Source organism: Malaclemys terrapin, chromosome 5, assembly GCF_027887155.1.
Source record: "Malaclemys terrapin pileata isolate rMalTer1 chromosome 5, rMalTer1.hap1, whole genome shotgun sequence".
NCBI lineage: Eukaryota > Metazoa > Chordata > Testudines > Emydidae > Malaclemys > Malaclemys terrapin.
In genome coordinates this window covers 128703304-128991661 of record NC_071509.1, presented here as the reverse complement: position 1 = coordinate 128991661, position 288358 = coordinate 128703304, and the positions used below count along the sequence as shown (strand labels likewise).

Here is a 288358-nt window from a genome sequence, read left to right as displayed (position 1 = left end):
ACTGGTGCAGCAGGGGTTAATCCTTCTCTCTGGGCTGAGGAGGCCCCGCCCCCTTGGGTCTGCTGGGCATGTTCCAGATGGAGACAGGATATAAAAGGCAGCAGAGCAGCTCAGTCTGGCTGACTGCTGGTGAGGAAGGAGGTGCGCTGCTGATTCCTGGGAGAGGACCACCTGCTCTCCAGGATGTGGACGGATGAAGATGGACACTGACACACAGGCTCAGGATGCTGCAGAGAGGGGAGAGACCTTGGAGATCTGGAGACAGCAAACTGCAGAGAATTGGGTAGGAAGTGACCCAGGGAAACGTTGCAGGGAAGCAGTTGTAGAACCATAGACAGGCTTGGCGTGTTTTGGTAGGAGTCCCGCCGAGCGGGTAGTGGGCCACCCCGCCACCAACAGGGCCCTGGGTTAGGACCTGGTAGAGAGGGTGGGATAGGGGGACCCAAGCCTGGAGTGGTGGCCCAGCTCACAAGTACTACTGACTCTGGCTGCTAGGTCGCACTGCCCTGGTAATAAGGTTACCAGGCATCTGGTTTTTTACTGTGTTTTCCCCAAGGATTTCTCTAACGTATGTTCAAGAAACAACCATAAATGTGATAAATCAAGTCAACTTCGATACAGTGTTAAAGAGTGTGACCTCAAACACATTCTCTTGCTCTTTAAAGTCAGATCACTCTACCAACAGCCATAACCCTAGTGAGTAAATAGCGCCCTTCATCATCCTCTGTGCCATCTGTTACTGTTGGATCCTTGTAATTAAAAGTAGAGCCAATGGTGGATCATTTAAAAAGATTTATTTGTACTATAATTAGTTGTTATAGAACATTTTTTTTTGGTGGGATAGGGGGTCAGTTTAGGCAGAGTTCTGAAAATTTGAACCTGAATGTTTTAAAAGTTACTATTTTGGAGGGAAATGTCTACAAAATTATCCAGCTGCGGTGTTTTAACAGAAGAACAGAGGAGAACATTTGTGAAAGTTCAAACTGCGGGATGGAAACTTCAAAGTATATATAATTTTCTACTAATTTCTAAGCATCATGAAATGAAAAATAGATTCTGGGTGTATCTAAAATGGAAGTTATTAACTGAAGAGCTGGCCTTGCATTTCGATCTAGAAATTCCAAAAACATGCACATTTCACCATGCATTTATAGGGAATGTATTATTGGTCCTGTGAAATACTTTGGAAGATGGGAGAAGTTGGGAAATGCAGATGTGGGGGAAGAAGAAGAAAGTTGGGTGGAAGGCATTATGATACCTACAGTTGCCCCACCACTACTTTTGGACATCAGCCACCATTGTTGCCAGGGAATTTATATTGATATTCAACCTTAATTTTCCCTTTAGCAATTTCTATTACTTCCAGTTATACCTCAGTGTATGACAGTAAATTCCCCTCTGTCCTTTGTGTTTACACCCTTCAACTGTGTCTAGCCTCTTATCATGTTGTCCCCCTTTAGTCATCATGAAACCGAACAATGTATTTAGGTCTTAAGTCAATTCCCCTCCAGCCCTCCAGGTTAATTTCTGAATGCCTATCACTTTAACAGCCTCTTTCTGATAATGGGGTGCCCAGCATTGAGTTCAATATTCCAGGTGTAGTCCCACATTCCTTCCTAGTCCCATGACACGACAACTCTTTGTATGCCGCCCAGAAATGAGTTGGCCTTTTTTGCATCCATACTACTGTGAACAGACACCGAAAATAAATGGGGAGAAAAATGTGTGAAATATTTTGCACCAGCTTCACCCATCCCTAATCATGCACATTTCTTTACAGTTTTTTGAACAGTTTTCAATGGACATGAAAATGAGAGCTGAGGGCAGGACGACAATTCCGTTTCATGGCTACCTGTGAGGTTTCAAAATTTGTCTTCATTCCTCATCAGAAGAAAACCAAAACCTTTGCAACGTTACATGAAAACAGAATTGCACATGTTCTCCACAGCCTGGCAGCTAGGGTTCTGGCATGTGGGTGACCCAGGTTCAAGTGTCTGATCAGAGCAAAGTCTTTCATCCCAGATCACTCTGAATCAGGCAGAGAAGGAACTTGAATCCAGGTGGCCCACATCCCAGGCCAGTGCCCCGGCTTCTCTCTCTCTTTCTGAGACCAGAACAACAACAACAAAAAAACTTTCTGGCAAACTCTGAATCAAAACTGAAATGCCTCCGCAAAACATTTCTGCTTCAATGTGCTTCAATGAAACAGCATGATTTTGACAAAATGTACGGTTCTGACCAGTTTTAGTGAAAACCCTCTTATCTGGCCTTGCCCTCACAAACACTGCAGGACTCTAAATGCACAGTTCATACAATGGGGCTTCTATAGGGTGGGAGGGAAGGGAGGTGATACCACTTTGCTCACTCTTTCCTTTCCTAATATACTTAAGGTGATTTGAAAGGTTCCCATTCATTTAATCCCTTCCAGAGCAAATCTTAGAGGATGTGATTTGTTCTGTTATTATTGTAAACTTAATGACAAAATTATTTTCAACCTTAGATAGCACAGCATAAATTGTTTAATAAATGTGACACACACACAAGTGCTGGTAAGAGACTGATCATTATTGTTTGACCCTTTCATCATATTTGAAACCTCAGTCCTTACACAGGGGGTGGTAAAGGAAACTGCTACAACCAGACAGACAAATAGGCATCCACACAGCTTGCATTTCAGCTTTGTCTCACTTGTTTACCATACTCCTGAGGGCATTCTGCACCAAAAAAATTAAAAATTCTGCACACAGTATTTTAAATTTCTGCAAATTTTATTTGTCAAATTAATGTGATGGTTCCAGCATAGCATTGGGGAGCACAGGCCACTGGCTACACAGAGGTGGGAGATGTCTGTGCAGTTCCCCCCAGGACATGGACTCAGTGGTGAGGCTGCACCCAACCCTGATACAGTGCAATAACCGGGCCTGCCTCAGAAACACCGAGGGTCCTGCCCCTCCATGCCAGGTGCACCAGGGGTAGGCAGGCAGGCTCAGCCAGGCAGGATCCAAGTGTGGAGGGGTTTAGTGTGTGGGGATCCAGATATGGGTTGAGAGGGGTCTGTGTGGAGCAATCTGGGTGCAGGCAGCTCAGTGGGGGGTCTGGGTGTAGGGGGGATCTGGATCCACAGGGGCTTGTTGGGGGGAGGGGATTCTGGGTGCAATGGTCATGGGACTCTGCAGGAGGGTCCAGCTGAAGGTGATTGGGGCTCAGCAGGGGGGTCTATGTATGGGGGGATAGAGTTCAGCAGGGGGGTCTGGGTGGGGGGGTCCAGATGCCCAGGGAGTGGGGCTCCATGGGGTGGGGATCCAGTTGCAGCTGGTTGGGGCTCAGTGGGGTGGGGATCCAGGTGGCTCAGTGGGATAGTTCAGGTACAGGGGAAGTGGGGTTCATTGGGGGGGGTTCTGAGTGCGCGAGGGTCTCGGTATGAGGGGGTCTGGATGCACGGAGGTTGGGTGGATGGTGAAGCAGCTCCCTTTACAGGGATCCCTCCCCCTGAAGCTGAGAAGTGATGAGTGCAGGAAGCAGAGGGTTTGTTTGGAGAGCTTCCTGCAGTTGGGGGAAGAAATCTGGGGATGGGTCTGACCCGGCTCCGGATGCTGTGCAGGGGAAGAGGAAGTCCCATCCTCTCCAGCCAAGCTGGGACTAGCAGCTGAGCCCGTCACAGGGTAGGAGCCACCAGCTGGTTCTTCCCCAGTCCTACCCCCTACCACACAGTGATTTACCTCTCTGCTGGCTGCCCTGGGCACCTGAAACATACTTCTGGGGAGGGTTGCTTGACCGCTTATGTGGTTTCCATTTGCTTCCCTGTCAGAAAGTCATTTTTCTGCAGTGAAGCATAGAAATCTGCGGGGGACATAAATTCTGCGCATGCGCAGTGGCACAGAATTCCTCCAGGAGTATTAGCAGGAACCACAGCCTGCCGGGAACTCCATATAGCACAGAGCCATCTAGTGGCTGAATAGTATACTGCGGACCCTGACCAGAGTTAGCATTACAAAGGTTAGTACCCTGCATCATATGATGTGAGTTAGTATCCATGGACTATTAGGTGATGTTACAAATTCAATTACTATTTATTAGCATCACTCTAATTTTCATTTAAAACAGAAACATTTTTTACCTATTTTTACTCACCTGAGATAGATCATGAAGTCCATACTTACCTTTTATTCATGCAAAATACTACTGACCTCAATGAGTGTCTTCCTTGAGATCAGACTAAATAAAGGAATTCAGGATTTGACCCCTACTGTTGTTTTTAAAACAATTGCTTTTGCAGAGATGTTTCTTCCCAGCCTCCTCTTTGGAAAATAACAAAATATACATGGGACACATTATCTCTGTCTACCAGGAGGCACTGCCTAATTATGATGGGAAATATAACATTATCTTTTAACTTAACATTTATTAAGCTATTTGCTTTAGAAATGGTGGTGGTCTGATGGGTTTTCAGACAGTAAACTGTACTGCCTGAAACTGCATACAATTTAGGAACTGCCAAATCCAATTCTGAAGCTGAGGAGGCGCATTGTGATGTTTTGGCACTGCTTAAATATTCACTCATTTGCCTGCCCCGTCTGTGGGAAATATGCTAATAGCTTATTGCTGTAGCCTTTGAACTTTCAGGGCAGGTGAGGACCAGAACGCCACAGCAGTGATGCCAGTGGTCTTGATTATAGTTGATAGATGCAAATTGTTTCGGCTTCAATATTTTTGTTTGATCTGCAATGTATTACTATTTTTTTTTTGAAGGATACAATAGAATGAACTCCTGCTTCAAAAGCTCATCAAAACGGGAGTAGTGAGGTGGGATAATGTCATCATCAGCACCGCCAGGAGTGAGCGTGGAGTGTAGGCTTTGTATTACAAACATGGAGTCAAATGACAGAGACCATACTTATCAGATTTACAGTCCAACTGCTAGGCCAAAGCTCTTCAGATACACCTTAGATAAACAGGCAAGCCTCGGGATGCTTATCCAGGCCTTCCTAGAGTAGAATGGGAACATGAGTCACCTGAACTACAACTCCTAGGAAATGCTACAGCATTTCCAAGTTGAAATTTTATGGGTTTCAGCCAAAATTTGGTGGGTTTTGGCCATAATTTGTTGATCTGCAAATTTCCCCCGAAAAACTGAAATTTTATGTGGAAAAAACTCTTTTTCAACTAGTTCTGCTAACAAGCGGAGGCTGTTACTGGAATAGGTAAGAAGCAAGTTCCAAAAAAAAAAAAAAGGATCTAGTGGAGAAGATCTGACAACCGCCCTTTCTCTTATACCATGGGGGCTTCAGCTCAGATACCTCTGTTAAATGCAGGTCTGGCAGTATGTCACGGGGACCTAGGTGGTCATTACATAGGTATTGTGATGGGGCAAGGCCAGATGGCTACAGTAAAGTAGTGAGGAACAGGTATGTTAGCCCCAGGCTAAACAAATCCCTGGTACCATGGTAACCAAATGGCAGTTGCTCCAGGTTAATCAAGACACCTGGGGCCAATGAAGATCCTTCTAGAAGGCAGGAGAGACAGCTAGATTAATTGGGACACCTGAAGCCAATTAAGGACTGGCTGGAACTAGTTAAAAGCCTCCCAGCTAGTCAGTGTGGTGTGGGTGTCAGGAGCGAGCTGTGCTGTTGGAGGAATGAAGTAGTATGAATCCATATCAGGTAATTGTGAAGAAGATATTGAGTGGGGGCTGCTGTGGGAAAGTAGCCCAGGGAATTGTATGTGCCCTATTTCCAAAAGTCAGCTTTCATAGCTGGTAAGTTTAGGGTCCCTGGGCTGGAGCCTGGAGTAGAGGGTTGGCCTGGGCTCCCCCCTCCTCTCCCTGATTAATCACTGATACTGGGAGACAACAGAGACTGTGTGAGGGAGGGTTGTTTCTCCTCACCTCCCTTGCTGGCTTATGATGAAAATGGCTCAGTAGACTGTGACCCTGAGAGAGAAGGGCTATGTGGAGGGTCACAGTGAGCCTCTGAGGCTAGCAAAAATCCATCAGGAAACGCAGGACCCATGGAGTCAAGGACAGAACTTTGTTACAGTATGTACTATAGATGTAGATACTTTGGGAGGTGTGGGGGAGAGAGGTAATATTCCTGAGCCATAGAATCCCAGAAAAGTAAATGTTTTTTTCACTAGGGAAGCTAGAGATATGTTGTGCTCAATAGGATGTAATGAAGTTGGAAGCTATTCACTTTCTTCTGCAAAATGTCTTGCCTTTTCATTTTCTTTTATGTCGATAATTCACTGGTCCTCATCCCATAACAGTTCCTAATTAGCTCCTAATTTAAAATTGAAATGAGGCAGGAGAAACCAAGGGAAGCAGATGAATGTCACTCGCCTCTAGCACAATCTAGGGGTTTCTCCACTAAAAAGATAAATAGGGGAGTCTGATCTAGCTCTCATCAAAGTTGGAGTCTTTCCACTGACTTCCAGGGGAGCCGGCTCAGGCCATGAATCTGGATGTAGGACACCCTTCCTCTCTTCGTTCCACTTTGCCTTTGTATTCTCATTTCCTGCCTTCATCAGGTTATTCAGCCCCTCCCTGTCTCTCCTTCTTTCTCAGCTGCTGAGTAGCTTTTCTAGAGGGAGCACTCTCAATGGCAGTAGCAGGAGGTGTTGTCTCTGGTAGGATGGATTTTCTGTCTTTTTTTTTTCCCCCTTGTGTCTCCATCTGTGATACAGGGAAGGGTAAGATGTATTCTGTTCCATTGACCTTTCACATCAGGCGTTCCTTCTGAGTTAGCCTTTGTGCAAAGTGGAAGTTAAGAAATCTCTTTTGTGCTAAATCCAGTGAATACTGTAGCTAGGTAAATTTCTGTATAACAACTTCAATATGCCCTTTCTGGGATCAATGGCGAACGTTGTCCTAGAACCACAGAATGCTGGTACCTTTTAATAAGAGCTGGTGTCCTTATGGTAGGATGGGATGAGGACGCTCTGTCTCCATGTCATCTTATGGAACACACAGTACAGAAGGGAACTACCTTGGAGGGGGAAATGCAGGAGCAGTTTATGCTCTTCTTATTAATTATTTAGCCCTGTTGGTCTGTGCATCCGTTACTGACACTTTGCATTGTCAATACCAGCCTGTAACACCGGGTTGCATATGACAAGGTAATTTTTCTGCAGCTACAAGTCCTGTCAGTGAAAGGATCAAATTCTCCTGAGGAGAAAGGGGTGCACTTTAAACCTGTCAGATGCAATCAAACTAAGCTTGCTTAGATCATACAGATTTTTTCCTTTAAAATAAAGTGTGAAGATGAACTTTTTTGGGGAAAAGAAGAGAAACACTTTCTGCTGAGCTTTTTCCCCTCTCACTCTTTAAAAAGATGGTGAAGGGAAGTGCACAAAAAAAATTGCTTGGTTGAGCTAAAGCTAACTACCAAAAGTTTGTATGTGTGTTAGCAACTGCCTCTGGAATTCTGCACCAAGGAGGAGCGATTCTAGGGCAGATTTTGGTATCATGGCATTGATATCATGTAGCTGCATTAAAATATTTTGTACTCTTTTACTACCACAATATCTAAGTAGGTGCACAATTCTAAAGGTCAACATTTATTATGGTCATCACACCAAGCTCTTATATAACATTCTTCATCAGTAGACATCAAAGAGGGGTACTGTTATCTTCCCTTTTACAGATGGGGAAACTGAGGCACAGAGCAGTGATGTGACTTTCCCAAAGTCCCCCAGCAGGCCAGGGGCAGAGCCAGGACTAGGACCCAGGTTTCCTGAGTCACAATGCAATGCTGTAGGCATTAGGGCACCCATGAAAATGTTCTTTCGTCTTCTGTGTATAATCACAAAGGGCTAGATTGGGGTGACTACCCAACACAACTCTGCATAAGAGGCAGCATGAACACTGCCCCACCCTACTGGGAACTCTGGGCAGCATTGTGACTTTGACGTGTGGGGAGGTGCGACTTTCTTCCACATTCACATCAGGCCAACTTTGTTGCCTGGGGAATAGGAGGTGGAGCCATGACTTAGTTACTCCTCAGTCTCTGTTCGGGAGCATGCTGACCTGGGCAGTCTGAATGCAGCCAGGTAAGGGGTAGTTTTACTCCCCCACACTGTCCTGGGTGGATTGCCTAGAGACAATCTAGCGCTAAAGAGTTTCATTTTGGGGGCGGGGGAGCTGTGCTCCCGTATGTTCCCTATCCGTTTGTGTCCTGCGCCAGAGACTTGAGATTTAAAAGGGACTGGCAGCGTAATGTTATCCAAGAGGTTAAATATGGCATGTCCCACTGAGCGAGTCACAGAATCTGAGCCAGGGGCTGTCCAGGCAGACAAGCTGACACAAGGAGAGGCTCTGTGGTGGAGTCTATCGGAAGTTGGACCAATCAGGGTCCCCAAGTGGAAGATGATTAGATACCTGCTAAGCTAGATGGGCATACAGTCTGTTCATTGTTTTCCGATCTGTTTTCTCTTAAGTGCTTTTGTCCTAAATAAATGATACGTTGCTTTGAGAAGGCTGCCTGGTCACTAGTTACACTGTCATTGTGCCCAGAGGGAACAGAACTGCAGATATTGAATGTAAGTCAGACCTGCTGAACTAATCACAGTTGATACAGAGGGGCTGTAACCCAGGGCCCACTCTAAGAGTGGGAGAATCCCAAAAAAAGGTGATACCATTTGGCCTCAGACCTAGGGGGAGTGCAGTGAAAGAGACCAGGAGGGCTCAAGTTGCAGTGGGGGAGGTTTAAGTTGGATATTAGGAAAAACTTTTTCACTAGGGGGGTGGTGAAGCCTGGCTGGGATGATTTAGTTGGGGATTGGTCCTGCTCTGAGCAAGGCATTGAACTAGATGACCTCCTGAGGTCCCTTCCAACCCTGATATTCTATGATCAGCAGTGCTGTTAGCCCCGTAACTGTGACAGTAGTTACACAGAATACAGTATCTACAAGGCAGAAAATAAGTTTCCATCTCCCTTTTCCCCTCTGCCTAGCTCATCGTCTTCACCAAGACAATATCCCTGCCATTACTATAGAGGAGAATTAATTTTAGAGATGTGTGGCAAGCCAGTTTCCATTGTAAGCAGACTATCTGCAGCTATGATTGAAATACCTTTTTGTGTGTATGTAAATAATTCATCTGCCCCACTTCCAAAATCAGATATTCGCTACTGAGATGTTCGAAGACAAAAGCAGACACAGTGACCTTTGAGACCAAGCATGACTCAGGGTGACGCTGTTTGACACAATGCGCCATAATACAATGCAGATTTGCCCACCACATACAACAAATCAAACTTGGCTTTGCTGTCCCCGGTATTTGCCAACTGACAGATACTTTGATTGTCCTCTCAGTTGCTCGGGTTCATTTGCAGTACTTTGAGATGTGCCAGACTCTGAGCTCTTTTGTGCCACCTTTCCATGCTAGTGTTTGCATAAGGCACAACCACCATCCAAAGGAGTTGGAGACAGAAACAATGGCTGCAACCACTTGAAGGGGAAAGCGTCATGGTGATATCACTCAGCAAGCTGCCTCAGCACTATAGAGTAGTACCACCTGCAGCATCAGCATAACGCTGTGTCACCACCATCCTTAGTGACAAGATGGACTGTCATCAATTAATTTACCTGATGATCCGATCTGCCCACTGTTCAGCTCCTTCCACCTTTCAAGTGTATTCTTAATAGTCAGCTTTCAAGTAGCACATTTTATAAATCAAACTGCCGGCAGCTCCCCTTCACACTGACCAAAATAATGGACCTAACTTGCCTTTTCCTGCATCTGTCATCGGTCTGCCTAGGAAATCAGAAGTTAATAATTTTCTTTGCCTCCCTGACAGAATGAAGAGTAGAATCATCAGCATCTCGTTCCATAAAAGACTCCAAAACTCTGATTGGTGGTGATCCTTGTCTTTTTCCCATTGCATTTTATAAATTAGCATAGAACAGTAAATTGAATTCTCCTTCCTGTCCATGGGTTTTTGGGCTTGGCATTCCTTATACCGTCAAAGCTGATAATTAACAATTTGAGATGGAAAGAAGCTACAAGGCACATCTAGCTCTATCCCCTGTCAGAGAGAAAGATATTTGAAGACTGCATTATGTAGAACAGCTTGGAACTCCTTAACATAATGCACAAAAAAGTTTCTAAGAAATATTGCTAGACCACATTCTAGGGTGTTATTTAGGGCTACAACTCACTGTACAGTAGCATATGTTCATGTATTAAGAGTTGAACTAAAATATTTGGTGTGGGATTTTTCCAGCCCTTAAGTGACTTGGGAGAACTGAAAGTCAACAGGACCTGTACTGCTAATTCACTTAAGGGCTTTAGAAAATCCCACTCCCAGAGCAAAAAATGTCAAACCTGGCTGCCTAAAATTCATATTTAGGCATCTAAACGAGTGGCATGATTTTCAGACACTCTGAGCTACTGTGGCCTACGCTGACTCAAACTGAATTTAGGTGCCTGAGAGGGATCTTAATTGTTTAGGATCCTTTGGATTTCCTGGCAAAACAAGACTTGCACCTTCATTGGAGACAGGCTATCTGGTCCTTAAAGTCAATAAATCCTCCCATTGTCTTTCAAGGGTATGCTGGGATGTTTCTTATCTAGGAGCCATTATCTTCTCCTTGGCACAGCCCCGTTGAATTCAAGCATTATGGGTGTATAATAAACATTTCCTTACCCCAATATAAGTTACATGATCTATCTCACTAACTACGTTACATATCCGTATTCTTAGATTATTACATAGCAGCTCCAAGTCTGTCACAAATACTACATTTAAAAGCAATGTTCTGGAGAGCCACCACCAATGTTGACACAGAGGTCAAATTACATGGAATTAGCTAGCAAATACACAGCATTTCTTATTTTCTTCTTATTACTCCTCATTGAGCATCTCACTGCTATTACGAGGGAGGGAAAGAGAGCATTAGAGCACAGAAAGCATGTAGAATACTAATGCTGAATTCTAGGACAGCACATCTTTTATTATAGTAACTCACAGCCACTCAACTCCCTGGAGTTCTGCTGTCTGCTGTGATACGGGGATGCCTCCGGGGTCTGAGTTCAAGTCCAAAGCCCCCATCCTTCAAAGATGTATGCATGTGCTTAACTTTATGCATTGTGCATAGTCCCATTGACTTCAAGAAATTAATTGGGCAGGAAATGATTTCACATTCAGAACTTTTGAAATGCGTTGCTAATTATAGGCTAAATTTAGCCCTCAGATACCCATTCACTATCTCAGTGACTTCAGTAGGGGGTGAACATAGACTCCCACAGTATATATCTCTTGGCATTTTTGTTTATCATGAGCATGATTCACCCAGGTCCGTTGAAGTCAATGGAAAGACATCCATTGACTACAGTGGGCTTTGGCTTAGTCCCCCAGTGCTTCATGCTCCCCATCATGCTAGCTTTTCCTTTATAAAGGGTCTTTCAGTTGGATTCTTGAATATTTCTACACATGCCACATAAAAGATTTTTAAGTGCAGAAGGCCCAGTGGAGTGCGGGTTGGGTGCGGGATGGACACAGCACTCTGAGAACAGCTTCGTGGATCCTGGTGTATTTTTGCTCATGCCTGCAGTAGTGTTTACTTTACAGCACCGGAGTATTTATTGGTGCCAGCACACTGTTTGCTGCCACAAGTGTGCATATACCAAGGAACCCTGCCCTCTATCAGTTCCCACAGTCTGGGCTTGGAAACGTAATGAGCTCCCAATTTCTTCCCAGCCTCTAGCTGAAACTTGGCTGTTCTGGTGAGGAGCCAGGACACAGCCAGGAGAGAGGAGAATGTGAGCCAGAGAGTGGACGAGCCAGCAGGTGCCAGAGCCAGCGATTAGGAAAGGCAAGCTGGGAATGCTAGCAGCCAGGAGAGCTGGCGATGCCAGGAGACAAAATTACTATTCTTATTATATCCAAAGGATAGTCATTCTTTATTTTGCATCAAAAGCTTCCCTTAAAGTTCTCATTAGTCTTGTTAGTGGCATGTCAGTTTTTCCAGCTTAATCAGTGCTTCCAACTGAAATGAGTGCAAAATTGTGCCTTGCATTTAAAACCAGGGAATGCAATGTCAGGCCAGATTCTCTGGCCCAGACAAATTGTGTTTGCAGCAGGACAGGGGCTCAAGAAGCTAGTTGGTCTTATACAACCTTTGCAAGCCGTAGATCTTGCCCTGGCATACATTTGAGTAGCCTAATAGGCATCCTGCTGCCCTCAGCCCCCAGAGGCCGTCCTGCCAGTCAGACTGATCCCTGACAGCAGTGGTTCCACTGTTATATATTCTTGGGCCAAGGGTTGGGAGGGGAATGGCAAAAGAGCCTCTACAGCAGCCTGAAACCTCTAAGCAATTCCTCGTATGCTAGGTAGACAGATAAGCTGGTATTCTGACTATTTTGTACTGCTGGAATGAACAAAACAGCTCGATGGAAGACCAGAATCTAGCCCACTGTGTCCTGTATCCTTACAGAAGTTGCTGGGGATGCATGATTTGAGATGAGGGATATGGTTTGGTGGGATGAGAAGTACAAGAACAAGGTGAAGAAGGCCAAGTGCAGCTGTTCAGATAGTTCTATGTTGTTGGAGAAAAACAGAGTTCTCACTCTCAGGTTGGGTGCAGCAAGTTCTTTCCCACTCCCCTTCACATCCCCGTCCATTCTTTCTCTACTTCCACAGTGTCCAGGATGTATATATGCCAAGGTGCACGGGGGTTGTGTAAGGACCTAGAACTTCAAACAAAACTTTAACTTTGGAAAATGTTAAAGGTTCAACAATATTTTTGCCTTCAAGATATCAAAGAAATTAAAAGTTAAGGATGCCTCAGGTAGTGATTGAACACAGGGCTGTCTGAAAGTTTGCATAAAATTGAGAACATGGGCAAAATCGGCGTGGATTCTGGATCTACCACTCACTGTGCCAAGCCCAAACCAGGCTTGCAGAATGGTCCCATCACTGACTGCCTTTACTTAACTCCACTCCTGTGTCCCTTGCAAGCAATCCTCATCATCTCTTGCCCCCACCAGTACACGAGCTCCCCCATTTGTAGCTTAGATCTCTAAAGGGAAGGACCCATACCATCTTCCTGGGGACTGGCAGGGCCCTCCCTCGGTTTTCTAGGTGTGCCAACTGGCTGCTTTGCCTTCAGTATGGTCTTTTGGCACCTGGCACAGGCCTGTGTCCATAATCTACACAAGGTCTTTGAGGATGGAGGCTAGAGTACCTTGTCCTCTCACGTCTCCCAGTAGGGCAGCAAGAGCAGAGAAATGCTCTTTTCCCCACTGCCAAGTGCTGGTGCTATTGAGTTGGTGACAGAGATGTCCTATCATCTTCAGGGATTCCCTACCAACCCCCAGGAACTCTCAGCACAGTAGGGAACAGAAACATCATCTGTAGGATCTGATCACATGGAACCCAGGGGCATCTCTGGTGACAATACTAGGAATTATGGGCTTACTGCAGAAGAAGTAACTCCCCTGTCCATTTCTGTATGGCCTTGAACTGTAGGGAGTAGGTGAATCCTGCCGCCTGTCATCCAAAAACCATGATGGCAGTAGTGGCCATCCCATACCCCAGAAGTCCTAGTGGAGTTAGAAGTCCTCTTCGAACAGGGTCCTTGTCAAAGGCCCTCTGTCCCAGAGTGAGTTTCACCCTACACAGTAGTGAAAATACAAACCAGATGTGGTGTTTTAATGCACAGTTCACTCCCATTCTTTTCTTAAATGAAAACCCTATCTGCCTTGCTTGCACGGAACCATTTTCTTTCCAACACTCACTCCATTGGGGAGCCACAGTTCCTGGTTTTGCTTTTTTTCCCCCCCTTTCATTTTGAGAACATTTCTTCTGTCCTACTGTATTATTCTAGTCCTTCCTCTGAGTCTAAAAAGGGCGTTTCCCACATGCCTTCTTTGTTTTGAAGAAAGTCCACTGAGCTCTCGGTATGCAGCCCACTTTCCTTCTGAATCAAGAGACACAGTCTCGGTGTTGGGTTTTAACGTTCAGCTTAATTCATAAGCTATGTCTACACTTAGAGCCGGGGGTGTGATTCCCAGCTTGCGTAGACATGCCCGCACTAACTCTCAGCAGGCTAGCATGCTAAAAATGGTGGCAAGGGCAGCCACTCACAGTGGTATGGGCTAGCTACCCTGGTTATGTACCTAGGGGTCCAGGCAGCTTTGTACTCAGGGCAGCTTGCCTATGCTGCTGCCCTCACTACCATGGCTACACAACTATTTTTAGCATGCTAGCTCAATGAGAGTGCAGTAATGCAAGTATGTTGATGTGAGATGGGAGCAAATGTGGACGCAGCCTATGAATTCAGGTACCAGAATGCATCAACTTACTGATACCTTGATAATTTTTTTTTCTTATTGGTTACTCTTACAGACAAGTACACAGAATATCAGGTTTGGAAAGGACCTCAGGAGGTTATCTAGTCCAACTCCCTGCTCAAAGCAGGACCCATCCCCAGACAGATTTTTGCCCCAGATCCCTAAGTGGCCCCCTCAAAGGATTGAACTCACACCCCTGGGTTTAGCAGGCCAATGCTCAAACCACTGAGCTATCCCTCCCCCATCCTGTATCTTTCCCATCCACACTGTGGGACAAGTTTTGCTCTGATACACCAGCGTAAACCTGTAAAATAACTCCATTTGGCTCAATGAGTTGTTCCAGCTTTAGACGCCGGTCACTGACATCAGAATCTGACCCTGTCTGTCTGCTTACAGCAGTCTGCCTCCACAGGTGACACATGAAGGAACACAAAGATTTAAAAAAAAAGCAAGTATCATGGGGGTGTAAAAATAAATCTGCAGTAAAATTACATTGATCAAATTACTGGAGGTTAAAGAAATGTCGTAGCTGCTGTGAGGTAAGCGCATCGGCGAGCACTTTTCATTAGAATTCTTTGAGCGACATGGTGACATCCTACCAAAGGGATCCTGCCTCTCTGAAATGCCATTGCTTGACCCATCTGCTAAAGAACGGAGGGGAATAAGGGCTGGCCTACCGGCCTCAGAAACGCAGCCCATTAATAGAACATAAGTGCTCCCGCAATGGCACTGGATCTCTGGCAGCTGTTTGTTCAATGTTTCATGCTTTTAGCCACATCTGCTCCAAATGAGTGTTAATATTGCAGTGGCATCCACTAAGGATGGGCTCTGTCAGCTTTGCTGAGCATCAGTTTGACCCCAGTGACAACGAAAGAGCAGTTCGTCCCACAGTACCATCAATTTTTTTATCCTTATCCTCTTAGCCTGCCTCTACTCTGCCATAAAACTCTCCCCGTTTCTCCTCTTCCCACCCCCCGCGCCAAAAAAACCCCCCTAAGACTTTTCTCAAGGAGAAAAATTGCATTTATTTCTAGCACCCTGTCCAGCAATGTCAGATAACAGTTTATTCATCCCTCGGCCCCTGGATGACATTGAAGCATATCAACAGTGACAAAAGTATATTGAATAATTATCTTGAAATTAATACATTATCCCAAACTTAAATAAATGTCATCTGATCAATATATCTTGGAATGGAAAGGGAAGAGAATGTGAAGGGCATCGCTTCATTATTCATTAATTTTAGAGTAATGTAGGCAGATGAAATGGTTATTTCAGAGCACTGCTATTATACTCACTGGCATTTTAAATAACTCCCAAGATTTAACAGTATATATTCCCTTGTCGGAGCAGCTTATAGATGTTAACACTGTGGGTTCCAGATTTCTCTGCTTGACAATGCTAGAAAAGACTAGGAGGATTGCTATTCAGATTGTAGTTGCTGTATTTTTTTTTTTCTTTTTCAGTTTCTTTTCGAGGATAAAGATACAGAGACAGTATTTTCATGGTCGGTACACTCTGTGCTGGTGAGAGTCCAGCTACAGCAGCTGGGCAGAAGCACTGAATTCCTAAGAATGGGAGATGACCCCATTTTATCTGTATGTAGAGATCTGGATAGAAACCAAATCACTGGCTGCAATTCTCTTTGCTTAGAGAAAATGGAAGTTATATTATGCCTCCTAGAATCAGCGGCATTGCCTTGGCTTTTGAGAGCATTGATTCCAGGAACCGGAGCATGGGCAATGTTAAGTTATCATAGTTTGTATCACCTACTACCAAGAACAAATTGATGGTAGGAGTAAATATACCACTGGTGTATAAATACAGTGATGTAAAATGCAGGGATTTCCCCCCCTTTCATTGACCATCTTAAACCACTCAAAAGTGATTACTAGAGGCAGGCAAAAAGTGCACATCTGTAGGATTATGGTTTTAACTGTCCATTACAAAAATCTATGGCCAGATCCTGAGCGGCTGAAAATTAGTATAGCTCCAGGGACTTAACTGATGTACAACAGCTGAAGATCTGCCCAATAAGGCTTACCAAAGATATGTGAGCAAATGTTGAGATTGGATATTCAAGCTATATGTGAGATTTCAGCACTGCATGATGTTTATCAGAGCCCTTGTTTCCTGATTACACAACAAGAAAGGATGTTAGAGAGACAAGGTGGGTGAGCTAATATCTTTTACTGGACCAACTTCTGGCAGTAAAAGATGCACGGTTTCGAGCTATGCAGAGTTCTTCTTCAGGTCATGAAGAAGAGCTCTGCATAGCTCAAAAGCTTGTGTCTTTTACCGACAGAAGTTGGTCCAGTAAAAGATATTATGTCACCCACCTTGTCTCTCTAATATCCTGGGACCAATGTGGCCACAAGAATACTGCAAACAAGAAAAGATGTGGCACTAATCCAGGTGTATACCTTATGAGTTACCTTCAGTACTGCCCAAGTGTTCAAAAGTCATGAGCCAGGCCACTGCAAAAATCATGAGATTGTTTAAATTCATGATTTTAAAGCCAAACAACCAAAAACATTTTTAATTCTTTTTATTTGCCTGCTGGTTCTTGAGCCATTAGGGTTCACCTTTTAAAGCTTTTCTCTGCAACCATAAGGGCTAGAAACTTTTTTTTTAAATGAAAACTGAGATTCTCACCTCGTCACTTGACTTCCAGAGCTGAAAGTTTGAGAAACAACACATCACAAAAATTTGTGATAAAATCCTTAGGCTTGGCAACATGAACCCATGCTGCTGATTGAGAAGAAGATTATAACCTGCCTCTAGAGAGCTGGAAGTAATCTTTATTCCAAATATTAAATGAATGAGTCCTTGTTACTACAAGCATCAGCCACTCAGCAAGCCCAGAAAAAAAAATGCTTTTATAGGAAAGTTTCCTTTACAAATAAATAAAAATATGTTATAAAACTAACCCTAATGAAGAAAGCTATATTCAGCGACCGCTGTCTATTCTAACAGAAGTTATTGATCTATATTCCACACTACACACAAAATATTATGTTGAAAGAACATTAAGGTTGCAAAGTCAAGCACTCAAAAGTTAGGCAATGCCAGAATTAATGCTGCCAACCTTAATTTGGCCCTATTTGCGCATAAGCATTAGAACAGCCATTCATGACATAATCACCTATTATTTTTCCACAGGACCTCCATCTCATTCAGTGCAGAGTTTGGACCTTCTCTAGGGATGAAGCAGGGTTGTGTCGTGAAGCAGGCTGTTGCCTTGTAGGAACCCTGCCTCGTTTCTTGCAGAAATTGGAAGGTGCATCATGAATGAGATGGGACAACAGGGAGAACAAAGATGATCTGTTGATTAAGGCAGTTGAACGTTGCCCCGGAGCACTAGATTCTGTCCCTGCCTCCATCACACAGATCCTGTGTGATGCTAGTGAAAACACTTAAACACTTTTCACAGGTGGCCACTAATTGTGTTTTTCACTTTCTGGGTGCCCAGCTCAAAACCCTGGGGCCGGACTTGCTGACCACTCACAGCTGCAACTGAAGTCAATGACAGCTGTGCTTTGAACCCAGAAAGTGCTACATAGTGCTGTGTCTTCTGAAATAGGCTAATCAAAATTAGTGGACATGTTTACCTTACTCTCTCTGTGCCTCAGTTCCTCTTCTTTTTTTGAAGGATACAAAATAGGGCTAACAGCACCCCTTCACCTTAGGCTAGGTCTACACTACGTGGGGAGAGGGTCGACCTAAGATACGCAACTTCAGCTACGCGAATAGCGTAGTTGAAGTTGCGTATTTTAGGTCGGCTTACCTGGCTGTGAAGATGGCGGCGAGTCAACCGCTGCCGCTCCCCCATCGATTCCGCTTCCGCCACTCGCTGCGGTGGAGTTCCAGAGTCTATGGCAGAGCGATCGGGGATTGATTTTATCGCGTCTACGCTAGACGCGATAAATTGATCCCCGATAGATTGATCGCTACCCGCTGATCCGGCAGGTAGTGAAGACGTGCCCTTAGAGAGCTGTTGTGAAGATAAATGAAAGCACTCAGATACTGTAGTGATAAGCACCATGGAAAAGCCCGTGAAACAGTCTGTCTTCAGAGCAGGGATAGAGCCTGGGGGGGGAGGGGGCGGGTGTCACACATTGACCAGCGAGGAGAAAACAAAATATTAAATAGCTGCTCACAGTGCGCACCATCCTGCCTGTGCATTGAATGAGGCAGGCGTCCTATAGAAAAAATAGTATGTGAGCATGTCATTAAAGACTGTACCTACCATACTGCAGATGCACAAGAGGGCTGAATTAAGGTTGCAGCTTTCATTCTGCCACTGGCTAGCTTCTGAATGTTTGATTGTGCAGCCTTACTGGGCTTTTAACAAAGTTTTTTTGTCGGTAATAAAATACAATTTTTCAATATGGATTTCCAGCAGCAAAGCCGTCAGAGGATGTGTGTATTAATCATAACAGAGGTTTTTAATATTTAGACTATAAATTCGTTGGGGATAGGACTGTGTCTTATTACACGTTTACAGTGCACATTGGGACCTTATTGGGGTCTGTAATAAATCACAATAATCAAACAAGGTGAATACAGCCAAGCAACCATGTAAATAGGAATTAATATTTTCTTATGTAATAGAATGTCTGGTCAACATGGTTGCTCTTCCTATTTTAATACTTCAGTAACTTAGCACCACTTCATTTCACTGGGGAACACTTGTAGCTAGTAATCAAACATCATGGCCCAGGTCATCAAGATAACCAGACTACTGAGTGCTCAGTTTCTGAAGGTACAAGGTGTACAAAAATTCCATGCTTTCCTATCTGACACTTTAGAGCACTGGTTCTCAACCAGAGGTACGTGTACTTCTAGGCATACACAGAGGTCTTCCTGGGGGTATATTAACCCATCCAGATATGTGTCTAGTTTTACAATAGGCTCCATAAAAAGCACTAACAAAGTCAGAACAAACTAAAATTTCATTCAATGACTTGTTTATACTGCTCTATATACTATACACTGAAATGTAAGTACAATATTTATATTCCAATTGATTTATTTTATAATTATATGGTAAAAATGAGAACATAAGCAATTTTTCAATAATACTGACACTTTTGTATTTTTATGTCTGATTTTGTAAGCAAGTAGTTTTTAGGTGAGGTGAAACTTGGGGGTACGCAAGACAAATCAGACTCCTACAAGGGGTACAGTAGTCTGGAAAGGTTGAGAACCACTGCTTTAGATGAAAGAAGGTTTCTTGTTCTACAATCTGAAGTAATACACTAAATGAAGAATGCAAGTCAAAAAATAGGGAAATGAAGAAAGTTAAAAGAGTTTCCCTTTTGCAGTATTCAAATTGGATTCATTTTCCAGTTTTTGCTAAATTTTCCACGATCGTTTTATTGACATTTTTATCAACACTTTTATCAAAACCCTAGTTGAAATAGTCCCTGGACCAAAACACATTCTTAGTAAGACAATGAAGTTTTCAGTAAATGAAAAATATCAATAAGGATTTCAGTGCAAATTCTGGTTAAAAAAATGGTAAAAGACGTTGCTAATGTTGACAATTTTTCACAAAATTCTGTGTTTTAGAAAGGCCATTTGAAAGAGTTTGACCAACTCTAAGTGTAATGTTTTTATAACTTAACCGCTCTATCCTACAAATCTTACTCCCTGACTCCAGGGAGCTATGTTGATTTGCATTAACTAGGATCTGGCTGTAAGGTTTTCAGAGAACATCAACGTTTAACGTACCGCTACCATGCAATCTGGGTTTGATCCTGTGCTCATTAAAGTCAAATGGCAAACCCCCAAGCCATGCATGGCCAGTAATATAATAATAGCTAACACTATTCATCAGTAGATCTCCAAACACTTTCAAAGGAGGTCAGTATCATTACCCGCATTTTACAGAGGGGGAACGCGAGGCCTAGAGTTGTGAAGTCATCTGCCCGGGGTCACCCAGTTAGACTAGTGGCAGAACTGGAAATAGAACCCAGCTCTCCTGAGTCCCAGTCCAGTGCTGCAATCCCTAGGCCAGGGGTGGGTAAACTACGGCCCGGGGGCCGCATCCGGCCCTTCAGGCGTTTTAATCCGTCCCTCGAGTTCCCGCCGGGAAGCGGGTTCAAGGGCTTGCCCTGCTCCGCACATGCCGTGGCTCTGCATATGCCGCTGCTCCCGGAAGCAGCAGCACATCCCCCCTCCGGCTCCTACACATAGGGACAGCCGGGGGCTCCATACGCTGCCCCCACCCCAAGCGCCACCCTCGCAGTTCCCATTGTCCAGGAACCACGGCCAATGGGAGCTGCAGGGGCAGCACCTGCGGACAGGGCAGCATGCAGAGCCTCCTGACCAGAGCCTGCACCTCTGACCCCCTCCCATGCCCCCACCCCCTGACCCAGGCCTGATCCCCCTCCTGCCCTCTGAACCCCTTGGTCCCAACCCAGAGCACCCTCCTGCACCCCCAACCCCTCATCCTCAGCCTCACCCCAGAGCCCGCATCCCCAGCTGGAGCCCTCACCTGTCCCCCTGTACCCCAACCCCCTGCCCCAGCCTGGATCCCCCTCCCGCGCCCTGAACTCCTCATTTCTGGCTCCACCCCAGAGCCCGCACCCCCAGCTGGAGCCCTCGCCCCCTCTCACACCCCAACCCCTGATTTTGTGAGCATTCATGGCCCACCATACAATTTTCATACCCAGATATGGCCCTCGGGCCAAAAAGTTTGCCCACCCCTGCGCTAGGCCCTCTTAATTAGGCCTTAATTGGACAGGCAAAGTCTGGCTGTTGCAAGCTGGGTTTTCCTGTAGTATAGTATGCAAGAATAAGTCCAAGTTTAGAGAATAATTTACTTTGTTAGTTTGACATAGTTTAACTCACAGGGCCCTCACGGAAATGAAGCATCCAATTCCCATGGGATTTCAACAGGATATGGGCAGCGACGTCCCTTAACTCCTTTGAAAATCCCAGCTTCAGTCTCCCCTCCTGCCCCCTCACAGAATGTCGGTGAGCAGATTGTGATTTCCTCACATTTGCTTGCTAGTTAGATTTACTCAACACATTTTGGAAAGTTCTTTTTATTCTCTAGATTGATTGCAAAATTCAAGCTGTATTGCGATTGCTCACCTAAATCCCATGGAATTCTTTCTGATCCTCGAATGAGTGGGCCGAATCCTCAGCTGCGGTACATTAGCACAGCTCCTGAAGATCTGGCCCAATATGTGGCCTTGCCAGAATTTGCTTTTTGTTTATAGATAATTTAGATGGATAATATTGATGTTAATTTTTAAGCATCTTTTTACAAGTTTTACTGAATTAAATTTTCACAGTTGTGGGAAATTATGGAGGGAGGGCAAGTGGGCGTGGGTCAGAATATAATTAGTTATAGTGGACATTTTACAAACTCTAATAAGTTCTCAAGCAGCATTTTTCTTACTTTGCCTCTAATATTTTTCTGTCAGCTCATGGGTGTATGGTGAAATCCACGTTTACCGACATTTACTGACAAATCACTTACAACTAAATGTAGTTACAACTCTTAGATCAAGGAGCAGGGTTTGAACAAGGGACTGGATTTTGTATGCTGTCACGGAGAGGCAGCCGTGTACCAGAGCATTACACTAACTAACCACAGGGATTGCTTTCTGCAAGCAAACTACCAAACATAGTTTATGTTCTGCATTAGCTGGTCACTCTGAAAAATACTCCAGGAAAGTAGATGCAGGCCGAACTGAGACAGCATCAGTTCAGCAGTGGGTAGGGCTGTCTCCCAGAAATGCAAATGTCAGCATCGCAAACCTGTTTCTTAAATAGGTGAATTTCAATGGTAACACAAATGATTTTATTATTTAGCATTTACGCACCCAGATTCCAACCAACTCAAGCCCTATTGTGCTAAATTATGTACAAACACGCAATAAATCTCTGCCCCATGTACCTAATTTCTGAAGTGAAAACTGAATTGTACAATGACTACTGCAAAATTTCTTGTATGTCCACTCTGATGACTCTGGGACATCTTTTCAGGGCATCTTGTGCACACAATGCAGGCTCTACAATGGGAGCATGACTTTGATGTAAAGGAAGATGATGTTTAGTAGATAATTACACTTTACTCCCTTGACCATCATCTTTTCAGCCATTCCTGCGTCAATATGGAGTTTGCACTGTCAATAAACTAACAGCTCTGACATGGTCTATACTCCCCTGTGCGAGTATTGTAACCTTTCCCACAGCAGACTCAGTTTTGCTCACCATATGGCTAGTTAGCTCTGTCTTAGTCAATAAACGTGTACATCTGAGTGACATGGCTGTTTGTTCTAGATGCCGGTCTGCAATCTTCACCCCCTCATAGAGATTCACAACATCAAATTCTAAGAAAAACAGCAACATGCCATTCAATTGATTCACTTACAATTTTTGCATATTGGTGAGAACATGGATTGTCTCTTTGATTTAGGTCACAATATGTTGTTTAAGGCTAAAACTGGAAAAGCATAAGAGTTATCAGGAACAGACATATACAATATATGCTTGCTTTTAATACCTAAACAGCATCTTAGCAAAGTTTATTTCCTTGGCTTCTTGGAACCTATCCCATTAACAACAACATCCTAGATCTAAAACACTGTAATTTTGAATGGTACAAATATTCAAATTTCCCCCCGTTTTGATGCCAAACTGGTCATTTTGCAACAATGACATGAAGAGTAATGTTTCTGAACTGCAAAATGACCCAGCAGAAAATGTATGGATATTTTTTGTATTAAATTGTGCAGCATTTTTTCCTCATTTACTCATGCAATTTTCCAAAATGTGACTATCAAATCTCACACTATTTTTTCTGCACTGTAGCTATGATCCAAGAATTTCAATTTTTAAAAAAAATCAGCTTCCCCAGAAGACCAGCAAATAATAATTACAGTGGTAAGTGAAATTCAAAAAGGATTTGGAGGTTCAGTTCAGATAATTTGTCTGAATCGTATTCAACTTCTTGGCTCTACAAATGGCATGAGAGCAGGCTCTTCTGTGAAATTTTGGTGCTTTTATTCTTCTGGTTGGGTCAGAAATATATCGAGAGCAGCTGTTCTCACAGTATTTTTCTTCTTCCACATCCTGTCCTGACCAGAATCAGGAAGTACAGAGGTGAATTACATGAAACATAATTTACCAACCTCCTCTCCCTCACATTTTCTGAACCTCAAAAAGGGAGATTTATTTCCACTTACATTTTAATCAAAAGTTAACATTATTCAAATGATTTTGGACATCCCAAATAATGACCCATTATTTAGTCGAGCAGTATCAATAATAATAATTGTATGAACTTTCAGTGTTTTGAAGACACTTCTCTTTTAAGGATGAAATGGCATGTGGAATGCTCCATGTCACATTTGCTGCTGGGTCCTCACCTACTCCGCCTCACGTAGTTGCAGGAGTCTCAACTGCATTGATGTTCTGCACAGTTAAAGTAGATATTAAAACCTCCTTCACCTTGCAACTGGATTGCACAACTTAAACAAATTGCTTTTGAATTGTGCAGCAGCAGAATGAGCATCAGTTCATTAAATAATACCTAATTAGGCCTATGGACTCCAAATTACTTATGTTGCCCAGTCCAGGCAGAGATTTGTGGGTAATGAATTATCCATGATCTCAAGCTAACTACTGCTAACTAGAGCTGAGAGAATAATTTTCAGCAAGAAATTTACTCAATAAATTTAGCTTTTCCCTGTTCATAGTACATCTGCAAGCACATTTTCTGTGAATGTATATGTTTTCTGAAATTACCGAACAAACTTTTTGGTGTATGCTTCTCCCCCTCTGTGATTGATAGCAACAGTTTGCCTCAAGTATTCAGGGCTCAATAGTTGAAATTCAAGCTGTGTTGCTTATGCCTGGTCTAACTGGGGGGGGGAGGTGGCGGGGGGAGAATCGATCTAAGTTACGCAACTTCAGGTATGTGAATAGCATAGCTGAAGTTGACGTACTTAGATCTACTTACCGCGGTGTCTTCACTGCCACATACCTTCCTCCTTGAACATCCTATTAACTACGGAGGAGGATGGGGAATGAATCTGATGATCCTTCCTTGAAGAACGCTATCTATACATATCTGGCCTCAATTACTGTAGTATTTCAGGACCTCACAATCTTTAATTTATTTATCCTCACTACACTCCTGAGAGAAATACCATTATTCCCATTTTATGGATGGGGAACTGAGGCAGAGAGAGACTAAGGCCCAGATCCTCAAAAGGTATTTGGGGGCCTAACTCTGATTTTTACACCATGAGAGTAGGCGACTAACTACTGTGGAGGATCTGGGCCCAAGTGACTCAACCAAGGTCACACAGAAAGACTGTGGCAGAGCAGGGAATTGACCCCAAGTCTCCGGCTTGTGCCCTTACCACTGGACCATTCTCTCTCACTTTGGGCTAAAGAAGACTTGAGTCTCATACTGGAAATGTGCGACTTGTATTGGGGCCCACTGAAGCTACAGGAGCATAGGGGACAATCTACTCCAGAAGAGAGGACTCTGGTTTTCCTAGCTGTAATGTAACTGTCTATCTTGAGCAAAATGGAGGTTAGCCCTACCAGGAACTACTAGCTATTCTCTTCCCACGAAAGGGATATCACCATCAGGAAAGCCTGAGGTAAACTGAGAAAGATGCAGTGGCTGGTTCTGAGTGCAGGGGTGTGTGTGTGTGTGTGTGTGTGTGCGTGCACGCCTAGACTATGGGAATGACATGCAGTAGCTAAGGAGATTGAAAGATGTGCATGAATGTCGCACAAGAGAAAAGGATTCATTTCTCAAGAGAATCGAATGAGGAAAGAGAGGAAAACAATTACATTAAAAAAGCAAAGCAAGGCCTGAAGTGCTAATAAAATCTAGCCTTTCTAAAACATGAAGTAGCTTTAGCCAGCAGTGTTGAAGAGAGCTTGTGTGTCACGGCAGCATGCCGAGCACATCAGCACAGGGAGCCATTTGAACGGGTTTCAAGACAGAATATTGAGTATGGGGGGGCGGGGAATACAATAAACAGCAAACAAAATTAAAAACAACAATAGGCTATGTCCTTTAAATGACTCACACAGCCTCAACTGCAGCTGAAGTACAGTATGTGCGAAGGCAGTAGGCTTTCACTGAGCAGCACATTTTCCTAAAGCACTTTCTAGTCCTAGCCAGTTGCCTAAAAGCTACAGTCAGAGCTCAGAACATCTGTGTTTATTTTGCATGACAAACTTGTTCCTCTGCTTGACAAAACGCACGCTGATTTGGGACTTAGAGTTTGTGGCTCTTCTATAGGGCTGGGCTAGAGCTCGGGCGGCTGGCCGTTGTACCGCTATATAATACATATTACATGATTTCATCCATGTTTAATGACAAATGTGCTATATTTTTAATCTTTATAGCTTTAGTGTGTGCAAGTGGCTTTAATAATTGGTGCTGTGATGCTGGTTACTTCCCAGAATTACCCTGCAAAATTGCTGGGTTTTTCAGCCCTCAGTTGTGCAGGTTGTAAATTATAGAAGTTGGTTAGTAATAAGCTTGGCACCTTCTCCGTGCTCTTTGGAGATGCCAACCTGTAGCAATAATAAGAGAGAGATGCTGGCAAAAATTCACACTGACGCTTTCATCAGCTGTCTGCATATCCTCGGTGAGCAAATCAGAGACGAGAAGAGTCCAAGAGATGTCAGTGTAGGTGTAATGGGGCTGTGCGATGTCTTTGAGTCACTCATTACTTTACCTTTGTTGTACAAGGCCCATTGAGCGTTACAAATTCTAACGGTAACGGTTTTTCTAGCGTTGCAATGTGTAGAGTCATCACTGCAGCTCAGTTTTATGTCCTCACAGCACCGCTGTGCTATTTTGGTGTCTTTAATGAGGTTGTATTGAAAAATCACTCCAAGACGAAATGACAGTGGTGGTTTGTTGTGTAGCATATAATACTTAGGGTGTGTCTATCTGTTAGCCTAATCCCTCTGTGATATTCCAATATTGCTCCCTCTGGCTCTTGGACAGGCAGTTCCTTTGGAACGGCCAGAAACTTGGCTGGTCTTATGCAATCTGGTAAATTCCCATGTTCCTCCTTTGAGACTGCATTTCTCCATTTCAGTGTCCAGAAAATGTCTCGTGCAAGGCCATTTGTGTAAAAATGTGTTTTTCTCTTAATTTATGATAAATTACAGCCCGTAAATATAATTGAGTTAAATTATCTATTTTAAGGATGGATTCTTATATCTTTACACTGGTTGAAGGGTACCTTATTCAACTGAAGTCAGTGGGACCATTTGTGAAGTAAGGGCTTCTCAGTGTTGTTAAGGGTATCAGAATTGGCACTGGATTATGAGTTATGTGCTGATTCGCTTTAGATTTACACCTGGTAAATTCAAGCAGAAAAGTCTACGGGAGCCTGAAAATGACTGTTGGTTATTATATTTTAATTATTTTTTTACTTGATTTATTAGAAACAATTGAGCAACTTGCCTTCGGGATAGATGTATTGTTTTATATGAAGAGGACATATGTGCTGTCAAATTCCAGATGTCTCAAGACCAAGTTATGCTCTGCCTAATGGCAGAGTGTGGAGAAAACAGATGAGGTTAAGGTGTTCCAAATTAACAGCAGACATTCAGAAATGGTTGATGAGTCAGACAGTAAAACAAGACCTCCTCATCCTACCTAGAGATGAGGTTATAAAGGCATCTGTAAGGCCATCCAAGCAGTAGAATCCTTAATGTCTGTCACTTCATTAGGGAATCCTCAGAGGCATTCCTTTCAGGACTCTATGTCCTCTCTTAACTGTAAGAGTCACAAAGGACACGTACTGTGTATATTAATCAAGATTTAATTTCACCAGAGGCAGGCAGACAGAGTCTGAAAAGGGGAAGACGCTAGAGAAAGAAGTTGCTGAATTGGGAGTGGGGGTGGTAAATCTATCTTTCAGCTTGTTTTAGGAGAAACAAAACTTATTTCCGTAGCCCTCTTTTATAGAAAGAAAGACCTCATTTGTGAACCATGATGGGATTCAGATTTCCAAGCTCTATTCTGGTGACAAGCTGTATACGGTCGGTGAGATTACTGGGGACATGATATAAGCCACTGCACGGGTGATTGTAGAAACCAATATTTTAAAACGTTAAAATATTAATTTAAACTTCAACACAAATAAAACATTAAGAACTGAAAGTTATTGCGGTTCGATGGCTGTTTGGTTGCCCGCATGTAATAGGCTGGCGTCTTGGCCAAGTTTCTGATAGGCAGGTGCCCAAATGCACTGATTTGTTGGTAGTTTCACTAGAAAAAACCAGAGACTTAATGCATCATCTCCACTTGCAGGGGTGGTCCTTACAGAAGCGAGCCGAGGCATATTTTGAGGGCCGCATGAGGTTGAGGAAGTTTTCACAGCAACCCTCTGTACAAGGCTTATTCTGGCTGATAAACGCAGTATTTTGGTCTCTCAGCCTGTCCATTCAGAATGTTTCATGAGCAATAATTACAGTTTTAAAAATAATTAGCATTAGAGAAAATGCCAGATGAAATAGTGCTTTCTTACAATGTATTTTAACCTTATTCATGCAGTAGCAGTAATCAATGGTATGAGGATTTTAAATACAAAATTCTTATTATGTATAAGCTTGTGCAAAGAGATGCAGAGTGCAGTTCTTCCCAGTACAGCAGAAGAGTTACAGACAACACATTGATTTCTTAGGCTTCAAACAGATCCTATTTTTCACCCTTGGAATTATTGTGTGTAGTTCTGTGCTCCTAATGTAGTCTTTACAATATTTGTAGTATTATTATTTACCAATTATTTTACAGGGTCTCAAATGAGGGTCAAAGCGCCATTGTGCCTGATGTTGTACAAACAGGAGTAAAAAGACAATCCCTGTCCGAGGAAGCTTAACACACTAGTTGTCTTGTACTACTGCTATCATTCTGCCCTGAACTAGGATCGCATCGCAAACCATATGCTAAGCAACGTCAAAGTGTGTTGGTACTTGGAGGAATGACCCAGAGTGCTGAAGGAAGTGATGGTGGTGATTCAGTAGATAGCATTCTGATTTAGTTCTAGCTCAGATAAAATGTTGCTCTACAATCTGAATGGGTATTCTGCTGCTGGAGACAGTCTTTAATGGAAAATCAAGGTTCTGTGCTACTTTTCCCAAAAGAGTAAGTGTATTATTACCCTGGGAAACTAACCATTCCAAACAAGTACGTCATCAATGCACACTATAAGGAACATTTAGTGGTGCATGAAAGAACGTATGCCCCAGCTGGTGCACACTAACGCACCGTGTAGACAAGCCCTAAGCAACTTCAGTTCACCTGGGGCTCAGTGTTTATTTTTGGTCAAACACCTAAAGTTTCATGTTAGGTTTCCCCAAAAGGGAAAGTGAGTGAGAATGTTCATTCCTCTCCCAGTGAGGCTGGCTGGCTGATTCTTTCCTTTATAATTTGGGTCTTGAGATACCATGGAACTTGTAACAAACATATTGGCAAACCTGGACCAAGTGTTGGAGTTTGTAATGGAACTGGAAAGCAGGCAAGTTACAAAAGCTTTGCCCGGGCATTATGAAAGGTTTTCACCATTTTTATATCTGCAGTGTTCTGCTCAAATTCCAATGAGGTAATTACAGTACATTCTGTCTACCTTAAATCCTCCCTACCTTGGATAAGCTAGTCTTTTCCTCTCCCCCAATTATTGTGCTGAACTGTTGTCTGGTACTGCAGAGCACTATCCAGAGATTACCCCCTTCAACCTCTGGAGGTGACTGTATGAACTGATTACTGTGTAAAACTTGTAAAGTGCTTTGGGATCCTTCTGGATGAAATATGCTGTGTGAATAGGTCATTATCATGATTCTTTTGGATTGTTTATAAGCCGTGACACTAATCAATTGTGACCTAAATAAAACCTCATAAAATTTGACTTTTTTCTTACATACCACTTATTAAATCTGCTTACAGCTCACTGACATTGGCCATCAGGCAATCAGTTCAAAATAAATGACAGCTACTCAGTTTAATGAGGGAAAACCTAAAGGTTAACTAAAACACCCTTTCTCTAGCACAACAGAGCAATGACCCCAATGCACTGGTAACAAAGCCAAAGTCGGTTGCCGCTTATTAACAATGTACATACAAGTTTTGTCGTGCAGGCAGCATGTTTTCAAATGCCTTTTGGTTTTTATACAAAGTTAAATTAAGCTCCTTGCTGTAGCTATGTTGATTTAACTATACTACTACGAATCTGTGCCCCCTAGAACTTCATGGCTGTCACTATGCTGCGCATGTTGACCACTTGGTACTTCTCAGACAGGGAGAACAATATAGATCTTCAAGCTCCAAAAGCACACCTCTTCAGCTACAGGAGAATCTGTTAGCCTAGCTGATAGCAATATAGGGCCTATGACACATGGAGTAGTTCAGTTTCTATCCATTAGAAAAACTGGAGAGGGGGGAGAGCAGAGAGCCACAAGCACGTACACCAATTCATGGCATTACATTGATTACCACTTGGATTTTTTATCCAGTGTAATTGGTTAAAACTTAGTCACATGACCAAAAGTAGACCTGTGCTTAAGAAGCCAATCATCATAGTTGACAATTATCAATGACACTGAAACCACAGGCCAATAAACATGAACAGCTTCCATGTTTCTCCCACAAGAGAAACCTACCAACTTCCTCCCTCTGCATCTCCTACTGGGGTAAGGAGACTTATGGAGGCCTGAAACAGCTCCACTCACATGAGGTGTGTGTGTGGGATGGGAAGTGGCTCTAAAGTGAGCTGTTTTTCTGTGCTGAAGTCTCTAGTAACCAGAGGTGGACGGGAACCAAAATAGCAGATCTAAACACGCCAGACCGTGTTGCCATTCAGAGTTTGAACTCGCATGTGCATTCATGGTTAGTCTCCTTGATAGCTTCTAAAGATTTAAAGCCAGACTCCAGATTTGGGCTATGCTCAAACTTCGTGAGGTTCAAATTCAGACTCCAGGGCTGAATGTTGCAGCTCAGGGCCCATCTCTGTTTTACCCATAGAGACCACAGTGTGCAAAAGTTTCTCTGCAGATATGTTTATATGCTGAAAACCTCATGCACAGAAAGTATATAGCAACCAAAGAAACTCTTTAAGGACAATAAACAAATACAGACTCTCCCCAGAGACAGCAGCAGCAAAACTGCCTCGGGTAACAAGGATTCCTTTAATTGTGCATATTTCCTCCAGCTTCCAGCAATCTTTCGTCATCTCAAGAACTCTTGCTACCCGGGGCAATATTTTGTTGCTATAGTTCTCTGAGCCAGTCAATATATGTATAATACTTTGCTCAGAATATTTACAGTAGCATACAGAAATATCTGACTATTTATTAGCCTGCTAGTAAAGTTTTTGTTCATTTGTTTTTCCCTTTTGAAAGGTCTTTACTCTGGTAATTTAGAAGTAGATTGTAGCATTTGTCATCCCCATCAGTAGGGGGTGATAGGGTGCTCAACTGCCAGAAGGATGAGGGAGCTTTGGACGGGATTGTGGCTCAATGAGGCACATTCCATCCCTGACTCCAAGGATGCCAGCACAAGGATGACCACCTGCTGCACCTTCCCTGAGGACTAAATCAATGGGACTACTCACATGTGTAGTGTTTACAGGATTGGGATGTAAATTGTTCTTTTGTCTCATTGCTCGCTGGGATGACTAGAGGAAAAATATGAGAAACGGGGGGGAAACTATTGAGGGTAAAGAACTGAGTTGTCTAGAAGACGCCAATTCTGTTTTGTGACAATTTTCAAGGTTTCGATATTTTTATTCCACATTGGAACATTGCAAATGTTTTTGAAAAATGGGAATTTTATCAAAATGGCTGTTTTCAGAACAAAAAGCTCAGATTTTCAATTTGGGTGAGGTTTCTTTCCTTGGTCAGAAATAACCCGAAAAAACCTTCTTGGTGATAACTCAATTGAAACCGATCTATCTCCACAAAACATTCTGGCTTTCATGAAACCATATTTCATTTTGTCAAATGTTCTGACCAGCTCTAGTGAAGAACAAGAAAACTGTGGATACCACAACTAAAGTTTGTTTGTTTTTAAACTCTTTCTTGTGTATGGTATGAAATATGGTGTCCTCAGCAGTGATTTATCTCTAAATCTTATTTCCAAACAGACTTTAGAGTGGACAATTTTCAGCAAATAATTTATATGACAAATTTAGCTTCTCTTTCAACTCCCAAGTGATCTGCAAACAGGTATGATCTTTACTAAATGATTTGCAATTTGTAATTCAATTAATTTTATGTGAATAATTTTCAACCAACTGATCATGAATGGTATTTTTTTTTCATGATTTGCTGTTCATGTATGATTGACCTAAGTCGCATGTATTATTGCTGTTTCCTGGCTGGATTATCTAAACTCTATAAAACAGGAGGAATTCCTAAAGAAATCATTGGGTGTTCTGGGAGAAGGTGGAAAGCATTCTAAGAAGACAATTGTAGGTTTTTCAAATTTTAGGTTTCAGAATGGTAGACGTGTTAGTCAAATTTTAGGACATTTAAAAAATTAAATCTCATTTGCTCTTTTGTACAAGAATATTTTATCTAAGTGCACCCCAAATTTAATAATACCTGGGTTTCTTCTGAGGGGATAAAAAACAAATAAGTTTTTTGTTGTTAGCAATTTTCTTATGCAACATTGATAAAGTAGCTGTGTTTGCGGTGCAGCACTATTTATAAATGGTGCCTGTCACTTATCTTTGTCTATCTTCTGAGCCCCAATTCAGCAAAGTGCCTACTTAATCATGTGTCTAACTTTAAGCATGTGAGAAATCTCATTCCTATACATCAGTGGTTCCCAAACTTGTTCCGCCGCTTGTGCAGGGAAAGCCCCTGGTGGGCCGGGCCAGTTTGTGTACCTGCCGCGTCCGCAGGTTCAGCCAATCGCGGCTCCCAGTGGCCGCGGTTCGCTGCTCCAGGCCAATTGGAACTGCTGGAAGCGGCGGCCAGTACATCCCTCGGCCTGCGCCACTTCCAGCAGCTCCCATTGGCCTGGAGCAGCGAACCACGGCCACTGAAACAAAACAAGAATACATTGATTCCAAATGGAATATCGAAAAATGTCAGCAAAATTGAAATTTTCCTGGTGAATTTCAATTTTGTGGAAATTGCATTTTCTATCAAAAACCTGTTTTGATGGAGCACTCCCAACCAGCTTGTACAAGCAGACAGAACAGAGTGATGGTTTGCAAACAGTGTGGTAGTGCCTAAGTTTTGGGAGGAGGAGGAGGATTTTAGTGTTGTGGGTGGTTTGTTTTTGTTGTTGTCATTGTCTTGGGGTGGAGTTTTGTTCAGAGAGGATTAGATAACAGAAAGACAAAGGCAGGGAGAGCAAATGTAGAAAGGAGAGCTGCTCTGGATTCCTCATTCCTTATACGATATACTACGTAACATTTTCGTCATATACATGAATTCAAACCGCTTGTCTTCATTTTACCACCTTCCTGTCACCAACGATTCACCAGAGTAATTTACTGAGAGTAATTGCCACAAAATCAATTGTTGGTTATAGATCTACAATTTGTTTTTAAATGGACGTTTCTACAAGCCGAAAAACATCATTCAGATGAATGGTCACAAACAAATAAACAGAGGCATAAACATCGTCAAAACACTATTCTTTGGACTTTGGAAAATGTTCATGCAGTGATCACTGTTATTATTAATTATTATTTATATTGAGGTAGGACCCAGGAGACCCAATCATGGATCAGGATTCCATTGTGCCAGACGTACACACACAAAAAAATATCTGTCCATTTGGTCCCTGTCTCCTCCCACCACACACACACACACACATTATGCTCCCATCCTAACTACAACAAACAAGATTCCTGTAATCTTTACTGGAACCTAAAATCTTCTAATCATATTTGTCTAGAGAGTTATATATTGAAGCACCAACTGATGTTCCAGACAAATAGACACAACATTTTTTTCTAAGTGAACTAACTGTTCTAATGTTCGCTTTACAAACAATCTGTTCCATGTTTGTAAAATAAATTTTACTCCTGATCGAGCCCCACCCTCCAGGGAATTATCTCACTCCTATGAGACGCACTGCATAGTCAGTGCTTGTACAAAGTGTTCCCGAAAGGGAAAATATTTCCTTTTGCATTCTGTTGCTCCTATGCTTTCAACAATGCTGGGTAGGAGAGAGGGAGAGGTAAGTGAGACAGCAAATAAAAGGAAGGACACAGGCCAACAGTTTTTTGGTGGGAAGGGAGACAGAGTTCTGAGATAGATCCTTCTAGCCCCACACTTCCTCCCTGCTGCGCCTCCAGCAGTATTCACTCCCCTAGCATAAGAGGTGCCTGTGAAGGATTTCACAGCAAAAACCATCTGCTGTGCCCTCATCCTACTGCCCTGTTCCAGTTCTTGGAAGTTTTGCCCAGCCTGCTGAGGGAGAAGATTCAGCACTCAGTCAATAAGAATCTTTTTAATTCCTGTGGAGAACTGAAGTGGAATAGCTGCTGTTGCTGAGATGCGCCTGATTCTCAGAGGCCCAACTGAGCTGCATCTGTCTTGGGGCTGCTTTGGGGAATGGCTGAGGGGATCCCCAGAAAGCACTCGCTAGTTAGCTAAGTTCAGAGAATCCTCTAGGGAAGGAAAGCCCGGGCACTGCACTTTGCTTTGTACAGGACACAAATGCCTGAACTTCAGTGTAAGATCTCTGCGCAGGGCTGTGTGTTGATGGGAAAAACAGTGCTGCCAACCCCAACTGCTCAAAAAGCACGTGTCAGCTCCCCTCCCGCCAATCATCAAGCAATTTGGGTTTGTTTTATTGATCCACTGATTTCTGAGCTTCTAGGATTCAGTAAGGTCATATGTTCAAGCTTTCCTTCTCAAGCCCCAGGGCTAAAACTATTTTTTTTTAAACAAAAGCTAAAATTCTCACACCATCACTAGTCTCCAGGAGGTGGGACTTTAAATGAATCCTTAACTATCATGTGACAAAATCAGGAGAGTTCTCAATGGTGGAAGCACTCAGCCAGCTGTACCCTTTTCTCTTAAATTCCTGCAGTTGTTTAGGAAAGTACAGGTCTCAAAACTGCTAGGAAGACATGCATGTTCTATAGGGCTCTTCAATTTCCGTTTTAATTTTTGTAAATTTTTCGCAGGAATTTATCAGTGTTTATTATCGCAACAACATAAACGGGTGAAAATCAGAGCAAAAAACGATGAATCATTTTTCTGGGTAAATATCCGGGTTTATTTTGGTGGGCGGAAAGAAGGGGGGAAAGTATTCAGATTAATGCTTTGAATTCCATTCATTAATGCGGTTTGCTGCAGAACGAAAACAGAACTCAAAACACAATGCCACCTCTGAGTTTAAGAAAAGAATACATCTCTAATCCCCAAATAAAATTTGAATAAACAGTTTACATTTTTGTCTCATTTTAATGTGTCAGCTTGATATGTGTATTTGGTGGTGTCATAACTAAAAAAGGAAGTGTAACAGCTGCCCTGTGTACAGTACTATAAAATCCCTTCTGGCCAGAGACTCCAAAATCCTTTTCCCTGTAAAGGGTTAAGAAGCTCAGGTAACCTGGCTGGCATCTGACCCAAAGGACCAATAAGGGGACAAGATACTTTCAAATCTTGGGGGGGGGAGGCTTTTGTTTGTGCTCTTTGTTTGGGTGTTCGTTCGCTCTTGGGATTGAGAGGGACCAGACATCAGTACAGGTTCTCCCCATCTTTCTAAACAAGTCTCTCATATTTCAAATTTGTAAGTAAATAGCCAGGCAAGGCGTCTTAGTTTTACTTTGTTTTTCTCAACTTGTAAATGTACCTTTTACTAGAATGTTTATCTTTGTTTGCTGTACTTTGAACCTAAGACAAGAGGGGAGTCCTCTGAGCTCTTTAAGTTTGATTAGCCTGTAAAGTTATTTTCCATACTGATTTTACAGAGATGATTTTTACCTTTTTCTTTAATTAAAAGACTTCTTTTTAAGAACCTGATTGATTTTTCCTTGTTTTTAGATCCAAGGGGGTTGGATCTGTATTCACCAGGAGTTGGTGGGAGGAAGGAGGGGGATGGTTAATTTCTCCTTGTTTTAAGATCCAAGGGGGTTGGATCTGTATTCACCAGGAGTTGGTGGAAGAAAGAAGGGGGGATGGTTAATTTCTCCTTGTTTTAAGATCCAAGGGGGTTGGAACTGTATTCACCAGGAGTTGGTGGGAGGAAGGAGGGGAATGGTTAATTTCTCCTTGTTTTAAGATCCAAGGGGTTTGGATCTGTATTCACCAGGGAATTGGTGAAAGGTTTCTCAAGGCTTCCCAGGGAAGGGAATTATCTTGAGATGGTGGCAGCGGACCAGAGCTAAGCTGGTAGTTAAGCTTAGAAGTCTTCATGCAGGCCCCCACATTGTACCCTAAAGTTCAAAGTGGGGATACAGCCTTGACAGGTGGGCATGAGATTCAGCAGTACATTCAGATGCGCATGCTCTTCAGAGCTCGCAAGTATGCCCGTTTGTTTATTGTGTGTATCTTAATCTAGATTAATACATAGCCTGACTTCAACAGGCATCTTTGCATATACACACAGACTAATGTATTTTTGTAATACAGTACATTGCATGAGATGTATGTGTTTTGCTAATGAAACAAGTTATTTTTAAATATATATATCTGAATGATACAAAGGTAGAATGAAATTCAGAAAAAAACTGAATACTTATTTTAAACCTGGGAATTTTTCAGTAAAAATCGGTTTAAACTGAAAACAAACAAAGGGGTTTAATGTTCTAGTAAGACCACTAGTGTGTTATTCTGAGGCAGGGTTGGGCAAACTTTTTGGCCCAAGGGCCACATCTGGGTGGGGAAATTGCATGCAGGGCCACGAATGTAGAGCTGGGGCAGGTGGTTGGGTTGCGGGAGGGAGTGCAGGGTGTGAGAGGGGGTGCAGTGTGTGGGAGGGGGTGCAGTGTGCAGGAAGGGGCTCAGGGCAAGGGGTTGGGGTGCAGGAGGGGGTGCGGAGTGTGGGGGGCTCAGGGCAGGGGGTTGGAGTGCGGGGAATGGCAGGGGGTTGAGGTACAGGAGGGGTGCAGCGGGGGCTCAGGGCAGGGAGTTGGGGTGCGGGGTGCAGGAGGAGTTTGGGGTGCAGGCTCCCTGCCTGCCCTAGCTCTGCGCCACTCCCGGAAGCGGCCGGCACCGCGTCCCTGTGGCCCCTGGGTGTGGGGGGGGCAAAGGGCTCCATGCGCTGCCCTCGCCTGTGGGTACCCCCAAAGCTCCCATTGGCCGTGTACTTAGCCTGTGCTGATTGAGGGCATCAAGAGAGAGGGTGGGGACATGTGTTTTGCTTGATGGTCTGTCTGAGTCACAAGTACTATTTGACCTGCCCCTCTCCACTGTTTAAAGACAGAGCTGATTAGGCTCCATGTTAGTCTCTTGTTTTGTTAAGTGACCACTACAGCTGCAATCACTGATAATCAGGCCTAAGTGTTTAGACCTGCTGTGGGACAGTGTTTCTGTGGAAGAGACGGCCCAGCCTGCACTAGCAGCGAGGTTCCCCCACTGAGAGCTCAGTTGAAATCACTGAGAGCTGGGTGGAACCTCAGGAGACCAACTCGCAGAGGTCACAGTGGCAGATGGCAGCAGAAGGTGATGGTGCAGAGCCATTGGCAACAGAACGATGGAGTGAACGGTGGCACAATGAACAATAGTAGCCAGAGCAAACAGTGAGCAGCTGGAGGAACGAGCAAGGTGCCTTCTTGCCCCCCACCTGGGAGGTGAACTCATGTGAAAGCACCTCTGAACTCTGAGTCTCCACTGACCAAGGACAACACCGGTGAGTGTTAATGCGACTGTTAAGAATGCTGGAGACACAACACAGTTCATGTGAACAAACATGGCTGTGGTATCATACTTTCTATGTAAGCAAGAGATACCACACACTACAAACTGGAGGCCAATGTTAAGTGCATTGTCACTTGTTCATCCTGAAGTTGAACACTGGTTCCGAACAAGACCAGCAAATGCTCACTATCTTTCTGCAAGAAACTCAACTGACTGGCTAGAAGCATGTGGTGCAACAGTGAAAGACTCGACAGTTGAAAAAGTGAAGAACTCTCTCACCACATTCAAAAAATTTGCATACGTGGCTGATGAATGCACCGATGCAAATGGGCAGCAAGTATTAAGTCATTGTGTACATTATCTTGGTGTCAGGGGTAGGCCAGTAGATGCATTTCTAGATGTTCAAGTTATAGAAGACACATCGGCTGCATCTGTGACAACCCACATCTTAGAAGAGTTAAATGCTTGTCAGTTGGACCCCAAACATATGGCTGCTTGTGCATTTGATGGAGCTGCAAATTTCTCTGGAAGACATGGTGGAGTACAAGCTTTGCTCAGAGAAAAGTGTAACCCTAATCTCTCCTATACACACTTCAGAGGCCATCTACTTCAACTAACACTAGTACGAGCTGCAGACTCTTCAAAAGACATTAAAAATCTATAAATTTAATGTCTTCATTATGTTCTTTTTTCAGCAAGAGTCCAAAAAGACTGAATATCTTGGAAAATATAGAAGATAAACTGGGACTGAAGTTCAAATTAGTCCAAGCTGGGAAAACCCTCTGGCTTTCTCATGAGCAATCCTTGGCGGTTGTCTTAAAATTACTCCAGCCATTATTACTGGCTTTGGAAAGTATCTGTCAAGATGGGATGGACCTAAGTAGTGAGGCTGGTGGATTACTTTTGCTACTACGTTCAGAGAATACTATTGCCATTCTCTCTCTTGTAAATCTACCGTTGAAACCACTTGGGTCATTAAACAATGCCATCTAGGCATCTGCTACAACAATAGTAGATCTTTGTCCAGCAATAGAAGCTACATTTGAAGCTACATTTGATAGAAGCTATCCATTGAAAAAGTACTGGACAAAGCAAAGACTTCAGTCCAGAAGTTGACTAATGAAGGCATTTATATTGAATCCTTAAGTGAAAAGGACAAGAAGTGTTTGTTAAGACATCTGAAAAAGTACACGGACTTGATTCTTAAAAATCTACAACAGCGACTTCTAGATTCTACTCAACCTCTACGTCACTTTTACAGATCCCTGTCCTATAAAACACTGACAGTTGCATGGAGAGAGGCACTACCAGCAATGGGGCTGCCATGTGCTCAGGACAGAATAGAGAATTTGAACACAGAGTGGAATATCATACGATGAATGAATGAAGATTTGACTTCAACTTCTATTTTATCGTCACTAGTGGCTCCACCAGATCTTTATGCTATGTTTCCTGGGATGAAAGAAATAGGAATTCATCTCTTGCTACTCCAAGTCACAACAGCTACAGTTGAGCATTATTTTTCATCACTGAATAGAATTTTGTGTTCTGAAAGAAGTCACCTTCTGCTTGATCATGTGAATGAACTAACGAGCATATCAATTGAAGGAATGGAAGTTCCAGACACATGAGAAGCCACCAAAGATGAACGCATTGCATTCAAGAAGTTCATTAACAGAGTTGTGCAAAATTATAACAAGAAACCAAGAAGGATGTAGATGTAGTGCTTCATAGAAGGCTTGAGTAGCCAACTTTAATTTGTGTGATGATTTTAAAACATGAGTTAAATCTAATAAAATGGTCATGAAACATTTTCCAGCTTTTACTATGGTGCCATACAGCCCACCATCACCCTCACAGTCTCACCCCTCATCGGCCCTGACCCCCCCCCTATAAATTCAAACACCCCCCTAATTTTAATTCCTGGGGAAAATACTGGTGAACTGTCCAGGGAAAGGATCAAAACAGGGACAACTACTAGTGCAGAACAGCTACAAAGGCTCAAGCTAAAATAAACGGGGAAGCAGGACAGGGACAGACAGATTGAACAAGAATGCAAGCATCATGGTCCAGTGGAAAGCATCATGGTCCAGTATCTACTGTGGAAAGCAACACAAAAGTTATAAAGAAAGATGCTCAGCCTATGGCGGGGGGTGAAAGTAACTCAGGACACTTACAGGTATGGGGCCGGGGTGGGGCCTCGGGTGGAAGGGGCAGGGCTGGGGGGTCAGCATCCCCCAGCCAGCACTTCCAGGCCACCTGGCCCATGCCACCCGGGGCTCCCGTGTTGATTTATAGGGCCCTGGGCTCCGGATGCTGCTGCTGTGGTAGCGGCAGTGGCGTCTGAAGCCCCGGGCCCTTTTAAATCGCCGGCCCCAGGGCAGCTGCTCCCTTTGTCTCCCCCCCCGCCCCCCGTCAGTGGCTGGGGGTGGGGGGAGCAAAAGGAGCAGGGATGTTAAAGTGCTGTAGGGTCCTTTGCCACGGCAGCGCTTTAATGTGGGCTGGGTACAGGCCGGTGTGGGTTCTTACTGGTATGCTGTACCGGCCCATCCCTAGCCTACGGACAATGGTGCAAGGGGTGTGGGAAAGAGAACCACTTTGTGTCCCAACACTGCAACTACACCAGGAAGGAAAAAACAGCAGTATATGCAGAGATGGAGGATGTAGAGACTTCCACTGAAGAGCAGGATATATGCAGCATGACTTCAGCAGATACAAAGAACCCCAATGTCCCTGCACTGCACAAGAAGGCGGCTGCCAGCCACTCAACTGCCATATTCACAACTATACCATTAAATCAAGGACCAATTCATTGCCAGCTGGATTGCAGAACCATCTGCACTGTAATCTAAGCAACGTTGTTAAGCAGCAATTTTAGACTGAGATAAGCAAAGAGCCGACCGGCTTTTTAAGGTACATTGACAGTGCAGTCACAGATGTGATTTACATCTCTTGTAGATGTACCCATGCTAGTGTACTATGGCTAGCTTGCTCAAAATAGAAGCGAAGACACTAGCTTCAGCATGGGGTGCACATGCCTGATCCCCTCAATTGTCAGAAGAAGAGTCAGAAGAAAATGACTTATACGATTCATACAGAGGACCAGCAAGATGCCACCTAATAGAATGAAGGCAGCAACAGGGTGGAAGTAAATCCCCTGCCAACAGAGATAATGTAAATGAGAAATGGGAGACAGGCCTTTAACTCTACTGGTCTTTGAATTTAACAGGATGCAATGGACTGGGGTTAAAGGCCAAAGCCCTACAAAGGGTTATGTACTGGTAAACTTTAGCCTCAGCAAGTCATCAGATGCTTGAACAAAAGACACAACAACAACAAAAATTGTTCAATGGAAAGATGTAGCAACCTGCATGGAACTAGGAGGAAGGAGCGCAGGTTGCAGGGTAGGAAGAGTTTGGAAGAGGATCCAGGAAGTTAATCTGTGTATACATGGCTAAAATTCTAGCTACTATGACAGCATCTCTGTAAATACACCTCTACCCCGATATAACGCGACCCGATATAACACAGGTTCACATATATCGCAGTAACCCCAGGGCTCCGGCAGCGGGGCTCGGATGGCGCTTTAAAGGGCTCGGAGCTCTGGCCGCTGTAGTCTGTACACAAGCCTGGTCCCTTTAAATCACCATCGGAGCCCTGCCGCTGCTACCCTGAGGCTCCGGCAGCAGGGCTTGGGTGGCGATTTAAAGGGCCCAGGGTTCTGGCCGCTGTGGGGAGCCCGGAGCTCTTTAAACCTTTAAATAACGGGGTTTCACCTATAATGCGGTAGGGATTTTTGGCTCCCGTAGACAGCGTTATATCGGGGTAGAGGTGTGGTTCTCTTAGTAAAGAGACAGTTTAGTTTTACAAGCATGGGGTTCTCTCATGGTATTACCTAGCATGCAATTTGTGAAACACTCTTCATGATGCTTGCTGACTCTTCATACTCTTCAGAAGGTTACAGACCATCATCAGGTACAATTATATGGGCATCTGGGCCCTATGAACAGATGTAAAAATTTTATTAAGATGATATTAAAAAAAAGTGAACAGAGTTTGAGCATAGAAGTTTCTGGTTATCAGGCAATAACGTACAGATTATCAAGGGTGCAAAGTTTGGTTTAAGATCAGGTGGCATAAGGAATACATAATCTGCAATATCTCCGATTGGGGGTAAAAGGTTGATGGGTCAATTGAGGCATTGAGATATGAGGGTAAGAAGTTCATAGAGTGGCTATGTTCGGGTGTGGGGTATAATGAGTGGATATGATGACGAGGATGGATTGACCCTCATCTGGTGAGATTTAATGTTCAGGGAGTTTCTACTACTCTTAACATAACACACAGGTTGCTCAGGAATGGAGCCAGATCAAAAACCAGGAAGATGAGGTCTGTGGTCAAGAAATGTGACTCTTACATAAAATCTCAGAAGTTCACAAAGTTTCCCTTGAAATCATGTATCAGAGGTGTATCCGTGTTAGTCTGTATCCACAAAAACAATGAAGAGTCTGGTGGTACCTTAAAGACTAACAGATTTATTTGGGCATAAGCTTTTGTGGGTAAAAAAAACCCCCACTTTTTTAAGAAGTGGGGGTTTTTACCCACGAAAGCTTATGCCCAAATAAATCTGTTAGTCTTTAAGGTACCACCGGACTCTTCATTGTTTTTCTTGAAATCATATTTCTTCTGAACAAGACTCTAAGCTAGTTACTGTTTAGAGCAGTTTGCATGTACAAAAATTCATTAGACTATGGTGTAGCAGGAATGATGCAACTACATTTTTAACATTATCCTTTTCTTATCACCAAGGGTAACATGGCTTTATCAAGAAATGTAAAGTTGTATTTTTATTGCTATTTTAAAAAATATTCTTACAACATCATACCTATAAAAGGTTCATCACAGACCAAATACCACTCTAACCTTTTAAGCTTCTACAGTAAAAACTGTCTTTTTTATTTATATAAGTTTGGGACAGATACAAATGTAATCATAACCCCCAAGGCAAAATTTTATGGCAGTTTTCAGAACTCCTCACTATAAAAACTCCTCAAACCTACAAACATAAATATTTCCAATAAAATTTGTTTAGATCCTGGCCATAAACCATGAATTTCTTTCCTTTTCCCTTTACCTGGTTTTGGAGTTACAGCTGTCCAATTGTTAGAGGCAAACACTGCAAAGCCAGAAGGGTTCATATCAGCAGAAAAGTTTGTCTTCCTGCAGTCATCAAGACGGTGGAACACATTGGACCAAATCTTGATGGTCTAATTCCCATATTTCCATTGATACCAATGGGAACTCTGTAGGACTCATGCGAGAAGTCAATCAGTTTGGCCCAGTGAGTTGAAGAACATGTATTTTAGGGCAAAACTGTTGCACATTCCACTTAGGCTATATCTAGACTGCACAGTTAACCTGCATGATTGGCACCTGGGTCTGAACACCCAGGTTAGCCTAGCTTAGGTGTGAGCATCCTCGCTGCAAAGCCCTCTCCATGTTACTGTGCCCTCACGATGTCTGCACTTGCCTCTGTGTTTCTGGAGACATATCTAATGATTCTTTGTGCTGAGGAGCTCTAGGATCCCTGTCAATTGCAAGAGAATTTATCTGGCCTTTGTGGCCATATTGTGGGAAGGCATTGGAGGACTAGCAGCACGCAAGTGATTTTGTCTCTGTCCTCATTGCAAAGTTAGCGGGTTTCAGGCAAAGTTAAGGAAGAGCATGGTTGTAACCCACACCCCCAGCTGGGTCAGCTAACCTGGGCTTAAATCACCTCCAAACGCTAGTCAGAGTTTTAATATGTGGATGGTAGGGGGGCTAAGCGTAAAATCTGGGTAGAAGCCTGGATGAACTGTGCCATGTGCACATAACCTAAAGGGGAAACAAACCCCAAACATCAGAAAACCAGGAAATGCACATTTTTCTATATATAATACTAGATACTCTGTATCATTCAACTGTTCTGATTCTCATTTTTGTTTTTCTATTAAAATATCTATAATGTATATAACTTGAAAGACTGACATTTGTTTGGTTTAGATCAAATATAAATGTAAGGATCAGAAATAATTTTTTTAAGCCCACAAAAAATCTGCATTGCATAAAATTCTTAGCTGTTTATTATACATATAACTTTTATATTAGGTTCAAAATTCATTTAGTAGGCCCTGATCCTGAAATAAACAATGCACACAGGCTTAACTTTAAGGGAAGTCAATGGGACTATTCATGTGCTTGAAGTTAAACATATATGTTTTTGCAGGATCAGGGTTTAGTTGATGAGTGGTAAATAATTACTTCTGTATGAGTCCTACCAGCCTAAACTGATTTGCCTGTATCATTCAGTGGTAGTTTGGAGGTTGGATTTAACCTTGAATCCCAGTGGTCTTTGCTAACAGTACCCAGCTATGTGTTTCTGATTGCAATTAGAAGAAAAGTGTACACAGAAAAAAAGTCTGTTTTCAAAACCTAAAGCAGATACATTTTTTAAAAACTAAAAAACAACTCTCTTGTTACATTCTGCCAACTGTTCTTAATAAAATTGAAATTTAAAAACAGAACAGTTTAAATTAAATGTAATACTTATTTTAATATACTGCTGATTAATCCCCCCCCCCCAAAATGCAGAACACAACATTATTTTCCACAGAAGCATATTACCTATGAAATATCAGGTGGGTGGAACAAACTTTAACTGCTTAAGAGCTGGTGTGGTTACCTAGGGGCTTGTGTACAAGAACAGTTGGTTTGCAGCAAGCTGGGGTGTGAAATGGGAGAAGACTTGTAGCTTTAAAATGGGAGGAGATTAAAACGCACTAACAAACGTGTTAGTACGTCTCCGCCAGATCCACATGGACAGTTAATGTGAGATGGGCTAGTGCAGGGTAGAGTCACACCCCAGCTTGCTACAAACTCAATATCCGAAGTATCCCATTTGCATCAGTTAGACTTTTGTAACCACTGGTTCAAATCCCTGCAGTGTGACTGGGAGCTCTGGGTGCTGAGCACCTCTGAAAATTGCTCTGTGCCTTAGATCAGGGGTCGTCAACCTTTTCCCTGTCTGAGCCCCCCCTCCACCCACCCCCGCTATAGAAACTCCATGGTCGAGCTATGCCACAACTGTTTTTCTGCATATAAAAGCCAGGGCCAGCGTTAGGGGGTAGCAAGCAGGACAACTGCCCAGGGCTCCCATGCCACAGGGGGCATCGAGAAGCTAAGTTGCTCAGGCATCGGCTTTAGCCCTGGGTGGTGGGCTTGGGGCCCCAGGCTGGAGTCCTGCACAGCGGGGCTTTGGCTTTTTGCCCTGGGCCCTAGCAAGTCTAACACCAGCCATGTTTGACAGACCCCCTGAAACCTGCTTGCGGCCCCCCAGGGGGCCCCTGGTTGAGAACCACTGCCTTAGATTACCCATTGTAAAATGGATGAGCAAATACTTCCCTCTCTATGCAACAGGGCTAAAAATACCCCATGTGCAGTGCAGCCTTTCTGGCAGGGAAAGGGCTAAGCCCTTTCCCTGCCAGAAAGGCCGCACTGCACATGGGGTATTTTTAGAGGGCTGTTTCTTTTTCCCATTAAGGGCGCTTCATGCTGGTAGGGGCCTTACAGTAATAGAATCAGGCCCGTGGTGTTTCCCTTTTCATCATGTAATCTGAGGGTATGTCTACACTACCCGCTGGATCAGCGGGCAATGATCGATCCAGCAGGGGTCGATTTATCGTGTCTAGACACGATAAATCGACCCCCGAGCGCTCTCCTGTTGACTCCGCCGTGAGAGGCGCAGGCGGAGTTGACGGGGAAGCGGCAGCAGTCGACTCATCATGGTGAAGACACCATGGTAAATCAATCTAAGTACGTTGACTTCAGCTACGTTATTCACGTAACTGAAATTGTGTAACTTAGATCGATCTCCCCCCCGTGTAGACCAGGCCTGAGCTGCACTGGATTTGACTGTAGATGGTGAGCACAGTCTCACAAATAGACAGTTGCTGGATAGGATTATGATATTGATTCACAAGGTATTTTTCTCCTGTTTATCTTAAAATAGATGAATTGCCTCTCTGCTTCCCATTTGAGTCTTATGTAAGCAGTTGGCTCTCAGTGTATTAACTGTTAGCACGTCTTTAATATTTCCCTGTCTTCTGCTCTATTAGAGGGGGGCCACATTCTTAGATTTGTTAACCATTCATAAATTCTGCATGGTGGGTACTGTCTAACAGCCTAACTTCTCCCTTATCACTCGTTACCATTTGTGGGGTTTCTTTGTCTTTTTCACACGCTAGCAAAAACTAGATTTAAGAGAAAAGTTTTGGAATCGTTTATTATTAAAGAGTCCTACACTGGGATTTTCCAAAAAAAAAAAAACCATAAAGGAGATCAGTGCCCAGAGTCCATTGAAACGTGTGTACCAAACTCCCTTAAGCGCCTTTGAAAAACAACTCGGGAAGTCAGCATAGCAAAGACCCGCAAGGACCAAAAGCTCCTCAGTTCTCTCTTCTGGATTTTTAACATAAGACCAGTTTGTAAGGCATACACCAAAAACTGGAGGTCGGAAGCGTAGAGGAAATAGCTTCAGATAGGAGGAGGATCTGCTACAGATCAAAGCAGCAAAGGAAATGGAGCAAACTACCCTCTCGCTTCAAGTCAGGGTTGAGGTAAGCTGGTGGGGGAGTGGAGAGGAGATTCTATTGCCAAGCTTGGTGTTGTACCAATTCAGGGGCACTATGGTCTTCCAATCCAGCACCTACCACAAGCACCTAATTCAGTTCCTGAAGCTAAAGGTGGGGTTTTCAAAAGCACTTAGCACTGGTCTAACTGAAGCCAGTCATTTCTAACAAGCATCTTGATGGGTTTTTTTGGTCACTTCTTTTGGGAAGAGCTTGCTGTTTAAAAAATAAAAACCCACAAAACCACTGCATTATCCTTCTTTACAGCGGTCTCTAAAACCCTCCTACGTCATACAAACCACTTGACAACGGCTAGATGGCTGGTGTGTCTGCTGCTTATTACGCTAATCGAAGTTGTCTCACAGCTACATTGTGCTCGTCTGTTTGTCATGTGCACCTGTTGTCTCACGTCTTATTCTTAGATTGTAATGATGGTATGAACCATCTTTTTGTTATGAGTCTATAGCACCTAGCCCAATGGGGCCCTTGACAGTGGCCCTTAGATACTACCACAATACAAATAACAAACAATAATAAATAAGACTTCTATTGACTTCATAGTTAAAGCAATGCTGGGCACATTTAAAAATCCCATCCAAAATGTCTTTTAAAAATACAACAATAGAAACTGGGTTTTTTTCCCAACAATTTAAATAAAATGTAACCAGGAAAGCAAGGTTACTTTGATTTGTATTAAGAAAGTGAATAATTCAGGGCCTGATCCTCCAACCCTTACCGACTTTCATAGGACTAGTCCTGCCCCCTCAATTTGAGTGAGATAAAAGAGATCTGATCAGGTCTAATGTGAGCCTACAGCTTTAAACTCAAACTGGCCACAGGAGTCACGGTAATATAAAACAGGGTTATCCTGGAGAATTATATACTTGCTTTTCCAGCCCAATGGGACAAGAGCAATTGCAGTTTGTGTTTTTCATTGGAAGACAGGCTGTGGCTCTGGTGGCCACACGCTTAGGGGGAAGTCATCACACAACTGGGAATAAGGCAACCAGCTGCAGCATTCAAAGAGCCCTGCCACTAGAGAGTTCACTGAGCAGCATGGGAGCAGCTCACCTGATATCCCCAGGTCACGGTACGATTTTGTGATCACAGCAGCGGAAATAGCAAAGGACCAGGTGCCATCACAGGGAGGATTGATGATAAAAATTACAAAAAGAAAAAGGTGATCAGCCTTGGATGATTTCAGACTGAAAGCAAGAGAACAGAGCTCCCCAACTGACACAAAACAATGGTGTAAAGAACTGAATCTGAAGGTGGAAAATACATTATTTTATGGAGACTTGTTCTATAGGCCTGGGGCCTGATTCCACAGGGTTTTGTACCTCATGCAGTCCTTTGCACCTGTCCAAAGGGAGTGCCAAGTGGAGGTAAGATGCTGCCCAAGCAGAAGGAGATAGTGGCTGTGAAACTGTGCACTCACTGTGCAAATGATTACACAAGGAGCAAGGCAGTGGGGAATCAGGCGCTTGGTTTCCATAAACCACCTTCCCTTGATTAGAAGACTGACAGTGGCTATGCACAAGACGTCACAGTGGACAACAAAGAGCTCTTCCCTTCCTTTTGCTAGACAACATGGAGGGAATCTAAAGCACAGACACATCCTCAGAGTCCTAAATGGCCTTCAACAGACAGGTCCTAATGAAGCCAAGTTAAAAATCTGTAATAAATTAATGAGACTGTTCGTTTCAGGTGCAATCATCCATATACTCCCTCTTATAGCACCTTCTAATTATTGTTACTAATGATGGAGTTTGGGGGTCACTGCTTCCTGAGTGAAGCAACCCGAAAAACTTCTTTCTGCTTGAAGCAGGCGTTGGGCAGCCTCTGCATCTTACATATTTGGAACAACTCGTATTTAATTTCTGCTTCTTTTTAACAGCTGGGCAAGGACATTGCTTTATTTGGATGCAAAGAGTGTTCTTCACAATTAGGTGTATTTTTGTTCTTTGCCTCTTCCTCTCTTTCCAAAAGGGGCATAGTCCATTAACTTTTTGCTAAAATAGCCGTTTAACTTTGTTTTAAGTCAATGATCATAGTGGCCTCTTCCATTTCTTTATTAATTACTATTAATCACTGATATTATTTACTGATTTTTTGGCCAGATTTTCCAAAAAGAGTTCAGCTCCCATTTAGGCATCTAAATAAGCATCTAGATTTTCAAAATCATGGTGGGTGCTTAGGGGTAAGTGCTACAATGAAAGGTGCCGAGTACTTTTGAAAATCCGACCTAGTTGTGAGTGCTGGGCAGTTGAAACATCTGGCTCTATTTCAGTGTCCTAGGTGTGTTAAAGGGACTCGGTCATCACAAAATCTAGTCAGTTTCACATCAATGTAGGTTGTAAGATGTTTGGGGCAATGACTATCTTTTCATTCTATGCCTGTATGGGGCCAAGCACAGTGAGGTGCTGGTCCATGATGGGGTCTCCTTGAAGCTCCTGGACTTATATTGCTACAAATAATAATTTTCAAAAAAAAAATGTTGAAATAGTTTTGAGGCATGACACTCGCTCCTATCCACTGGACACTTTCTGGTAGTTCTAAATCATGTTTTCCTATTTTTTTAAATGTTCTTCCTCTTCCCTGTTGCTGTGTGATAGACTTAGCCAACCAACGTGGAAAGCGACTCAGCGGCTGTACAAGGGGAAAGAGTGAAACTAACTATACACACAGGGCCAGATTTTCAGATATGTAGGACTCAAAAAAAAATTAATGGAGATATCCTATCTCCTAGAACTGGAAGGGACCTTGAAAGGTCATCAAGTCCAGCCCCCTACCTTCACTAGCAGGACCAAGTACTGATTTTGCCCCAGATCCCTAAGTGGTCCCCTCAAGGATTGAACTCATAACCCTGGGTTTAGCCATCCCTCCCACCCCAATGTGTGATGAAGGAAACAAAAGCCAGTTCCTTCGAGCCGGAGTTGAACCAGCGACCTAAGGATTCCCTGGAGAATTAAGCCTACAGTCCTCCACTCTACCAACTGAGCTATCGAAGGAAGACAGGATAGACAAGATCCAGATAGGCACCTAACCTGCTTAGGTGCTTTTGAAAATCCCAGTAGGTGCCTAATACCTATTGAAATCAATGATGGATTTCCAATTATTGATCTGAATGGGAGTTGGGTGCCTAGAAGCTTTTGAGAATCCCACTAGGCATCTATCTGCATCTTTAGGGACCTAAATAGCTGAAAATCCGGCCCACAGTGATACCACAATGTAAACTAGCTGAAAAATACTACTATGAATAAGAGAGATTTATTCTCTAATTGCTTTCAGTCCAGAGGATACTTGTAACAGTAGTAAGTTAAAAAAAAAAAATCTAGAACCACTGAAGAGATCTCTTTTAACTTCAATGCCTGTTTACACTGTCTGAGGGTCTAGGTCCTGAGACACTGATATGGAGCACATGCATGCTCTGAAGATTTGGATCTGAATTTCATGTAGCAGCTCTCAATGCTCTGCGCCCTCCATGGCCTTTTTTACTGTACCTTGAATAGATTTTTAAGGCCAGAAGGGCCCACTGTGACCATAGTCTGGGCTCCTGTATAACATAGATCACAGAATTTCACCCAGTAATTCCTGCCTATAGTTATTAAGCCCATAATTTCTAGTTCCTTTTGCTTTATTTGTTTGTATTGCAGTAGAGTCCCAAGTAGGGGCCAGGATCCATCGTACTAGGCTGTGTACAAACACAGAACAAAAAGAACAGGAGTACTTGTGGCACCTTAGAGACTAACAGATTTATTAGAGCATAAGCTTTCGTGGACTACAGCCCACTTCTTCGGATGCATATCAACAAAAAGACAGCCCCTGCCCCAAAGAACTTACAGTCTCAATAATCTTTTTATGCACCCTTCCTGAATCTAGCCCACTCTTCCCAACGTCTATATTATCCATCAGCAACAGCACTGCATAAAGGCTAAATCAAGAAAAACAGTACATATTTTGCAGAGTAGTTTGGGGAAACCTGCACTACTATTACTGTAGCTGTTCGTTGATAAATTGAGGCATTTATTCCCTATCATCTTTATCTGTCACCTTCCACCAGCCCTAAACACTTAATTATTTTTTTTAAACTTTGGCACTGTATCAGGTTGGCTCTCAGCTAAATAAAATACTAACGATTTTAGGCAGTGCTGTTTGTCTTTTTCATGGCTCTTGGCAAAACAAAGGTTGATCTTATAGTGCCACTGTTAAGATTTGATAGGGTAATGAAACCACCTGGATTTGTACCAAGCTCAGACTTCTTGATAAGGTAATATGTTTGTTTACAGACCTGCACAATGAAAATCCACCAGTTGCCAGCAAATTTAACACCGTGTTCCCAGGACTCATCGCTAGAAGTTGAATGTGATTGTTATCCTCTGATTTAGGTTCAGCTTCTTCTCACAACAGAGAGCTACTAATTCTAAATCCCAGAAGCTCCTTGGCAGAAACTGGGCTTAATTGTTATGCTCTTCAATCGTAAAAATTAGCATATTTCCAGCAGATTAGCTTTAGGTAACTCCCTTAAACATGAATCCTTACAGGACAGAAAGCAGAAAGAAAGAGACCCTGACACATCATTTTCTATATCTGTATTAAGTGACTGTATTGGTATGAGACCATTCAAGCTCTTGATTGCACTAACTGTCCCCATCTCTGGTTTGCATGGTGCTGTCAAACGCCTATTGTAGTGGCTTGACAGCATCTTCAATATCAGTATTCATGTTACTTTTCACAAGCTTACAAGGAGAGAATACATATGAGCCAAAAAAAAAATCTTACTGCGTTATAGGTGAAACCGCGTTATAGCGAACTTGCTTTGATCCACCGAAGTGCACAGCCCCACCCCCCGGAGCACTGCTTTACCACGTTATATCCAAATTCGTGTTATATCGGGTCACGTTATATCAGGGTAGAGGTGTATAGCATGTAAAAATCATACAAGGTCCTAACTGATTCTCTTCTGGGGGTCTCCCAAGATCACCATTAATGTCCCTCAACTCCCACCATTACCCATTGGCACTGTGTGGGTATTACTTCTAGCCCCCGCCCACGAAAACAACCCCAGCGGTGTTGCTGCTGAATTGGCTATAGGGGTGAGAAAACAACATGAGGGATTCTCCCTGCTGGTTTCCCTGCCCTATGAGAATGAGATCTAAAGTATAATCACACCGATATTGGCCTCACCGTTGTCACCATTGCCGGCTGGATTGTAACTTTATGTACATGGTGTGTAATGGTGATGCAGCAAGAGCAGGTTAGGAACCAGACTGTGACTGAATCACAATCCGGTTCCTGTTTCCCCATTGCTCCAAGGGGTAATTAATCAGCACCCGACCTTTTTTTTTTGGCACAGATGACTTCCCCTCTGGGCCTGCTGGTGAAGCATGGAATTGAGGGACATGGGGCCTTGGCTACACCCACTCACTGCCTGCCCACTTAAGGCTTGATCCCGCGCTCACTGGAGTCAGAGACTAAACTCCCATTGACTTCAGTGATGCAGGATCAAGCTTGTAGGTGGGAGGGAATAGTAGTTGCTTTGCCCCTACCGCAGACACCAGTGAAACCTGTAGATCACAGAGAGAGCGTGGGGTCTCCTTGGGCCCCCTGACTCCCCTGCCTGGGAGAACAACAGGCTCATGACTGAACCCCTTATATGATCCTTGAAGTCTATAGGTAGCCCAAAAATATCCCATCAAGAACTCTCTCTCACCTCCTTCCCCCGTCACTCACAGGTACTCCTTAGCAGATGTGCGCAGAGCTGCTTTCTAGAGTTGTGCAGCCTGTTTTCTTTCTAAACCCTGCTGCTTTCAGATGTTTACATTGTGAATAGACACAAAAGCCATTTGGCAGGAATGAGACCGGGGTGGAAGCCTATCCTGAACTATTTTCTTTCCGCCCATTTGGAGCGTCACTCCCGTTTGGAGTGTCACTCCACCATGAGTCCTTCCGAACTCAGAAATAGAGCATCCGTCCTTACTTCATAAAAGTAACGGAATAAATAAATGATGGGGAGCTGGGAGGCACAAGAAAATAAGAACCCCAAGTTGGCTCTTTAAACTGTGGAAGCAGAGAAAAGAACTGACAGAAGGGAACTGCAATGCATGACGTTTGTTAGCAAGAGTCAGGCTAACTGTAACCCTGATAACGCGAGATTTGTAGAAGCGAGGATTGTGTGAGGCGGGTGAGAAAGAGCTGTGTAAGAAGTTATGATGACCTCAGCATAGATAAAGTGTAGAAGACCTTGGGTAGATAAGGTATAGAAAATAATTGTATGTTGGCAAGAGTCAAAACAACTGAGGAAATGAGATATCAAGATGGCCTATGTATAAACAAAAATGCTGCTGTCTCTCATTATTTTTGTAATGAAAGGTATAAATGCTTGCTGTAATTAGTTACCAGAGAGAGACCTGTTTACCTCTCTCCCTCTGCACATGTGAGAGTTAATAAAGCTCTGACTTGCTGTACCTAAACAAATAGTGAGAACTCTGTTTTTCTCCGACAAAACCTTGGTTTCCAGAGTTTTATTTAGGAACCTAAGTCCCACTCCTGCAACTTCAGATTACTGCATCCACACAGAACCCCAGTGATTTAGAGTCACAGAGGTTACGACCAGAAGGGACCACTGGACCAACTAATCTGAGCCTTCTGTAAATCACAGGCCACCAGCACCACCCAGCACCTGCATGCTACTCCCACAACCGAAATGAGAAACAAAGGATTACAGCCCACGGGGGATTAGACTACTATGTGCCAGAGGCAGAAAACAGGAGGGACTGAGGTGCAGTGCCTGAGGCCCCTGCAATGGCAGGAAATGAGTAAGTGCGATATACCCAGATAATCCTGGCAAGTGACCCACACCCACACGCTGCAGAGAAAGGTGGAAAAAAAACCTCAAGGTCACTGCCAATCTGAGTGTGTGTGGGGGGGAGAATTCCTTCCTGACCCCACCTATGGCAATCAGTTAGACTGAGCATGTGAGCAAGAACCAGCCAGCCAAACACCTGAGAGAGAGAGAATGCTTGGTGCCACTTCAGAGCCTGAGCCCTACCCACCAATGCCCCTCTCCAGTTATGACCATCCCTGATGCTTCAGAGGAAGGAGATTAAAAAATAAAACAAACCAAAAACCTGAACACACTGGGGTGGAAGGGTTTTCCCTTCCTGATCCCTCCATAGAAGCATGAGCTTTTAGGAACATAAGACTTCAGTGTGGCTTGGTCCGGGGGCAGTCTACCACAGTCAAGGAATTGATGGATCAGGCCAATCCATAGTTTATTGATTTTCTTTTCTCTGCTTCTCCTCCACTCCCCTTTATAATTATTTTATTGCAGTAGTGCCTAGCATCCCCCGTCCTGGACCAGGACCCCAGTGTGCTAGGCACTGTACAAACACAGAACAAAGATGGTCCCCTGCTCCTTTCCCCTCCCCTTCAATCAATGTTGATAAATGCAAAGTAATGCACACTGGAAAACATAATCCCACTATACATATAAAGTGATGGGGTCTAAATTAGTTGTTACCACTCAAGAAAGAACTCTTGGAGTCATTGTGGACAGTTCTCTGAAAACATCCGCTCAATGTGCAGCCACAGTCAAAAAAAGCTAACAGAATGCCAGGAATCATTAGGAAAGGGAAGACAGAAAATAGCATATTGCCTCTATATAAATCCATGGTATGCCCACATTTTGAATACTGAGTGAAGATCTGGTCTCCCCATCTCAAAAAAGATATATTGGAATTGGAAAAGGTACAGAAAAGGTCAACTAACATGATTGGGGCACAGAACAGCTTCTGTATGAGGAGAGATTAATAAGACTGGGACTTTTCAGCTTGGAAAAGAGATGACTAAGGGGGGATATGATAGAGGTCTATAAAATCATGACTGGTACGGAGAAAGTAAATAAAGTATTATTTACTCCTTCTCATAACACAAGAACTAGGGGTCACCAAATGAAATTAATAGGAAACAAACAAAAGGAAGTATTTCTTCACACAATGCAGTGTCAACCTGTGGAACTCCTTGCCAGAGGATGTTGTGAAGGTCAAGACTATAACAGGGTTCAAAAAAGAACTAGATAAATTCCTGGAGGATAGGTCCATCAATGGCTATTAGCCAGGATGGGTAGGGATGGTGTTCCTAGCCTCTGTTTGCCAGAAGCTGGGAATGGGCAACAGGGGATGGATCACTTGATGATTATCTGTTCTGTTCATTCCCTCTGAAGCACCTGCCATTGGCTTTTGTCAGAAGACAGGGTACTGGGCTAGATGGACCTTTGGTCTGACCCAGTATGGCCAGGCTTCTTCCTTCCCCTTTCCTGTTTCCTGATACTGTCCCCTCTCCTTTGCTTCGGTGATATTGATATCAATGATATCAATGATACTAACTGTCTGTGGCTTTAAGGCCGGGGTTCTCAATGCTGCCTATGGCATTTGGAATGGGAAGTGAACATCCAGATCCATTAGGCAGCGTTGAAAAATCCCACCCTATAGAATAGAAGTCTTAGAAACACATGCCTGATGATTGGGTGTGGGGGGGGAAGAGAAGGGGTGGAAATACATAAGAAATAATGCATTATTCCTGCACAAACCTGAGTGTACATAGAGTATAGAGAGGGGCAACACAAATGTATGTAAATTCCATGCTACGTGCTGGGACATATGACTGACATGTCAATTAATTTCCCAGCTTATTTTATTTTAAAATAAAATTTGGTTGAATGCTGTCCCGTATGTGGAGTACAAGTTTGTCTTGTGCCTTCTTTCTGGTAGCTTTTTAAAAACACAAATCTTTGCAGAATATATTAGAAAGGAAAAAGCACCTATGTTGTGGAGCTCAGGAAGTAGGATAGCAGCACATTAGGCTTTCTGAAAATAACCTTGAAGTGCCCCCCGACCCATACCCCTTCCATTCTAGATTTGATCAGATTCACACCTGGAAATCAATACTTAGTAGCTGACATGAAAGCATTATCAAAGTGATGTCCCCACTGGTACGGTGTCACATCACCAGTACCAAGCTGCCTGCTTCCACAGAAGCTGCAGGGAGTGAATACTTGAGAGATTTCAGGATGCCTCTCTTCTTTCTTATTAACAACGGGAACCTCTACCTGGAGATTAAAGAACAAAAGGCTCGGAAGACAGTTAATTATAGCTTAAGCTTCATACGCAGAGTTAATGAATTTTAACATGCATCAATTAATAATTAATTGGGTTTTGTGCCTGTGCTGTGAATGGAAGTGTAGGGGAACTAAGGGGGAAAAATGGGTCTGAAGGCTGGCTGCTTTAATTGAAATACTGTAGGATCGTTCTGCAGTGGAGATGGGAACCCCTTGCATTAAAAACGATTTTAAAGATGAAAAGGAAAATAAGAAGGGTTTGTCTCGAGAGAGATGTGATGGCAGGATTTCAACAGCAATAATATCTGCAGATTTCTTTTACACTTTTAAAGTATACAAGTCACAGAGGCCCTGATTCAGCAAGGTAAGTATGTTCTTCACTAACTTTAAGTTGCAAGCAGCTGCATCAAAATCAATGAGACTATTCACATGCTTAAAAATATGGGCACGCTTACATGCATTGCTGATTTGGGGCCTAGACAGTTGCAATGTTAGGAGAGGGCACATTTTTCCAAGCATCCTTTTCTGTAGCCATAATGGGTCGAGCTCTCAAAAAAACTTTTCCTTAATCCCTCTTGCGGGTGATTTCTCTCTAAAAATGTTAGCAGAAGGTGGGGCTGCATGAGCATGCCTGCGTTTTATGGCACAGCTCTTGAGAAGCTTTAAAAGGAAACATGTTTGTTCTTGCTGGGAAACTGATTCAAATTGTAGGTCGAGCAAAGAGTCTTCAGTGCTTTGTGAATGGAGTATGTAAAATGGATTTATGAAAAGACCATAAGATAATCCTCAGTTTTCTACTTGAGTCAAACTAAACGTAGCTTCCTTCCAGAAAAAACAATGATCAGGATACCCTGAGGAAAAGTCATAATGTGGGCAGAGGGAACAGTACAAAACAACTGCAGCCTCATTTGCCACTGGAGGGCCATAGGGGGCCAGTTTGTTGGGTGATGCCAGGTTCCTATAAGCGTACCAGTACTGGACAGGAAGTGGCTAAAAACTGGCTTAGTGGAAGGTACATGGCCCAGGTGCTGGGGATGTGCTGATCCATTGCATCCCCTCCGCAGTCAGCCAGTGGGGCTGTGGTAGAGACCTGGCTGTAAGCTAACGCTCCCCTCCCTCCCCAGCCCCCCCGACACATCTGGCAGAAATCCAGAGGTGGGTAGGGGTGTGTGGATGCAACCCTTGAGCTGCTACAGGTTCAATGTCCTAAGGGGCAGAGGGTTTTAGCAGGTACAAGGCAGTGTTCTAATGAATCTGGCCCAATGGGGGCCATGGCCTGCAGTGTGTTAGAGAATGTGTTAATGCTTCAGCTTCTCATTTAGGGTGTTTGACAAGACACTGCAGATTATAAATAATGGATGAATTCCCAAAGTATGTCTGTATTTCCTGGCTGACGTCCCACATGGGTGAACCGAGTTTTCTCCTTAATTATCCGTAGGAGAACCTTTGAATATTGCTCTTTAAGCATATAATTATCCTTGATCATTTGGGATGTGTATATATCCTTAGTAGTGTATGGACGTGGTCCTAATGTACAATATACTGTATCACAGCTAAGAATAAATATGAAGGACATATAAACAATGTAAAATACGGGGGGAAAGGCTCGGCCGCGCTTCTTCTGGCATGGGTGGAACAGGATCAGTCCCATAATTCGTTACAATGCCAACATCTGGTTCAAAAGTCACTAGGGGTCAGATCTCGCAGCTCTTAGTCCTAATGAAATCACTGAGACTCTTCACATCATACGTTTCTGCGGCATTGGGCCCAGAAAGTGCATTTGTGCTTAGCGTGGTATGTTAGCCAGTAAAACGTACAAATAAGGTCTATAAAGAAGGTTTTCAGTTTTATATGTTTTAGAATATTTGAAAGTAAACGGCATCTGTGAGGTGGGGTTGGGTTTTGCCTCCTTTGAACTCCCAGGGTGCCAAACCTTTCCCTCTGAGTGGCCTATTAGTCCCTGTGGCCTCTTCCCTTACGTTTCTTTGTGGAAAGGGGACAGTCTGGCCCTCTCTATTTTAAATAATCAAATTTCTCCACCAGTGGTGTAAAATAAGCTACTTTTCACTATAGATGCCATTTGCTTTCTAAGCTTGGACAATGAACATAGACCGGCCAATAGTTTTACTTCTTTTTCCAGCCAGTTTCCAGTGAATACCACTTTCCGATTTCTCATCTGGTATTTCATTCTCAGGTCTTTGGGCTGCAAAAGCATTGTACTTTGTTTGAAATAAAAACGGTTTCCAGTGGAGAGGTCTTATTCTTCTATTTAAGATATTTTAATAATCTTCAATTTTTGTAAGGCTTAGCTGGACAAAATGAAATTGAGGCATTTACTCTGATCATGCCCTTTTAAGTTCCAAGTGAAAATACAACTTTTAGTTGTAGTAAGGAATATGTTGAGAATGAGCCTAAGTGAACAGATCAAGAGCTGCTCAAAAATATATATTGTCCAGACAACATTTGGAAGGAAATAAACATGATTCAAATTTTTAGATATACTTGCAGATGTTCTAGTAAGTTAAAACCAAATAAACTGTCGTTCTTTGGGGTCCCCCATTTCCCCCCCTTTTTTTTCTCCTCACTGGAAACAAGAAAAAGAACAAATTTCATTTTCCATTGGAAATGCAGAAAATTTAGACAATGAAAATTTTTGTTTTGGCTGAAAAGCCACTTTTTTAAATTAAAAAAATGTTTTGGAAAAGAAAACCAACCAGCTCTATCAAATGTGTGTCCTAACTCTAGGACAGCAGGTCTAGGACAGATCCTTAAAAGCATTTAGGCACCTAACTTCCATAGAAATCAATTGAAACAATGGGAGTTAGGTGCCCAAATACCTTTTGAGGATCTGCGCCGTAGCGATTTTCTTTCATTCATGCAAGTATCAAAATGCCAGCTACATCACATCAGGCAGCACCCTTCCACCTCACAAGGGAACCGACGGACGTATTCGCAAGTGAGACATTCTCTGCAAATCACTGTGCACGTTTATGATGCTGTGTAAACAATAATGGGTCCAACCACACCACAGAGATCACTCAGACTTTTTGGGGGTTGGGGGAGGCGGGTAATCATCAACCTCTATAGCTCTGTGCCCTCTGCAGGGCTGGACTCTCTTAAACCTTGTTTACCAGCTTGTTCTTTGCTTGAGGCCAACACCAATGCAACTGCACCTATTGCTGATAACAGGTACAGAACGAGCTAGTGTATCTAAGGGTATGTCTACACTATGGGATTATTCCGATTTTACAGAAACTGGTTTTTGGAAACAGATTGTACAAAGTCGAGTGCACGCGGCCACACTAAGCACATTAATTTGGCGGTGTGCATCCATGTACCAAGGCTAGCTTCGATTTCCGGAGCGTTGCACTGTGGGTAGCTATCCCATAGTTCCCGCAGTCTCCCACACCCATTGGAATTCTGGGTTGAGAACACGGTCGCTGGTGGTTCTGGGTACATCCTCCCCCTCGCTCCCCCTCCCTCGGGGAAAGCAACGGCAGACAACCATTGCGCGCCTTTTTTCCTGGGTGAACTGTGCAGATGCCATACCATGGCAAGCATGGAGCCCGCTCAGCTCAAGACAGCAGTCATGAACATTGTAAACACTTTGCGCTTTATCGTGCAGTTTACGCTGAACCAGGACCTGGAAAACCAGGCGAGGAGGCGGCGGCTACGGCAGCGCAGTCACGAGAGCGAGGAGGACATGGACAAAGAATTCTCTCAAACCGCAGGCCCCAGCACTTTGGAGATCATGTTGTTAATGGGGCAGGTTCTAGCCGTGGAACGCCGATTCTGGGCTTGGGAAACAAGCACAGACTGGTGGGACCGCATAGTGTTGCAGGTGTGGGACGATTCCCAGTGGCTGCGAAACTTTTGCATGCGTAAGGGCACTTTCATGGAACTTCGTGACTTGCTTTCCCCTGCCCTGACGCACCGAAATACCAAGATAAGAGCAGCCCTCACAGTTCACAAGCGAGTGGCGATAGCCCTGTGGAAGCTTGCAACGCCAGACAGACAGTCAATCAGGGATCAATTTGCAGTGGGCAAATCTACTGTGGGGGCTGCTGTAATCCAAGTAGCCAAAGCAATCACTACTGTGGGTGCTGCTACCAAAGGAAGTGACTCTGGGAAATGTGCAGGTCATAGTGGATGGCTTTGCTGCAATGGGATTCCCTAACTGTGGTGGGGCGATAGACAGAACCCATATCCCTATCTTGGCACCGGAGCACCAGGGCAGCCACTACATAAACCGCAAGGGGTACTTTTCAGTGGTGCTGCAAGCACTGGTGGAACACAAGTGATGTTTCACCAACATCAACGTGGGCTGACCAGGAAGGGATCGTGACGCTCGGGTCTTCAGGAATACTACTCTGTTTAAACGGCTGTGGCAAGGGATTTACTTCCCAGACCAGAAAATAACTGTTGGGGATGTTGAAATGCCTATAGTTATCCTTGGGGACCTGGCCTACCCCTTAATGCCATGGCTCATGAAGCTATACACGGGCAGCCTGGACAGTAGTCAGGAGCTGTTCAACTACTGGCTGAGCAAGTGCAGAATGGTGGTAGAATGTGCATTTGGACGTTTAAAGGGATGCTGGTGCACATTACTGACTTGCTCAGACCTCAGCCAAACCAAATATTCCCATTGTTATTGCTGCTTACTGTGTGCTCCACAATATCTGGGAGAGTAAGGGGGAGACCTTTATGGTGGGGTGGGAGGCTGAGGCAAATCGCCTGGCCGCTGATTACACACAGTCAGACACCAGGGCGATTAGAAGAGCACACCAGGAAGCGCTGCACATCAGAGAAGCTTTGAAAACCAGTTTCATGACTGGCCAGGCTACAGTGTGAAAGTTTTATTTGTTTCTCCTTGATGAAAACCCGCCCCCTTGATTGACTCATTCCCTGTAAGCAACCCACCCTCCCCCTTTGATCACAGCTTGCTTTCTAAAGAAATAAAGTCACTATCATTTAAAAATAATTTCTTCTTTATTAATTGATTATAAAAAGAGGGAGAGAACTGACAAGGTAGCCCGGGTGGGGTTTGGGAGGAGGATAGGAGGGAAGGAAAAGGCCACTAAAAAAGTTCAAAGTAATGACAGCCTTTTGCTTGGGCTGTCCACTGGGGTGGAGTGGGAGGGTGCACGGAGCCTCCCCCCCACGTTCTTGCATGGAGCCTCCGCCCCTCCCCGCGTTCTTACACATCTGGGTGAGGAGGCTATGGAACATGGTGAGGGGGGAGGGTGGTTATACAGGGACTGTAGCGGCACTCTGTTATCCTGCTGCCGTTCCTGAAGCTCCACCAGACGCCGGAGCATGTCAGTTTGATCACGCAACAGCCCCAGCGTTGCATCCCGCCACCTCTCATCTCGAGCGTCTCTCCTCTCCTCACGTTCGTCCCTCATGGCCTCATGTTCACTGGCAGCTTTCCTGTACTGAGATAGGGTGACCTTCCACTCATTCAGATGAGCTCTTTCACTGGGGGGGAGGGATAGCTCAGTGGTTTGAGCATTGGCCTGCTAAACCCAGGGTTGTGAGTTCAATCCTTGAGGGGGCCACTTGGGGATCTGGGGCAAAATCAGTACTTGGTCCTGCTAGTGAAGGCAGGGGGCTGGACTCGATGACCTTTCAAGGTCCCTTCCAGTTCTAGGAGATGGGATATCTCCATTGTGCTACATTGTGGGTTGCTTCCATGATTTCCAAGAACATTTGGTCTCGCATCCTTTTTTTTCGCTGCCTTATCTGAGATAGCCTTCAGGATGGAGGAGGGAGGCTTGAAAAATTTGCAGCTGCGGGAGGGAGGGAAAAAAGGGAGAGAAGACACATTTTACAGAACAATGGTTATACTCTTTCATGGTGAACAACACTATTCACATTACATAGCACATGTGATTTCAGTACAAGGTCCCATTTTGCATCTTAATATTGAGTGTCTGTGGCTTTGGTGTTAGAGATCACAGACGCAGGTCCGGGCAACAGAATTCAGCTTGCATGCGGCCATGGTAAGCCATTGTCTTTAGGCTTCTGCAGCCTTCATATATCCAGTGCCCTCCTTTCACACATACCAAGCAAAGTCCATTGAGTGCTGCGGTTTTCCTGTTAACGTGCAGCAGCAGAAACCAAACTAATCCCGCCCCCCCACCCCCAATTATCTGGGATGATCACTTTACCCCTCCCCCCACCGTGTGGCTGGTATCAGGGAAGAACCCTGCTAGCCAAATGCGAAAAGTTCAGCGCCAATGCCTCCCGCCCCCGGCTTGGCTAACTGCAGGGAAGGATTTCTTTTCAGCCACAGGCAAACAGTCCAGTAGGAACGGCCATCTCTGTCCCCTTAATTAAATTCCCGTATTTCAACCAGGTTACCATGAACAATATCACTCTCCTGAGGATAACACAGCGAGATAAAGAATGGATGTTGCTTGAATGCCAGCAAATACCGGGACCATACACTGCCAGGCTTTGTCATGCAATGATACCAGATTACTTGTGGTCAAGTGTCCTACCATGGAGGACGGAATAAGACTGCACTGACCAGAAACCTTGTGGCAAGGCTTTTGGAGTACCTCCAGGAGAGCTTCATGGAGATGTCCCTGGAGGATTTCCGCTCCATCCCCAGACATGTTAACAGACTTTTCCAGTAGCTGTACTGGCCACGAATGCATCCCAAGTCCTCAGGGCAAATTAATCATTAAAAAACGCTTGCTTTTAAACCATGTTTTATATTTACAAAGGTACACTCACCAGATGTCCCTTCCATGGCTTTATGGTCTAGGATACTGCCTTGGGAGGGTTGGGAGGGTACTTCAGTCAGGCTGAGAAAAAGATCCTGGCTGTTGGGGAGAACGGAGTGCTGGATGCTCTCCGCAAGCTCGTCCTCATCCTCATCTTCCCTGTCCGCAGAATCCTCAGGCATGGCTGAGATTACCCCCACCTCAGAATCCACGGTCAGGGGTGGGGTAGTGGTGGCGGCCCCCCCTAGAATTGCATGCAGCTCAGCATAGAAGCGGCATGTCTGCGGCCCTGCCCCGCACCTTCCGTTTGCTTCTTTGGTTTTCTGGTAGGCTTGTCTGAGCTCCTTAACCTTCATGCAGCACTGTAGTGGCCTCTCTCCATCATGCCCTCTCCATATCATGCCCTTGGAGATTTTTTTCAAATGTTTTGGCATTTCGTCTTTTGGAACGTAGTTCAGCTAGCATGGAATCCTCTCCCCATATAGCGATCAGATCCAGTACCTCCCATACAGTCCATGCTGGTGCTCTTTTTCGATTTTCAGACTGCATGGTTATGGTTACCTGTGCTGATGAGCTCTGCCTGGTCACCTGTGTTGATCAACTCTTCACGCTGGGCAAACAGGAAATGAAATTCAAAAGTTCGCAGGGCTTTTCCTGTCTACCTGGCCAGTGCATCCGAGTTCAGATTGCTGTCCAGAGCGGTCACAATGGTGCATTGTGGGATAGGTCCCGGAGGCCAATACCGTTGAATTGCGGCCACACTAAACCTAATTCAAAATGGCAATACCAATTTCAACGCTACTCCCCTCGTCAGGGAGGAGTACAGATATCGATATTAAGAGCCCGTTATATTGAAATAAAGGGCTTCCTTGTGTGGACGGATGCAGGGTTAATTCGGTTTAACGCTGCTAAATTCGAGATAAACTCATAGTGTAGACCAAGCCTAAGGATTGAGTAAGGATAGATTGGGCATTTAACAGGCTGGGTAGAGGAGAAAGAGAGAGATGACTGAGGGTGGGGGAAACATGCATCCTCTCACAGTTACACACCACTAAGCCTTGTGAAAACTGACATGTTCGGGGTGAAGTGTGGTGGCTGCTTAGCAGTGCACGGTAACACTCAAAGCAATGTCAGTCAGCCAAAGGAATGCTACTCTACCCAGTAGAAACTGCAAGATGGAATGTAATTTCCTGAGGCTCAATCTTGGAAAACCCCTTATTCAGGCAAGCAAATCTTACTGCCTTAAAGACCTGTGTGCATAAGGGTTACTCACATGAATAAGGGTGTGTGGGATCCATGTTAAAACTCATCCAGGCCATCTGAGCTATTGATTTGTATATTGCATATGAAATATTAAATAAGTAACAATACATATGGAAGGAAAAAAGATACACAGAACATACAGCCTGATGCAAAGCCCACTGCAGTAAATGGAAAGACTCCCACTGACTTCACTGGACTTTGGATCAAGCCCATAGATAAGTTGTTTCAACAGCTTAAGGGGTGAGGAGGGGAAATACAGTTAAAGAGCTTGATCCTGATCCCAGTGAAGTCAACTGAAAAACTGTGATTTACTTCAGTGGAGCAAGATGAAGCCCTAAGAGCATATACTGTCATTATTTTACTTCATTGAGCAAAGAGTTTAACACACACCAGGTATTCAGCTGCCAAACTCTAGGTGTCATAGAATTCAGGTAGGAAGAAATGATGTGTAGAATAATCTTTTTTATACTGTAGATAGATTATACCTGGTAGTGCCATTTATTTAATGAGATATTTTGTGTCTTTTTCCAGGTAAAGAGGATTATTTTGAAGCCCCCAGTTAGAGAATATCCAGCATCTTGCTATGATTAGCGTGTCAGATTCAAGTGGATTTTTTTTTTTTTAAATTACCAGAGGTAAAGATAGCAAAGCTTAAATCTTGCATGTAATAGTTTAAAAGACTGTTTAATCCTGGAGGGAAAATTTAGCGTAACTTTCTGTATCACACAATCATATAGAACAGTAGAATGTATATTCTTTCCAATGGTATGCCTTTAGTCTTCCAGGGAGAAACAAAAATGTATGTGCCATTCTCCCTCTTCTAAAAAATAATTTATCAGCAACTTTAATTGACAGGGTAGCAAAACGCTTACAAACCAATGCATGGTTCATTTTTTATTTTGAATGGCACAAGAAATAACCTCATGACGATAAACATTAACTTTTTAAATACAGCATTGTCATGCACAAATTCCCCAACTACAACAACTATTTACACAGTGCTTCTCATCATGCCCTTCAAAACTGCTGTACAATAAATAATAAAAGATTAAAACCTTAAACCTGGAAAACTTAGAAAAAAATATTAGAAAATTTTATTTCAGATTATAAAAATCCTTGAATGATTTACTTTAAGAGACAACTTCATTGCTTCCATGTGCAAGAACTAATGATCACACAGGGCTTGTGATTGGCGAGAATGCTGCTTGGGAAACATAGTCATAGGTAGGTGATAAAGTAGTTCTTTCTCCATGACTACCTCACTGTCACCAGCATATCTTTTACCATTTGTTACACGAAAATGATAGTCCATGTACATATTTATATCTGGATGGCAATAACATTGGCAGTAACATTCACCGAATGATCCATGTTGTTTTAAAGAGGCCAGCTTCCCCAGACGAGCTGATGCCAAAGACCCTCTTCCTGCTTTTGCTCAAATATAAAATAAAGAGAGTCTAATTTTGGAGCAGCCCCTGTGATACGGATATCCAAAAAGAATTTTTTTCATGTATGCAAGGCTCTAACTAGTAACAGGCTCTCTCTGTCTCCTCTCTGGCATTGTGCCGACGATCCTCTTAATTAGGATATAGGATCTTGAAGAACCTGACGTTCCCCTCTGGAGAGCAATGCATCTTCTCCAGTCTCTTAGAAGAATATTACTGAAAGGTATGAATGGTGTTATCCTCATGTCAAAGGTATCCTTGTGATGGTCACAGGGAAAAGGATGCTGGAGTCACATCCGTTTCAACAAAGAACCAAATCAGTGTTATTTTTGTTTTTTAAAAAGCCCTTTGAAATGAGCCCATTTATTTGTAGCTTATTGTTAAGCAAAGCTGTCAAATCAATTATTAATTTGGGACCTGAAAAACAAAATTAAAAAGTGAAAGATGCTGTATAGTACTTAGAATAAATGCACATGTCCTTGGTGGGGAAAGTAAGCATTAGTTTTAATAAATTACACTTGTAAAATCTCCTCTCATGTTCCTTTTCTCAGACATGCCTTTTCCAGTGCCTTAAGGTATGGGTAATATTGACAGAGTGCCCTAAACAAGACATGTCTCTACCGTTCTGCCCTATCTAGCAATAATACTCCTTCCCTCTTGATTTACACTAGCAAAACATCACCGCACATTTTTTGTTTCCATCACTACAGAGATACACTTTGTCTTGGAGGCTTTGGGGAATTTTCTCTAACTCCCTAATATCTTCCTTGGTCGATATGCCATGGCACACACTTATTGTAGTAGACACTGGTTCTTTTTTTCTTTGCCTAAGATTCAGTATTCTACATATATCTACATTGATTCCTGGCATTTGCCATCTTTTAGCCCAGGTACTTAAATGATCTAAGCCCTTCTGCATCTGACTGCATAGTTCTTCATTATTTACAGTTCTTCTGACTTTATCATCATCTGCAATCCTGGATATCTTGCTTCTTACTCTTTCCTCTAGGTCTCTGTTACATGTAGACAGTTGGGAACCTAGAGAAAAAAATCTGGTTCCTTACTAAATAAGTTCTTCCCAACATGAGAAAATTGTTTAACCGAAATCATTGTACTGCCTTGTGATTTGACTGCCCACTTATTCTGTACCAAATACACTGGAATCCTCTTACAGCAGAGATATTCCCTCCCACCCTTACAGAAGAACTTGACTTTCATTCTACATCATGATAATGCAGGGGGGAAGGTTAGCTGTGGTTTGAGCATTGGCCTGCTAAACCCCGGGTTGGGAGTTCAATCCTTGAGGAGACCACTTAGGGATCTGGGGCAAAAATCTGTCTGGGGATTGGTCCTGCTTTGAGTAGGGGGTTGGACTAGATGACCTCCTGAGGTCCCTTCCAACCCTGAGATTCTATGATAAGTAGGGTTACTCTAAACGAATGTAAGTAGATAGAGCATAGGGGAACTGCATGTGGCATTAGGTCACACACTTCTAGGCCCATCCAGCAGAGCAGGAATTCTGGGATGTACAATGGGAGATGAGAGGGTATAGCACTCCAGTTGTGCCCCAAAGGGTCTGTTCCAATGTAGGCAAATTAGAGAAGCCTTAAGGGTACTTTGCCTTCCCTAAGGTCAGTGGGGAAAGGTGGTGGAAAATGACATTCCCCATCACCAGCTGAGGAATGTCGGAGGCTCTGGTTTATAGGATCTATCCCCACTCTGCCATTGACTCACTGCCTAACCTTAGCAAATCATGCATGTTTCTGTCCCCATCTGTGACAACGGTACTAATGATGCTTTACCCATCTTTGTAAAGTACCTAGGGGGTGTATGGGTGAACAGTACTTCAGAAGCACAAAAGATTCCTTCTTCTTCGTGTTATTGGATAGCCAAGTTTATTATAAGCAAGTCCAGTTATACAGCAACTTCCACTGTTGACCTTCATCTAATGGATCTTCAAATAACAGTATAAGATGCTCACTGCACCTTTCGCACCAACCAAAGCATCTTTCAACCATGCAAATTTTCAACAGGTGAGTAAATCATGACTTCTCCTTTCCAAAACCAAATAACCAAGATACTGAAAGAATTGCAATGTTCGAATTTCTTGGGAGGGGGCGGTTTTTTTTTTTTTAATTTAGAAATCTGAAATGTCATTGAAATTAACAAATGTGGTTAACGCAGAGTATAATCTAAATCGGACACTGCTTCTTCTATTACATGTCCGTGCCTCAACTGCAGACTTCCTTGCTTACACCCCATCAGAAGGAAATGGGCTTGTTGCCCCACCCTTCTCATGGGGCACAAACAAAAGGCAAAATTATAGACCTAGCAAAAGCGTGGAGCACTTCCAGAGACACTGAGGAAAACCTTAGATGCTGGGGAGGAAGGAGGAAGGAAGGGGAAAGTACTGCTCAGGATCCCATCTGCTCACAGTGTTGCAGTTTTATTACAATTTTTGTGATATGCAGCATTTGTCTTAAAGCTCCAGCTCCTGGAATCATGTGATTACACCAGACTCTCCACTTTTGTTTAAAAAAACAACAGCTATTTTCTTGCATTTCTCAGTGCAGAGAAAAGCTTGGAAATATGAGCCATAATGACTCAAAAGCAAGAAGGCAAATCAAGAGCACCACATTTATTTTTCAAAATCTTATGATATTTTTTAAGCCAATCTCATGGGGGTTTTGGGGAGGGTTGGGACCTGACTCATTTTTTAAGGCTTCAGAAAGTCAAAATACCATCTATTGCAGTTGAACTCTCATGGAAAACTGTGCTGTCCTGCAAAACCCGCTGGAACCAGACCCCTGGAAGAAGGTTCACACTGAGAAGACGTAGTCCATACAATATAATGCTCAGAGGCTGAACCATATTTCATGGCAGATTTGGGAGAGGGACTGAAGCTTCATAGAGTGGCCAGCCATGCTGCCTCCCCTGTCCAGTCCCATGAATGGGACCTTCGATGGAATTGGATGGAGCGGAGGTCACTGTTTAAGTTCAAGCCTTCCTTGACTCTGCTCTGGTTGAGCAGGGAAGGAGGCCCCCAGAAGAGGCCATAAGTCTGCGACTGAAGAATAGGAAGTGGAGAAGCACACAGCTGAGTAGTGCAGATGGACGGGGCTGTCAGAAGGTCATGGGGTCTACAAGGGGGATGGAAAAAAGACTATCTAGGTGAGACTGCTGAGCTGGTGGGAGAGGGTCAAAGAACCAGCGAATCCAGATGCTGTTTTGCCTTTCATAAAGCACTTGCAGTTGTGTGCCAGGGAATGCTACAGCAAAGCAAATCCACTTAATTAGCCTTAGTGATAGGTTATTTATTTCACGTTTACCAAATTGCCCTGTATGGGATCATGTGCAGTAGCATTAATGTAATACAATTGTTTTCATCATATTCATCATCATAAACTATTCAGGAACACCCTCCTTGTTAGAGTCAGCAGAGGCTGATTTCTCTGAATTACTTTTACTTATGTTATTGTGTAATGTCATTTATGTGTGTCACGTCTTCCCCATGCAGGCCCAGGTTCACTCATTACACAACCTCCCTTTGACCTCACTTAGGTGTTACGGACTTCAGTGGGAGCTCCTGGTGCTCAACGCCTCTACAGAGTAGGCCACTCCTTTAGCGCCCTAAAGATGGATGTAGGCCTCCAACTTCGGAGAACATCCAAACTGGAGAACTGTGGGCATACTCGGTGAAATTCTGGCTCCCCTGAAGCCAATGGTAAAACTCCCATTGACTTCAATAGAGCCAGGATTTCACCATCAGACACAGACCAAGCATGGGAAATTCTAGCCCAAACTCTCTGGATGCCCCGGTGGTTGAAAGCACTAGTTTCTACTGGCCAAGAATGATTTTTCGCCAGTTGCTGCTTTAATAAATGAGTTCCCTCACTTCAAAGACGCTCCTTCAATTACATAGTTTCTTCATAACATCCCAGCATCCAACAGAGTGTGGATGGTGTGACTGGGAGACTGGTATTATGGGAGTTCTATAGACGGGATTCATTATCTACATATAGACAGCTATACGTAGCTAGTTAATATAAGAAGCATCATCTGTTGTCTTGTTAGACTAAGTAGCTTTGCTCATAAGTCAGTCATTTCAATAAAGTTGCTATCCCCTGCAAAGGGCTTCCTGAGTGTCTCCTAACAACTAGCTACACCATCTGTGACACAGGACAGGGGAGCAAAAATTTAAATCCAACTCAACATGAACATTTTGTGAAATAATGTTGTACTTATTTGTTAGATAGAAGCCATCATGATTTTAAAATCTGTAAGCCACGGTGCAATTCTGTTCTTCACTCCCCCGCCACCCCAGTCCAAAACAATACGGAAAACATTTTGGCACCTACGAGTCCTTCAGCACAGAAGGGGCAGGAGACGCTGTCTGCCAAATACATGGACCTTCAGGAACCGACCGCCAAAACCCACAGATCACTGGTCATGCATGTATTGCAGCTGCCCTCCATGTGCCTCCGGCCAGCCTCAGCTCCCTCAGAACTAGCAGCTTGGCAGGCTCAAGTGTCAGGCTCCCATTCGCTCCCAGGGCTTCCTCTTGCAAGGGAACTAGAAACTGAGGAAGAATAATTAATGCTACAGGTTTGACTTACTTAGCATTCAGGGGTGTTACTATGGCAGCAGACAATGTAAAGTGACTGCGGCCTAGCACTGCCTCAGCATGCTCCCAGAATGCACGTATTTTACAATGGATGTTAGCATGGAGATAGTGAGAGGACTAACACGCCACATACCATAGCTGCCTGTCTCATAGGTGTATACTTCCTTCGCCCTAGTTCTGTGAGGTCAATGCATGTTATTCTGCTCCACACCGTGCAGCTGAAGAGAGGCTCAGTGAAACCCCAGTTCACTGATAATCACACACTCCTGGGTACATGAGGATATTAGTGGTGTCATTTGGCCCAACATGATTCTCTGAGCTCTTTTCAGCCCTCTTGTGACATTGCAGACTCCGTGAATTGTTATAAAAGTAGCACTCTGTGCATTTACAGATAGATCAGTCAGTAGGTCCAGTGCACAGCCAGCCAGACCTCAGCCTTTACAGGGAGGTAGACAGATCAGTATGGAGTAGCTCAAATCTTCTAAACACAAATATTACTCTAGGTTTACCTGTGACCCAATCTTGCATTCTTTATACACCACAAGCCCCCACTTTAGCCCCTGGTTCAGCACAGTTCAGGTGCCTAACTTTCCACTGATGCCAATGGGATTTGTTAGGCACATATTTAAATACCTCACAGAATCAGGGTCTAGCAGTCAGAAAGACTGAACCTGGCAACCTCAGAGACTGCCTCTTTCAGCCTCTTTAAAGAACATAAAAGCCCTCCCATCACTACCACAGGAGCAATCCCCAAGTGCCCAGTAAATTACTGCCGGGGATTGGCTCAGAAATAGGGCAACAGGCCCTTCACCTTGTAATTCTCTGACAGGATCAGTTTGAGCCACAATCTTACCACCTACAGAGTACAATGTAAGATCTTTCATTGCACAAATCTTCTTTCAGTAACAAGGATTGCAAAATAATAGGTAGCGTTGTTGTTGTGAAGGATAATGTCCATCAACCCTAGGTTCTTATGTGGTCCCCATCACCATGGCATCTGACCAGGAGTACCACCTCACTGAACAGAGTAGCACAAACAGTGAAGAGATGGTGGTAATGCACTTTTTGGATGAATTTATGCATGTGGCCCTTAGAGACCACACCCATGAATCCTTTGGAAGTCCCTAGAATACACGGACATACTACATCACTGTTCAATCCCTAGAAAGGGTATACGGTATAGTAAAATAACTCCTTCTCTGTTATGCGTCTTCTTTCCACCCCTTCTGTTGTGTCTTCTACCTTCTTTGTGGCTTTTATACATTTCTGTGTTTTATTTTATAACGTTTTATGTATCATAGTTAGAGTAACAGCAACCTACAGAGTGATTTTATTCTAGTAACTTCAAACCAACAAGAATTTCTCCCCAAACTGTCATGTTGCTAAGGCAAATACTATTCCCCTAGCTAACTTCAGTGGTTTTATCCTCCTGATGTCTCTTGTTTTATACTAAGACTGTAAGGTTTTGGGGGGTGGGGACTGTCTCTGTGTTATGTTTGTACTGCACCTAGCACAATGAGACTGAGGACTCTACGGCCCTACTGCAATCCACATAAGTAATAATTCATCTCTACAAAAACCCAACCTTAGCAAGATTTAAGCAAACCATTTAATAACCATTCTCATTCCCAATTATGAGTTGTGAAGTAAAGTTTATTCTTAGCCCTTTGAAAAGTGGGTCCTGCTCATATTTATTTTGATTTCTTGAACAACTCTGCCCCTTACCATGAAGCACTTCTACAATCCTGACACTTCATTCCGACTGCTAGGTTCAATATTTGCCTGAAATTGCATACGTAGGCGAGGTCCTCCACTTGGAGGCCTGTTTTAAAAAAAAAAAAAAAAAAAGAAAAGCTCAAACCTTCACTGCTCGCCCATTGAGGCGTATCACTTTAAAACCTACATTGACAATTAAACGCTGGCTTTTCCAAATGATCTAATTTTATAGGGAACCTTTGTAAACACCTTTAGAAAGTTATCTGGCAGCCAACTGAGGCCTTTCAAAGGGGGGATCTTTATTTATTTGTTTAGGGGGATCTCTCTCTTACAAGGATGCCTGTTTAGATCTCCACACTCGGCATAGTTCACACATTGCCACAGGCACTGTGGTGCTCTCTCCGTCTCATGGAACCCTTGTGGAGAACGCAGTGTTCAATCCATGGGGGAGGGGAAAGATAGGCCTGATCCAAAGCCCACTGAAGTCAACGTAAAGACTCCCATTGACAGGGTCGGCTCCAGGCACCAGCTGACCAAGCACATGCTTGGGGCCGCTCCTTGTAAGGGGCGGCCAATCTTCAGGTGACGGGGCAGCGCTCATTGTTTTGTTTGTTTGGGCGGGGCAGGGCAGCGCTGGGGGGGGTTGTTTTGGCGGGGCAGGGCGGCGCGGTGCTGGGGGGGGTTGTTACGGTGGAGCAGGGCGGCGCTTGGGGGCGGGAGGAAGGTTGTTTTGGAGGGGCAGGGCGGTGCCCGGGATGGGAGGTTGTTTCGGTGGGGCAGGGCGGCGCAGTGCTGGGAGGGGGGGTTGTTACGGCAGAGCGGTGCTTTTTTTTGGGGGGGGGGGGGCTTGGGGCAGCAAAAATGTTAGAGCCATTGATATCAATGGGCTTTGGAGCAAGCCACAAACCAACAAAACAGAAAGATAGCGGCCACATCCACTCCCATCCCATCTCACGGTCAAGGGTTTTCTTACAGACGCTGCCGAGTTAGAGAGATATTCTGCTGCTAGGGTGACCAGACAGCAAGTGTGAAAAATTGGAACAGAGGGTGAGGGGTAATAGGAGCCTATGTAAGAAAAAGCCCCAAATATCAGGACTGTCCCTATAGAATTGGGACATCTGGTCACCCTAATTGCTGCCCATATTGTAGCATTCTACAGGATGCTGTCCCCCCTCTGCCATGGTGAGTCAGACCAATGGTCGATGTAGCCTAGTATCGGTCTCAAACGGTGCCCATTGCCAGATGCCTCTGACAGTTGGAGGTGTAGGACACCCAGCGAGTAGGGTTGCATCCCTGGCCATCTTGGCTAATAGCTCCCTTCCATTAAATGCTTGTATCCTCATTCACACACATTTGCATAGCATTTTCTAGTTGAACTCCATCTATGGCATAGGATCTCTTTCTAAACTGCAGTTTGCTGTATAATCATTAGTCAAAGTTTTCATCTGTTGTGCAGTGTCTGAGCCAACCTACATCTGTACATGAGTTAAGTTGTGCTCACGGAGTAATCATTGTGTCGTCTCATCACTAGTAGTATAATATCCTTTATAATTCTATTATGAATCACACCATTTACAAGATGGCCATAATTAGTTTTGAGTCGAGGGTAGGCAGGCATGTTATAAATTTCACCAACTATTTCATTTGCTTCTTGCGGAGAGAATCAAAAACATGTTGCTGGAATGCAAGTCTTCTTTGGAGTACAATAATCCTCCAACATTTTATCTCAACATCCATTGTGTGGTGTACTTCCTGGACAATGCAGGGAATGTAGAACACTGCATCTTTTCCAGTACTGCCAACCCAAAGCATTTAAAAAAAAATCAATCCAGCATGCCAAAAATCATGAAATTAACCCCCCCACTCCTCATTTTTAAGCCAAAAAAATTGGGTGGGTTATTTTATTTTATTTTATTTTGCGCTTGTGGTTTTGAGTCTTTAGGGTGCACTTAGATCATGTTTTCATACTTTTCTCTGCAATCATGGGATTTCACTTTTTTAAAAAAGTGAGACTCTCCCATAATCACATGCTTCCAGGAACTGGGGCTTTAAGGAAACCACCACATATCAGGGGACCTGCAATAAAATCATGAGAGTTGACAACACTGTTTCTCCAATTTCTCTGTTTTGTGTTATATATATATATATATATATATATATATATATATATATATACATATACATATACATATACACACACACACACACCTCTACCCCGATACAACACTGTCCTTGGGAGCCAAAAAATCTTACTGCGTTATAGGTGAAACCGCGTCATATTGAACTTGCTTTGATCCGCCAGAGCGCGCAGCCCCGCCCCCCCCAGAGCACTGTTTTACCGCGTTATATCCGAATTCGGGTCACGTTATATGGGGTTAGAGGTGTGTAATATATACATACACACACACACACACACACACACACACATTTTATATAACTGTTGTAGCTAGCATACTCATTCATTCCCTTGTAAAGCTTTAGGGCATAATATTCAGACATGCTTTGCATCCACAGCTTCAGAAGAAGTTAATGGGAGAACTGGGACCAAGCACTTATGCAATAAGGGACTGATTTTTTTTTTTTTTCCCCCAGAACTGGGTGCAATGTTTCCATCCTCTACCAAAAATCAATACAGTAACCAAGTCCCGAGGTTCTTACCAGTCCTGGACATCCGCAGGAACTTTGCCCAAAGAATGCAAGGATCAGACCCTGGCCTGGTCTACACACAAAATTGCACTAGTTTAACTAAAGTTATGTTTCCTGATCTGTTTAGTTAACTAGTGCAAACTCCTGTGTGGACACTCTTTTCAATTCAAAACCTGGCTCATGCTGATTTAGCTTAAATTGATTCCTTTATGATTTAAGGTCGATTGACATAAGCCAGAGTTAGATTAATTTAAGTGTGTCCACACAAGAGATTGCACCAGTTTATCTAAAAATCAATTTTAAAACAGATTTTAGATATAAACCATTGCAACCTTTGTGTGAAGACAAACCCTTACTAAGAGCACAACTAATGGTGAAATTCTGCCTTCAACCATTTCAGGCCCTTTTTCTGTTCTTATTTCTCTAATACAGAGTACAGATTTATCACACGCTCCAAGATAGTGATTGAATGCATCTATGCTTAAAGACCCAATCATGTAAGCAGATATTAAAAATGATATTTTTTTAGAGGAATACAAGCTCTACATCCATTTCTACAGCTATCAGGAAAGCTTTCAAAGCATACAGCAGTTTGTTGGCTTTAAAAAATAAAAAAATCCAAGTTTACTTACATAAAGAAATTGGATAGAGAAAATCTTCATAAAATTGGGAGATAGATTAAAGATTTGCAGGTTACTTACATAGATTCCCCAACTGAAAATATATTGTTAGAAATAGCTAAGGCACAAATCTTGAATACTCCACTCACCAAACAGAGATAGAATGTTATTTTCCATGTGTGTCAACAAGGTGAAGAAGCAGGAAAGCGATTGTCCACCCAGTAAGAAACAAGGATAGAGCGGAATCCCATTACGATAACCTTTTTCATGGTAGATAGAACCTGACACTACAAATAACCCCACTGAAATAAATGAACTACTTGTGCAGTAAGGGTACTACCCAACATGAATACAGATATCACAACCTAGGCCATAATTTACAGTAAAGTATCTTGCTTGCTACTGTAGGATTTGAGCACCTCATTCTGCCAGTTAATGTATTTCTCCTCACAATAGCCCCCAGGGGGTAGGGAATTGTACTGCTACCCCAATTTCACAGATGGGGAACTGAGGCAGAGAGACTTGTCCAAGGTCACATAATAAATCAGAGGCAGAACAGGAAATTGAACTTGGGCCTTTCAAAGCCCAGGCTAGCACCCACTGCATCATCAGTTACTTTCATTACAGAACCTCCACGTATTAGCAAAGACATTTTTAATTATAATTATTTACTGTTTTCAAATAGTATCTAGAGCAGTGGTGGGCAATCTGCGGCCCGTCAGGGTAATCCGCTGGCGGGCCGCGAGACAGTTTGTTTACATTGACCTTCCGCAGGCACAGCCGCCCGCAGCTCCCAGTGGCCATGGTTCGCCATTCCCAGCCAATGGGAGCTGTGGGAAACTGCCTGGGCCATAGGGAAGTGGTGGCTGCTGCTTCCCACAGCTCCCATTGGCCAGGAATGGTGAACCATGGCCACTAGGAGCTGTGGGAAGCCATGCCTGCGGACAGGCAATGTAAACAAAATGTCTCACAGCCTGCCAGCGGATTACCCTGATGGGCCGCAGGTTACCCACCATTGACCTAGAGCCTCCAACCAAGATCAGGGGCTCATTGTGAGAGACGCTATACAACACATAGTGAGAGAGACATCATACGCTCATCTGTGCAAGGACTAATAGATGTAACAAAGGGTGGGAGAAAGGAAAAAATACTATCCCCATTTTACAGATGGGGAACCGAGGCCAGAGAGGGTAAGTGACTTGCCCAAGAACACACAGAAAGTCTGTGGCAGAGTCAATTTGCGGCACATGCATTTAAATGTGGCCTCTTACTTTTGCCTGGATCATTTTTGTTGGGCAGATGCAGCATCATATCCAGCCTGAAGAATGAGCTCAGCTCTCGTCTTTCACTTTTAATTCACTGTCAGTTTTCAAAGGGCAGCTCTCGTTACATAAACATTTGGAAGTCAGAAAGCCTAAAGGTCAGCGTGTAGTCCAGACCAAAGACAACATGCAACCAGCTGCCAAGTCATCCCATGTGCAGATTTCCCCCCATACCAACACATGCCCTGTCCACCCCACTTCTAGAGCAGAGGAGGCCTGGTGGTTCTGTATTTTTATAAGAGTCAGACTGTAGTTTTTGGTTTCATGCATCAAGAAAGCTCCACTGAATATACCCTCCCAAACAGCCATCTGTGCACACGCACACATGGATAAGACACGAGTTAGAACACTCATAAGCTATGCAATTGTGGCAGTCTCTATTACATCAGTCTTTTCCCCATTGTATTTAGTTATTCAGTCATTGTTGGCTGATGCAATTGTTACAGTCATTGTTTCAAATTTTCCATGCTTTGTTTGGCTGGTTTTTGCAGGGGGAGGAGGACAAGTTGGCAGTATAGAAACATCCCCATCCAACAGGCGGTCACGTCTCAGAGGGTCAGAGTTGGAGTTGGAAAGGGAGCAAGAGCATCAGGAAGCAAGTTTCTGCTTTTTAATTTGATATTAACTGCAAAATCCTGCCTTATGCATTTGAGCTTTGCAAAGAGGTTGCGGGGAGGGGAGGAGGGTGCCACCCTCACACTGGGTCATTGAGTCTTTCTGCTAATTCAGGACAGGATGGCTCAGGAGGAAGGGCTGCCAGGACTGAAAAGGAGCAGCGTGTGCTTCTCTCTGAAAAGGACAGGGCAGCTCCTCCTGTGGAAACAGCTCAGCATATCTGCTTGGGGATGAACCAGGGGCTACTTTGTGAGAGAGAGAAAACTTGAGGTGACACCACTAGGAGAAGTTAAGTGACTTTCTGGTTCAGGTCCATTAGGATGTTCACACAGGCTAAGGGGCTAACTACACTCCCAAAAAAGCAGCGGAGAACAAGCCTGAAAACTGTGTCCATGACACCAGGCATTCCTCCACCAGTTCTCAAGAGCATTCGAAGTGTGGTACCGGCCCTGCCACTGCCCAGGCGTGCTAGAGTAGGAGAAGAGGATATCCTGTATTCTCTTCAAGCCATAATGCATCTGCACAATTCAGCACAGGACTTTGCCTTGGATTTCAATGTATAACACACACTATGGGCCAACTTCTTCCACTGCAGTCAATTGACTTACTACGGAGATGAATTCGGTCAAATATAATGAAATGCAAAGCCTGAGAATAAAGCACTGTAATTATGTCTCTTTTTAAAAATGCTGTTTGTTTTCAGGCCAAAGCATCTTTCCAGCACCACTCAGCGTGTATCTCCCAACCCCATTTCTTAGCAATTTGGCAACCACTTTATTATTTGAGAAACAACTTTCATATGGTATTAGTAAGGACTTGTTTTTCACTAAAGCCCTTTGGGAGAAATTCCGCTCTCTCCCATCCACACATGCGTGGTTCGGAAAGTTGCACAAACTGTTTCCTTTGAAGAAGTGAAAGGCCAAACTTGCGAACTGCCAATTGTCTTGCCAACAGCATGCAGTGCCAGATCTGTATCTCTCAAGCCTTTCTGATGGCAGAGCCCAAAAGCAGGTGTTTCTATCCCAACTCTAAAGTTATTCATACGCTGCCAGCTATAAAATGTGGATCTGGAGACAAGCTGCTAAGTGTAAATTACTGTTGACCTTAGCTGGAACAACAGTTGCGTAAACTCAGGGTACAGTACATGAGTAGCTACTAAGGAGCTCTCTGGCTACATGTTTAATTTAATATTAAGATATTTTAATAAAGATCTAAATGCAAAAATCTAGCACTCAGTGAATCCCTGCAGATACAGCAAAGAGTCCAGAAGAGCGAGGATTCAAATCATTGAAGGTCTCACATCTACTTTTTTCCTCTTCAGCAGTAGGTATGTTAGTGATTTTAATATATTCATCATTCGAGTCAAATTTTGAGAACGGGTTATAAATATAGAATCTGATCTTATTCACACAAAGCTGATCTACCATTGGAACTGGGGGCAGAATGTCAAGTTGCCTTGAAGTTGGTGGGAGCTTTGAGGGAGTAGTGACAAGTTAAAAACATTCTCTGTTTCTTAACTACTTCAGAATATCATATGTGGCACTGTCTCTCGCTCTGGGTCTGAAGGTATCCTCAGAGTACCGAACCCTCTGTCTAGCATCCCCTCTGAAAACCAGCAGTCCAACTGCCTAGCCCTGCAACTAGTACTGGCTCTGCCAGACTCCCCAGTAGTTTAACACAGAACTCCTGCCATATGAGTTTGCCTTCAGGGGCACATGATAGCAAAGCCAACAGCCACACAGGTAGGCTTTGCACAAGATCCTAAATCCCATTATTCTTCACTTCCATAGCATGAGAAATACACTAATCCAGAGAGATTAATAAACATATCTGTACTCACTTTCCTGCATCAGTTTCCTCGACACTCTGGAAAGTCATTTAGGATTAGCGCGGCATCCTCTGAGGAGTCCAGGTTTCCCTTTGTGCTGATGGCTTCTCTTCAGAATCATGGACTCTCTGACCATTATGGTCTGAGTCCTTTTATGATCCTGACCCAGCTTCCTCTGCTTCTGGTCTTGTCTCAAACTGGCTGGTGGAGATACCATCTGTTTTATAACCTCTCATCCCCTGGAAGGTGACATCATTCAGCTTACCGGGTGGATCCCCTGCTTAGTTACCAGTCCACCTACATGGGCTGGTAACCAATAATTTATCTGAGAACACTTCCGTTTGAATAGAGGCCCATCAAGCTTTACACAAGATTGTTTATTGTCAGCCCTGTGCCACCATCACTTGGAATTTCAGTCCAACATAGAGATAAAAATGACAGCAGCAAGTCCCACATTCAAAATGGAGTCTGTAGCGTGACACAGATACATACAGAGTTCATAGTCTCATAGACTCATAGACTTTAAGGTCAGAAGGGACCATTATGATCATCTGGTCTGACCCCCTGGTCTCAAACAGAACTAATCAATTGCACATAGATTCACCATGTTCCTGGGAGGGGTCACTAATCCATTCAAGGAAAAAAGCCCAAGAAAAAGAGACTGAAGAAGAGTCTGATCAAAACAAACCACTTCTTGGTTTGCCAGCAGGCAGGGAGGAGTTTGCTAGGACTCCCATTCCATTCCCATCAGGACTCAAATAGTCATCTTGATTTCCTCCTGGATTGAAGGTAGAGAAATTAACAGAGGAAGGGGGGCCCTTTGGCAGGGTGGAATAAGAGTGGGAAAAAACCACAACCAGAGAGGGTTCCCTGCTTGTCACAGTAGCACAAAGAGGCTCCCTTTTCTACAGGCTAGCCAAATAAACATGAAAAAGTCTAGCCCCTCAGCTGTAGTAAAGTCAGATCAGAGCCCTCCTACTCAGCACAATCAGCTTTTCATAACCATATGCTTCTCCCTTCGGTGACAGTCCACCCTCTTTCCAGCTGCCTCATAATAAGACACAGCTGAAAGTCCTTCTGATCAGACCTGGCAGCTAATGCAGCCTTTACAGGGTGGGGAGTTTAACCCTTTCACTATCCAGCAGACAGTATACACACTCCATTAAAATCAGCCTATTAGCCCCATACAATTTTCTTCTCAGTCGGATAAACTATGTGGACGTCAAATTCAGCTTCAGATTTATAATTTCCTTGCATTGCTAAATAACAACATCGATAGTTATTAAGAAGCTACAGTAGCGGTTATGTGCAGTGAAATCACTGCAAAAATCAATGGGCAGCATACGAACATGCAGGGATCAGGTGAATGCTCCTTTTACTCACCATTTTCTTCAGCCATGTGATGTCCCTCTGAAGGGACATAGTCATGTGCTCTACTGTTTGTTGTCTGCTAATGATGAGAATTTTTTTCCACTCCAAACACTTAAGGAGAAATATTTAAGCATGTCTTTGGAGACAGAGCACAGGTTAAACTTAATCTGAAAACAAAACAGAACAGTCTAGTGTTTCCAAGCATTATACCATGGTATCATGCTGTATGCCACCATTTCACACGATGAAAGCAAAAATAGGCACAACTCAGCAAACTGACCCTCAGTCCCTTCCACGTAAGGCTATATATATTTTAGCTCACAGGGATAGCTTTCTAAACGTCAACAGGCACATATACCAAATATGGATGTAAGTAATATTCACTAACTACTGTAGAGTAACTGTAGAGCAGACTTCACCCACTTTTATGCAGGTCCATAGCAGGGGAGAATCAGGTCCCTTGTCTTACATGGAAGCAGAAGCAGTGCCTGATTCTCTTCTCACGCTGGTGTATATCAACAATAACTTCTCCCAGAGGCCAGGCCTACACTAGGATGTTGAACCAGTACTAGCTGAAGTGGCGGGATTGCAGGGGTACAAATGCAGAGGGGCAAATCCTCAGCTGGTGTAAATCAGTGTAGCTCTGTTGACTTCAGTGAAACTAGAGTTATGTAATGTACGCCCGCTAGGGCTCTGGCAGTGCAGTGTGCCCACACTGTCCTTGCCAGGGCTTGTTAAAGGACATTTGCCATTTTGCATGGCTAGAGTGGTGTAGATTCACAGGCCTTCAGGTACTTCTCTAGCAGTTTCTAGTAGAGGCCCAGTTCCATGCAACAGATGTATAATCTCCCTGGTATGTAGAGTACATTTGCATGTATATGTATGGTCTCATTTTCAGCTTATTCCATTGTCTAATCTGAATGGCTCTGTCCTGCATGCAGAGCTATGTGTGCTGTTTCATGAGGACTAGCTCTTCGACACTCTGCTATGTCTTCGTGGTAAGAACCTCCAGAAGCTCCTTTACATCTCTGAGGCACGAATTTAGGGCATGAAGGCCTGGGGTTTATTATGATGAGCCCCACTGCCTTTATGTGAAATCAGGTGAAATGTGGCCATTTCAAGTGCTTTGAGGTTTTCAAGGTTTTTTGGAACCTAACACTGAAAGCAAAACTCAGCAAGGCAGGGCGAATCCCAGGGAACGGAAACCAATGCAAATGTTCCCATGAACCCTTAAGAAGTGAAATTAGAATCATGGAATTATAGAACCATAGGGTTAGATGGGACCGCAAGGGTCATCCAGTCTAACCCCCTGCCAAAATTCAGGATTTGATGTGTCTAAATTGATGAATTTTGCACAGTTCACGTCTGAAGTTGAGTGACAAAAACATTTCGAAAGGGTGAAGGGAACAGAAAATGGATCATTGCTGATTTCCCTCTCTTCTGGGTAGACATCTGGACAATCATTTCTGTTTCGGGCCGAAGTTGCTGATGCCAGTAACATTGCATCTCTTTACATCAGATCTGACGTTGATCCTGAGTCTGTAAAGAAGGCAAAACCAAAAAAGAGGATTGACATGTTTTCCTGGCATCGTTTCAGGGCCTTAGAGAGCCTCCAAAAGGTCACCTACACAGCAAGTAAACACCCGCAGGCTGGCCCAGGCTTGCCACGCTTGAACTGCAGGGCTGTAAAATTGCTGTGTAGACATTCAGACTCGGGCTGGAGCCTGATCTCAGCGACCCTGCAAATGGGGAGTCATACATTCACTATGCAGATTTCCTAAATACTATGGGGGAAAAAAGACACTGCATGTTTTTAAGAAACTAAGACTATAAAAGACATCTGGGTTAAAGGATCATATTACCCACTTCTTAGTGAGATCTTTAATACAGTGGGACCTATCTGTGATATATGCATATAAATATTGCTCTTGTTAAAGGAGGATCCACCTTGCTCTACATTTTTTTGGGTCTATCTGTCCTCCCCTCAGTGAACTCTTCCCCCCCGCCCCACACACACTACTTTACATAACAAAACTGACCACCAGATCCATGAAAGTTTACTCAGAAAAATCTTTGCATTGCTGGACACTAGTACCATCTTCAGGGAAACCTTAAAAATCCTCTTTCTTCCAGCTGCTCCTTTTCCACCTGGCAATGCTCCCGGGATATGATGCAAGTCCTAGGAAATGTGACCTTACTGGCGTTACCAGTGGAAAAGTTGTATTGCAAAAATATCATTGGCAGTGACTGCACAAACCAGACTGATTGTACAGATATAACTGGACTAGAAGTTACAGTCCATAGAAATGAACGTTAACCCAAACACAGACTTTTAATCAGAAAGCAGCAAGAATTCATTTTGTCTTCATTTTGTAAACGCAACACCATTCTGAAGCTAGTGTAGCCTTCTCCTCAAAATGGTATTGCCAGTTAGATTATCAGTGGAAACTACTCCGTCCACAAACAGGCTATAATTACGATCCAGTATTTGCTGTTGTAGAAATCTCAGGGAGGATGGCACTATATTGCTCCCACTGTACACAACTGATGAGCCTGCCATGTGGAACTCTAGCAGTAGTTTTTACCGAGGTTATAAAGCCGGTCAGGATGTATGTGATACACATGGTCCCACTTCCTAACTCTGTGGTGCCCAGCTGTGTTCAGTTTTGTACCTTATTAGCCTCACGGCACACATTAATAATAGGATCCTGAGGTGTTTGTTTCTATCTTGTTGAGTGGGGAATGGACTGGCCTTTTTTCCTTTTCATTGTTCAGAACCAAGTCGATCGTTAAGGCCTTGAAAGCGCCAAATGCAACAGAGCCATGGAGGGTGGAGATCAAGGAGTCATGGCATGGAGGCCTGAGGAGTGTGTCTGTCAGTACATGGCTCCACTGGCCGAACACCCCCACACCAGGGGAGGGGGGCTACCAGAGGACCAGAAGGTAGTACTGAAGCCTCTGCACTGAGGCCCAGATCCTCAGAGGTATTCGGGCACTTAACTCCCATTTGTTAAAGAGCGAGTTCACACTGCACTCACCCCACACCAGCGACTGGGCTCCTGGCCCATGGGGCTAGGCCCGGCTCCTCACTCCAGGCATTGGGACCCAGTATGCAGGATCCTAACGCTACTCAGGTTTGGCTTGGCGGCCCCTCCATGGTGATGTAGGGTCCATCGGGCCGAACCTAAGTGGCACTGCGACCCCATGTGCCATGTCAGAAGGCCACTTGGTTTTCTCAATTCAGGGACCAAGGGCAAATGGTGCGTCCTGACCCCTCCCACATGGCCCTGGTGACAGGAGTACTGACCTTTTGTTATCTTGACTCATGTGACTGGGGCCAGGAAATAAGGAGCAGTCTCTTTTCAGCCCTCCTGTGTTAGACCATTATTATACTCTCCACTCCATTTAGGGTGATGTGCGCCCCCAGGGTGAGCTGAGTGGGTAATTCCCTCTACTGTATTTTTGCCTGGGCCTTGCATGGGACACATAAAGTGGAGAACAGTCTTGCCCGTCATATGCATGTGATCCATATTAACTAACGCCGTAATCGGTCAAATAAAACTCATTCACAAAAATGCTATTTTCCAGGGCCGCCTGGGGGGGGGGGGGGGCAAGTGGGGCAATTTGCCCCGGGCCCCACAGGGGCCCCCACGAGAATATAGTATTCTATAGTATTGCAACTTTTTTTTTATGGAAGGGCCCCCAAAATTGCTTTGCCCCAGGCCCCCTGAATCCTCTGGGTGGCCCTGCTATTTTCCCTTTATACCAAACCCCACTGTTATCTCCATGCAGGAGTTTGGGCTTTTTAAATACTGTAACTTGCTAGATTTTTGTTACCCCCTGGAAAATGAACACACCACAATGTAGTTACAAGTTCCAATAAAAATAAAAGTCTTTGCAGTGATAATGAGATATTCATGCATGGTAGCGTAAGGGTATAAACTAAACTCTTATTGTATGTGTTAGGTGTGGTAAATGAAGTGAAACAGGGCTAAATTCATTACATAACATTTCAGCTGCATCTCACAAACAACAGACCTTAAACATTTTCCATCAGAAAGGCTATTTCCTCATGCTGCCAACAGCAGTTAACCAAGTGCTGAACTTCTGGGTGACAGAGCCAAGTAGCAAACATTTGGTATGTTAAAGTAATAGCATGTAACCTGTTTACTATCAAAGTGAAAGAATGACTGCTGACTGACAACAGACAGTACACTAAACAATAATATTTTACACTTACAGCTTCTAAGCTACTGTGATCTAAAGACCTCAGAGTTTTACAATTCATTAACGAAAGCATCTGTAGCGTAATAAAACTCACAGTAGTAATATCGTACACATTTTATAGATGGGGAAACTGAGGCACTGAGAGATGCTGTGATGTGCCCAGAATCAGAGAGCAGAGCCAGCAACAGAACATGAGTCCTGCTGCCTCTGACTAGCGAGTACTCTGCCAAGGGGAATGTTACACTTTATCACTCCTAATGTGGGGTTAGGCTAAAACTGGAGGTTTTAGAGAGGTTAATGGAGCTGGGGGCCTATTTCCTTTAGGCCCCTCTGAAAATCCCAACCTAAAGAAAATGGAAATAATACAGCAAAATTCCTCAGTCACCTTCCCACTTGGGTACCAATGGGAACACCAGAAAAAAGTCATGGGATTATGTAAATATCAGTTGTTTAGTTCACTGATTTAGGAGGGTGTAGAAACAGAAGGATAGCAGACTTTAGACTAGTTCTCAGGTGTTTGTCTTGAGATATCAAATCCCTATGGCCCCGTGTGGTGCAGGCTTTCAGTGTGGCATTTCATCTGATGTCTTTTAGCTAGGTTTTTAGAACCATCTTTTAGCTAGGTTTTTAGGCAGGCATCATGTTGTGGCTTGCTCTTAGATTTCACTTCCAAGGTCTGTTTTTTACCACCATGGTATCTTACCAGTTGGAGATGGCTGACCAAAGGGCTATATAGCTTGGCATGATTCCATTAGGTGAAGCTGAACATTTTCTGCTGATTGTTAATGCATTCATACATTCAGAGTTAATCATAACATAATAAAAGCTGGTAGCTTTGGTTGTTAATTCTGTATTGTGTCTGCATTCCGTTGTTTATTCTCATTTGTTCTGATAAGGTCCATTGTCTCTAATATTGCTTCGTAAAGGGTAAGAAATAAATCAATGGTATTTAGCTTTTCTAACCATCTGGTCTGGCACACATCCCAAAATTAATTTTTAAAGTTGGGCCTAGTTTGTGTATTTTGCCTTGTAACAGAGAACGTCTCTAGAGAGAGAATGAAAAAAAATACCTACTAATCTCACCCAGGGAATTAATCATTTTATAGATATTGTACTATAAACGCCACAGGTTTTCATTACATACTGCAGGTTCACTAGCTGAACTCAGCAATATCTGGCACATTTTCAAAGGGCTACATGGGAGTTCTTTCCCCTTCTTTTGTTAAATGGGATTTATACATGGAACTCCAGTGCACTGCTTTGAAAATTTCTCCATTAAGTATGTAAACATGTGGGTAATCTGTGTTTCAGACGTAGGGTTCACTTCCTTGAGTAGCGCTCAGTTGCTGTTAATCTTCAACATGTGTATACATTAAATACACTTCTCATCTCAGTGTAAAACCATTCTGCAGAACTGGGCCAATTGTTTTTAAGAGGCGTTATTGTAATAATGAAATTTAATGGACACGGAAGCCAGGGTATTGTACTGATGCAGAAGGGGAATCTATCCATTGCAACCGATACATTTATTTAAATATTTGAGTGTGCTCGTTGCCAGCAGGGCAACATGGCACTGAGACTAATTCCATAGTTTTAATTTTAAAATAGACAATAATGAAACCGTTTAATAAATATCATACACAATATTTGCAGAACGATTATAATAATTGGGAAATGGGTTTCATAAAAGTTGTGAACAATAATCATCAGCCAGTCCAGCCCTGCCTCTGCTGCAAACCCCCATCTCAGATCTGGGCATGAGAAAACAGGGAGTTACAGTAAATCATCTCAGATAAAATGGTCCAAAGGGGAAGGTTTGCATGTTTCTAGGTCAGTCTGGGACACACCAAAAAAAAAAAAATCAAGAGAAAAGTCTGCAAATATAATAAACAAAAATCATTCACATCGACATGGGCTTCCTTTCATACACACTTCTCTACCCGTATCCAGGCAGTTATTGGATATATAGGCCCAATTCCCATTTACGCTAAAGCCCTTCTATACTGTTCGAGCAGTGTAGAGGGATGGGCCTTAAAGTGAGTGTAATTTACATGCTCTTTATTCCCTTCTGCACTCCTAGAGTGGTGCAAAGGTGCCTTAGCATCAATGTGGATTGGGCTCCAAGTGTGCAGTAATTGCTGGCTACAGGTACAGAAATATATGTGATAGGAAGCGCAGGGCCCTATGACTGCGAGTTAGGGCCAATATATCTGACAAGCAGCTGGACCACAAACATATGAGGCCTTGTTGTCTTCTCAATGTGACTCAAGAGTAACTCCACTGAAGTGAAAGGAATTTCACTGGTGTAAGTGAGAGGAGAATCAAGCTAATTGTTTCTTAGCCCTGGTCTACACTGGGGGGAGGGAAACGATCTAAGTTACGCAACTTCAGCTACGTGAATAACATAGCTGAAGTTGATTTACTTAGAGCGACTTACCGTGGTGTCTTCACTGCGGTGAGTCAACTGCTGCCGCTCCCCCATCGACTCCGCCTGCGCCTCTCGCGGTGCTGGAGTACAGGAGTCGACGGGAGAGCGCTCGGGGGGTCGACTTATCGCGTCTAGACTAGATGCGATAAATCGATCCCTGCTGGATTGATTGCTGCCCGCCGATCCGGCGGGTAGTGTAGACATACCCTTCGTTTGTTAGTAGTTCCAATGGCTCCCAATTTTTAATAATGTTTTAGCAGAGGAAGAGTTTGTCACCAGGGAGGAACCCTATTAATTCATAGGCTTCTATTTCTGCTAGTGCTTAATTTGTAATGAAAGAGGTGCTGGGGCTCAAGCAATTAGGTGCCAGAGCTCAAGCAATTTTTTTACATTCATAAGTGATGCAGCAAGCCCAGAGGTGCCGGGGCTATGAACTGCCCAGCCTAGAGGTGCCGGGGATCGGCCCTGGCAAACCCTGGCACAAATCAAGCACTGCTGTTAGATCAATCCTTAGGGCCAATCCATTCCCAGTGGAGAAACTTTACTGCCATCACAGTTTTTCTTAATCTCTACAGAGAGCACATAGGTTCCAGTTTACCTGATGGGTTCAGCTGGAATTGAAGGAAACAAGAGATGGGTCTGTGCCCCAGTTTTTACCTCCAGGAGTGTTTGGATCCAGGGTTCTCATTTGACCAGTTATAAAGAGAGGTGCCATCCCAGAAGCTCAGATTCAGATCTGCTTCTAAATATGAACTCTCTCAAAGTTGAGGGCGGTTTGGATCTGGGGGCTTTGGTTCGAGCCCATCTCTAATGTAGTTACATTTCCTACTGAAATCCACCAATTGAATGAAATTCTGTGGCTCAGAGACACATCTCAACCAACAGGATGATCACAATGAACTAAAAAATGCTGGCCTATTAACATACAAACAATAAGGACCAGATTCTGATACCCTTACTTGCATTGAATAATACCTTATTCCAGGAGTAGTCCCAATGAAATCAATGGATATTACCCAGCATGAACAGTTATAAGAATCTGGCCCTATATTAAGCAAAACAACATGAACAAAAAGAAAAATAGACAAATACTGTTCAGTGTGAGCTATTTTTAATAGTTGTGGGAAGTTTTATCACAAATTAACAGATATCCTAAAATGAAAATGAGGATGCTTAAAGTAGATGCATAACACGTGGTATCTCAGATCTGGAATTCCATTTACTTTCACTGTTGAGGACACATGAGCTGTTCAGATTGCACGTCTTCTCTGCTTTCTAGCCTATGCATGGAAAGATGCTGTAATTCCCAGCTGCCCTCCTGCTGTCTGGGGCCTATCATCATGTTGCATGTCTGGCTTGCTCACATAGGAGACCTGAGCAATGAGCAGCTTCAATTTGTCACTCAGGAGGCAAGTTTAAAATAAATATATGGCCATATGTGAAAGGGCTGTCAGGTAAGAGAACGTAACCTGGTTTTCTGACTTTATTTTGTTGGCGTAAGATAGCACAAATCCAACAGCAGCTTCCTCCTTCTTATTTGTTAGAATTTCTAAAAGTGGTAGTGCTTTATTTAATGACATGGGTCTGTTTCCTCTTTGACGCTATACTGTATGGACACTTTTGCCACGATCCTCAAAGGTATTTAGGTTCATAACATCCATTGAGTTCTATGGAATTTGAATATCTTTGAGGATTTAGGCCTTTCTTTTATTAGATACAGGGCCGGCTCCAGCATTTCTGCCGCCCCAAGCAAAAAAAAAAAAAAGCCGCAATCGCGATCGGCGGCGGCAATTGGAAAAAAAAAAGCTGCGATCGGCGGCGGCAGTTCAGCGGCAGGTCTTTCGCTCCTAGAGGGAGTGAGGGACCTGCCGCCCCCGAATTGCCGCAGGTGCCGCCCCTCTCCCTTGGCCGCCCCAAGCACCTGCTTGTTAAGTTGGTGCCTGGAGCCGGCCCTGATTAGATATAATGGCAGTTATGCACACATATTGTGGGGAAATGCACCCCGTATAGCAAGTTTGATGACAATCAGAGGAAAATAAGTGAAGGAGTCTTTGATGACTAGGTGACATTGTTTTTTTAAATGATATTTAAGATACAGTTATTTGCTGGCAGAGTTGGTCAAAATGTTAATTATTATACATACGATATTGAGTATGAATTTGACCCCCTTTTGATCAGCAAATCATTCATGAACCAATTCCGATTGTCTTTTAATCTGTTAATTATTCCTAAATTTAGGGGGAATCATTTTCATAGTGCAGGTTGTTAGCAAACATACATTTGGATTATTCATTAATCATATCATGTGGCTGGTTTCCTAAGTCACATAGTACAGGGTTTTCTTCCTAAATGCTGACTGAAACATTTCAAATGGAGGAAGAGCACATAGGAAATAGCAAATAGGGAACTTGCAATTCCAATTTGGGGATAAATAAACATTCACACGAAAACGTGGGACACTTTCTGGGTTTTGAAACATTTTCCTGAATACCCTTGGCTGTTTGAATACTCACAGATAACTAACCCAATAGCCCTATGAATCATAGTGATGGGAACACACTACTTTATTTGTGAAAATGCTGTGCATCATTTTTTCACTCTTTGTCCAGCTCTACTCGTTGATCTATTTCTCTACTGTATTGAAAGCACTGAGGAAAATAACCCTGCATTTTAAAATTGTTAAATATTTTGGGCCCAAAACAGCCTGCATTTAGGCAATTAAATGAGTTTTCAGTAGTGTTGAGCATCCACAATTCCAGCTGACCTCCGGGGCAGCAGCCGGTGCTCAATCCCTTTGAAAATAGGTCAGTGGGACTTCAGAATGTGCAAAAGGGCTTTACTGAATTAGGGCCAAATTTAGTAACTTCAGCCTGGACTGAGGCGCCTAATCTCAGGTATCCATTTTTAAAAACATCTTAGCCTTGATGCTTTAAAATAGTTGGTGGAGTTAAAAAGGAGTTTCAGCCTTCAGAAACGTGATAAGACAAAAATATCGAAAAAGAGAGAAAAAGAGAGAAAAGAATTAAAGAAGGGTCACTGCAAGGAATGTAAGCAAATGAGACTTGCATCAAAATAATCAAGTTAACAGTTTGCAATTCTGTACCACCTTCCGCCTGAAGATGTCTTTATAACACGCCTAATAGGCAGGTAAATATTATGATGTTTAGGAAACTGAGACAAAGAATTTAGATTTTTAAATATGACTAATGATTTACAGTGCCTCACTTTTTCGGTGCCCAATTTCGGGCACCTTAAAGGGCCTGAGTTTTAATGAGCGCTCACCCTCTGAAAATCAGATCCCTTTAAAGGATACGTCTACATTCGGGAAAAAAAACGCATGGCCGCAAGTCTCAGAGCATTCCTCAAGTTGGGCATCCAAAAATCGAGGCAAATCACTAGTCTTTTTGAGAGTAATGGGAAGTATTTAATAGTGAGCAAAAGGAGAGGATAAGTAGGGAGCAAACCTTCGCGCTTTGAGTACAAGGTTTGTGCACTCTATCAGCTTCAGCATCCTAAATCTGGTATGAAATATAAGAAATTTCATCTGCTTATGCATGACCTCCTTCTCATCATGTCTTGACTTGGGTGTTGGGTCCCACTGAGTGACACACGCTGTGAAGGGTCAGTCAGAGTGGGAGGAAGTATGAGCTGGGATCAGTGATTGTCTGCGCACATGCACAGCATATGAGAGCCATTCTCAATCACTGCATTTGGGTTTTCTGTTGAATACTGACCTAAATTGAGAGACAGAGAGAGAAGAGAGCAAGCAGCTGCCCCACCACTGTTGCTCTGTTTTCAGGGAGGATCGAGCCTCCATAATCCCCTCGGATTTTATATCTACCAAAACAGCTTGGGCCCATCAGCAAATTGCAGTGGCATATGGTCCAGGTTTATGAGTAATCTGGCACTCGCTTAAGGCATAGAGGGACGTCATCCTTCAGCAAATACAGAAAATATTGTGCTGTTTTTTTTAAGGACTATATTTAATGCAGCTGATAAAAAAGCTGTGAGCAATGTTTACATTTTAAACCAGTCCTATTTAAACTTCAGCTGCTGTTCAAAAGGCTAACAACAAAATGTGAATAAAAAAAGAGTCTCACTATCCTGCATTTGACTTTTTGTTATTTAATACAGTCACAAGATACACTGCAGCACAGATCCTTAGAGCAGGAAAGGGTTACTGTATCACTAATACAATGAGGAAGCCTGTTGCTTCCTCAGCAATGCAATTGGTCCCTGATTCTCAATACCTATCCAAGATAATCCAAGGTTGTCTAATACAGTAATCTGTACACAAGTTTCCAGATCCAGTGACCTAAACTGGCAGCGAATCTGTTATAGTTTCAGCCATTCACTGGGCAAAATTAATGTGTCTGTACATTCCTTATATTATTTTGCATATTTTTTTATCAATATCGCAATAGTTTCTAGATGGCCTACTAGAGAGCAGAACTCCCATTATGCAAAGTACTGTATAAACATATAGTAAAAAACAGTTCTATCCCCGAAGGACTTACAATGTAAACAAACCAGAGATCCAAAGAATGGGAGAAAGGAATGCTCAATGTCAATTGTGATTGAACAGGTCTTTCTAAACACTGAATATATCACTAGCAAATTCTGGCCTGTTTGAGGGCTAGTCCACAGTAGAAAATTAAACTGACCCAGCTATGTCACTCAGGGATGTGAAAAACCCATCCCCCTGAGCGACACAGCTAAGCCCACCTAAATTCCTGAGTAGACAGCACTAGGCAAATGGAAGAATTCTTCTGTTGACCTAGCTACCACCTCTCGGGGAGGTGGATTAACTACAGTAACTACCCCTCCTGTCGCTGTAGTGAGTGACCACGCTGAAGCGCTGCAGTGGCGCAGCTGCTGTGGTGCTTTAAGTGTAGACATAGTCTGAGCCTTTCTGGCTAGCCCCTATTCTTCCTTTTGTTGTAACCTCTTTGCACTGCTTCAGAAGTGTTAAACAGGGACTAGATGACCTCTTCTGAATACCTCTATTAGATCATGGTTCTGTGGCCAGCACACAGCGAGGTAATGCTCTATGCCAGCCCAATTCCTGGCTCCTGACATACTGAGAACATGCTGGAGGAGGGAGGAATTGTGTTGGGAGTGCACTGTGATCTAGTTATTCTAGTCATATGCATCCGAAGAAGTGGGCTGTAGTCCACGAAAGCTTATGCTCTAATAAATTTATTAGTCTCTAAGGTGCCACAAGTACTCCTGTTCTAGTTATTCTGAGCTCACACAACGACCCAAAGAAGGCTGCTATAAATTATGATGAACAGAACCATAATTAAGGAAATACAATGATAGCTAAAAGCCAGATGTGCCCATCTCTTCCTCCCCCAACTTTCTTGAGCAAACTCAGGAGAGGAAGAACAGAGAATCTTGCCCTCTGGCTGGTGAGAGAGACGAACTTTCAAACCACACACAGCCCTTTTTCAGGTTGAACAGTGACCTAAAGCGCTGTGTGGCTTGAAAGCTTGTCTCTCTCACCAACAGAAGGTGGTCCAATAAAGAGATTACCTCACCCAACTTTTCTCTCTAATATCCTGGGACCTATATGGTTACAACTACAGTGCAGATGTTAGAGTAGTTACTTCCCTACTTTTGCTGAGGTACACTGTGAAGGGTCAAAAAACTGTAGGGGGAACAGTTTTACCCCTTAATTGAAAGGGCAGGGTGGAGAAGTCCTTAATTGTCACTAAATTCCAACTATCATCTTTGTTCCCAACTGTTTGTCAATTTGTCAGTCATTTTTAGGTGTTAAAAACAAAGAACAAAGTGTTAAGCAGTCCGACCAAAACTCTCTTCCCTTGTCAACTGTTCAGATTTTACTCTCGTTACTTGTGATGTCATAAGCTTAATTGTTTCTCCAGTTGTCCAGTCTTCCTGGGAAAAAGCAGAGTAGAACAAGGCCTGAATTTCTAAAATAATTTTTTTGGGGAAAACATAAGTATTCAGACCATCTTTATACATCATAAAGAAGCAAAAATAGTCAAATATATTTCCCCCTTTTAAAATCTAGCACATTTAAAGCTTTAAGTACCTGATCCAATGCTCCATGAAGTCAGTGGAAGTCTTTCCACTAACTTGGATGGGTTTTGGATCAGGCCCCAAAAGTGCAACATCATAAAATACCACTACCCTATTAAATTAAAAAATAGGACTTTGGTAATCACCATATGGCCTGTTCAGAGGAAATAATTTGATGGAGTAGAGACTTTCCATTGGCTGGTTTGATTTGGTTACAGATACAGAAACTTTAGCAGCCACTTTCAGAAAAGTCCTTCAGTCCATATGTTTCTGGCTGAAGACAGAACTACCAGAAAAGCTTGGTTTACGGTGACACCTCCCCGCCCTGTAATCTTGTAAAGACAACTACATGTGCTCTAGAAAAGAATACTACAGTAATCATTTCATGTAACAGAAAGGCTCCTTTTAGCAGAATTGTATCACAAGATCAGTGCTTCCCGCTTGAATGGCTAAATGGCCCCAGAGAACCTGGGCCAGTGAAACTGCCGTGGTTCTGTAGCAGAAGAGGCAAGAAGGTCGGGATTTAGGAACCATGCACGGGGTGGTCTGGTGTTCCAGCAGAGATGGGGCCTGAAGGCTCTTGACTATGAAATTTACCGTATTCTGGGAGCTAGTAAAAAGCCCTTTTAGTATTTCCTTTTGTTGTCTCTATATTTTATTGACCTTCCATTTCATCAGCTGTCCCTATAACACAGACTAATTGGTTTTCCCCATGCTGCCCAATATAAAAGATCTTAGTCAAGACCTTTCTAGTGTTTTTCCTTTCCATAAATGTAGTTGCTGCAATCTCTCATTACGTATAACCTTGCCAGATCTCCGGTTGTCTTTAACATTCTTTCCAGTCTCCATTTTATCTGTCTTAATGAGAGCTATCCACCAGCTCATTTGGACACAGCTGAGTCTGGGACTGGATTCCAAAAGACCCTTTCTCAGACTCAGAACTCCTACCAAAGACTGGCTCACCTCAGCTGTCTGATGTAAACTCTGCAATGTCTTCTTTATCTCACGCTTTCCCATTGGTTCCCATTTCCATGCTACCATCCTGCCTTTCTGCTCCCTCACCATACCATTTACCTTTGGCTTATTGATGTACAGCTTACATCTTTTACATCCCCTCTGAATTTGGCCCATACGGTCTACAAAATTGGCTTGGAGATCTCACATAGCCCTCATCTGAACTAGAAGAGGGCATATGGCCTACAGTAGCAAAGTGGCCACTAAGCTACCAGTTTCCTCAGTGGTAAAGACTAGGAAAAAATTGCATAGTACCACGTGGTATCTGGAGGTAAATGTTGACTTTTAAATGGCGGCATTAGGGGCTGTGTCTTTAAGGGAGGCATTTCCCAGACAGAGCATCCAGGCGAGGCACTGTTTTGTTGTAATGCACAGCCAATTGGAACTGGACACAGAATAAAGCAAATCTCCTGCAAGCACCTTAAGCAGTGAGTGATCACTGAACGTTGTTAGAAATTGATGCCAGAATCACTGGGGACGTGCAGAGATATAAAAAGAGACAGAAAGCCAGACACAGAACTCACCATGATTTGACCTGCCACCAGTTCATGAAAATGACACTCTGTCTCTGTGATGGGATGCAATGGTTGCAAACAGCAGTGGTGTCACAAGCGGTTGCTCCACAGTCATATGAGATTGCCATCCAAGACAAACACATACCACAGAGGAATCGGCAACACCATCTCCCACTCCCAGAAGGGCAGGTGTAACATGTTCCTTTAAGGGCCAGAGGCCTTGGGCCAGCCAGCCCAGTTCATTAATCAGATCCAGCTTAGCAGGGGACAGTGTTCTTTATGAAGAGCTGCAAGAAGCAGCAGGAGGAGCGGGGGAAGGCCCCAGGGAGCGCTCCTCTGGCCACTCTCTCGTATACGGGGTAGAGAAGTGGGAGAGAACTGAGCTTGAAGAGAGCCATGGCCTGGCAGAGGGGATATTTCCTGCTCATCTCTGTGAGTACTGGGATGAAAGAAGTACAGGGTCCAAGAAGCAGAGAAAGAATCCGGAGGGACATGAGACTTTCATTAAGCCTGGGGTAGGAGGCTATTGCTTTGTTTGAAGAAAGACTGGAGACTGAAGAAGAGCCAAGAGTGAAAGAAGGTGGTTGAGCCGGAGGTGTTCTGAGTTACAATATGGGGCTTTAGTTTATATCTGTGAGATGTGTAATAATAAAGTACTCCAGGCAGAGGGGTTCTCAGCACAAGAAAATGTTTGAGGAGTGTTTGCAGTGACCCTGAGAAGGGGAGAAACTGAGGCTGGGTGCCTGCATGGCACCTTCCTACCATGAGGGGGACCCCGAGCAGGACCTGACATGGAAAAAAGGGAGATATGGGACAGCAACTCTGCCATTTCTTCAGAGACAGCCTCATACAGTCAACAACCACAGCAGATTGAGACAACAGAGACCCAAGATATGGAATAACCAGAGTTAGTGGACTTGCTGCCTCCTGACAGTGTGGGAGCCCCATTGGTCCAAGTGACAGCACCGGACACCTCAAAGAGGGTTAGCAAGGTTAGTTATTAGCTGGTTATAAGTATTTGTAATTGTGTGTTACATTAATGTTGGGGTCTAAGCGTTTATTGTTACTAAAGTTTGGCTTGGTGTTGAGGATTGCACCATTCAGGGCCGAGCGTCCCAGACAGAGCCCCATCCCTTCAACACCTGCACATGCAGCTTTTGCAGCATACTAGATTTTTTTCTAAACGAACGACACAGAGCCTCAGTGCTATGAGGCGTCTGTTTGCTCAGACCACTTTTGAAATATCTTCGGGACTGAAGAACAGGCTCGGTCTTTGCAACGGCGTAAATTCATTCCTAGTGTCACTCCACTGATGTAAATAAAGCAGAGATGTAGCAGAACCCATAAAGTACAGATCTGACGCCAAACTTCCCCAGAACTCAGAGGTGTTCAGATGCAGGGTTTGGTCTGGGCCCATCTATGTAGTTTGGGCCCAAACTATGTGATGTTATTTTTTTTAACCCCAAAAGGCAGGAAGAGGAGAAAGAACACCCTAGCAATGCTTAGTTCAGGGGAAAACGAATTCCTTCACTCCTTGCCCAAGATGCCTGTTGCCACAAGTTCACCGTCTCTGTCTTGGCTGCAAGGCAGATATGGATGGATGGATGATTTATTTAGAAGAGCTGAAATAGTTCGGCTTGACAGAAGAGGAAGTGACTTGTAACCCAGTAACTTGACATAGGTTGCTTTTGCTTGTTAACAAGCAGCCGATGCTCCTGGTATGAGAGGCATTGTAACAGGTGCAGGCCAAGTAGACACATGGGTAGATTGATAGACTGCCCATCTCACCAGCTGAAAAAGTAAAGGGCTGGGGGATGGGAGGGTAGAATGAACAGGGAATGTTTTGCAAAGAGCTATTTGAGAATGCGTCAGTGATCAAAAAGAAAAATCATCAGCTGTGGACTTGGGGGTGTGAACATTGCCTATCATCGCTCACTTAAAATAACAGTGAGCGTACATACTTGCTGAACTTTTCGGCCCCTTCATTAGCGTTCCAGCAAGCTGCTTTGGAAACTCAAAAGCAAAGGACTGATTGTCTAATAATCTGTTTCACAGCCTAGCACATGCGTAGTGGAGCACCACCTACCCTGCTCCAAGTTCAGGGGAGGAAAGTGGTTTTCAACTGACTCACTAACACATGTACTGGTGAACAAGATCTTGTGTTTCTGTAGGAAATTACGTTATAGTAATTACTTCCCACCAGCTCTTAAAACCCAGACCAAATTGCTCATGTCCCTCATTGTCAGGAAATGAGGTTATAATCTAGTAAACAAAACCCCCACTTTATAAAACAACCCAAGCCATAGGGAGGTTGAAGCAGAGCTAACTTCCCTATTCTATACTAATCTTGCATGGATTTGTTAGTTAATAATAATTAATGGAGATATCCCATCTCCTAGAACTGGAAGGGACCTTGAAAGGTCATTGAGTCTAGCCCCCTGCCTTCACTAGCAGGACCAAGTACTGATTTTGCCCCAGATCCCTAAATGGCCCCCTCAAGGATTGAACTCACAACCCTGGGTTTAGCAGGCCAATGCTCAAACCACTGAGCTATCCCTCCCCCCAACATAAAAGACAGGTTTGGTGATTGTTTGATGCCCCACCGTAGTTCATTGAGCACTAAGCTGAGATCACTAAATTTATTCGATTTAGAATTTCATCCTGGATTTTAACTCTGATATCTGATCATTTATTTTCTCTTAAAGGCTATGTAGACAACTTTCGGAGGAATACCAAACAGAAAGTGCACTAACACCTGCAGGCAGTGATCGATCCAGCGGGGATCGATTTATCGCATCTAGTCTAGATAAATCGATCCCCAAGCACTCTCCCGTTGACTCCCGTACTCCAGCTCGGCAAGAAGTGCAGGCAGAGTCAACGGGGGAGCGTCAGCCATCGCCTTACTGCAGTGAAGACACCACGGTAAGTCGATCTAAGTACGTCGACTTCAGCTATGTTATTCACGTAGCTGAAGTTGCGTAGCTTAGATCGATCCTCCCCCTAGTGACCAGGACTGAGTCTGGAGAGAAGAAAGGGTTGAAGTACAGTTATATTATAGGCAGGGATGTTTTTAATGGGAGTTCATGAGTCAAAATACACCAACAGAAGGAATGCATGGCTTTATAGCCCAGGCCCTTGCATCTTAGGGGCACCACTCCTGGCCACGTCACTGCACAAAGATTTCAGAGTCTCATGCCTCTATGGAGGGCAAAATCTGCTAATGGGAGCACAAGGGGAATGGAGTCTAGGCAGGAGAGATGCCAGGGCGGGGTATTGGGCTCATGATGGGGCCTTTCCCTGCCGTGAGTAGACAAGTCCAGATGCTGAGTGGAGCTGCTTCCTCCATGGTGTCCCTGGCAGGGTCTGTCTTGTTGTGAGTAACCGGGACTGATTTACTAAAGTGCACTCATTTAGTCGGGAGAGTACATCTGCCAGTGATTACAGGTGATGCAGATTGAGTAGACTAATCATTTGTAAAGGAACACAGTTCTTAGTTTGGTGCTGGGTATGGGGGATTTGTGGGAGGAACATGGACTGAAGCAATTTGTTGTTCTGTTGTCTTGTGGGTTTATCACAAGGGTCGGAAAATGTGGTGTTCTTCTTAAAGCTCCAGCTCCTGGAGTCATATGATTATGTGAAAATATGAACCATAAGGACTCTCAGACCAGAAGGCAAATAAATGAACCCCCAAATGTATTCATTTTTTTTTTAAAAATCTCATAATTTTTAAGCCAACCTCACATGTTTGTGCAGTACCCAACAAAATTGGGTTCCATTCCTGACTAGAACCTCTGGCACTTCTGCAATAGAAATGCTTAATAGGAATAAAGGAGCCAGAAATTCAAATCAATAGTACTATGCTGATTTATACCAGCTGAGGATACTGCCCATTATTATTATTGTTAGAGACAGAAAAAAATGGAGGTTCACAAGGGTTGGGCCCAATATAGTCAAGCTAGAAGTAGGCCCAGAAATGGCTTTACTGACAGTGGTTCTGTGCACTACCATCTCCCAGCAACAATTCAGCACCTCTGGATATCAATCCACTTTGAGTTAGGAGCCTAGCTATGAATTTAGTTGCCCAACTTCAAAGTTTGAAAATGTTGGCTAACCAACATATCTAGATAGCAAGTCAGTGGCAAAACTGGGAATACAACAGAGGAGGCTCATCTCCTAGATCCCTGCTCTATCCATTAGGACATACCCTTGAAATGAAAATGGCAATATCTCTGAAACCAGCTACATCTCCAGAACCAGAATTAACGTTTTAAGTGCCCACTGTGTATATAATTGCTAAATAAAAGCCCAATTCATACACCCTTGCTCATGCTGAGTTGTATCTATGCCAGTGAGAGAGGTGGTAACAGAACTTAAGAAGATGCCTGATTGACAGGGTACCTTTAAAGATACCTTTTCCTGACCAGCTCTACAAAAATGTAAACATTTTTCGATAAAATTTTCTAAACACATACAATATTCTTTTTTTCAATTTTTTTTTGTGGAATGTGATTTTTCCCCCCCAAAGAAACACAAAGAAAATGCAGTTTTTTGAAAACTGACAATGGAAAAATGTTCATTTTTTTTTGGAAAAGTTCAACATTTTCCGTTAAAGTTAGTTTTTAAAAACAATTAGGGGGAAGGTTTATCAAAAAAGCAGAAATGACAAAGTGAAAGTTTTCTGCAAAAATTTGTTTAAAAAAAAAAAGCAGCCATTTTTCAGTGGGAAAAGCTTTAATGTGAAAATTTTCAACCAACTGTATATTTTTGTACCATAATTTATAAACTATTCTCTAATTGGTTTAGGATTTTTCACTTTGAATAGGAACTAATGGCCAACTGCATAGCAGTTTGATTGGCTATTAGAAAGTCCATCTGATGTATAATTCAGAATTCTTATAACCTAGCATCTTTGCAAGCGAAGTGTAGCCAGATGCCTGTGTTAGTGCACAGGAAAATTGCTGTGAAGATTTTGAAGACAGTGAGGTATCATTCTAGTTACTGAGAAGTAATAGTGTTATAATCTGCTGTAACCAAGTTTTAAGGTTGCAATGCTAACAATGCATCAGTTATGCATCATTAATCCAATTAATGCTTAGCAAGATTCACAGTTTTTGTACCAAGCAGAAGCTGTAAGTATGATAATATTGCAACATACCAGATAAAATAACTGATATATCAGTTTGGCCCCAAACTGATGCTTCAGAAGAAATCATACCACTTTTCTTCCTCCCCCACGTGGCTAATAGTTCAAACCTCAAAATGGGAGTCAGGAATTCGTTCCCACCCCTGCAATGATCAGCAGCTTCCCTGAAGCGTCAGACCTCACTCACTACCACTCCTTTAACATGTGTAGCTGCAAATATTGTTGTTGCTCAGAAAATTACCCAGCCATAAACGCCAGCTACCGTATTCGACCCTGTGACTTACCGCTGACTCCATACTGTGAAAAGGGATTGAATTTGTTTGCCATGTATCTGCTGTCAGTTGTATCACAGGACCTCTTTTTTGTTCTTATACCACAGTAAAGTGCAAAAAGGGAAGGGCTGAACAACTTGTTTTAACTATTTGCTCCATCATCGTAACTTCCACAATTAAGTCCCATCAAAAAGCTTTTCCCTCCAGGCTAATTTTTGCAGTCTCTCATCATATGAGCCTAAGTGCTGTCAACATGCAGAGTTGGGGGTGGGTGGAGGGGAAATGAGGGCATTCCCCACAAAGAAAGTAGCATTAATATTCTCTCTGTATCAGAGCGATGGTAAGCACCAACATTTTATTTGTTGTGTGTCACACAAATTAGCTGAAGCTCATATTGCTCTAACCAGGCACCCCTCCTACCTTTGACACACCTGGCCGTGCCCCTGGCAGTCCCCTCTTCCAGAGACTACACCCAGAGTGGTGAGGCACAGAATCATCTCCCCCAACGCTATGCCACCTCCAGTGGTGTAGAAGGGTGGCTATCAGGGGAAAGGATCATTCCATTTATATTTTACAGCACATTGGATTAATGCATCCCTGCTGGAATGGTCTACTACAAGGCTTCCAGGCAGAAGGTCCAGAAAGCCCCTGCCCTGAAGATCTTACCATTTAAATAGACAAGAAAGACAAAGCGTTGGAGGTGAAATAGATTAGCTTATTTGCACAAGGTCACACACAAGCTCAGTGGCTGAGCTGAGAAAATAATCCAGGTTTCCTGACCACAGTCAAATGGCTTATACAGTGGACCATAGTGCTTCCAAAAGCTCTACTGGTTTATTCATCTTACAGAATGACACTAAGCATTTTTTCCTCAGAATAGCAGTTTGCTCCATAAAAAGAAGACATGATAGAGCTTCTCTCTGCTCTAAAGCCGTTTTCATTTCAGCCGATCAGCACATTTTCCTAATATCATAGTGATAGGAATTTGGAACCAACCATTCCATGAAATAACACATGCATTAATTTTCTAACATCTGGCCAGCAATCTTTCAGTTTCCACACTTTGAGCCTCTGTGGGTTTACAGTGAGTAGGCTGGGCAGGAGAAGACATGGCCAGGGACAACTTTCTGGCATATTTCCGGAAGAGCGAAGACCGATCCTAAGGCTCACCATTTTTAAGAGTATATTGCAAGATCCATTATTCCGAAAAAGCCCCCCACAATAAAAGAAGACAAGGAATTGTGGCAGCAATAAGGAGGAAACAAAACCAGCAGATCATGCTAAAACAAACTCTGCTAGAGACAAATCTATGAAAGTCCTAATTGTACTTGGCTACCAGATGCTACATTGATTGGTGTCTTCGAAATACACTGGGTTGGTTGGCTGGCAGAAGACAGATTAGATACAGATGGACCCTGAAACTTTATATGCAGCACTAGTTAGTAAATCAAGGATCCTTATATTATAATTGCGCAAAGGATTTCCCATGTTCTCAGTTCTCTGTAGGATTCCTTTCTTTTGAATCCGTGTTCCAACAAGTGCACAGTGTTTACTATTTTTTTGCAATTGGTTTGAGCATTGGCCTGTTAAACCCAGGGTTGTGAGTTCAATCCCTGAGGGGGGCACTCAGGGATCTGGGGCAAAATCAGTACTTGGTCCTGCTAGTGAAGGCAAGGGGCTGGACTCGATGACCTTTCGGGGTCCATAAAGAGCTTTCTGGCCCTTGGATGGAAGATGCCGTACAAGTGCAAACTTTGTGCCCTTTCAGCAATATATTTATAAAGGCCGGAGGGCTTCTCCTGACATGGGAGTCCCTTCCGCCATATTTTGCTTTGCACCCTCATTTCTGCCCCTTTTTTCCCTATAGATTGGAAATTTTTCAATCGTGACTCTCCTGAGTTTACTTTAATTTTTCCCTATTATCAACTTAACAGCTTTCTACAGCGTCTCCAAGCCAGCATAAGAACAAAGTGGGGGGTGGGGGAAGATAACACCCAAAGTCTTGACCAAAGGAAGCAGCACCATGAGTCAAACCACCACCAAAGTGCTGCCAAAGATTTCTAACCTCCAGCTGATGCCAATGCCAGAATGAAAAAGTTGCTACTCAGAAGTTCCTGGTGGTCAGCATAACACAGCTGCCATTGGTCTCTGGAAGAAGGAGCCCTCTTTCAAGCCTACAGCTGCCAGTCTCTCCCTAAGAAGCCAAGCAAAAGAGAGCAACATCCCAACAGCAACACGTGACGTGGGGCTAACTTGAGGTTAACAATCCCTTCCCTTTGGTAGTTTGTTGGCAAAAATTCTGATAAACTATTACCTCCGAAGGCTCCATTGACATTAGCACTTTCCCTGAACTACAGAAACAACGAGTAAGATGCCAAAACTCTTAGTTACCACAGGAAAAGTATGTTTTTTTTCCCCATTCGCTGCCTCCAAAACCTGTTGAAACCTTTGCTTGCACTTTAAAACCTAGAAGAAAATTGGTGTGTTCAGTCTTGTTCTGATGTGCTAAGAGTTGCATGCCCAATTATCCATTGTTTAAAGAGAGAAAAGATTCCATTGGATGGAACAGATAATGTGGATTGTGATCGGCCCTCCTCACCTAATAATCAGACTGAGACCAGGAAATGAAGGAAGAGAAATCTCTAGTGGGACTGTTTTTAATACCTGCGACCCCAGTTTCTAACTGGAGACCATGGAAGACTGCCATTAATGCCAGTGGATGTTCTCCTTATGAATTTAACAGTTTAGATTTAACCCTGGGAACGTCATGTTCTCAGAAGAAAATGGCCACGCCTCTCTCCTGAAGTAATGATGTTAACTCTTGGATAGCCTTCCATCAGTATCAAGTCATCCAGTCCTCACTTAACATTGGCACAGCCAATGTCAAACCCTTAGCTTGTAAGAAGATCCAAGAAAATGCATGTGATGGCAGGACATGTAAGTTGGGATCTGCAAACACATGCAGTGTTGCCCTAACTCAGTTCCCACTGAAATCAAGGGTGAAAATTGGAGCTCAGCCAATGCTGAGCATTTGTGAAAATCTCATCCATAAACGTTAAGTTGCAGATCCTGGCCCTCTACACCCCGGGTATTCCCTTTCCTTCCTACCCTAAGAGCAGCAAGGCAGGATCTCTATTTAGCCCACGGGAACGCACGAGGAAGGTGGACAAGTTATCATGACTGGCCATGTGCTATGGTCTGCCAGCTTTGGGGCATTTCCAACTTCCACACACGTTGCAGTCAGCAGCATGCAAATACTGCTCCATTTTAGAACAGTAGCAAAGTGCAACCCACGGCTGGACCCCCAGATCTGCCGTGTGGAACTCTGCACCAGCTAGCAGGATTCCTCAACAGAAGATGCACTGGGTATCATCCTGGGTCCACTGGCTGTGCTGGCCAGGGCAAGATATGACCCCTACGTTAATAGATATCGGAGTTCCGCTGTCACTGGACACACTGCACAACTGAGAAATCCAAAGGGGTTAACCTATTTTCAAGTTGGCCTATTCTCTGTAATAGAGTACTTTGGAATTGGTCCAGCCAGCAGACACCTGGGTGTGATTCCAGTATTTCGCACCCCTAGAGAACCTGAGCCTTGATGAGCTTTATAGGCTAACAGAAATCTTGGAAGAGAAAGGAGGCTTTCTGTGGAAAATGGGTTTTCAGGGCCAGCTGAAGGACATGATGTTCAAGATCATTGCTTTAAAATAATTTCAGCTGCAGTTAATGTTGAGCAAAGAAGAAAAGAAAACCCCAGACAGTTAAAGGATAATTAATTCTGCGTTTGGACTGCAATTTGAAAGGACTATATTGTGAAGTGACCCTTTACCAACTTATCTGAACAACTGGATCTTCACGTAAAACACTTCTTCAGATAGAATCCTGGTGTTGTTCTACTTTTATACCATATGTTCGTTCTCATCAAGCGCTGTGAACTGACCTTGAAGCCACACATACCCTAGGAAGGAAGCCTGTCACGGTAAAATACTTTCAGGTATCACTAGAGCCTTCACAGTGGGCTAAAGGGAACTTTTTGGTGACCTGAATTAAAGAAGTAGGGCTCAGTTCTCCATTGTGTCTGAGCCCTGCTCTCCTGAAACCCAGGAGAAGGGAGTGGCAGCAGGGAGCCAGTTGTCTTTCTCCGGTCCTGTGCTGCCTGGCTCTGATATAAATTACAGCAGCTGAACATCTGTTCTGGCTTATCCCAATAAAGGACCTTACACCAATAGATGACAAACTCTGCCTCTCTGCCACACCCCCAGCATCTCCCATCTCACCTCCAATTCAACTAGCATTAATTTCTACAGACGCTTGGAGACATATGTGATAGGTAGAGGTTACAGTGACTGGAAACTGTATTTAATACAGTGTTTATTACGGCATAATTTTACTAGAGTATTCTTTAAAAAAAATTATTTCTGGCCAACTTAAGCTTGTGCAGCTCACACAGAATCAAAATAAAAAGCAGGCCAAAGCTGCAATGAGATGTACATTTTGGACATCATATTAGTACAATAACACATTTCACACTGTTGTTTCATAATTTGCCTAATCAAATAAAATCAGCATTACATTAGAAGAGCCCAACCTCCCCATTCTAACAGGGTAGCACTGAGCCCAGCAGTTTGCTAGTTCAACTTGTTTTCCTGGCACACTTATGTTGGCTAAAGCACATCATTTAACTAGCATCTTACAGTGCTGTCAATAGATCCTATATCTAGGGCTTTGACAGTACCTGTGCAGCTGTCCAAAACATCAAATAATGGGGAAGAATGTGGAAAATGTGAATAGGATTGCTGAACGAGGGAAACCATTACAGAATGCTGCATATTAACACAATAAAATAAGTAAGGCATCAATGTGTGTTCATGGCATATGCTTGTTTTTTACCTCATAGATTGAAATCTTGTGAAATGGAAGCTACCCTTTAAAAAGTCTTTTGTTATAAAATTGCAATCAAAATAGCCCCAAATGTCCCCCTTTACTATATATGAAGCCTAAGAACAGAAACAGACTACATCTTACTGCCCTGTTAGCCTGTCACTGGAAAATATGTTGCTTAGTTTGTATTATCTCAAATAAATTACATGCCACTGACTTAATCATGAACAAATCTTTCATCGCAAGGCTCAGTTTTCCAAGTAAAATAAAGAAATAGATGACAGCATATTTCAAGTATGCCCATCTCTCTGCCAGTGCCTTGAAAAAATATACAAAGCATGACCTTATCTATAACTGTTTCTTCCTTCCAGACTTTTATTTGGAGGGTCAGATTTTAAGACTTTATAGAAGTTGTTGGAATTTGTATTTACAGTAAATATTCATTATGATTTCCACAACTCCTAGTTTCTTCTCTTGTGAAGGGAAACTAATTTTTCACATGTAGGTATGTGAAATTCAGTGTATTTCCTTGGTTATCTCCTCTAAATAAGGAAGGGCAGAGGAAGTATATTGACACAAAAAATAGCAAGTATAATCCCACACATAAATAATCTGTGTAGAGCCAGTTCTGAAAGCAGCCATACTTGTTACTGGAACCTCACCCTAGGAGAGACTATCTTGCTGAATACCATATATAGTGTTTGAGCAACATGATTATCTTACACAGTCCTAAGTGGTCTGCAAAAGAGGAAACATTCAATCTGTGTGTATCTGATATCTGCACTCAAGAGTCTGATCCAGATTCTGGTACAAAAAAGGAGCAAGTTTGTATGGAAGCCAACAGCTCCATGCTATTGGAAATACCACTTCTGGAGCAACACAAAAAGTTGCTTCTACACAAGCGCTTGGAGAGTAGAATTTAAAACACAAAACAAAGAAAAGTTCCTTCTGTTTCTAGTTTTACTCTAATTTCTTTTTAGCATTTTGGGAACAAATTTTAATGCTGGTGAGACTAACAGCAACAGCTGTTCAAAAACCCATCAAATTACAGAAAAATTACAAAAAAGGTAACTTTTTCCATGAACAGTTGCTGTAGAGCTAGATGAAAAAAATTGAGTTTCAGTTTTTTTCAAGGAATAAGGGACAAATTTCTCACAAATATTTTCATGAAAAATGTGTCCCTTTTTTCCAACCAGCAATGAGTAGTGCGGGTAGATACTTTGCTATGTGAGTTTCCCCTGTCTAATCTTTCTCTCTTTTCATAAGGTCATCCATCACTGTAGTATCTGAGATCCAGATTCTCCCAGTGCACCTTGGTTGTGACCTGTACCATCAGTCTCCAGAGCAGGAACTGCCAATGGTGAAACATTGTGTAGTTGTTCTGTTATGTGAACTAGAAGGAGATCTTTGTGTCTAATTCTGGCACAAATACTCATATTGAGTAATACCATCCCAAGCTGACTTCTATGTAAATACTTGTGGATTAAGGAACAATTTAGCAGACATGGACTTTTTATGAGCTTAGAGTGGAATCAACTGGTCATGGTTTTTGACTGCCATATTTTCTTTGACCAGAACACAGAACAATGGTACAAATGATCAATTTTCTTGAAACAAACATCAGATGCCTGATACTCTATAAAGTAGGCTCCGATCCTGGAAACACTCATGTGCTTAACTTTATGCAGATGTAAATTATGAGTAATTCCACTGAAGCCAGTCTAGTTACAGCCATATAAAACTATAAGTGAGACTAGAATGAGTCCCCAGGATTCCATTTATGAAAAAGTTTCTGTGGAAAACGGTGCAGAACATACAAGTGAAAAAGCAAGTCAGAATTAAATAACATCAATACGTTGAAAACATGTAGAATGTAGATCAACTGTTTGCTTTTGCCCAGGCTTTGGAGCCATCCATGTTACATGGTAAGAATTATTACAAATTTCCTGCCAAAAAATAAATTGCAGAATATACTGGGCCTCTTGTATTCAAAGCCTCCCATTATATTTAAATAATTATTACAGCAGGAAATTGACAAGTGCATCACAGGACCCACTAGTACCATTAAACAGATGGCACCTACTCAAGACCCAAAAATATATAACAATTTTAATTGAGCCAACACAAAACAGATTTGTGAAATAAAATAGTCCATGCCAGGTCTAATAAGGCTCTTACTAGAAATTATGACAATGTCATTCTACAACAGCATGAGAGATATTTAGAAGACATTCATTAGCAAATATAACATTTACTTCTCTACTTGTTTAGCGTAATTTCTTTACATTCTTGATACATACGTTTCTACCTGATTTAATTTTTCTCTGGTTGATATCATTATTCTCGCTTTGTTTTGACATTTGATGTCATTTTGATCATAGCATTTTCAAATTCAGCTCTTTGATTCTCTTTGCTGAAGTCAATAGCAAAAATTCCCATTTACTTTAAAGGGAGCAGAATGGGACCCACCAGTTGGGCCAAAGCATATGAGTGGGTTTCATAGAAATTCATTTCACTATTTGCTCCTGTTCAAATAGCACAGGGCAGGGTTAAGATGTATGGCATAAGAGGAACATACATTCTGCTGCTGCAAATCCCCAACAAGTAGAGATATTTAGGGTGGGAATTTCAAAAGTGCTGAGTGTTGGCCAAACTCTGCTCCCGTTGCAGACAAGGCTCTTAGGTCCTGATCTTGTAGTCTTCATCCTGGTGAAATGCCCACTGGTGGTGCCATTGAGATCAATGGGAGCTTTTTTGCAGGCGAAATTTGTATTTGAGTTAGTAAAAAAAATCTTGAGGGATGTTCATAAATAAAATATGGCTCTAATAAAAGGCATATCATACTTTTTGGCCACCACCTGATAAAACATTTTGCTTTTATGTTACATTAGATTCTTTGTTGCAGGGACCTTGGGCTTTTCTTCTCTTAGCGCCAGACCATATATGTATTTGGGGCAGGAAAAATCTATGGGAATGTAGAAATATTTGTATATTTAAAGGCCCTAATCTGGCCTTCGTTATACCAATGTAAATTCAGAATCACTCCCTTTTAGGTAATAGAGTTATTCTGAATTTACACCACAGTAAATCTTGCCCCTTGTCTTTATACATGTCTATAAAGTGACATTGCTAAACTGTCTCTATATTTTTGGCTTTCCATATTGCATGTAATAAATAACTGTAACAAGTGAAAGATGTTCTTTTTATTAGAGATGGGTCCTATCCAAAATTTTAAATCTAAAACCCCTATCAAGTTAGGGATGTTCAAAATCCAGATTTGAATTGTGTGGCTTGAACCATTCTCTACTTTTCATAATTATTACCTCAAGGTCAGATTATATGAGGTTTAAGGGCAAGGGGTTTGACTTTTAAAATCAATAGCAGCCTGCAATGGATTGTATCTTCCCTTTTCAGAGCTTTTCAGATTGAGAACTGATTTACAGCAGAGCCTCGCAAAGTCTAGCTTGGCTAACCTCCAAAACTGATCAGTCTCATCAAAAAACCTGAAGGATTTAATAGCTGGGTGCTTTAGTGTGGTCTTGTATTAGTAAATCTTAATTACTGCTGCAAACTGAGGCCCCAATTCATGAGACAAATTAAGCATGTGCTTAACCCTGTTGAGGACGGCACTCAGGCATATGTTAAGCACAGTTCAGATATTCTTCAGTCCCATTGACTTCAATGGGACTTAAAATATGCTTAAATGCTACCCTGAATAGGGCTGTACTCCTAAACTGAGGGCTGAACTCTAGTACTTCTCATTCTATGAAGTTACCATAAACCAGGGGTTCTCAAACTGGGGGTTGGGACACCTCGGGGGTCATGCAGCTATTACATGGGGTGGGGTCGTGAGCTGTCAGCCTCCACCCCAAACCCAGCTTTGCCTCCAGCATTTATAATGGTGTTAAATATATAAACGAGTGTTTTTAATTTATATGGCGGGGGTGGGGTCGCACTCTGAGGCTTGCTATGTGAAAGGGGTCACCAGTACGAAGTTTGAGAACCACTGCCATAAACAATTTGAAGTGAATTACATGTGCCAAAATAAAAGCTGAAAGTATTTTTGTGTGATGTTTGAATTTTAGATGGTGCTCTGTCCTCTCTTATCTTTTGTTATGTTCAATGGGACTTATAGATGCTCTGTACCTCAGGGCACAATCCAGCTGGGTACTGATGTCCCAGTTCAGCGAAGCACTCAAGCACGTGTTTTAAAGTTGTGTGGAAGTTGCAATGGAAATTGAGAGCATTCGGCACTGCACAAGAGACATTGAGTACCTCTCAAAATCGGGCCCTATATCACTAAATTGTAGTATTTCACAGCATTAGCGCCAGGTTCTACTGCAGTATAAAATTCCAAGAGAAAAATATAAAGCCAGGTGGTGGTTTTTAGCATCAGTGCTTTCCAATGGGCTAGAAAAATAAAACAATTCTGTGGAAGACAAGAGTAGTATTATCATTGTCATTTTAATAATGAGAGACCCTTCAAAGCAATGGTAGAAAACATATTGTGCCTTTCCACCTGTAAAAAATATAATCAGTATTGTCCATTAAGTCTATATTTCTCTGACGTCAAAGCAGCAATGAAGTACAGGCCACAACGGAATGTGCATTTCTCCAGCTGCTGGAAAATTATACTATGGCTGAAATGACTGCAAGCTCTCTTTTAAGAACTGCATTTCCTCTAGAAGCACATGAAGGAGGCAGTAGAGGGCAAAACACAACCTACTTGGTGGCTTTCACTTTTAAAAAAAATATATGAATATGATTTTAATTACAAAGATGTGTTAAAAAGTGAAAACAGCACACAGTACAATTTTGTAGTTCCACTGATTATTAATACAGGTGAGCAATGGTAGTCTATCAAAATTACAGGAAGGATATGTAAACCTGACTCAGAACAGTTGTTCAGGAAGTCTTAATTCTTCCATAATTTCATTTTGAAAAATTATTTCATATTTTGTTTAAAAAAATTGAAGATTGTGCTTAGAATATAACCTCTTTTTTAAACAAATACAACAGCATTAAGTAAACTAATATCATCAAGAAAATATATTATTGTGGTGCTGAATTAAGGATGATTAGAACAAAAGAAATAAGTTACAATTGTTCACAAGAGTATAAAAGATTATCATGGACTTACTATCAGTCAGCCTTGGTTTTCACACAGTATTTGTGACCAAAAATGCACTTGAGTTGTGGCATTTCAAAAAATTCCCTTGCCTTTTACTTCACAAAGATCAGCCTAAACGCTCTCTTTCTTTAAGCCTCATGGATTAATATTTGATAAAAGGCATAGTTCTTGTTAAATAAAAAACGGACTGAAATGGAATGCTTACAAAATTCCGTTTAGTCGTATCTCCAATTATTTCTGGCCAATTACATCCACATATTATCAAAACATTTACAATAAAAGCAAACGTACCATGTTTAGGATGCCTTATTTGTTTAAAATATGTTTCTTTCTATGATATAGATGCCATAATTGTTTATTCTTCTTGGTGATTAAAAAAAAAAGCCCCTACAGGACAGGCTGGTAGCATTTCTACGTGTTCTGTACATTATTCCCTTTAAAAGATATTTCTCTGATGCACCCTTCTTCTTGGTGTCATTCTCATGTGTGATACAGTAATGCTTCCTACCTTTCTCAGGATTTGGAGCATCAGTGAATTTTGATCCTTTTTCAAATTAAACAAACTGACTACAGAGTGCAGTATATGAATCTTCTAAACCTAGTTCTGTTTAAATAGCTTGCACTTTAGATTGTAAAGTAGTTTTCTACAGAGGAATAGGATTTGTGGACATATTAGATTATTATGGAATCCAACATAAAGACACTGACCCCATATTTCCATTTCCCTAACATTTGAATTGTTTCTTGAGCTGTTAGACAATCAGATGTGGTGTATCTGAAACCTATTTTAATTTAACCGGTAGCATCTGTGTAAAAAAACATTTCATTTTATTTCCTGTCCCCTGGAACTGGTCATTCCACTCCATAATTAATTTGCATTGTTATACATCCACAGTATGTTGTAAACACAGTCTTTGTGATGAAAATGGAGCTCATTTACAAAGCTGGTATTGATGCAGAACTAGTAATTAGATTTATAATGAAGCAAAATGGATGTTAAAGGTCTGTGCTGCATGAGGCTATAGGTAAGCGAAGTAACATACAATCTCAATATGAATTATTAATACCCTCTCAAGTATTTTTTAAATTGTAATACAACTGGAAACAGATTTTTAAAACCTATTATTCTTTTGTTTAAAATCTTTGTTTTATACTGATTTTTATGTTTTACAACATATGGTAACTGAGTATTATACAAAAATGCGTAACTACATGTTTTTAGTATACTCTCTGTCCTCCTTCAAGACCAGAATATTGTCCCAAAAGCTGATTACAGTATCCAAACCATAATGTATAATACACAAAAGCCTGGATTCATTTTAGAGCTTGCACTGGAATGGTATTCCTATGGTCTATTTTCCTACATATGTAAGACTATAACCAACTGAGCCCTTTACAACTAGCTGTTTATTTTACATAATATGGAAACTGTAGCACATGTTAATGGATAATAGTGTATTTTCTTCATGGGGAAAATATATTTATTTACACTCCCTCATCTATAATTTGATGAGAACTCTCACAGGAGTGGGTGACCTAAAATAATTTCACATGTAAATGGTTACATCTTCTAATGCCTCTAGATGTGCTGTCATCTATATTTTCCTCTTTCATGCTTTAGAAATATGATATTAAAGTAGTAGTGTGCATCTTCCCACACAACTTTTTTCATTATGTTTTTTTAAAGATCTACTTCTAGCTGTACAGTTCTCCAGACTCCATTTTAATTTGATTATTTTCCCAAAGTACTAGTTCCTCTGTTGTGCAGTCTAAAATAAATATTAAGACTTTGGTAACAGAACATGGTGTATTTCATAAAGTGAAATTTGTATTAAGCCACAAATTGCATTAAATCAATTATTTTAGTTTTATTCAAATTCTTTTGATTGAAGTTAGTGTGTATACATTTGCCTATCATGTCAAGTAAATCTCACTTTGTGTCATTTTACATCAATGGGTTTTAAACTTGTGCTATCAATTTCTTCTCCCAAAATGTATTAATGACAGATATTCCATCTTATAGAATAATGAAGATCTTAAGATTTGCTCTTCAAATGAGTCAAAAGTGTAACATATCATAATATAACAGCATTTAGAAAGGGAAACCAATGCAGATATCTGAAAAAAATTTCTGCTCAGCATCAACTGCTCTATGAAAAATTCAAAATTTCGGTGTTTTTTAAAAATAATCCTGGATAGACAACCATAGAGAACAAGACATTATCATGGAATTTACATTTATATGGATATGTTAGAAAAAATGTTTTATACACAGAAGATATGTTAGACAAGAAATCTTCTTAAATTATTTGTTTTAGTTTGAAATACAGACTATTTCATCCAGAAAAACTGGCTTTTTATGTGCACTGTTGTTGGTAAATAAAGACCATTTTCCATGTACCTCAAAATAGATGTGGGATTTCATTAAAAATGGAAAACAAGGGTTTATTTTAACTTTCTGCCTGATTGGCCCAAGAACTTCTGCCTGTTCTGCCTCAACATTCTAGAGGTGCGTGTGGGACTGCACCTGTGTTTTGGCAAACCTATTGAGTTTGATTATCATCTTGAATTATGGGATAAAAGTGCATCGATTTAACCAATGGCTTGAAATCAAGTGAAGATTTGCTTGTGGTTGGTCTATGTGAAAAACAAATCACTCTTTTGTACATAAACACAGTAAGTCATTACTCCTCCCCTTCAAAAGAAAAAAAAAAAGTCCACCATGACACTGGTATCAGAGCTAGAATTCTGTGAATGCTACAGTCGACAGAAAGCTCTTTTGGCATGTTATTGTTCTATTTATATGACTAATGCTACCTATCATACATATGGGAGCATCTGACAAATTTGAAATAGTTGTGGGATAGACAGTAGCCATTTGAGTTAGCCTGTGACATGCCTTTTTGGGAACACATGTGATGCCACAGGAAGGTGGGTCTATCGTTTTAAGCTGGTAGCTAGGGAGACTTTAGAGCCAGCAAAATAATGCTTTAACTGCAGAGGGAGTAAAAAAAGAAGGGATCACAGAAACTTATCTAAGAATTTTATTTATAATCTTTGTGCACACATGGCTGATGCTGATAATGCTACCAGTGACATAAATAAACTCAAGCAAAAGACGTAAGCAAGTGGATACATGTAAAGGCTTCTTTGGGCAGTGCCGCAAATTTGGACATCAACCAAGAGAATTATTTTGTCCCTTGCGATTTCGATGAAGAGCACAAAGGGGATAATTAGACCAGGACGCTTCGCATCGCTCTTTCCATCTTGCGCACATGCATGCCCACCAAATGTGAAATGTTCGCCTTTTCCCCTCAAATGTGATGGTTGTTGAACTTATTTTTAGTGTCATTTGATAAGCCTCCCTGCTCGCAGAGAGACATCCCACTGACCCAGCCACTGGTCATTGTCTATACCAGTTCACATCAAAGCAGGCGCGCTTTGTCAGGTTTCGACTCGAATATCCATTTTGCATCTGAAGTACAGTATCGAAAGTGACTGGATCATTTGAGCCTTTTTCTTCAGCTGCTGCCTCCTTCCTCCCCCACAGTGTTTCCGCTCACGCTAACATAATTTGGCATTGGCGACGTGACACGACGCTGGTTTTTCTAAAAAATTACAATACATACATTGTCAATGTTTTGTGATGGCCAGCGCTCCTGTAAATTTAATTTGTAAATTGATGAAAGGAGGTCTTTTTCCACTGCTGAATCGTAGCCAATGCACAGAGCCCCCTCGAAAACCGAGTAATGCGCATACAGTAATAGGTCATTCAATGTCAAAAGGCATAAAAAAGATGAGCAAAATCTTCACAGGCTGCTGCTTGCTGTTGCTTTTAATTATATTAATTAAACTTTGAAATTCTCATGCAAAGAGAGTTGCTGGCTTGTGACGCTGAAGAGCCCTTGGAGATTTGGGGGGGGAGGGGGAACCCCCTGAGATACCAGCATTGTGGCCACAAATTTTTTTTAATTTAAAAAAATATATATACATAAGCCTAGAACTGCTAGGCATGTTTATAGATGATGATGTTTTATGCGCTACTGAACTCTGAATGTAGGAAAGGGGAAAAACCACCAGCCTAAGTGTCAAGGTCTTGACGCATCAGTCCCTCAAACTCTGCTCAAGATCTCTGGTTACAGGCTGTCTTCCTGTAGAATAACGCTCTATTAATTTTCTTCCTGTCCTGGGTGCATAATGAAAGAAAGGTGTCTTCAAAAACTAAAGGGCAAAGTCTTGCTGGCTACCAATACCTTGAGGCACCCTGTCTACATTTTGTCATGCGTGTGCACTTTTCAGTGCTAGAATGACAAGATTTCCAGTCAGAAGGTTCCCGTAAGGCACAATGCGATGGGGGACTCAGAAGGATTTTGTGATCTGACATAGCTGTAAGGCACTGAACTTTTGCATTTGCTTAGCCTAGTGGGAATTTTTACCCTCCGCCTCTGGCTAATAGTCCCTATTTAAATAACAAGTGCCATCTTTGCATCTGAGAGACTTTGCATCTCTACTAAAAGCACACTGCGTCCTGAGAATTTGCAGTCCTTTTAAAATCAAAACAAAGCAAAATGATCTTTGGTCGGTTTTTTTTCCTCCGCCCGCACATGCGTACTGGATTTTCTATCAAAGCCTAAGCATGCAGGTCAACGCTTCTCTTTTTGTCACTGTTGCAAATCATGGAGTACGGTTGTAATGTAGTAGAACACAAGAGCTTGGTGCAATAACACTGGCTTGGGGAAGAGTGGAACGGAAAACTCTTCGGAGCTATGAGGCTCAAGCGGATTGAAGAAATTCGGGAACGTGCTCAGTTGTCTTTGGTTGCTTAAAGAATGGCAGCGTGGAAGTTTTTCATCCTTGTATCCTCTTAGCCTCCTTTACTGAGTCTGAACGCGGCTAAAGTTAACACATCGGCCCTGAAGGAAAAAACAAAGAGACAATAATTTTAATTGGTGAGTGAAGTCATAAATACAAAGTAAGGATCCTTGAATACCAGTGCTAACGTGTCACATACGAACAATTACTTAAATGTGTATGCTTTTGGAAATAACATGCATAAACAAATATGTTAAAACTTAAGATGGAAATCATCCAGAGCACGCCATCACATTTGGTGTACAGATTTATTATATACTTTCCTTATTAAGAGCAATGAGAAGATAAGTGCCATGTTTTGGATCCTCCAGAGGTCATTGTTAAGGAAGATTTAACAAGTCTTCAAGTTCTGAATAATTGCTAGACACAAAAACAAACTCAACTTTGTTGTTCTGTTTTAAACACAATAAAATTAGATGATGTTCAAAGTTGGAGATTTTCCCTGTAACCGATAACATATTTCCCATTAAACTTGCTCCAAATAAACATGACTGCCAGTAAAGCATTGATGTTGTGTGGCTGATGCAGGTCCGGTAATTTTATTAAAAATAACCAGAGCCGCACATCTACACACAGGCTTTTGTACCAAACTGAAACTGTTCCCCATACTGTCCGGTTTATCTGGATCTGAGAATATCATACTTAGACACAATGGCCAAAATCATTCTTGGTGTAGCTCTACTGACTTTAGGGGGGGGTTAAATTAGGGATGAATTTGGTCCAAAAGTCATTCATCCTGTTGGGAGGTGAGCACTGAGAAGAGACTAGTTATTTCCACAAGCTTGAAATAGAAAACAATTTTTACGTAAGGCCCTGGCGAGAGAGCGTATTGATGGTCACTCGTCAGCTGTGTTGTACTCTTCCCAGAAGGAGCTCCCTTTAAAGATGTCTCACTTGCAAAGAAGCAACACCTTCCTTTTCCAGGATGGAAAAGTGAAAGTTATACTGAAGCTTAGTTCAGAATTCTGTTATGGACAGTCCTAGTATTCTCCCAAAATGGATACAGTGTCATTAACATCTGCTAGTTAGGGTATGCCCATATTACAGCCTATTTCGGCATAACGTATATGTCATTCAGGGGGGTGAATAAACCACCACCCGAGTGAGGTAAGTTACGCCAATGTAAGCGCTCGTGCGCACAGCGCTATGTCAGCCGTCAACATAGCTTCTGCTGTTCCCGTTGGAATAGAGCGTCTTCACCAGATGTGCTGCAGGGGCGTAGCTGCGATGGTATAGCTGCAGCACTGTATGTGTAGACATAGCCTAAGTCACAGCATTGGTTGAATATTTCATCTCAAGGTCCTCCACTAGTGAAAAGATCTCACCCCCCCCCCCCCCGATACTATTGGGTGCGGCTGTGCAATATAAAATCATGGTCTGGTTCCTCAATCATAGAAGATTAGGGTTGGAAGAGACCTCAAGAGGTCATCTAGTCCAACCCCCTGATAAAAGCAGGACCAACCCCAACTAAATCATCCCAGCCAGGGCTTTGTCAAGCCTGACCTTAAAAACCTCTAAGGAAGGAGATTCCACCACCTCCCTAGGTAACCCATTCCAGTGCTTCGCCACCCTCCTAGTGAAAAAGTTTTTCCTAATATCCAACTTAAACCTCCCCCACTGCAACTTGAGACCATTGCTTCTTGTTCTGTCATCTGCCACCACTGAGAACAGTCTAGATACATCCTCTTTAGAACCTCCTTTCAGATAGTTGAAAGCAGCTATCAAATCCCCCCTCATTCTTCTCTTCTGCAGACTAAATAATCCCAATTCCCTCAGCCTCTCCTCATAAGTCATGTGCTCCAGCCCCCTAATCATTTTTGTTGCCCTAATCAGAAGTCAACGCAGTATGTGGCTTTCCAGCAGGCACCAGTACTTATGTGTTTGCCATAGAGCGTCTCCTTTGCCATAAAGCACCCAGATTGGATACCCATTTTCATTTTAGAGTGCTGAACAAACTCCCCCCCATCTCTCTTACAGATTAACTACAACTTTATTTTTATAATGATCTTGTATAAAAGGATATTTGCACACTCAGAGGGAGATTTTCAAAAGTGTCAAAGTAATTAGGAGCACAAGTTTCACTGAGTTTCATTGACTTGTGCTCCTAAATCCCTTAGGCCTTTCAAAAACTATTTTAGTTAATAGATGCTTTTAAGCTTTTTGGGGGGAGGGGGGGGGGAAGAAATCAGGGACCTTGTCTTCTTAACTGTCTTTATCACTCAGCACATTTTAGAGCTCTCTAAATTCCTACAATGCATCATTTATTATTAGGAATTGTATTTGAATTAATTTAAAACAGACATTTAAAAGTAAATCATAGGTAAAATGAGCTAGTTTTTGAGTAAACAGATATACCAGTGTTTCCCCCCCCCCTTTTTTTTTTAAATGATTTGTTGGCACTATTACGGTTTCATTTTATTTTATTTTTTTTAACAGTATGCACTGGGTCCTCAGGAAAATCAGGCCAAAGCTCCATGTTTAATTCATTTATTTAATAACTTTTTTGATTAAAATACTTCTAACAATAAGGGTACCTGGGTACTACGTACAGTAACTTACCGCTAGTATTATTTGGCACCATTCAAGCAAGCATAAACAGATGTCAGACTTTGAGTGGTATGTGAGGAGGCAGTGTTCTCCAGATCAACTGGAAGAATAAATATACAGTGCAGCATAGACCAAGGGAATCTTTTTTTCATAATGCTTTTCTAATGAGTCTATGTCCTATTTTTCTTGTGATAAATATAACAAAGTGAATGCAAGGTTGGATTAACTGCGGTGTTTCCTTGCTGCTACAATGTTGATTATAAATGCAGAGAAGATGGAGAGAAGATAAAGTGTGCGAGCGTTAAAATATTCCATTGAAGGTAGCAGATAAAAGGCACCAGACATTTTCACATCTTGTGCCACAATTTAAAAAAAATTAAATATAACAAAATGAGTGCTGTAGTAAAAGGGCAAAGCATTTCTTGAGCATAAAGCTCAAAAGCTCTATGCAAATTCCCATAATAAAGCTACCCCTAAAGAAACAATAAAAGCAAGGAAATTCACACCCAAAGCGCAATATGGTATGTGAAAAATAGACACCATAAAACATTAGCAGAAATTAATTCTTAGGCAAGCCCCAGTGTACCTTAGGTGAAGAGAAGCATGTTGGAATTTACCCTTCACCTCAAAATTCTTCCTTTTGATTGTTTTGTGTCACAGCCTTATAGTTCTTTAGATATATTTACTGGTGCATGAATTTATATGAATTTTGGATAAATACTTAGATTATTTTCCCTTCAGCGTGCAGATTTGAATGTAGTCAGGGAGGGACAATTCTTGGTCAGTCTTTAAAATGTGTTTTAGTGCACCAACATTTTACTTAAGGACTAAAATGACTATCAGTAAAATATGCTACTCTAGGTCTTCTTGCACAGAGTCAATGAGACCTTGTGAACACTAAAAAAAAAAAAAAAAACCCTGGCATTCATGAGCTTTAACACTTCTAAATGCAAAATAACTCCTTAGTTCTAGGGACAGACACACTATCTAGCTATATAAGAGACTTCAAAATGCGGACCACGTTCAGCAAATCTGGTAAACTACATCCTCCTGCACCAGCCAAAATCATAGGATACTATGAGGAGTAATTTTGGCAGAGGGCAACTTGTGTTTCCATCTCTGTTCTCACTGGTATCCCAGCAGAAAAGTGGCTGCTGAGACTTCTGATCCCCCACCCCACCCATCCCCAGGTAAGTGGAGTTGTGGCAGCTTTGCAACCTGATCTACTGTTGGCCACCCACTGCCACTTTTTATATCCTTCTAGAGGTGTGCTTGGTTTCTTATTTGATTAAAAAATACTTCAGATTATTATGAAAGCAAAACAGTGTTGAAACAGAGCTAATTTTGTAATTAAAAAAAACCATGGCAATGTCTTAAATTCTTACTGTGGGCTAGACAGCAAGAACAAAATAATAACTGGTGTGATTTGGTCAAATAATTTTATATGGACAAATTTCTTGTAAATAGGTGTTTATAATGGGAACAATGTTCCAACTACAAACACAGCAATTACAACGTTCACTAACGCAGTACAAAGGATACTGCCATAACAATGGCTATGATAAACTTTTTTCTCCTAGAACACTACAAACATTTTATTTTATCATTATAATTAAGGTCACATTACTTTTAATTGGGGTTTATTTTCATGACCTTTTAAGGGAAAACACTGGTTTCATCAAAGCTTTTTTAATTTTACTGAAATTAAGAAAAAAAATTAAACATTTGTTTGGTTTTTAACAACACAATCTATGCAAACTTCTTGCCAACTGCCTTTAAAAAATAGCTAAAATATTGTTTGAAAAGCCCATTGCTAAGATTTATATAAAAAAAATATTACTTTTTAATTTATCTCAGACTTCCAGGATTAGAAACCAGGGAATTTTGGATGCATATGGTTCAACCAGAACATTTCCCCCACAGTTATTTTCAAATATTTTCTAACAAAATCTATCAAAGGAAATAAGATGGGCTTAAGTAACTATTTGTTTACAGTGTCACAGACTTACAGTGAAAGAATGTCTGTAGAGAGAGAAAGTGTCCTAAGAAGACAGAGAGTCACATATTCCCCTCTGTCACATAGTGCAGAAGGAAGCAGTATGTAACAACTAGAATGAGATCAGACTTGAAATCCCTGCGTTGTTTCTGGCCCACAGGAACTTTGCAGACTGCAGGAAAGGACATGGGGACTAGATGCAGGAAAGGGCTTCCAAGCTCTTCTTAAGAGTACTGAGATCCCCCTTAGCTCCTCAGACTCAAGTCTCCACCTTGAAGCATCTTGGAGGCTACGGAGTACTGAATGCAACTCCCTCCAGAGCCAACCAACCCAGCTCCTGAGTTAGCCAAAAGTGCTACCTTTAGAAAGTGCTCAAGTACTCCCCTTCTTATGGGGCTGAGAACTCTGGCCAATATTTTCTCATGAGGGTATTGAAAGTTATGGATTTTAGTGCCTAACTTTTGAAAAGTTTAGTCTCTGCCTACACAGCCAAGCTATCCCTGGAGTTAACGCACGAGCTGATTCTCAGTCTTTATCTATGAACCCACATCTGGTAGTATCTTAGACTATCACTATGCCACCATGCTAGCGGGTGTATTTTATGTATCGTCAGGTACTTGCACCTGGAGTTGTAACTTCCATTATTTATTTGCCTGCATGTTTATTCTTCTTTTCATATCGAAAAAGTGGCGGATGACAGATCTCAAATGCAAAAAAATATATAATAAGCAATCTTTGGAGAACAGTCTGATGCTCACATAAGAGCTGAAATCAGGATGTTGAAAACACAGTGAAAGTGCTAATTACTTTGAAGGTCAGGAATGTTGTACTGCCATTAATGTAACTACAAGTACTCCATGCCAACATTGTACAGAACAAGTTTCATGTTTAGGTAATAGAATGTGACAAGGAGTGCATCTTTATAATGCCCACACACTAAGGGCACATTAAAAGGTACTATATGAAGCCAATGTAAATGGCATGTTGTAATTAAACAGTTTAACATGTAGTGTTATACTGTACATACGTTATAGATTACTGCTATTTGTCGATAAAATAGGAATGCTAGCAAAGCTTTTTCTTGATCTTGTTTGCAAGTTTAATACATTTACATAATTGTTTCCACTGAATGCTGCCTTATATCTAATACAGAGGAGGAGGAGAGAGAAGCAAATTCTTAAAAGTAACTGCAATATGCAGATTATCATGACTTTCCCCGCTATTTAGATATGTTAAAATTGCCACAGAAATGCCCCAAACATCTGTGGAATAGTCTTAGCTTCCAAAGATGTTTAAAAAATTGATACTAATCCTGGGCTGCAATCCTGCAGTTTGCTGCACCCACACAGAGCTCTTCTGACATCAGTGGTGTCCTGTGCACAGTGAATAGCAGGGATTGGGGCTATATTTTATTCCTCTCCTTTACACGTCAGCCCTCCTCATGAGACAGGGAAGATGGACAATGGCATTGTCCCCTGATAAGAAGAATGCAGAACTATCAGTTGAGGGATTAGGCCACCAAGGGTCACCTGATCGGTGTGCCTGCAATCAAGGCCACACCCGAAAGGCTAGTTTTCTGAAAACAATTTTCCCTTCTTTCTTTTTTCCACTTGGCTAGCAAACAACTTCTCCCCCTTTATTCTGCTACCAGGATATCCAGGCCCACAGCTAGCACTTTGTTATGTTAACAGGTACCACAATAATCTTCTATTACTTTTTTCCTATTTAGGCAAGTTGAAATTACTACTTAAATGGCTGAAATGTATTTTTTATTTTTACAGGAAAATATAAGCCATTTTGACTTTATAATTTTAAATCACAAAAGGAAAACATACAAAAAAAGAGGCTCAATCATTTAGATAATTCTTATAGTTGCAAGGGAAGCAAGGAGTTAAAAGGAAATGACCTAAGAGTAAATAGATCACTCATGTAAACACACTCAATTAAAAGCTAGATTTTGAATGCATGTATTACCGTGTGCTTTTTTTAAGGATGATGGAATCCTTCAAACCCATACTCAAGCAAGCACTTTAACTTGCAGGTTTGCAGTACTCAGTGTATAGTTTACAAATCTTGCCCTGCCTTCACCAGCATGGAGATTCCGCTGGGAGTGGGACTAGTTCTGTTCTACTGTACTAGGATTGGTGGGATTTGGGGAGCATGGCAAGGTGCCCGGTTCTGTAGTGGCTTCCTCAGAAGCTGAGCAAGGAGCTTTGGGGTGGATGAAGGGATCTGCCCTATTATTTATTATGGCCTTGTATCCTTCAGTTTTAGTTGTCCTTCACCCTTCTGAGGTTCTAGAGCCAGGCAGACTGTAGTAACTTCCAGGATGTAGTAGCCAGATTTAAAAAGGGGTCTTATTAATGAGTTAGGGTAACCCATCAGCTAGAAAAATGTCATTGCTACCATATGATAGGTACATATATCATGCAATATTTAAACGTTATCAGGTATCCAATCTGAAAAAAAATCATAAAAAAAGAAACATAACTCGAAGAAACACCAAAAATGGCAGAAAGCTTCTAAATACAATTGCTAATGCCACTATGTACTCAGAATAGTATTGTTTTGGGACGTTTGGGAAATATTTAGCCCCAGGTGATATATTTTATGCATTTTCCCATACTTTTTTGCCTTCAGTTAAAGCAAAGTTCTGTAGTAACATGACTGTATGAGTGTGTTTGTACCATGTAACACATCAAAATATTTGCCATTTGTAGAATGGACTGACTTGAGAAATGTTTTTCTGTCTATTTTATATTTTATGAATATTGGCTACTGTTCAATGATCCCTGCACCGGCAACTGATGTTTAATATATTGTACAACCTACGGCACGCCTGCCAAAGGCGGCACGCGAGCTGATTTTCAGTGGCACTCACACTGCCCGGGTCCTGGCCACCGGTCTGGGGGGCTCTGCATTTTAATTTAATTTTAAATGAAGCTTCTTAAACATTTTAAAAACCTTATTTACTTTACATACAACAATAGTTTAGTGATATATTATAGACTTATAGAAAGAGACCTTCTAAAAACATTAAAATGTATTACTGGCACGCGAAACCTTAAATTAGAATGAATAAATGAAGACGCGGCACCCCACTTCTGAAAGATTGCCGACCCCTGGTGTACACCATGATGAAATGTTTTCAGGATACATTCCACTCTCTGGGCCAATACTGGACCTATGTCGTGCATGATGAAATAATTTACTGAAAAGCCCAGTTGATTCAATACAAATTTGACAATGACCACCCTGAGCTGGGAGGCATGCATTGTGTAATGAATTTCATGGATATATAGGCAGCGTGATGCAGGAAAATGGGTTTGAAGACATCCTTGTAGAAGGCAATATCTATGGCATTTCATTCATCAGCCATGCTCTAAAAGGGAAAGCATATAAGCATGGCATTAGAACCCACAAGCTTAGGAATGAGGCAATGACTCGCTTGAAATAGATGGCACTAGGCGATTCCATAAACAATGATGTGCTCCCAAAAGATGAGTAGAGATGCAGCTTGCAGAAAGCTTGAACATACACTGAAGTATTTGAAGATGTGCACACAGAGAAAACAGAGTGGAAGCACAGAATGCTCGGGCAGACTTCATGACAGCACCCAATCACTCCACCAGCCCATGGACACTTGTGTTACCTAAGAAAAGAATTGTTCAGATACATTTCTGTTCTGGGAAAACTACGTAATGGATTTCTTCCACCCAACTACTGATGGATTATGTAGCAGTAAAGAGGGACAATTACAAGTCCATGGAGCTTGAGATATTTTGCAGAGATGATTCCATTTGACTTCCCGTGTGGCCACGTGAATTATGCTAGATGGGGTTGTATAAACATAGCAAAAGCCAGACTTCCAGAGGAGCAGAAGCCAGATATCTATTATGCCCTCATTGATAGGGAGCAGTGTACTGGACTGCCAGACCCTTCCGTGGTGTATGGTCTGACATGACCATCAAGCAGTCTTTCAACAAGGACTGTGGGAAGCACCATCATCTTTGCATAAAAGATAAAGCTCTGACCAAGTATCTGCCTGCACATTTTAAGGCAGCTGTAACAGCTAACAAAACAAATGTGTGGAATGCAGCATTCAGCAACAGATCTCCACAAAGAAGCTACCACAAAGTATATGGCAGCAGATGAAAGTGCTGTCCAAGATATTATAAAAGTTGAGATGTAAAGTATGACGAATCCTTTTAGCATTGAACCTGGAACAAGCTCAGACAACAAACAGTCACTTGTGAACAATGTAATGTCTACTGTGGACCCACCTGAAGCTGCAGGAAGTTTGTGCATTATGAGAGAGAATGGCACACAAGAAGCAAAGCAGTTTGTAAGCAGTAGACTGCAAAGGAGTGAGGTAGACCTCTTTGATCCCCCCAAAAGAACAATCTCAAATCATTTGGAAATCTCAACAGAACAATCAAACAAAAGATGCACACAGCACAAGCAATAACTATTGATCATCACATATTCAGCAGGCAGACAAGTATTGGCTAGTCCAGAGATGCTGATATCCAGGGTTTGATGAAGTATAAACTGGCACCTGTCCCACTTCAGCTTGGATGGATCTCTAAGAAAGACCCAAAAGAGCAACACACTGTCTTGGCTGAAGAAAAATCTGTCAATAGTTGAGCTATCAGCATCTGAGGAGCCAACATTAGCTATTATTGACCTCATGGTGCTTCTGCAGATGGTGTGCACTGATACTGCCAAGTACAAAACTTTTGGGGAGCTGCTTGATCAGCTGCTGAACATTTATCCTTGGACTATCCTGGATTACGCCCACACCTCAAATACTGCATGTGATTCTGGTTGCTCCATATTAGAAAGATACATTAGAAATGGAAAAGATACAGAGAAAGGTAACAAAAATGACTAGGGGTATGGAACAACTTCCATATGAGGAAAGATTAAAAAGACTGGGATTGTTCGGCTCACAAAAGAGATAACTAAGGCGGGGTATGACAGAGGTCTGTAAAATCAAGAATTGTGTGGAAAAAGTGACTCGAGAAGTGTTATGAACCCCATCAGATAACACAAGAACCAGGAGTCACCCAATGAAATGAATAGGCAGCAGGTTTAAAACAAGCTTAAGGAAGTATTTCTTCACACAACACACGATCAACCTGTGGAACTCATTACCAGGGGGCGTCGTGAAGGCCAGAAGTATAACTGGGTTAACATAAAGAATTGGATAAATTCATGGAGGATATGTCCATCAATAGCTATTAGCCAAGGTGGTCATGGATGCAATTCATTCTCTGAGTGTCCCTTAAACCTCTGACTGCCAGAAGCTGGGACGTGAAGACAGGGGATTGATCACTTGAAATTGCCCTATTCTGTTCATTCCCTCTGTAGCATCTGGCACTGGCCACTTTCAGAAGACAGGATACTGGGCTGAATGGACCATTGGTCTGACCCAGCATGGCCATTTTAATGTTCTTAGGACTAAAATGTCAATACACTGCTGTTAATGGTGACAATTATATAATGAAGAATCAATCAAGTATAGTGAGAGGGCCTGCAGAGGGAATGTCCAAATGCAAGAAGTTTGGTGTGCTCCAATGCATGCAACTGTGACAGTGATGACTGTAGCAACAGAGTATTGAACACGTCAGATACAGATTCTGAGGGGGGAGCAGTAGAAATGTTTCAACCATCTGCAAATTACTGTGACTATTTTTGTGACTAATATAGCTCATAAGGGTGCTGCATTAGACATTCAGCAGCTCATATTTATAGGTAGAAGTTACATAAGAGCACATGGTTATACTTATGTCTTTGGCCAACCAGATAGTGCATATATATATATTAGCCCCAGATTTGTAAGCAGTATATATATATATTGCTTACAAATCTTACACACATATATATATATATATATATATATATAAAAACCTGGGGCTAAATATTTCCTAAACTTTCCAGTACAGTACTATTTTGAGTACACAGTTGCATTATGGATTTAGGCTGTTCTCAGTGGTGCCAGATGACAGAACAAGGAGCAATGGTGTCAAGTTGCAGTGTGGGAGGTTTAGGTTAGATATTAGGAAAAACTATTTCACTAGGAGAGTGGTGAAGCACTGGAATGGGTTACCTGGGGAGGTGGTGGAATCTCCTTCCTTAGAGGTTTTTAAGATCAGGTTTGACAAAGCCCTGCCTGGGATGATTTAGTTGGGGATTGGTCCTGCTTTGAGCAGGGGGGTGGACTAGATCTCCTGAGGTCCTTTCCACCCCTGATATTCTATGATTCTAAGATTATCAATTGCATTTAGAAGTTTTCTACCAATTTTGGTCAAAATTAAACTATGTTTCTACGAGTTATGGCCCTTTTTGTGATTTTATGATTTTTTTTTTGGACTGGGTGCCTGACAATGTTTAAACATTACATGATATAGAAAAACTACACCACTTCCAGCATCTCCATCCACTCTAGTGGTGACTACCAGAGATCTGTCTAACATGTGGTAGCAATGAATTTTTTCTAGCTGAGGGGTTGCCCCTCAGTGCCCAAAATGGGCCAGGGCCAGTAGATTAAAGACAAAGTTGTCTTTGGAGGAAGGTTCCTCCCATGTTCTCATGTGCAGATCCCAGCTCTCAGCTAGATATTTAGGTAGGGCACTGGGGATTGGATTGACTATTTGCACAGCACCTTTCATCAGAGGTCACAAAACACCCTATAAATATTAACTATCAAAACAGCCCTGTGCTGCCAATATTAAATATTAATAAATCATAAAAAGAACAATGTCCTATAGATGGGCAAACTGAAGCATACAGAAGGTAAGAATCTGATTTTCAGAGATGCTGAGCACCTGTAACTCCAAATGGAGTCAAATGGGGAGTTGCAGGTGCTCACCAGCTCTGAAATTCAGGTCTTAAATTATTTACCCAATGTCACACAGCGAGTGTGAGCTGGTTCTGTGAAAAGAACCCAGGAGTCTTGGTTGCAGTTCCCAGCTCCTGCTCTAAATCAGCAGACACGCTCCCTCATGTAACAGGGTGGTGATATTTATTAGATAATTAAAATAAGACATCAGAATATTAAATTATTGTTCTGACCAATTTGAACTTTGGTTAAAGTGTATCAAACGTAAGTTATTTTTGGCATCCAGTATTAAAACCTGCTTCCACGATGAACCTAATAACATAGATGAATTATCATCACAGCCATGTTACCACTGCCAGCCCATGTGGTGGCTTAATGTTTCACTCATGTCCCCGTACTCAATTAAACAATCAATACAACCAATTTGAATTCAGATGTATCATGCCTTGTAAATCATTGGGTCATAAACCTTAACAATACCAACATGTAGTCAGTATAAAACTGAACTAAATGAGTGTCTTAGGGCTACAGTAATTAAAAAGTGAGTTATGCAAGCACTCCATGATTTTCCAACAGGAGATGGGGGTCGCTTGGATGCACTGGGTTCGACGGTTTAAAAAAAGAACGAGAACTGTTTTGTGGGTGAATTGTAATTCCTGTAGGAACTGCAGGAACAGAATATGCTGAACATTTAAAAAAAAAAGGGGGGGGGGGAGGAAAGAGAGAGAGATCCAGGAACAGTTTCATGCAGACAGCAGTAAGGTAATGATCATTTTATGTCAATTCGAGATCATTCGCTATATTTGAATATCTTACAATAATGTTTCTTCTTAGCTGACTGGGCAATAAGGGTACATGTCCTTGGCACACATTGCTTTCAAAGGTAATGGACGAACGTGTCAAAGTGCACAATAGGGCATGAGGTACCAATTCAAAAAAGGTAAAAGAATGTCTATTGTTGAAATGGCCATGTTCCTTTTCCTGCGTGACCTACAGAACAGCTGCTACACTGGAACAATGCGATCAGTATACTGGGGAGGAATGCCTTGTGGAGCGCTCTGTTTTAGAAGCCTGGAACTCAACTAATCTGTTGACTCTAACGACAAAGGGATCAAAATCGCTTTTGTGTGTGTGTGTGTGTGTGTGTGTGTGTAGTGGACAAATGTTCTTTGATCTCAAAGACTCATAACAATCATATTTAGCATTTATACAAGACTTCTCAGGCCAAATTCACAGTGGAGGAACATGGTGCAACTCCAGTGCCTTCAGTTGAGTTGTGGCCACATACATCACTGGTGCATTAGGCCCTATCTGCCCAAAATGCTGTACATTAACTAACTTTGATATATATTTGCATTTATGCAAAACATTGAAAAGATGTCTATCCATAAACTCTAGGCACTCTTGATTTATGTACATATGTATCATACTAAACAAACGGGGGCGGGGGGGAGAGAAGGACACTAAGAATTTATTGAAACAGAAAGAAATGTCTAACTTTGAGGCACCTGACAATGTTTTTGATTGATCAAACTGAGACGATGGTATGGTTGACAAAACATCTTGTCTGGATGTCTTTGAGAGAGACACAGGGTCAGTGTCTTTGGGGGACTCTGAAATCCTCAGATTTGGGGAATCTCAATCTCATTCAAGTGACAGCACCTTACCCTCTGGACTTTGGGGGAATCCCTTGATTTATCCAGGCCACAAATAGACCAATGTGGATGTCAGCGCATTACCACCGGAGATGTGAGATTGAGGATTCCTGCTATATCCCCCTCCCTCGTGTGATTTCCTTTCCCTATTTTTTCCTCCCTTTCTTATTCTTATTTGTTAGCTTCTGTCTAATCAATTTCAAGCCTGACCATCTTTGGAAGTGAATGAACTCCATGATTTGAGACCATTGCTATAACCAGCATGACAGCTAAGGCAGAGTACTCACCTCTCCCTTAGAAGGAGGGTTAGTGGGAATGGCTTCAGCATGTCAGCCAGATGTCCTTCCAGATCAGGAAACCAGCAGGGTCCGGAGGTTAAAGCACACCTGACCGTAACTGACCAGGCAGTGCCCTGTATCTTGCCTGCTACACACAAATCAAGCAAGCACCAAGGAGACAGATGTTTCCCCTTTCCTATCTTTTCTCATTTCCCCTTGTGCTTGCCTTTGTCATATTTACAATAAACCTCACAATAAAAACTACTAAGCTTAAATCCAAGAGTAGATGGACTTTTTTTCCCCCTCCAAGAAATGCTTTTAGTACCCGCAAGAGACTTTTTCATTTAACACCTTCCCCTATGAAGGACTTTACTGAATGGAAATGAAAGAAAGGAACAGTATCCTGAAATCAATAATTATTTAACTTGTGAATACCAAATATCTTAAGTTTTCTGTGTTGCTTTTCTTTATTGGGTGTTTCATAAATGTTTTAAAAGGTATCTACAATGTGGTTGCACTAGTAAAAACAAGCAAGAATCTCTTTATACAAAACCCTGCACTCACAGCTGGCTGTTTAATGTTGTTACAAGGGTTCCAATAATATTTTTTAGTCTGTTATCCCTTTATAACACTACCATCCTACAAGCGCAGTTGTGCTGACAGCCCCATACTCCTTTTTAGCACCACAGAAAGTTGAATGCAGCAATTACACTCAACTCTGAATAGGGCTTTAAATCATTCTCTTATATTTACATAGCTGGACTCTCCTGCCTAGTCATATTGTCTTAAGAAATACTCCCTACCCACCATCTCTGAATATTTTTTCTTCTCTATGTTTCGCTTCACTTGCAATATTCTCCAGTAATTCAAAAGGAGGGGTGGGGACGTGGGCATAAATCTGGAGAATCATGGAAAATGGGGATGGAATAGATTGTTATCCATCCCTCTTCCAGTGCTGAACTGTATATTCTCAAGCACTTTGTCACACAACTGAACATTGTCCTTTGTGCATCTGATTTTGCTGCTTTAATGCCTTGAGCTACTATCAGTCAGCCTACGAAAATGTTCCCTGTTCATTACTGAATGGTTCAGCATGCAGTTTATACCTTATGTGAACAATTTCATTCTTCAAGCAGCTTCACTTATTGAATTCTTTGTTACTGTTGTTTTCCACAATAGATTTTGTTGGGGGTTTTTAAAATTATTACTATGCCATACAATATGTCAGCTGTTTTCTATCAGCCTGGCTCACTTAGGTCCTGACCCTCCTCCTGCTGACGTCAATGTCCAAACCCTAACTGATTTCAGTGGGAGCAAGATAGGACCCGTAAACTCCCGAGTCCAAAATCAACCTTCTTGCCTAGTTCAGTGGGAGCTGAGGACGCTGGGCATTTTGTAGGAGGCATTTGGAACCTGGGAGGATCACACCTGGAGTACACTATGCTAGGATCTGTGGAGTAAAGCACAGCTGCTGATACCCATTACCCACGTGAGCTCGCCAAGCCAATTCCTCAAAGACCATCTATCCATGAGAAATGTCAGTAAAAATAAAAGAAAATATTTTGGAATATTACTCTTTTAAATTAGCTTTTTAGATTTGTCTCTTATATAAACCCAATTCTCACAATGTTATTGTAGTTCTTCATCTACTAGCCTCTCTGTTAAGCCTGAGTTTCAAAACCTGAAAAAGCGGTCTGTCTCTGTAGCTCTTCCATAGGTCCCTTGGGATCACTGGTGCAATGCTGATGTTCAGCAGCTGAGAATCTGGATCCCCCAGATTTTTGAATTTTTTTGAATTGTCCACATCAATCAAACAGCACTTGGACTTACTTTCACTTTCTGGCAGGTGTCACAATTGGGAAGGTCAAATCCATGTTAGCCACTTCAAAAATCTAGCTCTTTTCAAGAGGATCTGGGTTGTTTAGGTCTTTTCTTGGGGGAAAGACTTGGAATACAATGGCGGGAGAGCTTCTTGCCTCTGGCAGGGAGATCCACAGTGGGAGTCCAGTCAGCTGCTGTGCTCCCAGTGGGGAGCAGGGAACTGGGACCCGGTGGGCAGCAGGGCTCCCTGTGGGGACCCCGGGTGGCAGCCCAAACTGGGAGGCTTGGTGGCAGCCCTGCTTGGAAAGGAGACCCAGTAGCAACCTGGCTGGGGAGCTGGAAGCCAGCTTTCTTGTTAATTTCAGGACTCCAGCCGAGACAGCCAACAGCCCATGTAAGGAACGCAGTGTCTACACAAAAACAACGAGGAGTCCCTGTGGCAATTTAGAGACTAACAAATGTCTTTGGGCATAAGCTTTCTGTTTACATGCCAACAAGAAACTGCAGAACTGGAGTTAATTTGCAAACTGGACACCATCAAATTAGGCCTGAATAAAGACTGGGAGTGGATGGGTCACTACAAAAACTCTAATTCCCCCCTGCTGATACTCACATCTTCTTGTCAACTGTTTGAAATGGGCCACCTTGTTTACATTGGCCTCATTAGCACTACAAAAGTGATTCCCACCCCTTCTTGTCAACCGTTGAGAATAGCCCACTTCCACCTTAATTGAATTGGCTCGTTAGCACTGACCCCCCCCCTCCCCACTTGGTAAGGCAACTCCCATCTTTTCATATGCTGTGTATTTATACCTGCCTACTGTATTTGCCACTCCATGCATCTGATGAAGTGGGTTTTAGCCCATGAAAGCTTATACCCAAATAAATTTGTTAGTCTCTAAGGTTCCACAAGTACTCCTCGTTGTTTTTGCTGATACAGACTGACATGGCTACCACTCTGAAAAGTGTCTACACAGATACTGCATCGTTTAACTACACTGATATAAGCCCTACGCCTCTCATGTAGGTGGAGTTATTACGTCAGTGTAGTAGGGCACTTACATCGGTGGGAGCAAGGCTGTTGTATAAACTGCCTTATATCGACCTAACTCTGTGGTGCAGATCAAGCTCCAGACTGATAACAGGACAACAGTGAGTGCTGACGTATCTGTTTCAGGTTAAGTACCAGACCCCAAATGTTTTGCAGCATTTAGAAACTGACATCACTGATTTCCTCTCTCACTGTAGCCAACAAAAGCAACACCAGTTAGAGCCTGGTCTACAGGGCATTAAAATTCTACTGGCATTAACATTCTTGTGCTCTGTACTAGCTCCCTGCACTGGATGTATTTCACCGCTATAAATGTTATAATATTACACTCACCTCATAAATATCTGTTGACAAGCTGGAGCATACAACTGGAGTTCAGTTTATAGTTTTTTAAAAATACAGATAGCTGATTTATACATTTACTTTGGAGAGGGGGTTACTGAACATCCATGTTCTGTACAGCTGTAAACAGTGTTTAAAGTTTTAAATTGGCATTCCTTTCTGTATCTCTCACTGTCTTATGCACTCTCTAGCTAATAAAGAGGTTCAAACAATCCCCCGTGTCAAGGGCTGACAAAGTGGGAACATCAAATAATCCTGTTTTGTAGTTTTGTTGATAAAAAACAATACAATGCACTACCAAGATTTTAGTGTTAACATTACCACTCTTGCAGATGCATATTGCTGCAAATATCTGTTATAGCTGAAGCTCAACTGTTTAACATACATTGTAATATTCAGTTTCCACTCCCTGTATATGTTTTATTATTACACACAAGATAATCCACCATACATTCATTCAGTTCTATACCTGCCAGCTGTTATTTCTGACTATAGATATACTCTAATTAGGCACTAATGCAACTTACAAGAAAAAGAAAAGAAAAGAAAAGAAAGAAAGAAAGAAAGAAAGAAAGAAAGAAAGACTAATCTGAAGACCTGATCAGGCCCTGAATGACATTCAGAGTCCATGAACCACTATACTCTGGTGGATATTTAGCACCTGGGGAACGGTGGATTGCAATATTCTGCAGTATTTTCAGACTAACACAGCAATGAGTTCCCGGTATTATTGCTGCTATAGAAAGTTGGCATGAGTACTATTTTCTGAAGCTGCATATGTACTAAAGAAACTATTGATAACATTTCTTTTTAAACTATCCCTTTCTTTAACAATTAATTATTGGCTGAAATGTCACCAAGCAAACAGAAAACAGAAAGGAACATAAACTCTGGCAAGTGTAAAAGTATAAATAGGTAGGCCAAAAAATAATTTGAAGAGCAACTAGCAGAAGACACAAAAACTAACAGGAATTATTATTTTTTTTAGCCTGCCAAAACAGAAAGCCTGCCGAAAATTCAGTGGGACCACTGGATGATCAAAGTGCCAAAGGAGCAATCAAGGAAGACAAGGAAGTCGCAGAAAAGCTAAATGAAGTCTTTGCATTGGTATTCTCTGCAGAGGACGAGAGAAAGGGTCCCACACCCGAGCCATTCTTTTTAGGGGACAAAGCAGAGGAACTGTCCCAGATTGAGATGCCAGTAAACGAGGTTTTGGAACAAATGGATAAATTAAACAGTAGTAAGTCACAAGGAACAGATGGTATTCACCCAAGAGTTCTGGAGGAACTCAAATATGAAATTGCAGAACTACCAACTGTGGTATGTAACCTATCGCTTAAACCAGCCTCTGTATCAGATGACTGGCGGATAGCTAATATGATGCCAAATTTTGAAGCATCTGGTACTGGGCAGTGTTGGAAGACAGAATATTGGGTGAGATGAACCATTGATGTGACCCAGTATGGCCGTTCCTATGTTATGATGTTACTTAACAGCTGTTGGGGAGAATAGCACTGTTGGACTTGATTCTCTGCTGCCTTGCACCTTGTCTTGTAAAGTCATTTAGGCCCTGATTCAGCAGTTCAGCACAGATCTTAAACATGTGCTTAAGTTCCACTGAAATCAGTGTCGAAAGTTAAGCATGTGCTCATATGCTGTACAAAGTGAGTGGTGGGGGTAAAATCACAGCATTCCGATCCGGTAGTATTTTATGCCCACTTTGCACAGATGTAAAGGACCAAATTTGGTGCAAGGCAGTGGGAAACCAGGAGCATTATCTCCAGTGTTTTCAGTACACTGGCAGCTTTTGGAAAATGCTATTAACAGCATTTCCGCACCACTAATAATGCTAATTTTGTAACTGGACATATGGACATTCCAATACTGTTGCTGCACTGTATAAAACCCTCATGTACACACTGATCAGTGGTTTAACCTTGTGAACATCAGGACAGAAAAGGCTTTATAATTTGATATATCACACAGCACCAAAGTTACAGCCTTTGCCAAGATTTCTGATAATTAAGAGGCCACGATTCACGGATATATTTTCAAAATTATTTCCACCCCCCTCTAAAATTTCATACACACATAGACACACACACACAGTGAAGAAAAATCTGCTAAACTGTTTCCAGCCTCAAATTGCATTTACAAAGTTAGTATGAGTAAGACACCAACAACCCTTACTGAGATTCGTGAGCTCATACAAGTAGTGCCATCACCCAAGAGTCATGACCAGTCCCACTGCAATCAGTGGGACTTCTTGTGTGTGTGTAAATGCTCACCAATATGAATAAGCGTTGCTTAATCTACTGAATGAAAGGAACTCCAGCTTGTTTATTATTATTATTTGTCTTTGTTTGCACCTAGAAGCCACCCTGCTAGACATATGACAAAGAGAGGGTTCCTAAGGAGCTTTCAATTGAAGTATAAGAAGGGAGGCAGGCGGATACAGGGGGAGCACAAGGAAACAATGAGATGGTATTGGTCAGCATGATAGGCACAGCTCAGCCTGCTTTTGTTGAATTGCCTGTAAAAGATTTTGGTGATGGAGAGGGGAGGAATTTCTTATCCTCTGCTAAGTTTTCTGCAACTGCTTTATTCAGCAGTTCTCCAAATAATCTGCTGCATTAGAAGGAAATGGTTGTGACAAGCTGCTTCTCCTGTGAATCGGCCTTCCGGGTCTAGAGGATGACGCACCGACAAGCTGCTGAGTTGGTTGTCTGGTTCCTAGGGGAGAATCAAACTCTATCCATTTGTAGCATCTGCTTCAAAAGGAGGATGTGGTGAATATTTTATTCATCAGAGCTGGAGGTCTCCTATCTCTAGAGGGCAGGAGTTTGCTGATTTCCTTATACCAGGCACGTATGGCTGATGCAAAGGGGAAAGATGAGGAGGCCATGTTTCTGTCTCACCAGTTTCTCCATTTTCCTATGCACCTGATCCCTTGGCAGAAAGGCTCCGTCACTTGGGAACACTTTGCCTCCACAAGAATGCTCAATACTCTGACACAGTTTGACCCTTCTGAAATAGACAGGACTTTATCACCACTTCAAATGACTACTAATGGAGGGTTCTTCCCATTCAGATTTAATTATGCCCTCGGCGGGCGAGACCAAGTTCCTTCTCTCTGCCAGAGGAAAAGTGTCTAGTCTCGGAGGGCATAGGGTCAAATAGCTTGCGCCAAATTCTCTCCCCTGTGATTCACAATCTGATATTTGGGGCTGTGATTTGGGAAGTTCCCCGTCCTTCATTGGGGAAGTGGAAGAGTAGAATTCTGCAGAGGAATTCATTTCCTGGACTCTTCCTTGCATTCTTTCGGTGGAATTTTTACATTTTCTGGGGATTTCTAGTTGAAAATATCTGAGAATTCTAGATGTTTTCTCATAGATGAAGTTTTCCTTCCCGACCTCCTCTAAAATGTTCTGGGAGGGTTTCCTTGGCAGGAAGAAGAGCTCTCTCAGACCCTATTACTCTTGCTCTCTGTGAGGGCTAAGGCTAAGTAGGCTGAGGAGCAACTATCGGCAGGAGAAACAGAGTCTGTCTGCTCATTTCCCATGGTCATTTAGGGACCTTTGGAGTCACACCCACTCACAGCCCCTGTGCTGGGAAGGGCAGCAGAATGTCAACAACTGGAGGTCCCATTCAGTGTAGGGATGGCTCCCTGTTGGAACCAATCTGCAGATGAAAAAAAGGGTCCTACTTCACCTTTATTGCTATAATTTGATTATTTTCTTTTTGCAGCTCTTTGTGGAGTGTATTACAATCATATCTGCAAAGGCTGAACGTTGGAAAGTGGGAGAATATGGTATTGGATAACGTGAGCTCTGTAAAGCCATAACGGAAGCTGTAAAAAACATTTTCACAAAGTGGATTGCTCACCCCTCCATAATATTACATACTTCCATTTTTTGCCAAAAAGGAAGAAAGAAATAGTGCCAACAGCTCTTTCGTGCAAAGCAATCTTTTTACATTAGCTTCCGAAGCTAACTTAAAAAACAATCCCAGTACATTTTGAGGCAAACTAACATGTTCTCACGCTCATAAAATTCTGTGCCTTGTAGAAGTGATACAGGAGCCCAGGTCAAAGCCAAGTGAAGTCAATGGGGAATCTTTTCATGGACTTCATTGGCCTTTGGATCAGGCCCCCTCTGTTCTTTTGTACAAGTGGAAAATGGCAAGTCGAACTCATGGTGATAATGTTCCTGGAGCAAACATCTCTAGAGCATAACTAACATGTCTGTTCTCTGAAACCTCTGCTTCTTGTGCATCTCCCAAACTTTTATCTCTTTGTACCTCTGTCTTCCCATCTAAAAATGGGGATAATGTTACTTGCCTCCTTTGTAAAGTGCCTAGAGATCTACTAATGAAAAGTGCTATATAAAAGCTAGATATAATTGTTATTACTACTGCTCTCTTCATTATCTATCTCCCACTCTTGCTTTCACACTTTACTTCATACTGATCCCTAACCCTGGAACAGTTCCCCTCTCCTACGGAAACACGCCCTTATTCTCTCATCTTTCAAATCCCACTTCTTCCAGGAATATTTACCACAGTCTCTTCCTCCTCATTTCTCTCTCCGCACCCTAACATTCCTGAACCTTTATACCTTTGTTTGGCTTACATGTCTAAGAGCCAGATCCTACAAACTCTTACTCAGAGAAATAATCCCATTGACTGTCACAGGGCTATATTCATAGATTCATAGAACTGGAAGGGACCTTGAGAGGTCATATAGTCCAGTCCCCTGCACTCAAGACAGGACTAAGTATCATCTAGACCATTCCTGACAGGTGTTTGTCTAATCTGCTCTTAAAAATCTCCAGTGATGGAGATTCTACAACCTCCCTAGGCAATTTATTCCAGTGTTTAACCACTCTCACAGTTAGGAAGTTTTTTCTAATGTCCAACCTAAACCTCCCTTGCTACAATCTAAGCCCATTGCTTCTTGTCCTATCCTCAGAGGTTAAGAAAAAACATTTTCCTTCCTCCTCCTTGTAACAACCTTTTACATACTTGAAAACTGTTACCATGTCCTCTCTCAGTCTTTTCTTTTCCAGACTAACTCTATTCCAGGAGTCGGCAACTTTTGGCATGCGGTTCGCCAGGGTAAGCACCCTAGCGTGCCGGGCCAGTTTATTTACCTGCTGACGCGGCAGGTTCGGCTGATCGCGGCCCCCACTGGCTGCGGTTCGCCATCCCGGGCCAATGGGGGCGACGGGAAGCCGCGGCCAGCACATCCCTCGCCTGCGCCGCTTCCCGCTGCCCCCATTGGCCCAGGACAGCGAACCGCGGCAAGTGGGGGCCGCGATTGGCCGAACCTGCCATGTCAGCGGGTAAATAAACTGGCCCGGCCCGCTAGGGTGCTTACCCTGGCGAGCCGCGTGCCAAACGTTGCCGACCCCTGGTCTATTCTCAGTTGGTGTAAAATGGTGTAGGCTTCATTGAAAATCTGGTCCACAAAGTTTTACAGAATCTGGCCCTTAGATGATAAGGCTTTGTAAGCAGAGAAAGCTTCTCATTATATACTTGTAAAGAGGCATGCTCATTTATAATGTTAAGCAGGTGATTTTTAATAAATTCTGTAATGAGTATTATGAAAAAATAACTTTAGGAACTGGTGGGGAAATGGGAATCTACTGCAAAATGGTCACAAGATCTCAATGAATTCCTATTTGTGAGTGTGATTTATAAGCCCACTGGCATAGCAGGTAAGACACAGCTATAACATGATTCTAAACAGCTTAGACTTGGATTGCTTTGTGGCTGGAAAGGCAGTCTCAGCAGAAATCTTGCTCTGCCGCACAAACCCATGAACACATACTGTATATAACAGCCCTCTAGATGCCACTGTGATCCAGCTGTCCCTTCACCAACCAATGCTTTTACAGTGATATCTGATAGCTGGATCCCGTGCAGTTATAATGAATTCAGAGTTAATGACATTGACCACTGGGTCCAGTAAAGAATCTGAATGCCAAGCTATTTCCCTCCCCCTGCTTAACCAGTGTGGGCTTTTCTGGTACAATGAACACATGTCAAAGATTCAACATTCCCTCCTAGGATAACTGCAGACAAAACCCCATGATGCATAATTAGGCATGTATTTTAACCCAAGTGGATTAGTAATCACAAACTTCTATATCTGAAGTACAGATATTTGACAAAAAATATCCTCTCTGCTCAGAACTGTGCTGAAAGTGGCAACTCTAAAACCTTTTTGCTTGGGCCAAAGCCTTAAGTCCTTAAGTCATACACGTCTCTGCCAATTTACCTTATTCCTGACCTGCAAATCTCTGTTAGTCCAATCCTGGCCCTATTTCTAACCAGGGCCGGCTCCAGGGTTTTGGCCGCCCCAAGCAGCCAAAACAAACAAACAAAAAGCTGCGATTGCAATCGCGATCTGCAGCAGCAATTCTGCGGGAGGTCCTTCGCTCCGAGCAGGAGTGAGGGACCATCCGCCGAATTGCCGCTGAACAGCTGGACGTGCTGCCCCTCTACGAAGTGGCCGCCCCAAGCACCTGCTTGGTAAGCTGGTGCCTGGAGCCGGCCCTGTTTCTAACTGTGCTAAATTATTATTAGAAATTATTTGTGTTACCCCAGCACACAGGTGCCTCGGCCATGGACCAGGATCCCACTGTGCTGGAGAAACACAGAACACAAAGATGGTCCCTTCTCCGAATGGCTTACGATCTAAGTAAATACGTTGGTTTTGTGATGCTGACAAATCGAGACAAAGATGAAATTACTGAACCCATTTGCACTTTTGACTGGGATCTAGGATTTGAATTGAGTTGAACGGATGGAACATTTATCCACTAGCACCACCTCCCCCAAGCAATGCAGGATTTGGCACTTTGTGGTCAAGTTCTCAGGCTACCACTCAGCTGCATGATTTAGGGGACAGGGCCAGAAAAGGGGGACATACCCAGGGTTTATTGCACTTTGATGATCCCTGGCTGCTGTAACAGCCAATTAGGACCATTAGCACAAATCAAAGCAGACTTTGAAGACCAGGATCAGCGCACAGCCAGCACAGGATCAGGGAAATGTAAAGGTGACCTTTTCACACCCCTCCCTCCGAAATAAGCTGTACCATATGGTCCTCAGCAGCAGCCAAGTATTGTGACCCTCGTGTACAAAAGACTTGCATGGTCTCAGCACGGCACAAACAGAGAACTACCCAGTAACAAAATGTGAATATAAGGTTGTAGAAAATACCGTCTGATGTGTTGTATTAATTGAGAACTGTAATGTGATTTTGGAATGAGGATTACCTTGTAATGATACACAGAAATGGGTCGCACGTGCCACCTTACTATTGGCATTTCCTGACCTCTGCGGGGCTTAGCTACGCAACCTGAACATATATTACATCAAAAAATAATCACAGGCCACAGCTGGACTTCACGTACACTATGAAACACCTCGGACTGTAATGGGCTATCACAGGTGTGAGGGGAATCTTTGGTGCTTCGTGAAGAAACAGCCAAGTGACCCGAAACCAATCAACGGGAACGTACATAGACAAAATACTGTGAACAGGAGGAGCAGAAAGGATGGTACATCAGATTAGTGACTAGCATCTTTTATGATCTTTCACAAAATCTAAGTCTGAAATCTGTTTTTCAAAACACATGGGCAGGTCCCATGGAAAGAGTATGGTTTTAGTGAGAGTTGCATGTACATCCAAATGCCAAATTTTGCCCTTAACCCCCCGCTCCCCCCACTATATTGGGTTGGACTTAAATACAAAAAATGTTACGTGTTAACACTTTGTTACACATCTCCACTCTGCAAGATGGATCTCTTTCTTGCCCATTCTGAAGTCACTAGGCTAAATTTATTCCTGGTGTGCATTTGCCCTCAATTACATCAGGTCTCAAGTTGGCTGGAACTTCCATTGTGAAGAATAGGAAGCATGCAGAGAGCAGAACAGGCAACAGAGATCCAGAGTGTGGATCATAGAGGAGAAATTTTCCCTGCGGTAGCACAGAAGGGAGATAGGTAACATCTCTCTCTATATCAAGTCACTCTTTCTCTGGCATGTCCTAATTCAAAAACCTACTGCATCTCATCACCTTGTCAACTGAACCATGGACACAGCACAATGGCATTAGAACTACTGAGCTGACCCATCACTCCGACCTGTGCTCTTATCAGTATAGACAGTTACAGAATTTATCTGAAAAGACAGTTAAATGCAGTCTCTTCGCCTTCAAATGACATCCCTGATAGATAATCTTCTCAGTGTAGTGCATGTTTCTGCACTCATATGTCAGAGGTTGGTCATTTTAAATTCATATCACTGCAATTTTTTCAGCAAAGCCAGATTCAAGTCTTAACTAAACATTCAAAGGTTGAAGTCATGAAATAACCAGACAGTTTCCCCTGCTCCTCTCCAAAGATGGACAACTGGATCACCAGTCATTTTTAGGCTTTTCTGACAAGTCTGATACATGTTGCAAAACAAAAACCAGATGTTTGTTTTCTCCAGAGCTATTAAAAGTTAGTTTTACATCTTTAAGTTATCTTCAAGTTTCTTTATCCCCACCCCTTACAACGAGGACACAGAAGCTTTTGATAATGAAGATGTTATATATATATATAGAGTGGTGCTAGTTTTAAATATAAAGTATAGCATATGTTTAACACAGAGCATATGGAAATAAGAAAAAGTCAGTCTTGAATTCTCGGTAAAATACCCTTGGTACAAAAGCTACCACTGTGTGGAAGTGGCAGTAGAAGATAATTTAAAAATGAATGTGATCACTGGAAATGGAGAATTAAATATTAAAAAGGGCTTGATCCTCCTTTCACTTACCCTGGTGCAAATCTGCAGTATTTCCCCTGAAGTTAATGGAGTTACAGCAGTGTAAAATTGGTGTAAAATCAGACTAGAATCAGGTCTAGTACTTTTGGTGGGTAAATAAGGGACATCTGAATAAAAGGGCTCTTTGACATGGAGAGAATGAACATAGCAGAGAACCTATTAAAATGGCCTGATATCTGATGAAGACAGGGGAATCACTCACACCCCCCCCCCCCCCATCCATCGATACCAAAAGCCCTCTGCACAAATACCCATGTCTGAGGTTCTGCTGGTTTGAAGATGTGCTGCTCATCTAATGGTATTGTCTGCCAGCAAACGCACCCTGACAAAATTAATTCCTATTACATACTTTCAACCTCTCTCAAATGCAGGCCATAGGTACCTGGTAAAGGCAGGAAGACACTGACAGCCTAGTTTCAGACCATTTTCCATGAGGATAATAGGGAGACGGGCCTAGGGGACAGCAAAGAAGCACCATCCTATTCAGGGATTTCCATGTGGATCACAATCCATAGGACTGGAAGACAACTCCCCACTACCCATTCTATGGGGCTACGAACCCTGTCTCAGTGATGCCTTAGAAACTCTGCTAACGGAAACTCCTTTAGCTTTACCCTGGCCTCTCAAGGGGTTTTCCAGAGGTGGGCAAGATTAAAGAATGACAGTCCCTTTGATTAGAGGCTCAGTGGGTGGAATAGGCCAAGACCTTGACCACACTTCTGTTACCAAGAAGGGAGCTGATTAAACCCTTCCGCATATTGCCAGTAGCATTCCTGAAGGGCTGGCCAACCCATTGCAGGCCAAGAAGAGCTAGTAATTAAACAAACGGAGGTTATGGTTTTTAATTTAATTTTAAATAGCCTGGTAACAAACAGTAGCTTAGCTGACCTGAAGTGAATGCTTCTGAGTGTTCCTGTCATGCAACGTTTGCTGTCTGGAAGCAAACAAGTGAATAGTGAAAAGCACGTCACTCTTGGGTATGGAGATAAAAGGATCCAGGGATAAGACGCAACGTATAAACTAGGAACTATTCTACATAAAGATGCCAGGTTTTCAGTAAAAACATGGGGGTGGAGTGTATAGTGATGGATATGTTGCAATACAATCCGTAATCCAACAACATTTCTTGCCAGGAGGGACTGCTGTAAGATTGTCTTAGTTTTGGAGAGGCAAGGGAAGGAAATGATTAACTTATGAGAAACAGAGATATCCTCGTCAATACTAGCACTGTCTGGAAACCTCAAGAATGTGTCCCACTGCAGAGTGGAGAACTTAATTGATTGGTCTCCATAGGAATGCTATTTGATTCAGAGATGATTTCTGAGCTCATCTGCCAGTTGTTTTCTCTCTTTAATTTTAATGTATTTCATTTTAGGAAGGTGGAAAAGTCCAAGTTCTCCAGGTTTTGCAGAAGTTGCATTGACTTAATGTAACAATTTTTTAAACCAATTTAGTTAAACCAGTTTAAAATTTGGTGTAGACACTCTTATTTTGTTTTAAAAGTGGTTTATTTTGATTTAGCATAAACCTGTTCCTAATCTTCTTAAGCTAAACTGATATAAATCAAGTTTATATCAATCTAAGAATATCTCCATGGTCTCTGACACCAGTTTACCTAAACTGCAAACTTTAGTTAAACTGGCGAATCCGTCCCTGAAGACAAGCCCTTAAATGAATGGACTGTATTTACCTGGAAAAGGGAACCCGAGGACTAGGAGCATTTAATCTTAAATTGCAAATTTCTCTGTATCAGTCATTTGCTTTTGGAAAAATGTCACCATCACCTAAATATCAGGAAAAAATGAAACTCGGGAGAATGAAAAATAGAGAGAGAGACAGCCTTAAAATTCCACCAGCCATACTTGGTATTTCCTTCACTGCAGGGTAAGTTCCACTGAATAACATTGAGTTCCTGTTAAAATGACAATAGATATATAAGGTCTCCTTGAAAAGGAACTATGTGGTTTTGCTGTAAAAGGGAAGACAGGTAGGATTTTGCAGGGCTGGGCAGTGGATACGTAAATCCTTAGCAAGACACAGTTTGGCTCTGTTGGAGCTCCCTATGCAGTAACATGGACAGGGAAAGTGGTGGCAGGATGGGGGAAAGGGTAGAGGCAGGCTCTATTTGGCCAGAGTGATGGTCTTAAGATTTTTACCATATTGCGTGGTAGCGATATATTACATGGGTGGGGCTAGTAATATAGCTTCGGATTATGCAAAATTCTCCAGTCTCTCAGGAATCCTGGAGAAAGATGATTTAATTACTATTATTATGCTTTAGCTTTTAAACTGGAAATGAAGCTACAGTTTTGACCAGCTATTTGACAGCATAGTAGAAGGCAACAATTTTTATAATATTTTAAATAATAACAGAATAAAATTCTTTCCCCTCCCTCCCAAAATGAAATAACCGGCCTATCTTCCACTTAATTTTTTAATTCACATATTTACTCTGAAAGGAGAAATGAAGTGGCAAAACACCATGACATCTGTGCTCCTCTAAGCATTCAAATATTGAAAATATCCTTAGATATTAACTGACCAATTTAAAGCACAACGGAGTCCAAGTTATCTGTTAAGTCAAATTGAAGGCAATGCATCAAGAATGTATAAAATAAATTGTGGTAGGGATGGTCAATCCACATTAGCCCTGATGGAGTTATGGGAGAGCAGAGAGGGCTAATTAAACTTATAGGCCACACCTGGCTTTATTGAAAATGACCAATGGCTGATAAAGTCCAGCTGTGGGGAGAAGCTGGCTAAGGTATAAAGCCAGGAAGTTTGCAGCAGAAAGAGCATGCAGTGTGGAAGCTGGAAGCCACGCTCTGGTCTTGGAGAAAGGAGTAAATCCAAGGAGAGATAGAAGCCCAAAGGATCCTGGCCCTGAGGAAAGGGTTTACCCAGAAGGGTGGAGAAGAAAGCATGCGAGAGGAGTGGGAAGCAGCCCACGGAAAGAGCAGTGAGGTTAGAGATTGTAGAGACCTTGGCAGCTGATGGTAGATCTCCTGGGTTGGAAGCCCGAGTAGTGTGCAGGCTCAGGTTTCCACACCGGCCACTGGGAAGTGGCACAGGATTGTGGGAGATGTCAACTGAACAGCTGGTATGAAGGTCTTTGATATCCCGGAAGCAGGGCACTATATAGTGACCTAGGTGGGCGGCTGAGGCACGAAGAGAAAGAGCATCCAGAATCACAGATCGAGAGAGAGGCCGTGGGACAAGTGAAGGGCAGAAGGGGGTGCCAGACTGGACGAGAGCTGATTCTCCAAACACAGCCACCAGGAGAAGCCCTAAGTGAGCGAACCCCATGACATAAATACTTATACCTTAAACTGCAGTTTGTTTTTATTTAAGTCCTTGCCAATATATTCCTTCTTTCAAATATGGGGATGGGGAATTTGCTTACATTGCATGTTAAAAATAAATAGATTCTTTCCTCCAGATAAAGGCTAAAGAGTACAGTTGATTCGATCAGCAGTTGAAGTGAGGGACACCAGCTGCAGATGTTCTGTGCTCACCGGTGCACCTTCTTCCCTGAGTTCCATTAGTGTCAGCAGCAAGCAAAAAGCTCTGGGTACCATCTTTACTCTCTCGCTCTTTTTTTTTTTCTTTTTGAGTGCACTTCCAGATAAATGCCAGTCATTTGGCTAGAGCTGACTCACAGAAGGTACAGCAGGCACAGATGGTACTAATGCATAAATGTAATCTAGCAAAAGGATGCCAACGCCAACCCAGAAAAGGTTCCAAATAGCTGTAGTGCACTTACAGGAATACAATGATTGGCAAGGTTAAAACTGAGATTTGCAAGAGCTTACTGTTCCCAAATCAACAATAGACATTCTAAAACAAATGAGCATATTTATTTATTAATTTATAAAATGCACCTAATACCAAGGTCTCTGGGCATATGTACAATACTGAAAAAAAACTTTACACAGATCATATTGATCAATGTCAAAAAGAAAAAGAGAAAGAGGGGCTCTCCCTTTACCAAAACACACTAATTGTCCTTATACAGCAGCCTGAAGGTCAACGGAACCAGACTGTATCAGATCAGTGAGAGAAGCTAATTCCAGGGAAGAAGGCTCTCCACCAAGAATGACCTGTCCACTTCAAACCTAAGGACTGTGAGTATCTCAGCAGACCTCACTTGTGGCAATGATTCCTTTGAGAAAGGCAGTATTTTGGAGAGCAAGGACCCAACACATGTAGGACTTTCAATGTCAACTCCAGGAAACCAGTACAATTGTTGGGGGACTTATGCAATATGATTCTTGTGGCTAACACCTCCAACTACGGGGCAGCACATTTTGTACCAGGAGAGCTTCTGAACAGTCTTCAAAGACAGCACTGCAGAGATACTACCAGCGGGGGTAATCCATACGGCAATAATCCAGTTCTGATCTCATTTACACTGGCTTTACTACCATGTGTAAAGTTACTCCTGGTTTACACTGGGGAAAGTGAGACCAGAAGCAGGCCCTAAAAGTGAATGGGCATTGATAATTTTGGTGGTGTCAAATCCAAGAGAATTGGTTTCAAATGCTTTATAAGATGGGGATAAGAAAGTTGCTGTTAGTCACCTAGTAATCCAGGGGAACCCGGATGCAAAAGCACTCCTGAATTGTGAACCTCTTGGGAAAGAGGTGGGGAGCAAACCCTTGAACAATAGGTGTAGGGACCATCCGCAGCTGCTTACCAGAATGACTTTTGTCTTGTCTGGACTGAACTCAGATGTCTCAGTTTCACCTAAGACTCTAATTCAGTCAGGTACTCAGCAGCCACCAACTGTGTCTTGGTTTACAAGAAAAAGAGATACAAAGCTGCACGTCATCCAGACACTGATGACATCACAACCCAAACCATCTCAATCCCAAGAAGCCTCAACTGAGCACTAAACTAGAGTGAGTCAGAACCATACAGGCCCTTACATGTGAGAAACCACTAACGGATGATGAGCAAGTGACCCAAATCACCATCTGAGATCTCTCAGAGAAGAAAAAGAGTGGGACCGCTCAGACATAATTCCATATACTTCCACTCATGCCCTGCCACACACAACTTTGTGGCCCATCTGTATCTTAAGCTGCTGGATAATAGTGTTTGACACACCCAGGCCAAACACCAAGCATTTGCACTTTGATATCTCTGGATGAAAAGCAGTGCATGCCGTCTATGTATGCATGCCTGTATGCCTGATTGGCTGTGTGTTGTCCATCTGGGGCCCACAGGTTGGATCTCGCCCATGGGAGAATTCCGTCCATCCTCTGCACAGTGTGACCTCACACGCACCATACGTGTGAGGTCACGCCACATGGAGGACCCCATTTTGGACTGCCCAAGGAATGCCTTACTAAAACTGACTCAGCCTGCCACTGATGAAAAGTGCTATGTAAGGCGCTAAATATTTCTTTATTATACTGAAAAGAGTCAAGAAAATCTGAAGACTCCCAATGTTAAGAAGGTTTGGGACAAGCAACTTCAATAGCTTTTTCCAAAAAAAGGGAGTGTAGCAACCAGATGATAGCTGGCAAGATCACGAATATCAAGGTACTGCATGGGATTAATTCTCCACTGCCTTTCACCTTGTGCAATCATTTACTGCTGCGCAAAATGGGTGAAAAGCTCATTCTGATAGTGTAGCATTTTACACCCACTTTGCAGAAGTGTAAATAACTGCACAAAGGGCCAGCTACTGGGAAATGAGGCACATGGCTTCTTGAGCAGGAATCTAACCACCACTCAATTAAATGGAGCAGGTGCCCAGTCACCTCATTAAAAAAAGGTTAATCTCAACCAGCAACAGACCCTATAACTCTTCCATTGATCTTACGAGCCATGAGAGAAGACCCACCCCAACCCTAAGTATCAACCCTTAAAGGGATGGAGTACAGGCTGCTAGGATGGAGTCAAGTGTTAATTCTTCAGTTGTTTGAAAGAGAAATTCAAAACCCAGGACCCTGTATTTAACTAATATGGAGCTTCGGATATCAAGCATCCATATCCTGCCCTCGAGCTGTGCATGGCACTGTCAATAGCAACAAAAGAAGCTGCACACATGGAATGAATGCTGCCTTTTCCCCCTCCCTCCAAACCTCTTTCTTACACAATCTGTTTACGTATCTCTAGGTTTCTATACTGTGCCCATCATTCTGGTTTCTGAGCGCCTCTGCTGCATGAGTCATGGATGGAGTTAATGTGGATTCTTTAACTTTAACATTCTTGGCTTTTGACAAATTTCTTACTCTTATAAATGTTATTTAAATCTATGGAAGGGGGCTGTCTGTATTGTGTGGTTAACTAAGGGCCAGATCCCGCAGACACTTGCACACTGATATATATATATATATTTATGCAACTAGTCCCACGGACATGAATAGGATTCTACACTGGTGAAGGAATCTGGATTAGCAGTTTCCAAAGCAGGAGTAGGGCCTTAGTTATCTGGTTTCTCCCTTGCTAAAAAAAACTCTGATAAACATCAGTAGGGAAGAGAAAAATCCTTATAAAAGTGTTTAAAATAATAGTAATAGTGTTTAAAGTAGCAGTAACGATCAGGGCATTCTGTTTAAAGAGAGCTGTCTGAGAAATGGGAATGTTTATTAATAAAGAAACTGAAAGAGGAACAGGTTGATGGTGTCCCTATCACAAAATGTCCTAGTATCTTAAAACGGAAAAGATTTTTTTTTAAAAAGTGTGCTAACTTGAATTTGGTAAATGTAGGTAAGGAAGCAGTTTGTAGTTTATAATGTAAACACCAAGTGTTCTGGCCACGGCTATGGCAACCACTTGTTTGTTGTACACCACTGTAAACTGTGAAACTTTACAGCCTCAATGGACTTCAAAGTACATACGCTCCTTGTTTTAATTGTTTTTAGATGTTTTTCCTGAGTATTTAAATTTTGCATGTTTGAGGGGAACATCCCTTTACCCATTAAGGATGTATCAATATTTTATTTTTTATGAAATGACTAGTAATTTAGAACTTGTCCTCTGAAATTAGCCGACAAATTATCACAGCAACGTTTAGAAGTAAAAAGCAATGAGGTGTGCACAATTATCTTCTAAAGCTGGAGACACATACACACTTAAGCATTAATTTAATTCTAATCAGGTAGATTGGTGACTTTTAGAAACATCAGTTACACACTGCTGCTGGGGATGAAAGCTATTTTCAACTGACACCATAATAAAATTGAAGTTTAATTTTTTAAAACAAACATGACTATAAAATCACACCTGCAGACATGATACATGGGTCAAATTATAATTATAATACTTAGTAAAACTCTTTTCACCAATTGATTTTTAAAGTACATCACAAAGCTGATCATCATCATCCTTTTTGACATACTAAGGGTACGTCTTCACTACCCGCCGTATCGACGGGTAGCAATCCATTTATCTGGAATCGATATATCGCGTCTCGTTAAGACGCGATATATCGATCCCCGAACGCGCTCACCATTGACTCCGGAACTTCACCAGAGCGAGCGGCGGTAGCGCAGTCGACAGGGGAGCCGCGGCCATCGATCCCGCGCCGTGTGGACCCCAGGTAATTCGATCCAAGATACTTCGACTTCAGCTACGCTATTCGCGTAGCTGAAGTTGCGTATCTTGGATTGATCCCCCGCCCTAGTGTAGACCAGCCCAAAGTGAAGCACCGAAAACTTGCCCATGATCACATCTGGAGCCATGAAAGAGCTGGAAATACAATCCAGTTCCCCTGAGTCCCAGGCCCATGTTCCACCAACTGGACTATGCTCCACTCGCTGCATTTTGTATTTCAATGTACTCTGTCTATTTATTCTCCTCAATTTATGTCATTTGCCCAACTGACTTAACAAGGTAATAATTTAAATTCAGAAAGTTTTGTCTATAACCCTTCAAGTTTTGTTCAAAATCTTTGAAGTAGTATCCAAAATGTAATTTACTCTAGCTCTAATCCTGATGCCCTTTCAAATTGGGAGGGATATTCACTGAATGGCATACGGGATCAGGACATACACAACTTACAACCGTTCATTAGAACTAAGCAAAAAGTAATCGTGTTTAATTAGGAAACTGCAGAGTGCCAACTGAAGTAAAAATATTTACTGGCCACAGGACTTTTCAGCAAGCTCAACAATGCTGAAATGTAGTGTGCACCTTCTCATTCATTAGCTATTTAAAAAAAAAAAAGCCAGTTAAGTACTGGTCTTATAATTCATGATAATGCACCAACTTCTAAGGCCCTTGCTGTGAATGGGAGTTGTATATGCCTTTAACTGGGGGCAGAAAATTATTCACGAATAAGGAGAGTGGTTTGCTTTTTGTGTGCGAGGACTTTGTTAAATAATAATACAAATGTCAAGGGGCCACATCCTGCTTGTCCTGATTCAAGATTTTGGTTCTGTCTACTGAAACCCTAATTATTCGACAAAGGTGGAAACTGAGAGAACAACAGGGGTAAAACCTTTCAGTCAATAGAATGAATGTTGGCTTCAGTGAGAGTTGGACTCAGTAGGACTTGCTGAAATTAATGAGGTGCAAAGCTCACAAATACATCCAGTTAGAAAATACCCTTCGATGCGGTAAATCTAGAAGAACAAGTAAATAAAGCAAATGAGAGATGAGTAAAGTTGCTAGAGAGAGTCTAGGTGGTCAATTTCTTTGCTATGATATCCAAGGGTGGAAATTTGGCCCTAAATTAAGGACTTTTAATAATTCCTGTGCAGTGTTTGCAACCCAAATACTGCAGATTCATGCTAAGTGTACGAGAAGCCTACAGAGACACTAACTAGAAACATCAATAAATGTGAAGCAACAGATTTTCAAAGGAGCTTCAAGGAGTTAAATGAAATGAGCGTTGGGAGCCTAACTTCTTTAATCCCGGCCTAGATTTTACTGAACTAAAATAGCCAGTTGTGTTGTGGGCAAGTATATTCTTCTGCAGTGCTAGACCAAACTTACAAAGATTGATTCTTCTCTCTCGCTCACAACTGTGTAAGCCAGGAGTAACTCCACTCAAGCCAGTGAAATTATTCTGGTGTAAAATAAGCATAAGTCAGATCAGAATCACCCCCACAGTACTTACTTTGCTTCTCTCTAGGTGAGATCAGCACACGATGTTACATACCATATGTGCTGCAATACCTATGCACACGGGGATGAGTTAAGGACAGAGTGTCAGCCTTAATTGGAGTAAGCTGTCCAAACAGAGATGTGCCTGCATGCTTGAAAGTCTGCCACTTGGACATTAAAACCATCACCTGCCAGAACTCCTATTCTCCCAAAGGGTAGCACAGATTAAACTCAAATCATGAGGTTAATGTGGAAAGAAATGTTTTTGGTGATGACTACAAGAGACAGGCTGTTTAGAAAAGGTCTCACAATAAACACCTGACTTTAGCAAAAAAAAAAAAAAAAGAAGAGCTCTCTCATTTTTCCATTATAAAGGCCACACTATGGGTTTTGGCAATTTCTGCATAACATCTGAGGGGGCATAAACACAGGATTCATTAATAGGCACTTACTATAAAAAATATTGACAAAAAATTGAATTCTGTGAGAAGTGGGGATGCAAGAGAATTGCATCACAATGGAAAGTCTGAATTTCAACTTCAGCGCAATTTAAAATCCTTCTTAAGAGACACATCCTGACCCCTTCCCCCCAAACCAAGACTGATCAAAAGCTTCAGCTGAATCCAAGTCAGTGTTACTTTTGCTAAGAGAAATGCTATACTTTTGCTGAGTGTATCCACATCGCCATCAGATCCCAAAAAAGAATTGGCTTGAATTTCTGCCACGAAAATACAGCCTTTGGTGGCAAAGGATAAATACAGTCAGAAGTGAAATTAATGGGTAACAGTGGAGGAAAACCAAACCAAACCCACTTTTCTTTATGGAAAACATGGACTTACACACTTTATTGATGGCAGCATTTGATATTTTTGGATAGCTTAGTGCAACCTCCTAATTTACTTGGAGAAAACCTTCTATAATCTGAGCAACATTTGGTGTGGCTGAAATGTCAGCAAGCAGGAAAAGATGGAAAATGTTTGGAGAAAGCATTGGGGGAGATACTGCTGATCTCATACTCTTACATACTCTGTATAGCCACGTCAGACCTTTGTAGAACAACATGGGCCAAAACATGGGGATTATTTCTGGCATTAATAACTCCATTGCTGTATGTAATGTGCCATTTTGAGGTTTCTTACCTATGGTAAATAATAATAGCAACAATGATTATGATAACAAGTGACTAGAATATTTTTCTGAAGTATTGAGGTTTCCTCTGCACTCACACGTACTTGAATGTGTTATTACTATGAACAGTTTACAGGGGTAAAAGGTGGGAGTGGATTTACTCTGAGCTGCAGCAAAAAGAGTACACTCACCCTTCAGCGCAGGCCAGTAATGTCTTTGGAAGACCATGAATGAATTTGCTATAGACCACTGAGTTAAAGCATCTTGTTTGGTTTAACAGGTGGGTTGATGCCTTGACAGGAAAAAATACACTACACATGACAAATGCACTATTTATCTCAATCTCAGCTGTGTCATCAAACTGGTGTCGTACTTCATCTCTTTCAGCAACAAAGTGAATGAATCACTGGAGACATGTGCTTAAGACTTTTTGACAACACATTTGATATAAATTCTTCAACAAAATGTGTTGAGGTGTCCAAAATATTTTAATTTTCTTGCAAGTACATGTTTTGACAATAATGACTAATTTGAGGCATAGTCAATGAAAAAAACGTTGCAAGGATGTTTCAAAAGTAAAAGGGTTTAATTTAAATATTTCATAAATCACAAAGCAAATCCACAGAATCTCTGTTGTTACGTTTGGGTTTTATGGAAAAAAGTTCCATCACGATCAAAACTCAAACATCTTGTAATTATTACTTAATCAGTAAATATTTCAAACATTAGCTGTTTGGACGTCAAAGTCTTGTATGCGCGCCAACCTTCTCTCAAGAGGAAGGAATCGCCCCGTAACTGGCTTTCACTATGAGCAATTATAAAATTCTCTCATTTCAAATGTGATGCAGTGAAAGCAAAGGAAAGCATTTTTCTGTTTATCAAATCTATTGTGTTTGTGTTGCCTGTCTCTTATTTGAAGGGATTGGTTCAAAACTCTTACTGCATGGAGTCACTGCTCAACCAAAACCACTCAAGTCTGGATATGCCATTAAGGTATTTAAGATAGCAGATTATCGAATTAAACACATGCCAGCCTTAAGCAACCACCGCCATCAAATAAAATTGTAGCGAAAATCACACTTTACAATGGTGGCTTAAGACAGGGCTTGCCTATTAGAGATGCAGGTTTCTGTGTATTTTAAATGCTTTACTGTTTCGAGAAAAACAGTTTTCTCAATAGGGCAACTAAGGTGTGGTTTATTGGACGTTTTGTAAGTACATATTGGACCTGGGTATTTCTAGTGCTCTGGAGAGAGAGGAGGAGCTGGAGGGAAAGCTGGCTGTGGGGACGAGTAAATCTAAAAAGCTATAGAGGTTCAAGCTGCATGGAGACTTTTTTAAAACATCATAATAGAGGCTGAAACTACAGATATACCCCAAATTAAAAAAAACAGTAAGAGGGTTAAAAAAATGCCATTGTAGCTAAACAGAGTAAAAGAGGCAGTAAGAGACAAAAAGACATCTTTTAAAAATTGGAAATCAAATCCTACTGAGGAAAAGAGGAAGGAACTTAAACCCTGTCAAGTCAAGTGTAAAAATATAATTAGGCAGGCCAAAAAAGCATATGAAGAGCAACTAGTAAAAGACCAAAAAAAAAAAACCTAACAGGAAAATTATTTTTAAGCACATCAGAAGCAGGAAGCCTGCCAAATAATCAGTGGGGCCACTGGACAACTGAGGCACTAAAGGAGCACTCAAGGAAGACAAGGCCATTGCGGAGAAGCTAAATGAATTCTTTGCATCAGTCTTCATTGCAGAGGATGGAGAATAGGTCCATCAACGGCTATTAGCCATGATGGTCAGGGACACAACCTATGCTCTGGGTGTTTCTAAACCTCTGACTACCAGAAGCTGGAACAGGACAACAGGGGATGGATCACTTGATAAATTGCCTTGTTCTGTTCATTCCCTCTGCCACCAGTCACTGTCGGAAGACAGAATACTGGGCTAGATGTACTTCTGGCCATACTGGATCAGACCAGTTCTTATGAGGTTACCTCTAGAAAAACAATGAAAATGTACTAAGCTAGAATGCAAAGTTATTTTATGGCTGCCAATAGACTCTCTCTTTCAAGTTAGTGCTCTTGGGTTGAGGGCCCAGTTGTTTTGTGGGCAGGTGTTCAAGGTTGGAAAGGCTGGAGCTGTTTTTCAGCTAGCCGCTTCTCACTCTGCGGAATCCAACATCACCACTGCGGTCTAATGTAGATTATTTTCCCTGTAAACACTGGTTGAAGGGAAGTAGCATGAACTATTTTATGACAAGTGACTGGCTATAAAACATTCATGACACATACGTGACTCTAGATGGAGATTATTTCTGTGAAACAAGAACAGGATCAAGATTACCATGCTGGAATAATCCGCTTTCCTTACTTCTATCTATTCAGCAGACATGCTGCTCACCCTAGGCTGTTAGGATATCTGTGTGCTGTTGGACCCTTGGCCAGGAAATCCTAGGCTACATCTACACTACAGGGGGGAGTCGATTTAAGATACGCAAATTCAGCTACGTGAATAGCGTAGCTGAATTCGACGTATCGCAGCCGACTTACCCCGCTGTGAGGACGGCGGCAAAATCGACCTCTGCGGCTTCCTGTCGATGGCGCTTACTCCCACCTCCGCTGGTGGAGTAAGAGCGTCGATTCGGGGATCGATTGTCGCGTCCTGACGGGACGCGATAAATCAATCCCCGAGAGGTCGATTTCTACCCGCCGATTCAGGCGGGTAGTGTAGACCTAGCCCTAGTGAAACAGAGCCTCCTGGGTCAGCAAGTTCCATATTAATGGGCAGATGTTGTCTATAGTGAAGTGGGATTTCTAGAACCAGTAGGGAATTGGAACTCAGGTATGTCATTCCTTTCTCAAAACTGATTATTATTCCAAGTGTCAGGTTGCACTTCTGGTAATTGACAACAAAACCATGTGCCCCAAGCATGCCCGATGCGAACCCTGTGGGAGTCATTGCCCTCTCGTAGTCAACATCCCTCATAAGGATGCTGTACAGAAGTGGACATCGTCTATTCATTCCCTTCTTTAGAAGTTGGTGGTTTCCTTGACCTTAGTAAATATTCTGGGTGCTGCTGCAAAGCTGAATTGTGAATTCAGGAGTCTAGAATTCAGGAGTCTAACAAAATGTCTCTTTGCTATATGCTCCAGTGCTTTACTCATGCATATTTTTTTGCCTCAGAATGCACAATTACTACGATTGCACATGTGTATTTTTTGCCCTAAAGTGCAGTAATGTAATACCAGATGTGAAATTATGCACATGCATTTTTCTAAAATCAGGTCCTCATTGTTCATTCTAATACATTGATTAAGACAGTTTTTAACATATATTTTATTATCCCAACTCCTAATTAAAATAATGGAAAATGTACTTATGAATTACTAAAGAAATCTAGAGTGCCTTATGCATGGAAAAACTTTATAAATTCTACACAGCCACAAAACTGACCTGTGCAAACTAGGAATGTATAAGCGGTTATGAATTTATGATTCTTTTCAGAAAGAGCCATTAATAATTCAATCACTTTAAAAGAAAGTTGGTTTCCCCACATGAGCACTTATGTTGTAAGTGGGACTGACCTCATTGGCTTCACTGGGGTTGTGCTCATTTCAACCAGGGTCGAATTTGGCCTTGAGTGTCAGCCTTCACTCTGAATGGCCTAGTTTTTGAACTACAATCTTAATGTTCAGTAAACAAAGACAAGACTTTCCAAACCTGGGGCCCATAGTTAGACTCCATGATTAGGCCCCTAAGTAAGTAATTTGATTTTCAAAACTACTGAGCACCCAGCAGCTCCTACAGCGATCAATAACAATCAGGTTGCTTGTTAAATATGGATTTAGGAATCTAACTTCAGGCAACCACTTTTCTAAAATCCTGGCCAAAGTTTTCCAGTTTTTGACAGCATTCAAAAAAGAAACTGGTTGGACAGTAAAAGGGAAGTATATAGTATACTGGGAGTATATAGTGGGGTTCCAAAAATGTCCTGGGGCGGGGGGAGGGAGGAAGCTCTATGGTCTGTATGTGAAGAATTTGACTAGTGCTACTATGTAGCATTTCTGTCCTTATATGGCCCCTGTCTCTTCAGCACTCCTTTCTGGGCATGCCCAACCACAGCTGGGACTGAGAGAGCAGCTGAGTAGCTGTTCAGAGACCATCTCCTGTGTCTTATGAAGCATTTTTCCTGAGCTGTGCTCACCCATGTTTGTTTATTTTAAACTCAATTTTACACTGTCTGTTAAACGGAGTTGTCCTTTCTACAACTTTATCATCTGTTTCTCCTGCATCTAAGATGAGGGTCATTGACCGTGATTGTCAGAGTCTGTGGGTGAGGTTGGAACCTTTATTGAGAATTCTAACTCCTCAGCATACAGCTGGTGTTCCCTGGCCTGAGCCCAGGATAGCTAAAAGACCACCTAATGCTCTGGGGTAAAGACTGTGTTCGACAATTTCATTCCTCTGGCACAATGAAATCCTCTAGTCTACAATAAGGGTAAAGCTTGTCCGTGAGGAAGACAACTTTCCCAGGGTTTGGTCTGAGATTGTGAAATGAACTTTCCCCAGGGAGTAGAGGACCCTCACAAACCTTATACTCCAAGTGAAAGTCACACTTCTTTGACTTTGCCTTTTCTGAAATGAACACACAGCGACATGCGTATTAACTCCTGCCTCGCGCCCCCCAAAACCCCAACAAAACAAAAAAACACCCTACCTAAACAGGACACTCCACTGCACAAACCTCTTCCTCTGGGGAGAGGATGAATGTCACGTTTTGTTTGTTCTGATGCTAGTCACATAGCTTACTGCACAACTGGAAGGTTCTCAGCTATTACAGTGGTGAATGTGGTATAAGAACCTACGTTGAATAAAATAGCTGTAAGGTCGGATAATAAACTAAAATTTTTGTAGAAGGAATAGATTCTCAACATTATAGACAAATATTTATATATGTCTAAGAGGCATAAATAGGAAATATTCTCATTTAAGCTTCACAATATTCTCATTTCAACTGGCATTACAGATCAGGAAAGAATGCTTCTTGTCTCTGCCTTCCTTTTCCTTCCTCCTACAGACACCTGATTTGGCTACACCTAATTAAAAAGTGGCATAATCTTAATTAAGATTTTAATTCAGTAACCAAGTCTGAGAATCAATCACTGCAGAGTCGGTAGTGAGATTAAGAAAATACAGCTTCTGTTCCTCCTCTGTAATAGAGATAATTACTACTGATGAGTGAACCTCAAGAGGCGAAATGGGTAAAAGTATCTTGCCTAATTTTGAACTCACTCAAGCATCAGAAGTTTGCAATTGGGCTGCAGCACTCCAGGCTCCAAGTTCCAGGCTGAAAACTGCTTTTACTTCTTGGTCTGAAGTGGAGTAAGAACTCCAAAGACACTTCCCTGATATGAACCGGCGGCTGCCAAGCTGGCTGTGTTGGCTGTAGCAGGAATGGAGGAGGAAGAGGAGGAGGGAGAAATAATGGAGTGAAAGGGCACGTGTAGAATCAAGGAGAGAAAAACCCTTTCCTAAGCCAAGAGGTGCTGGAAAAGGAGCAGAGAGGGGGAGAAAAGTCCGTTATTAAACAAACAGAGATTGTTCAGCTGGTGTAAATCAACCTAGCCCTGCTGACTTCAACACAGCTATGTCAATTTACACCAGGATGTATGTCTGTGAGCTTGATAAGGAGAACAGTGGATAACAAATTCTTTACTAAAGACAGGAGTTCTGTAAATGTCAGTCATGTGCACAGACACACAGACATCGAATAGAAGATGCTCGCTTTGCCACTGCTCATAGTGTCCTGCCATCCTTGGTGTCCTGTGTTGCAGCTGCTGTAAAGGACCAACACTCACAAGATATTAGAAAATGGGGCAATCACGTGTGTGTGCTTTTGAAAGTTTTGGAAAAGGCTTCAAGAGCTTCAATTTGCTACTGGCCACCTACTAGCTGTGCCAAAGAGCTGCGACTGGCAAGTTAGAGGTTTGCTCATTCAGGCTGTCTAGGAAATTTCCCTTAAAACTGTCCATTGTTGCAGCTGCCAGTCCAGCCTCACCACAACATTTTAGGAAAAAATAATCCTAGCACAGACTAGCTCTAAGGCCTCATCGGGCGAAACACAGAGGTGCCACACCCAAGGGAGAAATCCTGGAAGAACTTAGAATTATTCCTGGCACTCCCCACTGCAAAAGAGGAGTGACCTTGCTGTTACACTCCTTGGGAAGTACAGCACACGCCTTCCTACGCTGGTCAAGTCTGCCTTATGCGTGTCCATGTCTGGTGTTGCACAGAGTGAGTATTTGCTGCACCCGGGGAGCACAGGACTGCAATTGTTCCTACCCCTGCACAGAATGGGTTCAGGCCCTCCTTATGCTCTCTCTCTCTCTCTCTCTTCACCCTGGCACACCCATGGGGCAGCAGGGCACAAGCCAACCCTTAATAAGTGCATCCACTTGGGCCACTACTGCTTTTAGGGTTGTGCACTTGTGTTCCTCATTTCCTTCTAAAGACAAAGAAGACAGGTGCTGGGACACCTGTTCTTTCCTGCCAGTCATTCTTCAATAGACCAGTAACTCTACCCAGACTTACACATTGCATGAAACCCAAAACGACTGTGAAGCTTGCAAAACCTTGAACTCCACCAGCATTATCCACCCCAAAGCAAAAAAGTTTGGATATATATTTTGGAGAAACAGCCCAAGTTTCACGATGCTTATTTCAGCTATCCAAACCTCTGGCTCTGGTCTATTAAATTCAAATTGGAAATCTCACAAGAACAGACTCTCTCATGATATTTCCAGTCCCAGCCAAAACCCAGAAACGAAAAGTTGCATGAAACTGAAAAACAATTTTGAATCAATAACCAATTTTTTGACGTACAAACGTTCTGTTGAAATGAGCCAGGAGGCCAGGGCCGGCTCCAGGCACCAGGCAACCAAGCACATGCTTGGGGCGGCACCTGGTAAGGGGCGGCCAATCTTGGGGTGGCGGGGGGCAGCGCGGCGTGGCATTCCACTGGGGGGGGGGGGCCGCTCTAGCGACGCGGCGCTCGGGGCTCAGTGGGGGGGGCGGCGTGGGCGGGGGGTTCCGGTGGCGCGGCGCTCGGTGGGGCGGCCCTTTTTTTTGCTGCTTGGGGCAGCAAAAAAGTTAGAGCCGGCCCTGCAGGAGGCAAGTGTGAAGTTCTAGTGGATTCTTATTTTATCCAAGCAAACTAACCTTTTCTTAGCAATTAGTACGAGTTATGAAAACAACTATTAAATCTAAACTAAATAACATTTTCTTTCCCAGCTGCATGGCTTAGTAAGATGGAAGTAGGGGAGAAATAAGTAGAAATGAAATAAGGAAACTTCTGTTGTGGGGACTAAGAGGAAACAGCGTCCCTCTCATTCTGCGTCTATCTCATTTCTGCTTTTGGATCAAGCTAATTAACACCTGCCAGAGGCTTTGCACAAATCTAACTTCCTTAGCAGGGCTGCTTGTACAAATCATCAGACATTTTACTTTAGAAAAGGTCTAAAAAATAGAAAAACACAGTACTGGAAATTGACAGTATGAAAAAAGAATGTATCTTCACTCTTCACCCTAAGAGAAGTTTATCAAGCAAGCCATTCTCCACATACACAGCACAACTTCCACAGAAAGCTCTCAGCAACAGATCCTGAGTGATCCTACAGATGAATTAACAGTGTTAAAAAAGGAGAGAAAGTGGCTGCTTTAGCCTAAGTGTTACTTCTTTGTTATTCAGGGTGCTTAATATATTGAGCACTATACAGGAATAATTACTCCTATTACAATCATAAAAAATTATTAAATCACATGAACATTAAAAAAAATGCTGCCGTAGGAGAAAAAGTTCAGAGTTTTACAATATTGCACTTCAAGGCTAGTCAAAAAAAAAAAAGAAAAGAAAAGGGGAGAAGGAAAAAAAAAAAGATGAACGGTCCTGTTAAAATAGAGACTTGATGTGACTAAGTATTGCACAAAATTATATCTTCTCCCCAGAAGTGACAAATTTAAAACATTTTGGTCAAGGAGATAAAAAACAATTTGCACTTCTGCGAATGTCACAAAGGCAAGAGAACTAATAGCTTGAAAAAGCATCACACATGACTATGGTGCGTACATAAGACTTTAGCACAATATGGGATACATTTGCAGTTTATTTCAATAGGCCGTTAAGCTCTTAAACACATTAAGCATAGCTACCACTGCTGGCAGAATCTTTCATGTCTTTGATTCTACCACTTAGTGCATGCTGCTCTCTCCCCAGATTTGAGGCCCCACTGGGAAGTATTACTTGCAGTCATACTGCAATTCACTCACACCAGCCTGAATATATATACAGTAGTTCTTTTCCTCCAGGGGAAAGGTGTTTTCATGTTTTTATTTTATACATTTTTATGTATTGCCATTTCTGACTGTCTTTTTTTCATTTAAACTTTTCAATTTTTAAAGAAGCGTCTTAAAACCCTGCTTTTTCTTGCTGTCTTCTCCCAACTATCTGAAAAGCCAGACTAAAAGCTGTGGTTTAGACATTGCATTATTGACACCTATGCTGCTTCACCATCACTCCCATACGTCTCTTATTTTTTCTCTTCCCGATGGGGTCTCATCATCTGTTTCCACGACAGGGTTCTACACTACTGTTTTGCTGATTATCAATTACAGCTGTCTGGCAGCCCTCTCATGTTTCCAACCTTCGCAGATATTTAAACTATTTCTTAGATCCCCTATTGTATCACAAAGCCCGATCCTTTTCCATTTCTGCACGTGGCTCTGGAGATGGTAAGGTTAGCAAACTGGGGCCCCACTGTTGTATGTCTGTTCTCAAAGCAGACTTCTGAAGCACCAGTAAGGAAGCCACGTTTAGGATCTAATGCTCCTCTCCACTATGGTGAGGGGAGCAAAGGAAAGCAAAAAGGCAGGAGAAGGCTAAAAAAATCAACAGACAGGAGTTGGACATGTTTCATATTATTTTGAAGATTAACAGGCATGAGGAAAATGGACCATTACGTTTTGATGTTTTTGCCTGTTACGAATACGTCCACTATAGCACAAAAATGCAAGTCAGCAATAATTAATCATTGGAGTACCTTTGCCCCCTGCAGAATCTATTCAAATATGGGCCAAGAGGAAAGTTAGGTTAAATCTGGTTTACCTCTCACAGCCGTATCTAAGATTGAGATCTATACCATCAAGGCAGCCCACTGAAAATTAGAGGAAGGAAGAGCATTATCAAATATGCCAAAGCTACTTTTTTTTGCACCTGTAGGAATAATCACAGGAAACACAACCCCCTATAAAATGTATCTCATTTCCACTAGGATGCTGTAATAGTTTCTCATGAACTGCTTTGTATGAAGTTACGAACTAATATCAACAAGCTGAAACTGGAAAAAATAAAGTTGGATGAAATTACCAGGGAACAGGCTAAAGGCCCCTCCATGCAGACTGAAACAAATCCCTTCCCTTTACCTGGCAGAACACCACAGCACAAATGAATTTTAATGTGCCACCTTCTTTAGTCAGCTTACATATGCCATTAAAACAGACTTTAAACTCAACCTACATGTAGCAAAAATCTACAAAAAAGGAGCTCTACACCTGTAATGAATTAGAAATTCAACAGATTTGAATCACATTGAATTCTATGCCAACACCGAAGCAACAAACAACAACTAAATACTTGGGGCAGGAAGGGAGAATTCAGCTAGAGATAACCACATTTCCTCTCTGTGACTGGACTCCCAGAAACACCTTTCTTCATCTACCACTGACCAAGCGATTGCATTCTTTTTCTTGGCTGCATTTTCAAAGGTGCTGACTTCAACTGAAATTGTATGAAACGTGCACAGCTGAGAATCAGACTACTTATTTAGGCACCTAAGTTTAGGTATCCAAGTTTAAATGTTTTCTCTCAAATACACAAGAATGCACACAAACAGGCAAGCAACTTCCTTCCCAGAATTAGCCAAGACAAGATTTTTAACATAGTTTTTCATCCATGGTCTCCCTACCCCTTCTAATTGTTGCTTTTTAGTTTTACAACCCTACATCTTGGACCTGATCTGACTCTCACAGAAATCACCGGGAAATTGATCCAGAGGGAGAAGGATAAGATCCCCATGTGTAATGATTTTGATTTAGCTTTTAAAATAAATTCTTTAAGCTAACAGCAGCGTTGTCACCGAATACTGCAATTTTATTTTAAAACTGTATTTTTCTTCTGGAGTCAACACAGACACCATTTCAGTTACACTTTATCTGTCCGTTGCATCACAAATCACTAGTTGTTGTTTTTTTCTTTTCCTTGTTATCAAAAAATGAGCTAAATCAAGACCAGTGATGGCCTGATTTTCAGAGATGCTGAGCACTGACAAGTCCTGCTAGTTTGCACTGGCGTTGTGGGTACCTCTGTGATTGCTCCACACCTGTTTCCTTATAAACTAAAAATGGGAGTTAAATATGACATGATGCCCAGTAAATGGTTATTGAAAACCCCGGCCCCACCAGCAGTTTCTGTTTTAAAATGGCTTTAACAGCCCCCCACCCCGCCTAGGATTATATTTTCCAAAAGATATGCTTGGAAGTAAGTAAGGTCAGCAACTGCATGCCCAATTGGATACACATTGTACGCACTGAAGCATTTTCAACAGGTGGCGCTTAAGGGCAAAGACATCACTGCATGGTTAAACGCGAGTACTGTAACAATGGACAGGCGAGGGAGAGGAAGGTGGGGGTTATTTAGCTCAGTGTGCAATTGCATTTTCAACATAATTAGGTGCCTAATTGTGTGCCTCTGCTTAGTTGATGTATTTGCACGTGTAAGTAATTACGGTTTATTTAAGAGCTCTGGTTGTATTGTTTAGTTTTCCAGTGTTACCAAAGGAGAGCTCCGAGTTTAACCATCTAGAGTCTTTTGCTTAATTTTTATTTTAATTTAATTGGCCATTCAGCTTTTACCAAATTAAAGAGCAGAGCTGGCTGGGAAAATGGGAACATTCCAAAGCGCGATATTCCATAAAACCAAGCAGAATCCAGTATAAATACCAGAGGCCAACCACTCTTCACAGGGGGGGCTGAAACTCACCCCTGCGCAGGGGGCCAGTACAAGGACTATATGCCATTTAAGGCCCGCAAGTAGGACTTCAGTGTGAACACAATATGGAGCCTGTTCTAGCCCCTATTAAAGTCAATGGGAGTCTTTCCTTTTACGACAATAGGTGCTACATTTGGGGCTGTAAATGGAACGATTCTCATTTAAAAACATAAACACAATTAATACTTCACTGATCTGTCAGTGGCAGACCCCCAGCATGGGCCTGATCCTGCACCACTGAAGTCAATGAGCGATTTGCCACTGACTTTAATGTATGCAATGTCAGGCCCCATGTGCAAATACATGGAAGGTGGAACATAACTTATCCAGGGAGATACCTGTAACTGTGCTTTCGAAAGGAGATGGGGCTCTGAAATGGCCATGATCTTCAGCCAAGCAAGCCATCACAATCCCCAAAGCCAGCACTGCCTTCAAAATCCTTCACAAAGCAGATACAACAGCAGGGAACTGAGCTATTACTTATACCATACAGAAGTTTCTCTTTTTTAGTCTGCCAGTGTACTAGGAATCCAGCTGACCCAATATATAACATCAACAGCAGAATAGGCTTTACAATCAGGTACTCTGCCCTGCACTTAAATGAAAGAAATCAATAATGTGCCAATTTATCATGTTACTCAACATACATTTTAAATACCCGCTGTGAAATGCCCAACAGTAATACGGTTGTTGTTCATTAACGTTATGCCCCAGTCAAAAAAAAAAAGGCGGGCAAAATAAGAATGCAGATTTTGCTCGTAACCTAAACTTATTTTTACTTAAAGTGGATACATTTTGAACATTCATTTTAATAGCTGAAATCTTAAGTGGTGTAAAACTACCTTTTAACACAAAGCTGGCTTAATATGGACATCATAAAATTCTCAGGACAAGCAAAGCTAAACAGCAAGACAATCACACTCCTAATATAAACAGCAATGTGAAAATGTCTATTATTTTCCTTCAGTGAAACACTTTCTAAGCTACAGTATCCAATCATCCTTTACTGTGTATGATGTCAAAAACACTTACTGCACAAGCAGAGATCTGTGTTTCTTTTGCCACAGACAATAAATCTTTAGTGTCTTCTCTTGATACGCATCACTCCACTTGATCTCAAGAGGCACTGTACGTCTCTTTCCCTCTCCCTCTTCTAACAAGGTCACTTTCCAGTGACTATACAACTTTTCCAGAATGTAGTGGCGTATCAATAATTAATATCCACTGGTAATTACCTCCGGAGCAATGTTTTAAAACTCTAAATAAAGGCTCTTTTCAAAATGATGGCTTGAAATTTCCATACAAGAAATTTGAATAATACAGCTGGAAAGAATCAGGCTCACACCTGGAGCCAAATTCACCACTGCAGTCAATGGCGTTGCATCCACTTATGCCAAAAGCAAGTCTGGCCCTTCTCCCCAACCCCACTACCATTTTATTACTTATATGATACAAAGTTAATCCAAAATTCAAATAATTCAATCACCTATAAATATTATGAATGGACAGCTGGGAATATTCACTTCCCCTCTCTTTTTCAGTACTAAGATACAAGTTCTATAGTTATAGTACTAGGGAAGCAGTATTATTAAGTAAAATTTCCCTCAATTGCAGGCTCTACAGGATAAATAATGAACCACAATGGGAGTTATGTATCCTAAGCTGAAAGGCCCACTGAATACAGAATCTGATTCACTGTCACAATCACTGTGTCTTCTACTAGTGTTTAGCTTATAATGCCAAGGTAACTTCCTGATCAGATAATCTCCTGTGAAAGTGATGGTTGAGGGTAACACAAAAAGTTGCACCCAGGGACATAGAGATAGGATCAGACTATTTAAAACAATCCAAAGCTTTGCTGTTTTGCTGCTGAAGTTACAATCGTTTGCTCCAATCCTGAATCTACTAAACTAAGGGGAGACTTGCCACTGACATCAGTGAAAGCAGGATCAAGCCCAGAGAACCGCAGAAGTCTCGGTTGTTGTGGCTGCCTGCACAAATTCTGAACTCAAAGTGGACAAAGTCCTGAGCTTATCAGATCCTATTTGGGAAAGATGTAAAACATGTCAGAGTCAGGAGTAAGACATTACCTGTTTGAGGAGTTAGCAAATAAGAGATCTAGACTGGCCTTTTGCAGAGACTGCCCAACATAATATTCTATTTCTCCATCCATGAACGTATGTCTCCACAACACCGATCTTGCTGGTCCCGCAGCCAGACAATTAGCATCATTCATAGATATAACCAAACATTCTCCACAGACCAGCCACTAGAGTGTGTAAGAGCTCAATTGGTGTCCTTTCTACCTCTGCCCTTAATCGTTCTGTCCAAAGATCTATGGCGCTCTGCATACAAGCCACTGCTGAAAATAAAGATTTTATATTAAACGTGCCTGGGGGCTGTAACGGACAAAGCAGCTACAGGGCTGCTGTAGTTAAGGCTATGTCGCCGTCTCCATTACAGAGCACCGCTTTCAAATGTCTATAGCTCAATGAAGTATTTACTCTGTGGCAAAACCTAGACTACAAGGGAAAGAGGCGAAGGGGATGTTCCTTCAGGACCTTCACACTGAGAGCAGCCTCAACAGGCAGACTTTCTCCTTCCCAGCCACCTCCACAGAACCTTTGCTGTGGAGAGCACTGAATGGGTTCAGGGATATGAACATGGGATGCCGCAGGAGGAGGCGGGATGAGGGTGGATGTACATGCTGTCTTTCACACTGCAATGCAATCCCCCCACTCAACAACCAAAAAATCAGCAGCATTATCTTTTGTGTGGTCCCCATACCCCACACTAAAGTGGGAGAGGGGGGCTAGGAAAATCCACTGCAGCATGGGACTGCCTGGGAGTTAGAGGGGGACAAGGCTCCCCTGAGCTCCTATAGAGGCACAAAGTCTTCATATGGATGGCCTTGTGGATCCTCCAGAGTCGGTGAAGCTCTCTGAGTCTCCCATATGTCCTGGGCACAGGATTACATTAAAACCAAGAAGCAACTTCATCCTCTCCTCTGACAGAACTATCTGAGTAAAACTCCATGTGGAAATCCTTTGTATTTTCCTCCTGTGTGGCCCACACTGATGCGTGCAAATGAGTCTTACAGCACCGTGTGATCTTGTAAAGAGTCTGGTCGTGGTAGAACTGATTTTCAACGGTAGCAGAATTGGGCCCATTATCTGTTCTGCACTATTTACACCCAACAGGGTGAATTAAGGGGAGTGGAGCAACCTCACTCTTCTTAATTTAACATAACAAATCCATGTTACTTTAACACAGCATGTTTATATACTGACCAGTGCACTCACACATGACACACATACACACACAAGCGCACACAGATAGATCAGCAGGCAACACTGGTTTAGCGTACAATCACATATCGCTCATATGTCTGGGCTGACTAAGAGGAGTGTGTTTGTTAAATAGAGGATGACAGGTAGTAATTATTCTAATACAATACATCGTACACTAAAACAAGGACGGCTGGGATGAGGTGTCAAATACAGGTCATTAATGCTGACAAGGACCGGAGTCAGCTGTAACAGCTGTCTCCCTCCCAGGTGGACTGACCCCAGCTTGCCATATTCTAGTCTCCAAGGAGGCCTAACTGGGCACAGTGCAGGCCGCATTTTGCGGGTAAGAAAGACATGAATAATATTAATTGTTGTTTAGAGCAACGTAGACATAAACCCTGCATGCCTTGAAAATCTGCCACTGAGCAGCACGCATCTCTTTTAAATACGTAAAAAGAAGAACAGGAGTACTTGTGGCACCTTAGAGACTAACAAATGTATTAGAGCATAAGCTTTCGTGGACTACAGCCCACTTCTTCGGATGACTCTACACAGTCCTATCTAGTCTGGGGCAAGATCAGATGCTTTTCTTTTTGCACCAGATGAAATCGTGATGAATTTAATGGCAAGTATAGTTTTACTTATTAATTAGGCACTTCCATAACGCTCGTCACCATAGTGCTTGAACACCTGGGCTCTCTAGCAGGGCTTTTAACACCACCATTTAAAAATGCCAACTACTTTTCCGCCAGATTAACAACTAATACTAGTATTAAAATATACATCACTGATATGGAAAATGAGCCAATAACTGGTAATGCCAACACTGTCATTCAATTACAAATTGTATCAATTAGCTGCACACAACAGAGCTCTGAAAACGTATCCATTGATAGCATGGCACTTTTGTATTGAGACACTCTGCCTCAGCTGTAATAGATTTGTTTTCTCACATTCTCTCAATAATACGGGAATCCAAAGTCTCCTGTGTGAACTAATAACCTTCTGTCCCTAGCTGTTGTTCACGGAGCATACGAAAGCACAGGGGGAGGGGGGCGGGAGGGAGCTAACATCCCTTCCTAAGCTGTTTAGCCTTCATTAGTAGTTGTTTGCATCATCCCTCCGAAAACGTCAGATCCATCATTGACTTCATTCTTTATCACTCCCTCTTCTTCAGACAATGTAACCCTTAGAAACCTGCTGCCCCCTCTCTCTTGTGTCTTAATTACTACCACTGTCACTTTCGGAAAGCCCTACTGCTTCGATAGGACGAGACATGCAGCATTTACTGAACCTGCAACTTGGATCTGCAGCATTGGTCCAGCTGTTGGAAAGTGCGGAATGGCAAGCTAAAAATAGCCATTAGAAGCACGGTTCAAAGCCGTTCCTTCCATTTCTCATATTCCCCCCCCCACACACACACACACACTCGCTCAGATGTATATAATCATATTCCCCTTCTGTAGTCGGCAGAGTGTAGATCTGTTTCATGTTATTAAAGGAGACAATATACTGGAAAGTATGTATCGCATGCTAAAGAGGGGTCAAAACCCAAGCAACATACGCAGAAAGAAACAGGACAGGAGGGCTGACCCTCAGCACCACTGTGGAGACATGACAATTTACACTAGCTCAGGATCTACCCCCACATATTCCACTACAGTAGTCACTGCTTACAGTAATTACCACGTGTGGCAGGCTTGTCCAGGATACTGTAGGTGACTTTAAGTGGAGTCCACCATAACACAATGACATGAGCCTGCAGCGAGCAGCACTGTTCTTTCTTGCTTAGCAACGGATAAAGAATACTGGCCTTCACAAATGTTCTGTCATTGCATGCGGTGCATTATGACATCACGTGGAATGGTTTGCCTGCTCATCTTTTCCTTTAGTCATAAATACTTTTAATGACGCTCATTTCATGACTTGAGGAATGATGCGCCACCATTAAGAGATGAAATGTTAAAAGACATTTTTAAAAACCCACAATGCTCTATAGTAATGAGCTAAATCACTCCAATGTTCATGGTCATTTGCCCTTATAAACAAAACTGCCATTCTGAAGTAATGGTCCAAAATACAGCTCAAATGTTAAAATAAGGGACCCAGTCCTGCAACCCTGGCTCAAGACAACAATCTTCACTCACCAGAACAGTCCCAAAAATTTCACATGGCCCACTCCCATGTGTAAGAACTACTTGTATGAGTAAGAGTTGCAGATTCAGGCCAAATACCTGTACTTTTAGTTATGTTTGTGGAAAAGTACTAATATTATTATTAATACTTATTTGTATTATCACAGCACCTAGAAGCCACAGTCATGGGCCAGGATCCCCCGTGGTAGGTGGTGTACAAACACAAAACAAAAAGATCGGTTCTGCCCCCAAAAATTTATAGATTACGTGTGGCAATAAAGAGCAATCTTTCAAATGCTAAATCATGGAAGCAGTGCTCTTTCAACCCTGTTTTATCCTGTTACATTATAGCTTTTCTCTTTAGAGCCAAATCCTGAAATCTTTCCTTAATTTCAGTAGGAGGGTGGTGAAACCCTGGAATGGGTTACCTAGGGAGGTGGTGGAATCTCCTTCCTTAGAGATTTTAAGGTCAGGCTTGACAAAGCCCTGGCTGGGATGATTTAGTTGGGGATTGGTCCTGCTTTGAGCAGAGGGTTGGACTAGATGACCTCCTGAGGTCCCTTCCAACCCTGATAGTCTATGATTCTAATTTTCCCCAGATTTTATCCAGACAAAATAGTCTTATAGTCAATGGGGGTTTTGCATGAATAAAAACATCAGTGTTTGACCTAGAGTCCCCAGTCTTGTCCCGAATTATGCATGAGTTCAACTATTTATACAGTGAGTGGCCTGGAGCACTCCTCACCACCTAGAACTTTAGGCACATGCCTAATTCTTCCCTAGATTAGGTTTTTAATGTATAACAACATAGACCATGAAAATTAGACAACTAGGAATAGTAGCTATTTCTTTCAGTTCATTTTCTTTAAGATGCTATTTAAACATATTAAAGCTGAATTTTAGGTACCCTTCAGTGCAGTAGTCACAAAATTTCACTAAGCCATAATTATTGCTGATTGCAAAAAGAGAGTATGTAATCCTGGTCTTTAAAAATTAAGGACACAATCCTGCAGTCGTAGGAGAACATAGGAATGGACCCTTACTCTTATTCTCCTGCTTAGTTTCCTTGTCCCCATCTTCCATACCCCACATCCTCCCCACCTACCATCTCAGTTCTAATTAGCACCGCTAAGCAGGTGCTGTAAACTAAAATAGATCTTTCTGTTTGTTTGAAGACTGCCTCAAGTCACGTTTGTTTTGTTGGATCTAGGAGGAAGGCTGACAGACAGAATCAGTTGCTTCATAGCTCATTGCAACAGCTCAAGTAAGACAGGAGACATGGCAAACTTCAGATATAACTCACTGATACCTAAAATGTGATGATGAGAACAATTTTGGAAACAGAATTTTAAGTGAAAATATATGCAGTAAATCACTTAGTTATGCCTGCTTACCCGAGTGTCTTATAAAAGCTGCCAGTTCTTTAGTAGATACAAATAACTGGATGATATTTTAAGTAGGGTTGGTTTAATTCTCTATTTCGGCTGGGAGTCTAAGAGAGCTAAGTGCCCCAATTCAGTGGGAGCTGCCTTCTTTGAAAAAAATCAAGCTTTTAACTATATTTATCAACTCTAAGTTCCCACACAATTTAAAAATATACAAGCTTTACCAACACACTTACCAGACTTCTCTTAATGGGCCTGCCTCGCCCTAACCACTCATTTGCCCGTGGCATCCACTCCACAATTTCATTTAACCCCTCCCCACCACCACCCAAAAAAAAAAAAAAAAAAAACCACTTACAAACTTTACCGGCCACAATCAAACCAAAGAGATGGGAGGTTTACAGAGTCGTTCCCCCGCACCCACCCATCCACCCAGTATTTACCTCTCAGGCAAAAACTGATCAGTTTTGCTTTTATTCAGCTGCTAAATTTTCAATTGGCAGGATCTTAAATTGTAATACAGAAAATAACATTATTTCATATTTCGTGGCTTTATGCTGTTCAGTGATTTGGGGCTGACCCTAAAAAGTCCTGAGGAGCTGCAATTCCCTTGATCCTCTGAGTTAGGCCCCTGGAGAATCGATGCAGAACTATAAAACTTCACGGTGAAAGCTGGACATGAAAACATACAAATGAGTTGCAGGGGGGAAAAAAATCAAAACCTGGGATTTTGTTTTCCTTGCCTTTCATGTGTGTATAACCAACCCCACTGGGGCCAACGGAGGTGTATCAACCCAGGATTTTCAGGGTTAAAACCATGAGCCTTTAATACTTGAGCTCACGGACTAAGTCCCACATCTGGCAGCTGCCGCTGACTCGTTCATCTGTAATGTGGATCAGCCACTAGAAGGAAACACTGAACTACACTCCCTTTGTGCAGGCTGTATGTGTACACAATTGTGGCATGTTAGTATTGTGCAGGTGCATCTGATAAACAGGTGGCTATCTAGCCATATGTGCATGCAAATCATGGATTTGTTCTCGCTAAACATGCATGTATTTGCATGAACGTGTGTTACAAACTTGATGAAAATCAGGCATTTCTTTTTTTAATGTCAAGGGTGTGGGGATCAGAGGATAGAACCACAGTATCAGCACTGAGCCAAATTCTATCACCTTTACTCTTTCTGAGTAGTACCTTACTCCCTGAATGGTTCCTTTGCAATTTAAATGTGAGAAAGTATTTCTCCCATTATGTTCAGGGGTTCCTTTTAAAGAAAAGCCATGAGATCAAAAGATTCTGCGATTCAACAGCCTTCACGTAACCATAAATCAATAGCTTACTGCTTCTTTAAAATCTTCCATTGCAATGTTCGTTATTCATTTTTATATGAGGGCGAGGGGGACACAACATATTTAGTTGCCATCAGACCCTTAATAAAATGCACCATCAAGTTCATTAGTCACATACGATCTCTGTCCATCTGCTTAGGTGCATTCATGTCACATTATCAAAAGCAATGATGTCTACTAATGACTGAGGTTTGGCTACTAGACACAACTCTGAATATCAATATGAAAATAGTTGCACAAATAGAAGGTCATTTCCATTAACTGCCTGAGATTTGAAGTGGCTACTAGCAAACAGAAACATTTATCTATGGAATCAAGTAAAATAACCTGCTAGTATTTCTGGCTAAAGAGGGACCAAAGTATTAGTCAGAGACTCAAGTTGGCCAATGAACTCAATACTATCATGATAATAACTCCTGCCCTCTGAATTACTGATGGGCAGGGTGGAAACTGAGTGTGAGGGATAAGAAGGAAGTCACCAGGAGATAAAAGCAAGTGTCACTGAAATTATGATGTGCCCCAAAGTGCAGAGTCCCTTTATTTTTGTATGTTTTGGTTTTTAGCTTTGAGGCACAGGATACTTTGGTTTAGAGACCTGTTATAATGTGTTATGTTGATGTAGGTCTGGGTCTACTAGGAAAGACAAACTGTCAGGACTAAATTCTCATATGGGACTGAGAAGCACATTTTGTTAACATCTAATTCATCCATGTGCCAGCTCTATGATCTTGAAGAGATGGTTGGGGACAGGGCAGAAGGGGATGCGGAAGAGCTTAGTGGCCCATGGATCCACTCAGGAGCACATACAAATGGAATTCCTGCCACCATCACTCCTTTCCCCATGCAACTATCCATGTATTTCTGCCCTTTTCCCTTCCTCTCAGAGATGCTGCAGCAGGAGAAAGCTAAGTACCTCAGAACTACTAATATCACAGGCCTTTGTAAGTAGGGATAGCTGGGAAGTCAGGAGAGAAGGACCTCTGTGTCCTTCTCTTACCCATTGCCTATGGATTGCATTGGGGGGACGGGAGAGAGATGTGCTGAGCTAAGATCTGTCCCACTCCCAGGCAGCTGGAAGGGCACTATCAGAGGCACACAAACCCTCTGCGGAGGATGGTTAACCAGAGACCCGCTACCAGCAAGCCCCCATGAAGATGATTCTTCTAATGCTACACAAACTCACTGAGGCCATGACCACAGGTCTCCAGCCAGTACCACTTCTCAGTGCATTACAGTCATAATTTGATCTTTCGGACATTAGAAACACTGAGATGTAAGCTGGACTCAGTCCTTACTGAGGCAAAACTCCATTGACTTAATTGGTTTTGACTGAGTAAGAATACAGGCCCTGAACAGGGAAGCATACCAATTCAGGAAATCACTTGAACACATTTTTTAACTCCCTCAGAAGTCCCACTGGAGCTGAATAAGGATGGTCTTAAGCACATATTCAAGTGTCTTCTGAACCATCGCTGGAATAAGAATGTGTATAGTAGTAAATAATGAAAATACTTGGATACTGACTCTGAACACAGCATATGTTCACCTGACCATGTGTTTTGGTTTTCTGTAGATCAGGATCTAACTGTCCTTTGTTGCAACTTCACAAAGACGACGATGCCATATCCACTAGTTGAGGCACTGATGCTGGGATTTCCAATGAAGGTTAAGGGAGACAGCCTGGCTTTCAACTCCACACTGAATTTCAAAGGGTCCCTAACGCTATCAGGTTCTTATGAAAACCTCAACCTTAAAACATCAACCAACATTCCTTTGGGATCATTTTCTAAAAGTTCCTAAAAGATATCTGCCCATCATTTTACAACCCTTCCAACTTTTAGCAGGTTTTATGTTGTACTATAACACAACATAAAATACTCTCATCTCCTTTGGCACAGAATGATATAAAATTATCTATTGCTACCTTGTATTTCCCACCTGCACTTACCCTTTTTTGATCGTTCAGTAATATTTGCATCTAGCAAGGAATTTTATATTTAAAAAGGTTAAAAGATATTCTATTGTTTCCAGTGGAGGGAACTGTATTAGCAGAGCTCAAGAAATAGCTAAAAATTCTAACCCTCTTAAATAATAGTCAAATTGATTTAAATTACAGGCCTTGTGTTAGTAAAGTAAGTAATACAAATATGATAACATTAGGCAAGAGAAATGTAGAGAGAAATCTACATCTGTGTGGATCAAAAGGAAAGTGATTCCAATGTGTGAACTAGAAATATTGAATCCTAGAATAAAAGTAATACTATAATAATGAAACCACTGTCCTCAGAGCATTATGTTAAAAACATTTAAAGGCTAGAGGTCAGTCAAACTGTTACTTATCATCTGGTTAGTTGTCCGACAAAAGCTATTTAATAAAGACAGGGTGCTTAGCTATTTTAAATTAAAGTGATTGATTTTCATTTAGCATTGTCCACTACAGTTAGTGGAAGTTGCAAAATTCATTTCAGAATGACCCAACAGGAGTAGAGTCATATATATCCATATATATTTAGTGACAGAAAGCAGCATTAATACTCTATTAGTTGTAATTGAATTAATTCTTAAACCTATGTTTAAATTGCATGAAGGTTATGACACAAACCGTCAAAAGGCAGCACATTCAGTGTTGAAATGTTTAGGCTGACAACACTCCATTGTGTCACACTGTTGGGCAAAACCAATAAAAAACAGCACAACATTCTGAGTTATGGAATGACAGCTAGAACGTCAAACCATATTGGGTTTTGGCATTTTATGCCACAATCATTTCTTTTAGTATATAGTCATTTCCCTTTTCACAAAAACAAACAAACTAAGCCAAAAAGCCCTTACCATCCCTGGCAGATTTAAGAGAGAGATTTTCTGAGGGAGTCCCAACAATGAATTCTTAAGCTGTTAGTACAGAGTGCTAATAAATCACCTGTTTAATTTTTTGCTAATTCTCAATGAATCCATAGCTCATTATGGACTATAGGCATTCAAACATTAATTTGTAAAAATAACGACATCATTTTGAATCACAGTAGCCGAATAAAAAAAGTGATGAATTTCACTTTTTCATTTTTTTTTTTTTTAACTGTCCACTTGCAACATACAACCACCATGTACATTTGTTTGAAGGTTACCTCCCATCCCCAACTGTTTGTCCATTTGTGCCTTTAACACCCTGATCCTGAAAAGAATTGTGCATAATCTATTGAACTCAATGAGCTTGGTTCTGCTCCCATTCAAGACAATGAACCTTCACCCTCCTCCCCCCGCCATTAATTTTAATGGTTCAGGCTTAAGCCCAATGAGACTATTCATGTGCCTAAAATTACTGATCTGCAACTCTCTGCAGGACTGGGTCTGTAGACTGTAAGCTTTTCAGGGGAGGGAATGTCATCTCTTCTGTGTTTACACAGTGCTCAGCACAGTCCCAATGTAAGGAACCGTAATATTATTTATTATTAACAGTAATAATACTTTTAAAGGTCTGCACACAAACACAGCATTTCCAGGTGAAGATCTCATATGCCAAGTCTCACCAAACATTTTATCGCACTGTTGGCAACTGATAAAATACATTTTATTAAGGACATTTCTGACATTTAAAAATTTGTATTTTCTGTCCCATACAGGTCTTATCCTAGCAGGAAGAATGGTAGCTAAAGCTGATGGGTGCAGAGTTTAAATGTAATTTTCTCCTGCTACATTCATTGAAGTTGATGGGCCTAACCACCTGCTTAAAGTTAAAAACGTGAATAATTTTGCTGAATCGGTGCCTTAATTGACTCTCTCTCTTTTTTTCCCAGGGCACTGGGGTCTGACGCAATGCCCAATTGATAAGGGAAACTTGAACCACACCCTTTCCTCTCCCACTGCTTTGTCAAACGATGCCCCATCCCAAATACACTGCATTTGCTGACCAACAAATGTCTAGCATCCTGTTGCTTGTTAGCACAAAGTACTTGTGGATGCCTATGTTGCTAAGGTGCCGTCAGATCATCTGATTCTCTTAATTGTCCCTGTGCTAGGGCTGTGTTGAGGGGTTTGGGGAACCTCCTCCTCCACGTGTGTTGAGAAATATCCCATCCCATATAAAAAATACTACTTCCAGTGCAATTATTTGAGCATGAAAACTGAAAACTGCTTTCTGTGTTAATTCCATCAAGTAAAGATAGATCATTGAAATGTTCACAGAAAGTGAACACAAAAGGGGTGAGATCATGGCCAAAGCATTTTTAAATCTGAGTGAATGCTTGTAAAAAACATCATTGAGTTCTGGTGTCTACTTTTCTTACAGCATCATTGCAAAGGTTTTCATCTTCTATGTCATGTCTGGCCCATGAATATTGTCTTCACTTTGCAACTCTGGGGAAGAGACAAGCTGTATGCAAGGGGTACAGGCACTACAGCCTTTTCATCCAAGGTAGTGATAAAGTGAAAGAAATTATGTCCCACTCGGAGATCAAAATGTGAGTCATCTGCACTCCCAATCTCACCTTCCATCAACCAGTGAGGAGGATTCCTGGGCTCACTAGCAAAAGTAGATGTAGATCACCAATGGCACTGCAACTAGATGATGGCATGATAAGACCGCCTGGCATGCTCATCAACAAACAGGGATTCTCCTGGCTTGCCAATGCCGGAAGTACACAAGGAGGGTAACATGGTTCACCAGAAGAAGGCCGCATCAGTTCACAGTTCAGTTTGGACACGAAGGACCTTCAGCCTGGAGACATCTCTAACATGGTCTGAATCTAAATAAAATCCAAATGCTGAGACTTTGTAACAGCATTTTCTCCTCTTGCCTAATTTATATGCTCAATCCCTAATTTAATATTTCCTCTGGTGTACAGTACTTTGGTAAAGATGAAAACAACATTACTAGAATTTATTACTGTTGCCCTAACCAGGACTGTACCAGGATGTACTGTTATTTGTCTATCCATCCTAACTGTCCTACAGTAACTTGTTAAAAAAAATTAGGATTGAATATTAGGAACATAAGAATGGCCATACTGGGTCAGGCCAAAGGTCCATCTAGCCCAGTATCCTGTTTTCTGACAGTGGCCAATGCCAGGTGTTTCAGAAGGAATTAACAGAACCGGTGAATATTAGCTCAAAGACATTAAGAAAGATGCAAATGAAAACATTTCTGTTTGAAATATGGATGGGTGTCTGTTTACCACAGATACAGATGGACATGAGCTGCTCTTTGGTGAAATACAGGGATTTATGTATCTACACATAAAAGATAAGATAGATATTTATATAAATCCCCATACTTCATAAAAGAGCAACAGAGGCTCACAGACGTATGTACAGGTACATATATATATATAGATATAGATATACATATATCATACAGAAATATGGGTGTGTGTATCAATATCATATTTCACAAGAAACTCCTGATGCTTATATATATATTTACAGACAAATACATTTCTCTCTCTCTCTATATATATATATAGACACACACACATATACACACAAACGTGCATATTTCATACAGAAATACAATATATATGTACGTGTGTATGTGTGCATGTGTGTATGTATATGCGCAATATAGCCATATTTCACAAAGGAGCATCTGATGCTCAGGTGTAGACAGTGTGTTAAGGCTCTTCCTAATTAATAACCTCGATTAAAACGTTTTGGCAATCAATTAAGATTAATGACAGAAGTCACTCTCTATCCCCCTATGCCCCCATCTCGGGCTGTGAAAACCCCGGGTCGTGAAACTTTAATCCTGTTATCTGCTGCCTTCTCCATCTGAAAAGCCTACAGCTTAACACAGCCGCCATTATCGAATTTACAACCAGCCGCTTGGACAGCTGCCCTACTTTCAGCAGTTAATGGGAAAGGAACTAATCTGGTTAAGAGCGTAGGACTAGTTCATAAATCTGGGCGCACAAGACAGTTAAAGCTGTCACGTCTCTTCTGGAGAGTAGCAACTGAATTAAACTGTCAGCTTTCTACTTGCTGTTTCTTCAGGGTAGTCAGCCTTTCCGTAAACTGGACTAATGAGATACTCAGCATTAACATAAACCACCTCAGCCCCCACAGTACATAATAGCTGTGCCGGAGTTGGGGTTTGCATTTTATGATTGAGCTTGGTTAGAGATGTACTGCATGCTCTTCAATCCTGGAAGACTGATTAAACAGAACTGTTCTGTTGCCATCTACTTCAATACAAAGGTGTTTTAAAGAAATCAAATAAGCAAATGTGAATTTTTAAAAAAACAAACAAACAGTAATTCACTCTGAAACAAATTATTGGCAAAACCAATCTGAAAATAAAATGTTCATTTCTTCATATAGCTCAACCTTGTAAAAAACACGGTAATGCTCTTCATGGCAGCGGAGATAGCATGTGACAGCTGTAACTGTAACCAATTCACACTGCACCCAGAAAAGATTGACTTTATCTTTCTTAATAGGCATTATTCCCCAAGCATTCCGCACAGCAAGCATGGCCCTGATACTCATCAAGCTCTATGTGGTAAATGGCCTAAAATGCTCAGCTCCCTCATAGTGTTTTGTAAACTAATGAAGACAGTAAGACCGGCTCTGGCTCCACCCCTTGTGGTAGCATGGCAACTCTAGGCCAATTAAAAATAAAAAAAGTCACGCACGCAGAGGATGCATCTCATGCTGTGGGAGGAAAGCACCTTTGCTGTGACCTTTTTGTGTTTTAAGATGTAACCCGCTGTACTCTTCATAAAAGCCCATCTATGGTGGTTACATTTAAAAGGCCACTCTGATTTCGAAGGCCTGCCCAAGGCCTGTTCCAGCAGGATTCCCCATTTTTATGGTATGGGCTCACCAGACAAATATTTCAAAACTGAAGTGACCATCAAAATGTACGTGTCTCTTTATTTCAGGTCAATTTTTCAGCCTACTCTTCCAGATGACTTCTAAATGCTGATTTTAAGCACAGCTAGTAATCATCATAAAATGGCAGGATGTGCCAATAGTTATCATGTAGGTGTGTTTGAAATGACTCTGTTTCCTGCAAGTTAAAGAAATAACTAGTGTTCGTTAACAAATGTGGGTTTTTAATGGAGACCACTGCATTAAAAGCACCTATCACATCCTTCATTGACTGACACTGAGAAATTATGATCCTTATATTCCCAGAATGATTTATATACTATAGGCCAATCTTACTAGGGTCCTTTTTCCTGATGCTGATCTTAGTGGGAGAGGTGGACACTCAGCACCTGGTAGGACAGGAGCCTCCAGGTTAAAATATTTTTAAAAACTGCTATGGGGCGATACGGTTTACACTGCTGCAGAGTTCTCTTTTGAGAAACTGTTACTGTTTAGATGCACCAGTCACTGAATGTTGCCTCCCCGGGAATAAAACATAACCCTAAACAGACGAGAAATGTCAACAATAATCCCTAATGACGTCTAGCTCATAGTTAGCATTTTCAATCTATAGTTCGCGAAGTGCTTTGCAAAGGAGGGAAGTATTGTTATTTCCACTTTACAGATGGGGGCTGACGTACAGGGAGGTGAGGTGACTTGTCTAAAGACATGGCCCTGGAAAAGAACGCAGGTCTCCTGAATCTAGTGTGCCTTACACACCATTTTAGATTTGACCACAACTTCAGAATTTAATCGGAAATACTAGGGGAGTTTCAGAAGAATGCACTACACTAGTTTTACTTCCACTTTCTTGAAACATTTCCTTCCACTTTCCTGAGAACTGAACAGGAGCACCTAGAGATTTTTAGATGAACTGCCGGTCTGCTGAAATTTCAGAAAAAGCTTAGGCTCAAATTTTGCTCTTCAGTCTGCATGCACAGCTCCCACTAAAAAATATTAGAGCCTTAAACTGAGATATTTTGCCAGAGGTTCCACAAATTGACAGAAAACAGGTACAGGAAAGCGATGCCTTTTAACCCCATACATCTCTTTTTTTTTGTACTTCCATACCAGTACAGAGATTCCAGAAATTCAAAATACATATAGACTTTGATAAATACATAAAGGAATATTTAACATTCTTTTTAAAAATCTCACTTTTTAACATAATCCTTTCTATGTTTCACAAAATCAAATCAGATCTCCACCTTAAGTAAAAGTCACAGTGGAAGAGCCCATCCTGGGCTTCAAAATGCCCATTGAATTCAATGGGGCAGGATCTGACTCTGTCAGTATCACATCTGAAAATGCTGCTGGGTTTGGTTGGATTTAGAAGAAAAAAATCATTTGCACAAATTATTTTTTAAATTACTAAGAAAACAATTTTCTAACTATGATTATTCTGTTTTTTTATCTTTATGAACTAATCCACATGATTGATAACATTTTCAATTGTAACAATGTAAAAATAATACAAGCCAAACCCAAATAGCCAAACTCTTGTTTTGTATACTTATTTCATAAAAAGAGTCAAGGTGTTTAATTTTTTTAAAAGACAAGAATAAACTAACAAACTTTGCTGCTTCCAAACCTTGTTCCTGGTTTGAATCCCTCAATACCAACACAAATATTCATGAGTGAATCAGGAAAATACCCTCTTCCCTGAAAAACTAGACTTGTAATGGGAACGAAGGCAGACTAAGTGGCACCACTGTAATAATGTATGATGATGAACTGGCTCTAGACACATGAAGTTACAGCATCATGTGGAACAATACGTTCTGATACTGGTAGGGACTGAATATTCATTAATGAGTTACTAAAATTAGTGCATCTAGGACTAATCAGAGTCTAGACAAGAGCATGAAGCTCACTACACCATATAGAGGAAAAAACATCCTGATATTTGGTGAATGTGAATATAGTGGAACGCCAATGCAAGTACATGTATACACACACACACAGCCATACACAAGAGTAATAATGTGCAGGCAGTTGCTGTTACCTTGTGGAGTTGCTGTGAGTTGAGTGGAAGAAAGGATTCTTTTTTTACTGGCCTGGAGACAAGTTTCTTGGGGAGGAACTGCTTCCCCTAACACCCTGACCACCTTTGAAAAGGAATAATTGATTTCTCGGCCACTCCCCTCACCTGGCTAATAGTTCCACGTCAGAGTTGTTAGCAGGGAACTGCCATAGGGTGCACAGTCTTTCGATAGCTTCTGGGGACCAAATTCGGAGGTGACATAAGTGGCGCAGAAGGTGCCTATTGGTCAATTGGCAGAGCTAAGAGTAAGTTGGTCTATTTACTTCAATTATCTCCACTGGCTCATACCAACCAATGTGCAACTTATATCGTCACTTATGCCACCTCTGGATTTGTCCTTGTGAAGTCCTTTCTGGGGTTGGGAGAGAGTAAGAAGCTCACAAAACCTTTACAAGTCCACCTTCGAGTAAGGACAACCCCTCAGGATACGAAAAGGCCTCTGAGACCATAAAGTCCAGCTTGACTACACAGGTCTATCTAGGCTCCATGCCATGAATACACCAGAGCCAGGCTCTGACCCATAATACACAAATATCCCATAATGAAATATGATGACCCTTAAAGAATTCCAAATGCAAATGCAAACACAAACCTCTCTCTACAGCAAGTTTACTCAAAATAATACTCTCCAATTTATCTTAAAACTCTGCAGAAACTAAAAGTCCTGGTCAAAACAGACACACATTTTAAGGCAGGTTTAATGTAGGACTCAAGTAGACTGTGGCATGCAGCTTCCAAAGAGATACTATAACGTTATGGTAATCGGCTGCATCAGAAGAAATGATCCATCCAGCTAAATACAATTTTTATATGTGCAAATATAACTGGTAAATGTAATCATCTGACATTTCAAATTTATTTTAAAATGAATCATCTTGCTAACTTTCTCTGCCTCTCATGTTTCAATAAGAGATTGAAGGGGGGGGAGAGGGGGGCGGCAAACAGTGATGTATATTGCTGGCAGAAAACTGTGATTAGTCTGACTCAAAATCATGGGGTTTCTCTTATATAGATACACATATAGCCCAATATTACTAACACTAGCTACCCTACTATCAGTTTTTAAGCAGAAATCTTTATAAATACCAAAGGGGATTTCTGCTCAAAAACTGATGGCACAATCTTCTGACTAATTATTACTCAGAGTTTGCTTCCTGTAACACCTACAATTTGCTATGTGATGAACAGGTGCAAAAGGAGGTAAAGTCCCTGCCCCAGGGAGCATATACTCGAAAAAGTGTTTCAGTGGAGCTGCTCATAGCAGTAAGCTATGTTACTTTAACAATAAATATGATTTATTTGCTAGGATAGTTGGTTACAAATAATGTTATCATGAAAAAAATACATTAGCAGCCATATTGGTATTAATTCTGTAGCTTGTATCATGGATTCTGGTTCTATGCAATTTGCATGCGCATTACCTTTTATTATAAAAAAAATCACTTTTTAAAAAGGGTGAAAGTATCTCATATTCTAGGACATATTGTACCATTGTTTTTAAGAATTCCCCAGTAAAAGTAAGGGTATCATCAAGCCCACGAATAGTATTTTTTATTTATTTTACATGCATTTTTATGCCTTGATCCTGCAAACATTATGCATATGGTTGCTCAATCATAAGCACATGAGTAAACCCATCGAGTTCAATGGAACTATTCACATACTTAGAGTTATTCATGAGCATAAGAAGTGTTTGCTCGCTCAGAAGCAAAATGAGTATCTAATCAAGGTCACTTGGAGCATTTGAAAACAAACAATTTTATTTTGCCCTTTTTTTTTTTTTTTTTAAACTTAGAACAGTTTAGACCCTGTTTAGCCATATTGCAAACCTGTGCTGAGTTTCTTGTCAGATGCAATAAAGAACCCCCACAAAACAGGAGTTTCACAACAGAGACAATGGCAGACAAACCTCCTCTACAATGATGCTACGAGGCGTCACTGGTACAGTATACAAACTCGGCTCTGCTGTGTGGCTGAGAGTGTGGAGATGTGGTCTGAGGGTTAACAAACTCAATTAAAGCCAAGATGCTCTTCTGACAGTTAACTGGTTTATGGAGCAACCCCAAAAGTATTGTGGTTCTTTACTTCTTTTTCTTTAAAAAAAGAAGTATGAATGCATGGTAATGCATCATTTATAAATTACCTTGTTAGCGCACAAAACAAAACAGGGCTTTGAAAAATAACCCAACTCCTGCTGCGGACTCTAGCCTGTTTGATGGAACCCCATCAAAAGAGTTCATGGCTTAATGAAGGCTGTTTACGTGGGGACTTCGATCTGTACCTGCTGTCCCCTGTCACTCCCTGGAAACTTGGCGGCAGATGTTGCTGCGTTAAGTTGTCTCTGAAGTGGCTCTCTGTCCTCGTCTCCCCACCACAACAGAGTCAAACTATATTAGATCTCTTTATTTGTGCCTGAGGCATGTTTGGGAGCGCAGCTGTGTCCACCCCCTTTACCTTTAGTGTTTCAGCCCCCCAGGCGGCAAATGTGAGACCAAAACTGTTCTGCCACTCTTAACTACATCTGCTGACAATCCAGCAGCCTCACTGCAGGCTGGTGAGGACCTGTGTCTGTGCTCTAAACAGATGTCGGCGACAACCTGCTAGCTCACACCTGGACAAGCTTCCCTAACCTTGTGGATTGCCAGCTGAAAAATTTATGACTCTAAGGAGTTCCATCCACAAATCAAAGCCTCTTGACTCGACTGTGTGCGGCCCTCAAACTGGGCCACCCTCAGCATTAGCTGGCTTGTAGGAAAGACCAGGGGCGTAAAGGGGAGGAGGAGAAAGCTCTCTCTGCTTTGATACTTCATGCCTAAACTTTAATTACTTGATCAAGGACTTGAATTCAGCAGTGAATTCTCCTGCAAATGAGAACTACCAGGTTTTCAAGCAATAAAAGCAATAAAACATTTGTTTGGCCTGCTATTTAGCATGACAGTGCTTCCAGTATGTGTGTGAGAGAGAGTTGGTTTGTTTACTGACATGAACTCACAAGAGGTATAGCAGCAGATCTGCACTGAACAATCTATGAATAAATAAAAGGATTTTTTTTTCTGGGGTATAAAACATGCTGTTAGCCAGACAGAAGTTGTGTTCTTATGTTGCCACGGGTCACACCCTAAGGACAATGACTGTATTTTATGCTTCATCCAGCATTATAAATTCTACCCCTCTCTGAGTCAATTGAAATTCAGCCAGATCTTTTCCCCCCCCTCTCTCTCTCTCTCTTGTAAAACAGACACTGGTCACTGCCTTCTCAGGTTCATATAAAATAGAAGTCTCGTTTCCTGCTGGTTCTAAAATTGTTTGCTTATTTCTATGGCAGCAGTGGTTTACAAAAGTCCCATTTTTACAGCTGCAAAACCACAACCAACTTTGGTAGCAAAATTGCACATAGTTTTCAGCCTGTTCGGGTACTATTTTATCAGTGCCTCTACTCACATATTGCATTTACCTGTCAAACTGTCCGGTTTTGTATATGGCACATATGTTTACCAAGTGGATCTACTATGCCTAACTGGATTTCCAACACACTAACAATAACAATTTAGCAACCACAATAAATCTATTGAAAATGTTAATGTACAAAGCTGTACATTGTTACAAAAAGGATATCCCTTACCTGCTACTCTCTTCTCACATTTTATTCCTTCCACCACCACTCTCTGCCTCCATTCCAGCTAAATCTTGCCATTTTTTCCTTTAGAATAGTTCCAAAATCCATCCTATACCATCCACCCCATGAGCAAAAAAAAAAAAAAAAAAACAACTGGTCCATGCCCTGGCCTTTGAATGCAGCAACCTCTTGCTGCTGACCTTCCTACATTTCACATTGCACCCTTCTAGTGTACCTATATGCTGCTGCCAAAACCATCTTCCGGACCCCATGGTTTCAAATATATCACCTCCAGCATCACCGTCTCCATCAGGTCCTGCACTGGCTCTCAACTTCCTTCTCTACCACATTCATCCTCACGTTCAATGCATTGCAGATCTGTGGCCCTACACCTTGGAGCAGATCCTTGGCTGGTGCAGAAATTACACTAGGTTCATAGTCAACCTTTTCTGGAATGAGTAATTTAAACCGCAAAGTCCCGGCATGAGGACGTCTCAGCTTTATTTCCCCATAAAGTGTCACGCATCCATGCCCCTGTACAATTTTTTTATGTAGAGACGTTTCTAAGGTGCTCGTTGAATTAGAGCAAGTCTTGTCTTTGCCTTGCCTGCACAAAAAGTAAGAGGACATAAGTGTCTCCCCTTTTCTCCCCTGTGAGAATGACCTGCCTTACAAGTGGCAGTGCAGGGAAGAGAGCAACCTTCTTGGGGCTCCTGCTTCCTGTCACATTCAGAGAGGCAGGCAGGGGTAGGGTGTGGGCAGAGCCTTGACGCCATTCCACTCCCACTTTGCGCCAGTCAGTGCACTAAGACAGAACAACGTGGCCAGGGTGACCAGATGTCCCGATTTTATAGGGACAGTCCTGGTATATGGGGCTCTCTCTTATATAGGCACTTATTACCCCCAACCCATCCCAATTTTTCACACTTGCTGTCTGATCATCTGCTGCTGGTTAAGGCCTGGAGCAGATTATTTCCCATGGTCTGCTTCTGGAACAGTACCAATGCACACTACTCCTTACTCAAGGACAGTGATACATCCCCAAAGTACCTGGAGGAACAGTATCTAATAATATCAGTAATAGTACCTACCGATAACAATGCACCCTAAACGGGTTTGTATTAAACAGGCAGGTTGCACATTTGTACTCTGCATCAAGGACATGTATTTAAAAAGTTTTACATAAGTTTCCCCAAAGTCCTACTTTTGCTATATATAAAATCAACTTCTGAATGAGCGTTCTACTAAGTCAGTGAAGCACTGAGGAAGAAAGTTAACAGATAAGCGGTTTTTAATGGTGAACAGCACACTTGTACTGTCAGCTTGTACGGCTGCTTACGTGAGAAAAGGATATTTATTTTCCTGAAAGGAAGAATATTTCTAGAGGATAGCGTTTCCGGGCCAAATTCTGCCCATGTCTGAATGAGTGGGTCCAGAGATTTCAATGGATCAGCAAATCTGCATTTGTGCTAGCAGAGCTCCAAGAGGGGTGTGCTTTGGCCAATAATGGGCAGATTTCGCAAAAAACACTCACAGAGTATCCTCTAACAGGTGCACTGGAGCGAGTTTATTGAGTATAAGGTATTGTTGCATTTAGCTGGAATAACCTGTTCTAAGTCTCCTCCTCGGATTTGTAGCCAATATGGCTCTATGAGATAGTAAATATCTTAAAGATAAGTCACAGATCCCAGCATAAAAGGACATCAGGTGGATTTGTGACACTCTCTTTAAGACATGGAGACCAGAAATCAATCACCCACACAACAAGTTTGGGGAGTGTTGCTCTTGATGGAGTTGCACGATCTCTCCCCACCACTACCTCATTTGAGACAGAAAAAAGACTTACAGCATTCTTCATTTTAATTAACTGCTTCGGGACACCAAGGATCTGTAGCATTTTTTGGCTGGTGATGCATCTTTTTAATGGCACTACTTTTAAATGATTGTTTGTTTCTCTGTTCATCATTGTGTTTTGGCTTTAGAATCAAAGAGTTAAGAACATGAAGACTGTTCCCCTAACCAGTCTACAAAGACACAATATATGAAATACCAAAGCACTTTATTAAGAATATCCTGTCACCTCAGTAGGAGTTTTCTGGAGGGTGCCGTGAGCAGCCCCTGTCATGATCTGACTTCCTGAATTACAAACCTTATCGTTTCCATCCTTAAAATGAAGAAACTAATACTGTAAAGCAATTGTACAACTTGGTTTAGCCAAGAGGAGTCCATTATCAATGTTCATTCTTATTTATACCTAGAGGCTTAATTTAATAAATAAACCAGGAGGTGTTGTGAAATAGAACCAACTCCCTCTCTCCCTCCACCCCACTAAATGCACACACACACAAACCTCATCTCCTTGCTGTGGTCGCATCAAAGACACCCTGTCATACTGCCGTCGCAACAGAGCCCACAGTGCATCAAGTCGACCCTGTAACAATAGAGCAGGTTGATTTTGAGCATTACAGTGTATGTAATTAACAGGGACATATTTAAATCGAGACAGCTGCTGTCCCGTGTTGTCTTCCAGGGAGCTGATTTAGCCACAGACTTTTCTACATGCAGAGTTGTTCAGGTTTAACTGAAAGTATGAGTTTAAACAGGTGTAGTTAAGTGGCTGCAGCAATCTGTGTGGACACTTTTAGTTTAGTTTAAAACCATGATTAGTTCAGTTTAGATGAACCAACTAGGAACAGATTTAAGCTAAACTGAAATAAGCCCCCTTAAACCAAAATAAAATTGTCCACCCAGAATTTGCTTCGGTCTAACGACACTGGTGCAAGTCTGTGTGCAGACAACCCCCTAATAACAGTGAATGACAAGTGCTGCTTAATTGGGACTGTATAAGCATAAATCCTAATTAATGGGAACAAACAGAGCCAGGGACAAATGATTAAGTGGTGGCTCCACAAAGTGTTAAATGAGTGGGAAATTCTAAGGCCTGGTCTACACTAGAAAATTAGGTTGCTATAACTATATCGCTCAGGAGTGCAAAAAATCCCCACCCCTGAGTGATGCAGTTAAACCGACCTAACCCCCAGTGTAGACAGCACTAGATTGATGGGAGAATTCTCCCATCAACATAGCTACTGCCTCTCTGGGAGGTGGATTACCTATGCTGACAGGAGAACTCCCTCCCGTTGGTGTAGGTAGCGTCTTCACTGAAGTGCTACAGCGGCACAGTGCTTTAAATGTAGACAAGCCCTAAGGTATGGGCTTTTCCAATATAAGGGCTTGTCTACATGGGAAGTTATACTGGCGTGAGGTAAGATATGAATTTAAAGCATTATACTGGTATCACTCGCCATATGGAGTGCCTATTTCCAGTTTAGTTTATGTCACTTTGGAAGTAGTTTAAACTAAACCAGAAAAAAATACTATTATTCCAGAATAAGGGCTGGTCTACATTGGGGGGGGGGGCGGGGGGTGGTCGATCTAAGATACGCAACTTCAGCTACGAGAATAGCGTAGCTGAAGTCAACGTATCTTAGATCGACTTACCTCCCGTCCTCATGGTGCGGGATCGATGGCCGCGGCTCCCCCATCGACTCCGCTTCCGCCTCTCGCCCTGGTGGAGTTCCGGAGTCGACGGGGAGTACGTTCGGGGATCGATTTATTGCGTCTAGATGAGACGCGATAAATCGATCCCCAATAGATCGATTGCTACCCGCCGATCCAGCAGGTTGTGAAGATGTAGCCTAAGAGTGCCTACACGGTGAGTTATACCAGTATAAGCATAGCAGCTTAACTATACTGATATAATTTAGCTAAAACAAGCCCTAAGCCTGTGAGCTCATCAATACACAGAGTGGCACTAGTTTAACTAAAGATGGGATTATAAACTGATTTAAGGTAAACCCATGCCACTTCTCTTTGAACGAAAAAACATGATGATCAAACAAAGATAAACTGCTTTTTGTTCATGTATTTTTATGGATTATTTTATTCCGACTTTTTTTCAGTCTTCTTTATTAAACAGCTTTTTACTTAACTGAGAGTGAGGCTAAACAGGCCGTTCACCAGGTCCCTCCAGAGCTATTCCTGCTCTTCAGTGGCCCAATCCTGCAAGGCACTGAACACCCTCAACTCTCATTGCCCAGCTCCTTGGCTGGTTCGAGCCCCAGCTGCATTGTTGACTTCATGGTACCTGAACCCTTCCCATGTCTATTTGCTATTATAAATTATTAATTTTTATTTTTTATTATTATTCACCAGGTTACATGACTGGTCAGAAGATATTTTGCAGGACCGACTAGCCATTTGTATGGTTTATTTCTCTGTTTGCTAACTGCTGCTGACCCATTTAAAAAGTATCTTCTGTTTCAAGTGAAATTACCAGTTTCAAAGATATTCCCCGTTTGAGTACTGGCAATAACTGGAAAGTCAGATGAGTCTTTCAAAATGAAAGAAAGGTTTTAAGTCTGATGCTCAGCAACAAAAATGGCTAGCTATCAACCTGTCTGACTTGCCCATGAATTCTCTCTTACATAATACAGTAGGTTTGGGTACTTCAATTTTTTTTCCTGAAAGGTAATTTTAATAGTGTATTAAAAAGAAACTATTGATTGTTTTGCATTGCATTGTTTTTCTGCCCTTTACATTACTCATGATTCAAATGAATCCAACCCATTATATTTCTTGAGCATTTATGTTTTAAAATATTTAAGTTGTGCAGATTTTACAGAATATGCTTTTCAGTCTATTTAATCCTAGGAGAATGTGGTACTGAAACTAAACATGCGGAGAATCCTTTGGGGCTGTAATTAAGTATAATATCAAAAAAGCACTGAGTGCCAGTGCCACGGGGTTAGCATTGGTGAAAAGTTCTGTTTATTTTACAACCAAAGCATGTTACTATGTAAACCAGAGCATCTCAATTAAATCACCATGTGACCTGGATGCTTTCTGACTGGACATTTGCCTATACACACTTTAATGAAAGATGTCCAAGGACTCCTATCCAGTTTTTCAGAAGAAGCAGCTTACTGTTGGACTGGAGGTGGCCCATACAGTCTCCAAAGGGAAATCTCTTTACTCAATAATATTACTAGCATTAACCATTTATTTTACTTTCTTTATTTTAGTCAGGTTTCTGTACTTGACTCTTGTTCTTGTTGACTCTGTGCCTATATTTATTTTTTACTTTTCTGCGCAAGAATATCTTGGACGCAGCAAATTATTTAGAAAAATTATTACAAGCTGTAAACAAACAGCTTTAGATTTTTAATCAATCAGATGACAGATGAATGGTGAAATAAACAGAGCAAACATCAATAAAAGGGGATGATCTGATACTCTTCTGTTGGTAGTACCTTACTCTAAGAGTTGTCCCATTGATTTACTCATGGTTCAGGCTGCGAGTCTGTCACGGAAGTCATGGATTCCGTGACTTTCTCGGACCTCCGTGAAATTCCACAACTGCAGTAGCCAGTGTGGCTGACCCCAGGCCTGCCCGAGCAACAGCCCCGGGGCCAGCTTTTCAGGAGGCCTCAGAGCCAAGCACCCCGAGGACCGCCCGAGCAGCGGCTGGTGCGGCTGGCCCCGAGGACCGCCCGAGCAGCAGCGACTGGTGGGGTTGGTCCTGGGGCACCCCAGAGCTGCAGCGCCCTGGGGGCCCGCCAGAGCAGTGAGGCCTCAGGGCAGCTAAAATCTGGTCAGGGGTGTATATAGTAAAAGTCACGGACAGGTCACAGGCCCTGAATTTTTGTTTATTGCCCGTGACACGTCCAGGATTTTTACTAAAAATACCCATGACCAGGCCTGCCGACAGGGTGGGAGAAACAGGGCAATTGCCCAGGGGCCCAGGCAATTTAGAAGGGCAGGCCGCAGGACTCCCAGGCATGCGCGCTCTGGGCCCCGCGCTTTGGGGGGCCCCGCAGGCGTTCCCGGAAGTGACGGATTCGGCACTTTCTGCCCCAGGCCCTGGCCCTAGGGCCCAGAATTTCTGTCGACGGGCCTGCCCATGACTAAATCTTAGCCTTACTCATCGTGTAAGGTATAATTCATTGTGAATAAGGTATCAGAATCTGGTGCAGAATAATGAAGTCTAAAATTAAGGGCCACATACTGCCACCCCTACTCCCTCTGAGTTGTCCCTTACTCCAAAAATAGTTCAATTTACTTGAATGGAATTACTTGAGGAGTAAGGTACTACTCGGTATGAGTAAGGGCTGCAAAATCTGGCCTTTAATATAAAGACACAGCAAAGTTACATTCATTTAAAGATTAAAAGATTACCTTAATTGGAGTATACCACTTTTCCTGAGCAGCTTGTGAGGTAGCCTTGGGTTTAGGAGGTTTTGGTTGAAAGGGCTCTTCTGGTTCTTCTGGGAGTTTCACCACAGCATTTTTGGCTTTTTCTAACCTAGCTCCTTCTTCTGTAGATCCCTTATCACCCCAACGAACCTAAATAAAATGAGAATATATGGTATTAATGTGGGCATATGTGTACTAGATAATAGGACTGGGTAAAAAAAGTTAATTTCAATTTTTTTATGGGGAGGAAAAAAAAAAAAAAGGGAAAAAAATTCATGAACATTTTCACTAACATTTCTCGTGATTTGTAACCAGCTCTCCTAGATGTGTCTTGAAACATAACTTGCTAATTCTCAATACTGGAAAACTAAAACAAAATATTAAATGAAGGTTGTACCACAGTGGTGGACAACCTGTGGCCCATCAGGGAAATCCGCTGGCGGGCCGCGAGACAGTTTGTTTGCATTTGCACAGCTGCTTGCAGCTCCCAGTGCCAGTGGTTCGCTATTCCCGGCCAATGGAAGCTGCGGGAAGCTGCGGCCAGCATGTCCCTGCGGCCCACATCACTTCCCGCAGCTCCCATTGGGTGGGAACAGCGAACCGCAACCACTGGGAGCTGCAGGCAGCCATGCAAACGTAAACAAACTGTCTAGCGGCGGGTTGCTCACCACTGTTGTACCATATATCGAAAGAAGGCTGTGCCACTGGAAATTTGGGAAACCTTTCCTTGCTAAAAGGTACAAACCTACTCTAGTTCTAATAACTTGACTTTTCTAGTTCAGATAAATTCGGAGATCTACTTTAAACCTGTCAGTGCAGGACTGGCTATTACCTGTCCTGTACCTCAGACCAGAGTAGTTTTTATGGACAAGAAAGAACTATTTCTTCAACAGTATTTTTTTTAAATGGAAGCTGATTGGAGCTGCTCAGAGGTTTAGAATATTAGAAGTAGTTCTGTGGGAGAGAGATAGCGGGCAGGATGCAGATGAAGTGGCCAAATGCAAATGACATGGTTATCTCCATCGCATAGGACATAATATATATGTGAATATTTCAAATAGAAAGAAAATCTTTATTACTGCTCATGATCAGAAAGGCACATATTTGCATTGTGATATAAAGGTGCACTCAATAAGCTGTAAGGATACAGAACAGAAGAAACACTGGCCCATCAAAGAAAGAAAAATGTCGAGCCAAAGTCTTCTATCACTTACATTAGTGCAACCCCACTGCAGTGAATAAGGTAGTCCAAGCGTACTCTAATAACTCACCTGGTAAAATACAGGCTGCTATTTCTTGGGCAGAGGATTAATTTGAACCTTTCTGCTAGGTTACTTAAGGACTTTAAAAAAAAAAAAAAAAAAGGGAATCTTCTTACTGCAATATTAGACAGGGTCTACTTGGAAATGAAAGCCCAATCAGTCGTACAAATGTTTCTGTATCTTTCAGTACTTTTACAGTGTTTTTTATGAAGTTGTTAAAACGTGTTTTAAACACTGTTAAAACCATTTAGTGTTAGATGGTGTATTCCTTATAGAAGAAATGACCCTCCCCTTCAGCTTAAAATAGCTTCACTAAGAAGAAATTGGAACTTGTGGAGTTTGACAACCCAAATTTGATATGAAAACTTACATCTGTTGTGGGCTGGGCCTGTCAACGCAGCAACAGAAAACTTTCAGGCAATTCTAAAACACAGAGCTGGGAAGAACTGCTCAGAGTTAGCTAACGGTGGCTAAACTGTGCTGGACTAGCATGGAGGAGCAATAGCATTGCCTGGGAAGGCAACTTCTTATCTGACTTTCCTAACAGAGGAAAGGAGTTGGTGGCAAAGAGAGAAATGGACATGGTAGAAAAAAGGAATGCAAAAAAGGGCCCAATGGTGACAGACGATAACCCCCTGGAAGATGGGAAGAACGGGGGGAATGTCTATGGTGATGGAAAGGGATTTGGAGCAAAGGTAAGAAGTTTGTTTGGGAGAGATTAAATTAAAGATGGTGTCAGAACATCTGAGATGTCTGAGACTGGCTGGAGGGGTGGAAATCAAGGCTACAGAAGTAAATTTTAGAGTCATGAGCTGAAAGGTTGTACCTGAAACTACTGAAGTGAATGAAAGTTACCTAATGAGAGAGTATAGAAAGAGAAGAGGAGAGGAAAGGAGAGACACTGTGGGTCACTATAAGATTGTTGCCTTCCTATCTTTTCTTCCCCATCTAAGGAAACAGTAAAGGCACTGCCTACAGGACTGCAAGAGAATCAGGAAAGCACAGAGGAACAAGAGGAAGTGGAAGAAGACTGATTGACCATATGCACTGAAAACAGCACAGAAACTCAGAGGAATAGAACACAGACTTGACTCTATGACATAGCAGAGAGAAGGCTATGGTGAAGGAGGACCTTGGTGAAGGAGGAGGCGGTCAGGACATTGGTGAAGGTAGGTTCAGGAGTGAGTTTTTCGACAAGGATAAAAAATCATGCTTATAAGCAGAAGAAACAAGAGAGAAGTAGAGGATGAAACAAGGAGCAAGGGAGGATAGGAAAGGGGGATAGAGCTGAGAAGATAGACAGAGTTAGAGGCAGTAGCACATTCAGTAGCAAAAAGGAAACACTGGAGTCAGAGATCAGAATGATGGAGAAGAGGGTAAACCAGGCTATGGGAAAACAATGAAGGGGTAGAGCCCTTCCATACAGTATCAACTTTATTTTAGAAAGATTCAGCAGGAAACTGGGCAGAGAAAGAACAGTGGCTAAGAAGAGAAGTGACAGTAAAGAAGAGTCAGTAGGGGCTGATGTCACAGGAGTAAATCAAGTAGGAGAAACAAAGCTTTTTAGAAAGCTCTAGGGTTTCTGTGGGTTTTTTTTTTTTCCCCAATTTTAAATTTTTAAATTAAAAAACTTGCCTATTTTTCCTTAATTTACCCAAGTTTCTAGAAAACTCTGTGTCCACGTTTAATGTCAAGTAAAAAAGAAGCCTCCTTCCTAATGTTCCCTGGAGTCACCAGGACCAGTTCACCTTCACTTTTCCTAGAAATCTTTCCTTTTGCCCCCTACCTCCACAATTATACCTGCCTGAGCCACCAGACAGACAACATTCAGTCCTGATCCAGTGAAAGGTTTAAGGGCTGATATCTCCTCACCCAGATGGACTAGAAAGGGGCGATTAATATAATTTGAAAGTCAGGAATTCCCCTCCCCTATATTCTGTGCCACTTTGTTCCATTAATAGTGGCCACTGAATCCCGTATTACCAATCAGAGGTGAAGTCTCACACTCCACTGCCATACATGGCTATGCAGGCGGAAGGTAACTGAAAGATCAGAGGGCAATTCTGCAAGGTGCTGAGTACTCTCAACTCCCACAGAGGGCAAGAGGGGCTGAGTACCACGCAGGAGAGGCCCTAAAAGGGTCTTGGCTATGACTGTACCATGTTTGTGTTTTCAACAATAATTTCAAAATGGTTTCAGCTTTTAGCCCTTTGTCCTGGCCAAAATTCCAGCGATAAATTAAAACATGTCTTGTAAATAATGCTGTGTTTGAGCTAATACTCACTGTAATTTATTATGCATGCAATTTAGTGCCAGAAGTGCACTACACGACTCACAGACAAAGCAGAGAACAGGATCCCAGCTCTGAAGGGCTTGCAATCTACTTTGTCCACATGAGCAAGTTGCACTCCTTTAACTTAAAATCAGCTTTTAAACCAATTTAGTTAAACTGGTGCAAACGATGCATGGCACTCTTATTGCGGTAGTAGTAAAAGTGGCTTACTTCTGTTTAATTTAAGATGATTCTGAACTGACTCAAGCTAAACTGAAATAAGCCTGGTTAAAACTGAATTAAGAATGTTCATACAGCCTTTTGCGTCAGTTTAAAAGTCACAGGTGCAACTCTCTTGTTACCAGCACAACCACTGCCCTATTATTGTCTAACCTGAAGATTTCTCAAAGTTGTCCTATCATCTATTGAGCTAGATTCTTATATAAGGCCAAACACCATAGCACCTCAGTGTCTTACAAACGTCAGATAATGACCATAGCCTCAGAGAGAATAGAGAAGCATTATCATCTCCATTTTACAGATAGGAACCTACATACCTTTAAAAATCTGGTCCACAGTGCTTATAAGGTAACATCTGCCTGTAGTTGCACACATGGGTATCTGAGATGCAACTGTTTTTTCTCTATACTTAGAATAGTAAATATGGCTATGTGGTAAATGTAAACTTTTTAATTGCAACAAGGGTGTATTTATGTTAAATTAGGTGTTAGGTTCCTGTTTAATAGGAACATGCCCCATTTTCAAAATGTTACCATTTAAACTCTGCAATTTGAAGACTCACCATGACCCCAGGTGGGAATCCAGACCCATACTCTGGAGTCCAATTCATTATAGTCAGGCCTCGATTTACATGGCATTTTTTTTTTTTTTTAACACGGTCTCAGTTAGGCACAGTCCATTAATGTGACACTTTGTTTTTGTACAGGGTTTGGATTCACTTTTACACGGTGCAGCACGGTAACCAAAATGCGCAGATCAGTGGCATAACCAAGACTGGACACTTGGGTGGGCTCCGGCTTCGGGTGGTTGGGCAATGACGGGGGAGAGAAGGCAGGAGGAATGGGGCAGGAGGGATCGGGGCTGCCTCCCCATTCACCACTTGCAAGGCTGGCTGGAGGGGAGTTAGACACTCTGGCCAGGGGATCACTGCCCCAGGCGCGCTCCACCCACCCGCCACTCCAGCTGGGGAGCGCGATTGGGGCGCGGGAGCTTGCCCACTCCCCGGCTAGAATGCCAGGCGGATGGAGCGGGGCAAGCCCCCATGCCCCGACCCCGCTCCCCAGGTGCGCGGCTGGGGCTGGGGCCTGGCCAGAATGTCCATGGCCCTCCGCAAGGCCGGCTGGAAGGGGTGTGGGGAGGCGATCCCTCCTGCCCAATTCCTCCTGCCTCTCCTCCCCCACCATTGCCCACCCACCCAAAGTCAGGGCCCACCCCACTGCTCCACGCTCCACACTCCCCGGCCGCCCCAGACACGCCAGGTGAATCCTCAGAGTTCTGACTTCAACAACATCAGCATTATCAATAATTTCAAGTTCATCCTCAACATCAGTAAAGGCTGGTAGCAAATTTAAATTTCATTAAAAATTTTTAATAAAACTTGTATTGGATAAATTAGGGAGGTCATCATGTGAGCATGGAACCTAAACCCTTATTTCCCATAGGCCCTTGATATATTTTTACACGATTTCTATTTGAACAGTATTTTTTCAAGAACGTAACCACCGTGTAAATTGAGGCCCGAGTGTACTTTGTAAAACCCTCTGGGATCGCTTGGATTTGAAAGGTGCTGCATAAAACATTTTTTCCATCTACATTCCTCTAAACTAATCATTTAGAACTGCCAAAGGCCCTAATTCTGCCCTCACTTACAGAAGCAGATTTCCGGAGCGCTCAAGGAGGACTGGGCCCAGTTATGTTTAGTTGTGGTTTTGATACCTTGGATACTGACAGGTTTTTTTTTTTAAATCAAGTTAAAATGCACAAGAAAATTGCCTTGCAAATTCCATACAGGCTGACTTAACTATAAAATGTGACATAAGGACATACCCATAAGGATGCACATTTTTCATTCTGTTTTAATTAACATGGTGCTATCATGTCTCTTCAAAGACAGGCACTGTTGTAGCTGTGCGTTCCTTACGGATCAAGCCTCTCCTTAATGTCACTATTGTCAGTGCGTTTGGCTGGCCCACAGTTGGAGTACTTATGTTACGCTGCAATTTCTTCCAAAACACTCAAAAAGGCTCTCACTCTCCTCCTCATTAGCTTGATGGAATCAGCATGCCTTTCAGCATCTATTTAGAGTTCAGATCAAATGGAACTAATGAAATCAGTTCTTCCATAATCTGCTGAGATACGCTTAGGATTCTTTCAGAGGGTAAACATTTTAGGAGGCTGATGTCAGTGGGAAGCAAGCAAACATGATACAATTATATTTCCACCACACTTTGTTGCCATCAACTTGAGCCTCAGAAAACTTGTATTTTCAAGCATCAGTGTTTCTCTTTCTTTCCAGAGTACAAACCTCCATTCTTTTAATTCCTCCCACTCCTCGTCCTCCGTAGTAGGAAGCATCCACTGTCGGCCATTTTTTGTTAGGCAATGGGTCTTCTTCTTCTTCTTCCTGTCCATAAAGTCAAAAACATTTTTTTGCACCAAGTTCTTTTCTAGCACATGCTTTTATTAGTGTTCACAAACAGAGTTTTCCAGACTTAAATATAACTCTAGTGTGACAGCAGCAGATTTTAAAGGCACTCACATGGCTAGCAGTTTTCATTATTTAACGTGCTATCTGGGCACGCTTGGAAATGTTTTTTGCACATGGGAGAACATCGCTGGCAACCATCAGAAGTGTCCCAAACTGTGACCAGTGTTCTCAAGCCATTTAATAAACTGGACTTTCCACTAATCAGAGCTCATTCACCCCATTATCCTCCTTTCCAGTAATGAGAACAAACAAAACACTGAGAGAGAAAAATCATTAACATTGTTTCCCTCTTTTAAAAACGTTGTGTGCTTAAAGAGCCAGATTCCCAACCAGAGGCCTGCTCCAGTAAAATGGCTTTGCTCTCTGTACAAAACCCAGGGCAATAGCCAAAGGACAGAGGGGCAGAATCATCAACAGCCTGCAGTAGACTGATCGCAACAGATCTGCAGCTCTTAGTGGAGGGCCAAGGGTGGGTAGCAGACACATTCCGCTGGTCTCCCATGTGACGTTTGGACCAAGTGATCCTGAGCTGTGGCCGCACACACTTGACTTAAGGACCTGCTTGAACATACACTTAAATCTGAATCAAGGCCCATGTGCAGACCCACCCGTGATACTCCTAGAACACCCACTTGCCCAGGACTGAGTGACCTGGTCTGCTATCCAGAGCACAGAAGGTTGCAGAATCAGCCTACAAAAATTCTCCAAAGCTTCTTGGACACTAAGCCACACTGTGAACAGCGGCGGGCTCCACAGATAGAAGAGTCTTGTAGCACCTTTTTTTTTTTTTTGGCAGATCATAGCTTGAGAACAAACTGTAGATGATTAAAATGATTGGATTCATCCAGTCAGTTTCAGGGGCAGCCCTCCTTGCTCTACTGCTCACATCTCCAATCCAGATACCAGCTCAAGGACATTCTGTTGGATATTCCCTAAGGTGCTCACCAAGACAAGACCTATTTCTCTATACCCCAGGAGTGGATTTTGCTCCTGTGAAGCTCATGATATCCACAGGAATAGAAGGCTAATCCCGCAGCGTGGTTCCCCTCTGCTTTCCCCTTTTCCATCCCACTTCCATAGATCTCATGAGGTCCTCAGAAAGGAATTCCAACTCTGGTAAAATCTCCTTTCCTGCAGATATTAGGAAGTGCACAAACGACAGGCTCTTCTCCTGCACATCTCAGCAAACCATCTGGAAGGGGGAGAATGTCCCCACCCCAATCTGACACCAACCCAAGGTTTCATCCCTCCCCAGTCCTATGTTCGGACGATTTCCAAACAGAAAGAACTTCTAACACCAAAGCATTTTGTTAAGGGAAGTCAAAGTTGCAAGCATTTGTCAGTGGGTCGTCACTATCAGACTTACAAGTTAAGAGGAAAAAAAAAATTAGAACCCCAGGAATTTCAGAGGTAAGGTTTCCCTTTCACAAGTGACAGTCATTCTCAAATTACAATCCCAATCTTAACTCTGCCCCCAAGGCAATGTAGGGTTCTCAGATCGATTTTGGAAGTAATGCATATTGCTCTCTTTACAGTTCATCTTAAGAAATGTGTTTGTTCAGCTGAATCTCTCTAAATCAGAGAGCTCAGATAAAGGAGTGATGGTGAAAGTGATGGCTCAAATCCTGGACTAGCTGTCCAATATTTTCAAGAACATCTGGCCCCAACAATTATTTGGCACTGTTTTCTGCTGGTGTATACAAGTATAATAAAGCCTACAGCCTTTAATTTTGAACATCTGCAATTTTTAACATGTAACGAGAGGAGGAATCACACCATAATCCATTTCTATCCAGATATACGATGTATCTGTGGGCACATTTTTTTTTTAAACAAGGTGGGGGAGAAATCCTACTTTTTTTCCCCCACTAGAAGAAGATGGGAAAAAGAAGTGAGAGAAAGGGCGGGGAAAAGCCTAAAAATTTGAAACAAAGTTTTTCAAAATGAAACAGTTTTTAACTTGACCTAACTCGTGTGATAACTACGAATTGATTTTACCTTTTGTTAACTGCAATTTTGCTTAGTTTAAGGCCCTTTTACAATGCCAGAATGGTAAAAAGGGGCCTCTGTATAAATGAGAATCAGGCCTGCTGGCTCACGCTACAGAAAGTTTAGTATATGCCTCTAAGTCTTTGCAGGATCAGGGCCTTAATTGTCATTTGTGTGTGACTGTGTGGTTTTGTGAAAGTGGTAACCTTAGCTCTGAATTTCCTGGATTTCTAATATTTAGGGCTTTTCGGTGAGGGTGGGGGTGTTAATTGTAATGTTCCTCAAAGGTGATATAAATTCAAAACACTGGTATGTGCCTGCAACCCTAATTTTACCTTAATGAAGTCTTTTTGTGTTTTCTCAGGCAAAGTTGGATTACCATGTGCCCTCCATTTCACAGAATCATAGAATATCAGGGTTGGAAGGGACCTCAGGAGGTCATCTAGTCCAACCCCCTGCTCAAAGCAGGACCAATTCCCAACTAAATCATCCCAGCCAGGGCTTTGTCAAGCCTGACCTTAAAAACCTCTAAGGAAGGAGATTCCACCACCTCCCTAGGTAACCCATTCCAGTGCTTCACCACCCTCCTAGTGAAAAAGTTTTTCCTAATATCCAACCTAAACCTCCCCAACTGCAACTTGAGACCATTACTCCGTGTTCTGTCATCAGGTACCACTGAGAACAGTCTAGATACATCCTCTTTGGAACCCCCTTTCAGGTAGTTGAAAGCAGCTATCAAATCCCCCCTCATTCTTCTCTTCTGCAGACTAAACAATCCCAGTTCCCTCAGCCTCTCCTCATAAATCATGTGCTCCAGCCCCCTAATCAGTTTTGTTGCCCTCCGCTGGACTCTTTCCAATATTTCCACATCCTTCTTGCAGTGTGGGGCCCAAAACTGGACACAGTACTCCAGATGAGGCCTCACCAATGTCGAATAGAGGGGAATGATCACGTCCCTCGATCTGCTGGCAATGCCCCTACTTATACAGCCCACAATGCCGTTAGCCTTCTTGGCAACAAGGGAACACTGTTGACTCATATCCAGCTACTCGTCCACTGTAACCCCTAGGTCCTTTTCTGCAGAACTGCTTCCTAGCCATTCGGTCCCTAGTCTGTAACAGTACATGGGATTCTTCCGTCCTAAGTGCAGGACTCTGCACTTGTCCTTGTTGAACCTCATCAGGTTTCTTTTGGCCCAATCCTCTAATTTGTCTAGGTCCCTCTGTATCCTGTCCCTACCCTCCAACGTATCTACCACTCCTCCCGGTTTAGTATCATCTGCAAACTTGCTGAGAGTGCAGTCCACGCCATCCTCCAGATCATTAATGAAGATATTGAACAAAACCGGCCCCAGGACCAACCCCTGGGGCACTCCACTTGAAACCAGCTGCCAACTAGACATGGAGCCATTGATCACTACAAGCTTAATATTCAGTAATAAAACAAAGCAATATTTGTAGTTGGTTATTTGTACAGAACTCTGTACATATGATAAGCACCAAGTATCATGATTACCAGCAACAAAAATACAGTATCTTGGATTATTTTGTTTTAAAAAGGTGGGTCAGATGCCACCCAGAATTCTAGCAGTCTGGCCTGTGCAGGAGCACACATGCAACACAAAGCCATTTATTTGAAAGAATTTTGGGAGGAAGTTTAGAATATGTACCTGGAGGAGAACAAGGGGGCAGGGGATGATTAAAGGGTTTTATTGGTGCTTTAATTTACTGTCTGACTGAGTTAATTCAGTGTATGTCATGAACTGTTATTTTAAGATCGTTCGCTGTTAGGAAGCTTCAAGTTTCTTGTTATGGTGGGTTTTACTGTTATTTTAAATAAATAAAACTGGGCATCACATATGATAAGCACCAAGTATCATTATTATCAGCATCAAAAATATAGTACCTTTGATTATTTTATTTTGTTTTTAACAAGGTGGGACAGATGCAGCCCAAAGAGGGGATGGCGCTAGTTAAGGAGGAATTGTGGCTAGAGTAGCTAGTTATCTGTGGTACTTACATGGTCCCCACCAATGTAATATCTGAGGACCTCATATCTTTTCGATGTATTTATCCTCCAAACCTCTCTGTGAGATAGGGAAGTGCTATTACCTCCATTTCACAGATGGAGGCACAAAAAAAGCAGCTTCCCCAAGGTCACAGAAGTCGTCTGTGGACAGATCTGGGACCTGAACTTTGGTCTCTCACGTGCCAGGAAAATGCCCTAACCACTGTGACATCTTTTCTCTCCAGCAACTGGGGGAAAAGAGCTGGTTTGTAATATACAGCAATATTTAATAGGATGGTGTAATGTAATTAATGTAACTGGTGGTATGCTAGGATGATGTCTTCTTGTAAGGGTCAACAAACATCCTCATACTGTACCTCTTTTGGAGCTGGAGGTGGTGGTGGAGGATCCTTGATGACCTAAAAACAATACAAAGAGAAGCATGAGTGACAGCTGTCAGCGACTGCAAATGACCTTCAAAATCTGATAGAGTACCTTAGTTGTTAACCATTCCGCTATGAATCCCCAATGTTTCTTCACAAACTGGCAACTGCTGTTGCAACTCCCTGGACTCCTGATTACCAAACGTGTGTGGGGATGAACACCATCCCTCTAATATAAAATAAAATCAACTCGTTGACAGGCACTCTTTGGGACATGACTGCCCATTTACTTACTAATTGGATAAGGTTCAGTCATTCTAAGTAAAAGCCAGTGATGAAGTCCGATGTTGTTAATTAGTCAGTATCAGCAAAAGGCAGCCCAAAAGCCTATCTCAGGACTTGCTTAACTATAAACCAGCTTTCTCATGTCATATGGAGAATTTCTGGCCCAGTGACAAGTGTGAAATGCTTTCCGGAAACTCAAGATCAACTCTAGGCCTTTAAACTATCCACCCAAATTATTTCTGCAGCTTTCACATTTCAGATCTATAATTTCAAAATGGCTCTCCTTTGTGGTGCTCAGTGTGGAATGCCTACAGTGCGGTGTTGCTACATTCACAAGCATTCTTAAATTGCTACTGGAAAATAATCCCTCCTGTTAAGGAGGTTCGTTTCTAATTTATAGCCATCCACGGGGTTTCTGGCACATAAATATTAACAATTTGTCAACAGAGTGGAAAACAGGAAGGCGAGCGCATGCCAGGGAGCTTTCATGTTAGTAATAAAAGCCCACTATTCGCTCTACATGAAGTGCTCCTAATCTTATTTAGCTTAGTCTTAGTCTTTAATTTAATATGCAATATAGCATAAAAAATAGACTTACGCCACTTAAACCCCTTCCACTTTCTTTCTGCTCTCTTACACACATGCAGCGCGTGAACTTCTGTGAGTTCCCCGGCTACTCACCTCAAAATCCCCAACAAGCCATTAAACAGAAAAAATGCACCAATGTATTTATTAAGATGATAGCAAAAATTAAAGTCAGAAACAGTTTTCTGCAAAACAGAAACAAGCTGCACTTAGCAGACTACAGGTGGGCTCGCTCTGTGGCCAAGCTAACAGTAAAGAAATACTTTATCTGTACAAACAGTCATGATTTTCTGTGCCTCAGTATTGTTCAGATATGAAAAAAGAAATACTCCACCTATACTAGGACTCATGATTATTTTGTGCATTGGTACAATACAGATTTGATTAAAATATATAAAATGACTGCTACATAAAAAGCTCCCAAAATTACATTTGTATTGAAATACTCGTTATGTTATTTTATCCCTATCCCTGCCATTAATTCCAGTACTTTAATTACCTTCACCAGTGCCTCTGAATATCAAGTAAATAAGTGGACTCATGGCATCATATGTAGAAGAAATGTTTTTTTAAATCTTGATAAAAGTAACTTGGATGTCACCACTGACATCTCAGATAATAATGCCACCAAAATAGTTTACTTCCAAAATAAATGTGGGCATCACATAGATGTATGATATTAAAACGAATACAGTTAAAAGTAAATGCATGATATAACTGGAAACATATTACCAAATACTTCAGAATTAAAATATTAAACTGGTTCATTAGTTCTTAGAACCTTCAACAGGTAGGAGAACAAATTATGGACTTTCAACGGAAGGATGTTTGTTTCATGCTTGCAAAAGTGTGTTAGAACATGATTTTTCCTCCCATACTTTTTAACTTAAGGATGAATAAATAATGTTTCTGTAGTACATTCCAGCACCGGATCTCAGAGGACTTTACAAACATTAACTAGTTAATCCACATAACATCCCTGTGAAGTGGATCAGCACTATTATGCCCACTTTATAGATGGGAAACTTGAAGCAGAGGGGATACGGACCAGATTTGCAAAGGTATTTAGGCACCTGAAGATGTGCATAGGCACCAAGAAACATTGAAGTTTATCCAAAGATCAATACCTATAAGATTCTCTCAATATTATAAAACTCACATTATCTTGTTTCAACTCCCATCCCTTTTTCCTTCCACTTTCTTTATCTATTATCTTAAATTTCTGCTATTTGTCTGAGGCCTTTTCAGAGCTGAGGCTTTTTGTTGTATCAACCAGCAAGGTACTATCAAACTTCAACAGGACTTTATTTTTACAGTGGAAACCTCTTTACCAAGCTGCTGCTGCACCCTCTGTAACTCTCACTCAGCCTCTTCAACTCCTCTCCCCTCCTTCCTGTTTCCTGTCCTTTCAGACTCCCAACAGCCAGTGCTCCCAGTTCTAACAATTACAAGCAACATCTAAACACCACACCTTTCTGTCAGTAAAATGCCATAAAACATAGGGGGGAGGGATAGCTCAGTGATAAAACATTATGGCCCTTGTAGCGGGGTGATTACCCCGCTCCTGCCCTGAAGGGCTTAAAACAGCCCTGGGGGAAGGTTGTCGCTGGGAGCGGCTAAACTGGGCTGATTGGGAAGCAGCTGCAGCTGGGCCACACCCCAATCAGGCCTTAGCTGGTCCTATATAAAAAGGCTGGGAACGAAAGGCCAAGCAGTCTCTCTGCCTTCAGAGGGAGAAGGGCCTGGCTACAGTGAGCTAGAGACAGAGTACCTGAGTGGAGCAGGGCTGGGAACAGGTTGGGGAGCTCCAACCTGGAAAACCAGAGGCTGCGGCCTAGTAGGAGGCTAAGGGATACTGGGGGTTGCAGAGGGCAGCCCAGGGGTAGGCCAAGACAGCAGGTGCAAACCCAACCTTGCCTGTGATAAGTGGCCTATACTGCAGTCTGCCCCAAGGAGTGGGGGCTAGTTGGTGACTGGCAGTAGTCTTATTCTGAGGTGAGGTAGGGATAGTGAGTGGGGGTTCCCTGGGGAGGGGAGACCCTAGTACTGAGGGGTGTACTGCCAAGGGGCAGCACCCCAGATAAAAGGGCACTGGGGTCTGAAAGAGGGACACGGGGGCTGGAGGACAGGCAGACCACTGGCCTGCAGGGGGTGCTCCAATGCTGAAATGAGCTAATTCCAGGAGACCACCAGCAGGAGGCGCTTCAGGGGTGAGTCTGCCCCTCTACACCCTATATAACTATTTATCAATAATTCAAAACTGTCATTTCTTTCTTACACCCTTGAGACTCTCCTAAGCAGAGACAACTAAGTGTGCCAAAATACCTATTAATTTTATGATGTGGGCTAATGCTCATTAGCACCAAATACCTATTAATTTCAATGGGACCAAGATTTGAACCAAAAAAAAAAAATCTAATCCAAAACCCATTAAGGGCCTGATCTAAACCCCACTGAAATCAAGGAAAAGCCTCATGACAACTTCAATAGGCTTTGTAAGTCAGTGGAAGCCTTTCCACTGACATACCGGACATGAGATCAAGCCCTAAAATGGTGCTGCTAAACTCACTGGAGTTGTAGGATAAACTAGATTTAAAATGAGCTAATGCATTAATCAGCTGCAGTTACTAACAGCTTCAGAAGATGAACCTTGTTTGAAAATGTACCCCTCCATGAAGTGACACTGGTGTAAGAAAATAATCTGCTTTGAGTAGCAGATATTTGGCCCTGTTGACAGAAATGGTATGAAAATGCTCCCACCCTTATGTTTTGACAGGCCACACACAGAGTCAGTACTTATTCCAATTTGATTTTTAAAGCAAAGTTCACTGGGAAGCCATTATTAAATGCAATTTTAAAAAACAGTCTAGGGAATTTAGGCATTTTTTGTAGTAAATTATTCAAATACAGTATGAGAATTTGCAGATATTAAAAGACATAATATTGCAAGATTGCCTGAATTTTTTTCTTCATTCACATTAGTAAAATGCAGTACTGACGGTTCTGAAGAGCACTTCTCTGTTTTAACCATATGTACAATTTGATTTGTCTCCAATTTTTTTTGTTTGGTTTTATCATCAGGGAGGACTGCATCTCATTTACTTAGTTACAAAGAATGAAGACTTGAGTTTGGAGGAGAGCCGATTTTCTTTATATTAAAAAAAAAAAAAAGTTAGTTGCTTCAGGCAACAGTCCTTTTGATCCACTCATTAACACTTTTCAAATGTTCCAGTGATGTGGGCATTAGGAAATGTCAGCACTAGAGCCTGAAGCCAGTTTGATACAATCATATGTTCTGATATTCAAGGAGGAGTGAAAGAACTGTCAACAGTGAACTCCCTTTTAAAAAAAAACAAAAAAAAAAAAACTGGTACTGTACATAGACTGCAGATCAACTAACATCTCGAACTGACTCCTGCCAATGATTAAGCAGAATACCTAAGTCATCTAAAGTGTAGTCCACCAACTGCCTACAGATAATAGAAGGCAGGAACTTCTGCAGTTCTCATTTGTTTTTGTTCAAAGTCTGTAACAACTTTATTCCTTTTTGTTTTGATTCTGGTGATACAACAGTTTTTAGGTTTGGGAGCTGCTGCTCTCTTCCTGTCCCATGAAACTAAATACTTCCATCAGCAAGACAACCATGTCTATGGTTTCATCCACCGTTTCTCTAATGTTCTTGAAGGAGTGATCAATAGTCAAGGACATTTACATCGAAGACAGTAATAGGCAACTAACTGGGATAATGAATAATGTTAACATGCTGAATGTGGAATAGAAGGAAGGAATAAGAGAACATTATCATAATCTAAGGATTTGCAGTGTTGTTGTAGCTGCATTGGTACCAGGATATTATAGACACAAGATGGGTGAGGTAACATCTTTAATTAATCCAACTTCTGTTGGTGAGAGACAAGCTTTCACGCTTACACAGAGCTCTTCTTCAGGTCTGGAAAATATACTCAGAATGTCACAAGGTGGATCAGATTGTTTAGCATAACTTCTTGAGATGTATTTCAAAGACCATTCAAAATTAAGTGTCCCATTAACACCTCTCTAATCATGGGGAGAGAAGAGGAAAAGGGGGGGAAGCTGTGGGAGGGGGTTAAGTGCGTTATATGTTGTTGTAATAAACTCTATATCCAGTGTCTCTATTCAGTCCATGATTTTTAGTATCTAGCAAAGTTAAGAATTTAAGCTCCCAGGCTCATCTTTTGATGGTATTGTGCAGGTCTTCTTTGAGGATGAGGACTGAGAGGTCAGTTATAGAGTGATCACTTTATGAAAAGTGTTTACCCAGAGTTGATCTGGTGTTTGTCTTATTTTTCTGTGACAGTTCAAGGGGACACAATCGTAGTCTTCAACCACGATGACTATGTTCACAAGGCCAGTAGACTACTGTTTCTCACCACCCATTATAAAGAACTCAAAACATACCCCACACCACAATTTACCCAGGAATTTAAGGATATCAAAATTCTTCCTTAAACAACTCCAAAGAGAAACTCTACAACTTCATCCCCCACAAAACCAACCCAGGGTTTTACATCAGGGGTGGACAAACTTTTTGGTCCGAGGGCCGCATCTGGGAATAGAAATTGTATGGCGGGCCATGAATGTTCCCAAAATTGGGGTTGGGGTGTGGGAGGGCGGTGAGGGCTCTGGGGTGGGGCCAGAAATGAGTTCAGAGTGCGGGAGGGGGCTCCAGGCTGGGGCAGGGGTAGAGTGAGGGCTCCGGCTGGGGGTGCAGGCTCTTGGGTGGGGCTGGGTATGAGGAGTTTGGGGTGTAGGAGGGTGCTCTGCGCTGGGACCAAGGGATTTGAAGGGTGGGAGGGGGATCAGGGTTGGGGTGCAGGCACTGGCTGGGGGTGCAGGCTCTGGGGTGGGGCTGGAGATGAGGGGTTTGGGGTGCAGGAGAGTGCTCTGGGCTGGGATTGAGGGGTTTGGAGGGTGGGAGGGGGATCAGGGCTGGGGCAAGGGGTTGGGGCATGGAGAACGGCTCCTAGAAGCAGAGGCATGTCCCTTCTCTGACTCCTATGCGGAGGCGCGGCCAGGGGACTCAGCACTCTGCCCTGCTCGCAGGAACTGCCCCTGCAGCTCCCATTGGCTGCAGTTCCCGGCCAATGGGAGCTGCAGGGGCAGCGTGCAGAGCAGAGCCCCCTGGCTGCGCCTACGCATAGGAGCCAGAGCAGGGCCATGCTGCTGCTTCTGGGAGCTGTGTGGCGCGGCCCCCAACCCTGCTCCCCAGCTGGAGTGGGCCAAGCCCTGTCCCGATTTTATAGGGACAGTCCCGATTTTTGGGTCTTTTTCTTGTATAGGCTTCTATTGCTCCCCATCCCGTGTCCTGATTTTTCACATTTGCTGTCTGGTCACCCTAGCCTCAGACGCCGCTCCCCAGCACGAGCTCGAGGGCTGGCTTAAAATGGCTGGCGGGCCAGATGTGGCCTGCGGGCCGTTTGCCCACCCCTGTTCTACATGCTTCCCAAGGTATACAAACAAGGGAACTCAGGCAGACCCAACATATCTGCCCATGGCACTCTTACCGAAGTGGTTTGAGGATGGTCTCATAGAAGCTCAAACCACTCATCATACAAAGGGCCAGCTTCCTCCAGAATCTCTGCAACATTAACAACCTTCCTCAGAACATCATCTTTGCCACATGGCTGCCACTTCACTATACACCAACATCCCTCACAACGACAGCATCGCTGTCTGCCTCAAATATTTACAAGACAATGGACAACCTACAGACATCCACCCAAAACACATCATCAAACTCATCCATTTAATCCTCACTCATCACAATTTTATATTCAACAGCAAACACTTAGTCCAAACCATGGGAACAGCCATGAGTATTAGGATGGCTCCTCATTATGCCAACCGCTTCATGGGCCACCTTGAAAAAGAATTTCTGGACAAATGCACCACGACACCAATGATATACCTGAGCTACAACAGACATTCTCCAGACTCCATCATAGATTTCCACCACAACTTCAATACAGAATACAGAAATAGAACTCCCTCCAACTGCACACCCCTAATTGTCCCCTACCACTCCACACGGGAATCCATGGTATCAAACAACTAAAACCCATACCAGATGGAGACTACATCCTGAAAGAAATCTTCCCTGAACCCCCTATTCTGGACTTGAAACAGCCCCTCCCAACCTCTCCAAGCTCATTATCAGAAGCAAGCTTCCCATAGACCAGGACACACCAACTCAGAGCTGCACCAGACCCTGCCAGAACAACAGATGTAAAATCTGTACACATATCTCCACTGCTATAATGATCAACACCCCCCACAACACCTTTCAAGATACATGCCTGTCATGTGGCATACCTCATCCCGTGCACTAAATGCCCCAATGACCACTATGTAGGTGAAGCCAGACAATCACTACAATCACACAGAAAAATGATAAAAGATAAAAACACCATATCACCTGTGGGTGAACACTTTTCATAAAGAGATCACTCTGTATCTGACCTCTTTTTCCTCATTCTCAAAGGAAACCTGTACAACATCTTCAAAAAATGAACCTTGGAGCTCAATAAGACTGAACAGAAACACTGACTTTATGGCTTATTACAACAATCTATAGCCCACTTAACCACCCTCCCACACAAACACACATCTTTTTTTCTCCTTCCCCGCCCCCCAGGACTGAAGAGGTATTAATGGGACACCTCACCTTGAATGGCCCCTCGAAATATGCATTAACTACCTATGCTAAACTATCCACCTTGTGTTTAGCTGTGACAGAGTACATTTCCCAGACCTGAAGTAGAGTTCTGTGTAAGCTTGAAAGCTTGTCTTTCAGGACAGAAGCTGGGCCAATAAAAGATATTACCTCACCCACCTTGTCTCTCTAATGTAAGGACATGGCTGTCAAACCAAAAACTATTGAAGTGTCAGTATTTGATAAGAAAGTTCACTGAGTGTTCAGAACTCAGTGCTATTGTAGCACTAGGCCCTAAAACCACACCCTGGTCAGACTGGCAGAGACCCTGGGGGTATTTCACCTTCCTCTGCAGCTTTAAACTAGTGTAAATGGTGAATTCTCTGTAACTTGAAGTCCTTAAACCATGATTTGAGGTTTTCAGTAACTCAGCCAGAGGGTAGGGGTCTATTATAGGAGTGGGTAGGTAAGGTTCTGTGGCCTGCAATGTGCAGGAGGTCAGAGTAGATGACCACGTTGGTCCCTTCTGACCTTAACATCTATGAGTCTAAAGAACATGACCCAAAGATATCCTCCTGGAGATGTCTTGGGACAATCCTGTGAAGGGTGGGACAGGGGAAGGATTTTTCCCATTAGAGAAGGGCCATTGGCTCTGCTCTTGGAAAGAGTAGAACATGGGAGATCCGCAGAAGGCTGAGGTCCAGTACCTCTATGCCAGTTTTGAGGCCCTCTCGTCCTCACAACCTGCTTCCAGTTAGCAGTGGGAATAACTGCAACCTCAGTGCTTCAGTAACAGCCTTGGAGCATTTGGGAAGAGGGATGATATTTCACTGCCCCAACCCCAAGGAGACCTCCCCTGTGACAAATCTGGGTAGACGGAATACAGTGCCAGGTTGGAAGAAATTGCCACCTCATCAAAATCCACCAATCTCAAACTCCTGCCATGCATGTGTGTGGGAGGGAATTGAAGCACCATTGCGGACTGCTGTTTTGAGATAAAGAATGTTCATTATTCAGATGAAAGTAGATGTAATATATGTAATATAGACAGGCTGACAATTTCATTTTTTGCAAGGGATTAATAAGAGAATAAAGGATTTGCAACTTGAGAGTCCATAATGGACTACAAATATCAATTTTAGTGCTAGTGCTTTTAAAATAGTCCTTGATTTCAGAAAAACATCTGCACACCATTATAGCCTCAACTTTCAAATAATAGAGGAAAAGCTTTTATGAAAGATTTTACAGAAATATGGCATTCGGGTAAGAGCCAAAACGAGAGACACCAGTCTTCCTATCCTGGTTCATCTGTGCTTAGGTTTCTGTCAAAGCAGCAACTGCTTTAAAGAACACAGTTACTTTACCGTTATTAAACAGACCTTTTCTGTGGCTTACAATATACCACTGAGAAAGATATCCCAAACCTACGTCTCATCTAGTATATAAACTCTTGTACTTAATCCATTCTATACAGCAACTGTGCTGCTCTACTACTTGCTTTCAAGAAACATATATGAAAAATAATCTATATTTCCCAACAAGAGTTTGGTGACAGTTATAGGTCATACGTCCAAATTAGCCATTTACGTTTTTTTACTTACCACTTTGCAACAAAGAGGCCAGAACCACCATAAAAGACCAATAGCCACCAAAAGTAACAGCACAAGAATGGCAATAAGGGCAGCTATACCATTCGACTATGGAGAAACAAGAAGGGAAAAGAGAGTCACTGGATGATGTTAACAATTTCTATCTCATTAATAAATGTTTTTCGTCTCTTCCTCCCGCCCCCCCCCCTCCCCCAAACCAGTTACATCTTGATTCACATACATCTTGATTCACATACATTCCTACTTGCCGGACCCTCTTTCTGCGGATCTTACTCAGAAAAAACTCTTTATGAAGCCTTTAGTATCAGGCCCGCTCTGGGCCACATTCACCCCTAGTTAGCTCCTCTGACACCTTGTATATTTAGTTCCCTCCCCTTCTGGGAACCGAGGAATGTACCTGGTAAACCAGGATGCTTTAAAGAAGCTGTATGATAAAATGAATGATGTGTATCAACTACAAAACAGAGCAGAAGAGAGATTAAAAGGTAATGTATATGTTCTCCAGTGCCTTATGTATTCTTGGTTTTGGAGAAACTCAGAGGCATAGGCTATTTTAAAGGACTGGACACAGCATCAATATAGAATATGACAGGGCACAAAACTTTGAACTGTAAAACAAAGAACATTGAAACTCATGTACCTGTGCCATTTTATGGACCTGTGTTCCAGACCAGTGTGTGCCATCACTGCACAAATCACACTTGGAAAATAATGGGCCCAATTCTCCTCTCATTTACTCCAGTGTAAGTCAGGAGTAACTCCACAAAGTCAATGGAGTTATACTGATGTGAAACTGGCACAAGTGAGAGGAGAATCAGGCTTAATATGGAGGGGGAAAAGGTCACTGGCACAGGTACACCAGGCATCCAGTGGCTAATGACTTTAAAGGATTACATTAAGAGCTGCCTAAGGAAAGCTGTTTGCCAGATCATCAATTCAGTCTGCAACCATTGATAGGAAAGAGAATAGGAAGTAGAGTCCCAGGAGGGGTGTATAGGTAGGGCCCTACCAAATTCACGGTCCATTTTGGCCAATTTCATGGTCATAGGATCTTAAAAATCATACATTTCATGATTTTAGCTATTTAAATCTGAAATTTCGCAGGGTTGTGATTGTAGGGGTCCTGACCCAAAAAGGAGCTGTGGGGGCTCACAAAGTTATTGTACGGGGGTTTGTGGTACTGCTACCCTTACTTCTGCACTGGTCCTGGGGGCAGTGCTGCCTTCAGAGCTGGGAAGCTGGACAGCGGCGGCTGCTGGCTGGGAGCCCAGCTCTGAAGGCAGAGCCACCGCCAGCAGCAGTGCAGAAGTGAGGGTGGTATGGTATGGTGTTGCCACCCTTAATTCTGCGCTGCTGCCTGCAGAGCTCGGCCCTCAGTCAGCAGCCACCACTCTCCAGCCACCCAGCTCTGAAGGCAGCAGCACAGAAGTGAGGGTGGTATGGTATGGTGTTGCCACCCTTACTTCTGCGCTGCTGCTGGCAGGGTGCTGACTTCACAGCTGGGTGCCCAGCCAACAGATACTGCTCTCTGGCCACCCAGCTTTGATGGCAGCACAGAAGTAAGGGTGGCAATATTGCAAACCCCCTAAAATAACCTTGCAACCCCCTTGCAACTCCCTTTTGGGTCAGGATCCCCAGTTTGAGAAATGCTGGTCTCCCCCCGTGAAATCTGTCTAGTATAGGGTAAAAGCACAGAAAAGACCAGATTTCACAGGGGGAGACCAGATTTCATGGTCTGTGACGTGTTTTTCATGCCCATGAATTTGGTAGGGCCCTATGTATAGGGCTCCTATACCATGGTGTTTGGCATTCTAAAAATAAAGATTTAATTATAGTCCTGAAGTCTGAATGCTCATCTTGCCCTGCAGGGAAAAAAAACATAAGAACTACCGGACTGGATGTAACCGGTGGTCTATCAAGTTCAGTATCATGTCTCCGACAGTGGCAAATACCAGTTGCTGCAGAGGAAGATGCAAAGGAACCTAGTGTAGACAGTTATGGGATAACAAGAAGTTTCCGTCTAACCCAACGGGACATGTGGAATTTTAAGGAGCCATGACTGTTGGTTCAATAAAAGGTACTACCTCAACCCCTTGTCTCTCTCAATAGACAGATACTCCACTGAGACCTTTAAACTCAGATAGTCTCACAAGGTCATACAAGTCACACAAAGTCACTGCTTTGGCTCATGCATGCTAGCAAAGATGGCCGAAGGCTAAATGGTGCCACTTAGGCCTAGGCTAATTGGGCCATGAGGCTCTTAAAGAGCCACACTCTCAGAGGCACACAGAGAGGGATTACGCTTAGCCTATTTCAAGTTAGCTGTCAGCCCATTTTGCCGCTTTTGTCAGTGTGTGAAGGATGACTCTCAAAAAGTCTTAGACTGCACCTCTAACCTTATTTTTAAGGGAGGACGTGGAGAACAGAAGTGGCTAAAAGCCCCAAACCCACATCCTCTGCGTGCTCTTTTTCTAAATCCTGGGTATAGTGTGCTCCACAGCATGCTGATTTGGAACAACATTAAGGGGAAATCAGTGATGTGCTTTGTGTGAATGAGACGTATTCACATTTCATAGGGGGACCAAAAAAAAAAAAAAAGGCAAAGGATTCAGCTTGATTCTCCTCTCATGCCAGAGTAAAGTAGGAGTCATTGTATTGAAGTCATGCTGGTGTAAATAAGAGGAGAATCAAGCCCTACTCAAATGATGACTAATAATGTGTAAATGTTAGGAGACCATTTAAGATGGTATCATAAGTAAATAATGGCCAGGCCTCGCTGCAACACCTTTTTTGTTTGTTTTTTCTGCCGCAACTTCAGTTTGCTGTTGAAGGCTGTAACTTTTGTACCAGGTTAGCCATCAGCTGCTCTGCCATTAGAATTAGCTCAGTGTTCGAGCAGTGACCCATTTCTATGCAGTTGCCCATCTGCTACTATGGAAACAACAGTTCTCCTTGTATGGCCCTTCCTTCACTGCACAATGCATGACATGAGGGTTTACAAAGAAAAAAGATGAGCAGAAGTAGTGCTGGATTTCCTGTCAGTTCACGTCTGTAGTCATTCTGCTTCCTGCTGCTTGAAAACTTTTAACCACAGAGAAACAAAATGGGTTAAGGTTTTGCCATGAACGGAGCAGAGGAATAAAATGATTTAGTAGGATTTGTTTTGCGTTGATGCTGTATTTTTTTTAAGTTTGTTTGCACTGTCAGCATGTAGATTTATATGTGGTCATGGTAAATTCATAGTTTCAGCATATAGTGGCCCACTCGCCCCTCTGAAAGGATGAAGAAAAAGGGAAGAGAAGTATATCCGGTGTCATGACAAAGCATCCTCCTGTATCCTTATGTCATTAATTCAAGATGTTGAATCATCATCCATTGATACATCATCATGACATCAGGTGGTAATAGATGAATCCATTATAAGGTTTGTAGCCTAAGTGTCTCAGCGTGATTTAGGTTTGGTGAGCTGCCTCAATTCTAGCGTCATTCAGACTCCTTCCACCAAATCCTAAAACCTGAGTTGGTGCTGACATCAACCCCCCAAAATTATCCATAGTCGCAATTTTAAAAGGGTTGAAAAAAATAAGCTTGGCTTCTCCAGGTTAACTCCCTGTGAACAACAATCTGTTGGTGGAAAACCACGCAAAATGATAGGTTAAAAAGGGGGGTGATTGGAAGTACAGAGTGACCGAGTTCCTGGGGAACTCATCTATATTTTGCACGACACGAATATTATTTATATTCCTTTTCTCTCCCTTTAACAAACACAAATGGTCAATTCTGCCCTTTGTGTGCTCACAACTCCTACAGATTTCAATAGGAACTGGGCATGTCCACACACAATGAACAGCAGAATGCATAGTCTCATATATTTACCGACCTGAAAGTAAAGCCACAGTACAGGCATGCTTTAAAAAGGGCAAACATTTCGTGCAAGTATTTGATCCTTTCACAAAAGCCTCCGAAACCCCCTATTCTATATGAAAGCTATCTACAATATAAATACCACTATATCAGGAGATCTGGTTCCAGCTTGGTTTGCCCCTGACCTAATTATAACATTGTTATAATTTGTAGTGTAGATGAGACCAGGTCCATAACCAATCTTCCATAACTGGGCTAAAGTCTTGAGTTCCATCTATACAACCTCAGGCTTTACATCACCACTATGGACCCATCTACACTGTAAAATGGAACCAAGTTGTAACTGGGTCAGTGGACAATTGTATCCTAACTAACTCCTCTGATACAACTATACTTGTAGTGAAGGCAGGTCCCTAAAGGGTGAGGAAAGTCATCCAAAGGCCTCAGAGTTGCAGCAGCAGACTGTAGTAAATAATATGTTGTAATACGTTTAGCATATAATAATGCATAGCTATAGGAAAAACATATGCACCATACATATTGAAAACATATATTCCTTAGCTGACAAGCTAGGGAATGCTGAGAGGCAGCAAAGAGACTGCCCAGAGGGGAAGGAAGATTTCCCCGGCTTTCCCCTCTCCAAATAGTTCTCTGACTGGGTCTGTCTTCAGCAGTTTCTGAAGTAGTTAGCAAACCAGAAGCAATGGTGATAGAAAAGGAGGGAAACTCTTTATAGACAGTCTATGTCGGGTGTTGAGGATAACCAGTTAATCATGCATTAGTGTAAAAGATGTTTTGTATGTTATCTGGAAATTGAGCATAATGCATATGGTAACATTCCTTTTGCCCGGAATCCTGCAGAGACTTAGTGTTGCCATTTTCGACCGGAAAGTCCGGTCAAAAAGGGGACTTGGCAGTATCCAGTCATCACAGCTGACCGGACACTAAAAGTCCAGTTACCAGAGTAACTGTGATCAGCCTCCCTGCTGAGAGGGCAGAAAGAGAGGCAGCTACTCAGCTGCTGCTGCTGCTGATGGAGAAAACTGGCTGGCTCCCAGACCTGGCTCCAGCCTCTCCAGTGGAGAGGTAGGTATTGGCACAGCCGCTGTCAGGGGCAGGAGGAGGGGGGCGGATCCTGTCTGCCCCACTCTCCACCCCACTGTGCCCCAATTTTCCCACTCCGGGGACTGATCCCCACCCATTACTGCCCCTCTGCTGCCCATTACTGCCTCACACACACACACAATGCCTCTTACCGCCTCTCCCCACCACGCACCCCGCTGCTGCCAGTTAGTGGTCCCCCAACTCTAGCGCCCCCTCTCTGCCATTTAGTGTCCTAGCTCAGCATGCCCCATCAGTTCCAGTTAGTCCTCCCCCCATGCCCCATCAATGCCAGTTACTGCTCCCTCCGTACCCCCCACACCTCCTCAATGACACTTACTGCTCTCCCAAAACCCTAGTGCCCCCCCCACCTCATTCCCCCTCCATGCAAGTTAGTGCCTCTACAATCCCCGAACCCCTCACTGCCAGTTACTGCCCACTCACATCTTTGGGTAAGGCTACATTTTTGTGAGTTCTCAAGAGTGTGGATTAGTACATTTCTATTCAAACAATATTCCCAGATGCTTATTCTAGTGGCAATTTTAAAAATAAGTCGGATTTAAAATAAAATACTGTCTTAACCAGCCAAAAGTCACTTGCCAGCTTTTCAAAGAACTATTTAGACACCTAAAAAGACTTAATTTCTACAAAACAAATCTTACTGTGCATAATATGCCAGAAGCCAAAAAAAAAAAAAAAAAAAAAAAAAAAAGGTACCAAATTTAGAGATTCTAAAACAGAAACAAGTTGATTAGGACTATGGAAAATGGGGCGGCTAGCTAGCAGCAGCTTGGCAAATGGTTTGCTGCATTTTATAGCAGAATTACAAACGCTGCCAGGTTTGTTTGGCATTATCTTGGGATATGTTTTAGCAAGGCATTCTTGTTTATACAGCTGAAACTTTCCTTTTCTAAGTTTGTGGAACTTCTCATTCACCCTCACCACAAGAAAAAAATCACATTTCTGTACCATTTGGTATCTAATAACTCATAGAAAAGAGGTGGGATGGGGTTTTAACCAAGTTATAAGAAGATTTTTAAACTTTGTTTTTTATATTAGTGGTGGTGGTACTTCTCACTTAATGTAGATGCACTTAAACCTGTTTAACTCTCACTTAAATTAGCTTAGTTTAATTTAGTAATTTACTAATACATGCTAAACAAGGATTAAATGGGTTTAAGTGCATCTACATTAGGGGGGTATCACCTATTTAACTATACAGACTTCAAATTAATTTAGTTAAGACTGTACAACTTTTCTAATATAGACAAGCCCTAAGTATTAGGACACAATTGCAAATAGATGCATATTGGGCAAATGTCAATATTTATTTGTACAATACCACACTGAATCTGTTCATTGGGGTATGTCTTCACTACCCGCTGGATTGGCGGGCAGAGATCGATCCAGCGGGGATCAGTTTATCGCCTCCAGTCTAGACGCGATAAATTGATCCCCGAGCGCTGTCCCTGCGAACGGCGCAGGCAGAGTCGACGGGGGAGCAGCAGCAGTCAACTCACTGCGGTGAAGACACCATGGTAAGTTGATCTAAGTATGTCAACTTCAGCTACGTTATTCACGTAGCTGAAGTTGCTTAACTTAGATTGGTTCCTCCCCCAGTGTAGACCAGGGCTAGGTTTGCTTCATTTGAGCGTGTAATCAGTTCTCTTTTAAAAATAAAAAAGTCCCTAAGCAGGTGTGTGTGTGGAAAGCCTACCTACAGAACAGGTGAGACATTTAACGAATGCTCCTAAGGCTAGAGGGTTTCTCCACATGATTTTTCTCTGGAGTTTTGTTGTAGAAAGAAATCAAGTATGAGAAAAACGTTTTCCAAAAGACAAAGAATAAACACTTCTTTTAAACCTCTCATGCTGTTCTAAGTCTCATCTAAGAATCAGCACTACCTTGCTCAATCACACCAGCTTCCTAGGAGCGGAGAGTGAGCAGAGGGCAGGGCCTCGAAGGGAAGAGGCGGGGCAGGAGTTGGGGCCTTGGGAAAAGAGCAGGGATCAGGGGGCATGGACTCCTGGAAGAGGCGGGGCAGGGGCGTGACCTAGGGGAAGAGGCAAGGCAGGGGTGTCCGGTTTTCAGCAATTAGAAAGTTGGCAACCCTATGTAGATTGGAATGCTAACTAGTATAGTTGTGTGCCACCTTAATGGGAAATAATAAATGAGTCATTTCACATACTATAACTGCAGAAAAATCTGCCAAATACCAATCCTTTCATTAAGCACATCCAATCAGCGAAGCTTGCCTGCGTGCACAGAAATTAAATGAAGAACATAAACATGCGTTTCGCAACAGTTAATGATTTAGAGGATATATGCACCTGTGCTTAGGTATGGTTTCACAGCTATTCCTTTTCACACATTATTAATAGGTTAATGCAGCTCTGCTCTGATTAGAGATTCTCCCACCCAAAAAGTTACGCAAGCATAAAACGGTAAGTCTCACAATTTCAACGTCTACATGAAATGATGTCAATCATTGACTTACACATTCCGAAGCTGTAATTATTAATGAGCTGGAGATCAAAGACTGTCCTTCATTCAAACTCACCAAAACTTCTAGTGTCCTGGAAATTAAAAAAAAGGCAAACAAATATACATGAGCATATACACATTAAGTAGGAATCTTGCACCAGTCAGATTCCGTTAAAATAGAGCAGGAAGCATGGTAGACCAGGAGAATGGGAAACAAGAGGTGGACATCTCTAAAGCTTACATGTTGTATTACTGTTTATAGACAGTCCTGATCCCTTACAATTTGCCAGTATTTTTAGCCATTCAATTAGGATATAGATTTAGCTGTCTAACTCTAGTAATCAAAGTTTGGTAACTGGCACTTCAACTTTTGTGTCTCAGTTTACCCAACAGTAAAATGGGCATATTAATAGTTAGCTACCTCACAGGAGTTAATATTTGAAGACAAGTTTGATATCCTTGGTAAAAAGACCTATCTAATTATAAAATATTAACTCATCCTCAATCATACTTTTTTAGGGTTTTATTTTTACAAATAGTAATAAAAATAATACTGTAAACCCTGTTCAATAAAAATATATCTAGTAATATGCAACCAGCAGGCTAACAATGCTGGCTGTTTATAAGTGGCCAAGACGGTCTATAATAGCACATCAATATGAAAGTTATACAAATATTAAGTAGTTTACATTTTTCAAATTAATCCTAGAAGAAAAAGATATATGGTGAATATTAAACAGAAAAGACTCAAACTTCTCTGTCTTTGTTTCATGATTCAGAAAGCTGACAATATGCAGGGTATGTTTTGAAATATAGATCTCCTTGAACTAAAATGATTAATCATTTATACCGCTCTTCATAGATATCATAATTTTTTATTCTGGCACAAGCATTTTAGTCCATATTAAATTTGAAACTCTTAACTAATTTGTCTCAGCTGGTTTCTGTTTCAGATTTTAGTAAAAAGGTATTAAGTTGCTTCTACCACTCAATTTATTTTTTTAAATGGTCTGTGCTGTGAAAGAAAAATCCCCAATATCTTTCTTCATATTATGCATCATTCTAAATAGATGTGAGTGAAAAGTCTGAATTTTTTTTCTTGTCCCCTTCCAATTTTCTACACTTTTAGTTATAAATAAAATAAATTAATTAATTAAATAATAATAGTTCTTCACTTTGCCCCATACATCACAGTTCTAGACAAGTCTAGGGAAAAAAACTACTGAAATACTCAATTCTTATAGTATTTCTGATCCAAACCAGAGAAAAACACTAGGAGTTTCATGAGAGACCCTATGAGGATTTCAATATCACATATGAATTTGGTTAAGATTTGGATAAATGTATAGAGCCAAAACCCTGACTTATCAGTTAAGCATGTGATTAAATTTAAGCACAGAAGTGAAATCCTGGCTCCCTGAAGTAAACAGCAAAATATCCATAGACTTCAGTGGGACACGATATCACCCTAAGCATTCTGCTGAGTAGGCATATGCTTAAAGTTAAGCATTTGTTTAGTGCCTTGTTGAAACTGGCCCACATTCCTGACAGGTGATCAGAGAAACTCCGGATGTTTATCTGAACTAACCCCCTGAACCTTTTGAAGTTCGCCCATCCTAAATGCCAGCTATGACACTCAAATACAAGGCCAAATTTTGCTCTCCACTACGCTGATCCAAAGCCCACTTGACGTTAATGTGAGTCTTTCCATTGACTTCAATGACTTGGATCAGGTCCTTTTACGGCCTTGTAATCCTAGTGGGGTTGCACAGATGTAACTGAGAGAAGAATTCCACCTATAAGTGCTCATATGTACCCTCAACACAGGGAAGCCCTTTTTGACTTGTGAATTTTTAACTGAGCACAAACGCAAAGAGAAAAGATTATCCGTCCATAACACCGTGTTTCATTTTTTCCCTTTTGCTTTGTTTGCCTATTTAAAGCACGAGTTACGCAGTGACGTGCTATAAAACATACAGACTCCAGGCCAAATTTTGCTTATTTACACACCCATGAAACGGCATTAATTACTGTTATGTTTCATGAGTGTAACAGACAGACAATTTGCCTCTTCAACATTTACTGAACTTTTTGGTAGTAGTAATTAAAATAATTACTAATTCATGAATGCTTTTCGCTTTTACAGTGTATACCGTCCGTTGGTCTCAAAACATTTCCCAAGCATTAATGAAGTAAATCTCACAATGCCCTAAATTCTACTCAAAGCTGTGGTGTGTGACCTTGGGTGAGCCATTTTCACCTTTCAGCATCAGTTTATCCACCAGCAATAAAACAGGGATAACAACAGTTACCATACCTACCTCACCGGGGAGGTTGTGCAGATTAATTAGTTCATTTTCGTACAGCATTTTGATTACATATAGCACTGTATAAGTACTGTTAGTCTTACTATTTTTGGAGGGGGGGGCGGAATGAAGTACATCCTAATTTATTTTGGCACATCAGCTGAGTCTCTAGTGACAGTGTTTATCAATGACAACATTTTAATAAGAGGGAGCCCAATCAACCTAACTCAGGATCAGAGTCCAGTCAGCAGAGATCAAGTCAACATCCCCAGTCTTCAGGAGTGAGTCAATCTGTTTCACTCATCACCCTAAGATTGACTTTGGCTTCTTACACAGACATTTACAAAACTGAGGGGACTTCTATTGAAATGAGATGGTGGCTGACTTCTGACTAGCTAAGACATTGGGCTATAATATTATGAGGTGAACTTGATGCCCACACTAATGTTTGAAGTGTTCACCATCTATTTCAAATAGTGACATATCTAAATGAGAAGTTTATGTTAGGCCTGTTGTGAAATTTTGATTGGTTGGTTTTTAAATATAATAGACATCTACAACAGAATAGAATGGGTCCAGGAATCTTCAAGTAGTCAAGCTATTGGACTGGTTTAATACTCTAATATAAGGTGACATCCTGGCTCTACTGAAGTCATTAACAAAACTTCCATTGACTTCATTGGGGCCAGAGATTCACCCATAGACCAGAACACTATAGCAGCAGTTCTCAAACTGTGAAGCATGTCTCAGTAGGGACCACGCACCGGAGATATGCAGGTTGGTTTAAAATACAGCAACACAATAAAGAATTAGCATGCAACTACAATGATCAAAGTTCCGAAGATGGTCCTCCACATGCTTCCGAGTTTTAAATATAACACGCTAGGTTTTTAAAGTTTGAGAACCTGCGCTATAATATACCCACTAAAATATATGTTTTTTAATCTCCAGTGATGTTAGAAATTTGTTTAAGTTACTTTTTTAGCTCTCTCAACTCTTTGTTTATAATTTTTAAAGACAAAACCTGCAGTCCTTTCATGCGCAAAATTCCCACTGAGATCAACAGGAGTTTTGACTGAGCAAGGTTTGAGAGCTCCTGGATTTGGCAAGTAGACAAGATGCCTGCGATTATAAATTTTACTGCATCCTACAGATTTTGGGGTGAAAGATTCAAACTGTTTTCAGTTGCTTGATTTTCCTATGTACTTTATTTTTAAAATTTGAATGTGAGCCTGGAATACCTCTCGATTCTTTTTTTCGCCCCTTCTGGGTCTTCCCCTTCTGCCAACTTTTTCCTTCCTACCAAACTCTTGTGTGTTTCCTTATGGCAGTAAAACTTTCTAACGGTATTTCATCATATTCTGTACTTTCTGGAAGTTAGCTGATTTGTTCAATAGGTTACTGGCAGTCCAAGACATACATGACAGTAAGAGGGAAAAAATGCCTCAAAGACAGAATGCCATCTTCAACCCTAGTAACTGAAAGTTCAGTAATATATTCAGGTTCTAATTTTTTCAGCTGTGCTACTGGAAAATAAAAAACACATCAGAAATTAAACTATGCAAGCAACTGAATTTTTAGAGACGTATTCTTCTTTGCATGTGTATCTATGATGTTTGGTAATGTTTATTTCTTTATTTATTCACTTTTATAACTACACCTACCTTAAAAACTCTTAACTCATTACAAAGACAATAATATTTAATTATTTTATTAGAATCATCACAAAACAAGGCTCCTAGACATGGGCAACACCTGTAAATATCAAACCAGAAAAGCATCTCCCTCAACCTTTTCCCAGCTCAAAGGCACCCTTCCGACACCAATCTCCCCTATTCCGTTCCCAGACCCTCACACAAACATTCCCTTCTCCTCAAGAGCAAACAGATGTAGCTTGCAGAACAACCTGAAGGAAGGTATTGTTAGCTCAAACACTTCAGATGAGCTAAGTTGTTGTAGTAATACACGGGGAGAGAGACAGTCTCATGAACACACTGAATTGGGAGTTGGGTACCTAATTCTATTCTATCAGGTTTCTTTGAAAATCCCAACCTTAAAGACTATAATCAAACCCCTTAAACTTTGCCCTAACTTAGTGTCTGAAGCAACATTAAGTCATTTAATCTTTTTCCCCTTCTCTGCATTGCGGGGAAATGCATGTGGTTGGTGTTGGATTTTTTTAACCAGCCTCTAATCTACAAGCAATTGGAGGGGCCAGTACTTTCCCTAGATTTCTTATGGAGCCTTTTAACATTTTTTCCCAGGAGGTAGATTTTGCAGCTTCCACATTTTTATGATTCCTGAGGCATTTTTTCCTAGCTGGGAGCCTCGTGAGATCTGCTGAAACATGGTAGGTTCACACAGTGTTGTTACGAATAAGTGAAGCTCTGTTCTGGTTACTTTAGTCGGTACTTTGAACACCACAGGAAATGTGAAGGTGGCAGAAATACTTTAGAAGAGTACAGAAGCTTCTCCAATTATTACAAGTAACACGCTGTGGATCAAGAAACTCCTTTTAACCAAACAGGACATACAAAAAAAATCTGACATAATCGCTAATACTTTTATATTAGGGGCACAGGGCATCCATTCGTGCCTATTGGGCCAGCTGAGCTCAAGCAGGGATTCATCCCTCAGAGTAAGAACGGGCAGCAATACAATTACTGCTTTCTACCAGGAATGGCAGTTTTAAACTCCAGCCCCGCCAGTGGAGGCTGCTCAGGGAATGTGTGAATTAGCACAACTCCGGAGTGTTCTGGCTCCACCCACTCCTTTTGTGACCCGTGTCAGCAGGTGTCAGCAGGGTCAAGACGCCTAGCAGTATACAGATTGTGACCTTCTGTGTACCTGCTCCAAGCAGGCTTACTACCACTAGAGGCACAAAGACTGCCATTCGCTGAGAGAAGATGAGGGAACCCACGCAGTTGAGCCTAACTACTTACTCCTGCCTGCATGCCTGAGATATAGGCCAGGATTATTATCCACCACTTTACAAACCAGGAAACGAAGGCAAAGGTCATGGCCAAAATCATCACACTTGGGTGCCAACGTTAGTTACCTAAATAAGATCCCTGAATTGCCTAAATAGGGATTTAGGAGCCTAACTCAAAGCACCCAGTTTTGCAAATTTTAATCTTAAGTGATTTGCCCCAGGCCACGCCGGTTTTGTGGTGAACAGCCGGTATCAGGGGTAGAACCCTGGAGTTTCAGGCTCCCAAGCTGGTTTCAGAGGACTGCACCACACATAACTGACACTGTACATAAATAAATACTTAAATTAAATGTGATTCGGAAACAGGATCTCAGAAGTGGGATAAATGAAGTCAAAGACACAATTTTCCACTGACGTGAATGGGAGCATACGCTAAGTATCCTGCCATGGCCTATATTACTCAGAACAAAACAATACAAAAAAGTCAGTGATTAAAATTAAGAGCACCCCATATTCTTGTATGGACACTGCTGATAAGGCTGCTATTGACACTGTCTACGACTTAATCCTTCTCCCACACTGAAGACAAAGGATCTGATTTCCACTTACAATAAAGCCTCTTTACAGGGCAACCTAGTGTCCTTTCAACAGGCATAGATTACATTTATGTCAGGCCCAAAGATAAAATCCCCACGGATTTCAATCTGAGCAGGATCAGGTTCCTAGTGCCATTTGCCAGGCTGCATGTTCCACCAACCTTTAGCTGTCAAATGTTCTGACAAAAATCTCAAGCAACAGGCTCACTGAACACATCAGCTATCAACTCAAATTTAACCAACTCAGAAGAACCAGTTTCTGTATCAGCTTACTTCTTGATATACAGCTGCAGGGGCCAGCCATCCAAGATTCTCAGAGGAGTTGATCATATTCTTTCAGTTCTTGAAGCTACAGAGTGAACTCAGACAGATAACTGTCTCATCCTCAAAAATATCAACATGTCAAGATACAAAATAATTTCTTTCCTGCAGTTGTCATGTTTGAGGGATATGAGCAATGTTTTATTTGTTTTGATTTTGGGTATCTACCTATGCACTTCACATTAACTAAAAAATGCCCTTCACAACTAAAATCCAGAAAACATTACTGACATGCTTGGCCATAAACACACCGTGCCAGCCCACTGTGGTGGTGATGATAATCTCACAATACATCAACCTATACCGTCAACCCCCTCCCCAAACACCCAAGAGAAAAGATTTGCATATATTAACATGATATATTAACTATTTTAAAGGTGTCTCAGGTTGGGCACCCAAAGCTGAGGCACCCTACATCATTATTGCATTATTGAAAATCTTGGCTATAGAATTTTGACCTTGACTAATGGTTTCGTCCCAGGGAGCACATGACTTAGCCTGCCTGGTAATATTTCTGCAAATGCCTGACTGCTAGAACAAGTGGTTTTGTAAATCTGAACAGATAAATAAATATTTACTTGAAGATCAGTCTATTTATGGAAGCACCTACAGTGTGCTAGCTGCTTTCCAAACACTAAAGGACCGTCTCCGCTTCTGTGTCTTCACAATCTAAGGATATCTAAGTGCGCCAAGTAACTAGCTATACATTCAAATATCAACTCATGACAGTTACATCCTTTGAAAGTTTATTTCTGACATACACAATTATATTTAGCCCAATACGCTCAGCTCCTTACTTTAGTACTGTTTAGAATTTCTTCCTAGACATTTGGAATCTCACAGCTGCCAAACACCACTCAGGTAACATACACACATTTACCAAACATAAACACAGACAAAACGGACAAGAAGATCCCTAACAAACCAATGGAAGAAATAACATACTGATGACAAAAGTAGTATCAAAACAAGTAGGATTTGTTAAATTTTTTAAAAAGGAAACAAAAACAGAATCAGCGTAAATCAGCATAACTCCGTTGACGTCAACGATGTAACCCAATTTACACCAACGGAGGATCTGTCCCACAATCTTTACAAGCAACTATGGAAACAGTGGAAAAAACTACAATGATCTGAAGTTAAAATAAAAAGCTGTTTGGAACGTTTTTGAATAAATGAAATTTGGTGTCAAAATATGTGGTTTCGTTGAAGCTGAAACATTGAATGGAAAATCTTTTTGTGGGTCCAGGGCTGAAAGAGAGCAAGAGACTCTCACATTCAATAGCCCAGAGGATAATGCATTGGCCTGGGGTGGTATGACACCCACATTCCAGTCCCTGCTCTTCCCGATTCAGAGTGATCTGGGATGGAAAACTCTGCTCTGAATTTGGAAGAGCAAGGACTTGAACCTGGGCCTTAACTACCAGCCTGCACGACACTTCCTCCTGAATTGAAAGTGGACATTTGGACCGGATTCCATTTTTGCAACAACATTTGGAAGGTTTTGTTTTCATTCTAATGGGGAACAAAAACAAACTTTGAAAACCTTAGAAGTTGCTCCAGTCTGCTCTAGTTAGAAACCACAAAAAGTCAGGCACTGTAGATGATAAGGTTACCACAGCAACTTTATCTCAGCAGTCCCAACGGACAATAACCAGAGATTCAGAAATGGAGGTCCACTGGCCCCAACCATGGACCTCAAGCCCTGCTTGCCATTTCTTCTGGACGACTGTGAGCCAGCTGGCTTCCCCATAAACAGCCTGCTCAGTGGGGTTGCTGGAGTGAGCCTCCAGAGGCTGGTGGAGGAGCTGCTAGGCTCCCTCAGGCTCTGCTCCTGGGGAGCTACTATGTATAGGCTAAGAAAAAACAACAGCTGATTCTCCTGTCTAATGGTCTCCTCCTCCAGCCACATGCCCAAGGGGATGGGCCTGAAGAGCTTGTAAGCTCTGAACCAATAAGGATGTACAATTAGCTAGATGTGCACGTCTTCACAGGTTAAACCATGTTTTTTGCTTCGTATGTCCAGGATGCAATTTCCCAATAGTTCACATTTCTGAGCTTGTTTTACAATGGGAAAAGGCATATTTTTTCACCCCCATGCTCAAAAATAGCCAATGAGGATTTAGCAGAACTTTTCCAGATACCAAACGTGGAAAACTTCAGCCGAAAAGGCATTTTTTTCCTTTTTCAGGTAGTTCAGGGTAAACATGATTTTACCATGGAAAGTGTTTTACAACTTCAACTGCAACAGGCATAACCACTGGTCACTATTCTAAATAATGAGCAAAAAATTCAACTTGAAAAGTCCTAAAAGTCACAACTTTTTTTTTCCTGTGTGTCCGGCTATGGTTTATTGTTACACAGGAGGAATATGGCCCATTGCCATATGTCAGTTCAGCTCTGGTCTGAGGAATTTCATACCCTGTGAAATACTGCTGACATTTCAATCCACAGTAACCTATTTGCAAAGTATTCATTTGCTCCTTACTTTGAGTATCCAATAAAAGACTGCCATTTTACAATCCATTAAAAAAGATGAAAAAATTAAATAAAATCATGAAAGACATTTGCTGGAAGTAATAAATAATTTACCTCCAATTTTCACACAGTGAAAATTAAACTGGCAACTGCTCAAAAAGTTATTAAAATTATGGTGACTAAAGATATTTTGGAATCAAGTGCCAGCATTAAAATAGCTAAAACGCTGCACATAGTTTTAGGGGGGAAAATAGATTTATGCATTAAAAAGGGGGGATTTTGTTAAGGCAGCTACCTCAGAAAACTGCATGTAGTTCTAGCTTATATTTGATAGTAGAAGTCACGACACAGAGAGAAAGTGTCACACTCATAACCAGGCACTGGGATGGAGGAAGAGTTTGGCTGAACTAAATGACGGCATGTTATTATTTCTCGTAGGCTTGTCTACACTACAGGGACAAGTCGATCTAAGCTACACAATTTGAGTTACATGAATAGCATAACTCAAGTCAACATAGCTTAGATCTACTTACCGCAGGGTCCACGCTACGCCCTCCCATCGTCTCCCCTTACTCTTCTCTATCCGGTACAGGACTCGATGGGAGAGCAATCTGCGGTCGATTTAGCAGGTCTAGGACCCGCTAAATCGACTGCCGATGCATCGATCGCCATGCGTTGATCCCCCGTAAGTGTAGGTAAGCCCTTACTACTATCACTGTATGCACAAGGCCTGGTTCTCGTTTACATCATTCTGGCAATGTCAACCTCACTTTAAGGCCTGTGCACATTCCCAGAGGGGTGTAAATGGACTTAATGTGAATGAGAATAAGCCTGCATACTTCTATCTGTATAGAGACATCACATAGCTAGGACTGACAAATAATCTTGTTCAGTACTATGGCCCCAGTCTCACAATCAGATTCCTGATAGTGCAAGAGGCCACATAGGTGGATCCAATCACAGGATGAGGACTTATGTCAAATGTTTTTGTTTAATGTGCACACGCACACACACAAAATGGTCCCATTATAAAGGAAAACATCAGTTGCGTGGCCGTTGTCTCCTTCAGTTCACTCCCTTCCATTGACATTTAAATCTATGAATACATCTGTCCTTCTCACCCACACAAAAATCTCACCCCCTCCCCAAAAAAAAACCCACAACTGTTTCTAAATGAACATATATTTTATGCATCAGAGTTTGGAAGATTTCACTTCTCACCAGTACTAGCCTGTTTGTTTCAGTCTGACACCCTCCAACTGGTTAAAGGCCACTTTCTTACAGAGAAAATATGGTGTCATATATCTGTGTAAAACCAGCTCCATGAATCTGTTATAGACCATAATTTTCAAATCTGAGTAGCTTAATTAGGTATCTAAACCTATGCTTAGGCACTTGAATTAGTGGCTTGCTTTTCAGAAGAGCTGACCACCCATACCTTCTACTGAAGTCTTTGCAATATGTGGGTGCCTGACACCTAAAGAAAGGAAATCAGTGTCAGCTATAGGATGGAGCAGATTACTTCCTGGAACAAGTAAGGAATCAGGAGCCACATTCTCATTTCTTGAGTCATACTGTGGTCCCTTGTCTGCCCTGGAGCAGTACAACTAAGAGTTGCTACTTGCTCAATGTTTGTGTCATAAATACTAGTATGGATTTGGGTGTCCGTTTGAAAATCTGACCATAATCTACAGTAGTTCAGAGAACTATTTATGAAGCTAGGGACAAATCATGGTCCCAGTGCAAGGAGGTATTGCATAAACACATGATGCAGGAAATAAACAGCAATGTTTCCAGCGGACACAAAAGTTAAAGCAATACTTGAAAAACAGTGTATCTGGGTGGCAGGTTGCACAATCAGGAGATCTACAGGCTTGTGAGGTAACAGCATACTCCTCTGTTCTGCAAGCTCTCTAATGGCTGCAGATCTGCTCCTTCTCGGTGCAGAAGCTACTGCTCCTGCTGTCTCACCTCCCTGCCACAAGGAGGAGGAGTGATTGGTGCAGCTCCCCAAGTTGCAGGTGCAGTGGGGCACAGTGAGCTAGTATCATAGAATATCAGGGTTGGAAGAGACCTCAGGAGGTCAGCTAGTCCAACCCCCTACTCAAAGAAGGACCAATCCCCAACTAAATCCCCAAATGGCCCCCTCAAGAGTGAACTCACAACTCTGGGTTTAGCAAGCCAATGCTCAAACCACTGAGCTATCCCTCCCCCCACAGAGCTATGCTTCAAACCTTGATATGTTTCTAATGTGTCCAGCAGCACCTGTGCCTGAGAAGCATGGGACAGACTTTACTCAATAGTGAGCACAGACAGTGCTGCAGATGGTTAATATTCTACAATTGTGATATTTTTGCTCAGATTCTTGACACTTGCTGAGGGTGTAAAAATTAATACTGTATTTTTCCCAAAACAACAGGACCTACCCCATATGCAAAGCCAGTTATTTTAATTTTGGAACGTTTAAAGAAATAAAAACAAAATGCAGTCTTTTCCCACCCCCCCTTAGTTGAGCTGAGCATAAGACACTACCAAAACCTAACTTGTCTTACCAGTCCCCATTGGAACCCCAACAATAGCAAGCTTCCACTACAGACTGTTTGATATACTGGTGGAACTGGTAGAAGTTCAAAGGTCCTTAAACACTTGGCCGCTTGGCAGCACTTGTGAGTTTAAGACAGGGAATTGGAGGACAGCAATGCAATAGCTCTGATCTCATGGAATCATGGGAAATTGCAGTGCCATGCTATGAAGGATCATTATTATGTTAAATCAGTCTATTAATTCAGCTCAGGATTCTATGGCCACTGCATAATATTAAGCACTTAGTTCTGCTCATGCAGTCTTTCCTAATGCATTGGGAACACTGTGTGCCCTAGTGAGGACAGTGAAGGACTGCATTAGAAATTACTAGTGATCTTAACATAAGATCCACGTGTCTTAACAGCCAGCATGCCTATACAATTCACTGAAGATGTTTCCATCTGTGAATATTTCCCATTATAATCTAATCTTGTCAAACTAAATGTCCTTTTTAAAATATTTCAGAAGTTAATATTTATAATAGATATTAGGTCCTATCCTGCAGCTCTCAGAAAAAACTCCCCATTGGCTTCCAGCTCAAATTCATCTCCCAAATTGCTTTTGGGGAGGTTTGCACAACTTGAGTGCCTGCTGACACAAACATCCTCTTCCAGATTTTTGTCCTCAACATTCATCGTACAAGCCTTTGAAAGAAAAGGCAGCTAAAGCCCTAGTGACCGAAGTCATGTGCCAAGTATGACCGATTCCAGAATAAAAGGGTTTTTGAAGTTATATGCTGCAGGTGTGCTCAAGGCATTCGGCACCTGCACCATAGCTTAAATAAATAGAGAAATCCTATCTCCTAGAACTGGAAGGGACCTTGAAAGGTCATTGAATCCAGCCCCCTGCCTTCACTAGCAGGACCAAGTACTGATTTTGCCCCAGATCCTTAAGTGGCCCCCTCAAGGATTGAACTTACAATACTGGGTTTAGCAGGCCAATGCTCAAACCACTGAGCTATCCCTCCCCCCTCTAGTAGGAGGAGGAATTTCTCCAGCTGCTGGACTGTCAATGACAGAGAAGAGTTTTTTCTTAATATGAGAAATTTTCATGTTCCTTTTTGGAGATGATTGTTCATACCTGCATGAACTATGTGGCTCGGGGAGGGGGGGTTGTTCTGTGGGCAAAAGTGGACTCAGAAAGTAAAAAGCACTGAGGGTACATGACCACTACTAATCCAGCAAAGCAGAAAGTAGGAGTTCATGCTCAGCACTTCCCAGGAAGCACTCAGTTATTTGTTCCTATAGGACTCAAAAAGGTCCTTGAACCAAAACAACACATTCCATCCAACTTCCTTGAGGTTCATCTTTCATATTTGACGTGTGCTCTTCATAATTCTAATTTTTGCAACAAGGCAAAAAATTGGGGGGTATTCAGAAAATTGTCATTTAAAATGGTCACTCCAGAAATAAGCCCACTAAAGAACACTAATTATCTCCAGCCTTACATCCTCAGACTTCTTGTTTATGTGTTACATGTAATAAAAAAAAAAAAACACACACACAACATTTAACTCCAGCCTCTTAAATGCACAGGGTCAAATGCTCTGCGAGTGTTAACTGGTGCAGCGCTAGAATTTGATGCATAATTATCTAATGTGTTTAGCAATGCATATAGAAATGTTATTTTTTATATATATATATATAAAATTTGAATAGTATTCTTGTATAGTTTTGTGAGGCACTGTGCAATGATTCGCTGATTTGATATTTTAAGTATCACAATTTAAATATATATTAGTGCTTTTTTAATAAGCTAAAAAAGGTTGAGTATGTAATCTGCTTTGAATTCGCTCTCCATCTGGAATGCTGAAATCTGAAGACTAATTTTAACTTACAATTGTCATTAAGTTACTAAATAATGTAGTGTTAGAAGGTTAAAATTGAGGATGTGCATTGCTGTGTGATTTTCAGTTCTTTAATGTATGCGTTAAAGTGACAGTATGGTTGAATTGAAAAAGTGTGTAGGTTAACGATTGTTTTAAGGTGGTTGTGGTCTAGCATTGCAATAACAATTGGCTACTAAAGCTTGGAAATGGGTATCAAGTTGGGTGTGATCGTTGCCTTAACTTATTACTTCCTTCAAGAGAACTACTGATACTGTATCAGCTCTCTTTTTATTTAGATATTTATTACATATTTGCGTGAAGAATCGGGCCAATGTTTTTGAAAGCACATTTAACTATACCATATGCCTACATAAATGATCCCTATCAAACAAGTTGTAGAATAATGCACTGGTTCATTCTGTTCTGTTTTTCCTTCTTTCTCAATGGGTTTATATATATTTATCCAATTTGTTCTGTTGTTCTTGCCAAATTGCAGGTTTGAGATCTCAACTATGCAGGGGCAGCTGTGCTATTGTTGATGTCTTACAAAACAGAGGTCACAGACTGAGCCCATATCACTAGAACAAATGACAGCTGCATGTTAACCATTATGGTATGGCCATGCAATGATCAGGGTTCATGGACCTCTGAAAGTAAGAATAAATCTTACCATGCCCTTTGGATAACATGAATTTAAATCTCATTTTAAGAAGTTATTTTTGTGCAAATTAGCCTGTTCCAAAATATATACATAAATTCAAACCAGCAAGTGACCTTTTTTCCTCCCACCCTTTACTGAAAAAGAACTTTAAAACAACCAACATGAACATATGAAAAATCAAAGAACATTTGACCGGGAAGTCCAATCCCGTATGTATACAGCTAATGTTACTTTTTCTCTTTGCTGCAATTGATAAGAATTTCCAGCTGTTCCAGGCTGTGAAGTCATATATCAAACAAAGAAATACACTAACACAAGACATTGTGTCTTTCAAAGAAGGTTGTTTCCAAACCCATCTCAGCAACTTCAAATAATGAAACATCTGGGCGGGACTAGTTCAAATGCCCTTTGTTTGGAGATGCCAAACAATCTCCAAAGCTTGAGTGTCCAGGCCTATCTGCCCCATGGGTGGCCTGATATATATTCCCTCCTTCCCTGCTGCCTTTCAGACCAAAATCCAAGCATCCAAAGTTGTTGTTTTTTTTAAAATGTTTCTTAGGACTAAACATGTTTGTTGAAATGCCAACGAAGAGGGAACGCAACAGACAGAGCAGACTAATGAGATGAGGCACATGTCCATAGATACAGCTCTGAGACTAAACAGCTGGCTTCGAGGCTGTCTGTCTAGGGCTACTTCACCAGTGTGGTGTTAATTATTTAAAAGAGAGAACTGGGGAAACGACCGCCACATCTGTCACCCACACACAGGCAGAACCTTCACTCATTGCAGGACCAGATGTGTTTATTTGAAACATATACTAACTAGCTATTTAATGGGTTAGAATCCTTAGCCAAAAGTTAATTAGGCAAACATATTAAACATCAGTCACCTTACGCGGCAGGACTTTTTTTTTCTTTTTTTTTTTTTTAAACTTTAATCAGTTTTCATAGGAGGTCTTAACACCCACACGGGTGAAAAAAAAAAAAAAAAGGAAAACAAAGCAAAACCACCAGACGATGAAGTGACAGTGATATACTGAATACTTACACATATAAAATGGTTGCCATATGTTAACATCCCATGAAAACAGCAATACACCAGGTGATTTTTTTAAGGACACAAAAGAAGCTGTCTCTCGAATGCTTTAAATAATACAGAGACAAGTACCTGTCCCAGACCTGAGAAAGAACTCTGTGTGAGCTTCAGAGCTTCTCTCCTTCACCAAGAGATGTCGGTCCAGTAAAAGGTATTACCTCACGCACCTCGGCTCTATAATATCCTGGGACCAACATGGCTACAACTACACTTTAAATAATACACTAATATGTGGAGGAAGAAAGGGAAGGTTTACATCTACAGGTAACTGTTAAAGTGTCTACTACTCGAGCAATCTGAAGTAATTGGGAGATAAAGTTTTACTTAGCAGAGCCAAGTCAGAAACTTTAGAAAGGATGATTGCTCTGGTTCAGCATATATTATACATATCCCAGAAGATACAAGCACTGCTATGGCAGTCTGCCTGTGTAATGAACTTACCACAAATGTGACTGGCCAATGTAACATGCTGTTGTTATGCAGGAGATTAAATTCAGAAGCAATTTTAAAATTCTGGCTCCCAGACTAGTGTCACTGAAAGCAGGAATGGGGCACAGATATGACATGCTTCATTTCCAAGAAGAGTCCAAGGGGATGGAAAAGGGAAGCCAGTATCCTTCAGCAGCAACTATCCCTGCCAGCTATTTGATGGAACACCTTTCAGCTGACCGCGAATGACCTCACCGCACATTAAGCAGGCGGCACCCTTTTGTCTGGGTTGTCAGAAAAGGTGTGTTCCCCTTTAAGGAGGAGGAAGCCAGAGAGCTACCTGCTACATGGAGGCAGCTCCATACCAGGTCAGCATGGGGACACTGACCTAGGTGTCCCTCCCAAGTGACAGGGAGAGAAAGGGGCTATTTATGCCCACATCTGTGCAGCAAAAACCTGCTTTTGTTCACCTGGACCAAGCTGAACAGTACCCTCCCCTCCCCGCCATGGAAATAATTGAAATACCAGGTTTCATCATGAACAGTTGTGGCCATTATGCTAGTTGCTCCTTCCTCAGGAGGCTGAGAAAGAAGTTTTTCCCCTCACCACCAGATGGGCCAATGTGAGGTGGGGGTTTTTCACCTTCCCCGCAGTGGGTCGGGGGTATAATGGGGAGTTAGGTTATGATGTCGCAACTCATTAGGTAAGCTTGGGGTAGCTATCCAGTGCAGGTACTCCATCGGGAATGGATACGGTGATCAGACAGAATGGACTGGGAAAGGATTTAAAGGCAGGATTCTTTAAAGGACCAAAAACGGCATGGGTGGGAGGGTGTCCCCCTATGAGCAATCTCCCACTCTTTTTATAGTCCCCCCTTAACTCTCATTCAAAGGGAGGATTGGCGAGGTCCCAGCAGTGGGTACGCTGGGGACCAGGATGAATAAGGCAAGGGCTGCCAGCAGCCCCCCGGGTATAGGCAAATGATTATGGAATTATCTCCACTGTACAGTTTTATCTGCCCAGACATTTAGGAACAAAGTGCAGCGTAATTAAACCACATCCAGTCTCCTGTCCTTCTTCCAGCATAGCCGGACAATGAGGACAGTTGTCTGTAAACCAGATTGGAGCCGTCACAGTATCAAGTACCTCAATGCATACATCTCAGCCGTGTCTGGCTTTGCAGCACACGTTAACCTACTCTTCCTCTTAAATCTGGTGCTGCATGCCAACCCCTGAAACTAGATTTCAAAATCAGAAAGCAGGGCTCAAAATACCAACACTCAGCTTTTTACCTAACACTTTTCACTGATAGGCTTCAAGGAACTATACAAAGAAAGGGAAGTGTAAAGCAATGGTGGGGTGAGAGTTGTATGCTTCCACGTACGTAATGCTCATTTACTGGGCACAGAGGTTTGGTGGAGACAGCCCCAGTTACTGGAGTGGGTTTGGGGTGGAATCTTGCTGGAGTTTTTCTGCTGGTTTTGCTTTTCTTGCATTGTTTCTTTAAATAAATGCCAAAGGTGCTCAGTGTAGCAGACAGGTATTGTAGATGGCAATAAATAAATTCATTTTAAATAGGAGTACTTGTGGCACCTTAGAGACTAACAAATTTATTTGAGCATAAGCTTTCGTGGGCTACAGCCCACTTCATCAGATGAATAGAATGGAACATATAGTAAGAAAATATATATATACATACAGAGAACATGAAAAGGTGGAAGTTACCATACCCACTGCAAGAGACAAATTAATTAAGATGAGCTATTATCAGCTGGAGAAAAAAAAAAACTTTTGTAGTGATAATCAACTAAGTTGAGCTCTCTAGACATTAAGTCAATACAAAATAACAACATGAATAACTTGGTTTATTAATTTGGCTCCTTCCATAATTACTAAATTTGCATTTTTTTAAAGTGCTAGATAGGCAAGGCCCTTCGTTTTCAGTTTTTACCGATTTTTACGAGAACATTCCCAGGTTTTACAAAAGCTACCCTTAATTGTTTTTAACCCAATTTTCACCCAAGTTTTGGACCACGAAAGCACATTAGGTAGATGTGTTTATGAACTGTGCTGCTTCCTGCATCCTCAGTGTCCCGCCTGGCTGATGTGGAGAGACTATTTTTTAGGACTGCAGGAGAGAGAGCCTTAGAAGAGAATTTGAAAAAAACTGCTTTGAGTCTACAGTACTGTCGGAGAAAAACACAGTTCTCACTCTCTTGTTGGGTGCAGCAAAGTCAGATACTTTATTATCTTTTGGAATTTATACTGAAGCCCCTTATATCAAGCGTAACAGTAAACTATTTTTAAAAGAAAATATAAAATAAAGCCTCAAACTGCTTTTACTTTCAATATTTTTATTTTTCTCTATTTGTTGGTTTTTGTTCTGGTCTCCTGTCCCCAAATATTAACCTCAATATTTAGCTCAAGAACTGTGACGTTATTTTTTAAATTTTGTAATAAACACTGATAAATTTCAGAGAAATTTTAAACAAAATAAAAGCGAGAAATGAAAGGCTTTATACATACGTGACTCAGAGCAAAAAGCCAGTAAACCTTTGGCTGAGAGCAGTTAATTCTTTCTTAAATCTGTGTTTCAGGGATGCAAGTAGCACGTTCCCACAAACTTTCACTACAGACCACAGGGTGAGAAAATACATATGCCTGTCTGTGTTGTCACATGCCACCAAAAAACAGAAAAGAAAATAAGTGAGTCGGTCCAGGTTTGAGGATAAACTGTTTAAATAAAGGAGAATAACAAGGATCAAGAGAAAGGGACGAACCTGCAAAAAGGAAAAGCAAGATGGTCCTTAACCAGCAAGGACCTAATAAAACTATGTAGGACTTATTTTCTACTAAATTCAACAGAAATTAGGAAAAATAATTGGATTTCTCAAGGGAAAATGACAGTAGAATATTTGTTTTTCATCCTAGAAAACAGTTTTAGAAATGTGTAAGATATTGTACACTGGGAATAGGAAAAAAATTAGACTTCGAAGTCCTAAATAGGCTATGTTATGAAATCCTCTATAACTAACATACAGGATTTTTGTCTGTATTATTTAACTCAGATTTTTTTCCTTACTCTTTTCTGTGATTTTTCTATATGAAAGGGTTGAGACATAACTGAATTACAAAGAAATGGTCAAGGGAAAGAAGAGAGACAGCCCAAAAGAGAGAAACATTAAAATTAAGGACCTGAGGAATGGTAGCCTATGGCCACACAATGCTGTTTTTGTTTTATAGGTCCTTCTGAGCTTCCCGAGCATTCACAAGTGAGTGAAAAACAAATGAAGCAGCTGTTGTCAACAGGAAGAACAAAGATTTCAATGACACAAGCTCCTCTTGTTGGGGAGTCTGATTAATATCCAACTAAAAGCATGTTCAGCATTGGTACTTGCAGTTCAAAAATATCAAGCCAAGTGCTCAGCACTAGTGGGTTCATGCAATCTTAGCAGCATGCAAGATCATTTTCCATTACGTTTGTTACCCTTTGGGGACAATTCACTATTATAAAAGTTTTTTAAAAGAGCCCAAGCGATATTTCAATGACTTCCTGTGTTTTACATGACATACTTGCTAATTTGTTTCATTTTCCCTAGCTAATTACCGGGGTAACGTGTGTACAACATACCTTTAAAATTATTTACCAAAACAACTATACTATCTTAACCAACTATACTATCTTGTGCTCCTTCCCAGGATCTTCAAACTGTTCACTATATATTAAAAACAAACTGATCAGCTGTAACAATTTAAAGCCTCCCTCTCCTACATGCTTCTATGTGTAAATGTTTTGCAAACTAAAGCCTGAAATGTAAGAAAGATGTTCCAAAACTGGAACTGAAGTAGAATTTGGGGGATCCATACAGTAGAACTTTTATCTTCCTACCCCACCAAAACAACAGCACTTTACTTGGATTTTCCTTTCCCTTTGTCTTAGACCACTATAGCAATTCATTTTGTTCAGGACATAGTAAGCGATAGACCCTAAAAATGAAGCCAACACCACTTGAAGACAGAGCAAGTCAGGTCATTATAACCACAGCATGCAACACAGTCAGAGCATGTTACTGCAACTAGGTCTCTGTAAGCTCTGGGGAGCAAGAGTACTAAGGCTGCCCCTACACTTGGACAAACCGGTCTACGTCTGAATGTATCTATTCATTTGGGTGCTCTGCTGTGTTCATAAAAGCAAACAGATTCTGCCACTTTTACTTATGCTGAACAGTACTTAACGCCGCACAAGAAATCCCACTGAAATCAATGGGAATATGCCAAGTAAAGGAAACGCAATGGAAGGGTGTGGCAGAATCTGGCCCAAATAATTTAAAGATGGAAAACACTTAGTACCTCTGCCAACGTATCTCCCTGAAAACTCAAGTTTGTTCCCTTCTGCACATTTACCAGTGGTTTGTCCCAAGTAATGCAGCTTCCACCAGTTCCCTTAGCCAATGCCAGTCTGATAACTCTGGCTGCCAGCAAGATTGTCCTGATATTCATCATAAACCTCTCCTTTCTTAATTTTGGCCCATTACTCCTAGGTACATCCCCTTTCTTCACAGGTCAATCCCTTTCCTCGTCCCTGAAATCGGTCTAGTTTGTCAGTAGCTTTCTGATAATGAAGTTCCCACAACTGAATGCAACATCTCCAGATGTAGACTGTATAAAAAGGAATTATCATTTCACCTCTCCATAATCTGATGTGCCTCTGGGCCTGCAACTCAAAATGGCATTGACCTTTTGGGCTGCCAGGTAATTTCAGATATAATTTGCCATCTTCCATCACTCTAAGTCTCTTCAATATTGCTGCTTTTTTAGGTTTCTCCCACCATCTGAACATCTGTATTTTGCTTGCTCTCATCCCAGACACATTAGCTTGCATTTTCCCAAATTGAATTTGGTTTTCTTATTTTTGCAACTGTTTCTAAAGTCTTTAAATGCCACTGTAATATTTTTCTGTCTTCATATACAAAACCTTCCTGTTTAGAGTTATTTGAAAATTACATTAATAAGCCTCACTTCAGGATCATTAATAAAATTATTAAATAAGATCAGGCCTTTCAGAGATCCCTTCTTTTATTTTTGTCACTATTACCCACACACACACACACGCTTATTAGCTATTCAGCAAGGTACTTAAACACATAACCAATTTTAAATATGTGAGCAACACCATGCCTTCAAGAGAACTATTCAATGTGTTTAAAGTTAGGCATACGCTTAAATACCTTGCTGACCTGAGACCTAAATTCTTATTTCACATTATGGAATGAGCTAAGTACAAACACGCTGTGTCAGTTTAAATGCAGAATATGTAAAGCACAGTATCCGTTTTGGAAGCACGCCAGTGGTGCTGCAGCTACATTATGGGAAGCCCTGTACTTCTCTGCCAGTCTATTTTGATTGCAAAGCTTACTCTACAACCTCTCAATTACATCCATTTAAACAAAAGTCTGGGATTCGCTGCACAGGCCAAATCCTGCTTGTCCTATTTACAGCAATACTTGCAAAACCAAGCAGGATTTTAGCCTGAAGAGCTTGCACATCCAAAATCTATTACTGTAATAATTCAGTGAGAAACTAGAGTAGACATAACTCATGTAAACCAGGAAATGGAACTTTTATGTCAGTAGATATTTACTCAGATTGTTTAATTTCAATCAAATACTGTACTGCATGAGAGCACTGCTTCAATTTCAAAGTTATTTGATCTTATTATTGCCATCTACTCTGCCTACACATCAGCTGAAATGCGGAAACTGAGTTGAGATGAATTCCAAATCGGTTTAAGATGCTAAAAAGGTAGAAAAATATGGTCTTGATTCTGGTCCCATTGAAGTCAAAGGGAATTTTGCCACTGACTTCAAAGGATGGGAACCCTTTGTTTGTGCTGGATACAACTACAAATATCATTTCAAAGCCTGCATTTGAAAAACTGCCTATTAAAGGAGTAGAAATAAAAAGAGATATTAATAACAATCATTTATTTTAAAACAGACATCTGTTCCTCCTGTACAAGCCTACGAAAAGCTGAGTCAAAGGCTCTGGGTTTTCTCTGCAAGGATTGATGACATCAGAAATATCTGCAGCAAGGAAGGAAGGAAGGAAGGGGAAATCTCTGCTCTGCTTTAGCTGCTTATGATATCCTGCAGCTACAGAAGGAGAATCATGGAAAATTAAGTGCAGGCTGTGGCAGGTAAAAAGAAGAGGAGATGGTTTTCAAATATTTTATTTAAAAATGTAATTGGGTATCATTTTTTTAAAAACTCTAAGGGTCAGACATTTGGGCAGAAGCAGCCAGGGTTTATATTAGCACCAGCTGACCTAAAACCAGGCACAGATCCCTGCGAGCCCCAAATCTGCTGGGGGAATGGGAAGGTTAGAACATAAGAACAGCCATACCAGGTCAGACCAAAGGTCCATCTAGCCCAGTAACCTGTCTACCGACAGGTGGCCAATGCAAGGTGCACCAGAGGGAGTGGACCAACAGGCAATGATCAAGTGATCTCTCTCCTGCCATCCAGCTCCATCCTCTGACAAACAGAGGCTAGGGACACCATTCCTTACCCATCCTGGCTAATAGCCATTAATGGACTTAACCACCATGAATTTATCCAGTTCTCTTTTAAACGCTGTTATAGTCCTAGCCTTCACAACCTCCTCAGGTAAGGAGTTCCACAAGTTGACTGTGTGCTGCGTGAAGAAGAACTTCCTTGTATTTGTTTTAAACCTGCTGCCTATTAATTTCATTTGGTGATCTCTAGTTCTTGTATTATGGGAATAAGTAAATAACTTTTCCTTATCCACTTTCTCCACATCACTCATGATTTTATATACCTCTGTCATATCCCCCCTTAGTCTCCTCTTTTCCAAGCTGAAGAGTCCTAACCGCTTTAATCTCTCCTCATATGGGACCCGTTCCAAACCTCTAATCATTTTAGTTGCCCTTTTCTGAACCTTTTCTAGTGCCAGTATATCTTTTTTTAGATGAGGAGACCACATCTGTACGCAGTATTCGAGATGAGGGCGTACAATCGATTTATATACGGGCAACAATATATTCTCAGTCTTATTCTCTATCCCCTTTTTAATGATCCCTAACGTCCTGTTTGCTTTTTTGACCGCCTCGGCACACTGCACGGACATCTTCAGAGAACTATCCACGATGACTCCAAGATCTTTTTCCTGACTTGTTGTAGCTAAATTAGCCCCCAGCATAGTGTATGTATAGTTGGGGTTATTTTTTCCAATGTGCATTACTTTACATTTATCCACATTACATTTATCTGTGTCACAATGCAACCTCCATCCCCACCAGGAGGCCCACTAGGGACCAGCACAGTGCAAAATGGTGGCTTAAGTGGTGCGGAGGCCTCATGCCTTCTGCACAGATGTGAATTTCACCCTGAGCTCTTAGTTACGCATAACACAGTGCTTCGTATTTACAGATATAAAAATCCCAAGTCACAGCTCCTTTTAGCCCACCAAAAAAAGTTAGTCTGGGTACAAACATAATTTTGCATACCATCAATACTGTGACGAACAGGTATTCTGTACGCAGTAAGTTGTATCACTACACTGCCACATCAGCTCACACTGCCACATCGGCCTGCTTCATGCTGCTATCTAAAAACATACCACTTTGTAAGAAATGCCACACTATAAATCTACAGGCAGTATTTTGTGGCTATCTAACAAACTACAGCCAGCAGCCAGATATAGAGAGAACTAAAATATGTTCTGGCATTAATCCAATAAAACCAGTGGTTTGCCAACCAAATGGATTTATTTTAAGAATTTTTTGCGGCTCTCAAGCTCCATATAGATGTTCCCATACTTATAAAAGTTTTTAATTCATCAGCCTACAAAAATTAAAAATTGTGTAAGTACCAAATAGCAAAAACGAAGGGGAAACGACTGTATTCCCCCCATCCACATAGGAAACAACTCAAGGCAAGTTAAACTGCAAAATGAACTTAGTCTGATATTTTGTTGTACTTAATCTATATAACGTTTCTAATTCCATTAAAAAGAACTCCAGAAGACAGCACGCAGACTGCTGCTACATTAGGAAGTAATATTAGATCCACTACATAAGGAATTACTGGGAGGTATCCAGCAACAGTCTGAGCTGTGCCAATGGAAAGTCAAGAGTTCAAATATGTACATTTCTTTCATAGCTGTCAGTCTTCTGACTTGCCGTGTACTGCTTATCTTTAGGCCAAAACCTGTGACTTTTTCTTCCATGCAGTGTTTTGGACGTACATGTTATAGCTGGATAACTTTTCCAAAGTGGTGCTACATAGAATCTGTACATATTTTAATCTACAGCTTGTATTTCCTCTGAACGCTGCTGGAAAGAACTGCCCTGCAGTTAGGTACTTTGTTTGCCTTGCAATTACAATATGGCATGTGACACTTCACAGCCCAACAAGCCCTTCCCTGATCAACAAAATTACAGCATGTTCAAATACTTTACACTGTGCATTTCATGTTCAACTGGCATAGTGTCAGGCTAGTACTAGATACGGTGGTGATTAGGTACAAGTTCAGAATTTCCTGTCTTTAGGCCACATTGTGGGCCTGAGTTACCAGTGCATTACTCCAGTTTTAAGCTAGTTAACGCATGCCTGGTGAGGAGGGGATAAGTTTTTCAACCCGATTAATTTATGCCTTCCTGGTGATAAAATTGGTTCTCTCATAGCTCTGCGTGGTGTCAATTCATCTTAGCTGAGATCAAAATTTGATGAGATCTGCTATGGCTGCAGATTCAGGGCCTTATTGGCTGCCGCATTACACCAGTGATATGCCAGCAAAAAACTCCACTGAAATCAATGGGAATTACACTGGAGTCATATCCAAGCAGAACAGCTCTAACAAACTGACATCTCGGTTACGACAAATCAACATCACATACAGTTATGAAAAAGCAAATTTTATTATCAGGACTTCATAATAACTGGATTACAAACTCATCCCCTCTCCGCAAAACCTAATTCTCGACATTTCTCCATCATTATAAAATAATGCAAGCTCCCTCTCACCCCTCCACTGCAGTTCATCCCCTGAAAGTATTTTAGTCTATTCATTTGCAACTTTTCTCCTCCAAACCACCATTCAATACACAAAACAGATGTGTATCCAATGGTCAGTTATTAGTAGGGAAGGGCAGTACCTGGGGCTAAAAGGAGCCAGGCTGTCAGTAAGCGGGGGAGAGCTGCCAGAGGCAGGAACGGCAGAAGTTCCCTGGGAGAGGCTGCCAAAGTCCCGTGGGAGGGGAGGCAGTGGGAAGCTGGAGTAATGCAGGAAAAAAGGAGAAAGCTCTGGCAGGCAGTGCTCCGTTAAAAGAGCACAGAAGAATCCTACAAAGGTCCTGAAACAGGAGAGACTGGGAAAGGCAAAAGGGAAAATCCCCTGAGAGCTGTAATCCAGGGTGTTTTTGCGTTTGCAAAGTAAAACCGAGCCTAGAAAGAGCCTCTGGGTGTGACACTGGATCCTTCATGGGTTGCAGATAAGCCAGCACCTTACACATCCTGATTCAGGGAAACATTTTAAGCACATTCAGTGCCAGTGAAGCCCCCTAAGCAGTAAACTACCGTGCTGAGTACTGGCTTAGTAACAGAAAGCTCATCGCAAACTCCTCTTTCCTACGGTAGTAGTTGTTCTCCTCCAAGGGTTAATGGTCTGAGAGTCTTCCCCCTCTTACAGTGTAAAGACCTGACAGCTAATTATAATCTCCACACAGTTCTGATTCCTGATGAGCATGGTAGCATTAAACAGGAAACCTAAGTACACGAAATTAAGTTTAAGTGAAAGTGATCTTAAAAGCCTAGGGCATCTCTGAATTTGGGAGGTGGAGATCTCAAGGCTGTAGAAATAACATCCAGCCAGTGACATCTAGAATAAGGCTAGTTTAGCCATGATGTTGTTAGAAGACTGCTGCAGTTGTTAAATTAGTGCCTCCTTTTATCATTACATGTTGAGCAGTGGTACATATCCTGACACATAATTTTAATAATAGCTTGTAAGTGTCACTGATAATGTAAGAGGTTTAACAATGAGCTCAAAGATTATCCAGAAGAAAGCATCTTAAATCCTATTAAAGAGTAGCTAATCTGCATAAAACTTATGACAAGCCATACTTTTTCAGGGTTTAATAAACTAGCTGAATATTCATTTTTAAAGCACCGTCCAAATCAGTTTGGACGCAGATGACTATTTAAAGCCCATTCCAAAGCTGGAAAATACACCAGGGAAATAACACAAGATAGAAAAATAGAACTGCCTTTAGCCAAAACCCCACACAATTAAATTCAGCATCCGTGAATATACAAGATACAGAACAAAGCTTTCACCAAATACTTACTGGCCACTTTTATGTAGGACGGGTGCTGGACAGAGCATAAAAGTGGATTCCACTGTTACAGGTTTTTCGTCTGAAAAAGAAAGCATCACATGAGCTCAACATACTGCACTATAGTCACATGGGAAGCTGACATGTCTGAATATGATGCAATCTAGTTTTCTTCAATGAATTTTGGATATTGATTTGATTCAAAGCTGCCCTGACTTGTGAGTTATTAAGGCCCCAATTGAGGAAAGCACTTATGTTTAAATCCACAGGACAACGCTTACGCCCAGGCTTAACTTTAAGTGCCACTGACTGCTTAAAGTGAAGTGTGAGCTTTAGTGCAGTCCAGGATAAGGACACTTTCTTGAACTGGAGTTTAGTGAGAAAAGTGTTTTTAATAATATTGACAGACTCACTACTAATTAGAAGATGAAGGGCAGGTTCTTATAAGCAGGCCTGTACTGCTAATTTCTATCCATTATAGCCAACGACCATTATTACAATAACTTACAATTCTGTAGCATTTCTCATTCTGAAGGATCCCAAAGCTCTCTCCAAAGCATGGCTGCTTTACAAAGCATGCATTTTTATCGATAGGTCAAGGTTAACTACCATAGCGTCAGGCTTTGCCCTGCCGCTCTGCAGGTGTGAAAGGTGGGAGGACACAAGAAGCCCCTGCACAGCAGCAGGAAATGACTGCAGTCCTTCCACCCATCCCCTGGGGTACAAGACACCCCAAAAGAGGTGGAAGGGGTCAGAGAGGAAGGCCATAGTCCCACCCATCCCCGTACACACTGGCCTATGCTACTCTCTAAAGGGCAAAAGGAGCTCTACCATCATGTGTACCACAGGGCTCTGGGAGGAGGTCTGACCTTGAGGGCAAAGTCCCTCTCATAACTCACCCTGGGCTGGGCTGTTCTGGGACTGGGCCTTTAAGACACAACTCAGCACACAATCAGGAAATCACCTATCTGCGGGAGTAAGCTCTGAGGCAACTCCATCCTGTACATAAATAAAGCCAGATATGCAAATGGCTTAGAGATGGTTGAGGAAGTTGTTGCTAGGTCGAGGGAGATGCACATTACATCTGGATGTGGTACATTCTGCACCAACTGCTCATGCCGGAACTGGCGCTAGCTGCAAAGGGGAGGCGGGCTTAGCACATGGCCATATACTTTTGTCTTAAGGTTACATTTTATAGTTCAGTAGTAGTAGTATTTCAACTACACTTATTTTCAGCATTTGATAATAATTATCTACAAATGTTAGAAAACAAACCCGCCAAATCTAACATCTAAAATCAAACGAACCTACAAAATTATTGTTTGCCCCAAGGGCAGTCCTACAGGCAACCTCGAAGTAGGAAGACGGTGTGTGTGCCCCACAAACAGGGCTCAATCTACCACAACTATTCACCCTGATCAACACTCAAGTGTATAGTCTCATCCCCTTTCATTAAGCGTACGAGTAGCGGGAGTTTACTGGGAGGAGGAAACCCACTCAGTACCCTTCACAAGGCTGCCTTCCTCCTCTTCTTGCTGCCCATGCTCAAAGCATCTTCAGCCCATGTTAGGTTTTTGTCATTCTCTTCTGCTTGTGTTCGGATATAAAACTACCCTGCCCCTGGCAACGTGGCAGCACCATGCAGCACACCACCAAGCCACTCCAGTATCTGGTGGTGTTACTTACACCAAGGCAAAGTTGGTGTAAAATACTATCATTCTGCTTTAGTAGTGTTTTGCATCCACTTTGCACTAGTGTAAATGACCAAACAAGGTGCAGTGCATCACAGAATCAGGCCCCTAGTGCCTAATGTTATTGGCCTATAATTCTAGAAAAACTAACAGCATCTGATGTTATGCGTCAGTAGCACTTCTGCCATTGCATGTTGATAGTAGCATTATTAGTAATACATGCTAAAACGGAGGAAAGTCTACAATATTATTGCTATTTTAAATGGATAAACAGAGACATGGAGAGGTTAGGTGAATTGCCTGTGGTCACAGAACAAGTCAGTGACAGAGACAGGAATAGAACACCGGGGTCCTAACCACTAGGCAGCTGGTCTACATGTAGATGCCAATATTCACATCCAAAGTACTCATATTTCCAAAACCTTCAGATATTTCTCCCAAATCTGAAATGTGTATAAAGAATAAATAAAGTCAATTTTCTTCCTCTGCAACTACAATGATCTGAATGTTTCAAATGTTCCCCGAGCCATCTGGATAATTGAGTTTTACCAGAATACTGTAGCCACATGTGCAAGAATTACTCCACCCTCCTCCGAATTGTAGCCACTTCTGACCTAGATCACAGCAACTTATTTATACTGTACAGTCAGAACAAATCAGCACAAGTTTATGACAGGAAGTCAGAATGTCACATTCAGTGGAAATTGAAGGACAATTTATATAGACAGAATGTAATTACACAATTTGACTTTAGGCAGACCACCTGGGCTAGCACATTTACTCATACAAATTGTTCTGTGAGATCTTTAACAAACACATGTGATCAGGACCTCATATCCTGAAGAGTGGAACAAATGTGATGGAACCACATTTGTGTACAGTAAGATAGGAATCTGGGGAAAAGTGAGTGCACTGTATAAATTAGAAACTACTCAAAATCCTTGTGTTTTATTTTATACGCCTACTCTTCACTCATTTTGCAATCACGGTTTATTTTTAAGGATATTTACTTCTTAAGGCAAGTATCAGGGGGTAGCCGTGTTAGTCTGTATCCGCAAAAACAACAAGGAGTCCAGTGGCACCTTAAAGACTAACAGATCTATTTGGGCATAAGCTTTCATGGGTAAAAAAAACACTTCTTCAGATGCAAAATCCATTAGCTATTCACTTTGGTTCCCGAACATCAAAAATAGCAGATGTTTACTAGGAGGGTCCAACTTGTAGTCATTTGTACCAGTACAAAGTGGGTGTAAACATTACTGAATCAAAACAGAAGCCTTTTACATTTCCTTTGCACTGGTGCAAGTGACCGCACACGATGAAGGGCAACAAAGAATTAGGCCCTAAGTGTTTTCCTGAAAATTTACATTCTCTTTCCCTTATAATATTTGTTTAACTGAAGTTTCTAAGAGCTGTGTAGAATAAAATCTGCTCTCTCCCTCATTAAGAGCTTTTCTGACCATGGATCAGCTCCTGCAGTCCTTCACTCAGGCATTAAGCCCACTGAAGTCAACTGGAGTTTTGCCTGAGTAAGAACTAAACACTGTAGGATCTGGCCAATTACAAATATTAATAAAAGCAAAAAATATAATGTAGAAAACTGTTCCCTTGGAACTGAAAAGGGTACACAGAAAGGTGTTTTTATTTGCAATCACCTATTTATACAGGAATCCTAGAGGTGAAACTAGCGCAATAAGCCACAGCTATCCACACCCTATGGCTGTGTGGAGTTCATTTTTCAAATTACTACGCAGAACTTTCATGCACCAATCTAATTATTTGCTATAATTATTGGGAATTTCACAGAAGGGCTCCAGCAGGTCACTTATGTCAATTATTTTTACACAAATTATTGCAATGTTAAAATAATTTTCATACCATTCTGTTAATCTTATTATGTACTTTCATGTGTGCATAATATTTGCACTACAATGCTCACATTACGTCTTACCATCAAAAGTGAAATAATTATTATATAACCCATGTAGGCCTATCCTGATGTACACTCAGTTAAAACTTGTATGCACTAATACATTTTGCAAAACCCTTTTTCCTCTCTTTTTGCTTTTCTTAGGCCTGGTCTACACTTAAAAATTTTTACCAGAATCATTATTTCAGTTGAGTGCGATTTATTTTTTTTTCGTTATAATCAAAATAGTTATAGCAGTAAAAGCCCTAGTGTGAACGCTGTTACAATCAGCGTAAAGGTTCCTTACTCTGGTATAGTTTAGGGTACGTCTTCACTACCCGCCAGATTGGCAGGTAGCGATTGATCTATCGGGGATCGATTTATCGCGTCTCATCTAGCCGCGATAAATCGATCCCCGAACGCGCTCCCGTCGACTCCGGAACTCCACCAGAGCGAGAGGCAGTAGCGGAGTTGACGGGGGAGCCACGGCCATCGATCCCACGCCGTGAGGACCCGAGGTAAATCGATCTAAGATACGTCGACTTCAGCTACGCTACTCACGTAGCTGAAGTTGCGTATTTTAGATCAATCCCCCCCAGTGAAGACCAGTCCTTAGTCCGCTTCCTGAACTGGAATAAGTACTTTTATACTAGTGCTTATACTAATAAAGCTAATACTTTTATGCTGGACCCCACGCCAAAAGGGGCACGCATTTCCTGCATGATCCGTGCAGCTTCGCCATCTCCTTGAGCAGAACCACAGCAGTTCCACTGCCAGGCAGGGATGTCCAGTGTTTTTATAGGGAACTGTATTTGCTTCTGTGTACCTCAAACAGGTGACACTTTGACAATGACACCACAAGCCACCAATGTAACTCAAAGGTGACCTGGAACAACCATCTCTTGGGCTGAGAATGTGGGCCCATTCCTTGGCCTCTCTGCTGAGAGGATTGCCAATTAGTGCAAGTTGTGGTGATGTTTTTCCTATGTGGACACCTGCCTATTAGGAGCTAGACTGACACCACCAACGTATTTCCTCTGGGCTGCTGGACGGCCAGACATTAACGACAGCCTGCGGTTAATACCAACCTGGATGGGATTCAAATCACTGATAAGAGGCAAAAACACTTATATCCCATTACCAGTCCTCTGAGCCATCCCAGTTCCCTCCTTTACTATTTCACTTCATCCCTCCTCCCTTTCATTTTGCATAAAATAGAGAAGTGACAGAGAACATTGACAACAGTAAAAATAAACGTATATGGCAGACACTTGTGGTGATTTATCCTGGATTCACTGCAGTTTACCTTAGACTTTGATACTTACTAATGGTTGTGCCATTTATATGGTAGGTGCAAGTAACACCATCTTGTCTTCTGCCCAGTGTGAAGCCACTTCCTCTGAGGACAACATGAAACTCCTCTGAAAACACAAAATGATCAGCTTTTAGTGGGTGTGGCAGGAGCCAGGTTTATACCAGTCAAGTCTCAAGTCATCTAGCTACAAAACAGGGACAGCACAGGCAATAACACTGCAAACCTACTCATGCCACCTTGCCACACTGCCCCAATGTGCCTCACATTTCACCTAGAGAGAGTCATCTGCAGTGACAGAGTAGTTTTGTTTCGATGCTTTTTATAGGATTTTGAAATGCATACTCCCACCTAGCAACTAAGGCTAGGCCATATCCTTCTGCTCTGCAATGGAAAGGTCAACTTCATGGGTCTCAGCCCCACAAACGAGATATTTGCAAGCCTACAAGGTCTTATTAAGCTACTACAATATATGGTATATGGGCCTGATACAAAACTCTTTGGAGTCGGCGGAAAGACTCCTGTTGACTTCAGTGCACTTTGCATCAGGCCCTTTGAGAGCATCAGATATTGGCTGGCTTGAATTTCTTCCAAAAACTGGATGGTGATCCTGAAGTTTTCTTTGTGTGACTGAAGAATCTTTTATTTGTTTAAACCATTGCTCTGAATCAAATAATCCAGGAACTTTTGTAATTTTTTTTAAACAAAACAACAGAATAAAAAGATTTTGCAATAACCTTATTTTTCATGAATGCAAAGCATGTGTGGATTGTGAAATCAGAAAGAGGCGAAGAAAAAAATTCGGAACAGGTCAAACTCAGGGGAAATTAACACTTGCACTGCCTTTCAAGTCTGGTCTGCAATTTTGTGTAATTATTCTCTAGCATTTTAACATATACTTCTTCTAGTAATACATCATAATGGTCCCTTCTGACCTAAAGTCTATGACTCTATGACTCTAAATCAGCAAATCGCTGTTTTCAGAATCATATGGACAAAAGTTGAAAGTCCATGCCCATGGCATGATAAAAATTATTATGAATGTATGTGATTACACTTATCAGGACTTTAAAAATCAAAATGATCATAGCAGCTGTACATGGAGTTACATGTGAATATATCATTACCGTGAGTGCAAGAGCAACAGTATAGCTTCCATGACAGATTCTGCTAGTCCCTTAGTAAAGGAAACTTATTTACTGTAATTCTGATTTCGTTTGACTAATTGCAAGGTTTCACAGAACTTATAAGCCCATCTCTAATTCAACTTCATTCACCATACATAGTGAATATCAGATAAACAAATAGTTTTGTGACTATTTTTAACTTCTGAAAAAATAACTCTCTCAGTAGAAAGTTACAGTATGTGTTTACCGTAACATATTTCTGTGACTTGAAATGTAACTTGATCCATTTAATTGAATATGGAAAATTGCATATACCTTTAAGGTGGAAAATTGGGTAGTAAAATGCATGGCTTTGAGACCAGCATGGCGGTTTAGAGAATGTGCAATGTATTGCCACATGAGTTTCTGGACTATGACTATAGTGTGTTTATACAGTGCTGTGTACAGAGTCTAGCCCATGACTGGACTCCTAGGTGCTATCTCAATACAAATAACTACTAATAATGGTAACAACAACATTGCTCAGTTTGTCATTCACTGGACAACATGGAGTTGCCAGACACAGGATTGAGAGTGGGAGCTGTCTGTCCATCCCTCAAAATTCTTCCACTGCATTTATCCTAGGCTACAAGAGGAGGAGTTAGAGAACAACCCTCCTAACGGGGAGGGAGAAGGAAGAATCCAATCTTTCCTTAATTCCTTTTCTATCTAGTGGAGTTTTAGCTACACATTTTACACAATGCGGAAAACAGCACTATCATGATTATTTGTATATTATTTTCCATTTCTAATAACTTACCTCCCACGCAGACACTTGATGGTTCCAAATATAAAATCTCTGTGCATGACTGCTTCAGTATCTATTTGGGGGGAGAGGAGAAATTGGGGAAAGGAAATAATATCAAAATATGAGTAAGATTTCTAAATACAACATCAGAAACTGAGATCACACCAAACAGTGAGACAAGAATGAACAATGCACATGTTTTTTCACAAATGCAAGGGGACAGAGTGCTGGGAATCAGCAACTCAACCAGCACTCTGGTCACTGTTTAAACCAATTAGGCCACAGGGAGGGCCTGATTAAGGAGAGGAGTTACTGATTACCATATCAGATCCTGACTGGGTAGCTAATGAGCTAACTGGCCCATTAACAAGGAGACTGGATCAAAGGAAGAAAGTGCATTGGGGGAAGAAGTGGAAGAGAGAAAGTCTGACAGGCCCAGGCAAAAGGGAGTTCACTGGGAAGAGACGCCTTTTCTTCCCCCACCTTTGAGGATGGGAGCAGTGGGTCCCCGGGTCACATGCATATATTTAAAAAAATATACAGATTTCACATGTATGTGCGCTGTGAGAACACAATGGATGTTTCTGCAATAAAAATAAGGACCTGATCTTGCAAATTCTTACACACCTGTTTATTCTGTACTATTTCCTAAGCGTTGTACCACAGGGACTAATATGTTAACTTTGGACTCTATTCAGAACAAATATTAATGTCTGGTTTTGGCCTTGGAATTTCTGTGTAGCTTCCTAAATTTATTTCCCATGGATCCTCATCCTAATGTACAATCCAAAAGTGCATGATCCAAACCCCAGTGAAGTCAATGGGAGTCTTTCAATGGGCTTTGGGGCAGTGTCAAAGCACATATACCAGGTTTTGGCATTAGTCCCCATGTAGAGCAGAACAGGAATGCCCAGAGCTCTCAAGTGTATTGGATTGTATGGGACATTTTGCAATTCAGCTAAACCAGGCAGCCTTTTCTGCTACACCAGCACATCAACCAATGCTCAGCCAGAGATGAGGGAGAGAATGATTCCCCTACAGAATGCTCTGAACCTAGGGGAAGGTGCACTCAGCTGGCAGCCAGAAGACCAAAGTTTCTGATCTCACCTCTACTGACTGCTGTTCATATTTCTGTGCATCTCAGAGTCCTTTTTATTAACTAATGCTTTGTGTGCGACTCGCTTCTAGGATAAGGATCATTCCCCATTTTACAAATAAGTTGACTGACCAGGCTAAACAAGATCATTAAAGCAGTGCAAGGACTAGAACCCAGGTCTCTACTATGGCAGGCCCCAGTCTTACCCAAGCGAGCCACATAACATATCTATAGCAAGTCTGGCTATCCTGTTACAAGGCTGTTTGCAACTACCATGTTAACCATTAAACCATACCCCCACTCCCAGAGTCAAGCTCAGAACCCAAGATTCCCAATCTCCAGCATTCCACTAACGTCTAGCAAATACTTGTGTAAGATGCTGTCAAAATGTTTGTAGCTGGTCCACAACTGGGTAATTGTTCTCCTTTAATTCAGGTGGTAGAGATCAGTGCTAGCGTGTGACGTATACAGGTTCAAACACTACTGATGACCCACGAACAGAGGTCCTTCTAGTTATACATGATGGAATCTGATTTTCCAGTCTTCTTTTTTTTAATGTTTATTTAATTCATACCATGAAAAAAGCATCCTTAAAACAGGTTTTATAAAAACCAGGATGTTCTGGCAATTCTGGCATGACATGCAAACAAAACACAGGTATTATGCATGCTGGTCATTGTTACACATTTTGATTGCTTTTGTCACAAACAGGCAGGCTTAAAGGTTGACAGATACGGAAACACAGGTTTTCCAACATGCCCTGAAAGGATGACAAAAAAAATCACCCAAGTGAGCATGTTCAAAGAGAACATTCATCCCTACAGGAGAAAAAGTTATCAGTGGATAACAGCCACATTGAGACAAATTTCAACATTTTTCCTCCTTATGTCTGCCTGAGCTCCAAATATCATCATTCAAAGGCTGTGTGTATCATGACAGATCAACAGTTCATTTTGCCTGTTTGTGAAAAGGACACACCTAACCCACCTTCCTGGCTATCTGTCACACACAGGGTTTTATCTCAGGAATGACAAACTATTTTCTCTCTCTCTTTTGGCAGCATCACAACCAACCATTCTTGACCACATGGCGAGGGCTTGAAAAGTTCACTTCCCAATGGTATCAACCACTGTGCTCCCGTGTCAAGGAGCATGAGACACTATTCCAGTATCTATCGCAGCCACAGATATTTCTTTTGCAGGAGATGGTCCTGGAAGTTCTTTACAGTCCAGCCATATAAACCCACTGTTGCCTAGTCTACGTCTATCTACACTTAAAATGCTACAGCAGTGTAGACACTTACTCTAACAACAGGAGGGGCTCTCTCTTTGCTGAAGGTAGTGCACCTCCCTGAGAGGTGAATTCTTCCATCTGCCTAGCGCTGTCTCTACAGGGGGCTAGGTCTCACACCCCAGAGAAAGGTATCTATGCCAATGTAACTTTTCAGTGTAGACCAGCCCCTAGTTCTTATTCCATGAGACAAAGCCCCAGCCAACTCATGAGCAGGCATCGTGCCCATCTATCCATAGGCAGCCAAAAGATCACAAAAGCATCTTAGGTATTGAGTCTTTGACCCTATGGTTAACAGAATCATAAATCTAGCTCTGACTTGGGTCCAGCTTTAAAGGGGAGGTTTTGTGACAGCATACAACAAGCCTGCCAAGTCACGTGGATTTGGTAATATCTTTTATTGGCCCACCTTCTGTTGGTGAGAGAGACGAGCTTATACAGAGCTCTTCTTGACCTGAACAAGAGCTCTATGTAAGCATGAAGGCTTGTCTCTCTCACCAACAGAAGTTGGGCCAATAAAAGACATTACCTCACCCACCTTGTCTCGCTAATATCCAACACAACTACATTACAGTGAGTCAGGTGGGCGTCATTCAGAGACAGTCTCCTCAAACACCCAATTTTTTTTTGACCACTCAATGGTAGATTAAGTGGAAACAGCAAGAGTAAGTCAGTCAGAAGTACAAGCTGGTTCCGCCAGGCTATGCAGGATTACAGTCATGGAAGGGGAGCGACATACTGAGCCCCCAACACGTTCATATGTTGCAAGGAATAAATCAATCTACACACTTGGCCCTCGTTACTCCAGTATCTAAGCACCTCACAACCAATAATCGATTTTATTATCCTCACCACAGCCCTGTGAGGTAGGGAGGTATCATCCCCAGGTACCAGAGAAGCAATGGAGGCACAAGGTAGATTAAATAACCTGCCCAAGTTCTGCCTGACTAGGAATTGAACCCAGCCTTTCTGAATCCCACTCTGGTGCCATCTTCACTCAGCCATACTATGTAGCAATTTTCTCAGTGTGTAGCCAGTTAATCTCATCCTCTTAAATCCAATATACATTTTAATTGGGTTTCACAGTTGTGTAGCAGTAAATTTGGCAAGGAAGACCTCCAGTTTTGTTCAATGATTAATATTCATTACAGCAGCCAAAAAACTGATCTAGCTTACGCCAGCTGCCAGGGGTCCTAAGAGACCTGTTACAACAGCCAAGGATTGTCAGAGCACACCAAAGCCCCAGCCACACCCACTAAACTGGCTGCAGCCAGGCAGAATGACGCAGGAACTGCAACACTGGCTCTACACCATCAGAAGAGTCTCACCACCAGTGATCGTTCTATGCTGGCTTTCAGGCTTTGCAATGGTGATGCAGTGTCAAGTGACTGTTGCGCAGGGAAGAATCTGGGTCTCTTTTTTTCTTGTTTCAATACAGAGCCATCAAATTAAAAACATATTTGGTCCCACAATAGCAGCAGCAAGCGTGTGAACACTTCCAACTCCATTCTGCCTCCTACTAACTCTGCTCGCCTCACCCAGGTGTGGGCGGAGACCATTTAAATGGGAATATTATTAAGTATGGGCATTTTCCCCTTTTTCTTTTAAAAAAATGTGAGGAAATTAAAAAGAGCATGGTATTCCTTCAGTTAAAAATTCACAATAAAAGCACTGTTTTTTCTAATAAGGAAACTTACTCTCATGAGTAGGCCAATTTAAGTTAATTGGACTATTCAGCCGCTTAAAGTTAAACACATGTGTAACTGTTTGCAGGATTGGGGCCTTGGCTACTAAAGGTGGGATCTTCGAAAGTGCTCAGTATTGGCCTACCTCTGCTCTCATAAGAGTCAATGGGATTGTTACCAGAAACTTCAGTGGGAGAAGAGTTAGGCCAACACATAAGAACAGTCCTACTGGGTCAGACCAAACGTCCATCAAGCCCAGTATCCTGTCTTCCGACAATGGCCAATGCCAAGTGCCTCAGAGGGAATGAACAGAACAGGTAAACACATTGCACTTTTGAAAATCCCAGCCTACAGCAATTTGTCAAGATTCTGTTTGTGTGTGTGGCATCTTTAAGGTAGAATAATTCCCTCTCTCACATCTCCTTTTCCTCCCTTTAGGTTTTGTTTTTATTACTCCACCCTGTTTGCTGGTGGTTTCTATTGCTGCATCTCCAGATCCAGTACTGAGCAGGAACAATTACAACATATTTGCATGTGCCAATTTCCCTTTTTTCTTAAAACCGAAAAGCACAAAAGCGGATATGGATAAGATACGGCTTAGAGAGATTTATCAGCTCTGAGGCACAAAAAATGAGTATAAATAAGGAGTTCAGGCTTTATTCATCCCCTTGGCACCAGTTATTTCACAATTCCAACAGTAGATGTCCTGCTGGGACAATCTGATTCCAAGTGTGAAAAGATTTTTTTTTTTTTAAATACGGTCATTAAAAATAAACAGTTGCCTTGACACAAAATTTCCATAACTTAAACTATTCTTTTCTTTCACTTGACTTGAGAAAGCCCCAATTCTTCCACAAGAGCTTCAAAAGTTCTTGGCAAAGACCAGGGTCTGAGTGTGCATGATTCCTCAACTGTATTTCTTAACTCTCAATATGAAGGCCAAGTGGTTTCCTAAAGGATAAAACCTGCATGGCTTGCTTTGACTTGCAATGTAAAGGTCCTTAACCTTGCTGTCTCTATGACATTCAAACTAGGCTGCTCCTAACCTTCAAAAATCTTCAGTCCCTAATGGCCTGTACTAAAAAAAGTAACAGCATTACAGAAATCTTATCATCCCTGAAATTCCTTCTGTGGAGCAACAATCACTTCACAGGAGCAAAATTTAAAAAAAAAAAAAAAAACCCATCCTGTAATCATCTGATATTAGAAACATATGGGACCTCACTGGAAACAGGTACATCACCCTATAGTCTTTCCTCAAAAATAAGTTTTCCCTTCCTGCTTCAATTCTCCCATTTGACCAGAAATCTGGACATTCCTTCACAGCAATACTTACACACAGGGCCAGATCTCCATCTTCCACAGAGTGGAAGTCAGAAGTATCATCCAGGTAATGGGGCAAATCCCATTAGTCATACCCATGAACATGAGCAGTGCCATTGACTTCATTGGGCTGCTCAACTAAGAATAAGGCAACTGGACCTAGCCATCATAATGGAAAAAAGAAAATGTCTTCAAAGATAGGCAAGCTACACTAATTCTGTCACACTCGGGGGAGAGATATTTTTGTACCTTAAAAGGATGTACGGGAATATCTTATCCTTTCTTTTCCCCCTTCTCTCTCTGGCCCCCACTCTTTTTTTCTGGTTAACTCTCTTCTTCTTCCTTCTGCAATGTTATTTCATAGAAGTCAACAAAGCGCACCTATATTTCACTAAAATGCTCATACCTTTCTTTTTAAAAAAAAAAAAATCTAAATACTGTCAAGCTCTTTGATCCAAACTATGGGTACATCTACACTACCCGCTGGATCGGCGGGTAGTGATCAATCTATCGGGGATCGGTTTTATCGCATCTAGTGTAGACACAATAAATCGATCCCGATTGCTCTGCCGTCGACTCCTGTACTCCACCGTGGCAAGAGGCGGAAGCAGAGTCGATGGGGAGGGGGGCGGCCATCGACCCTGCGCCGTGAGGACGCAAGGTAAGTTGACCTAAGATACGTCTACTTCAGCTATGCTATTCTCGTAGCTGAAGTTGCATATCTTCAGTCGATCCCACTCCCTCCCCTTCAGTGTAGACCAGGCCTAAGTTTGATCATTTGTCTCCTTGGTGCCCCATCCATTGTTAGGTATGCACTGGGGATCTGAGCCAAATCCCAATTACTCCCAATGATTTCAATGGGCTTTGCCTCAGCCCCTTGAGAAATACATCCTCCCACACACGCCAGGCTGCAGAGCTCCCTGCAGGGCACTCACTGAAGGCCAGAGCCTGTAGTAGCCCCCAGCTATATGGAATATCAATGGACAGAGGATCTGCTAGCAGTAGACCCACTGACAGAGCTCCCACACCTTTACTGGCCCTCTCTTCTCCCACAACTAAACACTCCTGCACCTCCCCACACAGGGAACCCCAAGACAGTCCTTGAGCAGTCCACCCAAATCTTCCTCACACCTTCCATAGGGTAGGATTTTCCAAAGCACTCAGCATTGGCCTACTTTACTCCTATTCAAGTCAATGGGAGTTTTACCATAGACTTCACAGGGAGCGGAGTTTGGCCAACACAGAGTGCTTATTGAAAATTCCTCCCACAGCTGAACCACAATGGTTTTGCTCCATCTGGGATTCTCTCGGACCAACGAGGATGGACAGGATTTGCCCCATAGCAAATTACTTGAACTGTGTTTTTGCATTTTTGCCCACTGCTCCAATTTACCTGAAAAAGTGTAACGTGCAAATGAACCGATCAATAGTTTCATTCCCCTTTTTGAAAAATCTATTCTTAAACAGACTTGTTGTGGAAAACTCAGGCACAATATAAAGTGCAATAGGTCAGCAACACTGCGATGCTACTGTCAAAAGACGATCTGTAACTTTGAATTCCATTCTTTCCTGGCTCCGGACGATGAAGCCGAATGATTTTGTGCTGCAAATTCATTATTTACAAACTCAGTGCACACAAGTAAAGCTGAAATAATTACTATATAAAGGCCATCCTTGAATAGGACTGTGTTTGAATAAGTACTCTGCTGACATACAAGTATTTCAAACAACTGTAAACTTCCTTGATATAGTTGCATGCAGGAGAGAGATTCAAGGAGCTGATGTCATCTTTTCTATTTCCAGAGTTTCATGCCAAATACAGAGCCCTATTTTCCCCAGAACATAAAGGCCTTGCTTCCAGGGAATTCCCTGATTACCAGCTGCCCCACAAACATATATTTTCCCATAGCCCAGAGTGTAGAATCAAGTAGAGACTGACTATTCCCTTTAGCCTCATTCCCTCCAGCCCTGTCCCCACTCATGGAAATCTTCTAGGATCTAGAGGAGCACCTCCAGGGTACTCCATAGACATACACGCAGCTCATGTACCCCAGCCTGAATACAGGGCCACAGGCTCTCATTGAAGTGGAGAGGATGGTAGGGGCTATAAATATCAGACCTGGGAGCTTATGCCACAAACTTTATACATAAGATAAAATTTCAGAAAATTAGGGAATTTCCATGCCTCAGCAAACTAACTTCTTCATTTTTCCTGCACATAACGGAAAAGAAAATGTTGCATTATGTACAATTTTAAGAAAATAAAAAGAAATGGAGCTAACAAGACCTGTGCCCATCACCATTCTGGCCCCCATCTCTTTTTAAACGGTAAGTTCTTGAGTGCAGAGATCATGTCACCCGTATATTATTATGTATCTCATAGAACTGGAAGGGATCTTGAAAGGTCATTGAGTCCAGTCCCCTGCCTTCACTAGCAGCACCAAGTATTGTCCCTGACTGTTGTTGTTGCCCCAGATCCCTAAATGGCCCCCTCAAGAATTGAACTCACAACCCTGGGAATTAACAGGCCAATGCTCAAACCACTGAGCTATACCTCCCCCCACCCTATGCATGTCCATACAGATTATCGCACACTAGGGCCTTGATACTGACTGGAGTCTTTGGATGCTGCCTCAATATAAACACCACCACTCGTGGTGACATCACATGCATTCACTAGTTGAGGACAGGAAATACATCGCCAGGTCTGATCAGCTATCTGATTGTGCAGGGCAACAAAACAATTGTACTTAAAGGGCCTGATCCTCATTTAGACGAGTTGCACCATTCTTTAAATGTGAAGGGGTTTTAAACTGAGGGTAAATGTAGTTTACACCCACTTTAAGCGGCCTTGGGCATTATCTACAAGCTGGGGGGGGTGATATGCTCTAAAAGGGTGTGATTTCGAAAGCACACTAACATATTGTGCATTAACTGGTCTGTGTAGACCCTGCTGGTGTGCTTTAACATAGTGCTGTTTGCAACAGCAGTAAGGAACCTTTAGTGCACACCAGCAGGGTCTGCATGGCCCAATTAACATGCAACATGTTAGTGCACTTTAGAAATCATGCCCTTAGTTATAATGAGAATTGGGTCCTCCATGAAAATTATCAGGGCTTTAAAAATTCACTCGCCAATGCTCTAGCAGCGAGTAATAAATGTGCCATGACAAGTGGGCAGCCTACACCATCTACTTCTGCAGAATTGTATCTTCATTGTTGAAAACAATTCCTTTTCTAACCTCGATGGCTGGAAGATAACCTTCCAATGTCAGCCAATGCAGAGACGTCTTCCTGAATCTGCAAACTATAACAGTGCTCCGACCTCGCAAAAAGAGAAGCAGAGTGAGATTAACAGAATGTGGTCAGTTTCACACTGCTATTCAGAGTTGTAAGTCAGAACAAAGACTCACATCAGTGTCCCTCTGCTGCTGAATGAGCCTCAGCACAATCAGCAACAGGAACTATTCATGGGAGAAAAGGACCCAAAACATGGAAGAGAGGTTGTGTATCAAAGAACCCTGCCCAGAAACACATCTGGCAGAAGCCAGGAAGCTGGAGTAGTAAGAACATTCTCTGCCCTTCTCCCAAACACACACACAATTTAGTAGTCTCAGCAGGTGAACAGCAAATTCCTTGTCCTTTCCAGCAGCCAGAGGATGCATTTTAAAGAATAGCGTGTTATAACTGCTATCTTAAAAGCAAACAGAATCAACACATCACATGTTCAGTGTCAAGAGAGACATGCCGCAGAGATCTCAAGAGACAGTTCAAGGCAACAAAACTGGAACTTCCATGAGTCACATATGGCCATTAAGTGAATGGATAATCTACAAATAGTTTTCACAGTCAGAAGTGTTTATTGGTAATAAGGGGCTAAGCACTTCTTAGTCCATACAGTTTATCAGAGTAAAGATATGCAAGATAATGGGCACATGAGCACATATTCATCTTTGCTGTAACTCCACTGACTTAATAACATTACATCAGGACTGAATGATGGGAATTCTCCCATCGGCCTTGTGCTGTCTGCACCATGGGTTAGGTTGGTTTAGCTGCGTCATTCAGGGATGTGGATTGTAGACCAGGCCTCAGTTGTGCTATTATGGTTCAGTCCAATTTTGCCTCTCAGCCAGGAGGTTGGGAGTTTAGGCCCTGATCTAATAAAACACTTAACCACATACTTAAGAGTGTAAACAATTCCACTTTAAACACTGGTTTAAAGTCAAGCACATGCTCGGGTGCCTTGCTGGATCAGGGTTTTAAAGTCATATGCCAAGACTAAGGTGCACACCCAATTCTGTCATAGAAGTGCAGGACTTGGGATGTGCTCACTGTGACAGACCCAGACCAGTGGGGGTACAGGAGTCTGGTAGAGGGCAAATATACTGGTCACTGGATGAGTAGTTTTCTGTTCCCTGAGTGACCAGAGCAGGGGCTGCACTAGAGTAATCAGGAACCTGCTAGAACCAGTTAAGGCAGGCAGGCTAATTAGGACACCTGGAGCCAATTAAGAAGCTGCTAGAATCAATTAAGGCAGGCTAATCAGGGCACCTGGGTTTTAAAAAGGCGCTCACTTCACTTTGTGGTGTGAGTGTGAGGAGCTGGGAGCAAGAGGCGCAAGGAGCTGAGAGGGTGTGCTGCTGGAGGACTGAGGAGCACAAGCATTATCAGACACCAGGAGGAAGGTCCTGTGGTGAAAATAAGGAAAGTGCTTGGAGGAGGCCCTGGGGAAGTAGCCCAGGGAGTTGTAGCTGTCATGCAGCTGTTATAGGAGGCACTATAGACAGCTGCAGGCCACAGGGCCCTGGGCTGGAACCCAGGAATAGAGGGCGGGCCTGGGTTCCCTCCAAACCTCCCAATTGACCTGGACTGTGGGTTCTTCCAGAGGGGAAGGTCTCTGGGCTGTTCCCCAACACATGGTGAATCTCTGAGGCAAGAAAATCCGCCAATAAGCGCAGGACCCACCAAGATAGAGGAGGAACTTTGTCACATCACTTTTAAGAAACACTGTCCTTTGTATGGCCACTACCTAATCCATCTAATATTATTACAAGCTTGTCTGTTCTGGGTTTACTAACTCGTTAATACATAGGCTTTTGGTAATCAGGCTCTTTTGGACTGTGACCAACTGCTTAGTTTTTTCGCTCTCTTTTTAAACAACTCTTTCTGTTCTGGAAAGTTGATAAGTTGAAAGTTCCACAGTCTGTAGTTTAGCACATCTTGTTCTCAAGTAATTTCAGCTGCAGCCAAGACATAGGAGGGTGGATGTGCAGGAGTGGTTCAGCTCCTTCAGGGATATCTGAAGCTCAGTGCAAGTTCACAACTAAACATTACTTAAAGCCTCTGGGGAAAAAAAGCCCAACGGCTATGTCAGCCCTTGAATTTGGGGGCAATTCCTTTCTATTAAACTAGTTTCTGAATAAGCTGTTTATAAGTACACTAGTTAGACTGGATGTTTGCAGTGTATAGCTCTAGACAATTTCTGCTCTAACGCTTCCTGTTCTGCAGCCTCGTGTTTATTTCACTGTACACGTTATAAAGCAGCATAGGGGTTAGCAATTCTACTTTATTCATATAGGATTTAATTCAATTAGAGGCATTTTACAGAAACAGGGTCAGTTCTTGACCCTGTACACTGAACCCATAGAAGCCTAAAGCTGAGTAAATTAAAAACAGTATCATGTTTGGTTAAAAATATTTCAGCTGGGGGGGAGGAAAAACACCTACGCCAATCATCACATTAGCAGTTGCATAAAAACAGAAGCTGAACTGACAAATTATGAAAAGGAAGCCCACGTCACAAAGTAAAATAGAGATCACCATTGCCTCTAGTCTTTAGGAACTCCCCTCCCAGCCACCTCTTTGTGCTACACTTGCCTCATTTCCGTCTTGTCACACACAGCCTTGACACTGCTTGTGCAAGCATCTTCTCCTCTGGATCCCCTGTTGTCTGCAACAAGCTGCTACTATCGCTTCTGCTCAGTCCAGTGTAAATCACAAATAATTGCACTGACATCAATGTATATTGGTGTAAGTGATATGAGAACTGAGGCTTCTCTCTTTTCAAATCCTAGCTAAACACACTATTTTCCCTTTTGCTAGTCCCTCTTCATGTTCTCTCCCTCTGCTGCTGTTGTACGTGTACCAGAGCAATTATATAGTTTGCAGTAAAATTGTGAAGTATTTCAGGTACAATTCTTATGAAAGGGGCTACATAATGTTATTGTACTGCATGGTATTACACAAACCCTGCTAAAAATATCTTTTCCTGTCACTGTCTCAACACATTTCATGTTCAGGGGCCCTTAAGAAAACAGTACACTAGCAACAACTTGTGATCAACATAACTGTACATTGACAATTAACAAAATATGTTAAGTGTCAATTCATTTCACGGCATCATTGGATTTTGCTTAGCCCCAGTCTGCAGTTCAAAAGTTTTGGCAGCAGCTAGCACCATAAATCATAACTCTCCTGGCATCTGTTCCTCCCATAAAACTACACACTGAGTTCAGGATTCTGGGCAGGTCATCAAGCACAGCTGGAGTCTTTTCAGAGCAACCATATCAATTTTCAAGTCTATTTAATGTTATGAAAACAATAAATGGGACGAGCATACAAGAGATGTGTTTCCCTAAATTAAGAGATTAGTATACCACAGATTATTGGAGGAAGAGCTCGGAGAGATTTTAGTCGCACTCAGCACATCAATATTTTGAACAATGCAAGCTTTTCAAGATTCCTGGTGAGTGGGTGTTATTCACTACAGATTTATTTCTAATATACACCTCCATTTGTTTCTATTATTGCTCATTGGAAAATGGAAGCAGTTCCCCAGGGAGACTGGCCATTACTGTTTTCACAGGAAGCCAACAACTTGATAGGCGAAACTGTGTGTACAACAACATAACTAATGCATCTTAAGTACAATTATATACCTGCTGTACATTCGCAATCAATTTTCGAAAGAAAAAAAAATGACCACTTGTTACAAATAACCTAAACATGTATGTGAAAGTTATGTTGACATTGCAGTACAACAACTTTCACTAAAGTCATGCCCAGCAATCTCTGTGCAAAAACATATTTACAGTACTATTAACTCCTGTTCACTGCACTTGCAGTTTTGGGAGCCTAGAGTGCTGCCCACCATGCCCTTGTGTACGTTCACTGCAAAACATACCCTGCACAATTCTGAGCCCAAACAAAAAAGCACAAGGAATACGGTAAATGCCAGTTTACCAATGTACACTATTCCCAAGAGTGACCAATATAAGAAAATTTCAACCCACTAAAGCAGAGTTTATGATGTTCTGTAGGAATGCTATGCACACAAACAGTGAGCAAAACACAGCTGAGTATTAGTGGGTCCATACTGAAAGAAGCACCATGAACCATGACAAAATACAAACCAAACTAAACTATGAGAAGTGCTTTGGTCATGTCCATAGCATGGCATTTGCACAAAAGCCAAGACATTTAGAATTTAAACTGGACCCCTCTTCCTAGCTTCCCGTCCTGAGCCCACATTGTACAAAGCATTCATCCATACAATGATGTGTCTGTTGATTGACTCCATGATAACATGTTTCAGGGTACATCGCACATCCTTATTACAGAGAAAATATCTATAAAGGAGAGAATAAAACATAGGCGGGGAAGGGGCCCGGATCCATGGCTACAACCAAGCTGCCAACAGCACAAGGCAAAGGTGGCACAAAAGTGAACCTTGGCATTCCGCTGCAAGTACTGGGTACGGGGCACGAGTCAAAGCAGCCTGAAGGCTGCTTTAAGCACATCAGCTCCCAACAGAGTGAAATGACAGTCAGAGCAGCCTTAGCGCACCTCCTTCCCTCCAACCATGCCCCCTACACTGGCAGCCTAGAGGAGGTTGGCCTAGGAGGCATTGTGTAGATTCTAGAAGAGTGGAGCATCCCTGCTACTTGAGGGTGACCCTCCTATGGCAGGTTACATTGATTCAATGACCTGCCTGATTTTTCCAGCAGTGCAGCACAAAGCCGCCACGGTGTTGCAAGAACCTGCCCCGCAATCCAAAAATGTAATGTTTAACGGCTGCAAGTCTCTCTCAGCATCTCGTCCCACGCTGAAACATCAGGCAATAGTAAGGTTGTTAAATTCAAATCCTCTGAGCTTCATCCCAACTATACAAAATTAGTGTGGGTGAAATTCATTTCCAGCTACACTGTTTTCCCTCGCCGCGTCTGACAAGCCAGACTGGGTTGAGCCAAACCATGTTCGAACCAAGTTTACAAATGTGCTTAATCCAGGTTCTAAAATGGTTCAGCCTCATTCTCACTGACTGGTTGAACTGGGACTATGTCTAACCCAGGTCTCCACGTGGCTTTCACGTGAGTCACAGAATGTCTCACTGGCAGACTTTTTTCAGCTTAGTTGAAATAATATTTTCACCATTGTAAGGTGGTGAAAAGAACAGAGAATTAAATATAAGGGGGAAGAGGTGCAACATACAGCAATGGGTTAATATACTAGCCTTTCACCTCTGGAGACTTTGGCCCTGAATCCACAGAGACTTATGGGTTTTTACATATTGACCTTGGTGGGATTACTCACGATGTGTAAAGTTAACCAAGAGCATACATCTTCACAGGATCAGGGCCCTAGTGCTGAATTCAGCCCTGGTATAAGCAGGTGCACCTCTAAATTTATCCCTAGAGCTCCAAAGGGAAGATAAACATTTAATTCTAAATTTCTTTGCTTTCTCAACTTTAACGGGAGTTATACCCTCTCTTGCCATGGCCAAATTTGGCTTCAAAGATAAAAATTCATTGCAGATCATAAAAGTAAATGAGTACAGTGGATTACGTGACCTAATTTACCATGGTCCACCGTACACATTCACACTTAGAACCTGTAAGTGTATGTACGTGCATTAAGTTTTACAGCAGATCTTGTTTCTGGCCAGGCAGGGCTCTTCCCCACTCCAAATAATTGTTAATCACTTGAAAACAAAAGATCTGACTCCAAAGATCTGACTTGGTTCTTCAGTATAGCATTTTGCAAAGCCAAGAGCCTAGCACTCTGAATTTAGCTCTAGTAAAAAATCGTTTTTAAAAATGCATGAGCCAGACAAGCACTGCAGCCCGTGCAAGATGAAATTCTGTATAACTTCTGTGGGCTAGTCAATGCTCAGATGTCAGCATAGTGCTAAAACAAGCCCCAGCATCTCCCATTTCTGCCCAGGGATGTGTCTTTGCCACTTATTACCTACTGTGCAAATATGGTGTGGAAAGCAATCAGGCAACATGGCCACGCTACACTAAATGTTAGACACTCAATCCAAATTAATTTGAAACTTATCAAGTGTATTCATGGTGAAACACCATTTTGACATTGCACTCAAGTGAATCTGTAGAAAAGCAACAGCAGAAGTCACAATCATTGTGGGACCTACTTTTTATTCTTCTGCCAAACATTTGCACTCTCAAAGGGCACCAAATACTCAATACCATTACAGCTATTTCCTGAGGTTACATGAGTGTAGCGTGTAAACCAAGAGGAAGTTTAAAAAGGTGGGGGAGGGAAGAGCTACCATCCCCTCCCCCACCTAAATGAAAAAAATGAAAATGCATGGGACATATGGACTGCATAAAACAATCAGTGATGTAATATCATAATATTAGTGAGGTTATTCTAATTATACATTGTCTAAGCAATGCCTCATTTTGCAATTACTTAGTAGAGTAGATACAGATTACAAAACAGCAGGTCATAAGGGATACATATTTTAACAGAATCAGTCTTTTCCCCCAAATTAAAACAACAACCTTGCTTCTGAAACATTACTTATTACAAAGGCCATGACAAATTGTTAGCTTCAATAGCAGAAGGGAACTTAAAACACATTGTTAAGGAAAGTCTAACCTTAAAAAACAACTCGTCACTAAGGAAACGCTAACTATACGTCAGCTGGACTTCTGAATGCTTCATTTTGTTAAAACAGTTTACGGTATCCGTTATGTAATGTAACTGAGAACAGTTTAGGGATATCTGACAAGTCAAATCCAAATCATAAGGCACACAACGAGCATACACCAAAAAAAAAAAAAAAAAAACTGGAACCTTGTCAGTTATGTTGCTGGCTTATCAAGCTCAGTGTTCTACAGGAGAACATTATATGATTTGTAATATGTCACAGAATGTCAAATTAAGGGCTGTACAATCCTGAAGGGTAGAGCAGAAAGCATTCTATTCCAGCCCATTGAGTCTCTCTAACAACTACATGCAATAATTCCCAAAACTATCTACTCGTCGTCTCAATCACATGGAAAAACATAGCACAATGTTAGTTCTAAAGCTTGCACCAAGTGCAGCTAGAGTATTAGACCATCCATGTGGATTAAGGAAGAGACTGATCTAATCGGAATAATTTTTTTAATGACAACTTGTTGCTTTTCTTTCTTCACCCTCCCCCTTAAAGTTTAAACATTTAATTGCTCGCTTCCTGGCTTCCCAGTACAGAAACCAAGCATATTTTCCTCCTACAGGAAATGTTCCAATTAGGAAGATTTGTAATTGGTAATCAGCTGTTTCTTTAAGTTGATTTTGCTCTTGAAAAATGTTTCAGGGCTATGAAATGTCAAGGGTATCCTTAGTGGCATGCACTTCACTGACCTCTTTCAAAACTTGTGCTTTCTACTTTTCTGCAACTAAGGCAGGTAGGAAAAACAAAGCAATTATTTAAATAAATGCTGGAGTCAGGAGCTAGGTGGACAGGTTAGTAAGGGCACTGGCTTTTCACCTGTATTGGGGTGAGATGGCTTTGGTCTCAAGTGACAACTACCTTGAAACAACCTTGTCTCTAATCACTGTGGCTGTACTACAGAACTGAACTGCATATAACCAAACCAGTTGGCTTAGAAACCATTTATCTACAAATGGTTCAATGCATTCACACTAGCCATACGGATTCAGTTTAACACTACTTGTGTTTCCACCAAGGCTATGCTAAACCACTCATTTTCAGCTGAAATGTTCACAGGCTACCCATCCTATAGATCAGTGTTCCCCAAATTTGGGACGCTGCTTGTGTAGGGAAAGCCCGTCGGGCCGCAGGTTCGGCCGATCGCGGCTCCCACTGGCCGCGGTTCGCTGCTCCAGGCCAATGGGAGCTGCTGGAAGCGGCCCGGGCTGAGGGATTTACTGGTCGCCGCTTCCAGCAGCTCCCATTGGCCTGGAGCGGCGAACTGCGGCCACTGGGAGCCGCGATCGGCCAGACCTGCAGACACGGCAGGTACACAAACCGGCCCGGCCCGCCAGGGGCTTTCCCTGCACAAGCGGCATCCCAAGTTTGGGAAACACTGCTATTGATCATAGCACTCCCCCCCCCCCCCCCCCCACATCAGCAGATTCTGAGCAGATCTGGCAACGTGATTGTGGGACAACAGTGGAAATTCACTAATCTACAATTACGTTGGCACCAAAACAATTCAGATTGAAATGGTTTAGATAGAAACAGTTCTTAGTAAGGCTGAAAGCAAGTCTGGTCAAAATGGTCCTTGGAACTTGTGGGAACACTTTTGTACACAAACATGAGGTATTTCACAAGTGCTCTGGGGAGAGTTGTTCTTGGAATGGCAAATGTCTCCATGGTACACAAGCCTTAAGAACTGGGAGTCAGGATACCTGAGTTCTATTTCCATCTCTGCCACTGACGATATCTATCTTTGAGCACTAACCATACCTCTCTGTGCCTCTGTTTCTCCTCCCATCCTTTGTCTATCTAGACTGTAAGCTCTTTGGGACAGGAACTCTCACAGTGAGTTCAATACCATGCCAATGGGGGCCCCGATCTTGACTGGCACTTCTATGTTCTACTGTAATAATAAAAACAACAACTGTGGTTATGTGTAAGGAAAGAAGTGTTCAAGGCACATATTTAGAGGCGTTATATAATTTGGCTGCTCAAACAGTATTTTACACAGCTGTTTTCTTTCTCTCACTAATCTATCTTATACCTTAATGGTAAAAATGTGTTGTTACACAATCATGTATTGATATAAGATGAGGAAGAGCTGGACTGAAAGAAAAAGCCTTAATTAGATATCCTTTTCTGCTATTCAAGTGAATGTGAATTATAAAGGGGGGTTTTATTGACTGATCGTTGCTGTCAGATCAGGCTTTATTCCCATAATAAATGAGAGTTTTACCGGAAAGAGCTTCTACAATTAAGCCATAAGCTTTTATAGCAGTGCCGGCTAACACCACTTTAGCTAAGGGCTGTCAGCATGTCCATTATGAACCCGGTTTTTCAAAGGATTATAACTTGCCTATAAAATTTTGCTCCAACAAGAAAGTTGGCAAACAAGATCTCTGCCTCAGGGAGCATTCGTACGTTTGAAATCATAATAAAGATGCTTTAAATACAGTATTGTGTGTATCTGTATATATGAGCCTTGAAAATTGCAAGGAAATTTTACCAGTCCAGGCAGAAGATCTATTCTTAAGCCTTTTTCCATTGTTACTGATTCAAAAACAAAAACCCAACACTAAAGGTATTTTTTTTTTTTGATGGATGAATAAAACTACTCCACCTGGGTCCCTTAATTTAGTTCTAGGACTCCTTGTTATGCTCCTTTTATCACCCTAAATAATTCCTCTCCAACTTTTGTCTTAAACTTATCATGCCCCATCTTCCCCAAGTCACCACTTAGTCAAGAAGTGCTTACAGGACCAGATGCTGATAGTGTGGCACATATAGAGTTACCTACTACCCAACAAACAGCCCCACTAATTTCAAAGGGACCACTGGCAGAGTAAAATACCACCCAATGAGAATCTGGGAATATGGCCCACATTAGTTCATTCTATTAGTAACACCGCAATAAATCAATCCCGCCAGGCCCTCCCATTCCCAAGGTTGTTGCTCTTTGCTGAACTTCTTCCAATTTGTCAATATCATTTCAGTAGTGAGGTGTGCAGAACCGACGGCAAGACTCAAGGCACAGCTCCACTGGAGCAGTATATAGACAGACTATTACCATTCTGCCCCATGGCATGATGCCTCTCCATGCTAGATGATGAACTTTGGATTTCATATGTATCTTGTAATCTTAATTTTGAATGTTCAGCCTAATTTTTATGTTTTCTGAGAAAGCTACAATTTTCTCTTAATGGGAGTGGGTTTCATCCCATGCTAAATGGACCCAGTCCATTTGGAATCTATTCAGTTTTAAAAGATTCAGTTAAAAGTTGTTTATATTTATAACTACATCTCTACCCCTATATAACGCGACCCGATATAACACGAATTCGGCTATAACGTGGTAAAGCAGTGCTACGGGGGGGGGAGAAGGGGGCTGCGCACTCGTGGATCAAAGCAAGTTCGATATAACGCGGTTTCACCTATAACACGGTAAGATTTTTTGGCTCCCAAGGACAGCGTTATATCGAGGTAGAGATGTAATGTATATGGTTTGACAATCATGTTGGACTGTTTTTAAAATGGTGTTTTTCTCTCCCTTCTTCCTCTATGAAAGCCCTGAACTTACTCTACAAGGGAAACAGTAAAATTGACTATACACAAAATAATCAATTAAAACAACAGAGACAAATATTTCTCTCTCTAATCTCATATTATAATTATAATGAGTTATAATAATCTTAGGTACAACCTGTTACAGCAGAAAAATGTTCAGAGGGAGGGTTGTTTTTTTTAAGCTGTTTCCCTTTTAGTGTCTGTTAAGCATCAAGTTCCTGCAGCCTTATCTGATAAGTGTTTGGGGTTGTTTTAAATATGAGAGAATATTTTACTTCCCACATTATGCACTGTCAACTCGTAATATGAAAGCGAAGTGATGTCTAATTATAGCCGGTCACATACTTTAATGAAGTTACTAAAGAGAAATCCATATTTTAAAACGAATGTTACTTTTAAAGGTGTACTCTGTTCCAGTTCTGCTCTCAGAAACAGCCATGCAACTTCCACTCACTGCACCCAAATCCGTGGGAATTCTGCATGCACATGTGAAGATAGAATCAGGATCCTTTCGTTTATTTTGTTTTTCAGAACCAGGTTTATTCAAGCAATTTAGATCTCAAGACCACATGTTCAACTGTACACAGTGTCCATAACTGAACATTCCACAAACGCAGGCGAAACTCAAAATGTGAACCTTTCTGCAAGCCGGAGAAAAGTCTAGATCAAGTCAGACTGATTTAAGATTTGGAATGCAGCCTCCCAATCATGTGGACCCTGAGGAACAAGCAGCAGGAAGAGACCCACTCCCATGCGGGCCAAGATGTCCAAGGACTGCTGCCTCCTTGCTGGCCCCCTTCCTTTGAGATCCCTGTCACCTATCCCCACTGGAAGAGCAGTACAGCAGTGGAATGGAGTTCCCAGTCAGTACAACAGCAGCAGGGAAGATGGTCCTAGCAAAGTGAATTGTTTTCAAATCGATTTGATTTACAACTGGATATCTACTGGAATAACAGAGGCTCAACCAGGAAGGACATCTCAGTGAGTGCCTGTTCGTTCCCCTGCTCACCCCATAAGCCTGCAGAACCCCAACCCTGTGGAGCTCCAGCATAAGAGCTTCGTTAGGAAAACTAGGATTTGGGGGGGAGGAGTGTGGGTGGAGGAAGGGAGGGAAAGAGATTAAAATGTAGGCCGCATCTGGCTCCCAGCTCTGTGTTTTAATCACTAGAGCCTGCTGCTTTTTCTCAGTAGAACGCTTCCACAACAATGTTCATTTCAGAATCAATTGAAACCATTAAGAAAATAGAGCTAAAGCGGTAAAATTTCCAGATGTGTATAAATAGGAATGTTTCCAATACAACTTTTTTTAGAACAAGCTTGATTCTTATGCGACTTCATGAAGAAGAACATTTCCACTTGTGGTTGAGATTTTTCAAAACTGCATCTAAGGGATTTGGATACTCAATTCCGATTCATATTAATGGAAACTGGGCGCCGGGATCTCCTAGGAAACTTTGAAAATCTCAGCTTGGGGTTATTTTTTTAAGGTCCTGGACTACTTCTCAAGCACATGCTGAAGTCCCATTGAAGTGTTCTAAGTTAGATACTTCCTGAATCAGGACATGGATCCTCCAATGTACTAGGCCATCTCCTCGAAACGTGCTCACCATCCTTTAACTCCCAACAAAGACCATAGGTGTTCAAGATGGTCAGCCGCTTACAACACTGGTCCCTAGAACACTGATGTGGTTATTACACTCCAAATAGCCATTCCTGAATGGTGCTTTAATAGAGAAGAAATATCTTAATTAAATCCCGTCCATATTAGAAAACATTTGAGCTCCTCATATGGTACCAAAATATCACACTGTGAAAGCAACGGTGCACTCCTAAGCTCTTAAATCTCACATTGCCACTGTATTTCTTCCGTTTGCTCATGAAGCCATACTTCCACATAATTATCAGCCAAACTAAATCAGTAAACCATTCCTGATAGGGTAACCAACTTGCCTTCAGCATTTTTCTTTTAAGCTACTAGACTTTCTGCGTAGATTTATTTACTCTGACAACTTTGTTCATTTGATACTTTGTAAAGCTGGATATTAACAATGCCAGAAAAGCTTACAGAACTTCATGTGAGTTATCACCGCACAGAAGTATGCATAAATAAAATAAATTGTTCAAATACAGTATATGGGGATATTATTCAAAAGAAATGTGGCACAATACGTAGATGGGTAAATCCTTGCTGACTTCATTGGGAATTGGAGCAAGTAAAAACTAAGAAAGAACTTCAGGATTTGGGCTAGAATTTTTCAAAGGTTATGTCTATGTTGCACTGCACACCACTGGTGGCAGCATGGGGGGTACATGTAGCTTCCCACCACAGTGAAAGGCAGGTGGTGTCCACACTGCAGTGGGTGGCTACATTCATCAGTGAAAGGCTCTGGCAGTGGGGAGGCGGCAGAGAAAGACCCTGGCAGCTGCCCCCAGCCTTTCCCTTCCCTATTGCCTCTCTCTGTCAGAGCCTTTCCCCACTACCGGAGTCTTTCCCTGTGGTGGAAAAAGTTAGCCAAAGACCCATTACTAATGTATGGATGTTTCAATCCCTGCCCTAGAAATGAGCAAATGATATTGACAGTGTCCCACTGTCCAGCTTCCACATGGATAACATTTTCCAGGGGGAAAATGGATGCCAATGGATTTTTCAGACTGCTTCTCAAAGCATTTAAATCCTTGAAGTTGGAGTCAAGGGCTGTAAAGCCAGAACTTTTCAGGACTTTAAGAACAAAAATTAAAAATCTAAACCACCAAATCAACAACCAGATAATTTTTTATTTATCCCAACAAACATAACCGAAATGAGCCCTTTCTTGTGTTTCCAGACAACCTGAATAGCTGCAACACACGCTTTTCTTGGAAATATACAAGCAATTAGCTAAGCCCTGAAACATTTGTTCAAACTGCTGTCTGTTAAATAAAAATCTACGCTATTCAAGCACTCAGTTACAGCTTATAAGGAATAGTCCATGCGTTTACGATCTAGACTAGATCTTCCTTAAAAAGCCAGTCATTCCCACACAGTATTTCTGGGATGAAGCACATCATATTTTAAGGATGGGATTTTCACAAGCACCAAAGGGAATTGAATTTCAACGGGAGTTTGGTGCTGAACTCTTTAAGAGCTTTTGAAATCCCACCCTGAAAAACTAAAGATTAAATTCACCCCAGTGTACATCAGTTTCTGCCAGGGCACAGGGCCCATGGTGGCTCATAGTTCTTGGGGTGAAATAATGCAGGTACGCAGACCCTCTTCTCAGCCATCTCTGCCAGGGGTCTGACAGACAACAAATGCAGCCTCAAAAATGGGTGTCACTGACCAGCTAAAGCGGGTGACCAAACCAGCTAGGGGATGCACTGACTCTACACATCCTAATTGTACCTTCCACAAGTTGGGCTCCTAAGGAAAGCCTATGAGAAACTATACTTCCCCTATCCTTCAAAACCTGAGAGAGGAGCATGATGGAACCACCGCTTAGCCTCTAACAAGGAAACAGCAGCCCTTGCTAGAACTAGGAGGTGCAAACTGATACTCCTTGTATTTATGAGGTTGACTCTTGCCATATATAGTTGAAAAACATTATAAATGTTTAGGTCATGGGGTTTCCAAGGACATTAAACAATTAAGGCCAAATACTCAGCTGGTGTAGATCAGTTTTGCTCCATTAACTGTGCTGGGCCGATGTACAGCAGCAAAGGAACTGGCCCTTAAAGTCTTCAAAATACTGACAAACAGGCATTCCCTAGCATTTGCCACATGGATTTACTATCTCTTAAGGGAGATGCAGTAAGAGCCTGAACAGATTGATTGCATCTCTTTAGACTGGACGAGGAATCTTCTGAAACAATATATCAGCAAAGAGAAGAAAAAATAGTTTAATCTATACCAGTAACTTCTAGAGAAAAACCACATTATTCAATGGAAAAGTAGTGACAAGTTCATGATTTCATGACTTAGTTATAAGTAGTGTCCTTTGTTTAAAAAAAAAAAAAAGGGGCGGATGGAGGGGGAACAGCAGTGGGGTCTGTCTTGGGAAGAGAGCTTCATTCATTATTATATTATAGCCTTACATTTGACATTCAGTTTGCACTATTTTCCTTTATGAATAAAAGCGGTATTGAACAACATATGGAGCTTAAACCAGCTTGAGCTCACTGCCTATCACGCTGACCAACAGTTGCATTGTTTCCTTCTACTCCTCTGTCTGTCTGCATCCATCTGTTGTCTTTTGCCTTATACTTCGATAGCAAACTCTTTGGGGCAGGGACAGCCTTTTTGTTCTGGGTTTGTACAGCATCCAGCACAGTGCGGTCCTTGTCCGTGGCCAGAGCTCTTATGCACCTACCGCAACACAAATCATTAACAACAATAACAAACATCATCTTTTAAGGCACTGGTGCTCTGACGATTATCCAAACGACACTGAATTTCCTCTAAAACCAAATATGTAAGTTATGGTCCATACAACTGAAGATGCCTACTTGAGCGAACCAACTAAAATATAGCCTCGTCACTGACCACATCAAAAGCATGAACCGCGTCTCTTGGTTTCATCCCTTCATATCCCTTTCAAACAAATCACTGCAATCAGTTCATTCACCCACACTCATTAACGGGACCCTTTGGTGAAACGCATAAAATGCAGGAGTAACAAACCAAACTAAAAGACAGTGTTCTTACAGGGAAAAAAAGCGGGTAAAAGCAGAGGCCAAAGTGATGCTTCCGGAATACTTCCATATTCTTACTAATTTCTGGTTAGTACCATAACTAGCTTATGGAATACTTTAAAGCCAGTTGTTAGCAAACTCTTTTGAACAGCTGTACCACATCACCAGACTAAGCCCTTAACTGTAAAAGTTTCCACCTCATCCCCTTGATTTAGGAAAACTCACCTAAGCTTGCATTTTGCTAACTCTATACTGGGCCAGACCACATGCAATTCAGTGGATGGCAGGCAACAGCAATGTATGGAAATGCATCACTAAGGTAAGAAGGGTAAATGTATTGCAGATACCAGTGACTGGGAACTATGAATTTAGGGCCCAATTCGGCTCAATGAAATCAATGGAAATGGAGGGCTCTCAGCACCTCTCAGAAGGCAATCAGCTCCTTGCAGGCCTTTAGACTAAACCTAGCTAATTATAATGCAATTGCCTTCCTGGCAAAAACCAAGCCTCCACAGAAATCAAGAAATTGCTTCTAAAATCCATCAAAAGTTCTGAGAATGAGTGTTTAATAATACTCACAGAATTAATTATTCCTTTAAGCGCTTGGAATCCTCCAGTGACAGGGAAGACTTGTTCTTTTGTATCAGCAATTCTTTCAAGCTTTGAAAAACAAACACAAATAACTTGGCAGACCAAACACATTGCACAATATTTTTCAGCCTGAAAATCTAAACATCGGTCTAAAAGCAACAGGCTCTATCATTTAGCAAGAGAATGGAAATCCTGGATCCCATGGACATTCTGGCCCACAGTTAAAAGAGCAGTTATGTTTTTTCTGAGCAGGAGTACTTGCTGCAACCTGATATACAGCTAATCCCACTGTATGGTAATCACTCAAATTCAAATAAAACCAGAGTAAGAGGATCCCTAAATACAGACCATTTCAGACAATCATTTTACTTCTCTTCTTGGAGTGGAGTTAAAAATCAGCACTAAAACTGAGAGAGAGATAGGTGGTGCAAATTTTCTGCTTCCCTTCATCTTACTTTACAAAGTCTTTCCACATACCCTTTCTTTAAGGTTCCTTCTGTACACTTTTCCAGTTAAAGTCCAAGTCTTCCTACTCCATTTCCATCCGCTCTATAGTGCTAATTCTGCAAATGATCAGCTTATATGAGCACAGGACCTATAGATACATCTTCAGTTGATGAAAAAAAAACAATAGTCCTTCTTTTGTTTTCCAAAACAAAGACTATTGTCCCCTGTCAACTCAAAGCTTATCTATAGCCACTGTACTCATGCAAGCTGTGGTCTAAGCTGGTTAACATTTGAATGGAAAGTTTACCTAAATGATCTGGTTCAGGCGGCTATCAATAAGTGTAATTCATTTCTGAGAGATCTTTTATGTAATAGAACAGTGGCATCCACTCATTCTTTTTACGTCTATTAATAAGCAAATGCCTAAGTATCTACTTCCTGCTCTGGAGAAGATATTGGACTGTTCCAACATAAGTAAAGTACACTCATCTACCACAGTGATGGCTGCCTTATAAAAACTTGAATTATGACATAATTAGTAATAACAACAATGCACTTACTTGTTCTTGTTTAAAATCAAGGACCCCAACACAGTAAACTCTAGCCCCTAAAGTTCGGGCCTTATTTGCCTGTTTCAAAATAGAAAGAAGAAAGAAATACACTATTTACACACCAGGCTATACACACACAAAAACACAGCAGAATGTAACAGACAGTTGCAGTTCGGTACTCACCTCTTTTTCTGCATACAAGGGGATCTGACCATCCAATTTACCATCTGTCAAAGCAATGATTATACTGGAGAACTTTGAGCCTCCTGCACCCTCAATTTGTTGATTTGCCTGAAAATGAACAATAATTATCCAGTTTGCAGTCCTATCCGAACTTATAACCAAGGTACTTCTACTAAACGAATGCAGCCATCTGAAATAATCCAAATAAGACTGAATGATCAAATCCATCCCTAGAATTCACCTCTTCAAGCAATCCCCCATCTCCCCTCTACCTATCATCCTTTCATTAATTTAAACCATAGTTGGATCACAGCCTTGGATTGTAATTTGTTTAGGCTAAGGAACATGACCAACATTTTCCAAAGTTACTAGTGACTTTAAGAGCCCAAGCGTTTGGGTCCACAAACTGACACACATTTAAAGCAGTACGATTGTCATACTCTGCAATTTTTGATGATCATGTCCCTTTAAGGGGTCTCACTTTCAATATTGCCAACCCCAAACCTTAAAAAAATCATTAGACAGGCCCCAAAATATAATGAAATCAGATTTAAAAGAATAAGGTTTTTTTTAAACAACAAATTTGGGGCTCTTTTTATTTGTCTTCTAATTTTTCAGCCCTTTACGTCACAGTGTCAAACTTTTCTCCACAACCGTGATGGCTAGAAACTTACTTTTTCTTATTGATGAAAAGTTAGATTCTCACAGAGTCCCTGGTCCCCAGGACCTGGGCCTTTAAATTAAACATCAAATATTGTGAGACTCAATAAAATTACAAGAGTCAACAAGACTGCGAATTGGATACCCAAAAATTAAGGGAGCTAAAATCACTAGTCCCTATGGAATATTTTGGCCCATGTCTTTATCTATGTTTGTAAATAAACATGAACCTTTTAGATGCTCTATTAATGTTCTGTAATAATAATAGCAACACTATAAAGCTGTGGTTATTTACTATACCAATTCTTTAACTGTTATACAGTGTTAGTTACTTATTCCATATGGGAAAACTAAGGTCCACCTCTTGACTCTAGGGGTATGTCTACACTACCCGGATCGGCGGATAGCAATCGATCTATCAGGGATCGATTTATCGCGTGTAATGTAGACACGATAAATCAATCCCCGATCGCTCTCCTGTCGACTGCTGAACTCCAGCAGTGCGAGAGGCGGAAGCAAAGTCGACGGAGGAGCCATGGCCGTCGATCCCGTGCCACGAGGACATGAAGTAAGTAATTCTAATTCGATCTAAGATACGTCGACTTCAGCTATGCTATTCTCGTAGCTGAAGTTGCGTATCTCAGATTGATCCCGCCTAGTGTAGACCAGGCCTAGGAAACAATACAAAAGAAACTCCATAAGGCAAACCTCACAGGATTTCCAAGCCCCTACATGAGTTTTTCCTCCTAGCAGAACAATCTTTGCTTGAGTAAGGACCTTGGGATTTGGCCCTTAAAGACTATTGGATGTAAGATCCAGTAACAAAAAAATGCATGCAAAATGTTTTAAATGCATATTGTTTTGTTGTTACTTCAACAGGGCATTCAAGTCATGGGAGAACAGACTTTTATTTCAATTATAAGCCTATTAAAACTTACTAGTTTTAATCCTTCGTGCATGTATGTATCACCAGCTGGCTTCACACTACGTAAATCTTGAAGGCCCTGATTGATTACACTTCTGCGAATAATTAGAAAACAAGACCAAAGGTTGTTCAATCAATAAATGATGCTAAAAATCACATTGACAATTGGTAAAACTAATAGGTTTTGATGTTCTATATGTCCCATTGTATAAAAGGGCTACAGTATGACCCTGAAATTAAAACATGAAAAAAAAAATCATTTCCGCTCATAAACATTGTGCAGAGACAAATTTAAAATCACAACGAAAGCTGTGCTTTGGTAACCAATATGGTATGCCTAAGTGACACTATGCTTTGGGGACTCAGAAAGAGTCAGATTCAAGAGGAATGTTTCAGATGGAGCTTATACTGCAAACAAAGGTCCATGTACCAACTCTAGAACAGTTCACTGGAAATTGTGTCATACTTTTTGAAGTTTACTTAGCTTGCTCGCCTGCATTTACTTAGCTTCCAGGCACACGCAAATTAAAGAAGAATTCTACCAAGATCCACAACTTTATTTCTGCAAGCAGCATAATGGAATGATACACCTTCATACGTACTGACAGGAGGTAATTCATGAGCTGGAGGGTGCTAAAACAGTATTACAATAATTAATTAAAGTCCGTTTTCTAAATAAAAAAAAAATCTGTTCATTCTTTCAGCATTTGTAGGATGTTCTTGTGGTTAAAGCAATGAACTGGGATTCAGGAGAGCTGGGTTCAATTCCTGGCTTTGCCACAGACCCTGTGTGTGACCTCAGGGAAGTCATTTAACCTTTATGGGTTGCAGTTCCTCATTTGTAAAAAGTGGACAACACTGTTTCTCTGTTTTACTGGAAAACCGAAAGGATAAATCCACCAATGACTGTGAGGTGCTCAGATACTAAGGGGATGGGGCTGTGGAAGCAAGTAGGCAGAAGTAAAGGAAATATTTTGAATGCAGTCAGTAGTAGCAAAAATAAAAGGATTACATTAAGAGGGCCACAGCCTCAGATTCTCAGTCAGTTTTCACTTGGGCAAACTTCTAATGAAGTCAATGGGCATTTGCCCTAGTAAGGAGATTGTCATTTGGCCCAGAATGCACAGAACACAACAAATACAGATGACAATGAGGGAGAGTGAGGGATTGGCTAGGAAAGTATTTCCAGACTGCATGAAACCCTTCCTTAGGGCAGACAAAGAAAGAAAGAATTGGAACGCCACCCAGCCCGAATGCCATGCACAAGTCATTTGTTCCACTGATTAAGTTTCTCTACGTTTAGAAGCTTTACTCCAGAAGTACAATATGTAGATGTAAATTTCAATTTGCATTCAGCAACTGATATCCATATTGACAGTTGCAATTGCAAAGGAAGAGATTCTGTGTTAAATAGACGGAAGAGAACAAGTTACGTAAGGCAATACAATCTGTTTGATCCAAATATTTTACATTCAGCAGCTATAGAAACAACTTGAAACTGATTATGTATGAATGCAGATTATAAGCCACATACTTAGTGCTTGCCAGAAATGAGTGGCAGCATGTCCACAGGCATTAATGTTCTGCTTGCCAAGAAACAAACAGCAACTGAAGTTCCAGTTTCTGAAACAGATTTCACATTGCAAAAATAGCTCTTGTACAATCAGCTCAGTTTTATCCAGTATGTCTCATGACCAGGCCTCACAGGACACACTGGCACCTCCAGGCCTCTTTTTGCAGTTGGTTCTGGTGAAATCTTTGGCAACAAAAATTGTCCCTTCTGCAGCAGCAGGGAGCAGGTCACTATCTATCTTCCAATACCAAAGCAGGCATTGTAACAAGGGGGTTCATGCTACCATCACCCCCACCCTACCCCCGCCCACTCCCAGAACTATCCAGGACTCTGCGGCTCTCCCCAGTTCTGTACCTGTTGCTGAAGCCACCAGATTGTAAATTGTTCAGGGCAGGGAGCGTCTTTCTATGTTTGTACAGTGCCTACCATAATGGGGCTAGGATTGCTGGTTGGGGTCCCTAGGCCCTGCTGCAGTACAAATAAATAATCATCATAATAATGAATTCTAGAGCTCTGCAGGGCTCTCTTATGATTTAAGTCACACAAAAGGTGGAGGGAGCGGGCGGGGGGGAATCAATCCGTTCACTACAGTCTGTAACTTGCAGCCTGTCTGTGTTTGGGCTGAATGATTACAAATATAACATCTCTTCTCAATTCAACATATGTGCTGCATCACACCTCTGTCTTTTAGAAAAGGCATATTTAATCTATAATAGCTACCCTGTCTGTTCTTTCTTCTGCGCTTCGTAATTACTTAGATAATATCTCCACAAGCAGCATAAAGCAAGTAACACCCTTCTTACAAGGCTTCCATCATGTCTTGTCTAACCTAGATTGTAAACTCCTAAGGTCAAGGACCATCGGTGAAATACTGGCCCTACTGAATTCAATGGGAGTTCTGCCATTCACCCCATGTCTTTCCTCTCTATGGTCCCAGTTCTGCTTCCCTTTCTCACAGTGAATAGTACCCTCCCAGGAGTACACCCATTTATTTCAGCGGGTCTATTCATGAAGTCAGGTGCTATTTAATATGAATAAGGGTGGCTGACTCAGGTCTGACATAAGACTTAAAGAATACTGTTCACTCTGCATTGATTGCACTGCCGTCACTGGACTGCGTGGTGCACGACTCAATTCAGAATTTGGTCTAGACAGTCTAAGGATGCAATAGTACTAAGCACTGAGACCCAACGTAAAATAAACTACAACATACCAGCATCTGCCATTGGCTGAGCACACACCTTGACTTTCCCTCTTTAGTTGGTCTAGGGTAGCTCTGCAATTCTTCATGCGGACTGAATTACTACATGGCATTTATCAGCTGAACAGATGCTGACAACACTGGAAGCCCTAGTCCAGACAACCCAACAGCTACTGACACTGTTTTTGACACCGTGTCATGTAACCCTGCCTTGATATAGCACTGAAAATGGTGTCAGCAGCCAGTGGCCTGTCTACGCTAGGGCTCTGAATGTTGCTAACATGTTAGCAATTTTAAAAGTCTTGCTAATGAAGACAAGACAAGACCATAGATGGTACTCTCTGTCAAGATACATGGCCTGATCGAACGTCCATTAAAGACAATGGATATTACAGACTTCCATCAACTGGATCAAGCCCCTACAAGGATACGTCACATACAGACTGACTTCGTAGCAGAGACCAACTTCCTTTGCATTAGTGTGAACAAATGTATTTCTGACAGGCACAAAGAGAGGGAACAAAATGTTACTTGATAGTGATGGAGAGCACATCTGAAAAAATATGCTGAAGATAATGCTGAATGCCAGTTCTTGCTAGCGAAAGGCTTTGCCCTTGGAAATTAATACTGCTGAGGTCAGTGTTGGCTGGAATTGTCTGCTACATAAGCCTCAGGTCACACAAGTTAAATTCGACAGAGGATTACTCTGATTTGTGAACCTGAGTTTTACGAATTGGGGCTCTAAGTTCTTTTAGGCCAGTTCCAATTTCGTATTTATTTACCATCCCACTCTGGCATCTCGCATTATTAGTCAGGATAGCTTGAGTACATCACCATCAACTGGCCTTTGAGAGTACACTCTGATTCCCAGTAAGTACATCCCCCAAAAACATGTATCAGGGATTGTCAATGTCTTCTCCAACAAAATGCAGCTGTACCACAAAATTGCTATAATCCAACAGGTGTATTAGGAAGCACACGCATACTTGAAGGAGAAAATGTGTCATTTGACAAAAACAGGGAAGTTTCATCCCAAATCTGTGCACAATATGCTCCACGCGCTACCTAGAATAACCTCTGCATATCCCCCTCCTCAGCTGAATCACATAAATTAATGAGAAGCTCTCTACCTACATGTGCTTTTCACACATCTTAGCTCAGTTAATAAATGCAAACTTCCCACAAAACTCCCTTCCAGAGGTAACTGGCAAATTTTCATTGATGTGATACTATGCGCCTCTACTACAATATTTGGGGCTCATTTGTCGTCTCAGTATGAAAAAGGTGGGTAACTGGAAAATTAGGTGCCTCTTCTGAATGTTACATGTGCAGCACAACAGTTTGTATACCGCTCTGGCTGGCTACATTCTGGCAGACCTTCCATGCTAAAATAAATGAGTGTAAAGTTAGGCTTGTAGAAATGCTTTGCTGGGTTGGTTCTTGCGTGTATTCATGATATGCATGTGCAACAGAATACGGAGAGAAGCCACATACCATACAAGCATCATGCATAAAGACTGTGGGCCTGATCCTGTGGTCCTCACTCATGCAAAGTATTCAGTAACATCAAATGGAGTTTTGCCTAAGTGAAGACAGCAGGATCACACCCCGTACATATGGCCAAAGGTCTGAGTCAAACACTAATTATAGTTGGCAGAAGCTAGGATATGGAAACTACAGTTATATCTGCCAGCAGACAGGCAGCCAGGGGAGTATACAAAGTATATTGTGATGCCTGTATCATGTGCTTTTCCTGGCCACCGGTTTTTGATAAAATTATACTGTTCTGTGGCTAAAGAGGATTTTAGTCTCCAGGGCTGTCAATATGGCACTTCTCACCAACACAAAGTTCCCTTTAACTTTAGGTTTTTACTTCTAGGGTGTGTTCATACCATATGTGTCAATACAGTTGAAATATGTTGTAAAAATCAGTATGAACTGTACTTTGTAAAGGACTAGCATTCAATTAATTAAAATACAGTAAAACTTCACTGACTTGAACAAATGACTGGAAATTCATTGTGGTTTACTGAGATTTGTGAATTAGCAAGTAACAAAACACAATTCATAAGAAATCAAAGATACTGCGTCACTCAAAGGTACTAAGTCCCTAATATTGCAATGTGCTGAGCCCCTCATCTCCTGCTGGAGCCAATGAGAGTCAAAGATGCTGAGTTGTTCTCAGCTGTTGGACTCCTTAATATTTAGAATCAAAGTTTTTCAAAGCGTATCTGCATTAAAAATATCTCTACTCAGGGCTGGTCCACATTAACCCCCCAGTTCGAACTAAGATACGCAACTTCAGCTAAGTGAATAACGTAGCTGAAGTCGAAGTATCGTAGTTCGAACTACAAGGTACTTACCGCGGGTCCATTCGCGGCAGGCAGGCTCCCCCGTCGACTCCGCATACTCCTCTCGCAGAGCAGGAGTACCGGTGTCGACAGCGAGCACTTGCGGGATTGATTTATCGTGTCTAGACAAGACGCGATAAATCAATCCCAGAAGATCGATTGCTTACCGCCGAACCCGGAGGTAAGTATAGACGTACCCTCAGTCATGTACATACAGTTACTGTGATTACTTCCCATCTTCCTCATCTTCTTTCACAACCCCCAATGAATCACAAAAGGGTAATTTTTTTTCAGTATTTGCGTGCACCGATGCCTCAGGAAATATTGGATGACAGAAAGGAAAGGAAGAGGAACTCACTTATAACTAAATATGCTCCTCCAGAACTCTCCTTTCTAGAATTGATTTTCATAGAAAAATATGTTTTAACTCCTTCACACGACTGAGAACATACTACACCGACTCACTGAAACAGCACCTGTGCTTCTGTGGAGGGATGCCAAAATTCTGCCTAGGCATTCAAAATAGTGTGAACTACTGTATCAATCGTGACTGTCAGCGTTCAGGAAGGAATATGGCATTGAAAAGAATCAAGCGTCCATTGAAATCAAGAGAAAGAGACTCCCATTGACTTCAACAGGTGCTGCAGCAGGTCTAAAACGCCTTATCCTGCACTCTCTGAAGTAATTTAGAGTTGTGATCTATAACCTCACCCCTCTCTACATCTGCCCATAGCGTAGACCAAAAATTCAAGTCAAGTCAATTTTTCAAGTCAGACCACTTTTTCAGCTGCCAAAGTATGGATTTAGATGAATAATTGAGGCACCCAGTTCCGCAAATCTTGCCTTATACCTCTGGTAATAATACTGTTTTCTTGATTTGCTTATTTATTATAAAAACCAATAAACAAACTGAACATAATAAAACATGCCTTAGTGTTACTCAACTGCAAGAAGCCAGAGAGAGAGGAACGCCTCACTTCAGTCCCTCACAAGTTGTTTATGTGGCTTAATTACTTCACAAATTGTTCATAATCCAAGAATTGTTCCTTATATGATTTGAAATGAGCTACCCATCAGCATTTTCTCAAACTACTTAACTGCTCTGTTTTGGGGCTTTCCTTGCTGTTTTGACATGGTTCAAAAGGCACGTGTGGGAAAAATATCAGAGTTTTCAGTAGTTTGACATGAGATCAATCTAAAATGGTGACCTTGAAAACACTGCAATGACTCTCTGCAGGAAGCAATGTTCTGTAATGTAGATTTCCTGTTGTTTCTGATGTGACTTTTTCTACTAGTTCACTTTGCAACAGTCTCCCCTTCTAACGGTGTATTTTTCTCTTCTGTTTCCTTTTTTTCCTTCCTAGCTTTCCCTCCAACCTTTCCCTGACTTTCCCAGAGGTGGTCATTTTTTTCTTCCCTTTGAAAACAAAGCAAGCAGTCTCTTCTTATGCCAGCATGGATATGCAAATCAAATGACAAGAGGTGCAGCAAACAACTCCTCAACCCTCTCTTCAACTCAAGGCAATAAACAGCAACTACAAGGTCCATCAGACCTCCACTGATTCAGGCTGGTCCCAGATACCAGCACATCTTCTAATGCCTATTTGGAAATCAATAAAATTGTTTTCAGAATTTTTATTTTAAAAAATCCTGGTTTTATGTACCTTTTCCATATCAAATGTAACATTTATCGGAGATATTAATTTAATGTAACAAGGTTTGTCTTGAACGCAGCATTTACACAGAGCTTCTGCATCCCTGGATTTCAGTTTACAAAGACGAGCAAGCATCATTATCTCCATTTTGCAAATGAAGAAACTGAAGCATACGGAGGTGAAGTGGCTTGCCTGTGATCAAGATAGTGACAGAGTTGAGACAAAGAACCTAGATCATTTAACTCCCTCGCTCATTCTGACTTAGTGGTCCATGCATTGGGATGTTCACAAAAATAAACCCAGACATGAACTGTTGCCTTATGATTCTGAGGTTTCCATACTGGCTGCCCCTTGAAAGTATCAATCATTTTGCTAACATCATCTGATCTAGTAAAAGCCCTAAAAAAAAAGGAATAATGAACTAACCTGTCTCCAGTTAATGGCATAATGGCTTGTGCTTGGGTGGAAAACACTATGAAGGATAATCTCATCCGAGGGCTTTTAAAGAAAAGAAAAATACATACATTTTAGACAAATGAAAAGAAAACCTTGTACAGTATATCCATCCATCATCTTTTTGCCTGCCTTTATTAGCGTTATTCTCATCATCTTATTTCCAAAGCATACACTTTCAAACTACAAATCAAGAATGTGCAGAAGAAAAAGGGAATTAATAAGCTGGTTTACTTCTTGAGCTCATACCTCTCTTGCCCTGGTGTTCTGCAAAATGCAGAAGCAAAATTATTGTTTTCTTTCTTGCTTTATCATAGGCGGTAGATAAACACAAGTTAAACTGAGGTATTTAACCTCAAAAATTCATGCACAGAACTGCAGTTTGCAATTGCAATAGAATGAGGCTTCACATTTTTAAGGCATGCATGTACATTTTTGTACTCACCCAACTATGGATGCGTATGCAACTCGGGGATTTGCAAACACCCATTTTTGCACATGTGCAATTCTAATTTATGCACATGCACTGGTTGTTATGGGCATTTTGGGACCTGTGCAAAAGCGAGCTTACATTTTAAAAGTTTGGGCCTGACACAATTTAAGACTTTGGACCAAATTCATATCGGGTGTGAGAAGGCACAATACTAGTAATATTAAAGTACCAGCACCCACTTATTCCAGGTCTGAATTTGGCTATTTCATTTAAAACCAAGTTTAATTATCTGCAGTTTCTCAATGAGCAGGTTCCAATGTTCTTCAAAGATATTTGTAATAGATAAAAGCAACTCTCTCAAAAGGATTATTGTGCAAATGTATGCCATAATCAGCAATATGACCTAAACACATATTTAGTAAGGGAGCAATCTTTTCCCTTGATGTAGATTCTTAACTCCTCTCATGTTAAGAGGAATTATACAACAGACATCAGTTGAAGACTAGTCCCCCCCCAAGACTGATTGATGCTTTTGATGGCCAAGACAGTGACATTTGTAAAATGGGTTCTAACAGCACCTCAACTCTCCTTTTTGAAATCATAACATTTTAATTTCTAAATGTATCAGAGAAATATACACTGAAAATTATTATAAGATTCATAATATTTGTGTGGCTATGTGAATGTATTAGGTTAACATTAATAAGGATAAACATCAGTATAATTTGAATTATTATATTTTAGTTCATGTGTGTTAATTTTTAAAACTTTTTGTCTGATCATAAGTATCAGAGAAATTATAATGTGAATATGTGACAGATCTGCAGCATGTTACTTTGATTTAAGGCACTGTCCTAGTCCTTCCACTGAGGTTTTACCTGAGAAAAGACAAAAAGTCCATTTAGTTGTCACAAGCAGTTGTCAAAGAGACAACACAATGCTTTCAGTCTGAAATACTTTGGATAACATAAGCAGCTAATGAAGATCACAAGAGGGATCTTTTCATTTGAAATGTGAGTCCTTTGAGTTACCTCAGAGTTATGAATGGATTTGACTATCTGAATTGGTCATTAAGAAATACATAAAATATCCTCTTCATCAAACATCTTTATTTCATTTCACTATCCGAGCATTCAGACTCTAGAGTGATGTGTGGGGGCAATATACCTACATACATACACAGTCATAGGCATGTAACACAGGAAATAAATGTGTGATATTACTGCTGCAGGCCTACATCCTGCCAACCAATCAAAATGGAAAGCAGATGTACAGCTCACACTGGTATCATCGAATTTTTAGAATGACCCTGTTCAGTGTTTTCACTGCATGCTGAACTGAACAGCCTCAGACAACTACTAAACAATTCTCTGCTGTTCTTTCCACAACTAATATTTTTAAATTAAAAAAGGGGGGGGGGGTCTGATTGTCATGTATAATAAGGGCACTATATACTACTCAGGCAGCATAAAAGAGCCTTAATATGGGTGTAAGTCATTTAGAAAATCAGGCTCATACATTCTGTGTTCTTCAGCTGATCGTGCCAGACCAACACTCTAATCCAGCTGTTGCAAAAGGGAGTGTCACTTGGCTGCAGAAGAGGATGCACCAGTGGCTTTGTAATGAACAAATACACCCTTTTTTCACCACTAACTGAAAGGAAGAATGGCCAAAGCCTCTTCAGAGTCTCTCAAACTTTCAACTTTGTCACCCAGGCTTCTTTTACATACAATTTGACCTTAGCAAGATGGATGGAAGCAATATTTAATTATGCAACCCTTATTCATGTCCTCTTCATTAGCTGGCCAAGCTTACAATTGCCTACTGTATTTCATTTTCCACAGGAAAAAATTAACTCCCATAACATCCTGTATTCTGTGGGTGGTTTTTTTTTTTTTTTAAGGAAGGTGTTTCATTACACTAATTCTTAATTTAAACAAAAATATAACAAGCCAAATTGTAACAGCAACATTTGTCAGAGGGGAAGAATTGTTGTTTATAAATAAAGTTGGTTGCATATATACAATGCATGTATTAAACTGGCGCAAACTTTAAACACATGCCTGCACTTGAGAAGCAAAAGCGTTCCCTTACTTTTAGGCTGGATCACATATTCACTTTACATTTCCTGATCTCTTTATCGTGACCTCTAAAATTAGGATAATGCTAAACAATAGATGCAAAGAAATAATATATCAGAATCCACTGATGTTGTTTCTGGGAGAAGCAATGTTAAAAAAAAATAATCAAATCAAATACCGGATCAAATTAAGAATCTAATATTTAAAGATCCTTCCAGATTAACATTTTACTAAGTTGCAAACATGGTGACATCATAAAGTGAGAGTTTATTGTCCAGTTTATCTGAATACTAGAGTTCAAATGCTTTATATGCTTATGAAAGGTTTACAGCCGATAACCTTCCAGAAGGATTTCTTTTGTAACATACCCCAATATCAATTAAAAGCAGAAGCTACCAAAGGGAAAACATACCTCACAAATCTGTCTGTGAGTTGTTTTACAAAATCATAGATCTCAACCCAGTTCTGTGCTACACTCCCAGATCTGAAAAGAAAAGAAAACAAAACAGATGAGTATGTTTTAGTTCAGGGAAAGCAGACAATAAAGATTACAACTTAAATACTTCCATCCATTTAATTTTTTCAGGGGGAGGGAGGCAGGAATAGGTATTGCCAAAATACATTACTACATTATTTCAAATGATCTCCAGCAGGTTCATGGTAGTTCTGCCACATCATCTTCCTGTGACAATTTGTCAATCTACTGCATAGCATGATGCATTTAGCATACAGCACAATACAGGAAGCTGCACGTCAGTTTTGCAATAATGTGCTTCTCTGTGATTCCCAGGTCCACAGATTAAAACAGAGACACGTTCACTCTCGCAAATTGAGGGCCTTTCTACCTTACCACTATGGTATGCCTGCGGCACACTATGAACAAACTTTATCCCCCCACAAAAGGGATTGGCAGGAGATGCAGTTAACTAGAGCTGGTCCAAAAAAAAAAAAATAGTTTATGGCACAGTTCTCTGTCAGAAAACACAGTTACCGGGAGTTAAAAATCAAAACATTTTGTGGGAATGTGTCAGTTTCAATTAAATTTTCAATGGGAAAAGTTGAAATGATTCACTTTGATTTTCTCATTTTGTTTTGATAACCATTATTATTTATGTTACTATAGCGCTTAGTGATGGACCAGGCCCCTTGTGCTGGGCACTGGACAAACAGAACAAAAAGGCTTCTCCCTGTCCCAGAGAACTTACAACGTTGAGATGTTTCAATACAGTAAAAATGTTTCATTTTGACTTTATTGTTTCATTTCTTTTACACGGTTATCACTTCACTTCTCTCACACATGTCAACTCCTTTTCCCAGGTAGGTCAGAGGAGCACTTTCTTTGCCACTTCCTCCAGTCCCTGGCACAAGTTGATAGGTCTTGGAGTTCCAGTCGTTTTCTCTTCAAACTTCTCTTGACAGAGTCTTTTCATCCCATCCTTGGTCTTCCACATCCTTTCTTGCTGTCTTCATCCTCCCGCGCTCTGCTGGTCCTCATTCTCCCATTCTTATCACATGTCCAGCCCACCTCAACCTTGCACTCTCCAGCCTATTGATCACTGAGAATCCCAAATGCATCTTCCCTCTCATTTCTTCCATGCACACTCCATCTACCCTCCGCGTGCCTGCCATTCTCCTCAGTATATTATTTTCTACTACCTGTATCTTCTTATCTTCCATTTCTGTAAGGGCCACTGTTTCCCAACCAAACACATGTGGCACGCACTTTTCCATTGTTTGTTACTCAGTTGTCAGTTCTACAGTATTCCTGCCGCCCATGCACATTGGATTCCTCTTTTCAGTTCTCCAGATCTCTCTTTAATGGCACTAAATGTACTTCCCCCAAGTAGACAAATTCTTTCTTATGATTCAGCTTCTCTCCCAAATTAATATAATATAAATAATAGGGATAGCTCAGTGGTTTGAGCACTGGCCTACTAAACCCAGTGTTGTGAGTTCAATCCTTGAGGGGGCCATCTGGGGCAAAATCAATACTTGGTCCTGCTAGTAAAGGCAGGGGGCTGGACTCGATGACTTTTCAAGGTCCCTTCCAGTTCTATGAGATAGGTATATCTCTCCCGAAACGTCAATCGACGGGTCTTCTTCCTCTTTCTCTACTTGAATAATTTCTGACTGTTTTGTGTTTAATTTCAAACCATGATCTTCAAACACAGATGCTTTTATATGGTATTAAAATATTAATTCAATATTATATTTGTGTGTGGTATTTAATATTGTATTATATTGTAATGTTTTGACATTATTGAAACAAAAAATGTTTACTTTATAAAATGAAGTATTTTGACATTATTGAAATGGAACATTTCAATGGCTCTGAATCAAATTTTTTCAGAATTTTTATTTTGTGGGAAATTTTGGCTTTTTATTCTAGTTTGGACTGAAAACAAATGTTAGAATATCAGAATTTTCCAAGGAACAGACATTCCATTCTTTGATCAGCTCTACAGATAGCCCAGTAAGGGCTCAGTCTCTCTTGGTAAAAGAGAATCCTCCTCTCTTTCACAGAAGGCCACAAGGCAGATATCCTCATCGCCTTCCAGCACAGGGAAATTCAAACCTCCAAAGACAATGCCAAACTGAATTAATTAACCATCTACAGCCACTTCCCCAGGCACCCTGTAGTAATCTCAAGAGAACCAAACACAGAACCCCTCTTTCACCACATTTTGCTATGACCCACTGACACACAATATGGAACATAACCTCACCAAACACCCGTTCACCCACACAGAGACACAACACCACTCACACATCTCACCTACAACAACCCACAGACACAAACTATGCCTAACAACACGATCCCAAGCAGATACATACACACAAACCCCGCTTACGCTCCAAACACAGATACAACCCCAACATCTCACCTATACTCCACACACAGAGGCAGGCAAAAACCCAACCTCTACATGCACACCCCAACTACACCCCCCATACAGACACACACACACACCCCAACTACACCTCCATACGGATACCCACACCCCAGACAGACAGACACACACCAACCGCAAAGAGACTTCCACCGACCATCTATATCCCACACGGCTACAACCCCACCATCCCATCTATTCTCCACACACACAGCCCAAACCCAACCTCCACATCATCACCCCACCTAAACTCACACAACACGCCCTACAAAGAGAGACCCCCCCACTACACCTCCATAAAGAGACACATGCCCCGATTACACCCCCATACAGAGACACACACCACCTACATCCTCATAGAGAGACATCCCATGTAGCCACAAGCCTTCCAACTACACCCATACAGACACCCACACCCTACCTACATACACACCAACTACACCCCCATGCAGACACACACACACCCCTCTCCCCTACACCAATAGGTGCTGAAATTAGGGGTACTCGGGGTGCAGCAGCACCCCCTGGCTTGAAGTGATTTCATCATATCCAGGATTTACAGATTGGTTCAGTAGCTCTCAGTATCCCCACTATGCAATTTGTCCCAGAACCCCAACCAAGAAAGACACACACACACACCCATGCAGAGACACACACACCAATGCATACCTACACCCCCACTCAGACTCCCCCATGCAGAGACGCACACCTACACCAATACACACCTACACCCCCACGTGCGCGCACACACACACAAAGCCCAACGTAGACACCCATACACCCCCCCACACACACCCCTACACCCCCACGCACTCTCCCCAGACCCAGTGCCGGGGGGGGGCGCCCGGCCGCCCCCCGCGGGGCCCACTCACTTGTCCAGCACGAAGTACAAGTCGAAGGCGCCGTGGCAGGAAGGCTCCTCCTGGGCTCGAACCGCCGCCGCCGCCAGCAGCAACAGCAGCCACCAGAGCAGCCGCGGGGCCGCCCGGCGGGGCCCCGTCCTGTCCCCGCTCGGCCCCATCGCCCGGCGCAGCGCAGCTGGGTCCGGCCGCGGCAGGCAGCGAGGGGCGCGCCGCGGACAAAGGGAGTTGCAGAAAACTCTTGGCGGAGGCAGGATCCCTCTGCGCTCGGCTCGGCTCGGCAGCGTTCCTGGCCACACGCTCCCGCAATGGCGACCCCACGCCGGAGTCAGAGCGAAGCGCCTCCCCACAACAAACCGCGCTGAAACTTTTCGGGGGTGGTTTTTTTTTTTAGGCAACAGCCGCCTTTTGTGGCCTCAGGATGTGACTCATGTGCACTAGCGCTGGTCCCGTTCGCTCCTCACCCCCCAGGGCAGTGATCACCTCGGAAGAAAGGAAGAGAAAACAAAAAACTGCAGCCAACTCCTCCCGGAGTGTCTCTTTGAAAGGGGTGGGGAGAGAGGGTGACCGAGCCTCTCTCTCTCACACACACACACACGCATGTACTTACAAGGGAGTAATTCCAGGACCATCCCAGAGGCGCCTGGCTTTGATTCAGTTGCCAGATTTCAAAAATATATAAAACCACGGACTGCAAAAAAAAAAAAAAAAAGAGTTTGACTCTGCTTTTATCAGTCACATCAGGCTGAAACTTGACCTCACAAGAGCCCAAAGTCAGGGGTTGGTTTACTTGGTTTTCTTTTGAAAGCGGTGCCATAAATAAAGCAGAAGCCTGACAAAAGTCGGGTTTTTTCCACCCCTCAGAGAACAATTTTTTCTAAAGGCTCCATCCTGCTAGGTGCTGAGCACTGTGGCCCTGATCCTGCAAAGCATTTAAACCAGTGTTCAAATTGAAGCAAGGGAGTGCTTAAGTACCTGGCTAGGGCAGGTCCTGGAATGGACAGTACCTTCCAAGACCCAGGCCTAAAAGCA

The 288358-nt window shown here is 42.0% G+C and overlaps 1 protein-coding gene and 1 non-coding gene across 3 annotated transcripts; both read right to left on the bottom strand.

Moving 5' to 3' along the window:
* Window positions 1-48707: 48707 nt before the first annotated feature.
* On the bottom strand, window positions 48708-48797 carry TRNAY-GUA (transfer RNA tyrosine (anticodon GUA)). The gene is given in 2 exon segments: window positions 48708-48743; window positions 48761-48797. It is a non-coding gene; the product is annotated as a tRNA-Tyr (tRNA).
* A 62972-nt stretch (window positions 48798-111769) lies between these two features.
* ANTXR2 (ANTXR cell adhesion molecule 2) lies at window positions 111770-287868 on the bottom strand. Of its 2 annotated transcripts, XM_054029912.1 has the most exons (17): window positions 287339-287868; window positions 283988-284059; window positions 281035-281106; window positions 273842-273923; window positions 272244-272351; window positions 272070-272138; window positions 271051-271131; window positions 246904-246964; window positions 244991-245086; window positions 240078-240147; window positions 214495-214573; window positions 207024-207119; window positions 197856-197897; window positions 193300-193398; window positions 187203-187370; window positions 183316-183396; window positions 111770-113654 (listed from the first exon to the last, which is right to left on the bottom strand). In XM_054029912.1, exons 1-17 carry the CDS (start codon window positions 287485-287487, stop codon window positions 113616-113618), a joined length of 1464 nt encoding a protein of 487 aa, XP_053885887.1. In that variant the 5' UTR covers window positions 287488-287868; the 3' UTR covers window positions 111770-113615. The 2 variants fall into 2 exon arrangements, with proteins under 2 accessions (XP_053885887.1, XP_053885888.1); XM_054029913.1 differs by lacking the exon at window positions 207024-207119.
* Window positions 287869-288358: the final 490 nt, after the last annotated feature.

Bases quoted from the DNA above. Each gene is read 5' to 3' on its own strand.
- ANTXR2 (XM_054029912.1), bottom strand. From the start codon at position 287,487: ATGGGGCCGAGCGGGGACAGGACGGGGCCCCGCCGGGCGGCCCCGCGG. The intron at 281,107-283,987 runs GTATGTTTTCCC...TTTCTTTAAAAG, and splicing joins CTCACAGACAGATTTGTGAG to CCCTCGGATGAGATTATCCT. The intron at 240,148-244,990 runs GTAAGTATCAAA...TTTCTTTTTCAG, and splicing joins TATAAATGGCACAACCATTA to ACGAAAAACCTGTAACAGTG.